Source organism: Mirounga leonina, unplaced genomic scaffold, assembly GCF_011800145.1.
Source record: "Mirounga leonina isolate KUSES-001 unplaced genomic scaffold, KU_Mleo_1.0 Mir_167, whole genome shotgun sequence".
In the NCBI taxonomy this organism is placed as follows: Eukaryota; Metazoa; Chordata; class Mammalia; order Carnivora; family Phocidae; genus Mirounga; species Mirounga leonina.
Window position 1 is genome coordinate 345,909 of NW_023270422.1, and position 254,843 is coordinate 600,751.

The window sequence follows — 254,843 nt, forward strand, 5'->3', positions numbered from 1 at the left end:
TAATCAACTTCAAAAATGATTTACAAAGTCGCTGCTATTACTTTACATTCCACCAGAAAAGTAATGTTTCAGTTTCTCCATATCCTCATTAACACTTGTCATTGTCTGTTTTATTGAGTATAGAGCCAGTATAGTGAATGTATAGTAGTATCTTATTTTGATTTTAATTGCATTTCCCTACTGATGTTGAGTATCTTTTTATGTACCTATTAATCATTCCTATATCATTTCTGCTGACTATTCAAATATTTTGTCCTTTTAAAAAATTGGGTTTCTTATATTAGTACTGATATAAGAGTTCTTTATATATTCTGCATACAAATTCTTTGTCAGATGTATAATTTGCATAAATTAACTCCTAGTCTGTGCTTGTGGGTTTTTTTTTTTTTTCATTTTTTAAGGTGTCTTTTGAAGAACAAAAGCTTTTTCATTTTGATGAATTTTTGTGTACCAATTTTTTCTTTAATATATCATACTTTTGGTGTCATATGTAATAAATCTTTATCTTTTCTAAGAAGACTCTACATAATTTCTCCTATATTTCTTTCTAGAAGTTTTATAGCTTTAGTTCTTACATTTAGATCTATGATACATTTTTAATTCTTTTTTGTGTATTGAGTGAGGGTTTTTTTGTTTGTTTTTGAGCACATGTATAGTTCAATTGTTTCTGCACTAGATGTTGAATAACAAATACAACAAAGAAAAAGACCAGAGAGAGAGAGACTGTCTTTATATATAGGATAGATTGAACAGTCATATATAAATATAATTGTTAGTCTGGAATATTTTATACTATCTCAGGACCTTTTGTAAGAAAGGGGAAGCATTTTGGGGGCTCCCATCTCATGTTGGTTAAAGGTTTGCCTTTTGGGTGTTAAACCCTCGTGCTTTCAGGTTGCATATATGTGGACACACGAACATTTCTGAGTTCTACACCATGGGGTCAACGGGGAAGCCCCAGGACAGGAAGCTAGAGACTACAGCCTGTGCCTGAAGCAAGATGCTTGCAGGCTGCACCCCCATGAAACTAATTAGAGCCAGGAGAACTGGTCACAGAGGCTGGAACGAAGCTCAGCTAAACCAGGAGATCTTGCAGTGACACACAAGAAGTGTCTAATACCATGTCTTATCTCTCCAAAAAGAGGATTTGTAGTTGCAGGAATGTTTTTCTGGACCACAAAGTGACAGAATGCAAAGGTGGTATGGTTGCAATCCGATTACACAGCAATAATAGTGTGAAGCAAATTCTCTGTGTCATAGCAAGGGAGACAGCTGTGTTAGCTCAGGGACATAGAGATTAACCTCCACAAGGGAGGCTAGGGGGAGATTAGGGGCAAGACCAAAGGGCAGTATCAGCAGCAGTGACGCTTCTGAGTCCCCTGGCATAATCAATGTCTGCCCAAGGCTCCCTGGTGAGTGCCATGGGAACCAGCAACAGTTGGGTCAAGTACAGAGCAGGAGGGTCATGGGGAACAAAGGGGGCAAGACCTCCACTTTCAAGACCACTGTGGATTAATAGGCAATTGGGAACTTCATTACTTAAACATATCAGGCAGGCAGTATCTCTCATCTCAGGTGTTGCGGGAATGAGAATGACCCCCACTTGTGGAAAAGTGCCTTGGGGAGGAGGCTACAGTGGAAGCAGGAACAGCGCTTCCTGACACTGGGGAGGCTAGATGGTGTCTCCTCCATCAGACCTGGTGGAGTCAGAGAGGTCTGACTCCTCCAAAGGAAGAGTGAAACTGAGGTTGGGGGATGAGAATGTGTGTGACAATGATTGTCTGATCCCAGGGTTATACTCAAAATACTTAACCTCAGGCATGGCATGGGCACTAATTAGTAAGAACAGATGCTAGTGGTAAACAATCAGTGGGTCATAACGCTGATGAACACTGGCCTGACCCAGGCCTTGCCTTACATCAGCTAAGGCAGCTTACAGGAAGTATAACATTAGGTGACAGATTTCCTCCTGTGTGCCAACTTGATCTATTCATAGCTACTGCTTAGAGTGCTGTGTTGAGACAAATTCTAGCGGTTATATCCCATCTTAGTGGGAAAGATCATTGTGATCGGTGATCAACTAGTGATGTCTGCTACAATCACAGGGCTGGAAATGTCAGCAGGTGGGCTGTGTGACAGACTAACTGCCCCTGGGTTAAATGTTTACATTCAATTCATCTTACAAACATTTATTGGTCATATACTGTGTGGTTGCCCTTGTTAAATACAAAGTTGATACAAACATAAAAACGGCACAATTCCTATGCTAAGGAAGATCTCAGTCTAGTTAGGAAGATAGATATTTAAACAGAGAAGTTTCACACAAATGATCATTACATCAACAGAGATATACACAAGGTATCATTATAAAAACATAAAGGAACACTATGTTAATAGAATTGTCCAGGTATATTAATTGAGATAGGATCATAAATGATTAAAATCATAGAGCTCATATAAAGAAAAGAGAAGAATTAGGGCAGAAAATACCCACTTTCTAAACTTCGCTGCAGGGAGCCTGGGTGGCTCAGTCAGTTAAGCATCTGCCTTCAGTTCAGGTCATGATCCCAGGGTCCTGGGATCAAGCCCTGCGTCAGGCTCCGTGCTCAGCGGGGAGTCTTCTTCTCCCTCCCCCCCGCCCTTGTGCTTTCTCTCAAATAAATAAAATAAAATTTCCTAAAATAAATTAAATAAATAAACTTCCTTGCATAAAGTACAGAAGGCATGGGAAATGAACGCTTGGAGCTGTCACCATCTTTATCCTCCAAGTCTGTCTACATTTTGGGGTATTTGTAGCTTAGGTCTACGGCAACCTGGTGGCCAACTAGTAAGCTTCCAGTTCTCACACAAGTACGCTTTCTGTAAATTGGTCCACGCATTCCCAAGGTTTTGTGGATTCCGGGACAGACGGCACTGGCATCACACTGGTGTGCACACCTCCAGGGTGGGCTGTTTGTCACTGGTAGACAGTGGAGGAGAGAGCTGGGGAGCAGAGGAACAGGCTTAATAAAACTTCTTTAATTCTCAACTCCCTTAAAAAGAGAAATACAGAGATGAAAAGAAATCACTAAATCTACTTACTCCTTCAGTGAAGGCTTTGGAAAACAGCATTTTTTTTTTAAAGCACATGAGATCAGAACTAAAGACAGTAAATTCCACCAAATGGATGGAGAAAAAAAAAATGCATGTTCTCTTCAGTAAGAGCAAATGTGACTACATTCAGTTATCCCATTTTTCCCACCCAGGGTGTGGAGAGGAGCCAAGGATTCTGACTCTGCTTTCCCTGGCACATACCAGCTGAACGATGGGCTCCATGAACCAGCTGTGCCAACCTTCACCTTGAGCTGAAGGCAGAGGCGTGAAGAAACTGAAGCCCAGAGAGGTCAAATGACTTGCCCCAAATCATTCATTCATTTCACAGATATTTGTGAGCATCAACTCTGTGCTGGGTTCTGTACAATACCTGCAGGACCCCATTACAAAGGCAAATTCCAGAGTAGAATCTATAATCTTAAATACCGAGATCAGGGGTTTTTTTCTAGCACCGCTCTCCACCCTGGCAGTCCTGTCTATGGGTATTGAAGGCACAGGGGAATTTGATTCCAGGAGACCTGGGCTGCAGGACCAGGGCTGTAGAACAGAGATAAGCAGCAGAGTCTCCATCCTAGGTGAGGGAGAGGCTCTGACATTGCTTGTATACTGAAGAGAACAGAAGTGAGTACAGCTTCGAACATTCTCGTAGTCTCGGAAGGGAGTGAAGAGTGAGCCCAGAAGGAGAGGGACCTCCTGCATTTTAGAACCCCATATGGGGGCAGAACCTCAGGGGCATGGGTTGGATGGTACCCCAGAAGGGGTTGTGCCTGGAGTCCTCGGCTCCCAGCCTCAGCAAGCCTGTTCTGGGCTGGCTCGTCATGAAAGTCCTGGCCTCACCCAGGCTTTAAGGGCTGTAAGAGCTCAGACCCAAGAACAGAAGGCCCCCTTCCCCAACACTGGCCTGCATGGGACTGGAGGACTTTGCAGGACCCTGAGGGTCGGGCAAAAGAACCACAATCATGACCAAGATTATATTTTTAACAATCTCTAGAGAATGAGAGCTTGGGAATTTCTTTTAAAAAATGAAATAATCCATTGTCTCTTGGTCTGAGGCATGACCCATATTTATAGAGCTAGGCTATTTAGACTAGTGTTTTTCAAGCTATATGGTGAGGCCCACTAATAGGTCATGAAGTCAGTTTAGTGACCCTTGACCAGCCATTTTTCATTAACTGGAAAAGAAAGGAAAAGAAAATATCCCAGTGCTGGTTCAGGATTTTTTTTTTTCAGTTACAGGTCAATATGTGTATATAGAGTAGCAAGGTAAATATATTTTATAGTCTGGGTCACGGTCAAAAAGTTTAAGAGGGGGCGCCTGGGTGGCTCAGTTGGTTAAGCCACTGCCTTCGGCTCAGGTCATGATCCTGGAGTCCTGGGATCGAGTCCTGCATCGGGCTCCCTGCTCGGCGGGGAGTCTGCTTCTCCCTCTGACCCTCCCCCCTCTCATGTGCTTTCTCTCTCTCATTCTCTCTCTCTCAAATAAACAAATAAAATCTTAAAAAAAAAAAAAGTTTAAGAGGCAGGCACCTGGGTGGCTCAGTTGGTTAAGCGACTGCCTTCAGCTCAGGTCATGATCCCAGAGTTCTGGGATCAAGTCCCACATTGGGCTCCTGGCTCAGCGGGGAGCCTGCTTCTCCCTCTGACCCTCTCCCCTCTCATGCTGTTTCTCTCTCTCTTTCTCTCTCAAATAAATAAATAAATAAATAAATAAATAAATAAATAAATAAATAAATATTTTTTTAAAAAGTTTAAGAGGCATTAAAGTAGATCACATCACTATGGGTGAATAACTCCCTGCCAGCCAGCCACTCATATTCTCTCTCCTGTTTCTACAGGAGGAATTAGGCTAACGCGTCCCAATCCTGGATCCTTAAGTATTGGGGATATTACAAGCTATTTTCAGTAATCATAACCAGCACTTAGAAAACCTATCCCGGGCAAGGGGCACCCACGACACTTCATCTCCATTTTCTAGTTAAGTTCACTCAGACCTATGTATTTAGTGGAAGAGGTGGATTTTAAATCCACGTTCTTCTGACTCCAAAATAATGCCTTTTCCAATATACTACACTGCGTTCCCCGCCCTTCAAATACTCATAAAGCTTATTGAAATATAAAAGAGCCTACAGTAAGGCTGCTCAACCCAAACAGAACAGGCTTGAGAATATTTTGTCAAGTTGGCGGATTCATGTAAAAAGTCAAGTAATAGAGGACGTGTGTGAAGAATTCTATAAATTGCACAGCAAAATTAAAACAGCAGGTGGTATCAAGTTCAGACAAGACTGTTCTGGCGTCTTTTCCTCAGAGCTCTCAGATGCAGTAAGTCATTCAGCGCTTAGGATTGGTCTAATCATGCCTACTGGTGGTTTCTTTCTGGAAATTTCCATGGGCACGGAAGCCTACGTTTTGCCATCTCCTGCTTCTTCCTGCCCCGCTGTGGCCCCCTCCACTAGCTCTCGCCTGCTGCCTCATTTCCTCACATCAGAACTCCTTCCTTTTCCCCTGAGCATCTGTCCCTCTCACTCTGGACCCAGGCTTATCAACTTACCAGGTTTCTCTCTTCTGGCAGAAAAAGAATTTTATGGCCCATCAGAGTGCATTTTTGTATTAACCTCAGGCTCCATTTCCTACTTTATCCTTGTTTTTATTTTTACTTCTGTTCTCCTGCTTATAGGGCTATGTCTTCTTGCTATAGTCACTGCATCTCTGTAAGCCACCTTAAAGCCTTTGGGGAACAAGATAAGGGTAGAAATAAATTTTTTAAACCTACAAATAGAGATAGTTTCATGTCCCTGTTTTTCCAAGCCTGTAATGTCTTTCTTCCTGTGTTTCATGTAGGCTTGGTGGAACGGGTCTCCAGCATGGAAAATCACTGAGTCACCTCGTCTATCTACATGGATCCATTAGGAGTCTGTTCTATTTTGACAACTTGGCACCTTTTTTCCTCTGGATCCAGAACAGTTATGTCCAGAATTGCCCAAGAATTGAATAGACACTCCCAGCCTGAGAGCTAATGCTCACCTGGTTGATTCTAAAACAACCTCATCCTTGGGTTTTTGTCCTTGTTTATTATTTTAATAATGTACCTTCAAAAGGTACATTTTTGTACCCCACCCCCCACCCCCCTGATGAGATTCATCATAGTATTTTTGTCCTTAGCTTTCAGCTAACATTGGGAGGATGTTTATTAAAGGAAGAAGGAAATCCACAGCATGATTAAAAAGGAGAAGGCACCAGGAGCACAGTTCCTCAGAGCCTACTAACTATAGACTCACAGTACACTCAGGGGGGGAAATCTAGCCTCCTGCACATGTGTCTTCCACAAAGACTACTTACTTTTTTCCCACGCTGGCCAGCGGAAGCCACAGTAACATCCACCACAGCCCCAGCACCCTGGTGTGAGCCAAACAGACTCCAGGGGCTCTAACTGGGGCTGGGTAACACACACACAAACCCAGGGAGTTAATGCCCCATAGAGTGCGCTTTGGCAATGAGAGGAGATAGAAGGAGCTGACAGAAAAATTGCTCACTCTTGTTCCCACTCCAGTGGCAGTCCACGGTCCCCAGAGCAATGATTCCACACAGCCTCTACAGAGTGTCCTGTGTGCATATGCTCTCTTCCTGGGATGCTGGGGCGGACTCTGAATTACACCACCTTTTATTTGTTTTCCCTCCTTCCCTGTCCCCACCCCAGTCCTTTCCCTGCACCCTCAAGCCCTGGGATTCCCCACCTGCCACCCATACTGTATGGTGGTGCTGTTGTCTCGGGAACCTGGGTGGAGGCTGGTGATCCTGGTCTAGTAGCCTCCCTGGACCAGTCTGCACTTAAAAATATACATAGAAACACACATCAGATTCCAACACACTGAAAAGCAATTTGGATCTTCACAGAAGTATTTTTAAAGCTGCTTAAAGAGAAGGGAATGTGCACCATATTCCACGTGGAAACTTTCCCCAAAGTCCCATTTCAATATCACTTTTCCCCCAAAGTCCTATTTCCCATTTCAGCTGCTCAGATTTCCCCGCAGTACCTCCAGCCCCTCAAAGCCCTATCAGCCTCTCTTCCACTGAGTTAGAAATCTTCTCTTAACTTTCCTCTCCCTTCTTTCACCAAACCTGAATTACACAAATTTCTCATTTGAATTATGCCCTTCCCCACCCGCCACCAAGAACAGCCGATATATAACCTTATGAAGGAAGGCTTCTCCATAGAAGGGAAACAGAGGGCTATGATTGATAAGAGTTATAATCCAGGGGTAAATCCCTTAATACTATTATTACTTTTATTGTTACTATCTGTCCACACCTTCTTATCCCATTTGACCTCAAGTCCAGTGGCACATGCTGGGAAGAGGTCTGGCAAGGTCTAAGAGAGCCGTGTGTGGTGGGGACACAGTGTGCACCCAGCTGGCACACACAAGGGGTAAATCAAGGCAGACCCAGTGCTCCATGCCACCCAGCCTCGGAGCCCCAGGGGTCCTGCTCCCAGTCCAGGGCTCCTCACCTGCACGCAGGGATGTCTGGTCCCCTCCACCCCCATCTCCTGGGGTCACCTAAACCCACAGAGGAAGGAAGTGACTGGAGCAACCCGTGGACAGGAGGCAGTGTCCCCGCCCCGATGACGGACACAGCCAGGAAGCAGCCAGACCCCCACCCCCCACCCCCCAAGTCACGCTGAGCGGGCCATGACTCAGCCAGAGGCAGCAGGTCCCTTGATGAAACCCTTTAAGTCTGCCCCGGGGCTAATCGGTTATTCAGCAGAGGATGTGCCCCGCTTGTTATCTGCGGAAAACAGGGCAGGGTCCTGTTCGACTGTCCCTTTTGAACAATGAGCAATCTTCCCCCTCACAGTGCAGTTTCCCTCTGATGCAACCAAAGATAAAGCATCGAGGCGCTTCTGCCCAGAGGAGGGGGAGGGGCCGGCCCCAGGGCGCCTAGCACGTCTGCGGTCTCATCTGTCCCCTGGGGGGAAAGGACCAGCCAGGAAGGGACAAAAACCTTCCGGATCAGCACAGCGCCGCACAATGAAACTGGCACTCCAGGGGTCTTTCCCTACCTGCCTTCTCTCACGGGTTCCCTCAGAACTGAAATGTGAGCCCCTGAGCAGGACACGCCCCAGCACCGTCTGGAGCACGTTGCCTTGGCAGGAACTGCCTGGCGGAAGTTTTCTCCTCTTGGTTTGGTGACTCAGGGCTGGCTCGTGCACAAACACCAGGCAGGAGCCCCAGGGACGGGAGGAGCCATCCGTCCCCGCTCCTTCCCGTCTCCATGGGGCCCACAACCCCTGAAACCTGCATCAGTGCATTTGGTTTCACAGGGAGAGAGAAGGCTTTAAAGGCAAACTCTCTCCCGGAGGTGAGCGCACAAGCAAATACCAAGAACTGGCTGCCACTTGTCATAAAATCCATGAGACAAGAAACAACCAAACCCACGGAGAATGAGGCCCCAGGCTGGACCAGAACTATCCCTTTCATCACGTTGCTTCTTGCCATTTCACTGGAAAGAATTAACTTAAGACGGATTTCACAGCTTGCTGTATATGGAATGTATCGTTCACTGCATGTAAGTGAACTCATACCATTCTGATTTTATAGAGTCAGTTCAATCACTTTAGAAGAATTATGCTGTTATCTCCATAAAGTCCAGAATTTGCAAAAGTCTAGGTACCTAGCAGGGGATACCTGAAAATCAGCAGGCCCTACCTTTTAAACTGTTATTATTAATTTTATTTTGAGTAGATAATACATTCAAATATTCAAATACCAAATTCATATAAAATAATACACATTCCGAATTCTTCCACCCTGGGGCACCTGGGTGGCTCAATCGGTTAAGCGTGGACTCTTAATTTCAGCTCAGGCCGTGATCTCAGGGTCCTGGGATCGAGCCCGGCATCTGGCTCTGTGCTCAGCATAGAGTCTGCTCCAGATTCTGTCTCTCCCTCTGCCCCTCCGCCTGCTCTCTGTCTCTCTCTCAAATAAATAAATAAAGTCTTAAAAAAAAAAAAAAATTCTTCCACCCTGTCCACACTCCTCACTGTCCCCATAAGTCACCATTTTTATTACTTTCTTATCTATCCATTCAATGTTTCTTTATGCAAGTACAAACAAAAATAAATACATTAACATAATGGTCCGATTAATGGCCGCCCAAAGATGTCCTGGAACTTCTGGAACCTGTGACTCTGCTTTTTGTGGCAAAACGAGCTTTGCAGATGTGACTAAGTGAAGGATCCTTAGATGTGGAATTACCCAGGTGGACCCAATGTCATCCTTACAGGAGGAAGGCAGGAGGACCAGAAATGAGAAAAGACAACAGAGGCACTGGAAAGTACTGCACTGCTGGCTATGAAGATGGAGGAAGGAGCTGTGAGCCAAGGAATTCAGGCAGCCTCCAGAAGCAGGGAAAGGCAAGGACACAGATTCTCCCCTGGAGCCTCCAGAAGGAATGCCGCCCTGCCAATCCATTTTATTTTATTTTTTGTTTAAAGACTTTATTTATTTATTTGTCAGAGAAAGAGAGAGAGCACGAGCACAAGCAGGGAAAGCTGCAGGCAGAGGGAGAAGCAGACTCCCCACTGAGCAGGGAGCCCAATGCGGGGCTTGATCCCAGGACCCTGGGTTCATGACCTGAGCCAAAGGCAGATGCTTAACTGACAGAGCCACCCAGGCATCCCCTGCTGATCCATTTTAGACCTCTGACCTCCAGAACTAGCAGAAAATAAATGTATGTTGTTTTCCACCACTAAGTTTGTGGTAATCTGCTACAGAAATAAGAGAAAACAAACACAACTTATCTTCACCCTTTCCTTAAAAAAAAATTAGCACACCCTGGTTGGGCATTCCAAAGTCTTGGTGCAGTTTTAGGCTTTAGTAACTTCAGAAGTACAAATACTATAAACTTGCAAACAACATCATTTGAAAGTTTTATTATTTGAATCTCTTTTAGTCTTGTTTAGTTATGTAAATTTTATATAATACATATTTTTAAAATTTTGTTTCAGTATCTCTGATTGAAGATAACAAACACTGACTGAAACAAAAGCATTGATGTTAAAATTTCTTATTCCAAATTCACAGGACTAAATAAGTGAATAAGAAATGTATACAATTAAGGGGTGCCTGGGTGGCTCAGCCATTTAAACACCCGACTCTTGGTTTCAGCTCAGGTCATGATCTCAGGGTTGTGAGATGGAGCCCTGCATGGGGCACTGCACTCAGCAGAGAGTATGCTTGAGGTTCTTTCCGTCTGCCCCTCCCCCCATTCTCTCTCTCTCTTTCTCAAATAAACAAATAAATCTTTAGAAAGTTTTTATTCTGGGGCACCTGGGTGGCTCAGTCAGCTTCCATACTGCATTTACTGCCTTCAGCTCAGGTCATGATCCTGGGGTCCTAGGATCGAGATCGAGCCCCGCATCGGGCTCCCTGCTCACAGAGAATCTGCTTCTTCCTCTGCCCCTCCCCCTGCTCGTGCTCTCTCTCAAATAAACAAATAAACAAAATCTTTAAAAAAAAGAAATGTATACAATTAAGTTTTTGAGTCATGTCTTTTTAAGTTTACAGCCTTTATACTTCTGACATTATTAAGGCTTAAAACTGCACCGGGACTTTTGGGACACAGTGTACATTCTTAAGCACTTTGATTTTGTTAGTCAGCAATATGTCCTAGAGATCTTTCTGTCTAACATAAGAGTTTCCTAAGTCCTCTTACAGCTGCACAGTGTCCTGGCATGTTGGTGGATTAGCGTCCTGTTAAAGGATAGTTAGGTTGTTTCTAGTCACAAAGAGTGCTACTATAAATAATCTTGTACATATATCATTTTATATGTATGCAAGTAGATCTGTAGGGCACACTGTCAGAAATGGGAACATGGGGTCAAACCCTACTTTTTCACAAGAGTAGGGTATGGCAGATTGTTGGCAAAGAGGGTTATAGTAATCCCTCCCATCTCTGTGCACACACCCATTGGTAATGTAACTTTGCTGCTCCTGTCATCAAGAGGTAGAGTTTATTTCCCCACCCCTTGAATCTAAGCTGGCTTGTGACTTGCTCTGGCTAACAGAATGTGGAGAAAGTGATATTGTAGGATTTCCAAGCCTGGACTTGCAGCAACGTATCTCTCTCTCTCCCTCTCAGAACCACAAGTCCTCTACATGAAGAAACTTGGGCTAGCCTCCACAAAGCTAAGAGACTAGTGGAAAGAGGCACAGCCAACTGCCAGCACATGTGAGATGAGCCCCAATGGCACCAATGAATGATTGCAGACACATGCGTGACCTCAAGAGCGACAGCAGGAATGCTAAACTAAGCCCAAAGACCTGCTGTTATATAAAGCTACTCATTTTTGAGGTGATTTATTATGCAACAATAGACGATTGATGCCTCAGGAAAATAATTTTTCTTAACAAGACTGATTTTGAAATGATGTACAATACGTTAGCCACAGAAACCAATAACGAACTTCTAGAGCACTCTGTGGACTCTCAGAAGTTTTCTGAGCAAGTCCTATTCAGCTAGTCTTTTTTTAAAAAAAGAAATTTATTTATTTATTTTAGAGAGAGAGCAGTGGGGAGGGGCAGAGGGAGAGGGAGAGGGAGAGAGAATCTCAAGCAGACTCCACACGGAGTGCAGAGCCTGACATGGAGCTCGATCTCAAGACCCTGAGATCAGACCTGAGCTGAAACCAAGAGTCAGATGCACAACTGACTGCACCCCCACAGGCGCCCCCCTATTCAACTAGCCTTGTGTTTAGCTGTAGGTGTTGTAACTATTCAGATATACCCCAACCCTGAGCATGCCAGAAAAAAAACTGGCTGGCCCACCAAACTCTCTCGCTTCCAGAGACAATAACAGTTTAGTGTGTGTCTGAGCAGTGACTACAGTAAGGGATTCCTCTCCACGAGGCATTACATTTCACAATTGGACAATTTCTATAGTTAAAGGGAAAAACTCCACACCTACGTCATCCCTTCTCGCACATACTAAGGCCTTTCTCAGTTCAAGAAAGGAAAATGAAGAGTCTGAAAGTGCCCTGGTTAGCTTAATCTGGCTCAAAGGAAATGGTACATTTGATTTCAACTTATGAACTAGCACACCAGTATTTTTCAATGTCAAGAAAATCAATTTGTTGTGTTGCAACCAGCATTTTTTAAATCATATATTTATACCCATGTTTATAATAGCTTTATTCACAATAACCAAAATGTGGAAGAAACCTATCAGCAGATGAAGAGCTAAGCAAAATGTGGTATATACAAACAATGGAATATTATTCCACCTTGAAAAAGAAGAAATTCTGACACATGCTACAGTATGGATGAATCTTGAGGACATTCTGCCAAGTGAAATAAGCCAATCACAAAAGAAAAAAGGCTGAATGCTTCCATTTGTGCCAAGTACCTAGAGTAGTCAAATTCATAGATACAAAAGGTAGATACAAAAAGTACTTCTCAGAAGCTGGAGGGAGATGGGGAATGAGAGAATATTGTTTAATGGGCACAGAGTTTCATTTTGGGATAATGAAAAATGTCTAGAGATGGATGGTGGTGATGGGTACACAACAATGTGAACATACTTAATGCTATAGAACTGTATGCTTAAAATTTGTTAAAATGGTAAATTGTCTATTATGCATATTTTACTATAATAAAAAAATAATTACAATAAAATTAAATAAAATAGAATAAAACATAGGTTACTTAGATGTGTTCACTGTGAAAATTCATCAAGCTCTTCACTTACCATCATGTAATGTTTCTATGTATTTGCTATGCTTCAATAAAAGAATTATTTAAAACTGTAATAAAATAGAAAATGTCAGAGTACATTGCCCTTAATGAGAGTAAGTGTTGTTTTGTGAAACTTTGGTTAAGGTAGGGGTGTGTGTGTGTAGTGAATCATGATGTAAATGTATTTCTGATTGTGGTTTTAAAAATTTTTGAAAAAACATTATGCTCGGGGCTAGTCTCCATTTCCTCTTGTTATGGCTCCTTCCTTTTTGAATTTGATAGGCTTTTCCCAGTGGAAGTGATTTAATTTTATTTATTCAAGCAGAAAAATCCTTTCCCTGGGGTCTTCTCTTCGTCATAATCATTTTTCTCCATCTGACTGCTCACGGTAACTAGATTTCATATGGTAGATTTAGCCAGTAAAGTCATGTACAGACATTCTATCATCTTGTTCCATGGGCTGTTCACAGAAGCATTAGCATACATTGTGATGAGAGATGATGATGTGGGCTTTCTGCTTCAACTCAGAAAAACTAGAGTTTCCTTAAGTCACAGAGTGTTTGAATTTAAAAAGCCCTTGGTGGTTATGGCTTCTAATCCCCTTCCACTCATAGGCGTGCTTTCTATAACATCCAAAACAGTGGGTTGTTCATCTTATGTCTAAACACTTCCAATTACAGTAAGGCACCTCAATTCATTGTAGAGTACCTTCCATTGTAGAAAGTCTGTAAGAGCAGTTTCCTGGCAGAACTGGGTAGCAAATCTCTCTAGAGCCTGTAGAGACATCACCAATCATCTAACAAACAGATTCTTGGACATGTTTAGTATCCACATTCCAAAGGCATCCTTCATGGAGATTGTGTACTGGCTTATGAGTGCCCTTTATTATTTTGCTGTGCCCGCACAGTTATCCTAACACCATTTATTGAAGAGACTATCTCTTCCCCCTTGTCTATTCTTGCCTCCCTTGTTATAAATCAATTGATCATATAGGCATGGGTTTATTTCTGGGCTCTCTATTCTGTTTCATTGATCTGTGTGTCTGACATTCTGTTTGCTTGTTTGTTGGTTTGTTGGTTTGTTTGTTGGTTTGTTTCAAGTAAGTTCCACACCCAGGGTGGAGCCCAACATGGGACTTGAACTCACAATCCTGAGATCAAGACATGAGTTGAGATCAAGAATTGGATGTATAACTGACTGAGCCAGGTGCCCCTTTTTAAAAATTTTTAATTAATCTCCACACCCAACGAGGGGCTTGAACTCACAACCCTGAGATCCAGAGTCGCATGCTCCACTGACTGAGCCAGCCGGGTGCCCCTACCTATGTGTCTGTTTTCATGCCAGTTCCATACTGTTTGGATTACTACAGTTTTGTAATATAGCTTGAAATCAGGAAGTGTAATGCCTCCAGCTTTGCCCTTCTTTCTCAAGATTCTACCTCATAGTCCCACCACTGCCCTAAAATTATTCAAACAGCACCAGTAATACCCCAACTCTCAAATTTAATAATCATGATCCAGACATGTAGTATTTCACTGCCCAAATTTCTTCTCTTTGAACATTTTTAATCTCTTGATAGGGACTATGTTTTAAGTATATGTCCATATCATTGCCTGGGAGGGAGCCTACCATGGTGAATGTATAATATATTTCCAGCTTTCGATATCTGGGTTAAAACTCAGACTCTAAATAAAGAAATGATGACCACCAACCCAGTACCAGATTGCTGTTTTTATGAAGTCAACATACAAGCACAAACTTGGGAAATTCTGGGAACTTTTAAGGTTTTGTTTTTTTTTTCTATTCTTCAGGACCAAGAACTGTTCCTTGAGTATTTAGAACTCTGCTAAAGGATAACTGTACTAGATCATTGCCATTTCCCATTTTATAAAAGTCAGTACTTTCTGTTTCTTGGTAACATATTAATTTTCAATGAAGTGATTAAAAATCTTAATGAAATTGTTTCTCATGTGGGGCACATAGTAGTGACAGGTATATTAGATATAATTGAAGGACTCATTTGTCTTGCACAAATGAAAATCTCTATAATACCATCTGGACACTAGATTCTAAAATACATGTCTACTAATCATTCAGCTGTGTTAAGTCCTAAGTGCTCTAAGTACACCGAAATACTTCGGATAAGTGGAGACGTTGGAGCAGTAGACCTATTATCTTTAACCCCCTCTTCAGGATAGCAAAAGAGAGTGTCAACCTATGAAACAAGACACAAAGCAAGAATAGGTATGGAGCCCTTAGGGCAGTGTGAAAAAAACAGTAGTGGAAGCTTCCCATTGGCCTTCACAAGGGACCATAGGAAATTAGAACTGAAAGAAGGAAGTCAGGCCAAGAGTAACAATCAGGAGTGATGGAAACCACTTGGCACTTTGGTAGTTGATTCTAATATACAGACTGAGGCTGATGATGAGGCTGGACCTGAGGAGTGGATGGAAACAGAAGATGGAAGTGTTATGCTGCACATCACTAGAAGAGTCTGGACAGAGATTGGATTACCCAGTGTGTGTCCACAGGTGGCCTCGACATTATTTTCATGCTTCTCACCCCTATTTCAATAGTAGACAATTTTTGCTGAATTGGAACCCACTTTGTTTGAGCCTGAAAGTGAATTTCAATAGTGAAATTGGAGACCTGACAACTTGACACAAATATGTATATCTTTGATTTATCTCTGCAGTTAGAACATGAACTCTGAGGGAGATGAGCCTTCATCAAAAAGAAGGCATGATAGAGAGGCATCAAGAATATTTATGCAATCATAATACAGAAAATGAATAAGAACCCAGGGGACAAAATATTGGCCTCCAAAGTATGAAGACAAAATTGATTTTTCAATGATGCCCTATAATATACTATAACAAGATTTTTTAGGAGACAATGTACACCACTCTAGATACTGCTATTGGCCAGTATTTGTTGGAGTTTTAGGTTTCCCAATTATTCCAAGAAATTGAAACACTTAAATGTAGATGTAGTTTAAGAAAGAAATTCAAGACCAGTATGAGAGAGAAGTTAGTCACCTTTGGGATTATTTGCCTATCACTGGGAATGTAAAATGTAGACAAGAAGAAAACATGACTACCATCTGTTTCATACATTTCAAATGTTCACCCCTATCCATGAATCCATGGGACTGCTACCACCTGAGTACCCCTCTGTTAGGGAGACAATATTAAATTAATATTACTCATGCCCCCCAAACTTCAGTTTGTTGCTCCTGCAATTTGTGCAGGTAACGCACATTTGTGTGTGTTGCTGTGATATGAAGCTGACCTTTGGCAATACTAGTGGCAGAGATAACCTGGCACAGTATTACCTACCAGAAGGATGGCAGCTTCTGCCACCTTCCTATGTGTGGTAACTTTAATTCCATCCTTGTTCTCTACTTTGTTTCATAAAGGAATGAAAAATGAACTGTGAAAACCTTGTTGTAGGAAAGGTAAATGGCCAGGAACAGTCCGTAGATACAAAGGATTTTACTTCTTCTAACTTACCCCTCAAACTTAGGCATGTCAGAGACCTGGGGTTATGGAGTAGAGCAAGTATTAAAAGTAGAAGAGACAGGTGAGAGGTGCCAGGGTGGTTCAGTCAGTTAAGCGTCCAACTCTTGATTTTGACTCAGGTCATGATCTCAGGGTTGTGAGATCGAGCCCTGTGTTGGGCTCTGTGCTGGGCATGGAGCCTATCTAAGATTCTCTCTCTCCCCCTGCCCTTCCCACCCGTCTCTCCCTTTCTAAAAAAAAAAAAAGTAGAAAAGACAGGTGATAAGACACAAAGTGGGAAAACACAGAGGTCCCTGTGACTCTTGAAAAACTTTATCTTCAAATGTACAGCATCATTTTAGCTCACCTGTTTACTCACATCAATTTTGGTCACTGGAATCCCAGGAGTGAACATTTGTCTTCATGAAGTCACAACCATGCATAATACTTTCTACTTTTCAGTTAAGGGGTAAGTCACTGGGCAACTTGGGTGGATGGCTTGAATTTCCAGGTACACTATCACTATAGAACAAGACTTTTAAGTTCATGAACTTCCAAGTGAAAATAATTGCTCAGCTCATCTGCCCTATTGGCAAAGTTCAGACTCGAGCTCTCACAACCTTTCCGTTAGATACACCATTTTCTTTCCATCCTTTTTTTTCTTCAAGGAATGTGAAGCTGATCCTAAGAGTTTGTATGTTCTTTATTAAATTTCCATTTTGGAGTTTTTTGAAGAGGTTACATTAAATGATTACAGGACTTTTTTGCTTAATGAGATAATTAAGTTTACAATATTTTTTTCAATTATGAAAAATATTTGCCAGACTAACTAATAAATGGTTTTATTGTAAAAGAGATGTAAATGCTTTTATATTTCAAATTCTGGTAAAATTGACGATGGTTTTAAATGCAATGTACCTACTTTAGTCCTCTTTGTAAATATCATGGTTTTAGCAAGTTATACCATGATTCGAAGTATTTTTATTATGACTCTTGCAAACCACAGCTAGTTTCCTTTTAGAGGCCTAATTTTATTGGAAGAATCCTGAGTTTGTAGAATACTAATTAGTTCATCTCAGAAATCATTATGAGTTGTTCACAAATGTCCAACAAACCAGCTTAAGTAGTTCTTGTAAAGGCAAGAGATGCCTTTTTAGACAGTAAAAAATATGGACTTTTTAATCTATCTCATAACGCTCCTTAACCATCTAATACACCTGCATTTGCTGGAAAAGATTCTGGGAGACACAAGCCCACCATCATTAGGCAGAGGACAAAGCACTTCACATGGGTCCATTCTTCTGATCTCTGTAACCTAACAGAGACATTGATTCCAGAATTCTGCCTTTGTGTCTCTGGCTTTATTTTTCCATTTTCTAGTCAGTCTCAAGAAAAGGTCCCTAGGTTGGGATACAAGTTTTATTTTACTGAACAAATTTATAAAAATTTATTTTATTAGGGGTGCGCCTGGGTGGTTCAGTCAGTTAATCATCCGACTCTTGGTTTCGGCTCAGGTCATGATTTCAGGGTTGTGAGATGGAGCCCTGCATGGGGCTCTGCTCTCAGTAGAGAGTCTGCTTGAGGTTCTTTCCCTCTGTCCCTCCCCCCATTCTCTCTCTCTCTCAAATAAATAAATAAATCTTTAAAAATTTTTTATTTTGGGGCACGTGGGTGGTTCAGTCAGCTTCCATACTGTATGTACTGCCTTCAGGGTCCTGGGATCAAGCCCCCCATCCGGGTTCCCCACTCAGTGGGAAAGTCTGCTTCTCCCTCTCCCTCTGTCCCTCCCCCCTGCTTGTGCTCTCTCTCGCCTCTCTGTCAAATAAATAAATAAAATCTTTAAAATAACTTTTTTATTTTATTAGGAAAATTATCTTTGGAATGCAGAGGCAGCTATGATTGTGTTTGAAGCATAAGCTGTTCTGCCTTGAAAATGTGAGGAAATAATGGTGGAAAACTGGAAAGCTTTCCCTCCTAAGATTAGGAACAAGATAGGGATACCTGTTTTTGCTACTTCTACTCAACATTATATTGGAAATGATAGTCAGTGTAATGAGGCAAAAGAGAAATAAAAGGCATCCAGATTGGTAAGGAAGAAGCAAGCCTATAGGGGTGCCTGGGTGGCTCAGTTGGTTGAGCGACTGCCTTCGGCTCAGGTCATGATCCTGGAGTCCCGGGATTGAGTCCCACATCAGGCTCCCTGCTCAGCAGGGAGTCTGCTTCTCCCGCTGACCCTCCCCCCTCTCATGCTCTCTCTATCTCATTCTCTCTCAAATAAATGAATAAAATCTTTAAAAAAAAAAAAAAAAAAGAAGCAAGCCTATGGTACAACCAAGTCTCTTTGCTTGTTTTTGGTTTTGGTGTTTGCTGCCATTGGTTGGAACACATCTTAGCGTATTCCACTCTAGGGTGCATGGAGTTAGAACTTTCTCAACTTTAAAAACATTATTACCTATAGGTGTTTCATGCAGACTATTCAAGAGCTAATTCTTCAGTCACTTTACTGTTTTTTAATTTATTTTTTATATATTTTTAACTAGGCTCTACGCCCAATGTGGGGCTGGAACTCACGACCCCAAGATCAAAAGTTGCATGCTCAGGGTGCTTGGGTGGCTCAGTGGGTTAAGCAACAGACTCTTGATTTCAGCTCAGGTCGTGATCTCAGGGTCCTGGGATGGAGCCCAGCATGGGGCTTCTTGCTCAGCAGGGAGCCTGCTTGAGGATTCTCTCTCCCTCTCCTTCTACCCCTCTCCCTGCTCGCACTCTCTCTCAAATAAATAAATAAATCTTAAAAAAAAAAAAATTTGTGCTCTACTGACAGAGCCAGCCAGGCACCCCTCTTTAGTCACTTTAAATTGCCATTAACTCCTCAAACAACAACAAAAACTGAACATTTTCAATCCCATCTGTCATCAAGGAAAACCACTTGGAATCATTTTCCTTTTTTAAAGAATTGATGTTTTCCCCAATATCCTCTATTCCTTATCCTCTATTTGGTGTTCACACCAAAAGGATTATAATCCTAAACAGATTTATTTCCTCTGTACTCATTTTGGCTGCTACAATCAAACATGATTTCATTAACTCCCCATAAGTCAATGGCTTTCCTTGCTTAGTTAACAAACAAGTCATTCAGAAACATAAAGTCTCATTCCATCTTTATTTTTGTGAAGAAATTCATCTGTGATGAGATATCCCATTTAAAGTTTTCTAATTTGGAGGGGGGAAAGATGGCGGAGGAGTAGGGGACCCTATTTCAACTGGTCCCTGGAATTGAGCTGGGTATCTACCAGACCACTCTGAGCACCCACAAAACCAGCCTGAGATGTAAGAAGATCTGGATCTCTACAAACAGAATATCGCCTGCGATTGGTTTCGAGGTACGAAGCGGGGAGCCGTGATTCCATGGGCAGATATGGGAGGATAAACGGCAACGGGAGGGTGCCTGGCTGTGGGGATCCTACACCCACGGTGAGCAACAGCCTCGCGCGCTGGGGACGGGGCACAGACTCGCAGACCCGTAGCAGTGGGGAAAGGACTTTAGGGCAGCCCCCGGGGCGGGAACTGGAGTGGCGGGGGTCGTGCCTGCGAACTGCAGCCCCTGGGACAGAAACCCAGATCGGCGGGGTAGTGCATGCGAACTGGGAACAGCTGGTGGTTTTAGAAGCACAAAGGGCAGAGACGTGCCCCGACCTGGAGGCAGGACTGGGAGCACTGCGGAGGGGTGCACAACCCAGGCCGCTGCAGTTTATAGCAGCGTGGACAGAAACAGAGACAGTGTGGCCTGGAGATCTCACTGAAGAACAGACTGCGATCTCTCTGCTCTGAGGCAGAGGGTTGGAAACAGTCTCTTCTGCTCTGACTCATGGAAGAGATGTGGAAAGCCACCAGGGAAAGCCACCAGAGAACAAAAGCCCCAAAGACTGATTCCTGCTGAGTCCATCCCCCACCACAGGGGGGTAGGGCAACTCCGCCCAAACAGGGTTGCCTGAGTAACAGCGCAGCAGGCCCCTCCCGCAGAAGACAGGCTGGGAAAACAAGAGGCCAGCAACCCTAAGGTCCCAAGAAAACAGGTGCATCTTGCTTGGGTTCTGGTCAGTAATTTGGACTCTATACATTCCTTCAAACACCCATCAACAGAATGACTAGGAGGAGGAGCCCCCAAAACAGAAAAGACTCAGAGATTATGACTTATGCAGCAGATTTACAAATGGATGCAGATATAACCAAGATGTCGGAGATGGAATTCAGGCTAGCAATTGTGAAGACAATGGCTAGAATGGAGAAATCAATTAATGGCAACATAGAGTCTCTAAGGGCAGAAATAAAAGGTGAATTGGCAGAACTTAAAAATGCCTTCAGTGAGATCCAATCCAATCTAGATAATCTAACAGCTAGGGTAAGTGAGGCAGAAGAGCGAATAAGTGATCTGGAAAACAATATAATAGATAAAAAGGGAAAAGAGGAGGCCTGGGAAAAACAACCCAGAATCCATGAAAATAGAATCAGAAAAATAAGTGACACCATGAAGCATTCCAATGTCAGAATAATTGGAATCCTGGAGGGAGTGGAGAGAGAGAGAGGACTAGAAGATGTATTTGAGCAAATTGTAGCTGAGAACTTCCCTAATCTGGGGAATGAAACAAACATTCGAGTCCTAGAGGCAGAGAGGACCCCTCTAAGATCAAGGAAAACAGGCCAACACCCCGGCATGTAATAGTAGAACTTGCAAATCTTAGAACCAAGGAAACCATCTTAAGGGCAGTTAGGGAGAAGAGATTCCTTACGTACAGAGGGAGGAACATCAGAATAATGTCAGACCTACCCACAGAGACCTGGCAAGCCAGAAAGGCCTGGCAAGACATATTCAGGGTACTAAATGAGAAGAACATGCAGCCAAGAATACTTTATCCGGCAAGGCTGTCATTTAGAATGGATGGAGAGATGCAGAGCTTCCAAGACCGGCAGAAACTGAAAGAATATGTGACCACTAAGCCGGCCCTGCAAGAAATATTAAGGGGGGTTCTATAAAAGGAGAAAGACCCCAAGTGATCTACAACAGAAATTTACAGGGACAATCTATAAAAACAACATCTTCACAGGCAACATGATGACAATTAATTCATATCTTTCAATAATCACTCTCAACGTGAATGACCTAAATGCTACCATAAAATGGCACAGGGTTGCAGATTGGATAAAAAGACAGGACCCATCCATATGCTGTCTACAACAGACTCATTTGAACCTAAAGATACATCCAGACTGAAAGTGAAGGGATGGAGATCCATCTTCCATGCCAGCGGACCTCAAAAGAAAGCTGGGGTAGCAATTCTTATGTCAGACAAATAAGATTTTAAACTAAAGTCGGTAATAAGAGACACAGAAGGACACTATATCATTCTTAAAGGGTCTATCCAACAAGAAGATCTAACAATTGTAAATATCTATGCCCCCAACATGGGAGCAGCCATCTACATAAGCCAACTGTTAACCAAAATAAAGAGTCATATTGATAACAATACGTTAATTGTAGGAGACCTCAATACTCCACTCTCAGCAACGGACAGATCATCTAAGCAGAAAATCAACAAGGAAACAAGAGCTTTGAATGATACATTGGACCAGATGGACCTCATAGATATTTACAGAACATTCCACCTAAAACAACAGAATACTCATTCTTCTTGAGTGCACATGGAACTTTCTCCAGAATAGACCACATACTGGGTCACAAATCAGGTCTCAACCAATACCAAAAGATTGAGATTATTCCCTGCATATTCTCAGACCACAATGCTCTAAAACTGGAACTCAATCACAAGAAAAAATTTGGCAGAAATTCAAACACTTGGAAGCTAAAGACCACTCTGCTCAAGAATGTTTGGGTCAACCAGGAAATCAAGAAGAACTTAAACAATTCATGGAAATCAATGAGAACGAAAACACATCGGTCCAAAACCTATGGGATACTGCAAAGGTGGTCCTAAGGGGGAAATACATAGCCACCCAAGCCTCACTCAAAAAAATAGAAAAATCCCAAATTCACCAACTAACTCTACACCTTAAAGAACTAGAGAAAAAGCAACAAATGATGCCTAAGCCACGCATTAGAAGAGAAATAATTAAAATTAGAGGAGAAATCAATGAATTAGAAACCAGAAACACAGTAGATCAGATCAATGAAACTAAGTGTTGGTTTTTTGAAAGAATTAATAAGATCGATAAACCACTGGCCAGACTTATCCAAAAGAAAAGAGAAAGGACCCAAATTAATAAAATTATGAATGAAAGGGGAGAGATCACGACTAACACCAAGGAAATAGAAACAATTATTAGAAATCATTATCAACAACTATATGCCAATAAACTGAGCAATCTGGATGAAATGGAGGCCTTCCTGGAAACCTATAAGCTGCCAAGACTGGAACAGGAAGAAATTGACAACCTGAATAGGCCAATAACCAGTAACGAGATTGAAGCAGTGATCAAAAACCTCCCCCAAAACAAGAGTCCAGGGCCTGACGAATTCCCTGGGGAATTCCACTAACCATTCAAAGAAGAAATAATACCTATTCTACTGAAGCTGTTTCAAAAAATAGAAACAGAAGGAAAACTTCCAAATTCATTCTATGAGGCCAGCATTACCTTAATCCCCAAACCAAGCAAACACCCCATCAAAAAGGAGAATTTCAGACCGATATCCCTGATGAATATGGATTCCAAAATCCTTAACAAAATCCTAGCTAATAGGATCCAACAATACATTAAAAGGATCATCCACCACAACCAAGTGGGATTTATCCCCGGGATGCAAGGGTGGTTCAACATTTGCAAATCAATCAATGTGATAGAACACATTAATAAGAGGAGGGAGAAGAACCATATGGTCCTCTCAATTGATGCAGAAAAAGCATTTGACAAAATACAACATCCTTCCCTGATTAAAACTCTCCAGAGTATAGGGATAGAGGGAACGTTCCTCAAGTTCATAAAATTCACCTATGAAAAACCCACAGCGAATATCATCCTCAATGGGGAAAAGCTGAGAGCCTTTCCCTTAAGATCAGGAACACATCAAGGATGCCCACTCTCGCCACTGTTGTTCAACATAGTACTAGAAGTCCTAGCAAAAGCAATCAAACAACAAAAAGAAATAAAGGTATTCAAATTGGCAAAGAAGTCAAACTCTCTTTTTTCGCAGATGACATGATACTTTATGTGGAAAACCCAAAAGACGCCACCCCCAAATTACTAGAACTCATCCAGCAATTCAGTAATGTGGCAGGATACAAAATCAATGCACAGAAATCAGTTGCTTTCTTATATACTAACAACACAACTATAGAAAGAGAAATTAGAGAAACGATTCCATTTACAATAGCACCAAAAAAACCGTAAGATACCTCGGAATAAACCTAACCAAAGAGGTAAAGGATCTATACTCTAGGAACTACAAAACACTCATGAAAGAAATTGAAGAAGACACGAAAAGATGGAGAAACATTCAATGCTCATGGATCAGAAGAATAAACATTGCTAAAATGTCTATGCTACCCAGAGCAATCTATACCTTCAATGCCATCCCAATCAAAATTCCAATGACATTTTTCAAAGTGCTGGAACAAACAATCCTAAAATTTGTATGGAATCAGAAAAGACCCCGAATCACCAAGGAAATGTTGAAAAAGAAAAACAAAGCTGGGGGCATCACGTTACCCGATTTCAAGCTATATTACAAAGCAGTGATCACCAAGAGAGCATGGTACTGGCACAAAAACAGACATATAGACCGATGGAATAGAATAGAGAACCCAGATATGGACCCTCAACTCTATGGTCAAATAATCTTTGACAAAGCAGGAAAAACATGCAATGGCAAAAAGACAGTCTCTTCAATAAATGGTGCTGGGAAAATTGGACAGCCACATGCAGAAGAATGAAACTCAACCATTCTCTAACACCATTCACAAAGATAAACTCAAAGTGGATGAAAGACCTCAATGTGAGACAGGAATCCATCAAAATCCTAGAGGAGAACATAGGCAGTAACCTCTTTGACATCGTCCACAGCAACTTCTTTCAAGATACATCACCAAAAGCTAGTGAAACAAAAGCAAAAATGAACTTTTGGGACTTCATCAAGATAAAAAGCTTCTGCACAGCAAAGGAAACAGTCAACAAAACAAAGAGGCAACCCACAGAATGGGAGAAGATATTTGCAAATGACACTACAGATAAAGGGCTGGTTTCCAAGATCTATAAAGAACTTCTCAAATTCAACACCCAAAAAACAAATGATCAAGTCAAAAAGTGGGCAGAAGATATGAAAAGACAGTTCTCTGAAGAAGACATACAAATGGCTAACAGACACATGAAAAAGTGTTCATCATCATTAGCCATCAGGGAAATTCAAATCAAAACCACGTTGAGATACCACCTTACACCAGTTAGAATGGCCAAAATGGACAGGGAAAGAAACAACAAATGCTGGAGAGGTTGTGGAGAAAGGGGAACCCTCTTACACTGTTGGTGGGAATGCAAGTTGGTACAGCCACTTTGGAAAACAGTGTGGAGGTTCCTCAAAAATTTAAAAATAGAGCTACCCTATGACCCAGCAATTGCACTCCTGGGTATTTACCCCAAAGACACAGATGTAGTGAAGAGAAGGGCCATATGCACCCCGATGTTCATAGCAGCAATGTCCGCAATAGCCAAACTGTGGAAAGAGCCGAGATGCCCTTCAACAGATGAATGGATAAAGAAGATGTGGTCCATATATACAATGGAATATTACTCAGCCATCAGAAAAGATGAATACCCAACTTTTACATCAACATGGATGGGACTGGAAGAGATTATGCTAAGTGAAATAAGTGAAGCAGAGAAAGTCAATTATCATATGGTTTCACTTATTTGTGGAACATAAGGAATAGCATGGAGGACATTAGAAGGAAGAGAAAAATGGCGGGGAATTGGAGGGAGAGATGAACCATGAGAGACTATGGACTCTGAGAAACAAACAGGGTTTTAGAGGGGAGGGGGGAGGGGGGATTGGTTAGCCCGGTGATGGGTATTAAGGAGGGCACGAACTGCATGGAGCACTGGGTGTTATTCGAAAACAATGGATCATGGATCACCACCTCAAAAACCAATGATGTATTGTATGGTGACTAACATAACACAATAAAATTTAAAAAAATAAATAAAGTTTTCTAATTATTCGGACTGTGGCTTTCCTGTGAGTTGGGACTATTGTGATGAGTGCTTATTTTGGTGATGTCGATATATACTGTATTTTTTAAGCAGAGGCTATAGTGTCATTGTATAATAAACATGAACCTAACTGTCATCAGTTCCACAAAATTTTTTCAGAACTAGATTAATATCCTGATTTGCACTACTATACAGCTGTTTTGATGACTTTGAGGTGGTAAGATTTTATTGCAATTTTTGAGTTTAGGATGTAGATTGAAATTTTCCTGAATCAGAAGAATCACTTTCAACACTATTATCCAGCAATGAATGGCTTTAGAGATTAGCTTTGCTGAAGATTTTTCCACATTATGGAAATGTGTTCTGTCTTGTTATGTAAGTATCATATAATATCCTCAGTTTTCCTCTTGGTCTGCAAAGCCTAAAATACTTATTATCTAGCCCTTTACAGAAAATTTCCTGATCCCTGATTAAAGACATTGGAATAAAAGAATTCTGTGTATTTTTACTGAGCAGTATTTCACATTTAATTACAGATGTTTTAATGATTTTTTTAAGTGTGCTTTATCTTAAGTAGGAAATCGGTAGACTTAGTTTATAATCTTGAATTTCAAATTTTTTGGACCAAAGCATTTATTTACTGCAGTGATTTTTTTTTTAAAGATTTTATTTATTTATTTGACAGAGAGAGACACAGCGAGAGAGGGAACACAAGCAGGGGGAGTGGGAGAGGAAGAAGCAGGCTCCCCGCAGAGCAGGGAGCCGGATGTGGGACTCGATCCCAGGACCCTGGGATCATGACCTGAGCTGAAGGCAGTCGCTTAACCAACTGAGCCACCCAGGCGCCCTACTGCAGTGATTTTTAAAAATAAATAATTCAGCTGAACACCCTAAAGAAGGCATGTGGGCAGTGGAGATATGCATGGTAAAATGGTAACAAATAAGTACTTAATAATGTTCCGTATATCACTTTATAGTGTTTTATTTACCCTATTGTTAGAGTTCCAGTAATTTTTTATATTTCTTTTTAATAATTTTTCAGAATTTTATTATGACTTACTGCTCAAAGTAAATGAGTGGATACAGTTGTCATCAAATTGTAATTATAGACAGTATAATTATCCCTTTTTGATGTTAGGAAGTGACAAAAGAAAATTCATTCAATTTATCATTTTTATGATGTTTTGGAGGATTAGCAAATAACTTGATAAATATATTATTGCTTTAAAAACTAGTGACCCTGAAAACCTATATAACAATTTAATTTTGTACCCCCCCCCGAAAATTTTGGTTTAGGTCTTACTCATATGCTTCATTTTGAGTTAATATATAAAATTGCACTCCATTTTAGCTTCTTTATCCTATAGAATGGCCCATTATTTTGTCCTTTAGAGGCCTAAGGGTCAAAGTAACATTTCTCACAGATTCTTAAAACTGTAATAGAAAGACTTAATGTCTTTAACTTAACTCTTTTTTTTTTTAAGATTTTATTTATTTATTTGAGAGAGAGAGTGAGAGAGAGAAAGAGCACAAGAGGGGGGAGCGGGAGAGGGAGAAGCAGACTCCCCGCTGAGCAGGGAGCCCAATGCGGGACTCGATCCCGGGACTCCAGGATCATGACCTGAGCCGAAGGCAGTCGCTTAACCAACTGAGCCACCCAGGTGCCCTTTAACTTAACTCTTTTGATAAGAAGAGTCTCTGACAGTCTTGATCTTTATCTGTAAAAGCAATAAGATCTGTTTAATAACTTTAAAATATGGAAAAAGGCAAGGAGCCTGCTTCTCCCTCTGCCTGCCGCCCCACCCTACTTGTGCTCTCTCTCTCAAATAAATAAATAAAATCTTAAAAAAAGAAGTAATTTTTTAAAAATAAAATAAAATATTTTTTTAATTTAAAAATCCCACCTTTTAATTTTAAGTTTGAAGTCCACTTTCCAGACCACGTACCAATGTAGAAACTTCTAGTACATAGAATATAGTCTATTATATATTGTCATGTTCGTGAAACATATTATTCAGTATTATTAGGATGCCAAGTCTCCCCCAAATTGGTCTATGTATTCAACAAAATTCCAATCAAAATCCTAGTAGTTATTTTTAAGAAATTAACAAGCTGACTCTAGAATTTATAAGGAAATTCATAATATCTATAATAACCAGAATATTTTTTAAATATAATACAAAGATAGAGGACTTACCTTGCCTAATTTCAAGACTTGAAACTATAGTAATTAAGACAGTGTGGTATTATTATCATTGGATAGACATAGGGATCAATGGACAGACATAGAGATCAATGGAAGAGCATATACAGTCCAGAAATAGATGCACATATGTACGGTCAATCATTTTTTTTAAAGATATCAAGGTAATCCAAAGGGAAAAGGATAAATTTTTCAACAAATGTTGCAGGATATCCAGTTAGATAAAAATTAACCTTGACCCTTACTTACCTCATACCATACATTAAAGTGAACTCGAAATGGATGATAGACCTAAATCTAAAATTCAAACGTATAAAATTTCTAGGAAAAAAAAATTCCTTGGGCAGGCAGAGATTTCTTAAGACACCAGAAACATAGGTCATGAAAGAAAAAGGAGATAAATTAAACTTCATCAAAATTAAAATCTTCTGCTCTTCAAAAAACACAAATAAGAAAATGCAAAGACAAGCCACAGACTGGGAGGAAATATTCACAGGATCTGACAAAGGATTTGTACTCAGAATATGTAAATAATTTTTACAACTCAATAATAAGACAAATAATCTGATTTAAACTGGGTAAGGGATTTAAATGAACCCTTCACCAAAGAAGATACACAGATGTCAAGTAAGCACAGGAAGTGGTGCTCAACATCATTAGTCCTCAGGGAATGCAAATTGAAACCACAGGAGCACCTCTACACACCCACAGGGTGTCTTAATTAGAAGCTTGAAAATACCAAGTGTTAAGGAGGTTATGAGGCAACTAAAACTCTCATACATTGCTGGTGAATATGTAAAATAATATAACCTTTGTAAAACAGCTTGGCAATTTTTTAATAAAGTCAAACATACCATTACCATATGACCCAGCTATTCCACTTCTAAGAATTTTTTCCAAGAGAAATGAAAATCTATGTCCAGAAACCTGTACAGTAATATTTACAACAGCTTTACCCATAATAGCCCTAAATAGAATACAACTCAAATGTTCAACTCAAATAAATAAACATATTGTGTATATCCTACATCCATGGAATAGAATATAAATCAATAATAAAAAGAACCAAATTCTTGATAGCTAGATGAATCTCAAAAAATATGCTATGCAAAAGAATCCACAAAAAAGTACATACTGTATAATTCTATTACTATGAAACTGTAGAAGAGACAAGCGTAATCTTCAGTGACGGAAAGCAGATAGGGCAAAAGAGGACTTTTGGGAGTGATGGCAATGTGTATCAAACGTGGTCACACTGGTAGTTACGTGGCTGCATACGATTGTCAAGACTCATTAAACAGGACACTTAAAATGAATGTGTTGTAGAGGGGTCGCCTGGTGGCTCAGTTGTTAAGCGTCTGCCTTCGGCTCAGGTCATGATCCCAGGGTCCTGGGATCGAGCCCCGCATTGGGCTCCCCGCTCAGCGGGAAGCCTGCCTCTCCCTCTCCCACTCCCCTTGCTTGTGTTCCTGCTCTCACTATCTCTCATTATCTCTCTGTCAAACAAATAAATTAAAAAAAAAAAAATCTTAAAATGAATGTGTTGTAGTGTATTTAAAGGATACTTCAATAGAGCTTATTTAAAGATAAATTCTTTTCTCTGGATTTTCCTTCTTCCCAAATCAGCTGACTTAAGTTTCCTCCCTTATTCCTGTCTCCTCCTATACCCAATTCCTTTTTGAGGAATATTACATTTGTTCCCTTCCAACATAAATTGATTTTGACAGCCCTCAGCAACACCAGCTTTTGCTGATCTGTACCACTGAAAGTGGCTGTGGCAAATAAAAGACCCTCCCTCCTTGCAAGGTAAGGACTGAAAACTATAGATATTTATAAGTTGATTTTTTTCTCAGCTATATTCAAATAAGTTGCCCAACGGCAGTGATAGAGTCATAACTACAACCCAAGTTGCCCTATTTACCCAGCTTAGTGTCTTTCCACTGCACATACAAGCTGCCTCAGTCAAGACAAATCTCATGGCTGCCAGAGAAGGAATATTGTGGAACAGAGAAATTGCAAGGGTAAAATAGAAGAGCATTTTCTGTTAGAATGAACATGTTTCTGGTGCCAGCTGAAGCTTAGCATGCGAAACTCCCCCTTTTTGTCTCCTTGTTTAACACACAGTATTTCAATAAACATCAGATAAGTCCCATATTTTCTCCAGCAGAAGATGGGGAGGTTGGGAGATGTTATTTGCAATCATGGCAGATGTCATGTCACCCAGGCACACTGCTTTACAGAGAAATCTAGGTAATTGTCACAAGCAAAGAGCACACACAAATCAAAGGTCATTTGAGTTGAAGTTATCTGATTTAGGAATTTGGTGATGTTCTTCGTTGTTGCTGCTGCTTTTTTGTTTTCTTCAAAAAAAATAACAAGCAAATGAACAAATTTAAGATATTTTAGGGGTGCCTGAGTGGCTCAGTCAGTTAAGTGTCCAACTCTTGATTTTGGTTCAGGTCATGATCTCAGGGTCCTGGGATCAAGCCCTGCGAGGGGCTCCCTGCTCAACACGGAATCTTCTTGTCTCCCTCTCCCTTAGCCCCTCCCCCTGCTTGCACTCTCTCTCTCTCAAAAAAATAAATAAATCTTTAAAAAAAAAAAAAAGAGGGGCGCCTGGGTGGCTCAGTCGGTTAAGCGTCTGCCTTTGGCACAGGTCATGATCCCAGGGTCCTGGGATCGAGCCCCGCATCGGGCTCCCTGCTCAGCGGGAAGCCTGCTTCTCCCTCTCCCACTCCCCCTGCTTGTGTTCCCTCTCTCGATGTCTCCCTCTCTGTCGAATAAATAAAAAAAAAAAAAGATATTTTGGGGCCCCTGGGTGGCTCAGTCAGTTAAGCATCTGCCTTCAGCTCAGGTCATGATCCCAAGGTCCTGGGATCAAGCCCTGTGTCAGGCTCTCTGCTCAGCGGGGAGCCTGCTTCTCCCTCTCTCTCTGCCTGCCGCTCCCCCTGCTTGTGGGTGCGCTCTCTCTGACAAATAAATAAATAAAACCCTTATTTAAAAAAAGAAAGAAAGAAAGAAAGAAAAGAAAGTGCCTTCCTTATTCCCAGAGGAGAGGAATATTCTTACTTCCCCAGACAGAGGGACTCTGAGAGAAATCTGAAGGAATGCCTTGCTAAGTTTCCCCCAGTTTACTACCCTTAACTCAGATCCTTTATCCTATCATATTTTCCCATGACGTCCCCCTCTTCATCAAACCCAGCATAAAAACACTCAAGTCTGACAGTTTCTTTGAAGTCTTCATTTCCTTATGAAGATTTTTAGGTCTCATAAACTTGTATTAAATAAATCTGTAAGCTTTTCTCTTGTTAAATCTGTCTTTTGTTACAGAGACCCAGCTGAGAACTTAAGCAGGGAAGAGGAGAGCTAGTTTTCTTTCCCTATATTACCAACAAAGTTAGATTTTAGACTCCCACAGTTTGGATATTTAATAATTGTTTCACTGTCTGGAAGCTTTGTGTTCAAATATTCTGTTCAATTTAAGAATTATTCTAAAGATCAGGACTAATGAATAGATCCTAACAATCTCTCTCCAGCCCTTCTATGTTCTCTGCTACAAGATTAAAGAAGAAAACAACTCAGACCTAACTGTTTCTGAAAATAGGACTAGAGAACTTTTTTAATAATTTTTTTTTAATATTTTATTTATTTGAGAGAGAGAGAATGAGAGACAGAGAGCATGAGAGGGAGGAGGGTCAGAGGGAGAAGCAGACTCCCTGCCAAGCAGGGAGCCCCATGTGGGACTCGATCCGGGGACTCCAGGATCATGACCTGAGCCAAAGGCAGTCGCTTAACCAACTGAGCCACCCAGGCGCCCCTAGAGAACTTTTTTTTAAATCAAGAACTATTAAATCCACAAGAAAAGAAATCAGTTATAAGCCACCTCATTTTGTTTTTCTGCTTTTTTAAAAGTAGTTTTATTTTTAAGAGAAAGATATAAAATCTCCTACTTATCTGATTTGTATATGAATAAGAACTATAAAGCTTATATATTAGTTAAAATACATTTTGTTTTTCTATTAAGCCAGTTACAGCAGAGAAACAACAGCAGGGGAGGAAAGTAAGATGAGAAGAGAAAGAGGCAAGGATTCACAAGGACCACATGGAGAGAAAACACAGAACATAGCAGGGAGTTTGGACTTTCATGGAGCAATAGTCCTTTTCCCCCCTACAACCACTCCCCAATCTGATATTTCCCTCAAGACTTCCAAAATCCTTGTTTTAGTACAGACCTCAGCATAAATATCAGTATCACCAGGATCCAAAAATACTTGGGTATGAATGTGGGTCTGCTCACTGGAGCTATGTAATATCCATCTATAAAACTGCTCATGGGGCGCCTGGGTGGCTCAGTTGTTAAGCGTCTGCCTTCGGCTCAGGTCACAATCTCAGGGTCCTGGGATCGAGCCCCGCATCGGGTTCCCTGCTTGGCGGGAGGCCTGCTTCTCCCTCTCCCACTCCCCCTGCTTATGTTCCCTATCTTGCTGTGTCTCTCTCTGTCAAATAAATAAATAAAAATCTTAAAAAAAAAAAAAAAAAAACTGCTCACTCCACCTGCCCAAGGGCTTTAAATTATCTTTAAACCTCGCCTTTCAGGATTCGGTAAATGAGGAAGTTCAAAAGCCGCCAAGACTCCAGATCAAGTCCTAGGCAGCACTGGGTCCTTTCCTCTGAGCTTTTGACACGTGGCTAGGAGCAATGGAGGGCCCAGCACTTCCACTGCTAGTTAGACAGCCGAGGAAAATGAGAACAAGAACTTGTACTTGAGTGTGTAGAACAGCATTATTCATTATATCCAAAAGGTGCAAACAACCTAAATGTCCAACCATGAAAGTATGGATGAAACAAAGGTTGAATATACATATTACTTAGCCATAAAAAGGAATGAGATCCTGACACACACTACAACGTGGACAAACCTTGAAGACATCATGCTAAGTGAAGGAAGCCAGTCAGAATTATAGAATTCCATTCATGTGAAATGTCCAGAACAGGCAAATCTGTGGAGACACAAAGTGGATTTATGGTTGCTTCCAGCTGGGGGTAGATGGTCGATAGAAGGGTGATAGCTAAAAGGTATGAGATTTCTGAGGTCATAAAAGTGTTCAAAATTGACTGTGGTGATGGTTGCCACATCTCTGAATATGCTAAAAATCATTTGATTGTACACTTTAAATGGATGAATTGTATGGTATGTGAGTTTATAGTTCAATAAAGCTGAGGAGAAGAAGAAGTTGAAGAAGAAGAAGAAGAAGAAGAAGAGGAGGAGGAGGAAGGAGAAGGAGAAATAGGCCTTTGAAGATCCAGAGTAAGTCACATAAAGCAACATCTCAAGATTTGGTTGTATCACCAATGCCTCATGCATTGTGGGTGCTGAAAAATGCTGAACTACATTTGCTTCAAGCTCTGTTTCAGAGAAATAAGCATCTGGCATAGCTTTTTTTTTTTTTTAAAGCATTAATCTGAATCCTAAACACATTCTTTCTCTTCAAAGATCTGTTGCTTAAAATGTCACACCTCTGTAGGTTACCTCCTCACCAGAGAAGCTGAGCCCAAACCCAGCATGGATAGCAAAGTAGATAGGTATTGTATTACATAAACATTTCACATCACCCCCACAAAGACATTATATATGCCAAAATTGCATCTGTAAAATGAGGACCTAACACCTATCTCATAAAGTTAACTTGAGAATTAAATAAAATTATGCATGAAAGTGCTTAGCAAAGTAACTGGGACAGAGTAAGTGCTTAGTAAATGGTAATTATAGCTATTATTACCCCCTACAAGAAAATTTTTCAAAACATTCTTACTCATGAACCTGCCTATCCAAACAAGAACCAGATTTCAAATTGTACTAATTTATAATCATTTCAATTTCTTCCACTTTCTGACTTGAAGTGATTTATTTAAGCAAAGTACTTAACAAAAATTCACTTACTTAAAATTGGCTAATGATAAAAGAAGAAATAAAACATGGAACACTTTAATAAATCACTTTTGGGGCGTCTGGGTGGCTCAGTCGGTTAAGCGTCTGCCTTCAGCTCAGGGTCCCGGGATTAAGCCCTGAGTCGGGCTCCCTGCTCAGCAGGGAGTCTGCTTCTACCTCTCCCTCTGTCTCCCCTCAACAGCTCGTGTGCTCTCTCTCACTTGATCTCTCTCAAATAAATAAAATCTTTAAAAGAATTACTTTCTTTGGATTGAAGTACAAAAAGAATTCCAATTCTACAATTTATCTAGACAGCTAAGGAGCTGTTCCGTATTTGTGGCATAGTCATGTTCACCTCACAGGGTGGCCACAGCTACATGAAACCCTCTTTTTAAAATTCTATGAAAGGGCGCCTGGCTGGCTCAGCTGGAAGAATATGCAACTCTTGATCTCGGGGTTGTGTGTTCGAGCCCCACGTTGGGTGTAGACACTACTTAAATAAACTTTAAAATACATACATACATACAATTCTACACAAATTGCAAATATTAAAGTATTGGTTTTATACACATAGGATACAAGAGGGAAAGAGCTTTGCCTTACTGCATACCAAAGGAAAGCCGTCAGCCCTGAATATTTTACTTCAAAAGCATATTTCAAAATATTTTTTAAAAAAGAAAGAATGAAAGTCAGAGAAGTATTTTTTGTGTGGAGTCTGCAGTAGAGTATTACTATTGCTACCATAGCAACCAGATCACTAGATGGTTTTGCAAAGGAAGTGTCTCCCCAGACCAGCTGCCAATGTGAAGGATAGCAACTGCATTGCTACTCTGTTCTCTTTGCACCTCCCCCACTTAAGTGTTTCCAAAATGTTTCCAGAACGTTGATTTCAATTTCTTGGAACCTCAGTTAGGACCCTCTCCCTGTTCCTTTCTATCCCACAATCAACTCTCTTACTCAACAAAATTCAACTTAACTCAGTTCTCCACCTCCCCACCCTGCCTTGTAGAAGGTAGTGATTGATCATGTGATAAACCAAAGACTGCCATTGGACTTGGAGGCAGCCCTTTTGTACCTTAAAATACAATACTGGGCTGAGACCCATACCCATTTTTTTTTAAGATTTTATTTATTTGAGAGAGAGAGATTGAGAGAACAAGTGGGAGGAGGGGCAGAGGAAGAAGCAGACTCCCTGCAAAGCATGCCCTGAGCCGAGGGCAGACATTTAACCGACTGAGCCACCCAGGTGTGACCCATTCTCATTCTTAGTTTTAAGGCACTGCTTGCAATTCTTGAAACTAAAGCCAGTTCTTGGAGAATGGAAGCAGTGAAAAATAGTGGCTAGGGGCTTAGCCACTACAGTTATATACACTTGATGCCAAAGGTCAAGTATCCCCTGCCCCACCTCTCCTCCCTCTTACCTTCCATTGCAAACCACTCTGGGCCAGAGATGTTTATGCAGGGCTTTACTGAGGAACACCACCTGTAAGAGGAAAGGGGAAGCAGGATGGGGCAGAGGGAGAAGTTCAGCTGCAATTCATTCCCAACAGAGGCCTCAGCTGATCCTGCAGGGAGCAGTGGAGCTGCTTTGGTCTTTGAAGGTCCACTTCCCATTGCCTCGCTTTGCCAGAAATTTGAATTGGCAAGAACAGAGACTTGCAGCTCAAAGGAGGTCATTTGGATTGTAGGATCTCAGAGGCCTCCGGGTTTCCTAGCACCTTTAAAACAAACTCTACCTGGCAGCTGCTGGTAATTCTGGCTTATGTGAGTATGTAGTAACACTGAAAATCATTGATCTCAAACAGTGTCCGAGTGTTCAGTCTCTTCAGCAAGGACATCTGTGCTCCCTGCAAGTAGCTCCAGAAATAATTCCAGACTTCTGTCAAGCACTTCAGGACTTAATGCTAAAGCTGTAAAAAATTACTTAAAGGTATTCTAAAGAGTGAACCCTTAAGGCCTAAGGCCTGGATCTCCCTGTGCCTACTACATGATTGGGAATTTCAATTAATAATAAAGATGTGATTTTTATGTACCGCTCACATTGGTCTTTTTAACATTGCTTCCTGCAGTATATGTGTTGGGATTTTATTTTTGCAAAAACCGGTAGAATTTTCCCTAAATACAGGTATGTGAAAAAAAAGGAGGTTGTTTGTGTGCTGATAAAATTGTTCTGTATACAAATACAGCAAAGTTATCCTAGTACCTGGGTTTTCTTTAAGCTTTAAGCCAAATCCTTTATGAAGACCATAACAGTGAAAAACAGTGCACTTTTAAAAAAATGCTGCATATAAAATGTTTGAGGAATTTAATTTTATTTCACACGTGCAGACAAAATTTGGGTGAATACAGCAGTCAGAATTAATTTTTATAGATACCTATTACACTTCTTTACTCTGTTTTAATGTCACTGTATATTCTACAAAAGAAAATGTTTTCATAAATTAGTTAATTTAAAACTGAGTGCCAATGTTTTTATTTTAAAAATTAATTTTATATAATGAAATCTAAAAAAAAATGTTGCTGGACAGCTTCTAATGCAGCAAGTTGGTCTGGGCCCCCTTGAAGGATGCTAATTTTGGGGTTTGTTTTCCATTGCCATGAAACAAATTACCACCAGCCCAGTGGCTTAAATCAACACCCATTTATGAGCTCACTGTTCCATAGATCAGCAGGTGGGGTGAGCTTGGCTAAGTCCTTTGCTTAGGGTCTGACATGGCTGAATTCAAGAAGACGATCAGGCTAGATTCTTATCTGGAGTTTGTTCAGTTGTAAGACAGAAGTCCTCATTTACTTGCTGGCTGTTGGCCAGGGGGTCGCTCTCTGTCCTGGAGTGAATCTTCAACCCTTCTACATAGCCCTCCTCCATTTTCAAAGCCAGCAAATGGTGCCAAATCCTTCCCCTGCTTCTTTTCTTTCTGACTTCCTCTTCTGCAACCAACTGATGAAAACTCAGAGCTTTAAAGGGCTTATGTGAGGTGAGGTGCACCCAGATCATCTCCCTGGGTTAAATGCAAGTGATTATTAATCTCAATTACATCTGCAAAATTTTTGCCACGTAACATAACATAATGGCGGGAGTAAAACCGGGAGAAGGTCGTGGGCCATCTTAGAGCTCTGCCTGCCACAGCCAGAGGACCAAACCGATGGCCAGAGTACTACATGTACTGTCTCCAACACACTGGCCTCCTTTTTGGTGCCCGGAGGCTAGCTAGATAGCAATTTTTCCTTGATCACTGGGAGGACTGATCATCGTGCATCTACTCGCATAGTCCCAAGAAAGTTTTTTGGAGGAAGCAGAACATTGTTGGGGTTTATCAGATACTCCTGCAGAGAGAGGTGTGATAACGTGGAAGTCTGGGTCACTGAGACTGAGACTGCTGACTTGTCACAACAGGATATCACCTCTTTAGTGAACATCAGAAGGTAGAGGCACTTGTACTAAATCCTGACTCACTCACTAGTGCCAAATGGCAGGGAATTTTGCCTCACCAGCACTTCTTCCCCAGTGGCTCATCCAGATCAGGAGGATCCCCTATGGCACTTATGGGATAGGGAAGTACGCGTCTATAACACATCAGTTCCTCCTATACATTCAAATGTACATGTAACAACAGTGTGCTGACTTGCCCCAAAGTCCCCACCCCACAAGTTCATGTTAACCTCCTTTTCCTGGTGAGATCCCTCCCCAAATCCCATCAGCCAAATCCGTGTGCCTTCTCCCTAAAGATATGATGGTCACTTGAGTGCCTATATTCAACAGAGCCATAGGAGTTTGAGGCATTCTCCACTCTACCATCAAAGTTCCCCAGAATACTTGGATCGGTGTATATGACCTCTGTTCTCCTTGGAGAAAGGGAGAACTTAGTCCTGCCTGTAATCACTTTTTTCCTTAAAGGCTGAAAGCCAGGGAGAGGAAGATGAAGGGATCAGAGGATACAAGAGGAGAGAGCTGCCCTAGCCCGCAAGCAAGGTACATTTCTTTTCATTTTCAATGGCTGCCTACTCAAGCTCAGCTGAACAACTCTCATTTTGGGCCCACCCAAAATTCTGTCTTCATTGCTGACACTATTTATTTTAGTGCTGGGGACCCTTTGACTCAGCAGCCAGCCACATTGCCTTTGGGCTGGGATCAGAGGGTATGATAATATCCCTGCCCCCACCTTACACCTGTCAGGGCGGATACTACCAAAAGACAAAGAAAGACAGTAAGTTTTGGTGAGGATGTGAAGAAACTGAGAGCCTTGTATGCTGTTGGTGGCAATGCAAAATGGTACAGCTGCTACAGAAAACAATAGGGAGGTTCCTTAAAAACTTAATGTAGAAATATCATCTGATCTAGCCATCCTATTTCTGGATAATTATTTAAAGGAATCGAAATCAGGAGCTTGAAAAGACATTAGCACTCTTGTGTTTATTGAAGCACTTTTCACAATAGTCAAGATATATAAACAACTTAAATAACCATTCACAGATGAATGGACAAAACAAATGTAGCATATTCATACAATAGAATATTTTTCAGCCTTAAAAAATAAAGACATTCTGTAGTGTGTGACAATATGATGAACCTTGAGGACATTATGCTAAGTGAAATAAACCAGTCACAGAAAGACAAATACTGCATGATTCCACTTATATGAGGGACCTAAAATTGTCAAATTCATAAAATCATTCAAAGAATAAAATGGTGGTTCCTTTTCCTTTCCTGGAGGAAAGGAAAAATGGGGAGTTGTTCATCAATGAGCACAAAGTTTTGGTTGAGCGAGATGAGTAAGTTCTAGAGATCTGCTATACAACATTGTACTTAGAGTTAACAATACTGTATCATACAACTAAAAATTTGTTAAGAGGGTAAATCTCATCTTAAGTGTGCTTGCCACAATGATATAATTTTTTTTTAAACAACAGAAGAAGAAGAAGAAGAGGAGGAGGAGGAGGAGGAGAAAAAGAAGAAGACTCCCTTTCAAGGCACTGACCCTCTTCTTTTTAACCAGGGTAAATAGAGATGTGGAATAGCATAATGATTATGAACCTAGATTCTAGAGACACACTTCCTGGGTTTGAATGCTAGAGTTTCCAACCTGTTAGCTGTGTGGCCTCGGGCAAGTTACTTAACAGCTCTTTAACTCCATTTCTCCAGCTATGAAATGGGGATGGTAGTATCTTGTCACAGGGGCTATGAGGATTAAAGGAGTCAATCCATGTAGACACTTAGGAAGGCCCTGCATTCAGTAAATGTTAGTTACAACCAAAGGAATTACTGAATGAATGATTTAAACAATAACTCCTATGGAATATGGAAATCAATTAAGTATTTCTTCCCAAAGGAATAGAACATTTGTACAAGTGTAGTTCTGTTCTTTATTTTCTTTTACTGGCCAACTAACAATAATGATGGATATAAGTGTATGTTTTCTTAATAGGAAGGAAGAAGGCTTAGGTTTACTGACTACTGTTTGCCAGGCACAGTGTAGCCACTTCCACATATATTGATTGTTTCACCTTATTCTCACAACAAGCCAGAAAATTGGGCACTTGCCCAAAGTTGAATAACTTGTTCCCAATCACAGTGCTTAGCAGGGTCTATGAGTTCAGGTCTGGCTACATCAACACCAATGTCTATAAATTTGCTCTGCAGGTAGTCATCTGATTCATCAATGGATAGGATGAGTTGAAATCATTATTTTTAGAGGAATTCAGTGCCAGTAAGAGTTAAATTATGTATCGGCTATGCCAGACTGTATGGTTTCCTATTTAAACACACCTCGTCTAGGTGTAATATTCTACATGACCAAATCTTTGGTCTAATTGTTAAGGGACGTATCTTACAAGAAAGTAAAGTTATGAAAGAAAAAAATTGCTGGGATTTGAAGGATAAATTGATGCCTAAAAAAAGATGGGATGGGGGGCGCCTGGGTGGCTCAGCTGGTTAAGCGACTGCCTTCGGCTCAGGTCATGATCCTGGAGTCCCAGGATCGAGTCCCACATTGGGCTCCCTGCTCAGCAGGGAGTCTGCTTCTCCCTCTGACCCTCCCTCCTTTCATGCTCTCTCTATCTCATTCTCTCTCTCAAATAAATAAATAAAATCTTTAAAAAAAAAAGATGGGATGGGGTTAATAGGGCAATAATTTTGGGAAATATAACAACCAAGAAACACACTATCACTATTACTGAATTTTATTTTAGTCAATATTCCCTTGGCACATATAGACATGAACTACCAGCTACCAGTGAAATCTACCTTTTCCCTGTCATTTGGAAGGTATCTTGGAGGTTTCCTGGAGACAGTTCTTTAAATGTTCAGAAATAGAAGCAAACTTCCAGTGTCAGAAAAGTAAATCAAGTAAATAAAAGAAAATGTCTTAAATTCTTGTTGCCATGGAATTGTCCTTAGCAAATTATTCGTGTTGTACTAAAGAGGCTCGGGGTGTATTTCACTTATTTGCTTATGTAATTTTTACTCACTATTTTCACTTTATGGTGAGTAAAGGAAAAATGGAAGTAAGAACACGATGACCTTTCCATTTTGTCCTAACACAGAAAACAGGAAGAGTGAGCACTGCCATCTTTTGGTTACACAATATAATAATTGAAATCATTACACTTAACAGCCAGAAGAATGCTGTTAGTCATCACCAAGTGAACAGAAACACTACCCGGCGTGAGTCAATTCTTTAGATGATTTCCTCAGAACATCTTTCTTCTGGAAAGTAATCACAAAGTTCCAAAATCTAAATTTTCTTTTAATAGTAGACACAGAGAGAAAGTGCTGGTGGGTTGTCTAGAGTCTCTTAAATACTCCCGACAGTTCTAATTATATTTGATAATTCTAAAGCATTCAGAGTGGACAGAGAAGAGAAGTGGAGAATTTTTTCCTGTAATCACTGAGGCCAACTTCACAATTGCCCCAGGGGCCAAGGACTTGAATGAAAGGCTAGACTTTCTTCAATGAGGAAATACCATGGCAGAGGCTGCCAGATAGATACCACTCCAGCATCATCTACACCAAGCAAGAGACAAGCTATGGGAAGTCTGGACAGGTCACAGGCACATTCCAGGGATGTTTTATGCTGTAGGGAAACACTGTGCTACTATGGAAGGAAGCTCTGAGTAGTTTACCGGAGGGGACTGTCTGGGGCCAGCCTCTCAGCTGCCTTAGTGGCAAAGAGGCCATAAGAAACTGTTGATACACGGCGTGGGTTTTACTGATAGCAGCCCTGGAGAAAAGACTTGGAACAGGTAAAGGGTATATATTTTGAAGAGGAAACTTCTGAATTTGAAGAAGAGAGGACTCTGCAAAGAAAATATAATCCCCTCAGATCATGTGTGGATCCAGAGAGGAAGATATCAAAATAAGTTTTTTAAAAGCCTCATCGGGGTGCCAGAAAATAGAATATAAAACCCCAATGAGGATTTTAGGAATACTGGGGATAAAAAGGGAAATATGGAAATATCATAGCCGTTGAGTGAAAGGAAGTGACCTGAATTTGACCTTTTTTTTAGATATCCTCGAATCTATCCTGATATACTCTTTTTGCTGTAGAGACACGTATCACTTTTCCATGTATACTGACATATTTTTGAAGATAAAAGAGAGGAATTTACTTCTTCTTGTTAAAAAACAAAACATTTCCATAGGGTACCAGAGAGTAGACTGGGTAGGGGGACCTGGCTTCCAGTGTTATGTCTTCACTGCCCTGAAGTCACCTAGTCTCCCTGAGCCTTGGTTTCCTAAATCTATAAAATAAGTTTCTTGGATTCTATCATTGCTTCTCGAGGGGGGCTCTGCAAACTCCTCTGCAGCTCTAGATTACATTCAAACTAGGTTCTCTAGTTTGAGAAATATCAGATTAGATAATTTCTAATGGCCTTAGCTCTAAAATTCTGAGAGAAAAAAAATCTTTTTCCTTCACTAAATTCCTCAAGACCTAGAGGAGGAAGAGAAGCCAACACATTTGTCTTTTTCCCTCTGCGTCCCTTCTCCTTTTCTGACATGCAGTTAATCTATTGTTCTAAATTTCTAGAGCAGTGCTTTCCAAAAGAAACACATCTAACTTAAAATTTTATAGTGGCCACATTTTTAAAAGAAAAAAGAAACAGGTGAAGTCAATTTTAATATTCTATCTTATTTAATCCAATATATCCAAAATATTATCACTTTGATATGTCAGCATCATAAAAATTAATGAGATGGTTCAGCCTTTTTTGTCATACTAAGTCTTTGGGATCTGGTGTGTCTTTCACACTTACAACACAGCCCAATTCAAGCTGGCCCCTCTGAGAGTGCTCAGTAGTCACACGTGGCTGGTATTGGAGGATCCTATGTTCCAAGAGTGGACAACAGATGAATAGAGCCCTCCTGGTAGAAAGCTAATGCCCTGCTGTCCATGATTTCATGTTTTCTGAAAAATAGCCCTGTTGGCCTACCCAATTCCAGAACCTGGAGAAGGTCTAGAACCCACAGAAAAGGCTCAGAATCTGAAAGAACACCTCTCTACTCAAAACTCCCCAGCGCAAACGCTTCCTTCCTCAAGCCATCAGTCCATCCTTCCCAGAACACTTGAAAAGTGCTACGTTTTTCCTTTCTTACCCTAATGTTACTTCTCCACAACAAAACTGAAAGTGTTTTTCTCAACAGACCAATCCCCAGGGAAGCAAGTAATTATCTCTCTATCTTTGGATTCAGGCAGACAGTGATTACCCACAAAATCCCTGCTATAGACACAATAAGCATTTGTATTTGTGTTCTTCATTTTTTAAATGATGCAGAAACCTCCATTAATTCACCAACTCTATTGCAGGAGAGCTAATTCTGAGACTGTTTGCAATTAATGTATTTTTTTTTTTTTTTTGTATGACATGATGGCAAAAGAGGATGGAAATGACTAGAATCTAATTTGGACATCAGTGATCTGGATTGCAGTTTAAGACATTATGTCTGGCCTTTTATTTAAAGACCTGGAATACTGAGTAAAAGAAGTAAACAAGAATTTTGCAAATTGAGATGAGGTAGACTATTTCTCATGGGAGAAGATAGAGGGGTATTTTTTGCACTTGGCCAACATACTACGTAAAACAAAGGTACCACATGTGTATAGGAGTCAGAGCTTCCTACTTCTTATCAAAGTGGTTTCTGGCATCTCTCAATTCCATCATCTTCCCATATTCTCGTCTGGGATGGCAGCATGGTTCAGAAGGGCAAAGACAAGCAATGGATTCAAGTATTTCTTACTTTCTTAGGGCAAAAACATGAGCTGACTAAGTAGATCAGTGAGCTTATTTATGTATCCTTTGTCACAATGTGCCTTTCTAATCCTCTCCTTCAACCCTCTAAGAACAGCTTTTGGCCAGCCAGAAGGGCAGGGGTAGCTAGAGGGAACACTGGATAAACCACTGAGGAAAATCACTGGTGGGAATATGAAATTTCACTGTACCTCACTCAAACCTATTGCTACAATATCGATTCATCTGTGTGCTCTTTGTATTGATGGTTCCAGATACAGACCATCATAATTTCCCTCCCTTTTTCATCATTGATGTCAACTCTCAAAAGATGAGCCTCAAGAGAAGGAAGAGGGATTACATGGCACATAGTATAAAGATTAGATTTGCCATACTGCATAAAGTTGGGACATCACTAAATTAGTACTGTACATTCTGAAAAGCTGACACTTACTGAAATGATGCCCCCCTCCGCTGTTCCTTTAGACAGTCAGTGACTCTTCTAGGTCTTTACACCTGCTCCCCCACCCCAGCACGGCACTTACTATTGGTATCTGCTGGCTCCCTGTTCTGCAGGGGAGGGAGGTGATCTCAAGGGCAATGAATGTGAATGGGGAAGGTTCAGTACCCCAGGGGCCTAGCCAGTCTTGAGTTTCTTAAAAATAAATGCAGATAGATTCTCTTTGTAAAAATAAAGGTGCTGCATTTTTTGTGGCCTGACTACCTGGCAAAAGTGGACCAGGATTTCCTTGGTCCTATTTTCAGCAGCCATGATCTGCTGCCTTTACCCTAAAAATGACCTTTCTACCTATCTCCATCCTTTACCCAATCCTAAGGAATTGTAGAAAGGACTCCCATTTACTATATGGTGAGTAAAGAAGTATAAACAAATTGAAAATTAGCCTAAGCCCTTCAGCTCCATGTAATCAGTGTTCTTCATTTTTGCCCCATCAAGTACTTCATCCAGAAGCACAGTCCACAGGAGGAAATAGAGTCCTACCCTGGGCCTGACCATCTGCCCAGGTCCTCTCTGTGTTTCACTCAATCTACCTCTCCATCCCAGCATGGGCTTCAGACAACTCCTTTGAGGGAGATGAGGCCTGTCAAGGAATGTGAAGGGTCTGACATTTTACCCAACTTATACACTAGCAAGTTACCCTGTTCCTGTTTCCTGGCTGCTGGCAGAAGACACGAAACTTCTGGGTCAGAGACAAAGGACTTCATTACTAACAACAGAGCAAATAACACTAGCACCTTTGCTTTAGTTCCCTTGCCTGGATGTAACACAGGGATTACACCATGGTCCCACATGATACCTGAACATGCAGTGGGTTGCCTTGAAGGAGAGGAACATGAGGTCAAGGACCCAGCCCTTGAGCCAGCAACAGACAAGCCATTCCCCCTCTGCCGTGACCTACTTAAAGTGACTAACTAGAGAAACTGCTCTGTATCAGCAGGTGCATCAACCTAACAGTCAGGCGCTCTCAGCAGGAGGACTTGGGGATGTTCAGGGCCCAGGCCCAGACAGAGTTCCACATACATTTTAGAATTCCAAACTTTCCTTCAGAATTACCTTAATCTAAAACCCCACAACACCGAGCACTAATAGCCTTGGGCCAGCTATTGAAGACTGCCTCTTAATGTTGTGTTCTTTGCTCAAGAACAATGGGATTGTGGGTATAAATCTGTCTCCTTTTTTTTTTTTTTTAATTTCAAGTAAACTCTATGCCACAACACGGGGCTCGAACTCACGACCTCAAGATCAAAAGTCACTATGCTCTTCCAATGAGCCAGCCAGGCACCCCTGTCTCCTTATATTTAAACAAAAACACTCAAACCCTCCCCTCCCCTCCACCATGGTTTCAGTTCCCGCCAGACTGTTATGAAAATTTTCAGTTCCTGATAGACTGTAATACTGAAAAAGAAACACCACCAGCTCTCCAATTTGGATGGAGAATTCAACATAAAAAAGAAAGACGTGCCTAATAAGGAACTTAAACTTATTACGTCCATAACCAAACTCCTGGTCTTCCCGCACAGTGCACCTGCTCCCCTTGTGCCCCCTAGAACACGATTCCATCCTCCAGCCACGCAGACCAATGGCCTTGGGGTCGTGCTCACCTCCTCTCACTCTCCCAATTCAAAGCCTGCTCAGTGAATCCAGAACCTGACATGGGCACTCCCTCCATGGGTGAAGCTGCCACAATTTCTTGCCTGGATGGCTTCAATAGCTTTCTCACTGTCTGTTACTTTAGTCTTTGCTTTCTCATGCTGATTCTCAGTCTAGCAGCCAGAAGGAACCTTTCAACTTGAAAAGCTAGATCATATCACTCTGCTCAAAACCCCTCATGGACTCCCAACTCATTCAGAATAAAAGGCCAAGTTCTTACAGTGACCTGCCAGGTCCTACCCAATCTGCAAGCCCCATTTAACCTCTCTAACCGAGATCCTCCCCTGCTCTAACCGCCTCACTCCAATCACTCTGTACCCCCCGCCCACCTCACACCTGCTCCTGAAACATGCCCAGCCCTTTCGGACCAGGGCACTTGCTCTGCAATTCCCTCTGCTGGTGCTCCTCCCCAAGATTCAAAGGGCTCCTACAGGTCTTTACTCTAAGTCACCAAGTATTTATCATCTGCCTTTTCAGTTTGCAGTCCAAGGGGGAGAGAAACAAATCAGCAGGTGCTTAAATTCCAGTGGGTTTCAGGCCACATCTGGAAAAGTGTAGGGCATTACAGGCTCGAAAAGGAGGACTAGACTGGGGAGAGCCAGATGGAAATTCTTTTAAAAATAAGGACCCTATGGCACATGTCCCAGTAGTGTGGCATACCCAGCACCCTAGCCCACCCAAGGAGTTCTTTTATTTTTTTTTCAGATTTATTTATTTATTTTAAAGAGAGAGAGAGAGTGCGGGGGTGGGGTAGAGGGAGAGGGAGAGAATTTCAGGCAGACTCCCCGATGAGCGTGGAGCCTGACTCAAGGCTCCATCTCACAACCCTGAGATCATGACCTGAGCCAAAACCAAGAGTCCAACACTTAACCTGCTGAGCCACCCAGGCGCCCTACCATCCAAGGAGTTCTTGTGTTTTTGTTTTAATTGTGACTATATATATATATTTTTTTTTAAAGAAGGAAAGACTTTATTTTTTTTTAAGATTTTATTTATTTATTTGACAGAGAGAGAGAGAGAGAGCACAAGCAGGGGGAACAGTAGAGGGAGAGGGAGAAGCAGACTCCCCACTAAGCAGGGAGCCTGATGCGAAGCTCAATCCCAGGACCTTGGGATCATGACTTGAGTCGAAGGCAGACGCTTAATCATCTGAGCCACCCAGGTGCCCCTAATTGTGATTACATATAAATGTGTCAGTCACTGCCTTGATAGGTAACAGCAAAATGAGGGAGCATTTACTTATCAAAAGTGATAGCCCAGGAATCAACTAAAACAATGCTAAATCAATTAAAACAATTTTAAAGTAATTTTAAATTATTTTGTAGGGTTTGCATACTTTTTATACTGAATTTAAGTATCTTTAGAACATTACCAAACAATATATTCAAATTATGCCAATTCTCTTCTAATTATTGTCAAGGTGAGTATAACGTTTCATGAAATTGTTAACTGGGTGTATCTACATACTTTTTAAAATCTATCCCTTTTCATGGACTATCCCTGCATTTGCACATACCCCTCCAACCCATGGGCTGTTCGGCTTTCCCACTTACCTTCATTCTTCCTATTTTTCTGTTTTTGTCTGTGGGGTTTTCTTCCTTCAAACGGCCTTGGTTCAAATAAGCCATTAATGGACGTTTTCCCTGTAGGCCCAGGGTCACAAAATCAGCATCTCTCACCATTTCCCTCAGTGTCTTCCTCCTCCTCCTTCTTCCTCCTTTTGCCTTCAGTTCCTAGAGGTTTGCTGTTTTTGTTGGTTTTTTTGTTGTTACTATTGTTTATTTTTTCTCTTTTTTTTTTTTTTTTTTTTTTTTACCTGGGAATATAGGTGACATAAGCCAACCTACAGTTTATTTTCCCAAAGATGGTGGAGCTTTGTCTGTGTGCCCCCCACCCCACCTTCTCTTCAGCCCATCTTACTCTCCCACCAGGCCCACCGGGAAGCAGGAATCCCCAAACAAAACCCCCCTTCAGATTCATTAAAAAAATAGCTAACAGCCAATATGTATTAAGTCCTGACAATGTGCCAAGCATTCTGCATATACTCTGTCACTTGGTCTTCATAACACCACCAGGATACCGGCACAAATGCGAAAACACCAGGCTCAGGGCAGGTAAGCGTCTTCTGTGCGGTGATGGGTATTGAGTGGTGGAACAATTTTTTTTTCCTTTCGAGGGTAAAAATTTTCTTTTTGCTCAGGCATCTTTAAAAGTGTTCTCTTGTGGCACCTGGGGTGGCTCAGTTGGTTAAGCATCTGCCTTTGGCTCAGGTCATGATCTCAGGGTCCTGGGTCAGGCTCTCTGCTCAGAGGGGAGTCTGCTTCTCCCTCTCCCTCTGTCCCTCCCACCTGCTCGTGCTCACTCTTATGCGTGCTCTCTTTCTCTCAAATAAATAAATAAAATCTTCAAAAAAATTTTTAAATTTCTTTTTAAGGAACATGATACTGCACATTTTCAAAGAAAGTCGCATAAGAAAACAAAAATGGTATCGTCCTTCATCCTAGAAATAAATGAGAAGGGCATAAAATTTCCTTTTAAGTTATGACACTTGGAAGTTTAGCACCAGCATCCAAAATGAACAGAAAAGGAAAAAAAAAACAAACAACCTTTTACTATATGTTTTAGATTTCTTGGGTTAGGAGTCTCCCCATGTGTTACCTAGTATTCCTTCTTTCAACTCATATTACCCAAACAGTAAAAACCAGGCAGAAAATATAAGTGTAGTGGCTGCTCTCGTCTTCCATGCAGACATTCCCAGGATCTCGGCTTGCTGGAAAAATCTGCTGACGTTTTCCTTTTCTAGTTGTCTGTTTCTTAAGGAACAATAGCAAACATTCAAATGTCCACATCTTGGTGAGTCTTCCACTTTATTGCTTGGGTGTTTCTTTGGTGCTGGTAAGGCCGTGGTCTGCTTTTTTGCTTTGTTTTATTTTTTGAATGGTTGTTAATTTTTTTTAGGTCACCTGCTGCTGGTGAAGTTGCCTGGGGAGTCTGGTGTTACCAAAACCAAACTCCAACCACCAGGCAACATTGATCAGGGGAGCTGACAGGGGGTAACAAAGCAGTGCGCAAAATTACAGCCATCACAAAAGTTCATTAGGAATTGTTGATTTGCAGAATACTGGAGGTATCTGGCCCTTGTCTTTGAGAAAAGTTAAGTAATAGGGTTACTTTCAGAATGGCTCTTTTCCCAGTCCCCTTGGTTTTGCTGTAGGGTGAGCCCCATCTGCTTTGGTTTTTTGGTGTTTTTTTGGTTTTTTGTTTGTTTGTTTGTTTGAATAGAACGTTCTGTGAAGCTCCCCAGAGTTAGGTCCCAGGATGATTCAAGTCGCGTCACTGATGAACACAGGGGTGGGATCCTCAGCAACATAAAGGAATGGCCTCCTTCTGCCTTCTCCTTTCCCATCCCCATTATCCCCCAGACCGAGGACCATGCTTTATTTTGGCTCAGCAGACACCTGAGGACAACAGACCCTACGGATTCTTCCCTGGTCTTTGGGCTTTCTACCTAAAAAAGGCCCTTCTCTGTCTGGTCCCAAAGTTCCCTCTCCTCAAATTCACACTAACTTTGGCCTGAATTGCCTGGGATTTGGTCTCCTTCCCCTACACCAGCCCCACCACAGAAGTTGTTACGGCTCTGGCTTCTAGAAAACCAAAGTTGCCCTTGCCTCTTCCCTCTATCCTGTTCAGTTTGTCGGAAATATCCACCACCAAGGCATTCTGGCTGGTTTGTCCTTCACTGAGTCTCAGCACCTCTTTGCTACACTATGCAGTTGGCATCTGGGTGACCACAGTTGCAGGTGCCACTGTTGGGGAATCCATCTGCCCTACGTAGGATCTTCCAACAGCAGCTGCTATTTCCTGTTTGAAAGCTCAAGCCCCAAGTAGACCCACCAGTAAGTCAGAGTTTCCAGGCAGAGGGACGTTTCTAGTTCTCAATTCATTTGCACAACAGAGAAGACACTAAACCCCGGGTGCACGGGGCCCCTCCCAGGCCATGCAATTGACTCTGCCAATCCCCTGACTCCTCCCCTGGCTCTCTCTGACGATTCAACTGTAGGTTACGCACCTTCCCCATAAGAGGATTGTCCTCCTGTCTAGACTCCACCAGGACATTCTCCCAGTATTGAACAGTGTTTTTCACACCTCAGTCTTTCATATACTATACTCACAATTTTTGTCATGGTTGAGTATCACCTACACTATTCATTGTATTTCTTTGATCAACTCAGCTTTTATCTTTAAACTTAATTTATTTCTGTGTTGTCCTAAATAATATCACTTTCAAGATCAATGGTTTGAGGTACCAATTATAAATTATAAAATACACATTAACTAAACACACAATTATGAGAACTGAGTCCATCTGTGTCAACATAAAACAACCATTTGTTCCAGGAAATCCTTGCCCAGGAAAATAAGATCATACACCAATAAATAACTTTACTGTTTGCTTCAGGAAATTTATGCCAAAGACTTTATTCAGGAAAACAGTGTACTCACCTGAGAAAACATTAGATAACAGTTTACTCCTACAGATCTTCACCTTGCTGTGTCCTCCCATCCCGAGCCTAGCCCTGGTCCATTCTCTGCCACAACAGACCCATCTTCGACCACTTGAGCCCAGACCTCAGAACCCTATAAATATTCTCCCTTGAGCTCTGCCTCCTGACTCACAACTAAAACTGCCAGAGGGGTGCTCTCTTCTTTTGCACTAAATCTAATAAACACCTTTGCTTGCTCAAAATTTGTTCTGATGATCTTTTGGGAGCTGACCATCGGCATGGATGAAACTTTAAAATGTTCACCTGTGTCTCACCTAAAATCATCTCCTTCACTAGAAAGAGTGCACAGAGTACGACTTTACCAAGATTCCATCTAAAAATGGTAAGCACTCTAGCACTTCACTCTCGGCCACTCCCTGCCCTTCTCTTCCCCTCCCTGCTTCCTCACCCCCATCCTCACCCACAAGACCCTTTCTGCACTCTGAAGGCAGGACACAAATGAGGGGGCAAACGTGACGACCTGCAGGTGAGCAGATCATATGATAGGAAGAGATATGAAGTAATAAGCAGTCTCTATGTTTTGAAAAGACTATTCACTTAAAACACAATAGTGGACCATTCATGGAGTCAATTATTACATTGGTCTCTCTGTAGTGAAATTCCAAGTAAATTGGAAAACCACCACTCCCAATACAGAGCAGTATCATGCCCAGGTAAATGCCCACATGGTATGATTTCAGAGTTTCAAGAAGGCTCCTCTACTCCAAATTTTTTGTTTTTCCCCATTTTCCCTACAACTCATAGGTGTTATAAAATTTTAACTTTAACTTTTTAACTTTAAGGACTATCTTTCTGTGTCCTTCGAGGGCACAAAATCTGGGGAGATAGGACAATAACAACCACTGATATTAACTGATCATTGTCTTAGTTCTAGCTCTGTAATGAAAGTAGCATAGACTAGGGGGCTTAAACAACCACTGGTCCTCACAATTCTGGAGGCTTGAAGTCTAAGATCAAGGTGCTGCAGATCTGTGTCTGGTGAGGACTCTCTTCCTGGTTTGCTGATGGCAACCTTCTCCCTGTGTCTTCACTTGCTGGGGAGAGAAAGCAATCTCACGTCTCTGCTTATAAGGGCACTAATCTTATTCATGAGTGCTCCACCATTATGACTTAATCACCTCCCCAAAGCTCCACCTCCAAAGGCCATCACAGTAGGGATTAGGCTTCAATGTATGGATTTTCGGGAACAGAAACATTCAGTCCGGAGCAATTATTCACTATAGCTAAGACCTGTTTCAAGGCGTCTCTGTGCACTACCTGTTCTTTTTTTTTTTTTAAGATTTTATTTATTTATTTATTTGACAGAGACACAGCGAGAGAGGGAACACAAGCAGGGGGAGTGGGGGAGGGAGAAGCAGGCTTCCTGCTGGGCAGGGAGCCCGATGCAGGACTCGATCCCAGGACCCTGGGATCATGACCTGAGCCGAAGGCAGACGCTTAACGACTGAGCCACCCAGGCGCCCCTGTGCACTACCTCTTCTAAAAGAGTCCTGTGGCGGGGGTGGGCACCATTTTCCACAATTTAGAGATGAGGAAACTGAGGCTTGACAGGCTGGACAACTTGTCCAAGGTCACACAGACCCAGGGACTTTTATCACATTACCACTTCACCAACATTACCATGAATGGATTCATAATGTTAAAAAAACACCTGACGTTGGTATAACCACCATTGTTCTTACAGCTTGTACATTCATTTTCTTATTTCCTCACCAGGACCCCCTCTTGAGGAGGCATGATAGGTGGTATTCTGGTAGTTTGTCAGTTTGGTTTCCTCTGGGATAAGGCTGCTGCAGGTTGCAGAAGGAAGGAGGAAGAAGCAGAAAGGGACTGAGGAGAGACCGAGCTGAAGGGAAGGGGCACAAGATAGAGCTGACCCCATAGACACAGAGAATGGACTGGTGATTGCCCGAGGCAGGAGGTGGGAGTAGGCAAAATGGGTGAAAGGGGTCAAAAGGTCCAAACTCTCAGTTATAAAATAGATAGGTCCTGGGGTTGTAATGTACAGCATGGTGACTCTGGTTAACAATACTGTATTGTACATGTGAAAGTTGCTAGGAGAGTACATCTTAAAAGTTCTCATCACAAGAAAAAAATATAACTGTGTGTGGTGATGGTTGTTAACTAGAATTATTGCGGTGATTGTGTTGCAATATATACAAATATTGAATCATTATGTTGCACTCCTGAAACTAAAATAATGTTATATGTTGATGATATCTCAGTAAAAGGACTGGAGCTGAGTCCTCTCTCTTCTCCCAGGACCTGCTCTGCTCACACAAAACACTGTTGTTATGTTTGGGTGGTAAGGCCCCCAGGATGGCATCCCACTTTGAGAAGGAAAAACCAGGCGAGATCCGTGTTCTCTGTAAAATATAGAAGGCGCTACAGAAGCCAGGAATACAGTTCCACTGAGATTTACAATAAATTAAACATAGACATAAGCAGAATAAGAGAGTATAGCGTTAAGCTTTCACCAGACTGCCCTGAAGAAGAAAAAAGCCTTAGTGGGGTTCCAGTTCAAGTGTCCGTTTTAAATTGACTTAGGGATATTTGCAATTCTAAGATATAGAAATTTAGGGCAATAAAGGAAGATAAGAGCTATTTAAAATATTGTCAGTGAATTGGTGACTCATTGTCCACATTACCATTAGTTTCTCACAACAGCTTCATGCTGTCAGAATCATTGGGTTCATTTTCAGGTTAGGATGCTGACACTCACAAAGGCTAACATGCAGCTAGAAGTTTCTGTAGCAGAATTCAAAACCAGCTTTGTCCTGCTTCAGAAGCTCTGCTCAGCATAATGAAGCTCCCAGATCAGTCCTACCTTATCTTTCCATGGAAGAGAAAGCATAGATTGAGTCAGCAATTTATGTGCCTCTAAGTTACATCATGTGCTGCCTCCAGGAATCTCAAACTGCCTTGTTTAGGAATAGAGAAGCATGTTTACATACAAGGAAACCTAATTCAGTTGAAACACAACACCGATTTTAGCTTTAGTTTAATTTTGTTTTGAAAACAATAGAGGAGAGGCTTTCGAACTTCTTTGAACTTGACCCACAGAATGAAAAGCCCTTTACATCACTCCCTAGTACACACAAACACACATCTGTAACAGAAGTTTCACAGAATAATACTCATTTACGCATGTGAGAAGCACTCTGACATTTTAGATTCTAGTCTAGTCTTTCTTTCCTCTTTTTTTTCTTTTGTTCATGGTCTTCCTTAATGATTCTTTTTTTTTTTTTAATTGTGGTAGAAACACTTAACATGAGATCTCTCTAAACAAATTAAGTGCATAACACAGTGTTGTTAACTCTAAACACAATGTTGTTCAACTGATGTCCAGAATGTGTTCGCCTTGTGTATCTGAAACTTTATATTCCTTGAACACTTGCCCATTTCTCCTTCCCCTCAGAGCCCCTGCAACTACCATTCTACTCCTGCTTTTCTGAATTTAACTATTTTAGATATCTCGGATAAATGGAGTCCTGCAGTGGAAAACAGTATAGAGTCTCCTCAAAAAATGACAGATCTTTTCTTTTTTGATGCTGGTCATGACCCATTATATTGATGTCAGGATCCACGAATGTGTTGTTACCCATTTGTAATACAATGAAAGAAAACTTGGTGGCACCTGGGTGGCTCAGTCATTAAATGTCTGCCTTCGGCTCAGGTCGTGATCCCAGGGTCCTGGGATCAAGCCCCGCATCCAGCTCCCTGCTCTGTGGGAAGCCTGCTTCTCCCTCTCCCTCTCTCCTTGCTTGGGTTCCCTCTCTAGCTGTGTCTCTGTCAAATAAATAAACAAAATCTTAAAAAAAAAAATGAAAGAAAACTTGAATTCTTTTTTGTTTTATATTACACAGAAGATTTGTGAAGTAGGTAGGAAGAGGTGGGGGAGGAGGGTAAAAAAGGATTTTTAAAAATTAATTATTGATAGCAACTTAGTGGAAACATTAACACTCATGCACTTTTAATTCTTGGAAAGAGGAAGAGATGGTGCTTATAAACGCTGATTATTTTTCCTACAAGTTGACCAAAGATGATGAAATACCAGATTTGCTTCACTAAACAGACATTTTAGAGTCTGAAGGAAACCAAAACTCAAAGGTTAGTTCATCTTCTGTCTCCAATAATATTCATCAGCTAGCTTGCTAACTAGGGCAAGTCTCCCTCCAAAGCAAATACACCTAGGAGCATGGACGTCACTATCCGCTAGATGGCGATATAGAACAGGCGTAGCCCCTTCCTTAGCCTTGTTTACACTAACGTGCAGGTTGATCTATGCTGCAAAAGAATTTAGAAACCCATGGTTACCCAGTAATTCACTCGAATTTAGCCTGAAAGTTTACTCAACGCTCCTGGCGTGTTTCTGCCTTTTCCTGGAACATCCCAGGAGGTTAGCCTCGTTCTTGATGACAGGCTAGCATTTACAGTTTGTAGTATACTTGGCTGTTTCCTTGTGCAAGTACAGATGAATTGCTGTTATATAAAGTCAAAGCCAGCATAATGTCTGTATTTATTAATAATCTGCGAATGCATATGCCATGAAACTTGCATTTCTTGCCTCTTCCGTGTCACATTTAAGAAATACCGTAGGTCCTCACATCACTTGCCTTGCTAACAATTTCTTTATCTCTTAGTTGTTCTACATATGGTAAAGTCATTGGAAATAGTTAATGGACATTTTAGTTCTTCTTTTCCAACTGAAAAGGATGGTCCTCTCAACTACACAATGACAAGCCATTTTCCCTGAAAGAACTAAGTTGAAAATGTATCATAAACAAAAATGTGTGTTTTTTGCAAGGTAGAAGCAGTCTTTTGAAATAATCCCATGTATGAGAGATTTTTAAAATTGTCATCAAGTGATGCCTGTTTATAAGACTTGTTTATATTTACTTGGCGGTCTTACTTATTTTTACAATCTTGGTGTAAGAGAAGATATTTATGGATGATTTTCTTTTGCTACTTATTATATTCATAAATTATTTGAATTTTTGTGAATACATATTTTACAAATGGGAAAGTAAAGGTTTTTTGTTATTAAAATAATAGGTAACTATGAGGGAAAACAGAGATTTTAGTATGTCATCACGCAGAAAGCTATTACCAGTTGATCAGTTGAAGGCTCACACAATTTAAGTGCTGTGTAGGTTAATCCTGACTGTGGATTGCTGATTTAGAAAATGATATTTCTGAATTTAGGTCACGTCTACCATGTTCCTGTCTACTATTAAGTATCCTTGTTAAAGTGGAAAGAATATCAAGTTGTTCATTATTCTAAATGTAAAACAATTAGTAAGAAACTGGTAGTAGTGTGGTCAGTTGTTAAAAACAGCAAAATCAATATATCTAATATCTTACCATCCTTCAAGCTCCATAGTAAGCCACATGCATGTGGTGGTCCGTAGGTTTAGAGCAGGAGAAGTACTTGCATTCATATTAGCCCACTCTGTACTCCTTGTAGGGCAAATATGGGGCATATCAGGGCTCTAAGATATAAAATTCTGCATGTAAGGTCCTACGTCTAATAAGTTACAGAGCCAGGAAGGACCGACCATGTGATTCTGAGTTGAAAACTACTTGTCTTCCATTTTTGTGGGCTTGAAGGCTATGCCTACAAATGCTCCCCACATGAGGAAGAGGAAGAGGAAGTCATTTTAGCAGGCATTTAAAGCATTGCTCTTTCTGGCTTTTCCTTTACTTGCATGTGGGGAGTGAGCCAGGAGGCAGGACTGGAATAATTCAGAAAAGACTGCGCAAGCCAGTCATCCTCACACCCAGTATCGAAAGGGTTCTTGGTGACACCTGTGGGGTAGACTGCGCAGGTCCTAATGATGCTGAATCCTGATGCCACATTGATTTGTGATATTATACACCACCTTTCAAACTGCAACTCCTTGAGGCACAGCAGTGTGTTCACGGAACTAGTAAGTGTATGCTGATCACCTCCCCAGGGCCCAGGACTCATGGTCTGGCTGGGAAAATGGAATTGGGCACAGCAGACAGGCCCCTACCCACATGGAGTTTGAAGTCCAGCAGGGCAGAGAGACATTAACAAATAAGCACATGGACAAATGTATGTGATCAAATACTAATTCTACTGTGAGACAAAAAGTGAAAGCTTTATGACAGACAACAACAGAATAAAGCATAATTTAGATGGGATGAGGGGTGTGTCCGGAAGTTTCTCTCGAGGAGCATTTTTTCAGCTGAGACCTAAACAATGAGTAGGGATTTATCAGGAAAGATTGTAGGAAGAGTTCCAAAAAGAGGGACAGTCCTATACAAAGGCCCTGAGGTAGGAAAATGCTCTGCTTGTTGGAAGACCCAAAGCTCATGTGGCCCCTGTCCAGTGAGCCAAGGGAAGGTGATGGGAGATAGGACAGAGAGGCAGGTAGAGGGTCCAGCACTGGAACCTTGTTGTCCATAGGAGGAATGGTGTATTTTATCCTAACAACAGTGGCAAGCCATTAATGAGGGTTTTTTTTAAAGATTTATTTATTTATTTGACAGAGAGAGACATAGTAAGAGAGGGAACACAAGCAGGGGGAGTAGGAGAGGGAGAAGCAGGCTTCCCACCGAGCAGGGAGCCCAATGCAGGGCTCGATCCCAGGACTCTGAGATCGTGACGAGCCGAAGGCAGACACTTAACAACTGAGCCACCTAAGTGCCCCCATTAATGAGTTTTAGGTAGAGAGGAGACATAATCAGATTTATGTTTTTATGGGTTTTTTTTAAGGATTTCTTTGCGAGAGAGAGAGAGAGAGAGAGCGTGGGGGGGTGGGCAGAGGGAGAGGGAGAGAGAGTCTTTAGCAGACCCCAAGCTGAGCTCAGAGCCTGATGTGGGGCTCCATCTCACAACCCTGAGGTCATGACCTAAGCTGAGATCAAGAGTCGGACGCTTGACTGACTGCACCACCCAGGCACTGCCAGAATTATGTTTTTAAAAGATGACATTAGTGGCTTTGATTCAATGAGAATGGAGTGAGAGTCTTGGACCAGCTGTGAGGCTCCCACGGTGGTGCAGGGGCAGATGACAGACCTCTGCAGGGGTGGGGAAGGGAGGTGAAGGAAAAGAGAAACACCCCAGCAGGGGATCAAATGGTGTGGAAGGGATGTGCACTTGTTAGGGACGAGCTCATGGGGGATGTTCAAGTGGAGATGTCATGGAGGCACATGGCTTTAAGAGTCCCTTGTCGCAAAAGAGAAGATTAGCCGGAGTTACGGCTTTGGTTGATGTCATCCCTGAGATGGGACCCAAACCCAATGAGACTCTCTTGGGAGAAAGAGCTCAAGTAAAAGAAAGGAAGGCCCAGAACTCAGCCCAAAGAAACATGTATGTTAAAAAGTAGTTAAAGGAGCATGAGAAGGGGCCAGCAGAGAAGTGGGAGACAAACCAAGAGATCATTGTGAGGAGGAAGTGGCCAATGTTGGCAAACGCTGTGGAGAGCCCATCAAGGCGAGGACCATGACCTATGTCTTAGAAATGCAATCAACAGTAGTTCACAGAGGAGAGCAGTACGTTTTAGAAATGTAATTTCAACTAGAATGAGCTGCTATCATTCTTCACTTTCAAGGAGGGTCTTTTACCCCCATAGCTTTAAAATTAGCCTGATTGGAATATTTTATTTCTGAGCACTCAGATTTCTGGGCTTTCTGTAGCAGCCAGACTGGTATAAGCTGTCAGTACCACCTTTCCCCCTCTAACATTTAATTATGAAAAATTTTAAGCATACAGAAAAATTGAAAGAATTATAAAATGAATACTCGTGTTATTTATCAGCTAGATTCTACAATTACCGTTTTGCTATACTTGCTTTATCACACATCTATCCATCGAACCATCCCTCAATCCACCCACCAATCCATTTTATTTTTTGGATGCATTTCAAAGTAAATTTTAGGCATCAGAACATTTCACAACCAAACACTCTAGCCTCTATATCACTAATAAGAGTTTATATCTGTTTATGGTTCAATTTCCTTTGAAGTGTTAAAAGAATGAAACTTTAAATCTTTTTTTAAAGATTTTATTTATTTATTTGAGAGAGAGAGGGAGGGAGCACGAGTGGGGTAAGGGGCAGAGGGACAAGAAGACAACTCGCTGAGCAGGGAGCCCAACGCTGGGCTTGATCCCAGGACCCTGAGATCATGACCTGAGCTGAAGGCAGATGCTTAACCTACTGAAACTTTAAATCTTAGTGTCCCAGTGGAGGCCTTTTGACTAATGTATAACCTTGTGTATCCATGGTATTAAGTTAGAGAACATTAAATCATCTCAGAACGTTTGTCCCTGCTGCTTCATCTTTCAGAATGTGCAGATAACGTAGGTAAGGAATCCTGATGGTGGACTTACAGTATGAACACAGCAAGCATTAAATTCCCTTTTCCCTTCTGCCAGGGGACTCTGCCATTGCTCATATACATTCAGCCACATTTTCACCACGATAGAAATAGACACTGACCTCTTCCTAAAAGTGCTTTTGTAAACATTTCACAATAAACCCTTTGTAGAGGACAGTGGTGTCCAGTGAACCAAGCCCAGCCCAGGAAATCATAATTCCTCACTCAGAAGTCTGCTCTGCTGGTGCTGAGCAAGCTAATGTCATAACCCTCCTAGTTATAAAACAGGAACAATAGACATCTATATCGTACAAGTGTGAAAATTACCTTGGTGTTTCAGTATAAGAACTAACATAGCCGGGCGCCTGGGTGGCTCAGTTGGTTAAGCGACTGCCTTCGGCTCAGGTCATGATCCTAGAGTCCCGGGATCGAGTGCTGCATCGGGCTCCCTGCTTGGCAGGGAGTCTGCTTCTCCCTCTGACCCTCCCCCCTCTCATGCTCCCTCTATCTCATTCTCTCTCTCAAATAAATAAATAAAATCTTTAAAAAAAAAAAAAAGAACTAACATAGCCCTGGAAGAAGAGGTATAAAGACTCCAATGCTAGGCTGTAAGCATTATGACTAACCTGCCATAATTTCACAGTTTGCCCCATCGGTGCCCTGTCCTCACCTCATTGCTAGAGTGAGAATAGGCAGAATCAGGGACATTCTGGGCACAGGGTTGCGCCTGCTTAGATTTGGCACAAGAATCAGAACTGGAGTTGCTAACTTTGTCTTACCAGTTCAAATATCCATTGTTAACAACCCCGAAAGAGACTGTGAGGTGACTTCAGTTGTTTATTTTATTTATAACTCTGAGCTTGGGGAAGGTCATACATGAGACTGATGTGTTGGAATGAGTAGAGGATTTCTCAATTGTTGGTTCGAAGGAATCCAGAGACGTAAGTTGAGGTAACAACGGTTTTTGAGAGTTAATTGAAACTTGCTTGAGCCTTGTTCCCAAGCTCTATGCAAAGTCTAATGATTTCCCCAGATTTACCCATTAGTTACCGAGATTATACAGGCTTGTGTTTACTTCTAGTTCCAAAGTCCTGCTCCTCCTGAATTCATATCTCTCTTGGGTCCACTTCCACTCCCGCCATCTTTTTTCCTGTTCTGGGCCAACCCAGACATGGAATTCAGCCTCTTTTCTTTAACTTCCCCCATGACAACTTTCCAAAGCAAAGCCCTGTGGAACCCCATCTCTCTTTCTTTAATCTCTCCCTTCTACTCTCTTGACTCCCAAATTCCTCTTGATGGTTAGATTCGGATTGGTTTAGCTGTGACTTTACTTCCATGTATTCTTCCATCCATAGCCCCAGGGCCTTACTTTCCACCCATAAGTGGATAATCACGGTATTTTTCTTTTTTTTAAAAGATTTTATTTATTTATTCATGAGAGATAGAGAGATAGAGAGAGGCAGAGAGAGAAGCAGGCTCCCTGTGGAGCAGGGAGCCCGATGCAGGACTCGATCCCAGGACCCTGGGATCATGACCTGAGCTGAAGGCAGACGCTTAACCGACTGAGCCACCCAGGCGTCCCACGGTATTTTTCTAAACAAAGGTAGTTCTCTAAGAGGATCTCTGGTGCAAATTCTTTAATGTACATACAGCTGACCCTTGAACGACACAGGGGTTAGGGGCGCTGACCTCCTGGTACAGTCAAAAAATCTGCATAACTTTTGACTCCCCCAGAACTTAACTACTAGCAGCCTACTACGGAATGGAAGCCTTACCAATAACATAAACAGTTGATTAACACAGATTTTGTATGTTGTATGTACTAAGTACTGTATTCATACAATAAAGTAAGCTAGAGAAAAGGAAGTGTTATAAGAAAAGTCATACACAAGAGAAAATACATTTGCAGTGCTACACTGTCTTTATCGAAAGATAAAGTGTGTAAGTGTGTACAAAAGGATTTATGCAGTTCAAACTGGTGTTGTTCAAGGGTCAACTGTATACACACACACACACACAGAGTACATGTGTGGTTATATGTAAGTCATATGCATGTGCAGAACATATAACACATAGAAACATGTAGATCATTACTTGAATGCATGTAACTAAATATATAATCCATGTCACATGTATCTACACACAAACACCTGATTATGACTTCCATCTACAGAGGTCTAAACCACTTTCACCATGGAGCTGGTGAACTCTTCAGCTCCTGCTTTGTGCTCTTGGATTCTCATCTTATTTCTTCCTTGCCACCAATCCTTCCCAAAACTGAAATGGATCCCATCTGGTTTGCACGGTTTAGTTTAGAAAATGAGAGACTGGAAATATCTGTTCGGTTCCTTGTTTGTTCAATCACACATTCACTCCACATCTGATAACTGAGCACCTACAATGGAGTGCCCTATTAGATCCTATAGAAGAGAAGAGATGGGCAAAGAAAGGAGGGGTCCATGTCTGCAGAAACTTAAAATCCAGCTGGGTGTGCAACACTTAGCACACATGAAACAACACATCCTCAAACGCACAATTCTCATCAGAAGAACAGCAAATTAAAGCAGAACGCTGAAGCCTTGCAGTGTAGCCCAATGCTGCTGTTTCAGCAGAATGAGCAGGAGGAAAAAAACCACTGTGGTCGAAAGAAACTGCTGGCTTACGGATTTTTTTTTTTTAATTACAATTTGCATGCTCTTCTAACAGTGTTAGTTCTGCTTAGATGGCAGAGTGGCTTTCATGAAAGTATGAGCTCAGCCTTGTCTTATGCCTGTTGAGAAAAAAAAAGAGGGCAGGTAAAATGACTGTAGTAACAGCACCAAGCTAGCTGAAAACCACAGTGTCTTTCAGATGAGACAAAAAAACCGCACACTGGAAATTTTTTTTTTGCTTGCTAAAAACCCCTTGAAGTTGTCTCAGAAGCACACACATAGGCGATTTCCTCTTTTCTTCTTACGAGTGTCCTCAAGGAAAACAGCTTTCGAAATCCGAAGTGTCAGAGCAGTAGAGCCATGGAGAGGCCTGGGTTAATTCTGATTGAGCAGCAAGTGCCCCCTGAGTCTTAAGGAAGCACGTGGTCAGGAAGACCTTGGAGCTGGTCAGTGTCTGAATCAATCACATGTGCTTGAAGAGAAGTCGTTCTGATTCATCCAGGTCTGCACAAACTCAGAAGTCACAAGTACTTTGGAATCCAGTCTCACTGACACACTGGATGCTTTGGGTCGTTTTCTTTTCTGCCAATTTGGTTTTAGACTGCGGCAAAAGGGGAGACTAGAGAACTCAGACAGAGTAAAGTAAGAGCAGATATATCTACATGGCCATATTTGGGGAGAGGGACTTAATCTTTATGTAGCTCTTCCAAATCTCTACATACAGTACAGCAATTTATAACTGAACTCTACACTGAATATTATCATTGAAAACATCTTAAACCACTTTGGAACAGGAATGAGTAACATCTGAATACGTTTTCAAAAACCCATGTCCTATATACTAAAGGATATCTACATTAAAGCTGACTAACTTCATCAGTGTTCATTAGACATCAAAGTGGACCCAAGTTCAGAAAACCGAAGGACTCTCATTCTACATGCAGATCAACATGGCCTATATGTGGTTTTGATTATTATTTTATTTTATTTCATTTTTAAAGATTTTATTTATTTGACAGAGAGCGACACAGCGAGAGAGGAAACACCAGCAGGGGGAGAGGGAGAGGGAGAAGCAGGCTTTCCGTGGAGCAGAGACTCCGATGTGGGCCTCGATCCCAGGATCCTGGGATCATGACCTGAGCCGAAGGCAGACACTTAACGACTGAGCCACCCAGGAGCCTTGATCATTTTTTTAATTAAAAAATCAAATGTACTTTTAATGTGTGCATGGAGGAAATTACATACGAATTTCACGAAGAATGGGAAATAGTAAAATAGTGAAGGGTGATATTTGTGTATGCGGAGGAAAGATACAATCGCCTATTTCTTGGTGGTAGTGAAATATGATAAATAACTTTTCACGGTCAACTAACAAAAGAGGCAGAGCTAAAATAAAACAAAAGCATTTCCTTGGGGTCCCAGAATTGCAATTTGGGGAACACAGATTTGGGCAGCAACCCAGTGTCCTCTGAGGGAACAAAAGTCAAGGGTTTTAAAAGAGGGAAGAGAATGTTTGTGTAAGTTGTTTACAAAGAATTTTGATTGGTGTTGTTCCTAGAAAATTAATCTTCTCTGAATACAACTGGTATTGTAAAAGCTACCACTAAGCTAAAGTCTGTTACTGTAACAAGTTGTAATTGTTTGTGCTGAGTCCTTGGAATATTTTCAGTTTGACCCAGTACAAAAGTTCTTGGTTCCACTGGTGAGGACATGTGTAAGGCCCACCACTTCTATAGCCTCCTAGCTCTGTTTGAAAACCTCTGGACACAAGTGACCCCACTTCATTTCACCTTTTACACCATAGAGCCTCCAAAATGGACTGATTGATGCAGGTTTTCACATTCTATCCAAGTTAGTGCGTTTCTACGAATTGGCTCTGTTTTTCCTTGTTTATCTCTGTGACAAAATTTAAGATAAATTATTTATTAGAGGAAACACAAATGGTCTAAATTTGAAAACATTTAGCAAGATGAACCTACCATGCTAGGCATGATACTAAGAGAAATTGGCCCTTGTTTCATAAATCTGTAGTCTTTGTTCTCATGCTTCCTTAAACCACAGAAGAACTGGCCGTTCCTGGGAAACCCTTAGTTCTCACATGATGCTCCTACTTATTCTTTTTACTTATTTATACGCTTAATGAAATCACGCAATCACATGATGTACTCAAACTTGAAAATTCTTTAAGTTGATACTTCAAATTCTATAAATTATATCTAGATCTAGTGTTAATTTTCTAAGTTTCCCTGAATGCGACAAAAGTCCTCTCCCTGTATGACAGAGGTGGTACCATAAACAAGTGGGAAGAGGACAGTCGGCCAATGATGTTGAAAATATCAATGGTGGCTATCTTAGGGCAACAGGCTCTCAGGTGACTTTTAATGTATTTCTTCATATGTTAAATAGTTATTTGAATTTTAACAGTGATCATGAGTTGTTTATATAATCAGAAAGCTATTTCCATTGTAAAAATTACAGTATTGGAAAAATTCACTTCTAGGTGTAAATAAGTAAAATTCGATTTTTATTACCTAACACCCTATGCACAGATAAGTTACTGAAAGAATAAAGACCAAAGACCAAAATATGTGAAGCACAACTTTTATACTATTAGAATGAAATATATAGTCTTCATGAACTTGAGTTAAACAGAATTTCTTAAAACAAGACAGAAAGAGCATGAATCACAAAGAAAAAGATTCATAAATTTGCTTGTAATTTTTAAATGATGCCAAAATTACAGCTTAGCTTGAAAATCTAGTTAAAAAACAAGCCATATGGGGCACCTGCGTGGCTCAGTCAGTTAAGCAAATGACTCTTGATTTCAGCTCAGGTTGTGATCTCAGGATCATGAGATCAGCCTCATTGGGCTCTGTGCTGGGTGTGGAGCTTGCTTGGAATTCTCTCTCTCCCTCTCCCTCTGCCCCCCCCACCCCCATGCATGTGCATAGTCTTTTTCTAATTAAAAAAAAGAAGAAGAAAACAAGCCATAGACTAGGAGAAGATATTTATAACATGTATTACAAAGTATCTAAGATATACAAGGAATTAAGATTATTGATAAGCAATAAAACAAAACCCCCAATTTTTGAAAATGGGCAAAAAATATGCACAAGAAACATGAAAGGAACACAAAGTCACCAAAATTCACAAGAATATGCTCCTCCTAACCATACTGAGAGAAATACAAATTAAATTAGATCCTTCTTTATATCCGATTGTGTACAAAATGTTTAATTGTACAATATGAGACATTGGAAAGATAAAGAATAGAAACTTGCAAAATCTACTAGTGGGAGTGAAAATAAATACAACTATTTTTTTAAAAGATTTTATTTATTTATTTGAGAGAGCGAAAGGGAGATAGAGCGTGAGTGAGGGGCAAGGAGCAGAAGGAGAGGGACAAGCACACTCCACATTAAGTGTGGAGCCCAGCTTGGGCTTGATCCCATGAGCTTGAGATCATGAGCTGAGCCAAAACCAAGAGTCCGACACTCAACCAACTGAGCTACCCAGGTGCCCCCAAATACAACTATTTTGACATCAAATTAACAATACCCAGTAAGGGGGCGCCTGGCTGGCTCAGTCAGTGGAGTGTGTGACTCTTGAGGTGCAACTCTCAGGGTCATGAGTTCAAGCCCCAAATTGAGCATAAAGTTTACCTTAAAAATAAAAAATAAATAATAAGTAAAAAGGTAACTGCTTGAAAAAAACCAAATAAACAAAAAACCCCAGTGTCCAGTAAAGCTAAAAATTTACATTTCTTGTGACCTAAAAGGTCCTCCTGTAGAGAAACTTGCAAATATGTGCATAGGAAACAGCTATAAGAAGCTGGGGATGATCTGAAACCCATCAGAGGGGAAATGAAATATAAAGTTTGTATTCCCAAGAACATTCAAATGGCAATTTAAAAAAATGAACTAGGTCTCTATATATTAATGTTGTAACTAGATCACAAAAACATACCGTTAAGAGGAACTAAACCAGGTTGCAGAAATAAACGATATGATACAAATTATTTTAAAATAAAAAACACTGTATATATTGATGATGTATACATATATACATAATAACTAGAGTCATGTACTGGAGATACCCCTTGGAGTATTTGGGAAGGAAAGTGAAAAAAGGTAATTAAGGAATTTTATCTGAATATTATATTACTTTTATTAAAATATAAAGCATATTGCAAGACATAAAACTAATGACTTAGACTCTCATTCCCACTCGACCCTGACCAGATGAGCAGAATTGCAGTGTCTAGGCTATAGGAAGAGAACCTACAGGGCCCCTGTGTGGAGCCACACTTTAGTATTAAGGGCGCTGAGCAGTGGTCAGCCCCAATTTCTATTTACAATCATGACACGGATAGAACACTACTGAATGCCCAGCATGAATCTAGATGATGCTCCTCGAAGTGTGCCCACTGTGAAGAGCCATCTCACTCACAGATACCACAAGATACTAATAGTTTCTGAAATACACATCCATACCATTGGGGGGCAAAAATAGCTCTCAGCCCGAAGAAGATTACACTGAAAGAAGAAATTGAAGACTTTTTGAAGAAAACTCAGATCAGACATGGAGTTGGTCAAGTCAGTCTGAAAACTCCCCTCCCCCCAAAAGATTGCCTTTTTTTTTTTTTAAGATTTATCTTTATTTATTTAAAGAGAGAGAGTGCGCACATGAGCGGGGGTGGGGGAGCAGAGGGAGAGGGAGAGAGAGAATCCCAAGTAGATTCCCAGCTGAGCATGGAGCCCAACACAGGGCTCGAACCCATGACCCTGGGATCATGACCTGAGCCAAAATCAAGAGTCAGTAGCTTAATCAACTGAGCCACCCAGGTGCCCCCAAAAGACTGGAAACATGGAAAGCACATGGAAAGCATATGGCCTCTCTTGGCATGAGGAAAGAACACATATGCTATAAAGAAAAGGGGGCATTTTCTCAGCAAAATTTCCAAAGGTTTTTCTTCTATCTCTGCTGCTTTCACATCTGCTGGCCATGGGATGGGAACTCTGTCAGAAGATCAGACAACCTCTATCAACCCCTTTGGATGAACACTTGAGATCTGACTATGTTCACAAAGCAGAGGTTGTCAACTGAAGACTTCACTTAACCATGCTATTTATCCTTGGAGAAGCAGGAACTAGAAAGCCAAGTGGCAGATGCAAACTCCACAGTAGAGTTCATACACTAAAATGCTTGTGCTTTCACATATAAGGACTGAAACTTCCAACTGTGACTCAGTTAAGTAACTGTTAAGGGTTGGTTTTCTGTCGGAGGCACCTGCCCAGTCCAGTTTCAGACTCTTCCTCAGTGTAGTTGCTGTATTTAACTGTATCCTTTGTGCTGGACTTTGGGGCGGCTCTTAGAATCAGTGTTAATTTGTGTGTGCATTAAAAAACTGGAAAGAGAAAAACAAATCTTCGCCAAATCCTTCAGAGATTAGTATATTCACATATGGTTTAAAACCAAACTTTATCAAAGCTTTTGATTAAACCAGAAGAAAAGTAATTCTCGTCTCAGCCTTTTGGCTAAGATCATGTGTAAAAATAAACATCTGTACTTCCCTGGTGCTACTAGGGACCTTCTGGGCCTGGTTTGGGCGATTATCTCTGGAGTCAGGCACAGCGAGGGAAATGACCCTATTTTGCTCTTTTGCAATTCAGTGGCTGGGAGGGCATAGGATGTCCAGAGGCCAAAGCAAGAGCATAACCACCTCTGGGACCTTTCTGGACCTTGCTTGGGGCAGAGGTGGCGCTTGATGAGTGGACTTAAACCTTCTCCCAGCTTTGCTGAAGGAAACCAAGCCCTAGGTTAATTGATAGCTATTAGCGACTATTATATTTGTCAATATTCTAAATATTATTAGGAAGTCTGTATCATGAAAAAAATTATCTATCAACCCAGGCCCCAGTGTTCGTCCACCCCCCACCCCCCACCAGTGAGCAAGTCAGCTTCCAAGTCATGGCCCCCTACCCAGGCTTCCCAATGGATCATACTTCACCAAGTTAGGTCTCGTTCTTTCCCTGAGATGATTGAGCAAGACAGCATCAGCAGGGCCAACTCAATAAGGTTCAGCCTTAAGCCTCCTATTTTAGTTTATTTGTTAGCCAGGTTTCCCCAGAAACCAACTTTGAGACAAAGATTTGAGTCCAAGTAGTTTATTTTGGGGTGACTCAAGAAAGTGTTATTGAGTGGGTTACCCCTGTCAGCACCTGGGGGGAGGGGTTTCAGTACCACTGGGGAACTATGGGTAACAGCAGAGAATACACCTCAGAGTCATCCCACCAAAGGAGGGCAAGGAAGTTAGGGGATTTTTCCTCCCATTCAAATGTCAGTAGCCGAGGGCTGCACCTGCACTCCTGGCTGAAACCCCCAGATGGAAAATTGTGGGTGCTTGCAGTAGGTTGCCCTGGCATACACCGTGATGGCCAGTACCTAGGGGTTATAGGCAGAGCATAGTCAGCATCTGCTATCATCAATACAAATAACATTCAGGGCTCTTGTTTTAGTGATGCTAGAAGGCTTCTGGCGGAAGTATGCAGTGTCACAGGGACTATTACCCATGGGAGTCTTCCAAGGTTTCTTATGTTTGGCTTGTGAACTGTGCATCATAGCCCTGTAGAGGACTGCTTTCGCAGGCCCCTCACCCCACCCTATTTCCAGGACATGCACCAGAATTCTCAGGTCTTTCAGGAAATTCCGAAGTCTTTCATGTGTTTTTTGCTCTTTTACTAACTGTGAGAATATAGTTCATCAGTCATATGAAAGGGCATGTGAAAAAGCACAAAGCATAAAATACTCTTCCTACCCTCAAGGACCAGGTAGTCCATTTGGTGAGTTACAATGTGTATCATTATTCTTCTTTTCAGGTGGAATATGGGATAAGAACTAAAGGGACCAAGTTGCTCAAAAGCCTTTCCAGCTGGAAAACCTATAAAAACAGAAATCAAGTTAACTTGAGATTAGAATTGAAATGCCAGAATTGCAGAATTCTGTCCCTGATTGAAACCACCTCTGCTGATTTACTGAAGATGACACTACTTTCAACATTGTGTTATAGTTAGTGTTTTGTCTGGCTATAGCTAAACTGTCAACTCCTTAAGAACAAGGATGATTTCCATATTAGTTACCTCTTGCTACATAACAAATTATCACCAAATTTATAGCTTAAAACAAGACAGATTTATTATCTCACAGGTTCTGTCAGTCAGGCATATGGGCAGAGTTCACCTGGGTCCTCATTCTCAGGGGCTTCCAAGCTGACCTGATTGTTGGCAGGATTAAGTTCTTCATGGACTGATAAACTGAGGGCCCTGGTTCCTAGATTGTTGTTGGCTGGAGGCCACCCTCAGCTCCTTGCCAAGTGGGCCTCTCCCATATGGGAGTTTGCTTCACCAGAGCGTGCAAACCAAGAAAGCAATAGAAACAGAAGTCATAGTCTTTTCTAACCTAATTATAGAAGTGACAGCCCATCACCTTTGCCATATTCTTTTGGTAAGAAGCAAGTCACTCAGTCCAGCCATACTTAAGAGAAGGAGATTACATAAGACCAATACAAGGAAGCAGGTATCATTGAGGGGGGTGGTCATCTTATGGGTCTGCCTGCCTTACCACCTGGTATAGTAGGTGCTCAATAATGTTTATTATTTAAATGTTTATTGTTCCTAAAACAACAGGACAAGTTGCAAAACTGCATCACAGCAAAAGAACATTAAATTTCAGAGGGAGCAGATCATATAATAGGAGGGTTTGGAGTTGTACCTTCTCTTTAGTGGACAAATCCACTTAAGAACTCAATCGTGTACTAATAGCGAGACTGTGAGCTCCTTGGGGTGGGTTAGACTGTGTCCTTTATCTCAACATCTTCAACACTTACTGCCCTTTCGCTGACACATGAAAGGAACTTGGCAAACATTGAATGGATTGAGGAATGATTTAGTGAATGACAAAATCTGTCTCTCTTAGGACTTTTTTCCCCCAGGCTACACATTTAACAAAATGTTACACCAATTTAGAAAGCAGTCATGGGGCCATGGGGAAGTTTATTATTGCAGAAACACTAAACAAATATTTGATTAGATGAATGTCAACAACGTATTCCCTATGATGGCTCTGGTATCTTTATTTTACAATACCCTTCAAAATACTAATCTGAGAAAACCTATAATGTGGAAAAATAGAAGTCATGTCCAGTAAAATCTGCCCTTGCTAATACAGTCAGAGTCTTCATAGCACAGGCATTGGAAAGATAGAATTTACAATCTAGTTTTATCTGGAGGTTGACTAGCAAAGATTTGGATGCTAGATGTACTCTGGGGAGTAGTGTCTCACAGATTTCAAGTTGGAGTTCAGCAGAAGAGTGAATCCATGTGAAAATTAGTGCAAACCCTTTTCTACACAAGGTCAGCTGTAAATTTTTGTAAGCGCTTAGAAGACTAGGATTGCCCTGGGTTTTAAGAATGTATCAGATGAAATGCTGGTTAGAAAAGGAACTGCTTTTATTCAAAGAAACTAATCCTTAGTCTCAGAACTGATATACATTCTCCCATCCCTCTGTCTCTCTCTCTCCTTCACTCCCTGCCCCCATCCCTATATCTCTCTCTCTATCATTTCCTCTATTAAGGAAGAGTGATTTCCTGATTCTATACACGTAACATATTTATGGAAAGTCACAGACATTACTGGCCAATTCAGCCTTCTTATTCTGTTTTGGGTGACTTAAACCATACATATTAATACCAACATTCCTTGGATGTTGATAGATGAGTAAGAATCAGATTGTGTACTTTGTAAGAATGACTGGGGGATTCCCAAGAGCTACAAATTCTGCAAAACAATCCCTTAAGTAAATAGTGGAAAATGATAGTTTATTTTAAGCCCTTTGAAAAGTTGAAAAATGATGCAAAAGGAAAGGGCTCATCTGTTCTTAGTCAGCGTTTGACCTTTGACTATATAAACACAAGACACACATGAGCTAGAGCTAGGAAACAGAGCATTATTTCTCTACTATGCAGATGGACAAAATGAATCTTGCCATTGAGTTTTACAGAGATACACTACAGCACTATTACACAGAACATTACATTTAATCACTTATTTTTAAAGAAGGCAGTTGTTAAGATTTTTGGCAATCTCAGTAACTTTTTTTTTTAAATCTGTAAAATGAGGAGATTGCACCAGATCTTTTCCAGTTTTTCCTGCTCTAAAATGCTAATACCAGGACTCACTGAGTCAGGCTATCTCAGAATCCATACAGTAATTCTTTTATTTTGTTTTTAAAGATTTTATTTATTTATTTGTCAGAGAGAGAGACAGAGAAAGCACAGCAGGGGGAGCGGCAGGCAGAGAGAGAAGCAGGCTCCCCGCTGAGCAAGGAGCCTGAAGCGGGGCTTGATCCCAGCCCTGGGATCATGACCTGAGCCAAAGGCAGACACTTAACCAACTGAGCCACCCAGGCACCCCTCCATACAGTAATTCTTGTCCTTCCACCACCCTAATACCACATCCCCTTCTAATTCTATCTAATTCTATCGCATGCCATCTTGACATTAACACACAACTGTTAACACACAGTAACGTACAAGTCCCTGCCAGAAGCATCTCGCTTCTAGAAAGGGCAATGAAGACCCCAGCACCACCATCAAGTGTCTTTGTTACTATATGCTGAAATTACCTGGTAGGAAGTGGGCCACAGAAGAAGCAGGGAAATGTCTCCTCTAAGCTTTTTTATTAGCAGGAAGGGATCAGTTTAAAAGGTTAGTTATTTGCCACCTTGAACTTTCAGCTCCTTTCTACCAATACATCTCTTTCATTTCCTTCAGGTAGAAAACCTATCCCCAAGAAACCCTATTTATGGCAATTCCTACATAGCCTTCCAGTCTTAGCCCGACAGGAACTCCCCCAAGAAGACTTTGGCACTCCTTCTTCTAAGTCCCCAATTCGTCTTGCACACATACTCTGTATTATAATCATTTCCTGGCAGTGTGTTAGGTCTTCCCAAGAAGGGCTATGGTCTGCCATCTCTGTATCTTCAGTGCCCTAGTGCCTAGTGTATAATTAGGGCTGGAAATATATTTGTATAGCCCATGAATGAATGAAAAGACTTTTCTGATCAATTTCACCCTGCTCTGATTACTCTTTCATTACACAGCTTAGGCTGCTTACACCATGTACACAAGTACATGAAGCAACCGAACTGCTTAGCTGCAATATAATATTTCTTAGTCAAGGAATATTTTATATGAGCAAGGAGAATTGACTATTTAAAGAAATTTTATATAAATCTTTTTGTAACTGGTCAAATTCAGATTTGCACAGGAATTTTAAGGAGCAGCCTTGTGGGAGAGAGTCCAGAGCTGTTTCTTCTGCCTAAAATTAAAACTGTCCAAAGAGCCTAAGAACTAGCTTACTTTCCTCTTCCCAGCCCACATTCACTGATGCCCTAAATTAAAACTTGAATTAATAGCAGAAAAAAGAAGTATACTCTGAAGAGGTTTTCACCCACTAAAAGGAAGTGAGTATAAAAGAGAGTTATCAACTTTTTCACTTTTATATTTCCTTTATTACGCTGTTTCTCAAAATGAACACAGCTTTATTTTCTTGTGATAAAAATAACACGTTAATTGAAATAAATTCAGACAATACAAAAAGTGTAAAAAAATGAAAATTATCTTTTTTTAAAGATTTATTTATTTATTTGACAGAGAGAGAGGGACACAGCGAGAGAGGGAACACAAGTAGGGGGAGTGGGAGAGGGAGAAACAGGCTTCCCACCAAGAAGGGAGCCTGATGCGGGGCTCAATCCCAGGACCCTGGGATCATGACCTGAGCCAAAGGCAGACACTTAACGACTAAGCCACCCAGGTGCCCCAAAAATGAAAATTATCTTATATCCAGTCACCCAGAGAGAACTCTTGTTAACATTTTGATGTGTACCTTTCCATATTTTTTTCTCTGCACATACAAAAATGTGGTCATGTTATACACGATGTTTTATAAAATTTTAAAAATTCAACTTAACATATCATGGGCATCTTTCCTTTAAAATAAATACTGATCTTTGTTATTGTTTTTAAACCTGCAGAGCAACATCCCATTGTATGGTTGTATTGTGATTTGTTTAATCAACTCTCTGTTGATGATAATCATTTACATGGCTTCCAGGATTTTAGTGTTATGAATAACACTGTGACGAACATATCTGTTTATACAACTTTGTAGACTTTTCCAGTTATTTCCTTAGGATAAATTCACAGAGGTAAAATTGCTGGATACAAGAGTTTGCATATAAAGAAACTCAATATATATTGCCAAATTACCCTCTGGACAGGCTGATCTTATTTGTTGTACTATGTCACTGCATGAGAGATTGTTGCTCCACACATTACCAATACCAGCAGTTAGCAATCTTAAAATTTTACCTATCTATTGAGCAAAAATTATATTCATTGTTTCATTACAATGATTACTTGATAGGGAAACATTGATCAAATTCTTTTTTTTAAAGATGTATTTATTTGAGAGAGCGAGAGAGCGCACACGCACACTTGCACACAAGCAGGGGGAGTGGTAGGGGGAGAGGGAGAGAGAGAATCTCAAGCAGACCTCCCACTGAGTGCAGAGCCCAGTGCTGGTCTCAATCCCAGGACCAGAAGATCATGATCCCAGCCAAAACCAAGAGTCCGATGCTTAACCAACTGAGCCACCCAGGCACCCCTCATTGATCAAATTCTTAGAGGAAATTTCACTTGAGTCTTAGAGGCTACTAAGATTCAGTCCCACATTAGGGAAGTAACAAGTGACCTGAATCTATAATGGCTCAGGTAACATTCTGCTTATTATTTTTTAGGCAGTTTGTTCTTGAGGTCTATAGTTAAATTACTAGCTGTTTTGATTTTCATTTTCCCTTTTGGTCCCACATATCCAAGATTACCTTGAGAAGAATTTGGAAAGATCATGAAGAGTTTATTCATTACCCTTCCATTCCCCCTCACCTCAGAGTGAAACAGCATGAAACAGGTCTAACACCTCAGTGTACCACTGTGACCACATCACCCTTCTTTGCATCCTCAAATTGCCTGCTTGAAGGACCTTTATTCCCTTCTCTCTCTAAAACTGTCTCTTACTCATCCAGCAGTAACCTTATCTCTTTTTTCCCCTTCCTTTGAGTTTGATTCAGTTCCTCTTCTTCCCCCAAAGCAAGACTGACCCTGCATTTCATGTTATTCATTAGAAAACCTGATGAGGTTGGTCAATATTGTTAGAAGGCATGCGAGAGGCAGAGCATGCTATGATGTGTCTGAAACTGCTTTAATAAGTATGATGTGATCTAGGAGGATGATTTAATGTTCTAATTATACTTGCAGAAATTGAGGATCAAAACTTCACAGAATCTAGTAAGAGATGAGGTCAGAATTGCAATCCAAGTCCCTCTGATTTGAAAGCTCATGGTTTTCATTATACCATGTCCTCACTAGTGCCTGTTTGTGATGGTTTAAATGGAGAAGAAATCATAGAAATGGCAAAGCCCAAGTTCCCCCATTTGGTCATTCCCCTTGACTTTATTCCAGTTCTCCTAGCTCCTAGTCCCCCATTCCTCTCTGCCCCCAAAACCCCACACACATTCTTTAATTAAAGGGTTGACCACTATAGTTAGGGCCAACTTTCCTGGGCTAATGGTAGTAGCACTAATTTCAAATCACGGAATATGTCTAATCAGGCAGACATAATATTCATTACAGTATGTAATCAAGCCATTTTCAATCAAGACTATGCGGTTAGGTCACTAACATTTAACTCACTGGCATGTGTTGGTTTGTGACTAGAAACAATGGCTTTGAGAACGGAGGGAAGAACAGGGATTTTTCACACAGCCCCCACAATTCTATCCTAAAGACTCTGGGAAGAATAGTTGATTATGTATTAGGTTACTTTATAAGTGGGGTGGCTCCAGAAATGAACTCATGTTATCAGGTGTGAGGAAGATTAATCTTAATGTTTTCACTTGAGAATTATGTGGGTTAAGGATAAGCTAAAATCATGCTGGACATTAACAGATCTTTTGGATTGGTGAATGAAGTGGTATTACACTTACTGGCATTGAATGACTGTTGAAAGCATTTACTTTCGGTATCATCTTCAAGGGAGTGTTAACAGGCTAGACTCTCCTTTAGCCCTGATCCTTACTTTTTTTTTTTTTTTTTTTTAAGATTTTATTTATTTGACAGAGAGAGCACAAGCAGAGGGAGAGAGAGGGAGAAGCAGGCTCCCTGCTGAGCAAGGAGCCCAATGTGGGACTCGATCCCAGGACCCTGGGATCATGACCCGGGCTGAAAGCAGCCGCTTAACCGAGGCCACCCAGGCATCCCTGATCCTTACTTTTTGAACATTACTCTTTGTACTCTTTGGTTTTGCTCCTAGGTAACAGAAATTAGGGACACCTGCTAAGTCCTTGCTTGGACTATTAGAAACCAATGAGATATACACCTACTCCATGGACTGTGAATCCACAAGATGCTATCCTACTACAGAAGACTCCCAAGCTCGATCCCAGGACCCTGGGATCATGACCTGAGCTGAAGACAGACGCTTACCTGACTGAGCCACCCAGATGCCCCTATGCTCAGTACTTTTAAAAAGAACTTTACAGGCATTAACTCATTTTATTCCCATAATAAAGCAATGAGTAGGGTACTATTATTAGACAGAAGCCCAGAGAGACTAACTTGCCTAAAGTCACACAGCTACAAAGCAGTAGATATAGGATCTGAACCAGCAGTCTCATTCTAGAACCTGTTCTCCTGGCCACCATGACAGGTATGGCACTGAGATAAAGAAGTCTGCTGGAGGAAGACCTGAGACCCCTGAAAGGTAAGAGTTCTTTTTCTTCCTGGGGAATGTTGTAATCTGCATATGATACTTGGAATTGCTGCGGCCATCTTGTGACCATAACAGAAGTTACAGCTCAGTATGGTGGAGTAGAAAGATGGAAGGCTCTCAAGTTTTTAAGGACATCCTAGAGTAACTGAGTTATCTAATCTTGGAACTGCTCTACCTTTGGAACTCTTCTCATGTGATATAATGAACTCAAAACTGTTTAATTTCCTTCCATTTGCTTTCCTGTTACTTGTATGGAAAACACTCTCCCTGATACACATGTACATAAGCATAATCCAACCAGAGACATACAATTCTTTCAGAGAGTCCACATACTTGCACCATGTGTAAGATTTTTCATTCAGTTAGCAAGTATTGAATATCTTCCATATGCCGGGTACAGTTCAAGTTGTTGAATCAAACAAGTTGGGAAAGGCAGGTTTCTACACCTATGGAGAATAATAATCTGGTGGTAAATGTGGTAATGAAAGTGGAGGCAGGCATATATAAGGAAGGTATCATGAGAACTAATCTAGACCAAGAGGTCAGAGAAGAATCAAGTGAATGCACATGTACCAGATGCAAAGAATCCATGCCATATCAGTATCATCCATTTGTATTTAATTTGTAATATATTTTGGTTTTAGTTGTATAAGACACAGTGTTATGTGTATAATAGTGTTGGGTGTATATATATTTAGGTGACTTTATAATACAATAATTATTTATTTTTAAAAGCAAATTCCTGATTTTTTTTTAAAGTTTATTTTTTTTTAGTTATCTCTACACCCAACGTGGGGCTTCTAACTCATGTCCCTGAGATCAAGAGTCACATGCTCCTCTGACTGAGCCAGCCAGGCGCCCCTATAATACAATAATTTAAATCAGCATGGAGGCCCAGAATATTTTTCCCTTTTAAATGTAAATACTGAAACCAATTTAGGAGAAGCAGACTAATATAAAAGATAAGCAAAGAAACAGGAACGGAAGCATTTGGTGTCTATTTGTAGCTCATTGGCTGGGAGCCTTCTTGTCACTTGAATTTCATAATTTGTAAAATACGATTCATAAGTGGTTGCAATGGAAAACTTTAGAGTTTTTAAATTAATGAAGAATAAAAATTTAAAATTCCTATACTGCTGTGAAAGTTCCAGAGATCATTCATAAGTTTAGCAAAGATAATGGGCAAAAGGAGGGGGTGGTACAGGACATGACACACAAGAAAAGAAGGCAGTGAAGGGGAAAATCAAGAGGCAGTGAAGTGCTTGGTAAACTCTACACAGCAGGAAACAGCACTGTGCATATTATGGCTGTTACTGAGTAAATACTTGCTGGAATTTCCAGAGATGACCAAACAAACATCAAGAAGGAAGTGGCTTTTTTGTTTTGTTTTATTATGGAAAATTTCTAACATGTACAAAAGTACTGAGAACAGTCATGAGAATTACCGCATCTTCAACAGTCATTACTCATAGCCAATCTTATTTCATTTATATCTCCATTATTCTGAAGCAAATTCCAGATATATTATTTCACCCCTAAATATGTCAGCATACATCTCTAAAGAAAAAGAATGGGAAACAAGGCATTTAGTGTCTACCTCACTCGGTGGCAGTCTTCTGCATCTTCAATTCTATAACTTGTAAAATATGATTTACAAGGAGTTACAACGGAATCTTTTTTTTAAGTAACCACGATAAAAAAAAAGTAGGTGGTTAAATCCCCAAAAGGCTCTCCAGGATGGAAGCTCACCCCATAAATCCAGATCGGCGTTACATTCCCTAGAAGCCCAAGGAACAGCTCACGGCCGCTTCCTTTCAAGGTTGAGATGCCCAGCCACAGGCTGTGGGACCCAGCCTTTTATGGACCTGGCTGGTCTTCGCCCCGCCCCTCCCTGGGGAAGTCTCCGCCCACTAGGCCCCAGCAGCCCCCGCGAGCCTTCGCGCGCCCCCGCCGCCTCGTCCTAGGGAGGGACGCGCCGCCCTGGACTCCATAGGCCTGGGCTCGGGAGCGCGCACGCCGTGCGTCCCAGGCTCGCTCGGGATTCTCGCCCGGTGCCGCTGGGAAAGGCCAACAATTTGGTCCGCCATGTTCTTCTGCGCGGCGCTCCAGGCCAAGGCGGCTGGTCTCACCGCCCAGTGGGTAAGGAGGTTCGGAATAAGCCCGGGCACTGCCGCCGCCCTTTTCTCTTTCTCGGTGTCTCCTTTTGTGGTGGGCATACGAGAGCGCTGGGCTGTGGACGGCCTGCAGGCGGCGGCAAGGACGCTGCGGCCTTCGCCCTCTCCCAGCCAGGCAGGCCGCCACAGCTCCACTGCGAGCGAGGAGCTCCGAGGGAGGGTCGCAGACGTAGCTGCGGCGGGTGCGTGGCCTCCCCCACAGAACTGGGAAGTTTACGCCTAATGTGGTCAAGGAGAGGAAGAAGGAGGGGCCGCCCGGTGGTCTGTGTGTTGCTGTTTCGCCCTGTCGCGGAACAGAGGCCGGGCCGACGTCGGCCAGATAGGTTTCTAAGAACCCCCGCCCACAAAGGAGGCACCTTGCCTATCAAGCCTGGTGACCTTGCTGTCAGGTTGCAGCGCATTGGAGAGGACTCTGAAATTGTAGGCTCTGGCTTGCGTGTTGAAAGCGTAGAGAGCGTTTCCTTAGGCGAAGAGGTGTTTGATGTAGTGAAGAGCGTATTTTGCATATCGGAAGAGTTCGGTAAATAATCGTATCGTACTAACTCTGTGAAAGAACACCACCACAAATAACTGCACCCAGAAGGATTTTAAGAGCATGAATGGGCTTCTGAGTTCCAAGTACATGAACTTGTTTTAGGCAAGGAAATTGAGTCTTGGGTCGAAACATTCATTCAAGTTAATTTAGAAATGGTGACTCCAGGAATGACGATTATAACAGCATTTACTGGAAAGAAGCTTTTTTTTTTCCTAGCAGTAAAATAGAAAGGTTGAGTCAGTTCTTAGCAGAAGACAGGGAAATAGTGCATAGTAGTATAGCATATTTCAGGGCTTTAGAGTTAGACCTGAATATGGTTGGTGGTTTCACTGCCTTTTCTAGCTTTGTCACACTGGGCTTTGATGTCTCTCACTTAGTTTTCTTGGTCATAAAATGGGAGGGATATTCCAGTTTGCAGAGTTTAGTCTTTCAATAAACATTTGAGGTCCTACTGCACTGCTGGTGGATAATAGTGATAGGTAACATTTGGTGAATACTTTCCATGTGCCAAGCACACATTGTTAAATGTTTACATTCTAAATCTCATTTGTGAGGTTGGTACTGTTATTTCCCCATATTACAGATAAAACAGATTTAGACAATCCCTGTTCTTGTGGAGTCGATAGTTTCATGTAAGAGAAACTTTGAGGTAAATATACAGTGTAAGAGTACAGTGTTAAGAGATACGAATAAGGTCAGTTTGGTTTCAAAGTGGTGTAAGATTTTTCCTGGAGGCGATACTAACAAATTGGTGATAAGGCCACATATATTAGGGAGAGAATATGATAGGTGGAAAGGACAACATAAGAAAAGTCTGTTGATAGTTGGCAGGGAAAAGCTTGGTGCATGTAAGAAGCCTCAAGCAGTGTTGCTGGACTCCATTATTGGAAGTAAGGTGAATCCAGAGATGAAATAAGACAGGGGGGCAGGGCCCGGATGTCGGAGCTCTTTGCATGCCATGTCAAAGAATTTGGCTTTATCTTAGAGGCAGTGCTGAGCCCGGAAGGATTTTAAAGGAGCAGAGAGACAGGTCAGTTTTCTCTCTATTGGATAGATGGCTGCATGGGAGTGAGGGAATACGTTTGATCAGAGCCAGAGGCAGAGAGACTAAATAGATAAGAGACTCTTGCAAAACCCCAGGTCAGAGGTGATGAGGATCAGACCTTGTCTACTAGTAGAAAGGATAGAAATAAGAGGACAGATAGATTTTAACTTCTTCAGTTTTTGAGGCAAAGGGTTATTAGAGGTATACATTGAAAAGCAGTTTAAACAATAGAATATATTCAGGTAGTGGAAGAAAATTTCAATCACGTCTTATGTTAGTTTCTGCAGCTGTTTTTTTCTTTGTAAAATATTACCTGAATCATATGTAGTATGAACCCCAGAAATACTTGTTGAATTGATGAATAAATCTAAGTTTTTGTTGTTTTTCATTTTTTTCTAGTTTTGAGCAATAATTGACAAATCTCAGAAGTTTAAAGTGTACAGCATGATGGTTTGATTGTAGGAAAAACATAATATTGGGAACAGCAAACAGAATAAGCTCAAAAGATAAAAATTACCCATAGTCTCATCAGCCTGGAAATGACCAAAATGTTAACATTTTTGTGTCTGCAATTAACAGGCCTGATGGGATTTTTTTTTTTGGTAAAATTGGATGGTATTGTTCACATTGTTTTGTAGGCTGTTTTTTCTTACAAAACATTTTTGATCCACTTTCCTTACCAGTAAACATTTCTGTACTGTCATTTTTAATGCTGTGTGGCATTCCATTGTGAGGATGTTCTATAACTTATATAACCAGGCCCTTCCAACCTTTTTTAAAATAGAATGCCAGAATGACCTAGGAAAAATCAGGAAAAGTGTAAGAGGTCCCACTAATAAAGTTCCTTTGCTAAAAGAGAAACCATTAAGGAAACCATTTACATTTTCAAAGAAATTGCTTATTTTGTTATAATTTCTGTTGTATTAGCTAACTGCCAATTTCTTTAGCTACCGACTTCAGTTTATCATTGCTTTAAAAATACCCATAACTTAGTACTGTCTAGAAGTGCCTTCAAGACAATAGTTGTGTGACCTTGAACCATATTTCTTAATTTCTTAAGTCTCATTTTTTTTCCTGTAAAGTACAATAATACCTTATTTAGTAATTATCAAGAATTGCCTAAAAAGTGAATTATGGAGCAGTAGATACACAGAATAGGCTTATTCTCTTCTTCAGTAATTTCCCATGGCTTTCTGTAGTGTTGACATCACTTTGCAGCTCATCACTGCCTCATTCCCAGGCCACTGCTTAGTTCAGTAGGAGTGAGGGAGTTGTGGTGTTTTTAAACATTGTATTTTCAGCTTTAGAATTTTGGTTCTTTTTTATAGTTTCTATTTGATTTTTTCATTTATTGAAGATATATATTTTTTTATGTCCTTAAGCATGGGTTCAGCAGTTTTGAAATTGTTGCGTGGTTGATTGTCTTTTTTTTCTGGAAAATGGGCTGTTCTGTTGTTGTTTTATGTTGAGTAATTTTGGATTTTATCCTGGACATTGTGAACGATACGTCATAGAAACTCTAGATTTTGTTATTCCTCCGTTGGTGTTTGTTTTTGTTGTGGCAGGCTGTTAACTCAATTGAACTCGAACTATAATCCAACTCCCTTTTGGGCAGCACCTCAAATACTGGTTCAGTTCTTTTAGCTGGGCTGCTTGGAGTTGGCCCCGTGTGTATGCATGGTTTGGGGTCAGGCACAGAACTTGGGGGCTTCCCTCTGGCTTTTCCTTTTCTTGGATTTCCCACTTTCCCATCATGCCTGTGGTTGTCCCAGACTGTCCTGTGATTCTTCAAGCCATTAAGGCTACAGGTTTTCTCTTAGAGTTTTAGCTGCCCAGCGCAGGATTGACAGGGGTCTGCCTTCAGGCTAAAATATGTAAAGTGTAAAGCAAAAAAACCTTCATTGGCTTCATCTAAGTATAGACTCCCCTTCTGTGTCTGTCTGCGTTTCGTTGTTCTCCAATGCCTTCGGAAAGTGTTTTGGGTTTTTTATTTTTTAAAAAATAGTTTGTCCAGGGGCGCCTGGGTGGCTCAGTTGGTTAAGCGACTGCCTTCGGCTCAGGTCATGATCCTGGAGTCCTGGGATCGAGTCCCACATCAGGCTCCCTGCTCAGCAGGGAGTCTGCTTCTGACCCTCCTCCCTCTCATGCTCTCTGTCTCTCATTCTCTCTCTCTCGCAAATAAATTTAAAAAAAATTAAAAAAAAAAAAAAGTTTGTCCAGAGTTTATAGTTGTTAGTGGTTTGGCCTGATAATATCTACTCAGTTGTTCTACAAGTGGAACCTCCTGTGGTGGCATTTTTCTTTCTGAATTTTAAGTTCTGTAGAATGAAATGTTTTCCCATTCCATTAGAGGTTCTTAAACCTGATTTTGCAGTGCCCCAGGGTATCTCCATTTTGGCTCAAGGACTCTAAAGGAGTTCTTTTTTTTTTTTTGAGCATTTATTTTAGTTTTCTATTGTTGCTCTAACATATTACCACAAACTTGGTGACATAACAGATTTATTATCTTACGATTCTGTAGGTTAAAAGTTTGACATGGGTCTCACTGGGCTAAAATCAAGGTGTTGGCAGAGCTACTGGAATACTGTAGGGGACAGTCTGTTTTCTTAGCTCTTCCCGCTTCTAGAAAAAGCTGCCCGTATGTGTTGGCTCATGGCCCCTTTCTTCCATCTTCATAGCCAGCAAGGGCAGGTTAAGCTCTCACATCACTGACTGTTTCCATCATTTGTGACATATCCTTTCTTTTGCTCCCTCTTCCACATTTAAAGGGCTCTATGATTGCCTTGAACCCACCCTGATAAGTCAGAATAGGAATCTCCCTATTTTAAGGTCAGCTGATTAGCAATCTTAATTCCATCTGCAGCCATAGTTCTCTTTTGCTATGAATATTAATATATTTACAATTTCTCTTTTGCTACGCATATTAATATACTTACAATTTCCCAGGATTAGGAAGTGGGTATTTTGGGGGCATCATTACTCCACCTGCCATGGCCTTAAATACTTAAGGGGAAAGAGAAAATGTACAAATTTTTAATTTATTCAGTGAGGTTCAGCAGGCCACTGTTGCACATTACAAATACAGATCTTTGTATTGGATATGTGAAGTCAGTCTCCATTTCAAAGATATGAATAGCTGAACTTCCCTTCTCTTTGGCCACTGTTTAATATCAGCCCAGTACTTTGGGTAATAAATTATAGATTCATTGACCATGTCAAATAAATTATAGGTTCATTGACCATGTCAGTTTGGTTTTCCATTGAGAAACCTTGACTTACCCACCACTTTCAGGTCAGGAAACATAGTTGTAGGAAATTTTTTTCATTCAACAAACACTAAAGACAACATGTTTAAACACCTTTTTCTTTGCCTGGTTATTAGGAGGGAAAGTGCCTTATTTGTGGGATACTTTCCTGGGTATTACCCCATTTTGTAGGTGAGACAGCTGAAGATTCCCAGACAAATATGCCCCAAATTACACAGTAGTAGGAGCCTGAACTGGGTTTGTTTGCAAGTCCCATTTGTTTGTTTTTTTCTTTTAACTGCTTTTCTAAGTTCAAGTTTACTGAGGAAAATTGGTATGTATGGTGAAGATTTAAACTTAATAGGTGCTATAATAGTAGAAGGGTTTGTCAGTGTGAACAGGCTAGAGAAGTGTTTGCACTTCACTTAAGGAAGAGAGCAGAGGGGATAAGAGGAGGAGGTTAACTTTGGTCATGATGGATACAGTTTTGTTCCTAAGGGACTATCATGATAGTACCATGAAAAAATTACACAGTTTGAAAAACACAGATAATGTCATGCTCTGTTCAGATGGCTACATTTATAGCAATATGTAGTACATATCCTTGATATTTTGAAGTACGGAGAAGGAAGTTCCTCATTATCACTGACTAAATACTCCTTAATATTCTTCAGTACTTGCAAAGATTCTGGGTTGGAAAAGATCACCTAGCATTTCTTGTTCTTGGCATCATTACATTTTGAAGACCATTTGTAAAATCCATCACCTGCATGCTAGGATATAGATACCATATAGCCTAAAGCAGTAATTCCCAAACTGGATCAAAAGAATGACCAATGATGCTTTAAAAATACACATATTGAACTCCTCCTGGTCATAAGCTTATTAAATTTTAAGTAATATATGTTTATTTTGAGTATTAGTCCTTAGGACGAGAAAATAAAACAGTTTACATTTATACAGCATTTGCTCATGTTTGTTTGATTTTCAAGTTAAACCCCCCCCCAAAAAAAGTGCTTAAGTTTTACCAGTTGATTCTTTAAGTTAAAAGCTCTTAAAATCACTTAAACTTGAAAATGAATGTTTGCTCTTAAAATCAACTTGTAATTATTTAGGGTCTCATCTGTTTTTGTGATTATTGAGGCGTATTGCCTTCATTTTAGGGGCACAAGAAGAAAAGACAATGGGAGACTGGAGTGTTACTATTTAAAGTTCCAATAATAATAATAATGATAGTTGGCCAGTACATGAGTACTATGCTTTGATTTTATAGGTGAGCAAACCTAGGTACAGAGAGGTAGAGTAACTTGCCCAAGGTTACAGTACTGTAATTGGTGAAGATGAGACTGAACCTAGGTCTCCTGACTGAAATGATGTTTGGATGTTTGATTTCTATGAAGTATTCCTATCCTTAGAACATCTGAGTGTTGTTTGTATCCACATTAGATTTTACATAGAGTGCTTTGTTTGATTTGTAATCAGGATAGACAGTATTGTTGCCGTTGATATGGTCATCTTAATCTGTAATGCTCCTATAAAACCTGGCTTTTCGTGTAACTTTTCTGTTATATAATTTGGCCAGATTTTGCTTGTTAATTCTCTTACAGTGCTAGAAAAATCACTTAGATTTCTTTAATCTGAATTAACATGTTTAAATTATTGATGGAACTTTATTTGGAAGACATTTGTAAGAGCCCTCCCATGTATATTTGAAAATATAACAAAACTTAATTTTAGTGGTTAAGGCAAAGTGAAGGTTAAGGTTCATGTCAGGCAAACCTATGTTTGGCTTTTCATTTATTTAACTGCGACCTAGGGAAAATTTTTTCCTTTGTTCTTTGAGCCTTAGTTTCCACATCTCTAAAACGGGATGATAATAATACCTATATGGTAGGGTTGCTGGGAGGAGTAAGTGAGTTATAGTATTTATAAAGTTTGTAGCACAGTCTCTGATGCAGAGTAAGCACTTGTATTTATTATCACTATCCTTGAAATAGGTATCACAGTTTTTATTAGTGCAGCCATCACCTACTTTATTAAACTAGAATGTACTGAAAATTTTATTTAAAATGTAGAAATACCTACTCTGAGTGTATCATACACAAAGACTCTTGGGGGAGCTTTTTGTGTTCTCTGCATGTCTTTGCTCTAGACAGCTGAAAGAAATGGCTTTTGCTTGAGCTGGCAGTGGGGGAGGCTGTAGGTAATAGGCGAGTAGGTAATTGGTGAACAATGGCAAGAAAGTACAGAGGGAGCCAGTATCACTTATCCTTTACCTGATGTTTCACATGTGAGTTGTGACCTCCCTGCAGGTGCACACATATATTATGGATTTAATCTGTGAATGTTTGGGGGTAGTGTGAAAGGTATATTCCTTGTCTGAATTAGTTGCTAATAGAGGAAAACACCGATTTTCAGTTGCTTGACCTTAGTCCTGTTTTTCTGACTAATTAGGTTACTGATTCTGTCAGTTTTGTTTTGCAGCTTCCTTATCCTTTATGAAGTTCCTCTGGTTGGATGTGGCCTTTCATAGTGCAAATAACTGATAGAACTGAAAGGTGAGCAGAGTGGATACTGTTAATGTGTGAGCAACAGAAGAAACTAAAAAAACAAATGTAGGGCCCATGAAAGATTCTGTTCTTGGGGAGTGGGTGGAAGAATATAAAATTTAAATTTTTGTCATTTTGAGCTAGTAGTATTGGTAATGCAAATGATGATTAAAAAGAGAAGGGCTAATAGAGCAGATGACTTAGATCCAAAAGGCCTGGGCTCAGACTTCGTCTCAGTCACTAATTGTGTGGTATAGGGCAGGTTACTGTTTCTGAGCCTAAGTTTCTTTAAAAGTAAAATGGAAATAATAATAACTAACCGTAGATTTTTGAGGAGTCAGTGAAAAAAAGGTATCTTGAAGTACTTAACACAGAACCATTCAAGTTGAATTTAAAGAAAACACTGCCATTATTTGCCTGTTGTAAATCTCTGTTCCTTCTGAAACACTCTGAAAAAAAGAATAAGCTGGAATTGAAGTCCACTATTAATTCTGTGCTGTATGTCAAATTATTCTTGTGTATTTAAAAAAAGTTACTTGAATTTTCATTGGCGTTCACTGAATTCAATAGATACTTTAGAGTCTAGTGAGAAACTAGACTCTAGTCTGGTGAAAAGAGTAGACTTTAAGGGGGGAAAACTCTGCTTACTCTTGACATCAGTCCAGTCCAGCTAAGTTGTTTATTTCCAGTTCCAACACCAATAATTGGTCCTGGAATGCCTCTTCATTCCAGGGTGAAACTAAATTCAAATGGCTTATTAAGTAGTGTAAAGATGTTAATTCAGATTTTTTATATCTTAATTTATTCCTTTATTGCAAGTGTCTGATGTGGATGTTATAATGAATGTAAAATAGGTGAAGCTCTTAAAGATGTCAAAAAACAAGGCAGCTTTGAAAATGGCCATGTGCTAACTTGATATGAATGAGTAACAGTTTATGCCAGTTGAGTAACAATGAGGGCTAATATTTATCAGTTACCCTATTTTGCTTGTTCATTGTTTTATAAACAAATTATCTGAGCCTTTTTCCTACTATTTTGAAGAAGTTCTGGCTTCATACATTGAAATTAAGTTGCTCAAATGCTATGCTAATGTATGTATATTTAGGTTTTCTGTAGGAAAAGCGTGATATTTACGTTTTTCTTTTTTAATGTTAAAAAAAACAGTAAATAGCTTGTTTTAAATAGAGGGCATATGTACATACTTCTGTCTGTAAATGGGAATATGGTGAGCCAATGGAGGAGGCAGGTCTTTTCATTTCTAATCTGTCTCCCTATGTATGGATGCATTCCAGGATTTTCTTCATTAAACTGCTTGATTTCCTAGATCTACTCTATACTTCTGGAGCTCTGATATCATCAAATAGTTCCATTCAGGTGGCTAATAATAAGGCCATAACCTTGTAAGCATTAGCCCTAAGATCCAGTGTGAGTTCTACCAATAATTAGTTACATGATCTTGAGAAGTTTTCATAAGTCATTTAAATCTGGAAATAATAACCATCTTTCATGAAAGTTGTGAGAATTAAATGTGTAAAAAGCTTAGTGACTGACAGATAGTACTTCTATAATAGATAATGATAGGTAAAACTAATATAGTACTTACTACATGCCAGGCAGTAGATAAGTACATAAGCACTTTACATAGCTTATCTCTTTTAATCTTTACAACAGTCCTATGAAGTATGTACTGTTGTTAGTACAGTTTTATAGATGAGGAAAGTGGCTCTGGAGCTCGGCTTTTAACAACTCGGCTATATTGTCTTTCTGCCAATAGTATATTTATGGAATATTAAGTACCAGGGGTAGATCCCAATTCCTGAGATGTTAAACTGTGGAAAATGTGGCTTTTAGAAATGATGAAATTGACCTGTTTGGTATTGGTCCCTTTCCACTGTCAGAAAGACAGTATTTCAACAGTTAGTTTGGCGACATTAGGCAGGATGATTTGGACTAGGGAAGAGTCAGCCAGAAAGCTATTAGAGTAATGCACAGACCTGGAATAATGTCTGAAATGGAGTAGTGATAGAGAGGAAAAGGACTAAAGACTATTTATTTTTAAAAAATGAAATGTTGGGGTACCTGGGTGGTTCAGTCAGTTGAGTGTCTGCCTTTGGCTCAGGTCATGATCCCAGAGTCCTGGGATCAAGCCCCACATCGGGCTCCCTGCTCAGCAGGGAGCCTGCTTCTCCCTCTCCCGCTCCCCCTACTTGTATTCTCTCTCTGTGTCAAATAAATAAATAAAATCTTAAAAAAAAATTGAAATGTAATACATATACATGACAATTCAAACAGTATGCAAGGATATATATATTGTAGTAAGTATAAAATATACATTAAAGAATGGGGTACAGGGAAATATATATTATGGTGAATATATTAAATGTATTGCATATATTAAAGAGTAAATTTCCTTCCCACTCCACATCTTGATCCCCTTTTTCAGAGACAGCCACTGTTACTGGTTTCTTGTAATACCTCTATATTAGTTCTCCATTTTATTACATTTTCTATATTTTGAAAAATTAGTGGGACATGCAGACTGGTGTATTTGTAGATTTTTATCTTCTTGTCAAGAACTGTGAAGACTTTATTACTCAGGCCATGCAGGTAGCATAAACTTCTTGTTCATATTGGTTCTCCTTCACCCTCACATCCCATGGGAGTGACATAGAGCAACCTGGGTGAATGCTGTGCATCGTAACTGAGGAACCCAACTCCAGCTGCAAGAGAACTTGCCCAGTGTTTGCCTGAGAGGGAGATATCCTCTACAAAAATCCTTGAAAAGACAGTCTGGAACGAGAGGTGTCAGTGGCTAGTGCCTCTTCTCGGGTGCAGAGATGTGCAGAAACATGAAAATTGTCTACCAGCACTATTACTTCTTCCCCACTTTAAGTAAAAAAAAATTTATAAGTTAATTTGACTGATGAGAGGAGATAGTATTTTTCAACCATCTATAATATACTTTCGCCAGAAAAACTGATGGTCTTATGTGGATATAAAGAATAAAAATAATTATGTGGAAGTTCAGGAAGCTGTCACTAATCTGTTCTTTGTGACAATGTGACAGTGACTCTTTGTTAGAGTCAGCTAGCAAAGTGCAATTTTAAAATCTGTTTAGTTCTTAAAATGCAGTTGTTTAAATCTTCCCCTTTTCAGTTATTAAATGTTTTATCCTATTAGCTAAGCAAATGTGATAATGCTTTAATAGGTTATATAGTATTTTCAGAGAAACTTTATTATTTGAACCTCAAAGCACTCCAGTAATTAAACATCCCTGTTTTATAGGTGCAGAAATTGAGTCTTAAAAAAATTAAGTGACTTGTGTAAAGTCACATGTTAGTAAAAAAAAATTTTTTTTAATCTGAAACTCTAGCATTTTTTCTATGGTTTAGCTGTTTTTTCCTGTTTTCAATCAGTAGTCTGTTTTCAGTGATTTGGACTTTAAAACACATAATTTTGGACAGAAGTGCCTGTGTGTGTAAACTCATGTGCATATCCAGAATTACAGGTCAGCCAGAGAGTGCCTCAAAATAGATTTTCCAGTATATAGCTACCTAGCCCCAGAGACCAATTTTCAAGATTATTTCGGTATTTTTCTTTTTTCCCGTATTTTTCATTTTAAGTAAAGTTATGTGACAGATACTGGAATAATGGGGAAGGGATCAAATATTGACCCAAAACTGAAGCTCTTTTAACTTAGAGATTAGTGGTGTTTAATTTGATAATATATAGGGAAGTTGGAAGGGTAAATAGGATTAATAGTAGAGGTGGTAAATTTCATTTTGTACTTGATGAATGTTTTGTTTTATTGTTTTTTAAGATTTATTTATTTGAGAGAGAGATTGTATGTGTGTGTGCACAGAAGGGCAGAGGAAGAGAATCCTCAAGTATACTCCCCGCTGAGTGTGGAGTTGCACCCGGGGCTCTATCCCAGGACCCTGAGTCATGACCTGAGGTGGCATTAAGAATTGTGTGCTTAACTGACTGAGCCAACCAGGCGCCCTGATGAATGTTTTGTTTTAAATAAGATTTTTTGTTTGTCAATTAATCCATGCTACATAAGAAGCATGGAAAATAGAGAAAAATACAAGAAACAGTATGAAAATAAGAATCCCTTATAATCTTGTTAACATCATAATAACAGAGATAAGCACTTTAAATTGTTATGGCCTTCCAATCTTTTCATTAGTGTCTATATTGAATAAATTGGGATGGTAGTTTATGCTTTTCTGTTTTATTTAACCCTGATATTTTCCAGTTGTGATTGTGGCATAAATACATCTTTCAGTGTCATTATTTTTAGAAAATAACAATTTTTGGCAGCTACATAGTATGATTTTTGTTGGAATTATTATTTAGTTAAAACCTTTCTATGTTGGGCTTTTTGGTTGCTTGTGTTTTGCCAGAACAATACAGAGAATATATTTCTGTATACACCTTTATCCTCATTTTATACTGTTTTTTGGATAAAATTCTAGAAGTAGAATTAATAAATTAAAAGATGGAAGCTTTCTTTAGTCTGTCCATACACCATATCAATTTGCTCTCCTAAAAGGCTGTATCAATTTTTACCTAACGTATAAGCATACCTACTTCCATTCACTCAACAGAACTGTTATCTTTAAAAAAAAAAAAAACCAGTACTAATTTGATAGCTGGAAATGTTATCTCATTTAAACATGCCTGTTGTATTATTTTATTTTTATTTTCTTATTTAAATTCAATTAGCCAACATATAATAAATCATTAATTTTTGATGTAATGTTCAGTGATTCATTAGTTGCGTATAACACCCAGTGCTCATCATATCACGTGCCCTCCTTAATGCCCATCACCCAGTTACCCCACACCCCCCACTCACCTCCCTTTCCGCAACCCTCAGTTTGTTTCCCAGAGTCAAGAGCCTTTCATGGTTTGTCTCCCTCTCTGATTTCTTCCCATTCAGTTTTCCCTCCCTTCCCCCATTATTCTCTGTACTATTCCTTATATTCCACATATGAGTGAAACCATATGATAATTGTCTTTCGCTGTTTGACTTCTTCACTTAGCATAATCCCCTCCAGGTCCATCCATGTCGATGTAAATGGTAGGTATTCATCTTTTCTGATGGCTGACTAAGATTTCATTGTATGTATAAACCACATCATCTTTATCCATTCATCTGTTGAAGGACATCTTGGCTCCTTCCACAGTTTGGCTATTGTGGACATTGCTGCTATGAACATTGGGGTGTATGTGCCCCTTCTTCTCACTACATCTGTATCTTTGGGGTAGATACCCAGTATTGCACTTGTTGGGTCATAGGGTAGTTGTTTTTTTTTTTTTTTTAAGATTTTATTTATTTATTTGACAGAGAGAGAGACAGCGAGAGAGGGAACACAAGCAGGGGGAGTGGGAGAGGGAGTAGCAGGCTTCATGCCAAGCAGGGAGCCCGATATGGGACTCGATCCCAGGACCTGGGACCATGACCTGAGCCAAAGGCAGACACCCAACTGACTGAGCTACCCAGGCGCCCCAGGGTAGCTCTATTTTTAACTTCTTGAGGAACCTTCATGTTTTCCAGAGGGCCTGTACCAGCTGGCATTCCCACCAACAGTATAAGAGGGTTTCCCTTTCTCCACATCCTCGCCAACATTTGTTGTTCCCAGTCTTGTTAATTTTCTTGTTAATTTTAGCCATTCTAACTGGTTTTGTGGTTTTGATTTGTATTTCCCTGATACCAAGTGATGTGGAGCATTTTTTCATGTGTCTGTTGGCCATTTGTATGTCTTCTTTGGAGAAGTGTCTGTTCATATCTTCTTCCAATTTCTTGACTGGATTATTTGTTTTTTGGGTGTTGAGTTTGATAAGTTTTTTTTTAATTTATTCATTTGAGATACAGAGAGAGAGAGAATATGAGCAGGGGGAGAAGCAGAGGGAAGGGGAGAAGCAGGCCCCCCGCTGAGCAGGGAGCCTGATGCAGGGCTCGATCCCAGGACCCTGGGATCATGACCTGAGCCGAAGGCAGACTCTTAACCATCTGAGCCATCCAGGTGCCCCGAGTTTGATGAGTTCTTTATAGATCTTGGATACCAGCCCTTTATCTGTTATGTCATTTGCAAATATCTTCTCCCATTCCGTAGGTTGCCTTTTAGTTTTGTTAACTATCCTTTGCCATGCAGAAGCTTTTTATCTTGAAGTCCCAATAGTTCATTTTTACTTTTGTTTCCCTTGCCTTCAGAGACGTGTCTTGCAAGAAGTTGCTGCAGCCAAGATCAAAGAGGTTACTGTCTGTGTTCTCTAGGATTTTGATGGATTCCTGTCTCACATTTAGGTCTTTCATCCATTTTGAGTTTATCCTTGTGTATCATGTAAGAATGGTCCCGTTTCATTCTTCTGCATGTGGCTGTCCAATTTTCCCAGCACCATTTATTGAAGAGACTGTTCTTTTTTCCATTGGATATTCTTTCCTGATTTGTCGAAGATTAGTTGACCATAGAGTTGAGGGTCCATTTCTGGGCTCTCTTTTCTGTTCCATTGATCTATGTGTCTGTTTTTGTGTGAGTACCATGCTGTCTTGATGATCACATGCATGTTTTAAATTACTAGTTAGGTCATTAGCAGTTATATTGTGACATTTTTGTTCATATTTATTCATTTTCCTCATTGATTTATATGTGTTTATGATCTCTTCCGGTTGTTAATTTTTTGTCATCAAATGTGTATAAGATCCAGGAATCATCAGCATGGAGTTAAGCATATGAGAATGAATAAGCTTGAAGGGGCAAAAAAATCTGTGGAGAAAAGAACCTAGGACAGAGCTGAGCCCTGAGGACAACCTCCCCTGAGGGGGTGGGTAAAGAGTCAGTAAAGTAAACAAAATGTTAGGGTTCAGAAGTTAGGAAAAGAGGAGACTGGATGCTTTCTCTTCTCTTAAATCCATTCTTCTTTACTTTATTATGAAGTCTTTTGTTTCTTCTCAGAATTTAGTTAAGTAATTCACTAATGTTACTCAGTAAAAATTGTTCTTTGATTAAAAACAAATCTCAGCTAAAGTGATGGCAGGGACTATCTTCTAAATTTTAGTTTCAGTTAATTTTTCAAAGCTTTATGCTGGTGTTGTTTTTTTTTTTTAACAGTATTATTTGGGAACTATGGCCTTAGTTTTATGTTTATCTCAGTCTAGGTTCTGGACAGGCATCAGGGGTATAAGTATAATCTTGTATTTAATTCATAATCCAGTATTCTACCATTGTGTGATTAGTAGAACTCAGAAATCAGAGGGTTTCTGAATAGTGATTGAATTGCTTTTGGTGGTGGCAGGGAGGGTGGTAAGTGTGTTGCGGGGGGGGAAGCAACAGGACAAAGAGAAATAAAATGCAACGGCAAATAATCAAATGAATTCCTTCTAAAACAACTGACTATGGTCACTGCATAGCATCACAAGCAGCTTTCTGAAACTTTATGACTGGAGTTTCTAAACTAATTCATAAAGAATTGAAAAGGGGGCTATACTTGACTCATTTGTGGAAGAGTATATGATTCATTTGTACAGAATGAAAATATGTTTATGAAAGCCCACATTAAATGAAAGCTGGCATCCAGCTTGATTCAGAAAAAAGTGAAAGGCCATAAATTAATGGAATATCAACTCTCCTAATGCATGCTGACAAGAGTGTAATAGAAAGGGTACATGACTTAGGAGATAATAGGTTGTGGACCTGGTTCTTCCGTGGACTCATGTGTTATCTTAGGCAGGTTAATAACCTTACCTTGGATTTCCATTTCTTTATACCTCTCCTGAAATAGAGATGGGCAGGGTGTAGCACAGTGAGCCATATCTCCTAAGATCTTTTACTTACATAAGTTGAGTCTGTTGTTTTAAATTATGGATCTTAAGGTATTTACTCATGAAAAATTTCTTAAGGCTTATGATTTACTAAATTTTCTTAAAATTTTAGGGGAGACATATAAGGAATTTACATAAGACAGCTGTGCAAAATGGAGCTGGAGGAGCCTTATTTGTGGTAAGTACTCCAATTTCTTCAGAATGTAAAGACTTGGAAATTTGGGTAAAACTACTGTAACAATCCAAGATATCTTAAACCCCAATGTCTTTGGTATATGCTAGCCATTGTGGTGATTGAAATATAGCTAATTAAATTCATTAAATTTCAAAAGATGTGTGATTCCAGTTGAACCTCTTGAGTTTAAGTTGACACCAGGGTAGCTCTGAATTGACATTATTTTTTTGGTGAAATTACTGTGAGCCCTCAACTGATTCTTTGATTAAAAACAAATCTCAGCTAAAGTGATGGCAGGGACTATCTTCTAAATAGTCTCACTTTGGGTTCTTAAAAATCAGTCATACTGGCTGACTAAAGATTCTGTGGCTGCAACTTGGGGAATCCCAAAACGGTACTAGTTTAAAACTCATGGATTTTAGTAATACAGTGAATACATTAGTAGTTCCTTTATATTTTTGGTTTCCAGGGTTTAACTACAGGTAGATGTCCATGAACTCACCAGCTTAGTTGTACAATTCAGAGATAAGATAATGTATCTCCTTTCTGTGATAAGGCACAGTTTACAGGGATCAATCTTGTGTTGTTTAAAGGCAATTTAGTAGCTTTGTAGGATGATTTAGAGTTAGTGGTACAGTTTTGTTAACTGAATTATTTCCAGGCTGAATCTTAATAAATGAGTTAGCCATCTATTGAGTAGATTGCTGCTTTATATTTTTTCATGTTTGTCTAAAAGTATTAAATTTGCCACATATTTGAAATCATTGTCCAAAGTTTCCATTTTCTTTTCCTCTTTTATATCTTTGAAAAAGCAGGACTTTAAGAGTTAACATATTGAGGGATTCAGTTCTGTGTTCACCAAACATACTAAACATTAATTGATGTAAGTGTTAATCTCAGTGTGACTCATTTGATTTCCTGTTGACATGCCATTTCTTGTCAGGTTTTTAAGAGGGCCTGTTCTCTTTGTAGAAAAGAAATAAAGCTTCTTGCCATTAACTGGTTTTTGTTATGTGGGGAAGAGGTGATGCTTGTGTACCTTCCTAACAGTGGGTCCTTTTGATAATCTGATACACACCTTTGGAACAATGCATGTTATGTGCATACTCAAAATTTTGTGTCTTGATTTTATAAGTGTTCCAGCGATTGAGTTTTTTTGGTAATTACATTAGAAGATCCTGTTCTCGGGGCGCCTGGGTGGCTCAGTCGTTAAGCGTCTGCCTTCGGCTCAGGTCGTGATCCCGGGGTCCTGGGATCCAGCCCCGCATCGGGCTCCCTGCTCCGTGGGAAGCCTGCTTCTCCCTCTCACACTCCCCTTGCTTGTGTTCCCTCTCTCGCTGCCTCTCTCTCTGTCAAATAAATAAATAAAATCTTTAAAAAAAAAAAAGATCCTGTTCTCTAATCAAGTTGGATAATACTTTTTTGGGGTTTGGTCCTACAACTAGTTCTCTTAATTATTAAAGAGTGATTTCTAAAACTTTTCTGAAATTTTGAATTCTGTTAACATTACTTTGTTAATCATAGTCATGTGTATTTAATAATTAGCCATTCTTTTTGATGCAAGGATAGATTAATGTCAGAATTAAAGTGAAGAGATTAAGTGATCAGTAGTAGTATAGTAATATACAGAGCTGTTCATACTTTTGAGGGAATTTTGATAATTTTGGAAAACATTTTTTCCCTTTATATAGCACAGAGATACTCCTGAGAATAACCCAGATACTCCATTTGATTTCACACCAGAAAACTATAAGGTATGACTAAATTAATAGTATAATTAATTTACAAAATATTTAATATTTTCCAGATGTATCAAAATATGTGCTTTTTCTTTGATACAGAGGATAGAGGCAATTGTAAAAAACTATCCAGAAGGACATAAAGCAGCAGCTGTACTTCCAGTCCTGGATTTAGCCCAGAGACAGAATGGATGGCTACCCATCTCTGCTATGAACAAGGTACCAAATTCATTTTTACATTAGTTTGAAAAGAGGAGAGACTGTGTATGAATTTCTTTCTTATGTAGAAATTCCTCTGATGGTTACTAATGTCAGAATCTAGGAATTTGAAGCTTTTAATCATTTATGTTTCCTCAGATGTGTGTTTTTGTTGGTTCTTTTAATAATGTGGAGAACTGAAAAGGTAGAGCTTTTTATCCTTGCAGGAAATAGTAAAGGCATTATAGTGAAAGTAGTTTTCTCTTTTTTCCCTGTTTGAGAGAAATGGCCATAGTAAAGATAAAAGATTCCACATGTGTATAATTTGCTGTCAAGGTACTCCGAAAATTAATGTGCTGTTTAGACACTAAAATAATGGAGAAAAGGATCTGCTCACAGCTAATATGAATCTTTTTATTATTTTGCATCTTTGGCTACAGGCTTTAATAAAATTTATATAATACATAGTATTTGATGCTACCCTAGACTTGATAATTAGCAACATACAGAAATGGTATGGGTGACCCATTTAAAGGTTGGTCTATTCATACATTTTTAAGACTCATTTTTTCTAATTGTGGTTTCAACAGTAATCCACATTTCACATTTATTCATATATTAATATAGTTGTATTATTGATGATATATATTATATTAATATAACTATATTTTTGTGGTATTATATTGCAGGGTATAGTTATGAAGTGCCGTACAAAATCATACGATTCTTATGAGAATCACACAAATAAGAAGCCAGTGTGATATAATGGAAAATACATTTGAGCTAAGAGATCTGGTTTTTCTGTGGACTTACTTCGTCATCTGCAGTGAAGATTTTGAACTAGGGTAGATCTCTACAAATTATGTTATGATTCCTAAGTGATAGAGTTGGGACTGGACCATTTCCAATTCAGTGCATTTGCTACTTGACTATTGCAGAGATTCTGCTATACTTCATTTCTCTTTTTCACTTTCTAAATTTTATTTGGTCTATTAGGCTAGACCATTATCATCTTTCTTAAAGAATAGGAATGTCTTCAGTTGATCTAATGGAATGCCATAGGCAGATTTTAGATTTTGTTCATATCTCTTAATTTGCTTTGTATAGTACTCTAACATGGTTATGGACCATTATTATTTTATTATTATTTTAATTATTTTTGACTGAAAAATGTTACAAAGCAAGTTTCATTGGTACTATACTTAGTAAAATATAGTCAGGTGTTTTTTTTTTTCCCCAGTAAATCACATAGCTCTTTGGGTGTTTTCTAAATTACTTAACATTGTTTTTTGTATTATAATAGCAAACTTTCTAAATAACGATTTAGGTATGCTCTTTTCTTTTCTGCAAAAATTGACGTTTTTAAAGATTTTATTTTATTTATTTATTTATTCATTTTAAGATTTTATTTATTTGACAGAGACACAGCGAGAGAGGGAACACAAGCAGGGGGAGAGGGAGAGGGAGAAGAAGGCTTCCCGCTGAGCAGGGAGCCCAATGCGGGGCTTGATCCCAGGACCCTGGGATCATGACCTGAGCCGAAGGCAGGTGCTCAACTACTGAGCAACCAAGGCGCCCTGATTTTTATTTTTTTTTAAATAATCTCTGCACCCAACGGGGGCTTGAACTTAAAACCCTGAGATCAAGAGTTGCACGCTCTATTGAATGAGCAAGCCACGCGTCCCCAAAATTCAGTCTTTAATAATGGCAAATGTGTTGGAAGTCTTGCTGAATGGCAAGCTTAACAGAATGAAATAAAATAAATGACAAGCAAGGTGAAAATGTTTCATAAATATTGTCCTGTTCTATTTAGAATTGAATATATACGTGTGAGAGGCAGGAAATAGTGTACAGAGAATAGAATCAAGATTCCATTTTTATATTTGAGACTTTAATGTTACTGTTTCTTTGGCTCCCCCCTCTCCCCAAAGGAAAACCCAACCTTACAACCAAAACAATATCCAGAAGCTCACACATTAGTACCTTAACCATCACTAAGGTGCAGGGAGATAGAGCAGCATCCCCAAGGGAGCTTTTTCAAGTTAGGCATTAGTGGTAGAGCTCTAGCATGTGTATTTTCTGGCTCCAGCATGTGTGTTTTGAGAGCTCCCAGATTCAGAGGTACATGCCTGGTTTAGTATCACCAAATTAAATTTAGCATACTTATCTTTCACAAGTGAGCCATGATTAGATGTCTTTTGAGAATACATATCCTTTAGAATCCCTAATATGAGGAAAGCTCAACATATTTGTCATCTGAAATGCCATTTAACAAACTCATCTTTCATGTCAAAACATGGAAATATGCATAATTTTTAAGAATCAAATCTTACAACCGGATAGATTAATGATGTTAGGTCACCTGGAACGTTGTAGCCAGGATGATAGTCATGATAGACTATATGTGGACTATCCCTAGCAAACAGCTAAAACAACCTTGTTTTCCTTAATAGACTTGCCCTGATCAAGAGAGTTATACTCAGATAATGATTCCCTTGGTCCTGAACACCACTGTGTCAAAAGCTATAAATACCTTGATTGGAAGGGTTGGGAAGTACTAGTCCATACGATTTTTGTAGAGTGTTGCGATTTGAAATAGAAGTAGTGTTTTGAATTGTTCTGGAGAGTTATGTACGTGTTGTGTGTGTGGTTTGTGTGTATATAAAGTGTGTAGATTTGTAAATCAATACTGACTAATAGGTGAGTTTTGAGTCTCGCCCCTTTTTTGGGTTGCCATACCATTTGCATGCAGTGTACATCACTAGTAACATCAAGGCTTTTTGAAAAATTGGTGAAGGGTTGAAAACATACAAGTATTTAATTTATTGGGGCGTGGTCACCAAATTTTTGCTATTTAGAAATTTTAAATTATAAAATATGAGTGTTGAAATGATCAAAGTAGAAATTCTGAACAGTGAAAGACTCAAAGATTTAGAGAAAAAGATCATTTTTGCAGAGACGGGGCATGGGGTAAAGTGGAGGAGGTGCTGTAACCGTTAGCTTCTGGGCTCTGTGCATTTAAGTGTAGAAGGACTTATACCTCCCAAATACCAAGTACAAGTATATTTTCTCCTTATGAATAAGTTTTACATTTTTACCAAATTGAAATTATGCTCTTTACAACATGCCTAATTCTCAGTTAATAAATATTATAATTATTTAAAAATTTCCTAATATTTTAGGTTGCAGAAGTTTTACAAGTACCTCCAATGAGAGTATATGAAGTAGCAACTTTTTATACAATGTATAATCGAAAGCCAGTTGGAAAGTATCACATTCAGGTCTGCACTACCACACCTTGCATGCTTCGAAACTCTGACAGCATACTGGAGGCCATTCAGAAAAAGCTTGGTATGGGACACATTGTATTTATAACTTTTATGAAAAATAGGATTGTCTTTCTAGATTTGACCCATTTCTACCTGAGTTTTCCAGTGTTTGCCATCTTATTGGATCTGATCTGTACTTCAGTAAATTTTTGTCTTACTGTGGTTGTCCACCTTTATTTGTTCTTATTTTGTATTTTTCCTTAGTTCTCAGCCTCAAAGCTGAATTTTCACCTCTTTTTTCCCCATAATCATTAAGTATGTTTGAAAAGCTTCTAGGGGTTTTAAAGTTTTCATTGTTTAGAAATTAAATTTCACTCATTGTGTAATAATAGTATGTGGTACATAAAAAAGTGATTGTATTGTCCTTGTAGTCTTCCAAATGAGTCTTGGAACAAAGAATATATGAGAATAGTAAGAATGCTTCAGAAAGGGAAATTTGAAATGTTATTAGAGTGGCATTTATAAAATTATAAGAACATTTTTCCATATAAAACTGCCATTGCTGCATTTATAGCTCTACATATCAAATGAAGTAAAAGGAGGTATACTTTAATCTTGTTGCTACCGAATATAAAGTATTTGCATGTTGTAAAAATAGTTGGGCTGTATTGAAGTATATAAAACAGAAAGCTGGAGTCTGCTCAAAATTTGACCCTCAGAAATAAATTCTAATAGTTGGGTATAATTAGTTTTAGATTTTATGTTGTTTTGCTTATTTTCATTATTAAAAACACAAATATGTCTATTTGCTTTTTGCACTTTATTTTGGCTGTAGCATATGTATGTCTGCCTTGTTTTTCTGTTATAAGTTATTATGCAGTTACTTTCACGCATACATATCTTTGCATGATTGTCCTATTATATACCGAGGTTGTTTACAAGAGTAGAATTGTTGAGTCACATTTTACTATATTTTGCCAAAATGTCTTCCCTGAAGATAGGAGAGTATGTTTTCTTTGTAGTCTTAATGATCTTTGACATTAGCAGTTTTCTGAGTCTTTGCCAATCTGGTAGTGTGGCTGATAATAGTACGTTAACTATCACAATCAAAATGAAAATACTATATTCTAATACACTGCTCTGTAACAGCAAACGCTGGAGATGAGTCCCCTGAAATCTTACTGTTTTTAAAGGAATAAGTCCATTTAAGAAAACCTTGAACGTTCTAGTATAATTATACAGAGTTGTTTTAAGAAAATTAATGTTCTTCAATACTTTTGTATACCTCTGTAATTTGTTGTAGTTTTCTTAAGCCACGTTGCTATTAAAATATAACCTGGTCCTTACAGTGATTATTTATATTTTTAGGAATAAAGGTTGGGGAGACTACACCTGATAAACTTTTCACTCTTATAGAGGTGGAATGTTTAGGGGCCTGTGTAAATGCACCAATGGTTCAAATAAATGACAACTACTATGTGAGTATTTAATATAAATTAAAGTTGTATGATCTCATATTTAAAATATTTTAAATTGGTTTCCTTTCCTGTAGATACAAGTTTCTGAATTATTCATTTAGAAGAAACTGCATAAATATCCAGGTTTTTTTTTTTCTGTTTTCCAAAGTTTATTAAAAAACAAAAATTGAAAAGCTTTGCATAAAAATATGTCAAGTTTAGCTTCCACATTGTTGTCCACCAGAAGGTTTTTAAAAATTATCTTTAAACATTTTGCATTTAACTCTAGGAGATAATGACATATTTTAAAAGCTTCTAAATTATGAAAAATAATTCACATAGAAATACAGAAAATAACCACCAAGATTTAACAGATACTTTACCCTACTTACTGTTACTAGGTATTATTGTTTTTATCATCATTATTATTATTTGTAGAATAGAAGTAAGCTACAGATGCAGGTAAACCACCCCTACGCCCCCAAAATCCTATTCCTTTAATTTCCAGAAATAACCACTGTCATAAATTTAGTGTGTATTCTTCCTGTCCATGTTTTTAAACTCTTTGGGTATATGTATCCAGCCATACTAATATATTGCTTGTTTTAAGAATTTTAGAGATGGTATCATTCCTGTAAGTACTGCTTTATAGCTGGATGTCACAAGTTTTGATAAGTATTATTTTTATCATTTAGTTCTAAATATTTTTAAATATGCATTTTTAAAAGATTTTCTTATTTGAGAGAGAGAACGAGCATGCATTGGGGGAGGAGGCGCAAAGGGAAAGGGAGAAGCAGGCTCCCTGCTGAGCAGGGAGCCCAACGTGGGGCTCAATCCCAGCACCCTGGGATCATGACCTGAGCCAAAGGCAGACGCTTAACTGACTGAGCCACGCAGGCACCCCTAAAATACGCATTTTGATTTCTCCTTTGGCCTGTGTTTTTTAGAAGTCTTAGTCTCCCAAGTGTGTGGAATTTTCTAGTTATCTTTTTAAAAGATTTCTTGCTACCCTAATTATATATAATGGTTTTCATACATAATATTATTAGTTCATACTTCTTAGAAATTTATTAGTAGAAATTGATTCCTGCACTGAGTGTGGATTCAAGAAGGTATTTGCTTTACTTCTTTCTTTCTCCTGTAAATACTACTGTTCCAAAAGAAAGCTCCTCTCCTTATACCCTCCCCTGTTGCTCCAATGTGTAAGGTTCTAGACTAGCAGTTCTTTTTGAGGAACAGTTTAATATCTAGTTTACTCCTGAGGGAATAACCTTTGGGTATTCATCCTTTCTGATGGCTGAGTAATATTCCATTGTATATACGGACCATATCTTCTTTATCTATTCATCTGTTGAAGGGCATCTCGGCTCTTTCCACAGTTTGGCTATTGTGGACGTAGCTGCTATGAACATTGGGGTGCATATGGCCCTTCTTTTCACTACATCTGTGTCTTTGGGGTAAATACCCAGGAGTGCAATTGCTGGGTCATAGGGTAGCTCTATTTTTAATTTTTTGAGGAACCTCCACACTGTTTTCCAAAGTGGCCGTACCAATTTGCATTCCCACCAACAGTGTAAGAGGGTTCCCCTTTCTCCACAACCTCTCCAGCATTTGTTGTTTCTTGCCTTGTCCATTTTGGCCGTTTTAACTGGTGTAAGGTGGTATCTCAGTGTGGTTTTGATTCCCTGATGGCTAATGATGATGAACATTTTTTCATGTGTCTGTTAGCCATTTGTATGTCTTCTTCAGAGAAGTGTCTTTTCATATCTTCTGCCCACTTTTTGACTTGATCATTTGTTTTTTGGGTGTTGAATTTGAGAAGTTCTTTATAGATCTTGGATACCAGCCCTTTATCTGTAGTGTCACTTGCAATATCTTCTCCCATTCTGTGCACTGCCTCTTTGTTTTCTTGACTGTTTCCTTTCCTGTGCAGAAGCTTTTTATCTTGATGAAGTCCCAAAACTTCCATTTTTGCTTTTGTTTCACTAGCCTTTGGAGATATATCTTCAAAGAAGTTGCTGTGGCTGATGTCAAAGTGGTTACTGCCTTAGGATTTTGATGGATTCCTGTCTCATATTGAGGTCTTTCATTCATTTTGAGTTTATCTTTGTGTATGGTGTTAGAGAATGGTCGAGTTTCATTCTTCTGTATATAGCTGTCCAATTTCCCCAGCACCATTTATTGAAGAGACTGTCTTTTTTTCCATTGTATATTTTTTCCTGCTTTGTCAAAGATTATTTGACCATAGAGTTGAGGGTCCATATTAGGGCTCTCTATTCTGTTCCATTGGTCTGTATGTCTGTTTTTGTACCAGTACCATGCTGTCTTGGTGATCACTGCTTTGTAATATAGCTTGAAATCAGGCAACGTATGCCCCCAGCTTTGTTTTTCAACATTTCCTTGGCGATTTAGGGTCTTTTCAGATGCCATACAAATTTTAGGATTGTTGGTTCCAGCACTCTGAAAAATGTCATTGGAATTTTGATCGGGATGGCATTGAAGGTATAGATTGCTCTGGGTAGCATAGACATTTTAACAATGTTTATTCTTCTGATCCATGAGCATGGAATGTTTCTCCATCTTTTCATGTCTTCTTCAATTTCTTTCATGAGTGCTCTGTAGTTCCTTTACCTCTTTGGTGAGGTTTATTCCTAGGTATCTTACGGTTTTTGGTGCTAATGTAAGTGGAATCGTTTCTCTAATTTTTCTTTCTACAGTGGCATTGTTAGTGTATAAGAAAGCAACCGATTTCTGTGCATTGATTTTGTATCCTTCCACATTACTGAATTGCTATATGAGTTCTAGTAATTTGGGGGTGGAGTCTTTTGGGATTTTCCGCATAAAGCATCATGTCATCTGCGAAGAGAGAGCATTTGACTTCTTCTTTGCCAATTTGAATACCTTTTATTTCTTTTTGTTTGATTGCTCTTGCTAGGACTTCTAGTACTATGTTGAACAATAGTGGTGAGAGTGGGCATCCTTGTCACGTTCCTGATCTTAAGGGAAAGGCTCGCAGCTTTTCCTCATTGAGGATAATATTTGCTGTGGGTTTTTCGTAGATGGAGTTTATGAAATTGAGAAATGTTTCCTCTATCCCTGTGCTCTGAAGAGTTTTAATCAGGAAAGGATGTTGTATTTTTGTCAAATGCTTTTTCTGCATCAGTTGAGAGGACCATATGGTTCTTCTCTCTCCTCTTATTAAGAACACATTGATTGATTTGCGAATGTTGAACCACCCTTGCATCTCGGGGATAAATCCCACTTGGTCGTGGTGGATGATCCTTTTAATGTATTGTTCGATCCTATTAGCTAGGATTTTGTTGAGGATTTTGGATCCATATTCATCAGGGATATCGGTCTGAAATTCTCCTTTTTTATGGGGTCTTTGGCTGGTTTGGGGATTAAGGTAATGCTGGCCTCATAGAATGAGTCTGGAAGCTTTCCTTCTGTTTCTATTTTTTGAAACAGCTTCAGGAGAATAGGTATTATTTCTTCTTTGAATGTTTGGTAGAATTCTCCAGGGAATCCATCAGGCCCTGCTCTCTCGTTTTTTTGGGAGGTTTTTGATCACTGCTTCAATCTTGTTACTGGTTATTGGCCTGTTCAGGTTGTCAGTTTCTTCCTGTTTCAGTCTTGGGAGTTTATAGGTTTCCAGGAAGGCATCCATTTCTTCCAGGTTGCTCAATTTATTGGCATATAGTTGTTGATGATAATTTCTAATAATTGTTTCTATTTCCTTGATGTTAGTTGTGATCTCTCCCCTTTCATTCATAATGTTGTTAATTTGGGTTCTTTCTCTTTTCTTTTGGATAAGTCTGGCCAGTGGTTTATCGATCTTATTAATTCTTTCAAAGAACCAGCTTCTAGTTTTGTTGATCTGATCTACTGTGTTTCTGGTTCCTAATTCATTGATCTGTGCTGTAATCTTAATTATTTCTCTTCTAATGCATGGCTTAGGCATCATTTGTTGCTTTTTCTCTAGTTCTTTAAGGTGTAGTTAGTCGGTGAATTCGGGATTTCTCTATTTTTTTGAGTGAGGCTTGGGTGGCTATGTATTTCCCCCTTAGGACTGCCTTTGCAGTATCCCATAGGTTATGGACCGATGTGTTTTCGTTCTCATTGATTTCCATGAATTGTTTAAGTTCTTTGATTTCCTGGTTGACCCAAACATTCTTGAGCAGAGTGGTCTTTAGCTTCCAAGTGTTTGAATTTCTGCCAAATTTTTTCTTGTGATTGAGTTCCAGTTTCAGAGCATTGTGGTGTGAGAATATGCAGGGAATAATCTCAGTCTTTTGGTATTGGTTGAGACCTGATTTGTGACCCAGTATGTGGTCTGTTCTGGAGAAAGTTCTGTGTGTGCTCGAGAAGAATGAATATTCTGTTGTTTTAGGGTGGAATGTTCTGTATGTATCTATGAGGTCCATCTGGTCCACTGTGTCATTCAAAGCTCTTGTTTCTTTGTTGATTTTCTGCTTAGATGATCTGTCCGTTGCTGAGAGTGGAGTATTGAGGTCTCCTACAATTAACGTATTGTTATCAATATGATTCTTTATTTTGGTTAACAGTTGGCTTATGTAGATGGCTGCTCCCATGTTGGGGGCATAGATATTTACTACAGTCTTTAGTTTAAAATCTTATTTGTCTGATACAAGAATTGCTATCCCAGCTTTCTTTTGAGGTCTGTTGGCATGGAAGATGGATCTCCATCCCTTCACTTTCAGTCTGGATGTATCTTTAGGTTCAAAATGAGTCTGTTGTAGACAGCATATGGATGGGTACTTTTTATCCAGTCTGCAAGCCTGTGCCGTTTATGGGAGCATTTAGGCCATTCACGTTGAGAGTGATTATTGAAAGATATGAATTAATTGTCATCATGTTGCCTGTGAAGACCTTGTTTTTACAGATTGTCCCTCTAAGTTTCTGTTGTAGATCACTCTTGGGGTCTTTCTCCTTTTATAGAACCCCCCTTAATATTTCTTGCAGGACCAGCTTAGTGGTCACATATTCTTTCAGTTTCTGCCGGTCGTGGAAGCTCTGCATCTCCATCCATTCTAAATGACAGCCTTGCCGGAAAAAGTATTCTTGGCTGCATGTTCTTCTCATCTAGTACCCTGAATATGTCTTGCAGCCCTTTCTGGCTTGCCAGGTCTCTGTGGATAGGTCTGATGTTATTTTGATGTTCCTCCCTCTGTACGTAAGGGATCTCTTCCCCCTAACTGCCCTTAAGATAGTTTCCTTGGTTCTAAGATTTGCAAGTTTTACTGTTACATTCGGGGGTGTGGGCCTGTTTTCCTTGATCTTGGGAGGGGTCCTCTCTGCCTCTAGGAACGAATTTTGTTTCATTCCCTGGATTAGGGAAGTTCTCAGATAACGATTTGCTCAAATACATCTTCTGGTCCTCGCTTTCTTCATCCCTTCAGGGATTCCAATTATTCTGACATTGGAATGCTTCATGTTGTCACTTATTTCTCTGATTCTGTTTTCATGGATTCTGAGTTGTTTTTCCCTGGCCTCCTCTTTTCCTTTCTTGTCTATTAATTGTTCTTCTAAATCACTAATTTGTTCTTCTGTCTCGCTTACCCTAGCTGTTAGAGGATCTAGATTAGATTGGATCTCATTGATAGCATTTTTAAGTTCTGCCAATTCAGTTTTCATTTCTTGCCCTTAGAGACTCTATGTTGCTATTAATCGATTTCTCCATCCTAGCTTTCGTCTTCACAATTGCTAGCCTGAATTCCATCTCCAACATCTTGGTTATATCTGAATCTATTTGTAAATCTGTGGCATAAGTCATAGTCTCTGAGTTTTTCCTATTTGGGGGGTTCCTCCTCCTAGTCATTCTGTTGAGGGGTGGTTGAGGGAATGTATAGAGTCCAAATTATTGACCACAACCCAAGCAAGATGCACCTGTTTTCTAGGGAATTTAGGATTGCTGGTCTCTTGTTTTCCCAGCCTGTCTTCTGGGGGAGGGGCCTGCCACACTGTTACTCAGGCAACCCTGTTTGGGCAGAGTTGCCCTGCTCCCTGTGGCTGGGGATAGACTCAGTGGAAACCGGTTTTTTGGGGCTTTTGTTCTCTGGCAGCTATCTGAGTCTCTTCCAAGAGTCAGAGCACGAGAGACCGTTTCCAACCCTCTGCCTCAGAGCGGAAAGATCGCAGACTGTTCTTCAGTGAACTCTTCAGGCCAACTATCTCTGTTTCTGTCTGTGCTGGTATACTGCAGCATCCTGGGTTGTTGAATACAGGTGGTAGGAATATGGGTATTCATGTATAGTTTTTAAATTTTCATAATAAAAAGTTGGGGGAGATAAAATCATTAGATGACTTAAAGATTCCTTTTAGCTATGAGGTTCTGAACATTTGTTGAACCCTAAGCAGTTTGAAAGCAGTGTTTTATTTTTATAAATGTTTAAGCATTGAACAAATATTAAAGAACTTCTATGTGGTGAGGCACTGGAGATGCAGTGCTGAATCACGATTTCTCTAGCATAGTATCAGAGTCCTATAAAATATTTTCTTAAGTACTTAACAGTTTTAGAGAGGGAGTAGGAGTATGGTTTAGGCATTTTTCTTAGTTTAATCATACCCATTCTATTTTGACTCTCTTTGATTAAACTTAGGGTGCAGCTAGGCACATGGGCATGTGTATCTGTGTGTTTCAACTGTATGTATTATTTTAAATATCAGAACCGTTTCTTGAGGTAGAAATTTTACACAGGTACATAGTGTATAAAATATAGAGCTGCTCTCATTGAAATGGGGACTGGAGGGTCAGGGTCATTAAGATACGTTCCAAAAACAATTTCTTTTACCTTTCTGTTCAAAGATTAAGTGAATTTGTAAACGGTGAATTTTACATGGGAAAGAAAGAAGATATCATGAGAGTATTTTATCTTTAGAGATGGTAGCATCTACTTTTACGTTATTATGACTGCTGGTGCTAATTGCTATTTGTACCTCACTGTTCTTCAAGGACATAGCATTTGTTGAGCATGTGTCATGGCACTGTTCTGTTTTATGTATTTTCTCACTGAATCCTCAAAAACATTCTTGAAGTGCGTTTACAAGTGAATAAACAAACTTAAGGAGGCTGAATAACTTATTTAAGATTACTAGCTGTTAAATGTTGGAGTCAGGACTCAAATGCAGAACTCTTTCACTTGAAAGTACTACTCTGTATTGCCTCTTCAGCCACAGCTCTTCTTGCATACTACATTTAACAGTATATACTATATATAGGAGTTAATCAGTTAATGCTACCTTGGTGACTAACTTGGGAGCTGAGAAAGGAAAACAATAAACTAATTGATATTAGGGATTTATACAGATTTCAGTAGTAGGAAGTAATTTTAATATGACTATTTTAATTTTTTATTCTAGGAGGATCTGACACCTAAGGATATTGAAGAAATTATTGATGAGCTCAAAGCTGGCAAAATTCCAAAACCTGGGCCAAGGTATGCTTTTATTTCTACACAATAAATTTTAATGGCTTAACCTAATGTAAACTTAATTTAAAAAATTTTATCCCTAGGGGCGTGTGGGTGGCTCAGTCAGTTAAGTGTCTGCCTTCAGCTCAGGTCATGATCCCAGGGTCCTGGGATTGAGTCCCCCATCGGACTACCTGCTCAGTGGGGAGCCTGCTTCTCCCTCTCCCTCTGCCTGCAGCTCCCCCTGCTTGTGCTCTCTCTGTTTCTCTGTCAAATAAAATCTTTTTAAAAAATTAAAAAAAAAAAATTAAAATTTTATCCCTTAAGGGGCATCTGGGTGGCTCAGTAAATTAAGCATTGATTTCAGCTCAGGTCATGATCTCAGGGTTGTGAGATCAAGCCCTCCATTCCAGTGTGGAGTTAAAATTCTCTCTCACCCTTTCCCTCAACCCCTAAGCATCCCCCTCTCCCTCTCTCAAAAAAAAAAAAAAAAAAAATTATCCTGTAAGTTGTTGGAGCTTTGGAGTTGTCAGGAGTTGTCAGGATTTTTGGATAGTATTGAAAGCAACCTGTCACCTAAAGCAACTATTTTTTTCCCTCTAAAATCCTCTCAGATAATCATCTGGTATCTACTTGAATATTTATAGAGAAGGGGAATTTACTACAAATAAAAATCTGTTCTACTGTTTAAAGGTCATACTGTCTGTCAGAAGATTGACCCAAAGTTTGTCTCCCTCTAATTTCCACCTACATGTCCAGTTCTGCCCTTTGAACTGGCACAAGATAACTTTTATAACTCTTCTAAATGATAGCTCTTCCTTTACTTAAAATAGGTGTCTTCTCTTCCCCAAATCTTTTTCTCAGAATTAATGTCTACCGTTGTTCCATTTTTTTCTTTATTATGACATAGTTTTGGTTTCCCTCTTCTGTAGCTTTTCTGGCTGACTTTTTTGATACTTCCACTAATCACAGTATTTGAAATATGTACTGAGCGGTGCAGAGCATTGTGGGACTATCTTCTCTGTTCTAGACATATGCTTATAATAATGCAGCCTAATTACATCAGCTCTCACTTCAGGTACATTTCAACAATAATTGCACTTATAGTCAGTTAGAATGCTTAGATCTTTTTTAACTTCCAACACTGTTCATCCAGGTTGCTCCCATCCTGCAGTTGTGTTATACTAATTACTTTTCTTTCAGTTATGAAACTGAACTTTTGCTGCTAAACAAACCCCTATTCCATTTCTAAGTGCTTATATTCCTCAGAATTTTTTTCTAATACTAGCAAGTGTTTGTAGTTTTATGTAGTTGTAAGCCCTTTATGTTTTTTTGTTTATGCCATATAATTTTCCTTCTCTCAATATATGTGTAGGGTTTAATGGCCATATAGTATTTCAGTGTATTAAAAGAACTATAATGTGCCCTTTATTCCTGTTTTAAATATGTTTTCCTGCTCTTGGTAATAAATAGCAGTTCTGTGTACTCTCTCAAGAAGTAGATAGGGGCCCAGATACGTAATTTGATTTGAATGCTAAATATAATAAAAGCTGTTGTAGGAGTTTTTCAAAAAGCAGGAAATGATGTGTAATCTTGTTAAAATTATTGTGCTAGTTACTGTGTGGAGAATAGTTTAAAATTTAGTGCATGTTGTGGGGCAGAGGAATTATGAGTGATTTCTAGCTTTTTGGTCTGAGCACCTCAATGGTTCCTTTAACTAAAAAAGGAAATTTGGGGTACAGCAAGTTTGGAGAAGAAAAGTCACTTTGGGACAGGTTAAAGTTGTGATGCCTCCTTGACATCCATGGTAGAATGCTGAAAGGTATATTTGAACCTGGAATTTAGGAAGTAAATTAGGACTGGAAATACGAATTGGGGATTCATCAATTATTATAGATGGTATTTAAAGCCGTAAGGCTGGATGAGATTACTGGGGGTGAAGTTAGTTTGTTGGTGTTCTTAACATAGGATACTATAACATCATTGTATTTTAACATTAATAAAACAGTTAACTAAGTACCACAGTTAAGCATTTTTAAATAGATATGTTGCTTGTCAGTAATTGTAAATAGTTCTTCACTGGGATTTTTTTGAGTGTTCTAGATTTGAGCGAAAAACTTTAGAATTATTGGTTTCTGAACCTATTTTTATTTCCTTTGTAGCCCCTCTTATTTAAAAAACAGAGATAGGGGCACCTGGGTGGCTCAGTCAGTTGAGGGGCATCCTACACTTGGTTTCAGTGCAGGTCATGATCTCAGGGTCCTGGGATGGCGCCCCAAGTCAGGCTCTGCACTCAGTGGCGAGACTGCTTGAGGATTCTCTCTCCCTCTGCCCCTTCCCCCCACCATGCTATCCCTCTAAAATAAATAAATCTTTAAAAAAATAAAAAGATAAATCTACTTACTTTTCAGTAAGTACAGACAAGTGGTGTCTGTAGAGACTGTATTTGGACATGGTAGTTCTAGAATGTCTTCCCAGCATCAGAAGACAAAAACTTTTCCTCTCCTTCAAGTTTTTTGGATATATAGTGTAATGAAAGAGACTGCAATGATAGTAGTAACCAAAATATAATTATAGTTATACTGCAAAATATTATTATAGTTATACTTTAAGTTAACCAAAGCTGGCTAATTCTTTTTTTATTACCATTTATATAATAAAGCACTTTGCTCACATATGTAAAAGAGGTGCTCATTGTGAGTCCTTGAATAACCGGAGAAATTAAACTGGTTCAGCAGTACCTGATTTCTGAGTACCATTACCAGGTCTACCCTGGCCAAAATCAGGAAAAGATTCATGTCTCTGTGTGGTTCAGAACTGTTTTTTTATGTTTTTGGTAAATGATGGGTAGAAAGGAAGTATTAAACTGATGGTAAGGCAGTGCTTTATTTTGACATTAAATATTTGTGCTGAGATTGTTATTTTCATTTTCTTTTAAGTACCAAAAATAACTTCTTAACCTGCTTTGAAATTACTTAACCTGAAATTACTTAACCTGCTTTGAAATTACTAATTAAAAGGTAGAAGTTTTTTTTAGTATGGTTAACTAAAACTAATTTTAAGTCCAGTTTGAATTCTTCATATTTAGTTTTATAAAGATACCTTTTTGCAGAATTCTATGGAATACAGATAATATGTGTAAAGAAAATATAGGTGGTTGCTTATGGATAACTCTAGACTGTAAAGTCACTTTTGTTTTTTTATACTAAAAGTAGAGGGCAGTGGTGGGTGTATCTTAGCAATATTAAAAAGATAAGCACTAATCTTTCATAAAGTAGCTTTTCTTTAAAAAGTACTTCTAAGCCATAATGTACAGAAAGGCCAAGTTTTCTAGAATGCAAATGAGTTAAAATGATGAATGTACAAGTAGTGTTGGAATGGCTAAAAAACCAGATTTACCTTTTGAGTTATAATAAGAACAAGGTAATTAATAGATGGCATTTTAAGCATAACACTTGAGGCGAATCATTTTTTGTTTTTTATGAAGTGAAAACCCTAGTGTAAATTGTGAGTGGAAGGGCTAGATCACTGCCTCTGGTGTCTGATGCTTATTTACAGATAAAATGAGGGGAAAGTTTTAAGATTTATAGATGAAACACAATCTGCGGACTTTACAGCCTTTATAGCATTTTAATGTGCATTTTGTGAAGGGTGAGGGAAGGAGAAAGTTTGCAGGCAGACATAAAAGGCCATTGAAACCCCCTCGCCGAAGTGTAGGTCATGGGACTGTAATTGCATGGAACAAACTTTAGGAAAATAGACCAGATTACTCTTGAAATTACTTTCTTATACAAAAGTCCACAATTCCTTGAAGAGTTTCAGGCAGTGTGTGTGATTTCTCCCATTTATTGTTCTCAAAACCTCAGTTTTTATAATCTTCCTAAGTGAATCCTTGGTGTTGGTAAAGAAGGTAGTTGAGCTTAAACCATAGAGGGAACCTACTAAAGGGGAAGAAAGGTCCTCCAAAATAATTTTATTAGCAGTCAAAAAGCAAGTATACCTGTGTTATTAGTTAACATAAAAAAATTACAAAGCGAAATACTGTTTTTTATTAAGTTTAGATACCATTTTGCCACTTACCCTACATTATGTAATTTTAGATTCAGACAGATAGTTCACAGTAACTGTTTTTTGATCTGGGTTTCGTAGTGAACCTATAATGCAAATATATTAATTAATTTCTGACTTTGTAGGCACTCTTCATTACAATACACTACTTAGTTACTTGCATTGTGTAATAGCTTGAAAGATCTTAAAATGATTATGTGGTATCCCTGTCCTGTCCCCTGAACAAAAAATGATTTCCTGGGGCTCTAAAAAGAATCTTGTAAGATTGATGACAGAATGTGAAGGGCAAAGCAAGGAGTAAAAAGATGTAAATTGAACAACTCTTCAGCTGAAATCTGTGGCAGGAACAGGTAAATTAACAAAGCCAGGAAATAGGGCGAAATAGGAGTGGGTGTGAGCCTGGGCTCTAGCAAAAGAGGTCAGACAGGGGCAGAGGTGAGTGATTACCTGGGAAAGTATGTGTGGGGGTGAACAAAAGACAGGTTCTTCTACCTCTCTGCTTACCTGTCTTCATAGATTCCTACCGAAGGACCTGTTCCTGTTTTCTTTGTGGCTGTTGGTAGCTACTCTGGTCTGGAACCTGTTTTTGAAAAATTAATACTACTAATAATGCTTTTAAAAATATGAATACCAATATACTTTGTTTTCAGGGCCTCTAAGGAACACCCCTCCTAAGTCTTCAAATTCCCATTTCCTTTAATTCCTCTGTTTATTTCCGAATATAATGTATAAGTCTGTATTTTCTTCTGTTCACTGTGATTGTGGATCTCAGCCTAAATAAAATTGAAATACAAAAAGAATAAATGTAATGCTCTAGTTTATTAAAACATGATTTTTAAAAAAGATTTATTTTTTAATTTTTATTTTTTTTAAGATTTTATTTATTTGACAGAGAGAGAGAGAGTGCACAAGCAGGGGGAGCAGCAGGCAGAGGGAGAAGCAGGCTCTCTGCTAAGCAAGAAGCCCGATGCGGGGCTTGATCCCAGGACCCTGGGATCGTGACCTGAGCCAAAGGCAGCCGCTTAACCGACTGAGCCACCCAGGCGCCCCTATTTATTTATTTTAGAGAGAGGGAGAGAATCTCAAGCGGACTTCACGCTGAGCCCAATGCAGGGCTCCATCCCACAACCCTGAGATCATGACCTGAGCCGAAATCACGAGTCAGATGCTTAACCGACTGACCCACCCAGGCGCCCCTAAAGCATGATTTTTAAAAATGTTCCTGGGCCTGTGTTATTTTCTTACAGTTCTTAGCTCTGATCCTTGGACAGATGGTGAATCCCCTAAGCCTTCGTTTCTGTATCTGTAAAATAAGGCCAGTATTACTTGACTCATGGCATTGTTGTAAAGAGTAAATGAGCTAATAATATATGTATACTGCTCAGTACATGGAACTAGTAGTGTTACTTTTATATTTTTCATATTTATGGTGAGTTTTGGTATGTCCGTTTTCATATTTAACTTTTGAAAATCTTGCAGCAGTTGAAATATTTGAATTAAATAATCCATGCAACTCTTGGATGAAAAATAGTTACTTAACTGGGCTGTTATGAAGTAACAACTATTTTTTTAAGTACAGATTTATAAATGGTAATCATTAATAGTTTAATGTTACTTGCTCTTTTCAGGAGTGGACGCTTCTCTTGTGAGCCAGCTGGAGGTCTTACCTCTTTGACTGAACCACCCAAAGGACCTGGCTTTGGTGTCCAAGCAGGACTTTAATTTACATTCAACTGTGAATATTGTCACTGGAGAAATAAAAATGAATCTCCTGTCTACATAAACTTTTTATATTATTTGTTCATTTCATGGTGTATACCTAGCAACTTGCTATATAAATGTCATGTTGAAACTTCGGAGTACCATTTTAGTCTTTTGCTATCTCTGGCTAACTATGAAGGCATTATTTCATAATGTAGTTAACAGTCACTCCAATGTCATCCATTTTCAACTGCCAGGTCACTTTTATCAATAATATTAGATTATTGTGAAGTAAAAACTGTGTCAAATTTCACATATATTTTGCTTTTCCATCTTTAAAGCCAAGTCTTAACATGATCTTTCTATAGACCTTGTTTATGTTAGTCTTCCCTTTAAACATTTTTAGATTTACAGCACATAATTGTTAACTACATTTCCAACTGGTAAGTGACACCTCAAGCAGAGGTGTAAGGAGGATAAAGTAGTCTCTAGAAGTATTGTTTATCATTTTTATAAAAGGAAGGCACTTGGTTATTGTATACTGCAAGTATATAGAAACTGGGCAAAGAGACTGGAAGTACAATCTGAGTTGGAAAGAACAGTCGATATGCAAAATACATTCTTCAGTTGAATGCATATTTCAACTTCGAACAAAGGATAAACCTGTGTATTATATACATTCAAGAAACTAGCTATGGTGCATTAGTTTTGCAAGTTGAAAAAAAATTAATAGCTTTAATGCAGGGATAAATCTAAATCAATCGTTTCAGGATTTCTCAAAGTCACTGTTTGGCCTTGTTCTTCTGGCAGACTAACCAGTCACTAGTAGTAATTATGATGCTTAAAAACATGATTTTTTTTTTTTAAAGATTTTATTTATTTATTTGAGAGAGAGAGAATGAGAGAGAGCAAGCACATGAGAGGGGGGAGGGTCAGAGGGAGAAGCAGGCTCCCCGCCGAGCAGGGAGCCCGAGGCGGGACTCGATCCCGGGACTCCGGGATCATGACCTGAGCCGAAGGCAGTCGCTTAACCAACTGAGCCACCCAGGCGCCCAAAAACATGATTATTTTTAAGAATATCTTTAAAATTTAGTTTTTGCTTTTTACCTGAGAAGGTAAACAATAACAGTAATTTCGTAAGTGGCATAGAAAGGTAACACAATGAAAATGCCTCTCTTCTATCCTAGGGCCCTCCTGACCTATTGACTTTTATAAAAATGCCTTACTTTGACATATTTTTTTTTTTATTAGAAGAAAAATTAGAAGTGGGGAAACTTCAAATACTGGGTGAAAAAAACAAAGACATGTATTAAGGATATGCACCGATTATCAATTTTTATGTACTATTTTAGAAATAGAAAATTAATTTTAGATTATTACAACTATAGGCATACTGTTATACATTATCAAAACATATTCTGGGGCGCCTGGGTGGCTCAGTCGTTAAGTGTCTGCCTTCGGCTCTGGTCATGATCCCAGGGTCCTGGGATTGAGCCCCGCATCGGGCTCCCTGCTCTGCAGGAAGCCTGCTTCTCCCTCTCCCACTCCCCCTGCTAGTGTTCCCTCTCTCGCAGTCTCTCTGTCAAATAAATAAAATCTTAAAAAAAAAAAAAAATTCTGTCGTTCTTAGATCATCACTTACATTGTATTGCAGTAGTATATATTAGGATTTTGAGTCTTGATTAATTTTTTTGCCTATTTTTCTTACAAAACCCGATCAGTGTTAACATAATACTGGTTTTAATGAGTTTTCTGATTAGTTTTTTTTTTTTTTAATTTATTTGACAGAGAGAGAGACAGAAGAGCACAAGCAGAGGGAGTGGCAGAGGGAGAGGGAGAAGCAGGCTCTGCACTGAGCAGGGAACCCGATGCGGGACTTGATCCCAGGACCCTGAGATCATGACCTGAGCCGAAGGCAGACGCTTAACCATCTGAGCCACCCAGGCACCCCTGATTAGCTTTTAAAAACACCTGGCAGGTGAAATTTTATTACAGTAATTCAGGATGGTTTTAAAATGTATATGAACACACTGATTAAAATTTCCTTACCCTGGGCGCCTGGGTGGCTCAGTTGGTTAAGCAACTGCCTTCAGCTCAGGCTGTGATCCTGGAGTCGCAGGATCGAGTCCCACATCGGGCTCCCTGCTCAGTGGGGAGTTTGCTTCTCCCTCTGACCCTCTCCCCTCTCATGCTCTCTCTCTCTCTCTCAAATAAATAAATAAAATCCTTAAAAAAAAAAAAATTTCCTTACCCGTTTTCAGAGATGACAGCTAAACCTGGCCTATTTCTCAAACCTGTAGGGAGAGGTAGGCATCATTTGTGTGTTTACCACCACTTGCTCCCTCATTTCCTCTTCTCAATTCCTAACTCTGTGCTGTTTTTTATTTATTTTTTATTTATTTTTTTAAAGATTTTATTTATTTATTTGAGAGAGAGAATGAGATAGAGAGAGCATGAGAGGGGGGAGGGTCAGAGGGAGAAGCAGACTCCCTGCTGAGCAGGGAGCCCGATGCGGGACTCGATCCCGGGACTCCAGGATCATGACCTGAGCCGAAGGTAGTCGCTTAACCAACTGAGCCACCCAGGCGCCCTCTGTGCTGTTTTTTAAAAAGGGGGTATTTGAGGAGGAAATCTTACTGCTGTTTAATGACAAAAATAAACAATTTATCATTCTCTCCACTGACAATCTAATAGTAGTTTTTTGGTAGAAACTGCTAAAAGTTGCTAGAGGAAACTACTGATTGCTCAGTTACTTGCTGTAATTGGATGGGGCCACTGCTCCAGAAAATCCAACAACATATAGTAACAGTTATAAGCGTATTTGGTGCAGAGGCATTATATATGTATAGACTATGTCATATAACAAGCTATGATCTGAGATTGCATTTTTCATTTATTACATTCATCTTTCTGAAATATGGCAGGATTTTTTGAATGATCTGATTTAGCTGGACTTAATGTAGCAGAACTTAATTATAAAGGTGTGAAGAACTAAATAAGCTGGTAAGAGGGTAAAATTTGCAGAATGGCTTCTAATTCAGATACCAAATACAGCTAACTCAAACAATGACCCGTGTTGGGGAGGCGGGGTAGTAGGGGCACCAACCCACCTCTTTCCGAATTGAAAATCCTCCTGTAACTTTTAACTCCCCTCAAAATTTAACTAACAGTCTACTGTTAACTGGTAACAGAAACAGTTGATTAACACATTTTCTATATTACATGTATCATATACTGAATTCTCACAATAAAGTTACAGAAAAGAAAATGTACATCTACCTTACCTCACTTACCAAAAAAAATTTTCATATATGAGCAGACTCATGCAGTTCAAACCCATGTTCAAGAGTCATCTGTATACATGTTTTAAGTGTCTGCTTAACTTTGGCTAAGACTGAGGTTTAATGCTTGGGGTCCTTGACCTTTTAGTACTATTATGAAAACTGTTATTTTACCCACTTGCTGAAGATTTGAGCCAACAAAAGACAGGGCTATGCAATTAAAAGTCTTAGCAGCTTTCTAACTAGCTTGTGGATATAAACTTGTTCTTGAGACATCTATCTGTAATAGCTATAATAATAATTTCTTGATTTATATTTCTAGTTTCACATTGAAAAGGAAAATTAGCTCCTCTTGCCTTCCTAAGTATCATGTGGACCTTTTGAATAATAAATTGTGGCTGATTTATAATTTGCCCATATAATCTTAATATGGACGTTACATTTTTTTTGCAGCTGTCCTACTCAGTGTAGTCAATACAGTGCCCTGGAACACAGTTGTCTTAGGAATCTTTCATATATTAAGTGATTTTTTTTTTTTTTAAAGATTTTATTTATTTGACAGAGACACACAAGCAGGGGGAGTGGGAGAGGGAGAAGCAGGCTTCCCGTCCAAGCAGGGAGCCCGATGTCAGGCTCGATCCCAGGACCCTGGGACCGTGACTTGAGCTGAAGGCAGAAGCTTAACAACTGAGCCACCCAGGCGCCCCATATATTCAGTAATTTTAAATACGGTTGTACATATAGTTGTTGCCATAAATTATGGCTAATTTACTTCAGCAAATTCATGCTTACCTTTCAATTTTGAAGGGAGGCAGTGCTATAGAAATAGCAATTGCCATTGCCATCAATACTAATGACCATGATTTAAATGAGAACTCAATGACTTGAAGAGATGTGAGTTGGTTAAATTTTTAGTGGGTTTCTTTGTATTTCATGCCATAAATATCCATATTAAATGTAACAGTAGGGGCACCTGGGTGGCTCAGCGGGTTAAGCATCTGCCTTCAGGTCAGGTCCTCCATGGGGCTCCCTCTCCCACTACCCCTCCCCCCACCCGTAAGCTCTCGCTCTTGCTCAGATAAATCTTAAAAAAAATATGTAACAATATTCCACCTCTAGCCTAAGGTGCTCTCTTATTCTTCATATTGAACCCAATGTTTTATAGGTGGGAGAAATCAGGAAACTAGGAAGGGAAAAAGTGATCATTATTAATGCAAGTTTATGCTTTATATAATTTGTTGAGATTTAACTTTGTGTCAAGTCTAAAGTGTCACATCATCTGTAGTGACATAAAGAAATTTGTAACTCCATTAAGTCATAAATAGGTGCTGTAGTTTAGAGACCATTATTGATGAGGGAGGTGGTTTCCGTCCAATTATGTAACCTCTCTGGTGGTTAAATAAAGGCATGTACAAACTGGCAGATTAACCTCGATGTAAATAAAAGTAAGTCGGAATAAAATGGTTTCCATCTGATTATGTAACCCCTTTGGTGGTTAAGTAAAGGAATGTACAAACTGTCGCAGACTAACCTCGATGTAAATAAAAAGCGTCCAGAAATAAGAGTACCCGCTGCTGGTAGGCCGAGACCGTAAATTTTCCTCACGCACTCTTCTCCAGTACTTGAGCAGTTCCCTCTGAAATATTATCTCGGATGTGGAGAGAATTGTTTCTTTAAAAAGGTCACTCGAAGGTGTGAATGGAAGAGAGCGTACTGTGGGGTTCACGATGTCCCCGCTACAGGTGCACGTTAATGTACTTTCGAACTGGCACTGGGGCCCCACCTAGCGCAGGTGAGGGCGGGCGCGTCGGTGCGCCGCCGAGTTCCCGGCACGCATCAGGGTCCCCTGGGCTCCAGTGCAGGTGCTGTCCCGCTGGCGCGCAAGCGCACTGCCGCGCGGACATGGGGGCCCCGAGGCGTCCAGCCGTTCGCAGCTGAGAATTTAGGGGGCAGATACCCTGCCTCTGCCTTTAGACATATTTTTCCGGGTTCGACCTCACAAACTCGCCCACCTGCCCTGCAAAAATAACATGTGAATACCCTATGTTCAGCCTTTTTGCCGCCGCCGCCATTTCCAGAAGTTTCCAGTCACATCCACTGCCATGGTCGCGACAAAAAGAGACTTCAGAGCCCTCCAGCCCCGCAGCCTCAGCGGAGTCTGCGCTGCTTTCTTGCGCCTCCCTAGGTTCCCCCTCTGTTTTGGGGCCGGTGACGGCGGATGGAGACGGCGACATTGGGTAGGGTGCGGTGAGGTCCGAGCAACTAGAGAGGAGTTCCGGCCTGCACCCCCGCCGCCTCTCATTTGGTACCTTCCGACTCCTCCGCCCCACGGCTCGGGAAGCTTCTCCATAGAGTTGAAAGAGCGGCGGGGTAGCGGGGAGGGGCCGGCGGAAGGGGCGGGCAGGCGCTGGGGGCGGGGCGATCACGCCGCCCGTCCCGTGCTCGCGGAGTCACGTGCCTGTGTCGCAGCCAATCGCCGGGCGGCGCTGTCCTGGGAGCGAGGAGGCTGTGGTGAGAGACGGACGGAGACCGGAGATGTTTTCAAGCCCGGCCTCCGCGGCGTTCGTGGCGGTTGCAGCGGCGACGAAGGCAACGACAGCGACGGCATTACCGAGGCACTCGTTCAGGGGGTAAACCCTCCTGCGCCGATCGTGCCTCGGGTCCGTGAGGGTGAGGGGGGCGTGGCGACAGGCGAGGAGGAAGGAGGGGCGCGGTTTCGAGCCCCGTCCCCGGCGCTTGGGAGGAGACCCCTCAGTTCTGCGCTGCTCCCGTCCCCCCTCCCCAGAGCAAGGTAGGGGACGCGCCCTGCCCACCCTGTCTCGTGCCGGCCGGCCTGGCCAGGCACGGCCCGCGGCGCCGCAGGCCTGACAGTGACAGGCCGTTAGTGGCCCCGGCGCCGGCCCGCCCGCCCGCCCGCCGCCGCCCCTCCAGGAGTCCCGAGGAGCCGCGGCGCGGCCGGGAGCTGCCAGCAGGGCGGGGGCGCTGCGGGGGGACTTGGCGGGGCACCCCCCGCCGCCGTTCCCGGGGCTGGGCTGCCACCGCCTCCCGGAACATGGCGGGGTCGGGAGGAGCGTGTGCGTGCGAGTGTGCGCGGCCCGAGAGGGCGCCGCCGGCGTGCCGCGGCCGGACCCGGCGGGGCGGGGCGGGGCGGGGAGGGGGTGGGGGCGCGCCCAGCCCGCCGCGCGCGCCCGCCCGCCGGGAGCCAGGGTGCGGGCGCGGCCGCAGGACACCGCTGTGGCCCCTCCCGGAGGGAGCATCGGAGGTATCGGGGTCCAGGGGAGAGGAAGATGAAAGGGAGAAGGGAAATTGCCGCTTTAAATAGTCTCAGGGGCAAGGAGAGCGGCACGCTGCAGCTCTGTCTTAAATGCCAGTGTAATCTATCTTTGCCGCATTGGGCAATTGGTTCTTTTCATGGTTCTGCAAATGCTCATTCTAATGGTGTTCGTAGACCCTTGGAGCACGTCAGGTTCTTAGATCTCATTTTGAGGGGTAATATGATGTGACGCATCTTCGAGGATCCCAAAGCGTTGAATAAACGGTTGTACAAAGAGGTTACCGAAGCCCAGCTGACAGCTGTTTTAATAATAACAGTAAGAAACAGTTTGGGATGGGAAGTTAACACTATTGCACCAGTTGAAACCGTAGGAAACATTTTAAGCAGTGTAGTCGTTGACATTGTAATTTCCACTGGACACCCGCGGCTAAACTGCGAACGCGGGTGAAATGGGTTGCAGATTCAGTGATGTGTAAAGCCTTGGAATTATCTGTAATCCTGAAGTTGAAATGAACCTGTGTTCTTAGTCGTACTCCTTTTTTATTTTAAAAAGGTTAACGTAAATTATGAAGGAAGGCGAAACGGTAAAATAGCTATTTTAAAATAAATTGACTGCTTATTAAAAACATATGCTCAAGTAGGCTGCTAAAAATCTCGGGCACTGATCTGTTTCAGTTTCTTCAGTCATTATACAAAGGCTTTCCTGGAGATTAGCTCAGAACTGGCAGAACATATGCTCTGTTGGTGCCAAGTGGCTTAAAAACAAAATGAGATAGTGTTGACTATATAAGATCAAGTCATTATATTAACTAATCTTGTTGGGAAAAGTCTTTAATTTGGGCTAAACGCAAAAAAATATTTAAAGACTCAAAATGTTTCCCCAGATTATAGGCAAGAGGAGAAAGGTTTTACTACTTAAAGATCTTTTATAAAGTTGACACCAAGTACTAAATTTTTTTTAAAGGAAGGTCTGCAGTTGGTTTGACTAAAATCAAGCTTAACTACTCAGGATATATATTATATTTTAGGGGCAGGCAAGGTGTTAAAATGAGCTAAAATCTAAGTGTTAAGTGGTATTCATGGAAGGAAAAAAAGAAAAACAGGATGCCTTTAATGTTCTTCATCTCATAGTTGTTGTTAGTATGGTTTTATGAACAAGCAGAGCTGGGAAAGTGAAAATCTAGGGTTGAGTATTCCATGAGGAATATTTGAGGAAGAATAGAACTCAAATATTCCGATGAGCAAAGAATTTAGTAGGTGAAAATATGTTGTTCAGTCTCTGTTTTTAGTTCTTGAATATCAGGAAGAAAAGAAAAAAAAAACCAAAAACCTGAATTTTGTTTGGGGACAAGTGCCTCCTCAGTGGAATGAATTTAAAATGAAGATGTATTTATCAAGGTGCTTATATATTCCTTTTTGTTCCTATAGAAGTTGTTGGAAAATGTGATAGTCTTTTGAGGTAGATTGTAGAAAATGGGAGTCAGTGGGATATTTGAAAAACACTTTGTTGGAAAAAAGGTCTTTATTCTAAGGAGTAAGAAGAATAATAGTAAAAATATTCAATTTGTTGGCGTTAGTTGACTGGTAGTTAAATTTTCTTCATTCTCATGTTTTAAGAGCATTATTACATTCTGAAAAGAGAATGATCTGTGAGATTATTTCTATCATAGTAAGAGGTTTAGGCTGTTTTCTGTATATAAACTTGATGATACTGAATCAGTATCTATCAGAAAGGCATGAAAAAATTGTCTGATAATTGGAATAGGTTGCTTAAGAGTTGTTCACATTATTTTGTGACTTGGAACTTGTTGCTAAAATTAACGTTGAAATGTATTTCTAAAATGCCTGTGTTGTGTAAAGGGTACAGTCATGGTGATTTGTCCTTAGAACTGGAAGGGAACTCAAATTTTCTAGTCTGTTTTCCTCAAGAGAAATTAAAGTCCTGGTAAGGTGAAATGACTTACCCAAGTCAGGACAGCCTATTTAAAAAGTTTGTGGTTGGCCTAGAGATTCCTTTCTGTGAAAATGCTAATACCTCTTTCTTTAAGAAGTAGTTTTATGGATTAGTGGAAAAAATATTGAAATATAAGTGATAAGGCCTCAATTTAAATTCTTGATTTAAAAAAATCTTGATTTATTACTTCCTAACTGTGGTTCTTGACAAATCACATTAACTTTGAGAATCTTCTTAATCTACAAAAAGTAATTTTCCTAAATAATTTACAGGGTTGTTGGATGGAACAAGTGTGATTACATATGGAGAGCACAAGGTAAAACAGTAAACTTTTATACATATAAAAAGTGGCAATATTTAAAAAATAGTTTTACTGTGTTAAAAGGTGCCTAGATCCCTAGGTTTTTGCTTAGCCTTAGCTTTATTGTTTCCAACACCTGCTGTTTTACAGATTATAACTCCCTGTAGATACATTTTCTGATCCCCACTTAGTTCTAATCTTAGTAAAGCCTCTTATGAACATTTTAAATATTGCAGTTGTTAGAGCCTGACTTCCTCTGGAGAATATGAAGTTTCTCCATATAGCATTTGAAAACATTCTCATTTACACTCATGCATGCATAATCTGTTTCTTTAACAGTGGCTTTTAAAAAGTAATAGTGAAAGTATCTTAGTTGCAATGTTAATTTGTCTGTTGCTAGTTTCCACATATGGCAATAACAGGAGATAATTTCCTTCATAAACTCAGCTTTGAATGGTTTGTGTTGAGGTTATCTTGTACATCTAAAAATATAGAAATGTTCAGACAGTTTTTGTTAGTTGGCTTTCAGTGTTATGTTTAAAGACCTTTTCTTCTAGTGCTTTAAATTGATAATACTGGAAACACATATGTGACTATTGTTTATTGTTGTGTATGTAGATTACCTGTAATCTTGAAGCTGAAAGTTATGATAAACATTCATTGAGCACTTAGAATATGAATGTATCTGTGTTCAAAGTTTTAAGTAAAATATTTAAGAATTTTCAAAATAACCCTGTGAAACAGGTACTATGATTATTTTAACATATGGCTGAGGAAAATGAGGCTTTGAACTGTTATGTGATGTGTAGATATTCACAGACCTAAAAAAAAGTGACAGTTATTGTTCCCGTTCTTAACCGTTTGTGCTCTGCCTCTAATTAAGAGTGTTTAGCTGATTTTGAAGTTTTAAGGCAGTGTTTCTTAAATTTCAGACTTTGTGAAAATGTCTAGGGGCCAGCTATTCTACCTTCTACTGTGTTGGTCAATAAAACAAAAAGAAAAGTAAACGCTTTATGAGAATCTTGGAAGGTAGGCAGCAAGCCTTTTCTGAGATGTTGAGATAACTATTGGGTTTTTTTTATGTTAGTTGTCAGAAGCAAATTAATCTCAGCAACTACAGAAGGACTACGGTTGTTAACATTACAAGAGGTGATTTTAACAAACTCCACCTTGATGTTATGCCATTTTTCTAAAGAAATGGATGTGACTGGAGGAAAAAAGATCACTAACCAAACTCATTTAGGACTTTTATAAGTAATTTACTTTTATAGTAAATTTGTCCATTTTAGAAAAATAGTATCTAAGACTAGATTTTCCAATTAACGAGACCCTCCAAAATTCCAAGAAATTCAAACTCTGAAATTCTTAGAAAATTAAGTTTAAACACAAATGCTTCCAGATTGAGATAAGTAGAAGAGGTAAACATGAAGCTGCAAGTAATAAGGTGGAAATAATTTCTTTTTCTTTGGCATCTTAAGTATTGTCTCTTCTTTGGCCAATACCTTGATATTTGCTTATTGCACAAAAATTGTTTCAAAATATGTAGTAGTTTACTTTTCTGGCCTTCGGTTTGTATTTGGGCCATAATTGGGGGAAGTGTCACAAATATTAGTGATAAATACCATATTTTCTGTTTTTAAAGATTTTTTTAATTTTTAAATTAAATAATGTCTATACCCAATGTGGGGCTCGAGCTTAGAACCCCAAGATTGAGTCACATGCTTTAATGATGGAACCAGCCAGGCACCTCCAAGTATCATATTTTTAAACTATTGTGCTACTTGAAAGAGGTGTGAGAGAATCTTGTAGCTTCTCAGATTGTTCTTCGTCCTACATGGGAGTTTTGTCTGCCTCCTGAATTCTAACAGAATGAAAACCATGCATGTGTGGTTCTCTCTTCCTAGAAATAGCTGTATTGATTCAGGATACAAGATAATAGTATGTAAGAATTATGGTGCTGTGTAGTTCACGAAGAATTTTTTTTTAATTTATTTATTTGAGAGAGTGCGCACCTGAAGGGGGAGGGGGGAGAAGATCCTCAAGCAGACTCCCTGCTGAGTGGGGAGCCCAATGTGAGGCTGGATGCCAGGACCCTGAGATAATGACCTGAGCTGAAATCAAGAGCCGAAATCAAGATGCTTAACTGACTGAGCCACTGAGGCGCCCCAGTTCATGAAGTACTTTTTACATCAGATCCCTTGAATTTCCCAACTACTCTGAGATCAGTAAAACATCAGTTAACCTGATGGTGTTGAACCATGGGTAGGATCCAGGTTAAAATTCTCTGGCAAAATGCTAGATTCTTGAAATTCACTCGAGAAAGAGAAGCATTAGTAAATCTAAAGGAAGAGATAAAAAATACACATACTTTTACTCTCTCCTACCAAAGGCACATTGTACACAGCTTTCATTCTATTTTGTTATACCTCTTCTGTTTGAAACTTAAGCAGGTAGAAGTAAATACTAAAAACCTTCTTTATACCACTTTACTAATTAGTGGTGATTGAGAATGACAGAGGAGAAAATTAAAATTTTACAGAATGTTTCTTACGTTAATTTGCACAAAAATATTATAAGGTGGAAGAAAGCCTTGTTACATTCTGTTGTTCTATACCAAAGTCTTGCAATCTCTGAGTTAAAGTAAGTCCTTTTTCACCAGAGTTTAATTTTGAGTATTTGAAAGTTACTTGATCACGTTTAATTTTATTGAGCTTCTGTACTTAAGGTACTGTTAGATACTTTCATATATGTTATTTTAATCAATGATGAGAGTAGATACCTTACATATCTAGTTATGAAGATACTTCAAAAAGGTGTCACTGGAATATCTCCAACTTTAGATACTAGTACTCATGAACTAACTTGAAATTTATAAGTGCTATATAAATGTAAGTTTGTTACTTTAAGAGAAATTTTTCTTAAGATCAACCTAATTCATTCATAGATTTATGTTGAGGTGGATCATCCAGTGGTGGTTATTCAACCTTCAGAAATTATCCCTGACTTCCAATGTTCATCCCAAGAATAAAGGTGAATGTTCTCGGGCGCCTGCGTGGCTCAGTTGGTTAAGCGACTGCCTTCGGCTTAGGTCATGATCCTGGAGTCCCAGGATCGATCTCAGGCTCCCCGCTCAGCAGGGAGTCTCCTTCTCCCTCTGACCCTCCCCCATCTCATGCTCTCTCTATCTCATTCTCTCTCAAATTAAAAAAAAAAATCTTAAAAAAAAAAAAAGATGAATGTTCTCTTTAAGTTGCATTGAACAGGACAAAAAATTACCTCTTTACTGAGTTTCTATTTGTCCTCATATCATTGAAAGTAAACAGGAATGTTTGACAGAAAATTGGCTTACTCATTCTTCCTTTCCTTTGTCCTTTTTCCTCCTCCTGGCTCCTCCTTCCCCCTCAGACGCCAGTGTTCCTTTGCTTTTGCAAACACCCAGTGAAAAAAATCTATACCTATCTGTTGTTGGTTGACAATGTAAATTTGTGTTATTAGATTTAAGTATTACCACTTATATTTTATATTTCAAGGCTCTTGTCTTTAATTATGGTATGAATATTGATTTTAGCTACAGGAATTTGGATATTAGCTAATATATCAGGAAATAATCATTTGCATTTTCTCTTCTGTGAATTGACACTTCATATCCTTTGGCTATTTTTCTCTCTTTGTTCCTTCTTATTGGAAATCTCCAAGAGTGGCAATCAAGAATTTAAACAATTTCAAAAACACTTTTATTGTGTTTTTAAATTACAAAAATAATATACGCTTATTATTAAAATAAAAAACTATGGGGGCGCCTGGGTGGCTCAGTCGGTTAAGCGTCTGCCTTCGGCTCAGGTCATGATCCCAGAGTCCTGGGATCGAGCCCCGCATCGGGCTCCCTGCTCAGCGGGAAGCCTGCTTCTCCCTCTCCTACTCCCCCTGCTTGTGTTCCCTGTCTTGCTGTGTCTCTCTCTTTCAAATAAATAAAATCTTTAATAAATAACTAAACAAACTATGTAATAAAAGAGTTAACAATTCTCCAACCTCCCCCTCTGGATATTCTTTGTATATTAGAGATTGTTAATCTTTTATATGTTATAATTATTATAACATTATTCTATATGTTATATTTATCATTTGAATCAGAACTTGCATTTTGCAGCCTTTTGGCAAACCCCAGAAGAAACTGGCTCTCTCCAAACTGTTAACCTTGACATGATAACTCTTTGGGCTCTTTTATTATGCCTTCACACCCCGAGTCCAAGAATTTCTCCTGTCTATAATTTTTGTGAACTCAGATATTAGGGAATAAGTAGCAGAAAACAGAATCCTTTGAGCATAGTGGAAAACTGGAGTCTAACATTTAAGTCATGTTCGTTATGAAGTACCTATTGACCGATACAGGTGTAATTACAAGTGTTCTTTGATTGGTAATAGGCTCTCCATATAACCTTTCATTCACTCCTAACAGTGACCTTGTGAAGTTTATCTTATTCCCATATATTTTTTTATTTTTGAGTAATCTCTACACTCAACATGGGTCTTGAAGTCAAGACCCTGAGATCAAGAGTCACATGCACTACCTACTGAGACAGCCAGGCACCCTGTATCTGAGTCCCATTTTAGAGATGAGATTTGTTTAAAATCTGTGGCTGTATTGTTTCCTCACAAAAGTACACCTTCAAAGAAGTTGGTGATAATTATTAAGAGAAAAAAGGATAAAATAATAGATACCTGTTTACCCTTTTAGGGAAAAGTAATTATTTTATGTTACGGATTATGGATGTTTATGAAGAGTGAAAGGGCTTGAATGATCCACTCTGACAGTGTGATAGTTTATTGCTGGGTATTGAATTTGAAAGTAACTAGAATTTTTATCTTTTTACTTCTGAATCTTCAAGTTGAACAAATATTATGGATATAATAAAGATTTTAAACATTTCATCGTTAACAAATTTTAAATAAATGTATCTATGAACGGCATTGCACTTATTGTTGAGGCAGATGTTTGGGAAAATACACGCAAAGACATTATTATGGTCTCTGTCTTTTTTAAGGGTTTACACTAAGTAAACAAAACAAAGACATGTGAAATAGGACAGTATTTTTTTTTTTTTTTAAGATTTTATTTATTTTTTGACAGAGAGAGACATAGCGAGAGCAGGAACACAAGCAGGGGGAGTGGGAGAGGGAGAAGCAGGCTTCCCGCAGAGCAGGGAGCCCGATGTGGGGCTCGATCCCAGGACTCTGGGATCATGACCTGAGCCGAAGGCAGACGCTTAACGTCTGAGCCACCCAGGCGCCCAGTTTTTTTTTTTTTAAGATTTTATTTATTTGAGGCGGGTGGAGAGCATGAGCAAGGGAGGAGCAGAGAAAGACTGACAAGCAGACTCCACACTGAGCATAGAGCTGGATGCGCGACTCAATCCTACGACCCCAAGATCATGACCTGAGCTGAAATCAAGAGTCGGATGCCTAATCGACTGAGCCACCTGGGCACCCCACGACAGTATTATTCTTAAACATCTAAATTGCTTTCTGGTTGGTGTAGAAAGGAACGTGGTAAGCCCTGCAAGGACATAGATCGTGTCTGTCTTGTTCAGTGCTGTACACCTAAATTTCATCACACTGTAAAGAGTCACTGTATATTTGTTGAATGACCGAGAATCACCCCAATGCCAGTGACAGGAGAATGATTTGATTGGCATAAGAAGACTAAGGGAGAAAAGATAGCACATGAAATTACTAGGATGAAGAACTTAATAAAAATGAATTTGCAAGATGGGAAATGATATAATGCAGATTTTCTTAGAAAATAATTGTAGAAATTGTATGGAATTCAGTGAGAGACAAGAAGATGATTGGTAAGGTTGTTAAGTTTTAAGGTTTTAGGTCCCAGTGCTCTAAGCACATACCTGAAGAAGACGACATTCTCTGCTTGTATGGAGCTTGAGATCTAGCAGGAAGAGTTAGTTACTTAAAGCAAGGATCCATAATTAGGGAGAGGTTTTGTAAACATTTTGAAATTATATTGCAGATTCCTTAGTGAATATGCTTTCAGGGTCTGAAATAGGTCTGTCCAAAAGACTAAGAATCACTGACTTGAAAATTTAAGTTCAGTTTTGATCTAGAATTATTATATTCTTAAATAGTCCTAAACTTGTGTTTTTAGGCATTATTTTTATAATATTTCCTTTTGATAGATAAGGCTGTTTTAATATTGGTACTATCAGTGAGATGTGCCTCTTTTTTCCCCACTTTATAACATTTGTGTGGTTATGTATCCAGAAATGTTTTCTTTTTTTAAAAGTAAGACAAAATATGCATGTATTCCTTCCTGTGGGGATTGGAGTTTTCACAATACTACTGTTTTCTGTACTCTCTTACAGTTATTTTAATACATTGAATTTACTCTGTTTCGGTTCCCCCATTACCATATTTTTCCTTGTCACTTTCTTCAGTATACTTTGGTAAGGAACCAGTTTATAATTCTAAATTGCTGTGGCCAAGAAAAGCTACCAGTAATACATACATATATTACCTTAAGCCAGTTAAGAGCATGTTTTCTTTTAAGTGCCCTGAAATGTGCACTTATCCTGAACTCTTGTGTGTAGTATAGTAAGTAGGTTATGTTGGACAGTATGCAGGATACAGAAAGAGAGGTAGCAGATAAGTACTAAAATAAAGCCCAAACAATTCAACCCTGATGTGAAGTCCTATGAAAGCTATAAATTTTGGCTCTATTTTGAAGCAGTGTTACAACTGATGCTGTAGTTGGGTCAGGGTAGGAATAGTGTGGTATGCAGATTAGAAATAATTTAATACTTCCACTAGCACTGCTCTCTCATAAGGTACTAATTTCAGCAGCTTCTCAACTGCATAAAGAGTTTGGGCATAAAGATGAGTTTCAGGATCACAGGTTTATAATTATAGAAGCAATGATTCTTGTAAACTATTTTTTTTTTATTAATGCCATGACCTTTATCCTAAGTCTCTTACATTTTTATGTACCAATGTCAAAAGTACACCAAATTATCTAAACAATTAAAAATCCTTTCATTTGAAGGTAAAGTATGTGCCCTTTCATTTTAAAAGAAAGCAGTAAAAGTGAGTTAGGGCATTACTTGGAATTAAACTGTGAGGAGTATTTAGAATGGCACCAGATTTATGTTGTCTTTTGAGGGGCAGGAGAAGGGGGCAAAGTTAAAATATCAAAATGTTTTTATTTTGAAATATTTCAATAATATAAAAGGGACAGGAAACAGCATAATGAACTTCCTGGGTACCTATCCCCAGCTTAAGAATTAAACATTACAAATTCAGTGGAAGCCCCTATATGCTTTTCCTGGATCTATTTCCTCGCTCCCTCAGGCTATCTCCCTTTCTTTGTACAAACTTTCCAACAGTGGCATTTCCCTTTCTCTAGACCTATGTAATTTTGTTTCTTTCTTCAAAGTTCACTTCAACGATCTCTTTCCATTTTAACTTTATTGTATATTGTATATAATAGTATATATATAATAGTAGGAGTGGTCTGAGAAGGGGAGTTGAAAATAAGATTGTATACATGAGATAGAAATCTACCTTAAAATCTAGGCAAGGGAAAGTTAGATTTCAACACTGTACTATATGCAGAACAGAATTGATAAAGTAGATGTAAGAATAACCTAATTGTTTTTAGGAAGATTAGTCTGGTAGGAGCAGTGTGGTGTAGTGAGTCTGAAAGGAAGTGATGATTTGCTAACTCATTTTGATTGACTTTTTCCCTCCTTATTACTGTATGCTGGTGAGATTTTACTTGGCCTCCCAAACACTTTATTACCATTTTGACAGAAGAGAAAGGAGCTGGTGGCAAAATGCTTAATAATGAGTGTTTCTAGTTTTCAGGATTTGGGTAATTACTCCTGACCTCTTTTAGAATATGTTGACAGTGAAGTGAATACATATATTCTATTAGATTTCTACTTTAGCCATTGGTAATTTTTTCAGCTCCCAGTGCCAGCAATGCAAGAAAAGCTACGCCTTAACCATTTTCTCTGAGCTGTTGCAGCCCTCTACTGGTCTATGGAAGTTGCACAGTTTAGAACCCTGTGGGGCTAGAAGGAGGTCCGTAACTCAGCAGCTCATTTTTAGAATCTTCAAACTTTAGAAGTCATTTATGCCACCTCTCTCAATTGCAGATAAGTATTTTATATAATATATCTTAACAATTCTGGAAATATGTAGGTAGATGTATTAGATACCCAGGGCAAATAGATCATTGTAAACACAACTGCCTGTATTATTTTCTTTAAAAGTCTAAATATATTGTTAGAATGTGGTCCTTTATGGTCCACTGTTTGACAGTGTCAAAAAACATCTTACCACTAATCTCTTTTGTTAAATATTGTCTAATAAAGTAATGAGAATTTTGATTTTTAAAAATTTGAGATATTATTTAGTTGCTACTGTTAGGAGATAAATACAACAGACAAATGCAAATTGCTTCTTTTATTTTCTTTTTTTAAGATTTATTTATTTGAGAGTGTGCACGTGTGTATCGGGGAGGAGCAGAGGGAGAGGGAGAGAATCTCAGGCAGACTCCTCACTGAGTATGTTGCACGCTGCCCTGCTGCCAGAAGCGGGGCTCGATCCCACGACCCTGAGATCATGACATGAGCTCAAATCAAGAGTAGGATGCCCAACCTACTGAGCCACCCAGGTACCCCTTGAATTGTTGTATTTTAAATTACTTTCAGCAACTTCCTGTTGCTGGAGCCAGAAACTTGGGTGTCATTCTAACCTCCTTAGCTATTATTTACTATTCTCCCTACCTCACAATCTGATCATTATACTTTAAGTGGTCTAATTGTCTCTCATCTGATTTCTCTTTAGTCTGTCTTCCAAAGTTTCATCAGCAACACCTTTCTAAACACTATTTGAATTATGTCACTGCCTTTTTAAAAGTCTTAAAGTGCTTTTTGTCATCACTAAGATCCTGCAACATAATCACAAGGTGCTTCATGATGTGATCCCTTCCTACTTTCTTTAGATTCATTTTCTATCCATTGTGCTTCAGGTTTTGCTATCCTTTCAATATGGCCTGCTTTCTTGTATGAGAGTGTGTGTCCATACCTGTGCACATGCTTATTCTTCTTCTTGTGCAGTGCTATTCATATCTACCTGCCTGGTGGTCATCCTCAGGACTGTCTTAATGTTACCTCTTCTTGAAATTCCCCAAGCACACCCCCATACACATGCACCTGAGTTGGGTAATCTCTTTGTGGTAGTGCTGCCTTATTTCTGTAACATTTATTGTTCCATATAGTAATTAACTTGTCTTTTGCCCCTTAAAAACAGTAAATTTCCTTTAGGCTAGAATTGTGTCTTGTTTATCTTTAGTTCCATTGCTTAGCATATAGATGCTTAGTAAATATTAAGTGATTGAAAATTGCATGAGCGGGCGCCTAGGTGGCTCAGTCAGTTAAGCATCTACCTTCAGCTCAGGTCATGATCCCAGGGTCGTGGGATCTGGCCCCGCATCAGGCTCCCTGCCAGCAGAGAGTCTGCTTCTCCCTTTCCCTCTGCCCCTCCCTCTGCTTGTGCTCTCTCTCTCTCTGTGTCAAATCTTTTTTAAAAAATTGCATGAGCAAACTGGGGTATGATAGCTAAAGGAAATACCCATAGTTAAATAGTTTAGCATCACATATTCATTTTTTGAAGTTATGAGGAGAATCAGTTCTTCTAGACGAATGCTTGTGGGACATACTTTTCACCTTCTATCTATATTGAGGAAAGAAGTGGGGGAGATAAAGAATGGTAGAATTTTAGAGCTGGAATGGACCTCATTTAAAAATGACAAAACTGAGACCCAAAGAGTTAGAGTTAACAATAAGAACTCGGGTCTTCTGGTACTTATTTTGCTAAATTTCTCCTAATATGTTTTGCCTTAGGCTTGGCTGGGATTAGTAGATATTGGTTGTTGGTATTTCAGGCAAATGGGGTATCTAAATATTACTCTGTTTTGTACCATAAGTTTACTTTTGTGTAATTTTGAAAGTAATATACACATATAGCTAAACCAAATTGACCATTTATCTTGTATTTACTTTTTTTTTTTTTTTTTAAAGATTTTATTTATTTATTTGAGACCACACGTACAAGCAGGGGGAGCAGCAGACAGAGGGAGAGGGAGAAGCAGGTTCCCTGCGGAGCAGGGAGCCCCATGTGGGGCTCGATCCCAGGACCCTGGGATCGTGACCTGAGCCTAAGGCATATGCTCAACTGGCTGAGCCACCCAGATGCCCCTTGTATTTACTTTGAATAGTCTTCTGAATTACCTGCCATGCTTAGATTCCTGAAAGGTATAATATTTAGCAGCATCAACCCAAAAACAGCCTATATTTACTGTATTGAGCTTCTGTCCTGAATCTTCTACTTCCTTTCCTATTCTGGTGGCTGGGTTAGAAAACATAAAACACACAAAAGTACCTTTTACTTTCCCTCTACCTCTGTCTGAGGCAGTCTCTCACCTGTCATCTCATTATACTTGCCCCTAGAACATTATAGTTCTCCAGAGCAAACCAAATGGAAGTTGACCTATTTTATTATTTTTTAATTTTTATTTTTTTAGATTATACAAGTACTACATGATCATTATAAAAGTTAATATAAAACTGTATAAGAATAGACCATAAACTTAAGGACTTTTAAGAACATTGTTTTAAGGACATTGTTGAGGACAGTTTATTTTAAAGGATGTGGATGTTTGTCTTCATCTTTTGCTTGCTGTTGGTTAAATTTGTCATGTTTATGATACTAATCTCTTGGTCTGGAATACAACTGTCGTATTCTTGTGGGAAAATATTATGAATAGCTGCCAGAAAGTATTGTGGTGAAAGTCAACCATTGGTATGATAAAGAACGCACAATCCCCTCTCATAGACTGAATTTTCCCCTGAATGGTTTTAGTAATTGGGGAGGGGGGGAGTCCAGTTAATATCTCAGAAACCTGCATTGTGAGGCCTTTTCCATTAATTTTTTAGAACCACTTTTTTTTTTTTTTTTTTTTTTTTTTTTTTTGGTCAGATAGAGTGAGAGAGCAGCAGGCAGAGGAAGAAGCATGCTCCTCTCTGAGCAAGGAGCCCGATGCAGGACAGGACTCGATCCCAGGATCCTGGGATCATGACCTGAGCCGAAGGCAGACTGAGCCACCCAGGCATCTCTTAGAACCACTTTTAAAATGTGAAGGAATTAAGCTGTATGGTCTTTAAGTAGGAAATACTTAGTATTTATGTGTAATGGCTTATACTTTTTTGCGTGTGGGGGGGAACAGCAATAAGGATGTCATAATTTTTTAATAATTTAAGCTGTCATTTTTGCATTCATAGAAAAATAGCATTTGGAATGAAATTATTCTAAACCTCTTATTCTGGAATCAGAATTTTGGAAGGATAGGAGATCTGCATTGTCATCTAGCTTAACATTACTTTCAAGAAGAAACAGAAATACTGAGATGTGATGAAGGTCAACCAAAACATCAGTGGTAGGTCTCAGAATACAGTCTTGAATTTTAGGTTCCAAGATGAAATCATGGAGAAAGTAATGGTTCCTTTCCTAACTGAATGACTCTTAAGGATCATTGAATTCTGTTGCTATAATTTGGTCCTTTACTAGTTGCCTTTAAAAAACAACAACAACAATTTTGAAGGAAGCATTTTTACCCCCAAAGCAGCTGCAACCCAATGAAAGCTGAAACAGGAAAAATGGAATTCTCATTCCATGCTTATGGTTCTATCTTTACTTTCTTTGGGTAGAATGTAAAATTAGTGGTGAATTTAGAGGGCAGTATTTGAATATTTTATATGTACTAAGGACTATGCTAAGATACTATTTTATTACTTTCCATTTCTTTATCAGTTGAGCTTTATCATTTTATAATATAGATGAAAAATTTAAGTAACTTTAACTTTGTTTTTCAGTTGTAACATAATCTAAAGTGGATGTTTTGGGGACTTCTAGACGAAATGGTAGACTGGGGAAGCTGCCTTCTTTTTCAAATATGTGGAAATGTTAGATAAAAATATAACATAAAAAATACACAGCTGAGTTTGAAAGCTAGAAAGAGGAATCTGTAGGTGCCTGAAATGGAAAAAGGACTCATCATCATAATAGAAAACAGAAAGTGAAGCCCTTTCCTACAAAGGAAACAGGTACTCCTTAGCCTGTGAGCTTTAATGTAGTGGTGGAATCCACACACCCAGGAATGGCAGGGAGCTGAGCCCAGACCAGGAAAGGTCTGAATTATTCATGAATGGGGTAAACAAAGTCTAACCACCTGCCTGGTTTTATTTTTCCTGGTACATCTTCTTCCTGTCTTTTTTTTTTTTTTTTTTTAAAGATTTTATTTATTTATTTGACAGAGAGAGACACAGCGAGAGAGGGAACACAAGCAGGGCGAGTGGGAGAGGGAGAAGCCGGCTTCTTGCTGAGCAGGGAGCCCGACGCGGGGCTCTATCCCAGGACCCTGGGATCATGACTTGAGCCGAAGGCAGACGCTTAATGACTGAGCCACCCAGGCGCCCCTTCCTGTCTTCTTCTTTTCAATCTTTTTAGTATCCTTTTGTGGTTTCTTTTACAAAGTATATTGCTGAATCTTATTTTATCCAGCCACAGAGATTCTAATCTTTTGATTAATGGGTTTAATCCATTTTCATTTATTATAATACATTGGAAATTATTTACATTCTGTTTACTAAACTTCTAGTTATTTTCTACAGTTTTTTAATCCTAAATATGTGCACATGCGCATGTAGGTGTGTGTGTGTGTGTATATATATAATATATATATCTTCCCTCCAAACAAGACAAGTACTTTAATTGCTTTCTCACTGTCCTCTGGTCTGCTCCACCCCATCCTCCACCCTCAGTTTCCCAGTAGCCATGTTCATGTTCTGTTGAATTTTAGTTCTGGATTGTTAGGGGTTTTCTTCATTCTTTTTCTTACTTTTTATATAAAATATGCTTTATTAGGTTATTTACGCACTCTTACTCGCATATATCATGTCGTGTCCTCATAGATTTATTTCAGTTCTTTTTTTTTTTTTTTAAAGATTTTTATTTATTTATTTGACAGAGATAGAGAGCACAAGTAGGCAGAGAGGAAGGCAGAGGGAGAGGGAAAAGCAGACTCTCCACTGAGCAGGGAGCCTGACGCGGGGCTCGATCCCAGGACCCTGGGATCATGACCTGAGCCGAAGGCAGACGCTTAACCGACTGAGCCACCCAGGCGCCCCTATTTCAGTTCTTATTTGAGTGCCTATATAAAAGCAGTTTCAACAGGGTGTTTGTATGTAAACATTCGAAGGCTTTTTATGCCTGAAAATACCTTTAGGTAACCGTCACTTTTAAATAATAGATTAGTTTAATTACAGATTTTTGGTTTGGAATTCTTTTCCTTTAACATTTTGAAAATATTACTGTATTATCTGTTGCTTTTTGGAAGTTGTGATATCCATTTGGTTTCTTTTCCTTTCACTGTGACCTGTACTTCCTCCCTAGAAGATTTTGAAATTTTTGTCTTTTCCAATTTATAATGAGTCTGGGTATAATTACTTTTCTGTCTTATTTCATTCATTCATTCAGCCAATACTTATTTGCATCTACTGTGTGCTAGGATGTATTCCAGAAACTTTAGTCTGAGGTCTTTCATCTTTTCCTCAATTCTGAAAAATTATTGGTCATTTTTTCAAATATTTTGTTTTCTCCATTTTTTTCTTTTCTGAGAATTTTATTATATGGGTTCTGCCACTTCTAACTTCTTTACATCTCTTAATTTTAATATTTTCCCTTTTTGTTTTTTTGATCCCCTCTTAATGCCTTCTGCACCTATCCTCTGCCTGATCTTCTGGCTCATTAATTCATTCTTTGTCTTATCCATTCTATTATTTATCAAATTTGTAAAGTTCTTTATTTCAGCCATTACACTTTTCTACTCTGTATTTCTTGTTGGTTTTCTTTAGTCTTGCTGCATATTATTAGTCTTCTCTTACCTCTTTGAGGATTTTGAATGCTTTAAAAATTGTTCATAATTCTACTTCATATAGTATACATAGTTTGAGTTTAGATTTTACTCTAAGTTCAGTGGGAAGTCAATAAAAAAAATTAAGCAGGGCAGTGGTATCATCCAATTTGTAGTTTTAAAAGATTCCTCTGCTGCCTGTAGAAGGTGTGTATAGGGGTGAGAGAGAGCGAGCGAGAGAGGAGGAGGAAGGAAGAAGTGGGTAAGAGTAGAAGGAATGGAAATAATTTGTAACGTTTTTGCAGTGAGCCTGTTCAAATGATAATAGTAGCTTGGGATGGGTAGCAATCAAGATGAAAGGACATAGATTTAATTTGGGATATGTAGTAGAGATGGAGTCAACATTTCTGGTATTTTGGCTTAAGTAATGGATGGATGGTGGTGCTATTTCTTGAAATGGAGAAGGTGGATGAGGGTGTGGAGGAGAAAATTTGACAGGGAAAATCAAGAATTCTCTATAGTCTTTTTTGGTTTCATGAGCCTATTCCATGTGAAGATGGCAAATAGATATACAAATACAGAGTTTTAGGTAAGGATTAAAGGTACAGAGTTAGATGTCATTGGCATTTAAATGGTACTTAAAGCCATGAATCTGGATTAGGTCACTTAGGGAGTGTGTTAGAGAATAGAAAAGGGTCTAGGATCAAGTCCTGAGGCATTCCCAGCATTTACAGGTTCTACAGAAGAGGGGATGCCAAGGAAAAAATAGCTTTTTTTAAAAAAGGGCTTTGTTCTGTTGTTTACACAACTTTCAGCATAAAACGTATAGTATACTTTGTTTAACCAGATATTTAGATTCTTTTCCCCCGGTGTTTAAGGCATACAAGTAACATTTTAGTGGATGTCTTTTTTTAAGATTTTTAAGATTTGTTCATTTATTTATTTGAGTGAGAGAGAGCACTTGAGTGGCAGGGGAGGAGCAGAGGGAGAGGGAGAGGAACAACCGACTCCAAGCCCTCTGTGGAGCTTGATCTCACAACCCTGAGATCATGACCTGAGCTTAAATACGAGTTGGATGCTTAACTGACTGAGCTACCCAGGTGGCCCCTGGATGTCTTTCTTTATAATCTTTGCATATTTGTGTAGCACACATGTAGGATAAATTACTAAGAGTTGAATTATTAAGACAGAAGACTGCATTTATATTTTAATGACTCAACCAAATTCCTTTCCAAAGAGGTTATCCCAATTTCATCACCATCAGCAATGTATGAGTATTCAGGTTTCCCTGAACCCTTGCCATCACAGCCTTAATCTTTATCAAGTCTTTTAAGTGAAAAGGTGTTTCATTTTATAGTTTTAAAATTATGAAATGGATTTGAATACTTTGTGTTTTCTTTTTCCTTACTGCTTCTTCGTAGCTTCTGATTTTTTTTTTTTTTTTTGGTAAGTTGTCTGTTTTCTAGTGATTTGTTTAAAACTCTATTAGTCCTTTTCCATTTGGGTTGCAGATGTTTTTCATTTGTTGTCTGATTTCTGTTTGTGATATTTGCATTTCTGGTTTACAGTTTTTATTTAGGATTTCTAACAAAATGAGCTTTTATATCACATTTTAGAAAAACTTACCTATCTTAAAGAATTTTTTCTAGTATTTTTTTAAAGATTTATTTATTTATTAGAGGAAGAGAGAGCAGGAGCACAAGCAGGAGGGGCAGAAGGAGAGGGAGAGATAATTTCAAGCAGACTGCGGAGTCTGGAACCCAGTACAGGTCTCGATCTCATGACCCTAAGATCATGACCTGAGCCGAAACCAGGAGTCTGGCTTAACTGACTGTACCACCCAAGCATCCCTCTAGTATTTCTGTGGCTTAATTTTTATGTTTATTTCTTTGACCCAGATGTCAACATTTTTAACTTGTCAGAATTATTCTAAAATTTATTTGGTGAGAATTGGAAAGATAATTTTGGAAAAAAATAGACTAAAATTTATTATAAAGCTATACAAAAAAGTATAAAAAAATAAAATACTCAAATGCAAAAAAAACCTAAAACCATAGAGTATTGGTATAAGAATGGAAATACCGAGTACTGAAACAGACTAGAAACCCAGACTAGAAGACAGATTTGGGCATATAAAGGAATAAGAATGATACTAAAAAATTGGCATTACAGATAGAGTTAAATGTCAAAAGAAATGAAAGGAAATAGGAGTGAGTATATTCTCTGATCTTGAAGTAGAGACAGTTTAAGCCTTAAAAAAAAAAAAAAGGAAGGATTCATAAGGAAAATACAAGCATAAAAATGTATTTTTGATAGTACATTGTACAGTCTACTGGGCACCTGTGTTGATAGCATTATTCACAATAGTCAAGAAGTGGAGACAACCTTAATGTCCCATCAATGGATAATAAACTAATTGTGGTATATAAATGCAATGGATAGAGTATTCAGCCTTTGAAAGGAAGGAAATTCTGACACGTGCTACAACATGGGTGAACTTTGAAGACATGCTGAGTGAAATAAGCTAGTCTTAAAAAGACAAATATTATAAAATTTCACTTATACATGGTATCTAGACAGTTAAATTTAGAGACAGAAAGTAAAATGGTGGTTACCAGTGGCTGGGAGAATTGGAAATGGGGAGTTACTGTTTAATAGGTATAGAGCTTCAGTTGGGGTATGAAAAAGTTCTGAAGATGAATGGTGGTGATGCTTACACAACAGTGTGAATGTACTTACTGCCACAGAACCATGCATTACAAGAAATAACAAGTGATTGTGAGGATGTGGAGGAAAGGGAATCCTTGTGCAGTGTTGGTGGGGATGTAAACCGGTGCAATCACTATGGAAAACAGCATGGAAATTCCTCAAAAAATTAAAAAGAGAGCTTCTGTATGATTCAGCAATTCCAGTTCTGGGTACCTTTCCAAAGAAAATGAAAACACTAACTCAAAAAGACTTATGCACTTCCATGTTCGTTGCAGCATTATTTGCAATTAGCCAAGATATAGAAACAACCTAAGTGTCCATTGATAAATGAATGAATAAAGATGTGGTATGTGTGTACAATGAAATATTATTCAGCCATTAAAAGAATGAAGTCTTACCATTTGCAGCAACATGGATGGGCCTTGAGAGCATTACACTAAGTGAAATAAGTCAGAGAAAGAAATATATGATCTCACATGTGAAATCTAAAACAAAACAAAAACACAAAGCTCATAGATACAGAGAACATATTGCTCGTTGCCAGAGGTGGGAAGTGAGTGGGGTTTAGGCAAAATAGATGAAAGGTTAAGTTGGCTTGTAAACAGATGGCTTCACTGGTGAATTTTATCAAACATTCAAATAAATTAATACCAATTATTCTCAAACTCCTCCAAAATATAGAACAGGAGGGAATTCTTCCAAAATAATTTTATAGGGCCAGCATTATCCTGATACCAAAACCACACAAGATACCACAAGAAAAGAAAAATTGCCACTGCTATCCCTGATGTGAATGTATCAATGTACATACAAAAATTGTCAACAGATATTAGCAAACCAAATTTAACAGTATGCTAAAAGGATCATACATGATGATCAGATGGGAGTTATTCCATGTATATGGTGATGGTTCAACATCCTCATATCAGTCAGTGTGATATAGCACATTGAAAAATGAAGGGTAGATATCATATTATCTCAATACATGCCAAAAAACATTTCACAAAATTCAACATCCACTTATGAAAAAAAATAATACACTCAACAAAAGCAGGTATAAAAGATGGAATGTGCCTCAACATAATAAAGGTCATATGTGACAAGCTCAGAACAGACATCAGAGTCAAGAGTGGAAGGTTGTAAGCATTTCATCTGCAATCAGGAGCAAGACAAGGATGTCCATTCTTGCTATTTTTATTCAACACAGTATAGGTAGTCCTAGCCAGAGCAGTTAGGCAAGAAAAAGAAATAAAAGACATCTAAATTGGAAAGGACGAAGTAAAACTGTCATTGCAGATGACATAATATATATCGAAAACTCTACCAAAAACTGTTAGATCTAGTAAACGAATTCAGTCAAGTTTTGGGATATAAAATCAATATACAAAATCTGTTGCATTTCTGTATACTAATGAACTATAAGAAAGAGAAATCAGGAAAACAGTCCCATTTACAATTGCATCAAAAAAAATTGCCTAAGAATAAATTTAACCAAAGAGGCGAGGCCCTGAATATTGAAGACCAGAAGACGTTAATGAAAGCAGTTGAAGATGACACAAATGGAGAGAGATTCTGTGCTAATGGATTGATGGAATCAAAATTGTTAAAATGTCCATACTAGCCAAAGCAATCTATAGATTCAGTGCAATCCCTATCAAAATTCCAATGGCATTTTTCACAGAAACAAGTTGTAAAATTTCTATGGAACCACAAAAGACCTCAAATAGCCAAAGTAGTCTTCAGGAAGAACAAAGCTGAAGGCATCACCACGCTCCCTGATTTCAAACTATATTACAAAGCTATAGTAATTAAAACTGTGTTACTGGCATAAAAAGAGGCACAGAGGTCACTGGAGCAGAGTAGAGAACCCAGAAATAAACTCATACATACGTGGTCAGTTAATTTACAACAGAGGAGGCAAGAATATACATGGGGAAAGGACAGTCTCTCCAAAAAATGGTCTTGAGAAAACTGGACTACTATCTTATACCCTAAACAAAAATCCACTCAAAGAGCGTAAATCATGAAACCATAAAATTCCTAGAAGAAAACAGGTGTTAAGCTCCTTGACAGGTCTTGGCAATGGTATTTTGAATCTGACACCAAACGTAAAAGCAAAGTGAGACTACATCAAATTAAAAAGCTTCTGCACAGCAAAGGAAACCATCAACAAAACAAAACCATCAACAAACCATCAAACAAAACAAAATTAACCTACTGAATGGGAGAAAATATTTGTAAATCCTATATCTATTAGGGACTAATATCTAGAAAATATAAAGAACTCCTACAACTCTAGCAAAAAAGAAAGCAATCCAATTTAAAAGCGGAAAGAAGATCTGAATAGACATTTTTCCAAAGAAGGACCTGCAGGTTGCCAACAGGTACATGAAAGGATGCTCAGCATCATTAATCATTAGGGAAATGTAAATGAAAGCCACAGTAAGATATCTGCTCACACCTGTTAGAATGGCTATTATCCATAAAGGCAGGAAGTAAGTATTGGTGCGGATGTGGAGAACAGGGAACCCTCCTCATGCACTGTTGGTGGGAATATAAATTGGTATCGCCACTATGGAAAATAGTATGAAGGTTCCTCAAAAAATTAAAAATAGAATATCATATGATCTAAGAATTCCACTTTTGGGTATCTATGCGAAGAAAACAAAATACTTGGAAATATACATGCACCTCTATGTTTATGGCAGCATTATTATTGTAATAAATATATTGGCTGTTGTAGCCAATATATGAAAAGAGTTCATTGATGGATGAATGGATAAAGAAATTATGATATATACAGTAGAGAAGGAAAAATTCTTCTTTTCCACTTAAAGGTTTTACAGCTGGACTAAGAATTAAATTTACGTGAGACAGGTTAACAGGAGAAAAAAACCCAAAGTTCCATTATGTGCTCATGGAGGCCCAATAATGAAATGAGATCCAAGAAATGAGCAGGGCAGGCAGTTTTTCTGCTTTTTTAGACAAAGACAATAAATTTGTGAGGAATTGAGAGGATGAAGAAAACATGTTCGGGAACTTCACGTAGTAGGAATTCCAAGTGAAATTTGGGCTGAGGTAGTAGATTCATTTCTACAGCTTTCTCATTTTTGAAGTCCCTATCTCTGATTGATGATAAGGATGCCTTCTATATGGGAGATATATTTCCTGCTTTTAGGGGAACAAAAGAGTGTGTAAGTGTCTTTGCACTGACTGTTTCCCAAGTAGCTGCAATTCAAAATAATCGATAGGCCATTGTGGTAGATTTTGGGTGGCCTTACCTTGGCCCCTACAAAACACATACACACACACACACACACACGGGAATATCATTCAGCAGTAAAAAAGAATGAAATCTTGCCATTTGCGACAACATGGGTGCCCCATGAGGACAGTTGTGCTAAGTGAAATAAGTCAGTCAAAAAGACAAACACCGTATGATTGCTCTTAAATTTAGGATCTGAAAAAACAAAAACAAAAACAAAAACAGCAACAACAACTGACAAAAAAACAAGTTCGTGGATACAGAAAACTGGTTGCTAGAGGTGGGGGGTAAATGGTGAAGGGGTTCAAAAGATTAAAAAAAAAGTGGGAAATTAAAAATCATAAAGATGTACAGCATGGTGACAGCATAATATACAGCATGGATAATACTGTGTTGCAAATTTGAAAGTTGCTAAGAGTAAATCTTAAAAGTTCTCATTATGAGGAAAATAATTTGCAACTGTGTATGGTGACAGATGTTAGCTAGACTTATTGTGATTACATCACAGTATATACAAATACTGAATCGTTATGTTTTACGCTTGAAACTAATGTAATGTTACATGTCAGTTATACCTCTATAAAAAAATAAAGTGGTAAATTTTATATTAGGTATATTTCACCACAATTTAAATTTTATATATATTTTAAATTTAAGTTATATGTAATTATAAATGCATAGTTATAATTACTATAATTTAACCACAATTTAAATTATTATAATTTAAATTACATGTAATTACATATATACACAGGCATACTTTGTTCTATTGGCTTTGCTTTATTGAGCTTTACAGACACTTTTTTTTTTTTTTGACAAATTGGATATTATGGCAACCTTGTGTTGAGCAGGTCTGTCAGTGCCATTTTCCCAATAGCATTTGCTCAGTTTGTGTCTTTGTATCACATTCTGGTAATTCTTGCAATATCTCAGACTTTTTCATTATTTGTCATAGTGATCTGTGATCAGTGATTACAACTCGAAACTCAGATGATGGTTAGCAGTTTTTAGCAAGAAAGTATTTTTTTTAATTAAGGTATATCCATTTTTTTTTTAACTTAATAGACTACAGTGTAGTGTAAAACATCACTTTCACATGCACTGGAAAACCAAAAAAATTCATTTGACTCATTTTTTTGCAATTTTCACTTTATTACAGTAGTCTGGAACCAAACCCACAGTATCTCTGAGATATGTCTGTGTATGTGTGTGCGTGTACAAAAATGACAGCATTGTTTTTCTGCTTTTACAAGACAATAGAAAAATGGTAAATACCACAGTAGAAAATGGCAAAGGATACTAACAAAAATCTGAAGAGAAAAAAATGGAGTAGTGGCTAAAGTGGGGTGAAAAAGTTTTTGATAGAAGTCCAAGAACCTAAGGGATCAGAATGTGAAATGGGATATAGACATGAACTTTGAAGAAAACCATGATGGGGGAGGGATTTGAGGTAGAGATAAAGACTGTAAGTGATAAAACTCAATATGAGGTAGAGTAACTGGGAGGTATGTAGGTGCTTGCAGTAAAAAGGGTAGAGGAAGAAGTTATTTAATGGTTCCCAAATCATTGAAATTACCTGGGGAACTTTTTTATAAGTAAACATTTTACTTTAAAGTAGTTTTAGATTTACAGAAAAATTATAAAGACAACATGGAGTTTCTATATACCTCACCAAATTTTCTCCGTTATTAATATCTTACATTAGCATGGTACAGTTGTCATAATTGATACATTATTATTAACTGAAATCCATACTTTATACAGATTTCTATAATTTTTATCTAATGTCATATTCCTGTTCTAGGAATCCCATCTAGGATGCCACATTACATTTAGTCATCATGTCTCCTATGCTCCTCTTGGCTGTGATGGTTTCTCAGACTTTCCTTGTTTCTGGTGGTCTCGACCATTTTAAGGAGTACCGGTCAGGTATTTTTGTAGGGTGCCCCAATATTGGAATTTGTCTTATATTTTTCTTGTGATTAAACTAGGGTTATGTGTTTTAGGGAGGAAAACCACCTAGGTAAAGTTCTGTTTTCATCACATCAATGGTACATAGTATCAAAATGACATCACTGTTGATGCTAACTTTAATCACTTTGCTGGGATAGTATTTGTCAGGTTTTTCAAGTTTGTTTTTCCGCTTTCCGTACTGTATTCTTTGGAAGGAAGTCACTCTGTGCAACCCACAGAGTGGGCAGTAATGCTTCATTCACCTCCTTGAGAGAATATCTATATAAACTACCTGGAATTCCTCATGGAAATGGACATAGATATTTATGCCTTGGGTTATAACCCAGTACCACTTTACTTATTTATTCTATTGCTGAAAGTGTTCCAACTTTACCAGTTGGGACCTCTTGCAGTTGACACCTGTATCCCTTTGACACATTCCCATTGTTGAATTTATGTCCATTTTTTGAGGACTTCCTTCCTTTATAGTACAAGAGTCTCCAAACTCACGTTGTATATTTCCTGTCTCAGTCCTAGGATCAGCCATTTTTCTAAGCCCTGGTTCCTCTGGATAAAGGTACTAGTAACCAAGATCTTGGTGTTACGTGTTCTCCTTGCTACTGGGGTATTTGTTGTTGCTCCTGGGCTTGCTAGCTGATACAGGAAGGAAATCTATGTGTGTAATCTAATTCTACCTGTGCATATCTATAAATATTTTTGTATGAAACCATCTGTGTGTACATTAAGCTAAACATGAATTCATACTCTCTCAAACAATAATTCATTACCACATTTCAGCCTTCTCCTGACTTGCCTTTCTGCAATCTCCCACTCAAGCAGTGAGAACCATAGCTCCTACAATTCACTATCCATTTACTTAAGTGTTCATTTCCAGAATACAAGATCATTTGACCCTTAAACAACACACAGAGGTTAGGGGTGCTGACTCCCCACACAGTTGAAAATCCACATACAACTTTTAACTCCTTAAAAACTCCTTTTTAACTCCTTACTAATAGGGAGAACCACAAGAGATCACTTTTTATCGCGATGCGCAATTTATGTAGAGATGATTGGCATGACTTGACATTTTAAATGGGTACTTGCAACACTGAACCCACCAGTAGTAACAGGATGTGGCTGTGAAATTATTACGGTAGTACAAGATGTGTGTGCTACAGTTAATTTTTTTTTTTTGAGTTTGCTCATTTATTTATTTATTTATTAAAGATTTTATTTATTTATTTGAGAGAGAGAGAATGAGAGACAGAGAGCATGAGAGGGAGGAGGGTCAGAGGGAGAAGCAGACTCCCCACCGAGCAGGGAGCCCGATGTGGGACTCGATCCCGGGACTCCAGGATCATGACCTGAGCCGAAGGCAGTCGCTCAACCAACTGAGCCACCCAGGCGCCTGCTACAGTTAATTTTATGCAGTTATTTAATACTCTGTCTTTACATTTGTTTTCATTTGTCTTGACTAAATGGTACCATGTACAGTCTCTGCATGTGTACATTTTGATAAATTAGTTTTGTTTTTGTTTTGTTTTTTTTTTATTTGAGAGAGAGAGAATGAGAGAGAGCAAGCACATGAGAGGGAGGAGGGTCAGAGGGAGAAGCAGACTCCCTGCCGAGCAGGGAGCCCGATGCGGGACTTGATCCAGGGATTCCAGGATCATGACCTGAGCTGAAGGCAGTCGCTTAACCAACTGAGCCACCCAGGCGCCCGATAAATTAGTTTTTTATTACAGATTTCTGTATATTTTATGGTAATAAATGGTAAAATATACTAGTATTTACATATTTTATGCATACATGGGATACCTAACTCTTTTTTCACTATTTCTGGGCTGTGTAGTTCTTGTGTGAGTGTTTTCAAATTGTTGCATATCTCTTTATTTTTTCTAATATATAATTATTGAAAAATTCCACATATAAATGGACCTGTGCAGTTCAAACCCATATTGTTCAAGGCTCAACTCTATAGTATCAAATTGTTAAGCTATACCACCAGGGACCTTTTTTTATTGAAATAAAATTCACATGTAATTCACTATTTTAACCATTTTAAAGTGTACAATTCAGTGGTTTTAGGTATATTCACAATGTTGTGCAACGATCACCATTACCTAATTCTAGAACATTTTTAATTACCCAAAAAGAAACCTGTTTCCCTCTTCTCCCAGCCCCTGGCAGTCACTAAAGGCAGCTTTTTAAAAAGTGGTATTTATTTCCATTCCCAGATATTCTGATTCAGTAGTTCCAAAGATAAAGCTAGACATCTGTATCTTTAAAAAACGACAACAAACGATTCTGCTTTGCTTCTGGTAGTCAAGCAAGTTTGAATTACCAGGTGGCATAAGCCTAAAAGAACAGCATATTTTGAGTAAGTTGAAATGTTCTGGAAGCAGTAATGTGAATCAAAGAGGATCTCATCAAAGCTAAAAACAAATGCCAACGCAGTTTGATTGTCTTTAATTTAAAAGTCGGTTTAGGCAGGGTTGAAGTGAGGGAAAGAAACCATTTTATAAAATGTCAGCTTGTTGGGCGCCTGGGTGGCTCAGTTGGTTAAGCGACTGCCTTCGGCATCGGGCTCCCTGCTCAGCAGGGAGTCTGCTTCTCCCTCTGACCCTCCCCCCTCTCATGCTCCCTCTCTATCTCATTCTCTCTCAAATAAATAAAATCTTAAAAAAAAAAGAAAATGTTTAAAAAAAAATAAATAAGTAAAAAAAATAAAATGTCAGCTTGTTGCATCTGTGTTTAGATTTCAGTTAACTTTTAATCCATGTAGTCTGTATTCATCCATTACTAAGTTTTGGTTTCAGTACTTTGTTCTGCTTATTCTCTCTTGGGTGTTTTTTTCCCCCTGACTTTTTTTATTTTTAAGCTTCTGCTTATCTTAGCCCACTTAGAGGAAAGCTTCCCAACTCTTCTTGCCACCAAAACCTTGGTAAAAATGTACCCTTAAAGGATGAGTACTAATTGCGAAGTAGGTATAGAGCTGTAGTAGTAAAGCTAAATATATCTGATGACTTAATTGGGAAAGATTTGCTGACAGACTTTGAGTTTGATACCTTTTCGTTTTGTAGATAGAAGCTAAAGACCAATTCTGGTATTTTGTGATACCCCTATGAGGAATTTTGAAGTCAGACTTATGGTTGGAAAATAGAGTGACTAGACTTATAATTGGAAGATAGAGTAACTAGGGCTAACAAAAAAAATAATGTTTAAAGCATTGATTCTGAGGGTCCAGTGCTCACTGAATGTTATAAAACTATAAAGTGATCTCAAAATACAGAATTTTCTTTAGTTTCTTTAGAAGAACACTTCTGTAGATTTTCACTTTTACTTTTACATCCATAGCATATAACTTCACAAATTCCATTATCTACTTCTGTTCCCCAAAGTTCTCGTCTAGCCATACTATCTTGCCAGTAGTCTACCAGTCTTTTCTCTCTTCTTGGATTTTTTCCCCTTAACCCTCACTTGTTTTGTCATGTTGAGTAGCTTTTCCCTACAGACTGCTCCCAAGGCTTATTCCTTCTTGATTGGTTTTTCCAAAGCATTTTCTCAACAACGTTTGGCTTCTTCCTATGGGCGATTTTGTACTCTCTGCTAGGAAGATAAAGTTTTCTCCAAATTGTTAGGATGAAGAGTAAGTCATAAAAAAGAGCAACTTATTAATATTGCCTGAAGAATCGGTTTTGTTATTATACTAAGAAGTCTGTCAAGCAAGACTTGACATTGCAGTTACCTCAGCCTTCAAGAAGGATGCTTATCTGTGTAATTATTCTTGTCGAGTTAGCTGTGTTGTTTGAATCTGCTCTTCTTGTTATTAAATTATAACTTAGCATTAGTTTAATGACATTGTTACTGGCTAAATTAGTTTTACTTGCTTGGATAAATTTTACATTGTGGGTAGTGATATGGATTTTTATCAGTAGTTTTTAGCAAATTTCCAATAACTGGACTTTTTAGATATGCATGCATTGTGTCCCCAAAATGAGTCGGTCAGACTCCTTTTGCTAAAGCAAATGCGTATGTAATCCAAGAAAGTGTGCTTATAGAATATTTTTCTACTGGAAAGAAGGATTGGGTAAGGTAGATGGATACCACCTTACTTAGGTCAAGAGATTTAAGATACAGTAGTTCTCTTCCAGTTATGTGATTTCTCCTCCCCATCCCTCATCCCCCACCCCACCATCAAAAGTAGTTTCTAGAGATCGCAATGAAGGAGGCTTTGAAAAATCAGTTTGGAAAATACTGTTTAAAGTTCTATTTAAATGTAAAGAATTGTATAAAACTTCATTTTTTCCTTATAATCTGAAAGAAAAAAATATAATCTGTGGTTTGCAAGCTTCTGCTAAGACGATTTTAAACTTAAAAATCTATAGAGGTCAGTAATTGAGTAAGCAACAAATTTTCTATCTAAAGTGGAGGGAAGAATAAACTTCCAGAGAAGCCAGTGTTAAAGGTGATAATTAAGAGGCAGTGATAAGAAACTAATAGTTGCTACATATACTTGCCAGAAAAATGGAAACAGATCAATCTAAGAGAAGAAAGCTATGGAGCATTTATGGCATAAGTAACAATCAGTAGAATAAAATAAATACTGTGCCAGTGTTTGAATGCTCTTTAGGATCAATCTTGTAAGTTAAAGTACTCTCACAAAGAGTTATCCTGTGAAGAAAGGAAATGACAGTTAAAAAATTTTAATGAGACACTCAGGCTGCTTAATGTAGTTATTTTTTAAATTAAGATGATACCCCACACACCCACATGCATGCATGTTGTGTATATATATATGGTTTAATATGGTAGAGAAATCCCGTCTTAAATTAATGAAATGAATCCTTTTCTAATGAGATCGTTTATAATATCAGTAAAAATACTCAGTAATTTAATTTGTTTTCAAATTTTCCTAATGATTAAGAACCACTGGGATACTTATTAAAAGTACAAATTCTTGGTTTTATTTCAAACCTACTAAATGTGTATTTTAACCCGCACTCCAAGAAAGTTTTATTAAGTAGGACTACATTAAACTAAAAACCTTTTGCACAGCGAAGGAAACAATGGAAAGGCAGCCTTTGGAATGAGAGAAAATATTTGCCATACATCTAGTAAGGGATTAATGTCCAAAATATATACAACTCAATAGTAAACAAATTCAGTTTAAAAATGGGCAAAGACCTGAACATTTCTCCAGAGAAGACACACAAACGGCCAAGTATATGAAAAGGCGCTCGGCACCTGGGTGGCTCAGTCATTAACGCATCTGCCTTCTGCTCAGGTTGTGATCCCGGGGTCCTGGGATCGAGCCCCGCATCGGGCTCCCTGCTCTGCAGCAAGCCTGCTTCTCCCTCTCTCACTCTCCCTCCATGTGTTCCCTCTCTCGCTGTGTCTCTCTCTCTGTCAAATAAATAAATAAATAAAATCTTAAAAAAAAAAAGAGAGAAAAGGTGCTCAGCATCACTAATCATCAGGGAAATGCAAATCAAAACCATGATGAGATCTAACCTTACACCTTTTAGGATGGCTGTTACCAAAAAGACAAGAGATAGCAAGAGTTGGTGACCGTAGGGTGACAAGGTCCCTTATACACTCTAGTTGGAATGTAAGTTGGTGCAGCCACTATGGAAAAGAGCATGGAGGTTCCTCAAAAAATTAACAGTATAACTGCTATCTGATCCAGCAATCCCACTTTTAGGTATATATCTAAAGGAAATGAAATGAATACCTCAAAGTGATATTTCTACTAATCTGTGTTGCAGCATTAGTCACAAAAGCCAAGTGTAGAATCAGCCTTAATGTGTGTTGATGGATGAATGGATAAAGAAAATATGGTCTTCATATTTACAGTGGAATATCATTCAGTCATTGAAAAAAAGGAAATCCTCCCATTTGTGCTAACATGGATGAACTTCAAGGACATTACATTAAGTGAGATAAGCCAGAGACAGAAAAATAAATACTGTATGATTTCACTTAGGTGTGGAATCTAAAAATGAACTCACGGAAACAAAGAGTAGAATGGTGGTTGCTGGGGATTGGGGGAAATGGGGAGATGTACAGCATGGTGACTATAGTTAATAATATATACTTGAAATTTTCTAAGAGTATAGACTCAAGTGCTCTTACTATACACAGATAAAATGTGTTAATTATGTGACATGATGGATGTTTTAATTAGCTTCTGGTAATCATTTCACAGTGTATACATATATTAAATTACCACATTGTACACCTTAGATATATACAGTGTTTGTCAGTTATACTTCAGTAAAACCAGGGGGAAAAGATGAGGTTTGATGAGAGTGTACATTCTTGCCCCATTGTTGATCTTAGGAGACAAAGAAAGCTTTCAAGTTCTGTTCTATTACTGGGAGTTGTTTGCCATTAATCAGTATTAACTTTTATCAAATGCTTTTTCTGTATCTGGTGAGACTACCATTTGTTTTTTTCACTTTTAGTCTGTTAATACAGTGAATTGCATAGATTGATTTTCACGCATTAAGCTGACTTTCAATTACTGGGATAAATCCTACTTGTCATGATGGATTGTCCTTTTTATATATAGTTGAATTTAATTTCCTAATATTTTATTGAAGATTTTTTGGTATATGATCATGAGCTGTTGTATTGATCGGTAGTTTGTTTGGGAGCCCAACATGGGGCTTGAACTCACAACCCTAAGATCAAGACCTGAGCTGAGATCGAGTCGGGCGGTTAACCAACTGAGCCACCCAGGCGCCCCAATTATATTAAATTTATTACTGTTTGTTTTTGACCCATGACATGGCCTATCTTGGTGAATATTCTGTGTGCCTTTGAAGAGAATGACTATTTTCCTGTTGTTGGGCAGATTTTTGTACAAATGTCAGTTAGATCCAGTTGACTTGAATTGATGGCATTTTTCAGTTCTTTTATATTCTTGTTAATTTTCTATCTTAGACTAGTTGAAGCTTTCAGCTGTAATTATGAATTTGTCTATTTCTCCTGTCAGTTTTGCCAGTTTTTGCTTCCTGTATTTTGAAGCTCTTTTGCTAGTTGCATACACATTTAGTGGACTGATCTAATTACATACTGAACTTATCAGTGTGTAATATGTAAAGTTCCCCTTTGCTCTGAGATCTGTTTTGTCTGATATTAATGTAGTTACTCTAGCTTTCCTTTGATTAGTGCTTGCATGGCATATCTTTTTTCCATTCTTTTCCTGCCTTCTATTTGGTTATTTGTACATTTTAAGATACTCTGTTTTAGTTTACCTAATGTGATTTTGATTATCCTGTGTATAGTTTGTATATTGGTTGCTCTGGCAGTTACATTATATAGCATAGGCTCAGAACCTAACTATATATTAAATGCTTTTTATTGATGGAATATTTTTAGAATCTAATTTTGATTTTTTGAAATTTTCCAAATAAAGTTATTGAAAGGTAATACAAGCTTTTTCTGACAGTCCATTAATAGAATATTATTGCTATGTATAATTTTCTTAAAAAATATTAATGACAGTCCTAAATTCACCAATAACTTGCTTTGCTTAATCTACAAAGGAGCTAGTGCTTTATCTTTATAGTCTCACCTAGACTAATGCCTGGGGTTGATATTATGCAGATCCGTTTTGCTTTTGAGTCAGAATTTTTGTGTTTATATATGACTCATAACTGTAACTCTGTAGGCTTTACACAAGGCTAGTTTTGAGGGCAGTGCTATGTTTAATGATTCTATTTATATGGTAATAGTTGAAACAGTTGAATGATCCCAAGGTAAACTGTGCCTCATGTGTGTAGTATCAAAAAAGTTTCTTTATTCAAGTTTATTTCCTCCTCTATAAATGAAAGATTTGAACTATTTGAACTCTGGCAGTTTTTTTCTGTTGGAATGTATTCTAATTTGGCTATGTTCAGATTAATTTAATCTAGTTTTGATAATCTACAAGTTAAGTCAGTTCATCTAAGGGATTTTGGGGTTTGATTCACCTATTGAAATCAAACATTTTAAAGCACCAATAGAACAATTTCAAGAACATAGAAGATTTTATTAATCCTCTGTTCAAGGTGTCTGGGTTTTAATAATTCACATAGATGCTAGAATGTAGCTTACTTAGACCTGTAATATCCATCTATAAGAAATTTATTGGATGAAATAATTAAAAATTAGGCTTGTCAGTCATTCTGCTTAATGTTGTGGTCTGTCATGCTCCTGTTGGCCAGCAACTTCAGTCTAGCCCAGTACTGTACAGTAGAGCTCTCTGTGATAATAGAAATGTATATCTGTATTATATAGTAGTTACTTTAATTTTAGTTAATTTAACTTTCAACAGCCACATGTAGCTAGTAGGTCATCAGACAGCAACACTGGTCTAGTCTCATGGCTTCCCTTTTTATATGTAAAACTCCCTTCTTGGAATTTTTTTGGATTTCAAGTGTAAACTTGTATGTAAGCATAAGCTTCTAAGAAGATTCTTGACCTATTGCAGAGCAGGAAACAGAAGGCTGAACAAATTAGAAAATGGTATATGACATGATAATTACAGTATGATAAACATTAAGCAAATGAATAGGTTGGTAAAGTGACTAACTGCCTGGGAATGTCTGGGAGTTGAGTGAAGGTGAATAAATACTCCAGGAATTTTAAGTAGGAAGGGTTTCATAAATTTCAGTTAATTTAAAATGGAATTAGATATTGTAAAATTGCAGTCAAACCTATCAGATTCTTGGTTGGGTCTTCAGAAGTATATTCCAGACCAATGCAGAACTACCAGAGAATCTGCTAGGACCTTCTACCTTTAGAGACAGGCTGAAATGACAAACCCTTTGTTACTGCTTTCATTTCTACTGCTTGTGTTTCCTTGAAAAACTGGATATTAGATATTAGTCTAGAGAAGATGGGAAGAAATATAAAAGTAGTTCTCTTTTCTTTTCAGTGACAAGCTGAGTAGACTTTAATTAGAAACTCATTCTTAAATGAAAACTTAGTTTAGGCTAGGACTTTTAGAGACATAGAGAATATCAAATTGCATTAATTGTGGTATATACCTTTAAGTAGGTTTCATTGCATATGTATACAAATAACTCTTATATATCCATTCTTTACAGATCCAGGATGAGAAGACTGATAAAAGAAGAAGCTAGCTGAACAGCTATAAGATGCCCAAATCTGGGTTCACAAAACCAGTTCAGAGTGAAAATTCTGACAGTGACAGCAATATGGTAGAAAAACCATATGGAAGAAAGGTATATGATTATACTAAAGATGTGTTGACTCCTTTGGAATTGGCAAGAACTCCCCATTTAGTATTTTTAGTAATTAGCCATAAAATAAAAAGCAGTTGGATGCCAGATAAATCCAAACCATTTATCTAAATCTTTTAGAATTAAATTGGATTCCTAGGAATAAGATTGTTTTTCATTCCCTGAGATAACACAATTACTAATATGTCATATTTACTTAAGAAATAATCAGTGAGAGGGGGGTGAAAAAAAAAAAATCCAAGACTTCACAATCATTTGGCATTTCTTTCTCCACCTCCTGACCCCCAGTAGCAAAACACACATATACACTAACAGTTGCATTTTCCATATATTTAACCTTGGGTAAATTTACATAACTTTTCCAGCCTCAGTGTCTCTCTCTCTAATGGAGGACAAGAGTACTTTAGAGAATTGTTGTGACAGTGAAATGGCATAAGTATAGTGCCTAATGTAATGCTTGTTACATAATATGTGCTTAATAAATATTAACAGTTTTTGTTGTTTATTATAGTCATTGCCAGTGACCTATGATTCTTTTTACATCTATCCTTCTTCATTCCTAACTGGTCTCAATCTCCTTTATCTAGTTAATTTTACACATTATCTTTGAATTTTTCCTTTTTGTTTTTTTGTTTTTCCTTTTAAGTCTTTTCTTCCCCCTAAGTCATTTTCTTATTGAAGGACATCTGAAATGTTTCCGGTTTTTCGCAAATATGAATAGAGCTGCAATGAACATTTGTGTACAAATCTTTTTTTTAATCCCTTTATTGAGGTATAATTTATATACCCTTAAAATTCACTCATTTAGTGTATAATCTAGTGGTTTTTAGTAAACTTACAAAGTTTTGCAGCCATCATCACAATCCAGTTTACACCCTTTCCATCATGGCTAAATGATGCTTGTGCCCATTTGCATTCAGTCCCTATTCCCACCCCAACCCCCAGGCAACCCGAAATCTGCTTTCAAAATTAGGAATTTTAAGTTTTCAGAATTTGTTGTTTTCAAAAACTGTTTTGGCTATTCAGGATCCTTTACATTTCCAGACAAATTTTAGGATTAGCTTGTCAGTTTCTACAAAAAAACCTGTTGGGATTTTTAGTAAGGATTTTATTAAATAGATCAGTTTGGAGAGTATTGACATCTTAACAGTATGTCTTCCAGTCCATCACCACTGAATATCTCTGTTTATTTAGGTCTTCAGTTTCCCTGAGCAATACTTTATAGTTTTTAGTGTACAAATCTTGCACTTCTTTTGCTAAATTATTAGTGTTTTATTCTTTTGGATGTTATAAGAGTTAATTTCATTTTGGGTTTTTTATTGCTAGTGCATAGAAATAGAATTGATTTTTATATAGTGATTTTGTATTCTGTGACCTTACTGAACTCATGTATTGGTTCTAAAAGTCTGTGGATTCCTTAGGATTTTCTACAAATGGGATCATGTCCTCTCCGTATAAAGATAATTTTACTCTTTTCCAGTATAGATACTTCTGTTTTTTTCTCGCCTGATTGCACTGGCGATCTCTGCCTTTGATTAAAATGATTAATCCATTTACATTTAATATAATTATTCATAGGGTTGGATTTACATCTGCCATTTTGCTCTGTGTTCTTACATGTTTCATATTTTTTTTGTTTTTCTCCCATCTGTGCTGCCTTTTTTTATTCTAAATCTTTTTCATTGTACTATTTACATTTCTGATTTCTTAAACTTCTTAAATTTCGGATTTCTTGAATTGTAATCTTAAGAGGTTGATCTCTGGATTATAATATGCATCTAATTATTGTAAGTTAATATTGACTTAATTCCAGTAAAATATAGCAGCTTTGTTCCTGTATAGCTCCAATTTCGTCCCCTTTTTTGGTGTATCTATCTATAGATTCATCAACATTTGTTATTAACTCCAAAATAGACTGTTATGATTTTGTACAATCTTTTAAAGAAATGAAAGAAGAAAGGGGAAACACAGTTCTTTTTACCTACAAATTTACCAGTTTTGTCACTCTTAATTTCTTCTTCTTACAGACTCAAGTTACTGTCTGGTTGTTATTTCCTTATAGTCTCTAGGAATTTCAGTATTTACTGTAAAACAGATCTTCAGCCATGATTAGATTTCTCAGTCTTCATTGATCTAGGAATATCTTGGTTTTGCTGTATTTTAAAAGCAGCTTTATTGAGATATAATTCACATACCATATGATTCACTTAAAGTGTACAATTCAGTAGTCTTTTATTTTTACAGAGTTGTGCAGTTATCTCCACTATTGATTTTAGAGAATTTTTACCCAAAAAAGAAACCTGTGTATCCATCAGCAGTCACTCCTCGTTCTGTCCCCAACTTTCACAGCCCTAGGCAGTCACTAATCTGCTTTCTGTCTCTGTAGAATTGCCTATTCTGGATGTTCCATACAAATTGAGTTATAGAATTGTGGTCTTTGGTGACTGTTTTCAAAGCTCAGTTTTGTTGGATATAGATTTCTTAGTTGATTTTTTTAAAGAAAAAAAAATTGAATGTCACCCTACTTCTTTCTTGCTTTAACTGTTTCTGATAAGAAGTCAGCTGTTTTGTACCTTTGTCAAGATGAATTTTTTTTTTCATTGCTTCTCTCTCTTTGACTGTCATGTGCTTAGGGTTCCCTTGTATTCTATTTGGGGTTTCTTGAGCTTCTTAGATCTGTAGATTAAAGGCTTTCATGAAATTTGGAATATTTACTGGTTTTGTTTTTCATCTCACATCTGCTGGTGAACATTTCTAATACGTTTTCAGTTACTCTGCTTTTCAAATTCAGTATTGCCATTTGGTTGTTTTTTTTTTTTTAAGATTTTATTTATTTATTTATTTGAGACAGAGAGAATGAGAGACAGAGAGCATGAGAGAGAGGAGGGTCAGAGGGAGAAGCAGACTCCCTGCCGAGCAGGGAGCCCGATGCGGGACTCGATCCTGGGACTCCAGGATCATGACCTGAGCCGAAGGCAGTCGCTTAACCAACTGAGCCACCCAGGCGCCCCATTTGGTTGTTTTTGTAATTTTTCTTTATTAGTATTTTCTGTTTGATAAGTCATTGTCATACTTTAATTTTTTAAACATTGTTTTATTTCTTTATAATAACTGTCAAATCTAGTATTTGGGCTTACTCAGAGAAGTTTCTATTGAATACTTTTTTCCTTGCTTTTTTTGTATGTCTTAATTTTTATTGAAAACTGGACAATTTAGATGATATACTGTAGCAGTTCTACAATTCTGGGTTCTCATTATTTCCCACCGGAAAGTGGTAACTGTCGCTGAGTTTTTTTATTTATTTATAATAAAATGTTAAGAATTTATCTGCAGTATTTGTCTCAACCACTGGCATCCATTTTTTTTTCTTTTTCTTTTTTAGTCTTGCTTCCACAGAGTTACCCCTGTCTGTGTAGATTAGTCAGCAGCAGTTGATTGGTCAGAGGTTGTACTCAAATACCAGGAGCCATAAGACTTCCACCTTCTGTTGACAGACTTGCCTGTGTGTTGAGGAGTGCATTCAACATTCAGGCATTTTTGTTTTTTTTTTTTTTAAGATTTTATTTATTTGACAGAGCACAAGCAGGTAGAGCGGCGGGCAGAGGGAGAGGGAGAAGCAGGCTCCCCACTGAGCAACGAGCCCGATGTGGGGCTCGATCCCAGGACCCTGGGATCATGACCTGAGCCGAAGGCAGACACTTAACTGACTGAGCCACCCACACCTCCCCTCTTCAGGCATTTTTGAAATCTTCCCTGGTATTTACTTTCTGTTGGGCTCACCCAGGTCTTCCCTTTGCTTGTGTGCACTCATCTAAGGATATGTGGAGAGCTTGGACCCTCCCAGATTTCCTCTGCACGTACACACCGTCTCCCAGTCAGGGAGGGATATGTGGAGAGCCTAGCCCTTCTCAGATCTTCCTCATACATTAACATAGCTTCCCCTCTCAGCCAAGGATATGTGCAAACAAATCTTATCTGGTACACCCTATGGCTCTCTCGTTTCTGCAGTCTCCTTGGTAAATATCTGGCTTATTCACCAGCTGCTGCTCTTCTGCAGCAGGATCACAGTCTTAGGCTAATAGGACTATGCATTGTGCCCCCTCCAGTTGTTTCCTACCCTGTTTGCTATTTTTATAAACAATGCAGCTGGGTGTGGGCTTTTGGCCTTCTGTACCAATTCAAGTTGACACTCTTTGGCAACAAAGATGCTGGTTTTCATTGCCAACCCCACCCCAGTAGCACTTCATGCAAACTAAGCATCAGCCAGGGAATGAAAGCATTCTCCAGGCAAGAATGCCAAAGACACTCACTGTTCTTGAAAAAAACATCATTTTTCTTGAAAAAAGAAAAAAGGAAGTTTTCTTGAAAACTTAAGCAGTTTTTCTTGAAAGAAAAAAGCTTCTCAATTTGTTGTTTGCTTTTTTCAATTTCTAGAGCCTTGAAGTGGTTGTTTTGACAATTGTCTAGATTTATAGTCGTTTCCTGGGGAGATAAATTGCCAGTATCTTCACTCCACCATAGACAAATTTCCCCAAATGTGACAAATCTTAAGCAGAATGGTTTCATTATTAGTTTTATCTAAACTTATATGGGATTCTTAATGTATTATATACTGTTTTATGACACTAAGCATAAAACAACAGGTGGTTAAGGTATGATTTAAATCTTTATGAAGACACTTAACTAATTATTCTTCCTGTTTGTCTGAAATGTTTTGCTCTCAGGACCCCTTCAACATAATCAAAGATCCCAAAAAGGGGCACCTGGGTGGCTCAGATGGTTAAGCATCTGCCTTCAGCTCAGGTCATGATCTCCAGGTCCTGGGATCTACCCCCACACTGGGCTCCCAGCTCAGCGGGGAGTCTGCGTCTCCCTCTCCCTCTGACTGTTTGCCTGCTTGTGCTCTCTCTATCTCTCTCTCTTAAATAAATAAATAAAATATTTTGGGGGAAAAAAATCCCAAAAAGCTTTTTTACATGTGGGTATATCTTGTTGATATTTACAGTATCAGAAATTAGAACTGAGAAAAAAATTAATGTTATATTAACTGGTTTAAAAAAACAGTAAAACTATTACATGTTTACAAACATAATATATTTTCATGGAAAACAACTATATTGGATATATAGCTATATCCAAAACAAAAAATATTAGAAGAGTGTCCTTGGTTTTGCACAGATCTTTAATGTCTGATTTAACAGGAGACCACTGAATTCTCATCTGCTTCTGCATGCAGTGTATTTGGATATCACTTGTCATGTAGTCTCTAGAAAACTCTAGTATGTATTCTTGAGAGAATGAGCAAGGTACAGTAACACCTTACTGTGAGCATATTTCTGACCTTGCAGATCCTCTGAAATGGTCTCAGGTACCATACTTTGAGAATTGCTCTACCATTGTAAGAAGCACATTAATGGAAGTATTGAGTGTACAATGATGGGACAAAAATGGAGAGAAGCAATCAACTGTAGAGGGTTCAGGGATGGTTTCACAGTAGAAAAGATACTTAATCTGAATTCTCAAGGATGAATGTGAGTATGTGGCCAGCAGGAAAGTGGAAGCGGAGGACAGTCCAAGATGTAAAAAAGACATGAATTTTAACGTTACAGTAGTACATATAAAGTCAGGATGTAGCCTGTGGAGGATGGAGGGTAGGAGATGAGCATTAGACACGGGCCGGTTCATTATGGCCTTATGTGTCTTGCCAAGGAACTTGAAATTTATCCTGTAGCCATTGAGTCAAAAGGGAAGGGCTGTGGTAGAAAGCAGTTAGAGTGTTATTTTAAAAATCCAAACAAAAGGCAGTGTGGGCAGCGGCTATGGGGATAGAAGGAAGTTGGCAGATCTAAAAGATGTTGAATGAATCAAACTTGAGTATGTAGAAAAAGTAATCTGGGTCCACCCTGAGGTTTATTATTCCCTGAGAAGGAATCCAAGAAATGGAATGGGTTGTTTTGAGAAGAATGTTTGGTTTGTACTTGTTGATTTGGCCATTGGAACATCCAGCTGGAAGTATTAATAAGCAGTTAGATAAAAATCCAGAGCTCAAAACAGCTCATTGGAAATAAATATATGAGGATTAGTGAAAAAGTAACCTTATCATTATGGAGATGTCACCCAAAGAGAATGGAGAGAGAATGGAGGAGAGTATACCCGGAGGAATTCAAATATTTAAGAGTCATCAAGAGACAGGAAATGAGGACAGAGAGAACCAGGAGAGGCTAAACAGAGAAGAGTAGCTAAGGGAGTCTGTATGCCACAGAGGTTAACAGGAAGGGTGAGGCCATTGGATTTTGTCAGTTGAGATACCTTAAAATGACTTAAAATGACTTTGCTTGGTAAAGGTAATTTCAGTAGAGTTTTAGGGACAGAATGCAGTGCTAGATTTGAGAAGACAATTAGAACTTCTTTTTCTAAATGTTTGAATATAGTAAAGGTTACATTTGTGAAATTTTATCTGGGCTGCTTGATATCATTTTGGGGGTTGAATTTATATGGCTGAACTTGTTAAAACTTCTATTCTTCCTAGGTACTTTGTATGTAGCTTTTGAAAGCTGCCACTAAATAAACAGTAGTGGCTAAGCATTGCCTTCATAAAAGTGTAGAAACAACTAGCAAAAAGCAAACACTTTTCACTAACATACTTCTGTTAAAAACATTGCTTTGGTAAGTTATGAATGCTTATTAATCGGGCGCCTGGGTGGCTCAGTCGGTTAAGCAACTGCCTTCGGCTCAGGTCATGATCCTGGAGTCCCGTGTTCGAGTCCCGCATCGGGCTCCCCGCTCGTCAGGGAGTCTGCTTCTCCCTCTGACCCTCCTCCCTCTCATGCTCTCTGTCTCTCATTCTCTCTGTCTCAAATAAATAAATAAAATCTTTAAAAAAAAAAAAAAGTCTCCTCACAATTCTTGAAGTATTTTATCCTTTCAGTGCTAATCTGTGGGATTTTTTTCCATTGATTTTAGTTTAGAAATTATTTTGTACTGTTTTCAGCTGTAAGTTAGTATTTATGATCTGTAAAAAAAAAAAATCTTTGATAAAACCTATGAAAATCTAAAATCTAAGTTAAATTCATGAAGTGTGAAAGTGGCTATTAATCATTTAACCTGCTAAGTAGCTGTCTTATCCTTTTCATCAACATACTTCAGACCTTCATTATTTTATATCCAAGTGATAGTAGAGAAATTTTTATTTTACTGTTCAAGTAATATAATACATGTTGGTTGTAGAAAACTTAGAAAATACATAGAAGAATAATGAAAATAGAAATTGCCTTGTAAAAAACCATCAAGAATCTAAGATTGCATTGTACACTGTCCTACTTGAAAGCTAATCAGTTTCAAGGATGCCGGCAGGAGATGCGAGACTCCTGAGTGGGATATAAAGGAAAGTTAATTTCTCATAACAATAGCAGTAGCCATCTATCAGCATTTGTGCCTATAACGTTAGCCCTATTTCTCACAAGGGGATGCAAAGAGAGCCAGGTGACAACTACATATAAAGGGGGTTGCAGTACAGGAGAGGAACCCCAGATCTTTTATAATGGGCAGTAAGTCTACCTGACTTACTCCCCCTAAAGGGAGAAATTATTTATTATACAGAACAGTATACAGATCTGCCCTTTGTGCTCTAGGGGGAGATGCTACCTTCCAAGGATGCTACCTTCCAAGGCTGTTCTCCATATAGATATTCTTGAAAAGATAGTCCAGAACAAAGGGAGTTAGTGTCTCTGTTTGTAAGATGTGCAGATATGCAAGAGAGCCATGGAGAATTCTCTCCCAACACACCAGTAATGCTGCTACCTACAGATAGCTCTTCATATTTAAGGTTGTGTCCTTCAAGAGTTTTCTATTTTTTTATTTCTTGGTAAATTTTTACCTCTTCTTTTTTCCATCTTACTGAGTTGGTAAAGGCTACCAGTATATTGTCTAACAGTAACAGTGATAGAAGGTCATACTCATCTTGCCACTGATTTTTGTTGTCATTGTTTTTTTATTAATGTATAGTAGGCCCCACATGTTTACATTGATTTCATTACTGTGTATGTTAGCTGTTGTAGGTTATTGGAAGAATAACAGAATTAACATAAATGAAAAGACTTAAAATATTTTAAAATAATCTAAGAGTTCTAGACTTTTCTATGTCATGGGCACAGAAGAATGTGCCAGTGATTTGGTAATACAGAAATTTCAGGACAATCAGATGTAACCATGTATTTTGAAAGTTTTTTTCCCCAGATCGGAAAATAATTTTTAAAGTATTTAAGAATCTCACAAAAACCTTTTGTTCAAGTAGTACTAACCAGGATAGTTTTACTTTACAGAGAACAGAACTGGTTGGTAGCAGTTAGAAATACTCACACTAATCACCATATTGCAGAGGAGAGTGTGATCAGTATGTTCTTGTAAACATTTTCCACTTAACATGTTATCAAATTGGTTTCTTTTAACTTGTTTTATAGCACAGAACAGTATCTTTATTTACACAGGTTCAAGGGAAAATGGACATCTTCACATTTTTCTTAGATTCTATTAATAACAAAGATTCCTATTTCTAAGGCAAGTCTCTAGAATTTCGTTGGTTAATCTTTGTATTAATCATGCCTTTTTATTTCTGATGCTTTGACATCTGGGGCCTGCTGACACCAAGGAGACTACTGCTTCCAGGGCTAGCCAATTCCCAAAGATAGTAAACAACTCACTTATGACCAACATTTCATATGCAAACCGACCAATCCAGAGTCCAGACCCAGCCACCAGCCGTATCTAACTCTCCCACCCTGGGCCACTGTCCCCCTACCCTAATAAATGACTCTAGAGCCGGGTACCAGACAGTAAGAGAAACAACGCCCATAGCCCAGAAACTGCTGACGTTACTAAAAATACCCAATCCTGAGCCCACTTACTCTGCCTTGCCTTTTCTTTCCTGAGGAAACCACAATAAAAGCTTTTCCCCTCATTTCCCTTCTCTCTCTCTGCTTCCTAACCCACCTTGGTTTGTGTCCCTGTATAGTGTGGCGTGCCCCCTCATCTTGAGAACTGTAACAAACTGTCCTTTCAGTGGCAGTGGTCGCCTTGTCTGTCAGCTTCACCATACATGAGTAATAATAAAACCTACATTCTAAAACAACCTTATAAAGAAAATACATGCCTGTGAAGCTCAATATCAATGGCAGAAGTGGAAAAACAGCTCAAGAGGATTTAATTTTATAACTGAGAAATAAATAATATGAGGCTGTTATTCTTCAGTAATGTTTATCAGTTAAGATATAAAGAAGTCACATTCTCTTCCAGATTTTGTTAATAGATTTATCAAAAATGAATGTAGACTCGGTCAAAATGTTATTTTTGTCACCTGGTAAATTCAATGTATAGTTTTTCTTTAATCTTTTGATGCAGTGAATTGTCTTAAGAGAGTCTCTAATAATGAACTATTCTTGTATTCCTTGGCTGAACCTTGCTTGATTATGATATATTATCTTTCTAAGTTCTAAGACACTAAATCTGATTTGACAGTTTATTTAGGATAGTTTATTTTTGTGTTTATTTCATAACCAGTTTAGTTTATAATTTCTGTCTTATATTCTCTTTTGGTATCAGTTTTATTTTAGGCTTCTAAGATGGATTGTTACTTCTTATCATACCTTCATGCTTATAGTATTTACATGACATGTGAAATATCTGTTCCTTGAATTTTTTTTACTCTCTTGTAAAATCTTCTGGGCTAGGTACCTTTTTTAAACTTAAAATCTTTAGCTATGGATTTATGGTCTTCTATGATTATTGATCTATTCAGGCTTTCTATTTCTTTCATGAGCCAATTTTTAGTAATGTATGTTTTCTAAGAGAATAGTCTATTTTTCTAGGCTTCTTAAACTTTTGGTGGTATAAAAATGAATACAGTATTTTTTTTAACTTTTTAATAACCGCTCTGGGGGTTTGATTTTATTGATAAATTCTACTTTTTTAAAAACGCACTATTTAATTTTTCATGCCTCTTCTTCCCCCTCTTCCTTCATTTTCTGTCTTGGGTTGAGAGCTGGTATCTTCTGCAATCTGAGTCTACTAATTTGCTTCTGAGAGTCTCTATAATTATTTTATCTGTCATTTATTATCATCACTATTCTTTTTTAAAAAATATCTATTTGAAAGAGAGAGAGAGAGAACAAGCAGGGGGAGGGGTAGAGGGAGAAGCAGACTCCCTGCTGACCCCAGGATTATGACCTGAGCCGAAGGCAGACACTTAACCGACAGAGCCACCTAGGCACCCTCATATCACTATTCTTTTAAGGTCTCCTGCTAAGGTGATAGGGCTTAATTCTTAGTATCTAGCAGGTTTTTCATAAAGGAGTCGTTATAGCCCAGTTTATATGTGCAGTACCAATTTAGATATTTGGATTATAAATGTGAACTTGATAATGGTTGTAGACCATGAAGGTAGGATACTCACCTGAATGGGTGGGCACAGGGTATTAACAAAGCACAGTATGTTTAATTATATACAGAATCGCTTTTTCAGGTTTATGTATTTGTTTATTGATGATTCATCTATATTATACTTAGATACAGAGTTTTATTATATTCAAGATATTTTGTTTTATTGTTATTTTAAAATCCTGTCAAGTAAAAGTAGGGGAATATGAGACAAGTTAAAAAATGTTAAATTTGTTGAAACTGGGTCTTGAATACATTGAAGACAGTGGTTTACCATACGTCTCTACTTTTGTATATATTTGAAACTTTTCTTCATTAATTTTTAAGTACTGTATTGCTTAGCTAATATTGTTACAACTTTATTCATATTTGATTTTTAATAGAGTAAAGACAAGATTGCATCATATAGTAAAACTCCAAAAATTGACCGAAGTGATGTGGGCAAGGAGATGAAAGAGAAATCATCCATGAAACGTAAACTTCCTTTTACCATTAGTCCATCAAGAAATGAAGAACGAGATTCAGACACAGGTAGAATAATTTGTTGTTCTCTGGTAAAATCTTAATCATTCTTTTACTATGATTTTCTTCATATCATTCCTCTTGCACCCCATTTTATAGAGAAATATTTGTATTTCAGTATTTCAGATTTATCATTTGGGGGCAGAAATGCATACATTTCTCACCCAAACATGATCTCTAATCAGATAACAACAATTTGCTTCTTTCCTTACTCTCCATGTTTATTACAAATCTCTTACCACTTTCAAAACTTAATTTCTTGGGGAGCATTTCAGTGATGAAAATTTACTGTGATAGGGAGCGTAGGATATGTTAGAGGTGAAAAAAAGTTGTTCAGTTTTTGTGGACACACTATTGAACCCACCAGAGAAAACAGTATAGGCAGTTTAGATTCAGAAATAAATCCGAAATATGCCCTCCCCAACCCTGAAAAAGAATTACTGAGGTTTATTGCCTAAGCCCAATTCATGGTACCTTTTATCCTCAAAACTCTCATATGTCAGGAATGATCCTTGACATCAGTCAATCCCAGTTGTTCACAATAGATTAGAACCTCATTACCGCAATCTACTAAATCACTACTAGATTGTGTTCTACCCCTGCTAATCATTTCTTGAAACTAAACTTCAGTGTTTGATAGGTATTTATCATAATTGTTTTATCCCTTGCATAAAATACTAATAATGAACTGTTTTTAAGAATGTTTCAGCTTCACTCACAGAAAGTTAGTGTTCTGATCTGAGTTTATATACAGAGATTATATTCTGCTTACACTTTTCTAACCATTTTAATCATCAATATGGAAATTATCTTGACTCTGGAATCTGAAAATACTCTATAAAGGCTTTTGAAATGCCCTATGCTAACATAGCTTTAGAAAGTACTTAAATTAACTTTCAGGAGGTAGGCCTCCTTTTGTGTATTTTGCTGTCTCTCTTAGCTTGAATTAGAAATTCTTATACATGACATTTTTAATCCTTGAAAATTGTTCTTTTTTGCAATGATTAAGATATTTTGTGCTTTGTTCATTTTAAGTTACACTGACTTCTAGAGATTCAGTTTTTTTTTCTGAAGAATGACTCCTTATCCTTAAGCAGTATTCTCAACCTATTAGTTGATCACTTAGCTGAGAAGGTGCGTATGTGCCTTTAGATAGATAAGATTTAACTTTTCTCGTATTTTTTCCCTGGAAGTCCTTTTGTTTGTCATTTTTAAAGTACTTGCATTAACCAGGTTTTGTTTTCCAGTGACAGTGATATTTTTACTAGTAATTGAAGAAGGGATTTAGATAGATTCAAAGAATGTTAATATATTTTTAGAAGTAAATAAGATTTCAAAATAATAAACTTCCCATGAGAACCTTGTTATCAGATCAGCTAGATTATTTGTCTTTTATTTATTGTAAAATAAAGTAGAAAATGTTACTTAGGCACAAAGTTTAAGCACTGGGTAAACATAATGTAATTCAAATTTTATTTACTACATTATATACTTTTTCCCTGCTACAGTTTTTCCACTGCGTGAATGTAGCAGAATGTTGCAGCTTGCTCTCATTAAGATTGTTTTGTAACAAATTCCTAGATATCTTTTGGAAAGGTTATATGCTAACACTAGACAAGATTTTAATGGATTTAAACATTTTTGGTAGGCTAAATTTACAAATTCTAGTAAAAAGTAGATGTAGGCTTTAGTTTTGCTTGTGCATGTGTACACACACACACCCTGCCCCTGCCCAGAGCATTAATAAGAATTTCCCCAGGCCCAAAGCAAAATGCCTTATTTACAATCCATCTGTCTTATTTTCATAATTAAAAAAAAAAAATGTAGAATCCAAAGTACTATCAAGTGGTATTTTCCATATGAAAATAATTATAGCACCAAGACCCACATTTGACATTGATCTTTTTTTATAAAATGTACTATATTTTAAATGATTAGTTAAAATTATAAAGATATAAAGGAAATATTTACAACATATATGACAATCCTTGTTTCTTAATATATTTAGTATTTAAAGGTCTCTGAAATGTGAAGAGAAAAAAAATGAGAAAATGGAGAAAAGATAACAAGCAAGTAGTTTAAAACAACAGAATTGCTCTTGGCAGAGAAATATATATACATATATTCTTTAAGATTTTATTTACTTATTTGTGAGAGAGAGAGAGAGAGAGCATTGCTGGGGGGAGGGTCAGAGGGAGAAGGAGACTCCCCGCCGAGCAGAGAGCCGGATGTGGGACTCGATCCTGAGACTCCAGGATCATGACCTGAACTGAAGGCAGTCGCTCAACCAACTGAGCCACCCAGGCGCCCAGCAAAGAAATATATTTTATTTATTCAATAATAATCAAAGAAATAACAATTTGTAACAATTGAGAAAATTGTTGACCTAAATCGTACCAGGTAGTCACTGGCCAGATTACTTTAGTTGGTCTAAATAATAGGAATATTTGTTGGAGGTAAATATGAAAACATTTATCCAGAACTAAAGTTTGTTAACGTTTGACTTATTCTTTCTTTTGGGATTTAATCTGTATAAGTAATTGATGATGATGAAAATTATCTTTATCTCCACTTGATCTATAATAGCAAAAATAAACCCAGGAAAATAATGTCAAGTAATAGAGAATTTGTTCGATTATGGTAAATCCAATGAAGAAATACAATTTTTACTCTTAATAACATTGTAGAAGAATACATGAAATGGGAAGATACTCATAGCATACAGAATTTAAAAATAGGTTATGAAATAATATGTACTGTTTGAAAGCTTATGTATATTTATATTTGTATGGATGTGTACACAGGGCATATATTAACACACACATTGAAAGATAAGATTGTTTAAATATAAAAGACTATTTCATTGTAGAACTAAGCCTGAACTAGTGGGTGCATTATAAGCCCAGAAAAAATTGTAAACCCTGACTTAGGTTAAGTAAAAGAATGGGGAGTTGGGAATAAGGAGAAAATGTTAACAATGCTCCTCAGCTTATCTCTCATAGCAAGGGAATAACTGATGTCTACAACTGAAATATATAGCTTTTAAAAATAATTACTTAAAAATTTTAATCTTTATTTAAAATTCTTTCATATACATCTACATTTATTTGTGTTTATGTTTTAGTATATGATATCTCTTTTAGAGAAGAAGCAATTCCTTTAGCTTCTTTCTTTCCTTTCCTTCCCTTCCCCTTCCCCTTCCCCTTCCCTTCCTCCTTGCCTGCCTGCCTGCCTGCCTGCCCGCCTTCCTTCCTTCCTTCCTTCCTTCCTTCCTTCCTTCCTTCCTTAACTCTGTGCCTAATGTGGGGCTTGAATTCATGACCCTGAGATCAAGAGTAGCCAGCTGGGTACCCTAGTTTCTCTTACGTTGGATTAAAATATAATCTTTCAGCTCTTTATTTTTAAATGGTACACATATATTTTTCTATTTGTATGTAACTTAATCATCCCCCCCCCCCCCCGCCAGTTCCTTTCTCTTTATATATATATTAGATTTTTGCAATGATGCTCACTAGATGTTAACATTTTATTTCCAGGATTTGGGGTCATTTTTTTTACTTTCTCTGTTTTTTGTATGGCTTGAATTTTTCATAATTATTTCTGTAAAACACATTTTTTTTTTTTAAAGATACTCATACTATTCAAGGAAGGCTCAGTGGTCACCAAAATCAGCAATAATGCCATCAAATGGATGAGTCATTCTTAGTCTTTATTTTGAGATACCATAGTGTGTGCCTTAAACTCCCTAATTCTTAATTATTTAATATTATTAAGTTGTTAAAAGATAACACTATAGGGGCACCTGGGTGGCTCATTTGGTTAAGCCTCCCACTCTTGATTTCAGCTCAGGTCATGATCTCAGGGTCATGAAATCGAGCCCCACATTGGGCTCTGCGCTCAGGATGGAGTCTGCTTGTGATTCTTTCCTTCTCCCTCTGCTCCTCTCCCCTCAAATAAATAAGTCTTATTTTAAAAAAGATAATACTGTAAGAAAATAATTGTTTGACTAGACAAAATTTGGGAGAAAATTACAGCATAATTTGAGGTCATGCCAGTGGATCCTTATAGCTGTATCATAATATTTATTTCAGCAAATTGCTAATATATCTGCTTATATCATTTCAGTATCTATCCCATGTTGTCCTATCAGAGAATTCCCATAAATTTTGTCCCATGAAATGTTAAGGGTACAATATATAGAGTGACTCATTGAACCTATGGAAGCAACTATTTATCTAGAAGACAAATTATTCCTTATACCTACAGCTTACTTTATCATTTACTTTTAGCTTTTACTTTCAGTCTTTCCTTATCTAGAATCCTGGCAGAATAAGTTAATTATAGTTAAAATAGAGGTAAATCATAGCATAGTATTTATTATCAGAGGCTTTGGAGTCTGATGTCAGACCAGCGTTGAGTCCCTGCTCAGCCCCCTATTAGCCCTGGCTAAAAAATTTGAGCCCTTTATAACTCTGATTTTCTCATCTGTAAAAGTGCATGTAATACCAACTTCAGAGAATTTTGATCTTTAAGTGACATAATATGTAAAATCAGTTTGTGATAATGTTAATTAAAACAGAAAACTAAAAAAAAAACAACAAAAAAAACAGAAAACTAACACTGGCTTAAATAGATTGGGATTTTTTTAATCTAATGTACTAAGACTAGGCATAAGCAGTCCAGAGTTGGTATAAGTAGTTCAATAATGCCATCAGGGACTGGGATGTTTTTTAATGTTCTGCTCTCTCACCCTTAACTCGTACATGGGCTTTGTTCTTAATATTTTGCTTTATAGTCACACAATATCTTCTGCCCCCTCCTGGGCAGAAAGTAGGAGAGGAAGGACCAATGACAAAAGTATCTTCCAGTGAAACTTTGCCTTTTTATTGATGAAACAACATCCCTAGGAACTCTTCTGCCTACATCTCATTGATTAGGCTATCCTAGTTGCAAGGAAGTCTGGAAAGTTAACTGCTTTTAGCTGGGCATATTGTCACCCTGGTCAAAATTGGAGTATTTCTGCTAAGTAGGAGAGAATGAATATTGGGTAGGCATCTTACAATACTGACACTGTATGTAGTTTTTAGTATGGTAATTAATAACTGAAAACTGCGGTTCTGTAATAGTTACTAATGTTTCTACCTAAGTTATCTTTATTCCTGCATTGTCAATCAAAAAATCATACTTTTCTAGTCTAATGGCATTCAAGGGAAAGCCACAATCCCTTGATATGAAAGTACTAAACAGCTCTCTTCAGGGTACACGTGAGAGTCTCTTATTGGCCTTGAAACTAAATTTGCGATTATTTTGTTATGAATAATGACATCACGAGCATCTTTGCAGATTGTATTTTTATTATACCCTGAATTCTTTCTTATTCATTCCCAGGAGTGGGATTACAGAATTAAGGGTTAAATATTTCTGTGATGTTTCTCCAAAGTAATTATATAGAGGTACAAAACCACCAGCGGTATATGAATGTTCTTTAACCTCAAATAACATTGGGGCACATGTTTTTCTTTAGGTTTGATTGATCTAATATTCTATAGAGGTAAACCAGTGGCACTTCATCATTTTAGTGTGTATGTTTAAATAAGAGAAAGATACAGTGTCCTTCACTTTTTAAAAATACTTGTTTTCTCTTCATAGGCATTATTTATTTACTTACTATTTTTTTTCTCTTGGCATGTATAGATAATGCGGCATGAGAAAATCCAAAGAGGCACAGTATGATCTGTTCCCAGAGTCCATGGTGGCAGTTGTGGAGCATGTTCACATGTTTTAAACTAAATCTTCTCTCCCATCCAGCCTTAGAAGTTCTATTTTTCCTGATGCCACTGAAGGATTTACCTTGTTTAATAGGACTCAAACAATTTTGGAGAGAGGAACTTTTTAAAAAAGAAAACAAATATAATTTCTCTGGTAACTACGTTAAAGTAGCAGATAAAATCAGTGCTTTGCTTAATAAGAATGATCACCTTTTGATGATTTTCATGGAGATTAATTATTACAAATTTTCTCTTGTTCCTCCCCCATCTATAAAGTTTTCACTTTAAAATTTTTCAAACATACAGTGCAAACCTTTTTAATCATTCTTGATTTTTTTCTCTTACTCTCTTGCAACCTAAAACAGAATATTAAAAAGATGGCTTTTAAAACACAACTATTATTTGTCTTGCCTTGCTGCAGAGAACATATCAGGGAGAGAGAATTGCTCTGCTTAGCACTCAGTGTTTTACAAAAACCTCATAGGGAGCAGTGGTTTCAGTACAGCACAGAGGGAAAAATGGGTGAGTCAAGCGACAAGATACAGAATCTCCTGAATGAAATCTTTGTAGAATAGTCATTCAAATGCACCAAATATAAACATACTTATTTGAATAAAAACCAAAGGGTGTATGGAGTCAGGGTGGATTAATTTACTACCAAAGGAAGATTTGAATAAACTGAATAAACCACTTCCTTATATTAATGAATATAAGTTAAAGTTCAGTTTATCCATTGTGCTTTAATCTGTCACAATAATATGATCTGCTTTCAGTAATCCATTTAATTCTATTTGTTGGCACAACTTATTGGTTGCTGCTTTTTCTTTTCTTTGCAGTATATGGGGCCATTTTTGCTTGTCTTTAAATGAAATGTCAAATAGTTGTCATGGAATTTTTCTAGTTGCTAACTTAATGTGTTCAGTTTTGAAATCCAAGTATTCATTGAAAGGCTTGTCACTGAATCCATTTACCCACTTGGTTTAGAATTGGCCTAAATGTTATTTTATCAGTTATTTCTCTTTCAGTTGAGTGAGCCTTCTCATCACTAAACTTTTAGGCTTATCTTTAAAAGTTTCAAACACTGTGTTTTATTTGTTCTCTAAATTGGTTTCCTTTTTTTCCCAACACTTATTTCTTTATACCTAACTAAACTCATGAATAATATCTATAATAATGATCCCAGAAAGAAAAGTGTATGTCAATAAGTTGAGTATATGAAGATCAAAATAATATTGTGTTAAAACGGCATATTGTTTGCAAGTAAATATATCTGCTCTGGCCATACTGCCAAAAGTCAATTGGAAATATTTTTACTTGTCATAAATTGTTAGGCAGAATTCCATACTCTTATCTTAGCAGATAAACTTTGTTTTGATTTTAGGCTATTTTCTTTCTAAGAGGTCTTATGTAGAGGTCAATGTAGTAATTCATATCACTCAAAATGTGTATAATTTATAGAAAGGTCTGTGGTCTAGAATGATACTGCTGTCCAAAGTGTTCATTGTCTTCTGAGTAGTTTGACATTCATAGAACAAAAAGGGTCCTTTATTCAGGTTTTCTAAAGACAAATTCTAAACAGAAAAACAGTAATAGAGTACTGCCTCTTTATCATGTTCAGAAATTGAAAAAATACATAGCCTCAAAGGAGATATCTTTTAATAAGCAGTATCAGTAATTTCTATTATTGCAAACTGCATGGTTGACTTTCTCAACTTTAATATTACAGTTGAAGAAACTGAAATCTTAGCCAAACTGAAATCTTCAGCCAAACCTGTGTTTTAAATGTGCTTTTTGGCTTTACTTTAAAAATAATCTTTTGGAAAAACAATGATAGATCATTGACTAACTAGTGATCCTTTGAAAAATGTTGGTTTGTTGAATTCTGCATTTCCCTTCGTGTGCTTTTTTTCTTTTCTCCTGTCTCTTCTCATTCTGTAGATTCAGATCCAGGACATACAAGTGAAAATTGGGGGGAGAGACTTATATCTTCTTACAGGACATACTCAGGTAATTAGATTATCAGGGGCACCTGTTTAGCCAGTGGTTTCTTTCACATTTACAAGTAATTATTGTACTATAAATAACTTCCTTTCAAACCAGTATATAGATATCTTTGGTTAAATAAGTGAATTTACATGAGTGACACTGAATTTTCCAGTTTTTGTTTGAGGTATCTAGTGCATCATATGCCACATAGTAGTTGTATAGCACAATGTGGGGGGCACCGTTCACATAGAAAACAATATAAAAGTCAGCCCCTTGGCAGTGCAGCAATCCCTATGGAAAGATACCCAAGGTCTTTGATCTCTTTTGCTCTGTACTACTCACAAGATATACCAAGGCTGGTCTTGATAGACAGTGTTATCTTATGCTTTAATCATGCAGTGGTTTTGTTTGTTTGTTTTTTTAATTTTTGGTTGAACTGTCTTTTAGTCTATTGACTTTGCTGCCCATGTTGAATTTAACAGTGGATTAAAACACCAGCTTTCCTGGAGAAATGCCATTACCATTAACTGGGTTGAAACAACTCTATTTGGCTATGGCACCAGGTATAATACTTCATAATTGCTCCAGATAGAAAAATACAGGAGAATATATAAAAATACCATCTAGTATGTGAAAACTAATTAGTTAAATGTTTTGATTATCCTTTTTTTAAAAAAAAAAATGGGCTTACATTTTTATCTCTTGACTTTTTTGTAATGTAAAATATTATTTAGTCCCTGGGTATCCAAGTGTCCAGCTTTTAGCATATGATATTTAGCTATAAAAACTTGAAAGAAACCTTCTGTTTTGGGTATATTTTTTATTATTTTATAAATTTGTGGGGTTTGGGTGAGGATGATATAGAACCAAATAATTATTGTTAAAATTATCCTGAAAGCTATTAATTGAACTGATAAGTCTGTAGTATTTGGTTATCAAAATTTGGGGGTGAAGGACATGTTTACAGTCAGCATTAAATTTAAAAGGCCTACACTTACTGTGGAGTTAGGTGTACTTTTCTAAAACAGGACTCCCCAGGGCCTGGGTGTACCTGAAAGAGCTATTTGGGATGAAACTATCCATGATCTGAGTATCAGTGCTGGAAATCAAAAGATACAAACACCTAACTTTTAGAGATATGTATAGATGCTTTAGAACCAGAGAGCAATGGCAGCATTTTTTCTCAGAATTGAAATATAAACATTCCAGTTGAGTTATAGCTCCATTGCTACATTGTTTCCACAATCACTGCTTTGTGGGAAAATATCATAATCTTTAGTTTCTGAGACACTGATTGGATTATGAACCTGTTCCCCAAGAAAGAAATTTTGTCTCTTCTCCTTAATATACTCTACATTTAATTGAGATGTGACAGTGTTGACCTTTCTGTTTATTCTGACAAGTCCTGAAAAGAAAGCATTAATTTTCATAATTATAAGACTGAGACATCTCTATATTTCTCAAGTTCCTCTGAACCTTGAAATAAAGAATGTTGGATTGTTCAAAATCCATTTCTCTGTTTTTCTTTAGTCTTAATTAAGTAAAGCACTTGGATTTTTCTTTCAAAATCTCTTGAGTGGCTCAGGGGAATTTCAAGTCTAAAGGAGACTGTGCTAAATGAGCACATGTGTCAGTATGTTTAAATTTTAAAATTCTGACCCATTATTTGGACAAATAAGTACATATTTCAGTTATACTTGAGAAGCACCAAATTTTCTCAAATTTATATGATCATTTTTTATTTATGACAGACCAGGAAACAAGTTCTTCACAGAATAGATCCCAGACAAAGTTTCATTGAATGCTTTAAACTTGAAAAACCATACTTTGGGATGTATTAATCTAAGAAAATTTTGAAGAATGGTATATAGTTATCTCTAATGTAGCTACCAGCATCTGTTTTCTTACCTTCTTTTCCTATCTCATGGAAACCATGAACTCAGACAAATGACTAAGGTAACTCAAAGAAAAAAAAAGTCCAGATTGGATACTAGTATCTAATTTGAATTTTTTGCTTGAATATTTGGAATATGTACAATTATATTCTTTTCCAAAATGTAATCATTATGTCTTTGATCATTTGGCAGTTGAATGCTAAAGTGAATTTATAAGTATCTCATTTTTTCCTGTCAACTCAGTATGTATCACTTTAGAGCATATTCTTTTTAAAAGATTGCATGAAAATGCCATTAGGAAAGCAGAAAATCCATTATTTTGCAAATACAAAATTTTCCCCCAAATTTTAGAAAATACTTTAAGGATAGATTCTATGTATATTTTCCTCATTTTGTTTCCTTCAATTACTAGATTTTACTTTTTTAAAAAATTCTTTCTATAAAATTTTTACACTTAAATATTTTAATTTTAAGTAAGAAGTACGTTCATTATATTTAAGGATTTGTTATTTAGATGGAAAATCATTAAAACAACAATTACGGTTCCTCGTTAAATATGAGAGAACCAAAGCATACAGAACATTATTCGAAGAAAGTAAATGTTTCAGGAAAAAAATGGGCTCCTCTTAAAAACCTGTTAAGGACTTTTAATTAACAAATTTAGTAAGTTAGGTGAAATACTCTGCTGAAACTGGATTTATACTAAATCAGGCCATTAATGATTAATTTCTCATTTCATTAATGAGAAATTTGAAAATAAAAGAATATATTAGAACTATTAAAGGCTGACTTAAGTAAATATTGAAGTTTTTGTTTTTGTTATGTAAAATACCAATACAGTGGACATTTTGGAGCTATCGAAGTTTGAGTGTGATTTGTGGGCAGCAGAATTTAAATATTCTGATCTCTTAATTTTTCTAGACCATTAGGATGCCAGCCATTGTATCCTGATTAAGTGGTGCACTGCAAGAATTACTACTTTAAGTTCTTATGCCTTAAATAATAATATTTAATAATATTTAAATAATATCAAACTATTACTGGTTTTTTGAAACTTGATAGATGCATAAATGCTTATTATCTCCTAGCGTAATCTACTCGCTGGCCCCATCTGCCTTAAAAAAAATACAATATTGACTACTGAGCCTTCCCTTCTTCCATTTTTGCTGTGTTTTACACTTATTTTTAAAATTTACTTATTTATCTTTGTAGCCTATCTTTTCAGGGACCCTCAAACCCGGATCAGTAAATCTCAGATATTTATATAGGATTTCCCAAGAAGTAGATGCCTAGACAGTTAACAAGCACACCCTCTGCATTAGCTCTCACCTGAATTATCTCCCAGAGAAGTCCTACAAGATAGATGCCTGCATCTTGTTGACTTACAGAATCCAGTTCCATCTGAAATTCCTGGGACTTGATGGGGAATGCTGGCTGTACTGCCAAAAGATTTCCCAAATAGCTCAACCTAAGAGCTGGCTTTTTGATGGATCAGAGCTCTTTGAGAAAAATTCTTAAGACATTTTGGATCTTTGCAGAATCTCTGTTAAACACCCCCACCTACCTACACACACACAGAATCTTTAATTTGCTCAGTTTTATCTTTGATTAATATTCCGTGTTCAACTATCCTGTGTCTGGAATAAAGTGATCCTTTGCTTTTTTACAATAATTACTTTGTGTGATGAGACTTGTCTTAAATACTTACCTTGTTAGAAGATTGTACAAATCATCAGTGGAATTAGGGAAGTAATTTGAAGGAACATTGCTGTAAGGACTTAGCAATAATTAAGAATAAAATTATAATGAATGAAAGAAGTTTCAAAGATAAAATACTAAGGAATGTTTGAAATACTATTGAAGAAGTTAAATTTTAAAAGAACAGATCATTAAAATACAAATTTTACTAGGAATGAATTTCCAAATGTTCTTAATTTTCAGAAAACAGTAGAATTAATAATATATTTTTTTCAAAGCATTCAGGAAGAAAACTGCATATATAATAAAGTCTAGTGCTCTTTTGTCAACATATTGCTGGTCTGTATATTACACGTTTCTCATACACATGTATAGCATGTTTGTTTTTTTTTAAAGTTTTCCTGTGTTTTGTTTTTCAGCGCTTACATTTCTTTCAAATTCTTACATATTTATTAATAATTCCAGAGAAAGAAGGTCCAGAAAAGAAGAAAACAAAAAAGGAAGCTGGAAATAAGAAGTCCACACCAGTTAGCATTCTTTTTGGTTATCCACTCTCTGAGCGGAAGCAGATGGCACTTCTCATGCAGATGACAGCAAGAGACAACAGTCCAGGTGACATCAATTTGAATACATGTGTATTTTTAGTTTTACTCAGACTCTCTACTCTTAACAGTTAACTACTTTAAACTTTTGATTTTACATTTTTCTTGGATTTAATAAAAATTTCTTACAACACATTTGTAATTTTACATTTATTTGCGTGATAATTGTCTATTTGTGTATCTTCCACCAGATAAGGATCTATACTAGAGCAGGGATCTTTGCACTTAGCGGACATTCAAAAAATATATGTCAACTAAAATGGGTAATTTAGAAATGGCCAGTCGACTTGAGAAATCCATTGTAGCACTGTGTGCTTTCACCTTACTAAAAAACCTTTTACCACAGTTTCTGTAAAGCTGCTTCTAGCTTTATAGTTTACTTTTAAGTTTGCTAGCACCCTGCTGATAAACTGGTAATCTTACCACATGAGTACTTCTAGAAGCAATAGTGTAATCCATGTTTTTTTGAGATCTAAATTATTTTAAAAGGAAAACATGTCTGCAGCATACTATGTAAATTTATCTTGTATTTCATTGCACATTTCCAATTAAGGTGGTGTACGACATGTATGTGGGGGGGAGTTACTCCTATACTGTGCCCTCCAAAAATAATTAGATGGGTTACAGCAGAACCAAAACAACAAGGGAACAAAACCACCCAACCCGCTAATTAATTAAAGGAGCTATAAAAAGGTAGATAAAATCCATATAGCTGGGCTGAGATGGTAATTACTATTGGGCATTGAATGCATTCTGGCAACAACACAAAAAAATTTTAAGTTGTACAGTTCTGATTGATAAAATAAATCAGTTTTGTCTAGAGAAAAAAAAATTGGCTCTGAATTCAAGGCATCTTTATATAAGATTTTGGGTAATGTAACAGACCCTGTTGAAATGCATTGAAAAGGACAGTTGACTCTAGTGAGGTTTTCTCATATTGGCTCTTTTTTTAAAAAAAACTATGACAACATGGTAAAATTCTTAGAGTTTCTTTGTATTATAGTTTCCATAAAATCATGATCTGTCTGGTATTTTTTACTAATAAACACGTTTTAGGTCTTCCTGCTTTTTTAAGTAAGAGCATGTTGTTTGGGGTTATTCTCCTACCTTTCCACTCGCAATTTCTGAAAGACTATAGCCAAATTAAAGATGTTATACATTGTTAAAACTTTAAATGTTCCTATAAATGTTTTATAGGAATGATAGAAGATTTAATAGAAGACTTTTATTTTTTTAATTTTTTAATTTTTCTGAGAGAGCAAGCATACGTGAGCCTGGGTTGGGGGGCAGGGAGCGGGGCAGAGGGAGAGAGAGAATCTTAAGCAGGCTCCACGCCCAGCAATGGGCTTGATCTCATGACCCTGAGATCATGACCTGAGCCACAAGAGTTGGACACTTAACCAACTGAGCCACACAGGCACCCCGAGAAGACTTTTGCTTTCAAAACTCATTTTCTTAATACCAGGAACCTCCATTCTTAGAATAAATTAAAAGACAAAAGGTAGGGGTGCCTGGGTGGCTTAGTCATTAAGCATCTGCCTTCGGCTCAGGTCATGATCCCAGGGTCCTGGGATCGAGCCCCGCATCGGGCTCTCTGCTCCTCGGGAAGCCTGCTTCTCCCTCTCCACTCCCCACTGCTTGTATTCCCTCTCTTGCTATGTCTCTGTCTCTGTTAAATAAATAAATAAAATCTTAAAAAAAAAAAGACAAAAAGTTAATCTTGCCTCATCGCTAGTATTTCTTCTAGAAATTTTCTAGGCATAAACATGCAAACATATACCTTTTGTTGTAGTTTGTATTTCTTGTTTTGTGTGTGTGTGTTTTAAGTAAACTCTACCCCCAACATGGAGCTTGAACTCAACAACCCCGAGATCAAGAGTCACGTGATCCACCAATTGAGCCACCCAGGCGCCCTGTGTTGTGTTTTTAAAATACAAATAAGATCACACTATAATGCAGTTGATTCTTTCATTTAAGGATTTTTAGCCAACTTTATTATATGTCGAACTAGAGTGGAAAGCTTTTGAAATACAGAGTTGGTTGCCAAAATATAAACATACTTGCAGTTTAGGGTTCATTATTTTATCCATTACATAATTAATTTTCCATGTTTATATTATGTTTACCCTGATTGCCGTTATGGACAATACTATTATTTTATGTATGGGAATATTACTTTGAAATGGCTAATAAAATTTTGTATGAATTAATTCCTTGCAAGTTGTATGAAATAAAAAGTATGTCATTTCGTTTTTAAGAAGTTGAATAGCTAATTTTCTTAATAAATAATTTGACTATAAAGATCATAGTAAAATTCATGGGGTACCTGGGTGGCTCAGTTGGTTAAGCATCTGACTTCAGCTCAAGTCATGATCTCGGGATCCTGGGATCAAGCCCTGTGTCAGGCTCCACACTCAGCAGGAAGCCTGCTTCTCCCTCTGCCCTTCCCCCTACTCCCCTGCTCGTGCACTCTCTCTCTCAAATAAATAAGATCTTTAAAAAAAAAAAAAAGGATTATAGTAAAATTCATTTATTCATTTAACAAATACTGCATGAGTACCACCATGTGCCAAGAAGTCTTCTAAACAGTTGAGAAACAGTAATGAATAAGGTAGACAACTGTCCTTGCACTTACGGAGTTGTACATTATAGAAGTACAGATAGGAAACTGTTACTGATGCAATGTACATTAAAATCCAAAATGTAAATTTTAAACTTTTTTCTTATTGAGGAAAGAATGATAGTACTTTAGTGCTCTAGTCATATCAGTTTGCAAGAAAATTACATGATGCTGGAAATTTATTTTCCATAGACTTTTTTTCTCTTAGAATAGTTGTTTCTTTTAAATAGTTGTGAATTTTCAGAATTAATTATTAACACTATACATATGTCTGGAATCCTTAACTGATTGAGAAAACTATTATGTGTTTTGTTTTCTTTTGTTTCCAGTAGTTCTGAAATTGGGACAAGAGGGAGAACTTTGGGCATCTTATTTAATTTTTTTGTTTTTGGTATGGAGATCAGAACAAAAAAAAGGATGAGAAGCAAAGCAAAGCAGAAAAAATTCTCTTTTATCAGCCCCCTTTTTAAAGGCCTTCCGAGGCTGTCCTTATTTCTTATACATCTTAAGCTTCATTTTTATGCTAAAATCATCCATGATCTCAATTTGCACTTAATATCAGAATAGAACTCTAATACTTTGAGTTAAAAGTATGAACTCAAGCCTTCAATGTCATTTCATCTAGGTGCTGGAATAATAGAATAACATGACATGAAAAATACATTGTTGTTTTTTTTTGTAGTTTATCAAATTACTCATTGAGCAAACACTTTTAGGGCCTATACTTGATATTTTGTTATCACTTTAAGCCAATTTTATGAATTGACAGAATAAAACATTTTTTCTAAATTTACTCATGCAATATTTGATAACCCTAAAGGAAGACCTACTCCATATATTTGGTTAAATTATTAATATATCATCTAAACCAAGTTTTGGAGTGTTAGGGTGAGAAGATATTACCCATTCCAGGAAATTGCACATTACAAACCTTTCAATGAATATAGAAAATATCAGCCTTAGAACTTTTGTTAATTTCTTTTTTTTCTTACAGATTCCACACCAAATCATCCATCACAAACAACACCAGCCCAGAAGAAAACTCCCAGTTCCTCATCTCGACAAAAAGATAAAGTTAATAAAAGAAATGAACGTGGTGAAACTCCTTTACACATGGCAGCTATTCGAGGAGATGTGAAACAAGTCAAAGAATTAATCAGTTTGGGGGCAAATGTGAATGTGAAAGATTTTGCAGGTAAGATTAGTAATTAAAGACTAACGCTCAGGAACTCAAATTTATCATCTAGACAGATTTCTTGTTAAAATATAATGTGTATTCCTGTATTCCTCTCGCTGAAACAAAAGTGTTCTAAAAGTGTACTTTTTTACTACAAAATTCTTTCAGACTGTGTACATAAAACCCTGATCCTCTGCTGAAAATTCCAAGTCAAGAACTACTCAAATTTTTAAATATTAAACTTCTATTTTAGTTGACATATTACCATAAAATTCTTTATCCAATTTAGGCTCTATTCTAGATGAATTAGAGTTATATAATGTTTTCAAAGTGTTAATTCATTCATAAGTCTTTCAAGAACATTTATTCAGTTGAGCATGAGGACTTTAACAATGGTGGTGTTTCATTTTAATTACTCAAATACATTCTTACTGTAAAGAATTCAAACAGTAAAAGCATGTAGGGAACAATATAGAGATTCCCTTTAGTTTCACATACTACAATATAGTTTCTTTTTTTGCCACAAAACTATTGTCAACAGTTTCAAGGTTATCCTTTCTGTGCATTTTTATTATATATGTAAAATGAACATTTATTCATAAATAGGCTTTTTAAAAAAATTAAGTCATCCCATCTGTATTATCAGTCTGTAGTTCTACAACCTGCCTTTTTAATCTCTTACAGACATTTCTGTTGGTACATACATGTAGTTCTATTTTTTTCATTTCAGCAGCTGCATATCATTCCGTAGTATAGATTCCATGGACAATACTTTAGTGAACACTCCTATAGAAATAAGTGTATAGGGGCACCGGGGTGGCTCAGATGGTTAAGTGGTCTGCCTTTGGCTCAGGTCCTGGGATCGAGCCCCACATCATTGGGCTCCTGACTCAGCAGGGAGTCTGCTTGCTTCCCCCTCTGTCTCTCTGCCTGCTCATGCTCTCTTGTCTCTCTCTCAAATGAATACATCTTTAAAAAGAAAGAAAGAAAGAAGTGTATAGTAACAGAAGGATTTCAGAATTTCAGAATGGAACTGTTAAGGGGATACATATTTAAAATTTTTGTAAATACAGTCAAGTGGCCCCCCCCAAAAAAATCTTTTATCAATTTACACTACCATCAAGAGTATATAAAAGAGCCCTTTTCCTCACATCCTCACTGAAACTGGGTATTACCAATTTAATTATTAACAATCTGACAAATGAAAAAAAGACCTTATTTGGATTTTCTTAATCAGTAATGACAGCGAATATTTTTTCTAGTGCATACTATATATTTATGGTATATTTGTGACTTGCCAGATGGAGTCTTTTGCCCATTTTTCTTATGGCAGTATTATTAATACGTAAGAGCCCTTTGCTTAATGTAGGTTTTGATTCTCTATCAAATATGTAAATGTTTGAATTTTCATGTCAATGTTGTTTATTGTACTAAAGTTTTAATTTTTTATGTAATATCGGTTAATCTTTTTGTTCATGGATTCTTCGACTTTTTTTTAAGAAGGCCTTCTCTGTTCCTATATTATAAAACTATATCCCTTATTTTGTCATTTCCAAACTTTGTTTTTGTTTTGCTATTATGTGGAGCCCTATTAGAATACACCTGGAATTTATTTCTCTATTTGGAGTGGAAAAGAGGACAATGAACAGGGTCTGCTTTAAAGAATGAAACTTAAAATGCATAACATCCATTCTAGAAGAAAACTTGGTGTTATATATCAGAAACCAAAAAGTACTTTGCTCTAACGATTCCACTTCTAAAGACTTACCTTAAATATTTAGTCATGGCTATGCATGAAGATTTAGTTGTAAGGATATTTGTTGCAGCATTGTTTTTAATATTTTAAAAATTAGAAATAATCTGAGGTGCCTGGGTGGCTCAGTTGGTTAAGCATCTGCCTGCAGGTCAGGTCATGATCCCAGGGTCCTGGGATCGATCCCCATATCAGGCTCCCTGCTCCGTGGGGAGCCTGCTTCTCCCTCCCCCACCCCCACCTCACCACTCGCCCAGCTTGTGTGCTCTCTCTCTCTCTCGAATAAATAAATAAAATCTTTAAAAAAAAATTAGAAATAATCTAAATGCCCAGTAATAGGATCTTGCTTAAATAAATTATGGTATATCAATCAGTGTTATACTGTGTTACAGAAAAGTGTAATGACATGGAAGATTATTTTCACTGCAGTAAGTAGAAGAGGGTTAAACAGCTTTCCCAGTTTCATTTTAAAATTATAAATCTAGTGGTGCCTAGGGGGCTAGGTCAGTTGAGTGTCCAGCTCCTGATCTCAGCCCAGGTCTTGATCCTCAGGATCATGAGTTCAAGCCCCGTGTTGGGCTCCACACTGGGCATGGAGCCTACCTTAAAAAAAAAAAAAAAATTATTATAAATCTAAGAGGGAGAGAAGTTAGGATTTATACTAGAGTCTTCAAATTACTACATCTGGGTGGTGGAATTATGGGTGATGCTTCTTTTCTGCTTTGTATTTTTTGTTTTCTAATTTTTCTTTCATGAACGTGTAACTTTTTTCATCACCAAAGTTACTGCAGTGGTAAATTTATATTCGTTAAAGTAGGTATTAAGTCTGGAAAAGATGAAAACCCTTAAACATGGGGGTTTTTGTTTATTGAAATCCCCTAACAAGCTTATTAATATTTTTATATCCTTCTGTTCTTTTTCCATAGTTTAGATGATTATTAAAAATTACAGCAAGTTTATATTGGATAAGCTTAAATGTTTAATATTTTGGTAAAATAATTTAGCCCCAGTGGAAATAATGTTAACATAAATGAACTGTCTGTAGAATTGGTAGTGTTCTTAGGTATTTATTTCCACTAACTTGTTCATCATTCCTTTTTCCTTCTGTGCTATGTGCATTAGAATCAGTATATCTCACATGGCTATGTATATAAAAAGTACATATTTTGAATTAGTACATATATGTTAAATTAATATTCTAACTTTAGGCTGGACACCATTGCATGAAGCTTGCAACGTTGGATATTATGATGTTGCTAAGATACTTATAGCAGCTGGAGCAGATGTTAATACACAAGGATTAGATGATGACACTCCACTCCATGATTCTGCTAGCAGTGGGCACAGAGATGTAAGTATGATAGAAAAATCAATATACATTTGCAAAATATTAATTCATCCTAGAGTCATTTATTTCACTTTTTAGTCATACCATCTCATTTCCTATTTCACTCGATGCCTGGTCAACTCATCTATGTTTTATTTTCCCTTTTTTCTGCCTTCTAATTGCTAATTCCTATCATAGTCAGATTTAGCATTATCTTTTCATAAAATCTATGTAACTTGACAATTAAACAGGTTGGCAAAATTTTTATTGCAAGGCCTTCTACTGTCAGATAACAAGATACAGTGGTTGAAGCAGATTTTACTTAAAGTAAAAATTTTACTGAGTCCCCCTGCCTATATATTTTTTAGACTTATTAATATTTAATGATCTCTTGCTATACAACCTTCATTCCTGAATTTTAGCAGACATTATTTAATATATTCAGATGACTTGTGTATAGTACTAAAACATAATCAAATATGATTATATATGCTTACAAACTAATGGCATCTTTGAACATCATGTTTAATTTGTTTTGATATAATTTTATGAACTATGGTAGGTTTTAAATCCATTTGCATTTTCAATGTTTGACAAGTTGATATCAAAGCTAAACCCATCTTTGTTGTAATGAAGCTCATGTTTTAAGTGTGTTTAATGCTTAAATTGCATTGCAGTAATCTGCATGCAATGAGAACACATCAACCTGGGGCACTGTTAGCAGTGGTTCTAAAGCAGGATTTTGTTTTCAAATAAATAGGTTTTCTCTTTACATAGTTTTTACTTTTGTCAAAGAATATTTGGACATAGTTTAGAAAGTTAAAAAGTACTATTCGGCTTCTAAAGATAACTGTAGGCTCCCTCCCGTTCTTCCCTATTTCCCAGTATCTTTCGCCAAAAGCAATTATTGTAGGTGTTTCTTCTAGTAGTTACCTCTGTATTTCTAACAAGATGAAACTGTCTTGCTTTTTAATTTTTAGTTATTATTTATTGACCTCCTGCAAAGGATTTTATTGCTGCCCAGAGACTCACAGAATCTATAGTATCTAGTCTGTACTAGTCTATACTGTACTTTCTATAATTGTATTTTCTTTTTTGGATTTTTTATTACCTGGGTTAACACATTCTTGTTCTTTTTTTTTTTTTATTTAGTTTTTCCATGCATCTATTTTTGTTCTTTCCTCTCTCTGACATAACTCTAAAATGCCTCTAAGGTACAGCACATTGATCAGCTTACTGTTTTTGAGAAATACCTGTGAGATTTCTCATATCCCTGTATATAAGGTATCTTGTATCCTGATTTAATTGGGACTAGTTCCTCTCTACATCCGGTAGCATAGATGCTATCCTGGAATATTGCTTTACCGTTAATCCCATGTGGGATTCTCAGTCTCTCCATGAAATTTCCAGTTCCTGGGTGCCCATCTTAACTCTCTGAGGATATTAATTAAATGGTTTGCTCCACTTCCTGCATGGTCACAGATTTCCCCCAAATCCTTCACATTATTGCTCTGATTTGGTGTATTTCTCACATTAGAGATCTTTTGTTAACTTGCGTTCATTCATATTTGAATGAAGCTCTAAAAAGCCTGATTGACAAGATGTGTAATATCCAGAGCATGTTGCCTGGTGGGCTTCTCTGTAGTATGTCTGGTGGACAAGATGGCTGTTTTGTCAGAAGTCTCCTAAATGTCAGTATTTGTAGGTCCTTCTCTTGAGATAGTACTTTCTCCAGAAAGTAATATTCTATGACATAAGAATGTTTTCTAGCACTTTAGAAGCCAAGCATAGGTGGAGTTTTTGTTCGACAGCTGTGAGGGGAGACTATAAACTCATTCTGTCTTAGAGAAACTTTTATTCAGTCTTCCTGACTTAGGTAAAATACCATTAAGCTGTTCTCCACTGTGCTACCTAAACCCAGAAACTTAACTCTTATTTTGAGAAAAACCTCTTCTTCAAGGTAGGGGAAGGTGCATTTTCCTGGTTTTGAGGAGAGAAGAGAAGCAGTCATTACAATTAGTACTTCCCCAGGACCTCTCAAAGGCCTGGAAGTTTGAACAGTTACGTGACAATCATATGCCAGGACTATCAGTACTCCCATCTCATGGCAGCCAGCATGTAATCCAGTTCAGAAATCCTGTTTTAGGGTTTTTAGAGTCTGCAGCTAGGACCACTCTCACATGTACCATAGGTTGGGTGCCCTGGGATTCTGAGACAGAAATTTGCTGGTGATTGCAGAGGATGGGAGGAAAGAGGGATGTCAGGAACAACACCTGTAAGGATGTGACAGGAGCAGGATAGAACAAAGGAAGAAGCTGAATTGCGGATGCCCTTCTGAGATGCTCTAATTTGAGGTAAGGGATAGGTCTGTGTGCCCCTACATGGGGGGGATGCAAGCTGCTGACGGCAAGGAGGCACACCCCTTAAGTGCTGCCGCGCCCTTTGGCCATGGCAGTTCCTGGTGAGGAACTTAGCTAACAGTTGTTAGTGAGCAATACTCCCAGCATCTGAAGGTATAAGTATCTTGGTATTAGAAGAGGATATCTGAGCAGTGCACAACATCCACTATAAACTTCAGATGGAAGCTTCAGCCCGGCACTGTTAATGTTACCTGGCCCTGTTGATCCATATGCAGCTGTCCCTCCACTCCAATCTACAGTACAGGCGTGGCCCAGAGAAACACACACCATTTCCCACCAGTAGTGAGCATGCAGATCTGTTTCCGTGACCGCCCTCCTTCCTTGCTTATCAGCAGCAAATCCAATCAACCCTTCACTCTCAGGTTTCTCTAGGCAAGAGTGGGACACTGGCCTTTGTGAATCCAAAGTCCTGACACTCAGGTAAAACTTTTATTTTCATGGTGACCTAATACCAAGTGAACCTCATCCAGTATAAGGTCAGGAAATTCCCTTTTAAAAAAAATGTCCTCATGTATTGTTTTCCTACTGAATAGACCAGTGATAGTGATAAAAGAAGAGGAGAAGATTTGGGTATCTTTTAGCAAGTCTGGCATTATACACAGCATTTCTTTTTAAGCTGGATGAACACTTAGTCTTCACTACCATCACGTTTAATATCTTGTACTCTGAATTCCATGAAGTCAGCAATTTCCTGTGCTTGAAACTGTGCCATAAATAACATTTTCTTTGAGGAATATTTGAACAGTCTGCATGTAAGTGGCACCATTTCATTACAAATGAAGATATAATTGCTTATTGATCTGAAAAACATTTGGAACTACTGAAATTTTTTATATCAAGGAAGACTTGATAATGGAGTGTCACATAAATTATTTATCTGAGGTTCTTGTTACTTTGCATTTTCAGGTAGTTGCATTTATTTATCTTCTTTGACTTAATAGGTTTCAGTGAATATTTCCCAGAGTTAAATAATACGAAAAACCAACTGGGTGACAAAAATGAAAATTAGATTTTTACAGTAAGAAAAATCCTCAGTTGGGCGCCTGGGTGGCTCAGTTGGTTAAGCGACTGCCTTCGGCTCAGGTCATGATCCTGGAGTCCCGGGATCGAGTCCCGCATCGGGCTCCCTGCTCAGCGGGGAGTCTGCTTCTTCCTCTGACCCTCTTCCCTCTCATGCTCTCTCTCAAATAAATAAATAAAATCTTTAAAAAAAAAAAAAAAAGAAAAAGAAAAGAAAAATCCTCAGTATTCACATGATAAAATGACTAGGGTATGAAACTAAATATGAGTAACTTGCCCTCTGTGATCATTTATTTTGTGTTATTTTGTGAACTACATTACATTAACTTCTCATGGCAGTATTTGTGTTTTCACTGTGGGAAAAGAAGTGTTCTAAAGGTTTTATATGTATTCTTTTAATCATCACAATAAGCAAATAAGCTTCTGGTGTGTCTTGTTAAGACTGTGTGGCCTAGGGGTGCCTGGATGGCTCAGTAGGTTGAGCATCTGCCTTCGGCTCGGGTCATGGTCCCAGGGTCCTGGGATCGAGCCCCACGTTGGGCTCCCTGCTCAGCGGGAAGCCTGCTTCTCCCTCTCCCACTCCCCCTGCTTGTGTTCCTGCTCTTGCTATCTCTCTCTCTGTCAAATAAATAAATAAAAATCTTAAAAAAAAAAAATGTGTGGCCTATTACATTTCAATACCCTCAGCCTCTCTCTGAGCCTGGAGGAGCATTGACATAAGAAGTCACACTCTTCCAGGACACTCCCAGATTTATCAAATTAATATGACTCCAAATAAAGGGACCAAAAGGGACAAATCTCAATGTCTTTTTTTAAAGTTTATTTATTTATTTATGTAAGAGAAGAGAGAGAATCTCAAGCAGTCTCGGCACTGAGTGCATAGCCTGACTCAGGGCTCGATCTTAGGACTCTGGGATCGCTACCTGAGCTGAAACCAAGAGTTGGAAGGTTAACCAACTGTGCCACCCAGGCGCCCCTTAATCTCAGTGTCTTTTTAAGACAAAAAATGAAATGATGATTCAGTAATCTGGGAGAGTTGTTATTTAATACAGTCTCCACTCTCTAGTGAGAAAGATAGGACATGCTTTGTAATGTCCTAGTTTGGATTTTGATATCATCTCATACCTTTCTGCTGGAAAATCTCTTTTTTTCTCTCTCTTTAGCAGCAAACATCCTCTGCCTTATTTTCTTTTTTGACGTGCAGTAAAAACTTCAGTGTCAAGCTGCCTATCTAAAAAGCCAAATTTTACTCTGGTTGAGAAAAAATGGAATTTGAAGTGAAAGTAGATATGAATTCAGTTGTGGCCTCCAGTTAACCAACTATGTGATTTTGAACGAGTTACTTTTCTCCTCTGAATCTCCATTTCCTCATTTTTTAATTATGTAATAAATAATATCTATCTAAAGGGGATATTTTGAAGGAAAAAAGACACTGTGCTTGTAAACACACCTTGAAATCTAAAATGGTATAGAAATGTCAGAGGTAAAAGATTATATTACTGTTTTTCAAATATACCCAGATATTTTAGAAACTAAAATTTGGAAACTGAAAATACTATTTTTCTTTTCGACTTTTTTCTCTAAGGTATTTTTCATGATTCTCGGAGTTCTAATTTTGAAGAAAAATGCAGCCTATAAATGTTATTTTTCCTAAACTGGTTTTTGCTTACTGTTGGACCATTCTTTTCTGCTCCCTTGACAATTTGTATATGCCTGTATGATAGCACTTACAACTTTTTTTTTTTTTTTTTTTACCGATACATGTTTCCTGCACTGCACTGTGAGTACCATGCATACAGGCTTTTTTTAAAAAATATTTTATTTATTTATTTGAGAGAGAGAGAATGAGAGACAGCACGAGAGGGAAGAGGGCAGAGGGAGAAGCAGACCCCCTGCCGAGTAGGGAGCCCGATGCGGGACTTAATCCAGGGACTCCAGGATCATGACCTGAGCCGAAGGCAGTCGCTTAACCAACTGAGCCACCCAGGCGCCCCATACAGGCTTTTTTGTATTGATTTGTGTTAGTGATCCCTGGAGTTTCTTGTCACATAAGACTTAATATTAACACATCATAATAAATTCGCCATGGTGCATGTGTAGCTACATGGATGGATGGATGAATACATAAGTGACCAAAGAAAAGCAGAATACCAAAGAATTTATAAGGCCTGACAATATATAGGGTACATTTCCTTTTCCACAGCATTTATCAGAAAGTGACTTATTTTCTGGCTGTGGTTTTTTTTTTTTTTTTTTTTTTGAGAGAGCATGCACGTGGTGGGGGAGGGCCAGAGAGGGAGAGGATCTCAGGCAGACTCCATGCTGAGCACAAAGCCCAAAGCATGGCTTGATCTCAAGATCATGACCTGAGCCGAAACCAAGAGTCGGACGTTTAACGGTTGGAGCCACCCAGGCGCCCCAGCTGTGATATTTTACTGTACTTTTGCTCTTCTTTTTAAAAGCATTATTTATAGTTTATCAGAGATGAATTTTTTCTCTTTAAAGTAATAAACATTTCCTAATTTCTAAATATAATGTTAAAGAATTATGCCTTGTTGGACATGTTTCTATGAATACAAGTTTCTAAATGTGCACAGAGCTGCAAATATTTCCAGAGGCTGACCTTTGAGCTCCTATACACAGAGACTCAAACACTGTTTCCAGTCTCTCTTCAGAGGGAGACTGGCATGCTACTTTTAAGAGACCTTTGCTTTTCCTCCTACCAACATGCCTAGGATAGTAGGAGTCACAATTCAGAGCTATTGAGAGCTATTTTCTTCTTGTTCTTTTACTTATGCCTAAGGAGGAGGAGGAAAATGAGAGCCACCAAACTCTCATGTGTATATGTCTGTACCATTTATTACTAATCTCTAAGAATTGGATTTCTTTCACTCAGTAGTACAACTGCAACCATCCATAAAACATTTCTAAGATGGAAGAGGCAGAAAGATAACAGTTTTGTGTCCTTTTCTAATTATTTAGAGTAAGAGGACTAACAGCTTACTAAGAACCTAATCTTTAGCTTACCATTTGCAAGTGTATATAGTACTTAATGACATATTTTTTAATGCTTTATTCCTAGTTCTATTTTAGTTACCTATCTCTAATTTCATTGTTTTTACCTGTTTTAAAATTTGTTCTCTCTTGTGTTTTAAACAACTTTAAGTTACTTTATAAATTCTTTTCAGAATAAGTAATTATTTGCATATGAGGATAATCTGTAAAGAATTATCTAGGTTGGGGTTTTTGTAACATGTTTGAATTAACCAGCTGTCCCTGACTCATCATAGACATGTGATAAATATTTGCTGATTATTTCCTGATGGGTGCTGAAAGTTTTCAGCAATATCAAGATCCTGCATTCTATTTTCGTATCCTAGGGCTCTAGCCTAAGGAAATAAGCCTAAAAATGTAAAAATTTTCAACTTACAAAGATGTACCCTACAGTATTATTTATAATAACTAAAAGTTTTTATTTCTGTAACTTCTCAAACTCCTAAAATGGCAGTAAGAGGAGACTCTAAATAACAGGTACACAAGGCCAAAAACAGAAGAAACAAGAAAACCAATATTTTGGGAGATGGAAACTAGGAGAGTGAGTGGTTAGTGATCTAGAACAGGGTTTGGCAAAATTTTTCTGTAGAGGGCCAGATAGTAAATATTTTAGATTTTGCTGTCCACGTGCCGCCTCCAAGATCCTTTCCTTTCTCCTCCCTCTTTTCTTCCTCTCTCTTCCTCTGAACTAATTCTCCTTTATGAATCCTTTTTAAAGTAGCAGAGAGAGAGGGAGAGAAAGAGAATCTTAAGCAAGCTCCATCCTCTGTGTGGAGCCAGATGCAGGGCTCGATTTCACAGCCCTGAGATCATGACCTGAGCCAAAATCAAGAGTCGGAAGCTTAACCAACCCAACCACCCAGGTGCCCCTAAGGTATTTTAAAAGAATATAAAAGCTATTCTTCATCAGCAGGCCAGATTTAGTCTATAAACCAAATTGGCCAACTCCTGATTTAGAAAAGCAAAGAAAATTGAAACCAGAGCCATTCCAACACAGAATCCCAGAAAGAGTAAAGCTCAGGAATTGATGGTACCTGGAAGTGTGTACCACCTTCTATTGGTACTTCTGGAAGTGCCTGTTAAGCTAGAACTGAAAACAAGAGAAGTGGATCAAAGTCTTTTTGACCCTTATATCCCCTTCCTAACTTTACATAGCCAAATGACTGCACCTCTCTGACCCTGGCAGAAGAGTGGGGGTTGATTTATTGGCAAATATGAACCATATATTCTGGACTGACATACCACAAGAATAGGTGAGAGTAAGGATTTAACTGTAAGTTAATTAAGTGAAACATACTGAATTTTAAGACCCCAGTCTCCTTTCAGCAACCAGAATGCTGACAGTAAGGCTTACAGTTTTAGGCGTAAGTTGGAAGATTTCTCCACAGGCAATTGAACTAGCCAAGAGGGGAGTCTGATGAAATGGACCTGTCATATCACACTGGCATGAAGTCCATCTGTCAGCAAGTCCTAACCATGCCAACAAAACTTTCATTGCCTTACTCTTATATGTGGACAGCCAGTGATCCACCTGCATTTGAAAAAAGCCTCTAATATAAGATGACAAAGACCAAAACAAGCAAATAGAAAAGTAGGAACTTGGAGGACAGGATAATGCCGTGAGGAACTTCCCCAAAATCCCATCAATTTCCCCAAAGAGATAAGAGTTTATTGTAGCTATGAAATGAGACCTAAATGCATTAAGGAAGGAACAGTCAATGAAGGAAAAAACTTCTTCGAAATTAATAATATGGTAGCAAAAATGAAAAATAGATTGTAGTAGACCCTTGAACAACACAGGTTTCAACTGCATGGGGCCACTTACATACAGATTTTTTTCGATAAATGCGGTACAGTACTGTATTTTCTCTTTCTTGCCATTTTCTTAACATTTCCTTTCCTCTAGCTTATTTTATTGTAAGAATATAGCATATGATACATAATAACATGAAAAATATATGTTAACTGACTGTTGATGTAATTGCTAAGGCTTCTAGTCAGTAGTAGACTATTAGTAATTAAGCTCTTGGGGAGTCAAAAGTTGTACATGGATTTTCAACTACACAGGGGTAGTGTCCTAACGCCCGCATTGTTCAAGGGTCATTTGTGTTGAGGAAGTCTCCCAGAAACCAGGAAGCAAAAAGATAAAGGTGAAGGAGTGGAAATGAGAAAACAGATGATTACTTTAGGAGATCTTGTATCGTAGTAAGAGTTCTTTGAAGACAGAACAGTGAAAATTTAGGAGATTATCAAATGAATCTAGAAATTTTCCTAGAATTGAAGGAACATGGGTCTTCAGATTGAAAGGGCATTTGAATGCTCAGCACATGGATGTAAAAAGACCAAGATCAAGTTGCCTTTATCCTGGGGGGGGCTCCTGGGTGGCTCAGTCAGTTGAATGTCCGACTCTTGGTTTCCTCTCAGGTGATGATCTCAGGGTCCTGGGATCGAGCCCTGTGTCAGGTGCCCCACTCAGCAGGAAGTCTGCTTCCCCTCTCCCTCTGTCTTCCCCCTGCTCACATGCTCTCTATCTCAAAATAAATCTTTAAAAAGAAAAAAGAAAGATGTATTTATCCTGGAATTTCAGAACAGTAGGGGCAAAGAATGTCCTGAAGTTTACAGAGAGAAAAAGCAAATCGTTATATAAAATAAAAAAATCAGAGTGGCATCACACTTTACATTAACAGCACTAGAAGCTAGAAGATAATGGAGTGATAGCTTCAAAATTGGAGGGAAAATTGTCCTTTATCTAGACTAAGTATTAATCAAGTGAAGATAGAATAAAGATATTTCCTGACATGTGAAAAATCTTTACTTAGGAATTTTCTGGAGTTGGTGATTCAGCAAAATGAGGGAGTAAATCAGAAAAGAAGGTAGGATTTAAAGAATCCAACACAAAATTGAGGGAAGGGTATTTTGGGGATGATATGATTGAAAGGAAGTAACAGCTGGAAAGCAAATCTAGAGGGCATCCAGTCCACTTTAGAGCACATTAGAAGTTTTGGAGAAAGGAGTCTCTAATATAACAACAACAAAAAGTGATAGTATATTAAATCAAAGAGATCTGTACTTAAAGCAGAATGGGGGATGAATTAAAGATGATTATGTAGAAAACTGAGCAAATGAAACATCAAGGCATTTAACTCCATGGGGAAAATAAAGTTGTGTAAGAATGGAAATTTAGTCATAGTGCACTACTTGACTCAACATTTTTATTAGTCCTCATAATGCACAAGAAATACATAACTGTATTAGAAAGCTAGGAGGAAGGGAAGTGTATGTGTATGGAAGGAGAGGGGATGAGAATTGGTGAAAGATGTCTGAATCCACGTGTTCCATTGTGAGACAACAGGCAATGACTAAAACTGAAAAATACGGAAGCAGCAAGCTCAAATCTGTTATTTAGGTATATTGGAGATAGGTTTTGGAGATAGTTGTTCTTCACCGGTGGCCTTGAAAAGCTAGTTGATCTTTTAAAATCACAAGCATGTGTAATTTGATAAAAATTAGTGAACAAAAAGGGAGATAAAATATTAACAGTTGGGGTCATGAGTAATTTATTTTCTTTATACATTCTTACATTTCAGATTTTCTGTATTGATAGTTTATTCTTTCATAGTCTAGAAAAAATGTTCCATTATTCAATATAGTCTTCATTATTCTTAAATATTTTTTCATTTATTAGGAATTCCTAATTTTCAATATTTTGTTTAATATTGTTTCTTTAAAAAAGACATGATTTATTTCCTAAATACCAGAAAATACCATAGAATTGGCGTTGGGACTAAGTACTTGATCACTCATGAAGTTTGTGGTCTAGAATAAGGAAAGAAATGTGTTAATTAATTATGGTGTAGATTTACATATGACAAAACACATTAATGTCAATGGAAATAGAAGGTGAAAATAAGAAGAGACAGTGAGGAAGCAGAATTAATAATACCTGGCCACCTATTTGACATAGGGGATGAGTCAAAAACGAGTCAGTGATGACTCCCAGCTTTTCTGGCTTCAGTGACTGGGTATATTTTGGTGCCAGTCACTGAGAATGGAAATGGATAAAAGATAAGGTGCAAGTTTAATGAACTGTGTTTGGAACCTATGGGTTTCAGCTGTTGCATTGAAATGCAAATACACCCATCTAGCTATATCCAGGATGTTTGTGTTTGAAGCTCAAGAAAGAAGGCTGAGAAAGAGCAAGCAGGAGAATGAAGATAAATGAATGGATTGCATAATTGTCAATCACATTCAAACAGAGTGGGTGAGAGCTCCAAACAGATGATGTAGACTAGAGCACGAGAAGTGAACCAAGGGCAGAGCCCTAGGGAAAACAATCATTGGCTTAGATCTTTACAGATCTTAGTAGACCCATTTCATAGGACTGATGTTAGCATAATTGTAGGTAGAATGAAGAGCCAATAAAGTCAAGGCTGCAAGGGTGAGTATCTTTTCATAAGCTTGAGTGTAAAGGAAAGAAGACAGATTTAGCTAGAGGAGGGGAATACAGGTGTCTGTTTTATCTGTTTCATTTCTTTATTGCCATTTTTTTTTTTTTTAAGATGAAAGAGCCATGAGCTGGAAAGACTGGCTTCTAGAAAGGAGCCAATCAGAAAGAGGTTTAAAAACATAGAAAGAAGAGGATAAAAACAACAAACAAAAGAAACGAAATGATGACTAACCAGGCACATCCCAGTTTCGTGGAGCCCAAAGCTTACTTTACGTGGTAGGGGAGGCGAGGGCTTAAGAAAAATGTCAAAGTAATGAATACAAAATTAGATCCAGGACACTGTAAGGGGACCATCAAAGTGATGGCCTTAAAGTTTGATTCATTAGTTTTGAGTAAATCCATGTCAGTTCCTGATAGTTTATATTCCCAGAAGATGGGAAATAAGATTAAGAACATTGGTAGTGATATTAGCCTTACAGAGAATGGTAATACTTCTTTTGAGATTCCCTCTAGAATACACATTATAAGAGGCCAAGAAGCTTGTTACTCTTGTCCATTGATTTATCTGCAAACTTGGGAATAGTGCTTATTAATTAGGTCCTCAGTAAATATTTGTTGAACATATGATGGAACAGGAAGAAAAATGATGAGATTTAATGCTCAGAGAGCCCACCTTAAATTTTTTTTTTTTTAAGATTTATTTATTTATTTGACAGAGAGAGAGACAGCGAAAGAGGGAACGCAAGCAGGGGGAGTGGGAGAGGGAGAGGCAGGCTTCCCGCGGAGCAGGGAGCCTGATGCGGGGCTCGATCCCAGAACCCTGGGATCATGACCTGAGCCGAAGGCAGACGCCCAACGACTGAGCCACCCAGGTGCCCCGAGCCCACCTTAAATTTTAAGGAGGAAATGTTTTTGTGGTAGATAAGATAAGGTGGAGGGTGGATGGCAATGAAAATGGAACTTGAAGAGAGCAATCATGATTATAGACACTGAGGAAGGGAGGCAGATAGATGAGGCAGAGGGATATTGTGTTATCAAGAGAATGGTTGAAATGATACAATCTCTGAAGAGACTAAATCTTCCTACTGTTTAATATTGCAGATAGTGAAACTGTTACTTCGTCATGGTGGAAATCCATTTCAAGCTAATAAGCACGGGGAGCGTCCAGTGGATGTAGCAGAGACAGAGGAGTTGGAATTGCTGCTAAAAAGAGAGGTGCCTTTATCTGATGATGATGAAAGTTACACAGGTTCGTTTCAGATATTCTACATTCAACTGTTTGATGTGGTATTTAGTAGAACATTCTGATTCTTCTTTACGATATATAAAATGTTTTGAGTTCCTTAGAGTAATGCTAGCCAGCTATTAAGAATGATGAATTTAGTAACCTGGGTATTTGCTACATGCCCAGTGTGTAAGTGAAAACATGTCATTGCCCTGTTTTCATGACCCCCCCCCCCCCGCAAACTGCTATCACATTCAAGTCTACTGCAGAACCTTTCCCCATTAACAGCTATCAGCACTGCTACTCTGACTTCTTTCATTCTTTTATAAATTAGAGAGCTATTAACCAAACCCTTCCTGTTTTTCCTGGCATTAATGAATCATCTTTGCATTTTTATTTCTTTGATTTAGGTGGTTGAACTCTGGTCATTGTTGCAACATAAGGGCACAGTTTTACAAACACAGTTTTAAAAAGGAAGGATCTAAAAGAATATTTCAGAAGACTCTTGGCATACTCCTTTTTCTTTTAAACATAAACCATTAAAAATGTAACAAAATTTCCTTCATTGAAGAAAGTCTTTTGTGTTCAGATTGGAAGGGTTCATATTTTCGGGCAAAAATCAATGAAAAAGAATTGATTCAGAATCATAACTGGCCAGGTGCCTGGATGGCTCAGTCAGTTGAGCATCTGATTCTTGATCTTGGCTCAGGTCTTGATGTCAGGGTTGTGAATTCAAGCTCCACATTGGGCCCCACGCTGGGTGTGGATCCCACTTTAAAAAAAAATCATAACTGACCATATTCTCACAAAATTTGAAAGAATTTCTACAAGAAATTAGGTAATACTACTTCTTATATACAAGTAAATAAAAATCAAACCATACTCATTTAATCAAGCCATTGTCAGAAGGCAATAAAACAATACTTATAGTTTTAAGGCAGAAAGATCTACCCTTTACTTTTTTTTTGAGGTATAATTGACATATAACATTAGTTTCAGGTGTACCACTTGATGTTTGTATACATGGCAAAATGATCACTACAGTAAAGCTAGTTAACATCCATCATCCTATATAGTTACAGTATTTTTTCTTTTTTTTCCTTGTGATAAGGAATTTTAAGATCTACAGTCTTAGCAATCTTCAAATATGCAGTACAGTATTATTAACTGTAGTCACCATGCTGTATATTACATCCCCATGACTTACTTTTTTACTGAAAGTTTGTACCTTTGACCCATTTTGGCCAGCATCCACTTCTGGCAACCAATAATCTGTTCTCTGTATCAGTGAGCTTGGTTTTTTGTTTTGTTTTGTTTTTAGATTCCACATATAAGTGAGGTCATAATGGTATTTGTCTTTCTCTGTCTGACTTATTTCACTTAGTATAATGACCTCAGGGTTCATCCATGTTATCGCAGATGGAAAGATTTCATTCTTTTTTATGGCTGAGTAATAATTTTATATGTATATACCATATCTTTAGCCATTCATCCATAGATGGATACTTAGGTTGCTTCCATATCTTGGCTATTATAAATAATGCTGTAGTGAACATTGAGGGTGCATATATCTTTTTGAGTTAGTATTTTTGTTCTTCAGATAAATACCCAGAAGTGGAATTTTTGGATCTTATGGTGATTCCATTTTTGATTTTTTGAGGCACTTCCATACTGTTTTCCATAGTGGTCGCACTAATTTACATTCCCACCAACACTACAGGAGGGTTCTGTTTTCTGTACATCTTTTCCATGTCTTTGCTAACACTTATTTCTTGTCTTTTTGATAATAGCCATTCTCACAGGTGTGAGGGAATATCTCATTGTGGTTTGCATTTCCCTGATAATTAGTGATGTTGAGCATCTTTCTATATACCATTGGCCATAGGTATGTCTTCTTTGGAAAAATGTCTATTCATATCCTCTGCCCATTTTTTAATTGGATTGTTTGCTTTTGAGTTGTATGAGTTCTCTACATGTTTTAGATATTTTTATGAGCTGTAATTTCCAAATATTTTCTGCGATTTACTAGATTGCCTTTTCATTTTGTTGATGATTTCCTTTGCTGTGCAGAAGTTAGAATCCCAGTATTTTATTATGGAAATGTTCAAACATACAGCAAAGTTCAAAGAATTACACAGTGAACACACTGTACCCACCAACTACATTTTTTAGTTATTAACTTTTTTACTGTATTTCCTTTATTACATTATCACATACCTACCCATCTACCCACAATCCATCTTTTTTTTTGATGCCTTTCAAAATAAGTTGCAAACATTTCTAAATACTTCAGCATGTAGTTCATTAACTAGAGTTCAATATTTGTGTATTATTATTTAATAATTTATAAATTATTATTTACACTTGTGAAATTAACAATTATTTCTTTAATGAAACATTCTCTTGAGTTTTGAGAAATGTGTAGACCTGTATAATCCAGTCTTATCAAGATATAGACTGTCTCCGTCACTTCAGAAAGTTCCTTAAGACCTCTCCTAGTCACTTCCCACCTCTACCTGATACACCCTTTATGGTAAAAATGATCAGGCAAGAATCACTAATGGCTGATAATCTAGAGGGGATTTTTTTTTTTTTTTTAATAAAAAGCAGGATATTTACATGGCCTCTTCACGTTTACAAGCGAGGAGGGGGGCAGGGAAAACAGTGATGATAGGGAAGAGAAATTTAGCACCACCTGAACTGTGTGATTAAAATTAACATCATCAGGGGTGCCTGGGTGGCTCAGATGATTAAGCATCTGCCTTCGGCTCAGGTCATGGTCCCAGGGTCCTGGATCGAGCCCCACATCGGGCTCCTGGCTCAGCGAGGAGCCTGCTTCTCCCTCTCCCTCTGCCTCTCTCCCTGCTCATGCTCTCTCTCTCTCTCTCTCTCTCTCTCTGTATCTCTGTGTCTCAAATGAATAAAGTCTTTAAAAATAATAATAATAAATAAATAAAATTAACATCAAAGGAGGGACAGATGCACATCATGAGCCTTCAGATGTGATAGTATGAGAAGGATATAACATTATTCCTGTAACATTCTGGCTATGACTGCATAACCATGAAGAATGTTCTGGTTTTTTTCCATTTTAAAGGCCAATGCCATGAAAGATTAAGAAATGTCAATGTCATAAAGCGATAGAAATGTTCCGGACTATGTAAAGAGATAATTATTAAAGGCAATACCTGTTCCTTGGCTGTATCCTATACTAGTGGGGGAAGTGACTATAGAGGACATTATTAGATCATTTAACAAGGAAAATGGACAGTAGATTAGTGTTGTATCAATGTAAATTTACAAAGTTGAAAATTATACTGTGGTGACAGAATATCCTTATGTCTTAGGCAATACTTATTTCTTAGGAAATATTCACTGAAGTATATAAGGGTAAAGAGCCATGATGTATGTACTTTTCCTTCAAAAATGTATATATACATGTGTAGAGAGAATGCAAGTTATAAAGCAAGAGAGTATAACAATAATAGGCAAATCTGGGTAAAGGATAAATATATAGTATTCTTTCTAGCTTTTTGTGATTTTGAAATTAATTCCAAATGAAATTCAAAATAGATATTAATATATAAAATTTCCTTGCTTTGTCCGTTGAAAAGATATAAAAGTAATGACATTAAGACAGTAAGCAATAATCATTCTTAATGCCCAGATTATAATCTTGAAATATTTTCTTCTAAAAGAAAACCAGGGCTTCTTGGAAAAAATGGATGATTCTGTGTCTGGGAGAGAAAATAGATAAGCTTGAAACATCTTGTCATTACAGATTCCAAGGAAACTGTCAAAGCCTTGTCAAAAAGCCTTAGGAGACAACTAGGAGCAGTTCCCACTGGCCAGAGATGGGATAGTTTGAGTTTCAATAAGGGTATTAATTACGAATATTTAAAACCCATCATTTATGTTTAAATCCATAATTCTACAATGATAAATTTTTTAATTCAGCATCATCAGAGAACGAATTTTTTATCTTAAAAATTATGCAGAACTGGAAAAAAATTATTTTGCCTTTGAACTTTATCATTGGGTAACCTCATTATAGGTGAGGAGAAGTATTTTCTTTTACGCTTAATCCAGCCAAAAGAATGAAAAAAGATTAACTGTTTTGCAACCCCCAGTTGGTTAATATATCTAAGCATTGAGGATCAATAATTGCTAACGTTAAATTTAAAAAAAAAAAGAAAATATTGCATGCCCCCGATGAAAGAATACCAATTCTCAATCCTCAGGATCCAGCTGCAACTTGCAGGAAATACCAAGGTTAGAGGGATGTGCTGAACTGCATCCACCAAAATCTAGACTGTGGAACACCCAAACAGCTCCGGTTCTTCCACAGATAGATTGCATGCAAATGAAAAAGGGTAACCCGTAGGAAAAAATTAAAATGTTTAAAAGGAGTAAAGACTAAAAAATTAAGCATGTATTTAATAGGTGATTTTTATACTTTTCTGGGGGAGTTTTGTGCAAAACTCAGTCACAATAAATGGCACATAGAAGATCCAGGATATTAGGTTTTTTTAATAATAAGAAATTCTTAAGATGATATGTTAGGAAAAGCCTGATACGTTTTCTGTTTTTTTGAGAGGGACCAGCAGTAGTGTAGTGCCTTTATTTCTCTTAGGAAATGATCGGTGCTGTTACTTAACTATCACCTATCCAAAAGTGGGACTGATTATAGAAAGAGGAGATGGGGGTAGGACATTGTAAATAAGAGAAAAATACCATGTTGGTTAAAGGGTTGATAGCCGTATTTGGTGTAGTGGTAATGTTAATGAATGAAACTAAAACTATAGGCAAAATTCCTTTTAGTATCTGTTTTCATCTCTTTCCCATCCAGTAGCTATAAACTCCGTAAGTGGTACGTACACTGCTCGGTAAATATTTGTTGAATTGGTGGGGAGGGGTTACTGGCCCTTAGGGATTACGCCAGGACTCCACAAATCCAGGGAATAGCTGAACCTATAGGCTGAGTTCATCCATTACTGAGACTAGGAAAGTTTGAGAAGACCTATAATCAAACACCAGAGAGCCTTCCTCCTGGTACTTTAGCTGCTAACTGGCAGTCCCAGGGGTGAAGGCCACTTTACCTTCCACTACTCAGAGGAAAGCTGCTGCTTTGACCACTCCATTATTGGGTTATAGTGTGCTAACAAAGAAAGGCAGCCCTTCAGAGTTGCCTACAAATTCAAGAAAAGGATCATTCTGAACCAACAGAATAAATAAAACTATATAAAACTACTAGAGGAAACAACTTGAACGATAAAAGTGAACACTGAAGGAAATGTAGGTGCAGCTAATAAAAATCACAGTTATGCAAGCAGAACTCCAGTGAGGAGTGATCATTGTTGGGACTTAAATTATTAGACTGGAAAATCAAGTAAAATAAATCCTCACAACACAGCAAAAATAAAAAGGGGAAGAATCCTGAAAGAAAAGATAATAGACTTTAGGGAATAGATCTAACAGATCTAACATGTGAATAATATTTATGGGAATTTAAACGGGAAAAAAGAAACAGGTGAAGGATAGTCCACAATTAAACAAAAAGAAGAAAATTTTCTGGAGCTGAAGATAGCCTGAGTCCATCAGTGATAAAGGTCAGTGAGTTCCGGATGGTTTAATGAAAATGCACACACACACCCAGACATATATTGGTCAGTTTCCTTCGTTCTGAATGTAACAAGTTATCTACAAGGAGATAGTGTCACATTGGCATTGGACTTCTTTTTTTTTTTTTTTTTTTTTTGCGGCTCCTGCTTCCTTTATTGGCTTGCCACGCCCAGCCCCTCCCGCCCCGAGCCTAACTCGGGGTGGGTCAGGAGTACTCGCACAGGTGGCCGCAGCCCACGGGGCAGTGGGAGCTGCCCTCCAGCCACTTCATGATGTGCTGTAGGTGGCCGTCGTGGCTGCAGCCCTGGCACCACACGAACAGACCCTTGACCACGTGGTGGCACACGGCACACATGCTGGCGCAGCAGTGGCACTGGTCACAGACCCAGCGCGGCTGCTCATAGGCCACTTGCAGTGGCTGCAGTTGACCTGCAGAGTGGTGGACACCTGGTTGATGGCATTGGACTTTGAACTTGTAACAGTGGAAGATTGAATCTTGAGAGAAAAGAACTGTACCATAAAAATTCTGTACCTGACCAAGGTATTATTCACATGACAGGGTAAAAGAAAGATAATAGCAGACATTTAAGCATTTAGAAGACACATCAATATGTATATTTTCTTACATTTAAAAAAAGGGAATACTGGAAAAATAAACCAACAACTTATAAAAGTGGTTACCTAATAGGAGAGGGGATCAAAGGGGAGGTATATGAATTGTCAGAGTTTTTTTGAAAAACAGTCTAACAGCTAACAAAATACAAGAGCCCTTATCTTTTAGAGATAGGTCCTGAAATATTTCTAGATGAAATGAAAGATTGAATGGGATGTGCTTCAAAATGACACAGGGATAGGATGAATAGAGGTATGGATTGGTCAAGCATTGGTGGCTGTTGGAGCTGAGTTAATGGGTACCTGACATGGTGGTTCAGGATAACATTGTCTACTTTTGGGGTGCCTGGGTGGCTCAATTGGTTACGCGGCTGCCTTCGGCTCAGGTCATGATCCTGGAGTCCCGGGATTGAGTCCCACATTGGGCTCCCTGCTCGGCAGGGAGTCTGCTTCTCCCTCTGACCATCTCCCCTCTCATGCTCTATCTCATTCTTTCTCTCAAATAAAAAAATAAAATCTTAAAAAAAAAAGAAAAAACCATTGTGTACTTTTGTGTAAGTTCAAAATTTACCATGATAAAAATGTTTTTTAAAATACGTATGCTCCTTGGGTCACCTGGGTGGCTCAGTTGGTTAAGTGACTGCCTTCGGCTCAGGTCATGATCCTGGAGTCCGATCCTGGAGTCCCAGGATCAGGTCCCGCATCGGGCTCCCTGCTCAGCAGGGAGTCCGCTTCTCCCTCTGACCCTCCCCCCTCTCATGCTCTCTCTCTCTCTCATTCTCTCTCAAATAAATAAAATCTTTAAAATACATATGCTCCTTGATCTAGCAATCATGCTTCTGGGAACACCTCATGTTTATTACAGCACTGTTTTTAGTGGCAAAAGAAAAAATATATAGTGATAATAAGGGATTGGTTGCATAAATTGAGGTAGATAGCCACACAATGGACAATTTATTGTACAAGCATGTCTTACTGCTCTTACTTGGAGAGATTTTCATAAGATATTTTTGAGTTAGAAAAATCAAGATAAATAATCGTAATATCTCTTTTTGTAAAATGAATAATGTTTTTAAAACCTCTGTGTATGTTTGTATATGTACATATCGTTGTGTAAAATCTTAAAAGCATGGAGCAGAATCTGAAAGGATATATACCTAGCTAAATGTGCTCTGTTGAATCTATTTACTAACATCACACATGATCTTCTAATTGCCAGATCCTTTAGCTGCCTTTTCAGTCTTTCTGTAGATTTTGGCAGTGTTGACCACATTCTTTCTAAAATTCTCCTGTGTTGGTTTTTGGGATGTAATTCTCTCCTGGCTTTCATCTAGCTTCCTGGACTGTTTCTTCTCAGTTTCCTTCTAGAATCTCATCTTCATTTCTTCCTCATTCCCATCACCCTGTGTTGGTTTTTCCAAAGATTCTGCTTTCTGGACTCTTCTCATGACACATATTCTCACAGATAAATTTCATCCACACTCACAGTTTTAATTACCATTAATGTGGTGAGGCCTTCCAAATAATCGCTCTATCTTTCTCTTAAGCCTCAAACTTGTGTATTAGCTGCCCTCTGGATATTACTGCTTAGAATTCCACAGAAGTCAGTAGCCCTGAATATAGAACTTCTTTTTCTTCCATTTACACTCCTTGTTTTTCCTGTCTCAATTGGTGATAGCATCATTCAGCTATACATATGTCACTTGTTAGTCGTCCTAAGCTCTTCTTCCTCCTTTTCCTTCAGTTCAGTTATTCAGCAACTATTTTGGAGCATTCATTATGTGTCAGGCACTATTTAAGTACTAGAGATACAGCTGATTAGGAAAATGGAGATACTAATGTAATCATCCACCTATCCCTGTCAGTTTCTACTTTTAAAATATTTGTAAATCCATCTACCAGTTACAAGCTGCAAATCATTTGAACATCTTTGTGCTATATGAAATCAAGACCATAATAGCTGAAAGTACACTGGCTTTCATAAGAAAGTTAGAAAATAAGATTTGAAATTTAGAAATGTGATGTTATATGATATATATGATAACATGATATGTTAATTTTCCCATTTATTATGGCTACAAACTCTATAATTCTGGTCTTTTCAGAAAACAGTAGCTATAAAAAGCAGCTTTTATTATAAAACTCTCCATTAGAAAGAGGTGCTACAACAAATTTTTCCCATGGAAGAGGGAAGGTATCTTATTTAAGCTTAAATGTTTAATTAGAAACACATCTTCTAGAACCTTTTTTGATTTTCACTGATTTTGACTGTTTCATGTGTTCATCAACTATGTATTGGTTTTTCAGAATATTTATTTTCCACATGATGAATGTACCTGAATTATTGCATGATCAAAGTCCCTCAAGGAATGATGCAAAACTCATCAGTAAGTATCATACAAAGATTTTGGAGTTGCTGAAAAAGACTGATGAAAATACCCAATTTATTGCTTAATTTACATGAGGTCCTTATTAGACTTAACTTTGTCAAACTTCATCTGATCTAAATTTAGAATGTATTACTATTTAATAGAAAATTAATTTAACTGCCCATAGCTGTTTGTATGTATAAGGCCTGATAGCATCATCACCCATCCAGTATATCACATCATCCATGTGACAGATACACTTTAAGTGTTGCAAAGTTAGAGAATATAACCAAGGCATTGAATTTTAGAAATTACTAAATTTGGAGGAAATAAAGGGTGTTAAATATGTAACATTTTAAATATGGTTTATTCCATTAGGCATTGTGCTTTATGACAGTGCTACTCAGGTCAGGGTAGCTGTTCCACAAACTGTTATTGGTCCTCAAGATAAGGAGCTTGTTCCAGAATGTAAATCAATGCATTCCTTCCTTTTATCAAAAAGGAAAAAAGGCTGTGAGTAAATATCAGCTGAGCTAACCAGTGTGCTAGTGACATAATTGATTTCCATTTTTGGTGCAGGCTCCTCATTTCTTCACAGATTAGTAATAAACAATTTGCAGACTGGCCTCAGTTCAAGGACTACACTGAATAGCTGTCCTATGTCATACACATCGAACATTTATGATACCGTTGCAGGAATACATGTCCTGGTTAGTACAGTTAGTACCAATGTGCAGCACTTTTAAATTTGCATAATTCTTTAGTCTTTCCCCCCTCCCACCCGCCAACTTCTACCCTTTTCCCAGTCTTATTCCATATTATCTTCCTGCATAGAAATTCTATCTAATAATGGTGTTTGCTATAAATATTTGCTTCTTGCTACCCTGCTGAGGACTCAGTCATATTCAGAGAGCCATATCATGCTCATGAAACATAATTATGGTGTAGAGAAGTGGGTAACTCTGTGTCACACAGTGCCCGCCCCAGTACTTTCTGACATTCATTAATTGCCAAAGTAGAGATTCTGTTGTAAATTTGCAGACATTGATTTTATTACTTAAACAAAGTGGCCACTGAACAAAGTTGAAAATGCCAGTCATTGTCAAAAAAGTTATTCACCTTTTTCTTTTACTTTGACCACTAGAAATCTGGCCTTGTTTATTAAGCAGCTGCTGTAAGCTTTGCTCACTTGCATACTTCAACTTAAGCAAGGAGATGCTCCATCATAATAAATAGATGAGCTACATTTTAGCATCTGCTGTAAAACAGATTAAGAAACTTCTAAAAAGACAGTGATATACTGTTACCACTGATGTTTACGGAGTACATTTCTGTGTCATAAAATACACAAAATGACCAGTATTTTGAAGCCTTATTTTCTTAAATTAAAATAGTAAATTGTTAACTATTCTAAATATATTGTCATAATTTGTGAAACTCATTTCCTCAGTTTTATATTTCAGGAGCTATGAAAATATGGCTGATACATGCATATATGGAATTATAACAGTTAATAAATCAAGAGATTAAAAAAAACAATTACTTAAGTCAAAATATACCAGAAATTTTTATTAAATGGATTATGTGATGTTAACAGTTTAACCATAGGAAGAAGCATCACCTTAGGAAACCTTTTAACAAAGCACACCTTTTAACCTTAGAAGTATGAAGGTATCTACAGGAAGAAATTACATAAGATGTTTTTAGATTGTTAAAATATATATCAACATACGTGATCATTAGAAGTTTAGACTTGATAGAGCATTTTATAGGATAAAGGAGTTTGTATGTTAGCATACCTAAAATTAAGGATTTTTCTGTTTAAGATGTAAAGAATATTTTATTTTCTTGCTTTCCAAATGGCATTTTTAAATCACTTCCAGTATAAATGTTAGGAAGTGGGTTAGGTCAAGTGTGGAAAACTATAATCCATTTATAACCCAAGAACCTTATTTTATTTAATTAGAACTGTTAGCAACCTTTTTGATTAAATCTTTTTCTGAAATTGTTGAGTGGCAGCAAGCACAGTGTTGGGTGTTCAGCACCCTTTATTTTTCACATATCCCTGTAGTACCAGTGCTTAGAAGAAATGAAAGACACTTAGGTAACCATAATATACGGAGGGCTGAGCATACAGCATGATAGGCAATTAGATATTCTTTGATTGAATGCCCAACCAGAAGAAATTCCATAGTGTTTTGCATAGTGTTTTCGCATGCTCTGCTTTTTCTCCTCTGCTTTGTGACATATATGGTACACTTTACACACAGAGTTCTGATTTTAATTTTTCAAACGTTCTCCTAAATATCACGCTGCTTCTTCCTGAATCCTAAACAAACAAACAAAAAAACCCTCTACACTTCTCTTATTTGAAAATCAGTACTTTCAAATCAATACAGATTTTATCATATGTCTTATGTGGATTAATTATAGCGACCTAGTTCCAAAGCTTAAGAATTTTTAATTCTACACGGAATGTTTTTTAAAGAAAAATATATATGTCAAAATTAAGTGGAGAAAAAGGAAACAAAGTTAACTAAATTACCATTTACTGTAGATACTCACTTTTTAGCAGTGTCTATAAAAATTACACAGTTCTATATTTTTTACTTGCTCATCTATCAGAAAAATAAGTGGAGAATTGTGGTTGCAGCTGAGATGTTTTTTGGATGTCTGCAAATGAATACTTTATAAGTCTTGAAATTCTATGTTACATAAAATAATGGTCTGCTAAATATCCCTCTTTGAAGTTCATGTACATATAGTAGTCAAGATATTTCAAGTGTATTTACCCAAAATATGTAAAGTTATTTATCATAAATACCAAGCTAATAGGTTTTTTGTTAATAATATGTTAGCTTGATGGTTTTCATTACAAACTGAATTTCTGCCAGGGTCTAGCAACTTAAAGTGAGTCTGTCACATAATTATGGTAGTTGAGATATTACTGAATATTTAAGACTAAAACTCTGTAAAGGGTACATTTGGGCAGAACCCTTTGACTTTTTAAAATATTTATTATATATGCATACATTTGAATGAGTTCAGCCTTAGCTATATCATCCTGTCTGCAGAAGAATGTTTTATCTAGTCATGGTTAAAAGGACCTCCATGTAATACATATACATATATATATATACATGTATATATATACGTATATATATATTATAGTACTATATAATAATCTTACGGAATTAGCTGAGACTGGGTGATTTTGTCAGTTTCCTTTAGTGACATCAAAATTTTTGTAGTGATACTAGTCTTATTTTTAGGAGAAAAATCTTGATTAATTTATACTTTATAGAATTAGTTTCTATGTTACTGACATTTTAGTAGAAAGGCAGTGTATAACTAATTACAATTAAGTGAGGGAGTATACAGAGTGTTGTGGTACTTGATTTTATTTCCTATGTAGATTTTACTTTTAGACTTTGTATTTTCAACTGTTGATTATATTCTCTTCCTTCCCCAGCTTGCCCCTAAACTCTTGACTTTAATTCTCTTACCTACAACTATTACTGTAGAAATACAGTGAGAATATGTCCTCATATGGCATACTTATTTCCAGATAGATGTATGACTTCTCTTCTATAAAGCAGTATTAAAATACCTAAACTTTGGGGCACCCAGCTGGCACAGAGCGTGCAACTCTTGATCTCAGGGTTGTAAGTTCAAGCCCCACATTGGGTAGAGAGATGACTTAAAAATAAAATCTTTAAAATGCCTAAACTTTACTTAGGAAAATTGTGGCTTAGAAGTTGAGATTTACAAGAGACTATATAAAATTACCCAATGTTTTATTTCCCGGTCTCCAAGCTATATTTCTCAATCAGTTTAGGGATATGAAAGCTGTAATGATTTGTTTCCTAAAATGCAGGTCTATTTTTTTTAGTGTTACTTCTTTGGCTATATAATATAAATAACTTGTATAATTAGTCCTTAAATATGTTAGTTGCGGTTAGTGAACTATTACAGAGCAAAGGAACAACGCAAAATACATATGAGAGGCTTGCAGCAGTTGTGAGGTACTCCTCCAGTGAAGCCTCAGAGAATCTCTGAAACTTAGTTTTTTCAGGGAACAGTCTCAGCAGAAGACTGAGATTAGAGAGAGCCACAGATCATTGCAAAGTCCTCTCAGAGGAGGAGAGGCCTATTGTAGAGATTCACCACAAAACTGCTGAAGAAATGAGTTTTCCCCTTTATCAATACAAAAAGAAATACAGAGATTTAAGGAAAGTCAAGTGAATGAAAGACAAAAGGGCCAAGATGAACAAACAGAACAGTTGATCTTGGAAAATATAAATAATGTAGAAAGCAGAAGGATAAGTTTTTCTTGGAGAGCCTTGGTGGGCAATAACAACAAAAGGCTGCTGTGAAAAAGTAGACCTGGAAAGTCCTTCGAACTCAAAATATTTATCATTACTGAAAATAAATATTCTATACAGGACTAAAGAACAGACTGGACATTGCTGAAGATCTTGAGATCAAAGAGAAGAGCAATGTATAAAACATTTTTAAAGAGACATTGGAAATATGAGAAAAATGATAACAAAAACAGAACACATGCCCAGGATAATATAGTATTCATCTTACAAAAAGAGCAAATGCTAAGAAGAAAATAGATTTTTTAATTGAAGAAAATGTCTTTTAAAGAAAGATTTACGTTTGTGGAATAGAAAGAAAGGGAAAAAAACTCCACATCTCGATACATCACAACTTCAAGGATAAAGGTTTTTTTTTTTTTTAATCCTATAAGCTCCCAGAATCACAGGGAAACATGTTACCTACAAAGGAAAGAGATTGGCATCAGATTTCTCATCCTTAAATGTTTTAGAAGACAGGTGGAGCTATAGTTAGAGCATTCTGTGAAATATTATTTTGAACCTAGAGTTCCATTCCCACCCACCTATCACTCAAGCGTAAAGGCTAAAACCTCGTTGGACATGCTTTCTATTCTTTTTCTGAAAAAATTATTCACATATATTTCTCTTTAGTGACACAAAATACAAGTCTAAAAGGAAGATACAAAGACTAACTCGGGATTTTGGTGAAAAATTCCAGAGTGACAGCAATGAGCAATTAGCATATTTTTGAACAAAATGTCAGCTTTATGAGGAATGTTATCAAGAAAAGAGTAGATAACAATACACATGTTGTGTGAGTTAGATTGAGAGTTCACTGTGTCTGGTATTACTGATATGAAGGCATATTGTCTGAGCTGATGAACAAGAAAAAAGGTGAAAACTCCAGGGAAAATAAAACATAGGAACAATTCATGGCCTAATTATAAAGCAAGCTAAAATGTGACAGATTTTGGGCTGCTCATGGAGCACATACATGCTTTCTGAAATGGCAGTAAGAGGTGTCTGTTGGTTAGGCAATTTAGAAAAGTCAAGAGAACAGATCTGAAGTTCAGAAATTCTGTTCCCTTTATTATTTCTAAGTTAAATTCAAATAAAATCAAGTGTAGTACTGTAAGTTATGAAGAATGATTCTCTTGGGTGGTGGGATTATTTAATGGGTAGCTTTTTTTCTTTACCCATCTCTATTTCTTGGTTTTCTGTCATGAACTGTTTTACTTTTGTAATAAAAGAATAGTAAATGATCCTTGAAAATAAAGGAAATGAAAACAATCTTTATAATAAATAAAGATTACCAAAGAGGTATAGCTTAGGACTTTTAATGCACTAGCCCATCACTGAATAAAAATGACATAAGCAAACAACATTCCAAATGTAAATTTTGTGTTTTTTTTAAGTAATCTTCCTTGTGTTAAAAGAATACTTAGTTCTGTTTGAGTACGTTACACACACACACACACACACACACAACTTTAAACATTGTGGATATTTTGGTAATGGAAATCAAGTCATAAAGCATTTTTTTTCTACTCTTTTTGAAATGGCTGTTTAATAATAAAGCTCAGATTTTAGTATTCCATACTATCTAGATTTGATCCCTGGATCTCTAATTACGGGCAAGTTATTTAACCTGTGTATGCTAAGTTCCATATCTGTAAAACAGAGATTACAGTACAAACCTCATCAAGGTGTTGTAAACAAAGGTTAAATGAGTTAATACATGAACGCATGTAGAATATCAACTGGCACAGAATACACTTGATAAATATTAGTTTTAAAAATAGTGAAAATATGAAATAAGGTTATCACATTAGACATGTCTAATTATTTAAAATGATATGTTGAGAACCATACTTATATAATATTGTAGCTTTGTAATCTTTAAAAATGTCATTTGTATTTACCATTATAAAGATGGAAAATCTATTCAAGTTCACAGGTTTGTAGTCATTTAAGGCAGTCACAACATAGCTGGTTTTCCTTTATTTTTTTATTTCTAGCTTTATTGAGATACAATAGACATATAACATGTAAATGTACAGTGTACAGTGTAATGATTTCGTATATGTGTATACTGCAGAATTACCACAGTAAGGTTAGAGGACACATCCATGGCCTCATAGCTACAATTTCATCTGTGTGGTGAGAACTTTTAAAATCCACTTTTAGCAACTTTCAAATATACAATACAGTGTTGTTAACTATAGTCATCATGCTGTACATTATATCCTCAGAACTTACTCATAACTGGAAATTTGTACCCTTTAACTACCTTCACCCATCTTCCCCATCCCCTGACTTTTTTTCCTTTATAAATTGTATTAATAGTCAATGAGTGAGGTGTTTTTAATCTCTTATTTCATGTATTTACGGAATATATAAATCAAGATATTGTGTATCTAAGATGTGAATATCTCAAAATCACACAAAGAATAGAGAGATAGCGAGTTCACATTTGAAATTCAGCTTTAACCTCAGGTGGGTATGTTTAACACCATTATTTGTTACTTTCTTAGTTCAAATACTTTACATGTTAGGTTAACAGATTTAATATAATCCTTTATTGTAGAGCCTAGGTTTTTGTGGCAGAGTTATTTTCTTGATATACTCCCATCATGAAATAAACATAAAGAAGTAGAAGGTTTTCATATGAATGCTTATGGATTATGGCATGGTTTTACTGGGTGTTTGTATAGTTCATCCTGACTATATTTAGAGTTTTTATGTACTCAGAAGTAACAGCATGATGGTTGTGAGTACCGATATTAGAGTCAGAGAAATGGGTTTGAAGACCTAGCTCTGCCACTTATTAACTATAAGGTCATGGACAAATGTATTATTAACATTATTACATAGTAGTACCCTAGACATATAAGGTGGGTACAAAAATGAATGAGGTAATTTATAGACTTGCGTAAATACGGTATGTTAAGCTTTCCCCATGGATTATTTTCAACAAAAAGTTCTCATCTACTTACTAAGTTGTAGAAGAAACACTTGTTTTTAAATCATTCTATAATGGCATTAAATTCCAATTAGCAAATGAAATAATTATATAATTGTGTCTCCCCTTCTCTGTTTCCGTTCCCATTTCCCATCCCTTCTTTGAGGAATACTAAAAAATCTTTTACATAAGTAGTTGTCTTTTTATGACTAGTATTTTTTATGTTTAAAAATATAAATTCCACCAGACAGTAATATAAGAAAATTGTTTCTTGGTTCACTCTATTTCTTCTTTCCCCTCACTGCCTCCACCTGCCCCTCCTCCTTACCCCAGGAAAAGTCTTTGTCTACATATGTCCAGTTTTTACTTGAAAAACTGGTGGTTTCTGTTGCCCTCATTCTGAAGGACCACATACCTCCATTGTAACCCTGTAGTAAGTGAAATAAGTACCTGGAGTCAGCTTGAATCTTTTTGTCTTCAATTTTCTGATACTAAATTAAATACAAAAGGTTATGGGATTCAGTTCTGGCTTTAAGTTAATGTGTGCTTTATTTAATTTGCCGTGTTAAATGTACTTTTTATTTAAGTGCTTTTCATTTAACGATATATTTTTCTCTTTTTATCTAAGCAATAAATTAATATTTATCACATGCATGGTATGTACCAGGATATACTAGGCATGTTACGTAAATTCATCTAATATTCACAATAGCCCTGTGAGTTAATCCCTAATATTAGATTACTGACTATTAAGTGACAGAGCAAAGATTCAAACCTAGGGCTAATGACAGAACCAATGTACTTTTCCATTGTACCATGCTGATTGTCACTGGGTGTGAAAAGTTCCGAGTCTGATGATCCTGGTATCAGCATAAAACAACAATATGAGTTTAGTGTAGATTTATTTGACTTAATGATAACTGTTCAAAGCGTGCCATGATGAAACTCATGTTGATTATGAATGAATGTGGCAGCTTCTGTTAGCCAAAAAGAGTTCTGAAAATGAAGTAAAATAGCTGGTGTTTTTGTTGTTTGCCATAGAGTCTACCATTCATTATTTTAAAATCTTCAATGAAAATTTACATTCTCATATATATAACATTCCTGAAAATGTGCTTACATGTTACCTGACTCTGTACTCAGAAAATTAAGAAAATTATTTAAAAAAAACAAACAAACTCTGGGCACCTGGGTGGCTCAGTCTTAGGTTAAGTGTCTGCCTTTAAGACTCAGGTGGTGATCCCAGCCAGGGTCCTGGGATGGAGTCCCACATCAGACTCCCTGCTCAGCAGGGAGTCTGCTTCTCCCTCTACCCTTCCTCCCTGCTCATGATCTCTCTCTCTCTCACGCTCGTGCTCACTCTCTCTCAAATAAATATGTTTTGGTTTTCTGTTTTATTCTGTATATTGCGTAGTGTATTCATTTTTTAAAATATTTTTGAATAGATTACAGTGTAATTGTAAACAAATTAATGATTTTACCTTTATTATCAAATTTTTCAAATATATGCAAAAGTAAAACAATATTATGAAGCCATATGTATTGATGACCCAGTTTTACTAATTACCACCTTCTGGCTAATTTGTTTTGCCTCTCCATTCTTTCATACTCCCATCATTTTGAAGTCATTTCAGTGGAAAATGTTTCAGTAGTTACCTATAAAAGAAGGAAATTTTTTTACTTTAAACATAATCACAATACCATTATCATACCTGAACTGACTAAATGTTATTACTATTAAATATCCAGTTACTGTTCCAAGTTCTGATTGCCTCATAAAGTCAAAAGGTTTTTTCTTTAACTTTTTCAAAGTCAGAATCCAAATAAAGTCCATATATTGCAAATTGGGTTCTATGTTCCAAGTATCTTTTAATCTGTAGATAACTCCCTTGCATTCTTATGTTCTTGCAATTTGTAGTTGAAATACCCTGATCATGTGCTGGTAAATTTTCCCAAAGTCTGGATTTTGCTCAGTGCATCTCCATGATTTCATTTAAGGAAAATTATTTTTCCAAGTATTATCTTGCCTGAATTTCAAATTTTCTTAGTTTACCTATAGTGAGTTTAATGGTAAACTGGCTTTAACATTGAGAAGGAAAAGTCATTTGCAGTTATTACAAAGAAATTTTGCTGGAGGTTGAGCAGATTATTTTAATGGTTCTGATCAATTTTCTTAATTTTTGTCAAGGCTGAGGTGAACATTGGGCTTCTTTTCAAACTGATTTCTAGCAGTATTGGCATAAACTCTTCGTATAAATTATTAAAATATTTTACATGCTGATTTTTCCCATAATTTTAAAACCTTATTTTCATCACTACTTTTCAGAATATCAACACACTGTATATACATCTAGTATTTCATATGAGTTCTCTAATTTTCCTGTGCTTCAGAATTGAAGTCTTCATTGAGCTTCTGAAGGAGGCTAAAGATGTGCTACTTTTTTTTTATTGTTATTATGTTAATCACCATACATTACATCATTAGTTTTTGATGTAGTGTTCCATGATTCATTGTTTGCGTATAACACCCAGTGCTCCATGCAGAACATGCCCTCTAAGATTTGCTACTTTTACTACATCTATCAGTTTCTCTCTTAATTGTGTTATTACCAGTATCAGCAGTTTTTCTGATAAATACAAACAAAATACATATGTATTCAAATAACTGTATAAACACTATATAAAAATGGTGCCATTGCTTAAAAATAAATTTCTGGCTAACTAAAAAAGTTCAGCAGCTGATATATGAGAGCATGAGGTCAATATAGGAAGATAGGCATGTTAGTGCATAATGTGTGAAAGTGCAAACTATATGAAAATTCAAGGTGGCTTAAAGCAAATCAAATAACAGCTGTGCTCCACATGACAGGTGATATGGGAACTAATGGCATGTGGAGGAAATGTTTGCCACTTCTTCAAATTGCTGAGTTTTAAGGGGACATCAGCAATGAATTACCCAGATAGTGGCAACATCATTTGCCACCTGGATGTTATACAAACTTGCAGAGTGGATAAATTTGTATTTCATGTTTATATCCCTTTCTACAGTCCTCTTGTTCTACCCTATGTACCCCCACTTGATTTCTTGATTTCTTTTTTTTTTTTTTAAGATTTTATTTATTTGACAGAGACACAGCAAGAGAGGGAACACGAGCAGGGGGAATGGGAGAGGGAGAAGCAGGCCTCCTGCTGAGCATGGAGCCTGATGCGGGGCTCGATCCCAGGACCCTGGTATCATGACCTGAGCTGAAGGCAAACGCTTAACGACTGAGCCACCCAGGCACCCCTGATTTCTTATTTCTTAATGTGGTTCTAAAACGCCGTACTTGCATATTTATTCTGCATCTGTTAAGCACCTACTATATGTTTTAATGAAAGTCCCCAAGTGTAAGTCATGGACTTATGTTTAAAGTATCTGTTGAATAATGTGGAAAACAAGCAGAAAATTACAGCTACCTCACTGAAGGTTACCTTCCCACAAAGGAGTCTCAAATGCCATAAATAGGCCATTTTTTTTCTCAGCATACTACCATCCCTACCATGCTCCATCCCACAAATATAAAATACAAGTTTTCATTCTCTGGATGCTATAGATTTAGGGAGGCACTGTTTATAAAGTAATATATTATCGTAGGTTTATAGGAAGCTAAATCTTGTGCGTGCATGTATTTAAGCATGTACTCATCTAGCAATAGGTGGAATGCATTGAGGATATATAGTGGCGCAGATAGCCTTCCCTTTGCCTTTTTGGGAAACACAGTCTTCAACTCTCCCAGGTGGTGAGAATAACAGATTTAAAAAAAAAATGCACACCTTTAAAGTGATGTTCCCAAAGGATAAATGAGAAGTTAAATATAGCTCCTTCCAAACCATTCCAAATAAACATGTAATCTCCATAAATACCAATGCAAACATAGCCTCAAGACAAGTCCCCTACCCAACACCCTCCCCATAACAGGTGACTACCCTAAGCCCTTCCTATATGTAAATTCTTGAAGTGCTCCTCCCCCTAACCTCTAATCTAAAATATCTTCTAGTTAAGTAGTTGGGAAATACTAAAGAGCAGCTGATCAGAACCCACATAAATATGCATGTAAACTTGGGGAAGAGTGAGTAGTATACTAGTTAATATGGCTAATGCGAATAGCAAGAAGAAATGAAAGGTGGGAGACAATGTAGAAAATACTGTGAAGTTGGACAAAAGCATCCTGGGATACATTTCCTAAGGGTGACGTAACTTTGGACCACGCTGCTTAACTGGCTCAGACTCTGTTTACATGTCTCTTATATAGGAATAATAATTGCTGTTATGAATAAATGATAGTAGGAGAGAAGAGTGTTTTAGATTTTCAGAAGTCTCATACCATCATCTTTGTAGTTTTTATTTTATCCTAGAGTAGGGAGCCCTCAGATGAAAAGAGACATATATGTTCTGTAATGCTGGCCACATTGTGGTTAAAGTGATAACTGATCTAGGCAAGAAATGATGAGAACCTGAGCTGGGACAGTGGTAGTGGGAATAGAAGATGGATTTAAGAGATAGTCCAGAGATTGAAACTTTGAACAGTTAATTTTGGAAGTTGAGGATTGAGAATGTTAAAAATGGCTCAGAGGTTTTCAGCTGGAGTAAGTGGGTTACTTGGTATGCTACAGAAGTGGAAGATAGTGGCTTTACGCAGCAAGAGGAAAAAGCTGCAGAAGAGAAAGTAAGGAGTTGAATGTTCTCAATTTTGAGTTAGGATGGTTGGAATGAGTCCCAGAATGTCCAGGTTAGGCATCTGAAGCTCTGAGGAAAAGTAGAGACCTGGACTTCACTATAAGTTCAAGTTTTAGGGTCATGGTGTATTTAGTTTTGTATCATCATCATCATCCACTCCCAGAATATATGTGACATTAGAATAATTACACGTTTCCTAAATTAATATAATTCAAACCATTTTAAAAGCCTGGTCTCTACTGAATTTCTTATTAGGCTTGTGAGATGTAATTGATTTGTCAAATGCACACTGGTGATTTTGGAGAGATTTTGAAAGAGGGATTTACTTTATATGTTACCATCTCTCTGCATTGACTGCTGCCCCTTTTTGGATACCATACAAGAAAAAATGGAAATGTATCCGTAGAGAAAAAAGTCAAGCCTAAGGATAATAGTGACCTCAAATAACATTTAACTATTCTGTAAGTGTCACTAGTGTTTGTTGCAATATCTGAAAGTGCCTTGAGAAGTACAAGAGCAAATTTCAAATGTATTTACGTGTTTTTAACCAATTAAGCCTTCTTTTATTATTTAGCATTTTTTTTATGGAGAAGAAAAATGCTTTAACAAAAAGTTAAATGCTTGAATGATTGCTTAACCTTTGTATTTCTCATTTTCCTTCTAGTTTCCCAAATAAAATTGTTTGAGATGATAAACAGAGCAAAGGTCATGATCCCAGGGTCCTGGGATTGAGCTCCTTGTCCTCCTGCTCCCTGCTCATCAGGGAGTCTGTTTCTCCCTCTCCCACTGCCCCTCCCCCCCTTGGTGTTGCTCCTGCCCCCAATAGAGAGCGAGCGAACGTGTATGAGCCGGAGAAAGGGAGGGAGAGAATCTTAAGCAGGCTTCATGCTCAGCACAGAGCCCCAACGCAGGGCTTGATCTCGCAACCCCGAGATCATGACCTAAGCCAAAATCAAGAGTCAGACTCATAACTAGCTGAACCACCCAGGCTCCCCAAACATTAACATTTTTTAAAGGAACTTTCTGTCAAATAATTTGATATATGTTTTAAATACAAATTCAAATTTACTGATTAGATAATTGAAGACTAAAAGATTGGGACAAAATGGAAAAAAACAGTATAATAATAGCCATGCCATTTGACTATAAGAATTTGAGGATTTAGAGTGTCTAGGTGATTTTCTCCGTATAAAGTGATCATCTCCTAAGAAAGGCAAAAAATCTTCATGAGAGCAGCACAGGATTATTGCCACCATCTGCTGAGAACCAGCCTGCAATGGAGCAAGCCCACTGGGCATATGCAACTCAGTGACCAGAGCCAGGTTACAATCCTGCACTGGAGTAATGCCACACTCCTGTCATGGACATTAATTAGTGTCAAGCTAACTTTCTCACTTTAAAACTTACATTTTTATTTTCCCTTTTAAAAATGTAGTCTTTGAAAAAGAACCATAGGAAAAAAAGTATATCTGGGTTGGAGAGCACTGCTTAATTACCTTCAGTTGATGAATCAGGAACACAAGTGACAAATCTTACATCTCTCATGGTACACATATATGTTTAATTCCCTTAAAGAATTTGCACTAAATCTTGAATGTATATTCAAGATAAGCACTATGATATAATAAGCAAAACATACATGAGATTATATGTGTGGTATAATTTAAATAATGTATTAATATGCATAGATAAAAAGACCAGGAGAAAATAGGCTGAAGAAATTATAAAGTGACATTACACAGGAGGAAATACTACATGGCAAAATGAGCCACACCAATAATCAAAAAAATGGTGATGCTATTTCATACCTATTAGTGAACTTTATATCTAATATATATATAGTTGGCTCCACACCCAGCAAGGAGCCAACATGGGGCTTGAACTCATAACCCTGAGATCAAGACCTGAGCTGAGATCGAGAGCTGGACACTTAACTGACTGAACCACCCAGGCACCCCCTATTAGTGAACTTTAAAAAAAATTTTTTTCTAATGATAAAGTATCTGTTATGCTAGGAATTTGGAAAATAGAGAAAAGTTTGAAAAAGAAAATAAAAGTCACCCGTAATTCCTCCAGAAAAAGTTTAGCACAGATACTCTTCTGATGCATTTCTCATTTCTTTTTTCATACACAAATTGATATATTGCTGTTTTCAAGTAACATGTACAAAAAAATTTTCTTCATTATTAGATATGTATAATATCAAATAATTGGAAACAACCTGAATGTTTAAATGACTTAAATGATTACAGATTAACTTAATGTAATATGCAGCCTTTAAAAATAGTAATGAAGAAGATTTAATTTTAGGAGAAAATGTGATCTGTTCAATGGAAAAGAGCCATATGTAAAATGGTATGCACGCTGTAATTGGATCTGCTCGTTCAGGTCATTGTTATTTCTATGCCCTGAAATCCCTGTACATCTTTCTTGCCTTAGCTTTAGTGCCACTTCTTTGAGAATCCTGCTTTCCTTCTCTAGTTCTCCCAAGCAGACTGCTTCCCAAGTGCACCCTTTCAACCTAGTATCTATTGCCTTTTTGGCTATTATCAGGTTGTATAACTGTTAAAGAGGCAGGACTGTCTTTTTATCTTATCACCACCTGGCACCTAACACTGTGTGCCTGATGGGACAGAATAAATGCTTATTGAAGTCTGATTCTTAGTGTAGAACTGAGGTTTTGTGGGATATACAAAGGAAAAAAGCATTCCTAAATTCCAATAAAAGTAATCATCTAAGGAGAGACAATATAAATAGAATAATTATATATAAATCATAAAGAATTAAATCCTGGAAAACTACACATAAAGATAAGTTCTCAAGAGCAAATTATAAATAAAACATTAACAATAGAAAATAACACCTCTTGTATAAGTAACTTATTCTTGTAGTCACTTAATCAGGGACCAAAATAAACACTGCTTCCAAAATAGATGTTCCTTTTTGCAACATACAGTTCTTTAGTTTGATACTATATATTGCAATATTGATGGCTGGGAATGGGGAGCATTTGCAGCATCTATACAAGCACTTATAATTCCAAAAATGTTCTTTTTTATACCATGTGTCAGTATAACCACATTACTCATTAGAATATTCCTCTTCTCCAAAAATAAGATTGTGATCTCTCCAGAGCTCCTATACAGTGCCCAGTACCTTATAGACACCCCAAAATGCTTCTGGAATTTGAATTTTTATGTGAGAAGAGTATTTGGAGGCTAGATGAGTTTAGAGGAAGCTTACTATATTAAATTTACAATTTTAATAAATACTTAACAAATTTATCATTTTTATAGTGAGTATGCTGTTTCCTCCTTGGTCAGAGGCCTCAGTTTTCTTTACCTTTAGTTAGAAGCCTGAGTTTCCTTTCAGATTGAGTCCCAATGTATACAGCATACATTTCAGCTAAAAAAAGATGCCCACCTAGGAAGAAGAAAAAAATCTTTTTCTTAAAAATGATATAAGGGGTGCCTGACTGGCTCAGTCAGTGGAGCATGTGACTCTCAGGGTTGTGAGTTCGAGCCCCATGTTGGGTGTAGAGATTACTTAAAAATAAAATCTTAAAAAAAGGTGATATAATGAAATAGAATCTGGCAGTGTTTTGGCTACATTTATACTACTTGAATGCAATTAAACTTCCATGTACTTAAAAGTAATTTTGATGTACTTAAAAATGTGTAGAAATTGAGCCCATTACTTCCCCCCATTGTATTATATTAGTGTCAGGTCTAAATTATAGATAAGAAAACTAAGGAACATAGTAATTTTTTTCAAATTACATATGTATTCAATTATCTCTTACAGCCTTGATTATGTAATTGGGGGATACATGACTTTATTTTTTTTTAAGCAGATAGTCATGTGTCTTGTATAGGCAAAACCATTCACCTTTATTTAAGTTACTATATGAGAATCACTTGATCCCTCGTGATTTTATTCATAAAAATTCTGAAACATATAAGACAGTAGGTGATATATACTTAATTAGTCCCTTTAAGTTAGTGGTTCTTAATCCTTTTTGCATCAGAGAATCTTCAATATTCTTCTCCAGAAAAAAAAAAAATGTACATATATGTAAAATTTTATATAACCAGTGTTTCCCCTGAATTCAGTCCTCTGGATTTTCTGCTTTATACTATACATTTTTATATCATGTATCTTTGATATGTGAATTCTGAATTCATTATACTGTGTGCTTTTAGAAGTGTCAAGGGATCCCATTATGAAGCAGATTCTTTATAAAGGTTTTCCAAAATACTGTAGCAGAGTTCTTACATATTTTATTGTATTATTCACATATAATTCTGAAATTTTTTTCTGAATTGAAATAGTTACTTTATATGCTATATTTTTCTCTCAGCCTTATTTTTCTGGCAATTGTCTCTTGACCAACAACAGATTTTCTCTTCTTATTCTAGATTCTGAAGAGGCTCGGTCTGTAAATCCTTCCAGTGTTGATGAAAATATTGACTCTGAGACAGAGAAAGACTCTCTCATCTGTGAAAGTAAACAGATAATTCCCAGTAAAGCACCTCTTCCATCTGCTCTTGATGAATATGAGTTCAAAGATGATGATGATGAAGAGATAAATAAAATGATTGATGACAGACATATTCTTAGGAAAGAGCTACGAAAAGAGAATGAAGCTGAAGTAGAAAAGAATAGTTTATTTACAAAACAGGAGAAAGCTTTCTATCCTAAATCATTTAAAAGTAAAAAACAAAAGCCATCTAGAGTTTTGTATTCAAGTTCTGAAAGTTCAGATGAAGAAATTCTTCAGAATAAAAAGGTTTCTGCTCCATGTTCTGTCCCTGAAACATCAAATTCTGATACACAAACCAAAAAGGAATATGGAGTTTCAAATGAACACAAACAGAAAGGCAAAGTTAAAAGAAAATTAAAGAACCAGAACAAAAATAAAGAGAACCAAGAGCTGAAGCAAGAAAAAGAGGGGAAAGAAAATACCAGAGTAACAAACTTGACAGTTAATACTGCACTAGATTGCTCAGAAAAGACCAGAGAGGAGGGGAATTTTAGAAAATCTTTTAGCCCAAAAGATGATACTTCGTTACATTTATTTCATATCTCCACAGGTAAATCTCCTAAACATTCTTGTGGACTAAGTGAAAAGCAGTCAGCACCACTAAAACAGGAACATACTAAAACATGTTTATCACCAGGAAGTTCTGAAATGTCATTACAGCCTGATCTTGTTCGGTATGATAATACAGAATCAGAATTCTTGCCGGAAAGTTCAAGTGTAAAATCTTGTAAGCATAAGGAAAAAAATAAACATCAGAAAGATTTCCACTTAGAATTTGGTGAAAAGTCAAATGCCAAAGTAAAGGATGAAGATCATAGTCCAACATTTGAAAATTCAGATTGCACGCTGAAAAAAATGGATAAAGAGGGTAAAACATTAAAAAAGCATAAATTAAAGCATAAAGAGAGGGAAAAAGAAAAGCATAAAAAAGAAATTGAAGGTGAAAAGGAAAAATACAAAAATAGAGATAGTGCTAAAGAGCTGCAGCGGAGTGTAGAATTTGACAGAGAATTTTGGAAAGAGAATTTTTTTAAAAGTGATGAGACTGAAGATCTGTTTTTAAATATGGAACATGAGTCCCTAACAGAAAAAAAATCAAAATTGGAAAAAAACATAAAAGATGATAAATCAACCAAGGAAAAGCATATTTCAAAAGAGAGGAATTTCAAAGAAGAACGAGAGAAGATTAAAAAGGAAAGTGAGAAATCTTTCAGGGAAGAAAAAATAAAAGATATAAAAGAAGAAAGAGAGAATATACCCATAGATAAAGAAACAGAATGCAGTTCTTTAGGAACAAATGCCAGTGAAGAATCTATAGGGTTACACTCAATGGAAAAGGAAACAGAGATGGAAAAACAAGAAAAGCATATAAAAGAAAGTAAGGAAAAATCTGAGAGGCGGTTTCAAACTAAAGAAAAGGATGTTGAGAAGACTGAAAGAAAAAGTTCTGAAAAAGAGAGGAAGATCAAACATGAGCATAAGTCAGAGAAAGACAAGTTAGATCTTAGTGACTGTGTTGACAGAATAAAAGAAAAAGACAAGCTGTATTCACATCACACCGAGAGGTGCCATAAAGAAGGCGAGAAGATAAAAAATATGACCACCATGAAAAAAACTGATGATAGAGAAAAAAGTAGAGAAAAGATGGAGAGAAAACATGACAAACCTGAAAAAGAGAGGCATCTAGCAGAAAGCAAAGAAAAGCATTTGATAGAAAAAAAAAACAAGCAAGCAGACAATAGTGACTATACTAAATCAGAAAAAAGCAAAAATAAAGAAAAAGACAGGGAGGTAGATAAAAAGGAAAAATCTAGAGATAAAGAAGGCGTAAATATAACTAATTCCAAACACTTCCAGGAAGAGAAGAAGTCAAGTATAGCAGACAGTAGTAAAGCACAACATGAGAAAACTTTATCCCTTAAAGAAAAAACAAAAGATGAACCTTTGAAAACCCCAGATGGAAAAGAAAAAGATAAAAAAGATAAAGATATAGACAGATACAAAGAACGAGACAAGCATAAGGATAAAATTCAACTAAATAGTTTACTCAAACTAAAATCTGAAGCAGATAAGCCTAAACTTAAGTCCTCACCAGCATCAAAAGATACTCGACCTAAAGAAAAGAGGTTAGTGAATGATGATTTAATGCAGACAAGTTTTGAACGAATGCTAAGCCTTAAAGACCTAGAAATAGAGCAGTGGCACAAAAAACATAAAGAAAAAATTAAGCAAAAAGAAAAGGAGCGGTTGAGAAATCGTAATTGTTTAGAACTTAAAGTAAAAGATAAAGAAAAAACAAAGCATGCACTAGCTGAGTCCAAAAATAAAGAACTTACTAGGTCAAAGAGTTCAGAGTTGACTGATACCTATAGCAAAGAGAAACAGTCTAAAGATGCTGTAAGTAACAGATCACAATCTGTTGACACCAAAAATATAACAAATTTAGGGAAGTCATCTTTTGTTTCAGATAATAGTTTAAACAGATCTCCTAGATCAGAAAGTGAAAAGCCAGGTCTCAGCTCCAGATCTGTATCCATGATTTCAGTTGCTAGCTCAGAAGATTCCTGCCATACTACAGTGACGACTCCCAGGCCTCCAGTTGAGTATGACTCTGACTTTATGTTAGAGGGTTCAGATTCCCAAATGTCCTTTTCCCAGTCACCTTTTTTGCCAGTTGCCAAATCTCCTGCCCTTCATGAAAGAGAATTAGATAGCTTGGCTGAACTTCCAGAGCGGATTAAACCACCATATACAAGCAGACTTCCAACATCCCATCTCCGATCATCTTCTGTAGAAGATGTTAAACTAGTTATAAATGAGGGGAGACCAACTGTAGAAGTTCGAAGATGTAGCATGCCATCTGTCATTTGTGAACATACAAAACAATTCCAAACCATATCAGAAGAAAGCAGTCAAGGTGGCTTAGCTGTGCCAAGAGATGTTTGTCCTTCTCCCAAATCTGAGGTGTCCTCAAATGTGCCTGAAAGAGAACTTTCAAATGTGTCTAACATACATTCCAGTTTTGCAGCCTCTCCAACTAGATCTGTAAGCAGCAAATATATTTCAGCTGATATAAATGTTATCAAGAGTACTGTTCCAATGGGCACTTTAATGGACAGTCCCGTGCATTTAGAACCATCTAATCAGGTTGGTGTGATCCAAAATAAATCATGGGAGGTACCTATTGACAGACTGGAGTCATTAAGCACCAGTGACTTGATGTGCCCAAATTCCAGTACACCTGATCAAGATTCTTCTGTTCAGGGTTTTTGTAATTCTGAAAACAAAATATTGAAAGAACAGAACACTGATATTTTCCAGACTGAACTGCCAGGAAACTCTTGTGCTCAGGACCCAGCGTCCTTTCTGCCTTCACAACAACCTTGCTCTTTCCACAGCCAATCAGTTTCAGATGCTGAATCTCTTTCTAAACATATGTCTATGTCATATGTTGCCAATCAAGAGCCGGGTATTTTACAACAGAAAAATGCAGTTCAAATGATCAATTCTGTTTTAGATCCTGATAATGAATCTATGAAAGAGATGGAGAATACTTTTGTCCTAACAGATGTTCAAAAGGCAGATGCCTTTGTCCCAGTGTACTCTGAAAGCACTGTTCAAGAAGCATCACCAAATTTTGAAAAGGCTAATACTTTGCCTGTATTACCATCAGAAAAAGACTTTAGTGGAAGTGATGCTTCTTCCCAGCTAAATGCACATTACACATTTAGCAAACTAATGTATAAGTCTTCCAATGGCCATGAGGTTGAAAATAGCACATCTGATATTCAGGTTATTTCACATGAAAAAGAAAAACTGGAGAGTTTGGTCTTAACTCATTTGAATGATAAGTGTGAGTCTGATTTATGTGAAATGAGTACAGGGATGCCAAAAGGAAACCTAAATGAACAAGATAATCCAAAACATTGCCCTGAAGGTGAAAAGTGCTTGCTTTCCATTGAAGATGAAGAATCACAACAAAGCACTTTATCAAGTCTGGAAAACCATTTGCAACAATCAGCTCAACCAGAGATGCATAAATACGGTCAAGTAGGTAAAGTAGAATTAGAAGAAAATGCTGAAGACGATAAAACTGAAAACCAAATCCCTCAAAGGATGACTAGAAACAAAGCAACTACAGTGACAAATCAAAGCAAACAGATTCTTGCTAGCTGTACACTATTATCAGAAAAAGACAGTGAATCATCATCTCCTAGAGGAAGAATAAGATTAACTGAAGAAGATGATCCTCAGATTCACCACCCACGGAAAAGGAAAGTGTCACGTGTACCTCAGCCTGTTCAAGTGAGTCCCTCTTTACTACAAGCAAAAGAGAAAACTCAGCAGTCTCTGGCAGCCATTGTAGATTCTCTGAAACTAGATGAGATTCAGCCATACAGTTCAGAGAGAGCAAATCCGTATTTCGAATACTTGCATATACGGAAAAAAATTGAAGAAAAGCGCAAATTGTTATGTAGTGTTATTCCTCAAGCACCTCAGTATTATGATGAATATGTGACATTTAATGGATCATACCTCCTGGATGGAAACCCCTTAAGCAAGATTTGCATTCCCACAGTAAGTAACATCACTTGATATTCATTTGCAATACTGTCCAGTAGAAGTATAATGCGAGTCACTTAATGTAGTTTTAATTTTTCTAGTAGCCACATTTTAAAAAGTAAAAAGAAACAGGTAAAATTAATTTTAACATTTTATTTAACTGAGTATATTGAAAATCCTATTTCAAAATATATCCGTGTAGAGAAATTATTTATGAATGAGACACGTTATAGATATATATAGATATAGATATAGATATAGATATATAGTACCAAGTATTGGAAATCTTTGTACGTAATAGTACATCTCAGTTCAAACTAAGTGTGGCTCACATTTTCAGTAAGTGTTCAATAGCCATGTGTGGCTAGTGGCTACCTTACCGATCAGTCTACAGTATTTTCTTTTTCCTTACCTGCTTTTCCTTTCATCCCAAAAGAGGTACGCTTTTATTTCTTTGAAAGGTAACTCATTTACATGTGCTTCTGAAACAGTCTTCTCTGGAACTTTCCTCTGTAGAGCCACTTCTTGCTCGTATATTTTTAATTTTCTCTCTCTATTGGCCTTTATCCACCCACTCCGAACACCCTATTGACAGACTGGAGTTATTAAGCACCAGTGATTTGGTTCTCCTTCATCCTGGGGAGAAAAAAGTTACCCCGTGACTCTGCCATTTGTCAAGATCTCCCTCTGTCTTTCCTTTACCACTGCACTCTTGAAGAGTAGCCTATACCTGATGTTTTTTCTGTTCATCCCTTAAACCATATGCACCGGCACAGATCACCAGTGAGTTTGTAATGCCAGATTTGTTGGCCTCTTTTTCTTTCTACTTGATCTTTGTCATGTTTGACATTGTAACTGTCTTGTTCATGAAATTTGCCCCTCGTTGGTTTCATGATGGTACTCTCTTCTGGTTCCCTTGCCTCAGTGACTTATCTTTTTCTCTCTCTTTTAATGACTCCTCTACCCACCCCTTTAAGCATCAGAGTTCTCTAGGAATCAAATCTTCAGTCAACTCTTTGTCATTGTGGTCTTGGCTATTCCTGTGGTTTCAGTACTCTTCCATATGCCAGTTTAGTCCCCCAAAATTCTTACCTAGCCATGTCATCTCTCTTGACCACCACAGTCAGCTGTAGGTGCCTCCTAGGCAGCATCACCTAAAAGATCTGCAGATACCGGTCAAAGGTTTAGTTCCCTAGGAAGTGAACCCTGAGATTGTGTGCAAGAAGCTTCTTGGTGAGTGTTGTCAGGAACAATACCTGTAACCGTGTGAAGGAACCACAGTTCAGCAGAGCAAGAAGTCAAATATAGTTGCAGCACTCATTTCATCTGAACCCACAGGAGCTCTGGATTGGGGTGGCCCTTCTGACAGGTAGCCTGCCTCCAGGGAGGGAACATGACCTTGGGCATACCAACTGTCTTCCCTTCCAGTGTTCCCATTGCCAGTTCCTTAAGAGGAACTCCAGTGAGAGCTTTCAGCCTCCAACACTCCTAGGAGCTGGGGGTTGAGTGCCTCATTCCTGAAGGAGGAGCCTAACCATGTGCCAAGTATCCACTCCAGCCTCAGACTCCCAAAGACCAAAAGAAATTACTTATCTCTCACTCTCTCAGAAACAAATCTTTATTTATTAGTGATGAAACCAGTAACCATTCTACCTTAGAACTCTCTCCATTAACTGTACCTTCTACCACCACTCTGTTTTAGGGCCCTCATCATCATCTCTCACTTAGAACATTGCAGCAACTTTGTCACATCTTTTTTTCCTACTCTCTTTCTGCAGAAGCATTCTCTTTTGTTGTGAAATATATATCCTTTTTAAAATAGTAAAGGGGCGCCTGGCTGGCTGGCTCAAGTCAGAAGAGCATGCGACCCTTGATTTCAGGGTCATGAGTTCGAGCCCCACGTTGGTTTAGAGATTGCTTGAATAATGAAACTTTAAAAAAAAAAAAAAAAAAACAATAAAAAACTGTTTCCCTACTTAAACATCTTAGCTGTGATTAGCTGGCTTCCCATTACCTACAGCTTTAAATCTACATCTAATTTTACCATAACCATTCATTTTATAATCTGACCCCAATCTACCCTACCCCTCCAGTTTTATTTTCTCACGACTTCCAAACTCACCCAATAATGCAGCCAGTATTTAACTCACTCTTCAACAGAAATCTCTTGTTCACTACTTTTGGTACTTAGTGCTGTTCCTTTTACCTGAAATACTGTTCTTGCCAGGCTTCCTTTTCTGTCCTCTTCTTTCTATCCTCTTCCATGCCTTTGTTCCAGCTGTGTTGTCACCTCTGTGCAAAATCTTGTCAAAGCAGAATTGTTTGTGTCTTCCTCATACCTTCGCTATGATATCATAGTTAACTGCTCACATGTCTGCTCATAATCTGATTATTAAAGGCTAGGACACTATTTATCTCTTATAGAATGAGTCCCAAATTTATCTTCAGCTGTGAATACACTACTGATTTCCATGTGTTTCTAGCTGCTTCTGAACATGACCTGAGTGTCCCACAGTATATAATTATCAGGTCCAATACCAAACCCATTTATCCTATCTCAAAAGTGCTCTTTTTGCCCTCTGATTTAGGTACTGTCATTATCTGCTCTCTAATTTCCCAGGCTAGGAACCCAAAATTCAACCTCCATCTCTTCCCCTCTGCCTTCCCATCACATCAGTCACTAAGTCATGTTCATTCATCTCACTTCCTTTCCCCTCCCTCTCTTACCACTGCTGTGTACGGACCACATTAGCTCCATAGACTATTCATTCACATATGTGAATATTGCATAATCAAATAGTCAAAGTATTGTGTAAACAAATAATTCATAACCATGACAAATAATTCATAACCATGTGCTAAGCATTGTGCTCACTGGATATCAGAAACCAGCAAAACAGGCATTCTTCTGGGCGCCTTGGGTGGCTCAGTTGGTTAAGCGACTGCCTTCGGCTCAGGTCATGATCCTGGAGTCCCGGGATCGAGTCCCGCATCGGGCTCCCTGCTCGGCGGGGAGTCTGCTTCTCCCTCTCCCACTCCCCGTTTGTGTTCCCTCTCTCGCTGTGTCTTTCTCTGTCAAATAAATAAATAAAATCTTTAAAAAAAAAAAAACAGGCATTCTTCTGAACAGCTGCCATAGGTTTTATTCTAAACTGTTCTGTCACACTAGCCTTCTTACTGTCTAGGTGCCTAATATAAGTCAAATCTGATTCTGTGACTACCTGGCTAAACATCTTTAGAGACTCCCAGTTTTCTATAGAAAAAGTCCCCATCATTGTCTACAGGTCCTCCCACACTTCTCTAGGCTTGGCTGTAGTTACTACCCTATTACTGTATATGATGCTTCCCCAGGCTATTCTGTACTGTTTCACATCATGCCTTTGTACGTGTTCTTTTTTCAAAGCCTAGTTCAGAGAAGATCAAAAAGTTAGAGGAAAGATGGTTCTTTAGTCCCACATCCACAGAATATATGTTGCTAGTGCCCTTTAAATCTTAAAAGACAGGGATTTTGCCATTACTCTACTACTAATAAGCAGTAATAGTAGATTTAAAAGAATAGAGTTGTAAATAAGTAAATTTGTTGTTTCTTCAAATTCTTTCAGCAAAATAATTTGTTAATAACTTAAAGAATATAAAGCTAATAGTTTTCGTGTTTCCTTTGTTTCCCCTTAAAGGGTAAGAAATTTTAACTGAAGTATGTTGTATCATAGGCTTGAAAAATATAGGTAAAATTATGAAGAACCCATTTAAGTTAAACTTTGTACAAGCTGTTTCACTAAAAACAATTCTAATAAACCATAGTAGGTTGCCTTTTTAGCGCTACCTATTGAGAGATGCATATATAATATGACACACATATTTGTATATATGTTATGTGGGCTTGTGTGTGCTTGTGTTTATGATTACCTTTTCTTATTCCTTCAAAGGTGATATAATACAAGTTTAATTCCCTTGAATCCTGGAGATATAGCTTCGATTAAATCAGAATTTAGTTATATCAAATATTGTTTCAGAAAGCTAAAACTGGAGCTGAGAATTTTTTCTGAGTCTAGCAGGGAGTTTTTTGTTTGTTTTTAATGAGCATTATTAAAGAAACACACAGCACAGTATAGTAGAAAGAGCAGTAGTTTCCAGGTAGTATACATAAGTTTGTCTGGATTTTTCTACAAACCAGCTGTGTGATCTTAAATAAGTCCTCTGATTCTTAATTTTCACATCCATAAAACAATAATACCAACTCTACCTCAAAGCAGGTTGAAATAGTATAAGCCATAACCCATTAAAAACGTTAAAATATTGTATAGATGTAAGGTTATCATTATTTTATCCAGCTCAAAATAACTTTAAGATTTGTATTTATTAGAGCTAATATGCAAACCCCCACCTTTTGCTCATAAAAGGCTGTGCTTTTGAGCTTACTGGACTGAAGCTCATTTGTTCAACACTTGGTTTCAAAAAGGAATGAAAAACCACAATAACAAAAATCACTTTTACACTACATTATTTTTAATAGTTTCCAATATGATTTTATCCATTTGTTTCCTCTGTCAGCTAATTGTCGTTTTATTGAATTAATCTCTCCACATTTGTGTGATCTATTTATAGAACCTGTTAGAAATGTAGTGAAACATCTCCAAAGTCAGTGTTTGTTCTTCTAGCAGATATTTTTCTCATAATTTAAACAGAATGCTGCTCTTTTTCCAGAGGAAGTCAAAGGAAGAAAAATAAAACTGTAGCTCAGGTTCCCAAAAGGCAAATGAACAGGGGGAAGATAAAAGAAAAAGACTTGTCACATCCTGGTATCTACTGTGGTCACGAGTACCAGCAGACAGAGTCCCTACAGGGGGATTCTAAGAGTGGATGACAGGAAGGAAGAACATCCAAGGGAAGCTGTCAAGAGATTTTCTATTCTAGAGACTCTTGGGACTCATGGATCTTAAAAGACAAAATCTCCAAACATGGTTTACTTAAAGATAGATGGGGAAAACAGGAAAGGGAAAGTTTCCTCAGAAAGTCTCCATATATTCCTTTTTGGTAGTTTTACCATTTCTCTATACATTGATAGATATTTCAAATTTCCAAATTTATGTATTCTGCCCAAACCTCTCTCAACTTCTTTTTTGCTAAATGGATATAGCTCCACTTGAATGTCTATGAGCTCCACAGAGTTAACATGTCAGCACTGAACTTAACCCAAAATCCTATTTCTCTTTTCTCCTGTCCCCTCTCCACTCCTGGATTATCTTTTACCAGCCATTTGGTCCTCATGCTAAAGGACCCACAAGTCCTCCTCAGCTGCTCTCTCTCTTTTATCTTTAATCACTGTATTTTTAGACCCCTTCCCTTCCTTTCCCTCCTCCTCATACCAGGGTCACAGTGATTTTGCTTCCTTAATTTCTTGCCTGTAGTCTTGTCTTCCTAATTATCTGTTCTGCAGACACAGCAGTGAGCTGTAAGATCTTTCAGTGGTTTCCCACCACATACAAAATTTACCCTAATATGTTATGCATAATATCTGTCCCACAGCATGTAATTAAACACATGGGGATGATGGTGGGGCAAGGTGGGGAGGGCTCATGCTCAAATATGTTTGGGAAATGAAACACCGTTAATCTAAGAATAAGGTTTCCTTCTTCACTGCAGAACTTCTCAGAACCATTGTTTAATTTGTTAATTGTGAGACACCTAGTTAAGTGTATATGTACAATGTTTCCCAAACTTACTCATTCTTGGAACCATTTCCTGCAAGTCATCTTTATGAGCCCAGTGTTCTGTGGAACACACTTTAAGAAAGCTAGGGGTGCCTGGGTGGCTCAGTTGGTTAAGCGTCTGTCTTTGACTCAGGTCATGATCCGGGGTCCTGGGATCGAGCCCCACATTGGGCTCCTTGCTCAGCAGGGAGCCTGCTTCTCCCTCTGCCTCTGCCTGCCGCACCCCCTGCTTGTGCTCTCTCTCTCTGTCTCTCTCTCGCTATCTCTCCCTCTCTCTGTCAAATAAATAAAATGTTTAGAAAAATAAAAATAAAGCTAGTCTAAAAAAAGAAAAGAAAGAAAAGCTGGTTTACAGAATAGACTACAACCTTTATTATTTTGCCCCTGCTGCTCTCCCCATCTTCATGTCCTACCATTCTTTCCCTCAAAGTTGATGTCCCAGGAATTCAACTTGTAGTTGTGTCCAGGCACCGTCCTGTCTCTTTGTTTTGTGCACTTGATCACACTGTCCTCTTTTCTGTGAATTACCTCCCTCTCTTCTTTCCCTTCTTTTTTTCCCCAGAACTCATTTCTCTTAACTCATGATTCTGGCTCTTCCTTTAAGATGTAACCTCAGGTATCACCCTCTCCAAGAAGCTTTCTCTGACACCCCAGACCCAAAGGAGTAGATACTCTTCTCTGGGCATAAAGGAGGCCTTTATGATTTTGGAAAACTTTAAAACACAGTAGCATTAATTTCACTGTTACTCTTACTAATTTAAAGACATTTATAAGGCACAGACATCTAACAATTGTATTACTGAAGTTAGAGGCCTGAAAAATAATCTGCCCCAATAAGTTACTTGTCCTGTAGAATTTTCTACATTGATTCAACTGAGTCAATCCTTGTGATGTTATTTAACATCTTTTTCAGTCCCCCGTAATTCCTGAAAACTGTTTACTGATAATAAGTATAGAGTCCTGATTAGATCTAGGTTTGATTCTATGGCTAGAGCTTTTCATATATGGTATTTAATTCCTTTAGCCCCACGTCAAGAAGTACGTAGAATCTGCTTGTCCCACCGTCTGAAGAATCAGAAGAGTCAACTGTTATTCTATGGTGCCAAAACATACTGAGATACCTTACTTTGCCCCAAATGCTGACAGTAGTTAGAAGCTATTTGGGGGTGGAGGGAGGAATATAGATATTCCAAGGGGTAGAGGGAGAATATTAAGGGATCATAGATACCTCTATATTAACTGTAGAGCAGTGCATAGATGGCATCTTCTTCCTTAACCTCCAGCATCTACCAGAAAGCAGTCCACTGTAATAATCAAATTAGAGATGAACCAACCGTAAGATCTTTGGGGTATGGAAAGACAAAATGGGTTATCACCTGTAATAAAGAAGTTTGAAAACTATAAATCTATTAGAGGATAATTCCATCTTTTTATAAAAGACTTAATTCAGTAAATGTAAAACTCAGCACTTTAGCATTTGATTTGTATCCTGTCTACAAGGAAACTTCATGTTTACTACACTAAGACTCGGACTGCTGTAACCTTTAGGACTGTTTGCTTGGTGTTTTTCTGTTTTTGTGAACCCTTCCTCAGTATATGAGCTGTCACTTACTGATGCTCTAAAATGTATCTCTGTAATAAGGAACTTCCTTAGTCCTTAGCCCTTCTAATTTGCTCTTTGAAATTTGCTGTGGCCTCAGAATTAAAACATCGGAGTTTATTGGTATGCTCTGCTGTGTTTCAGACCGTTGAAATTGAGAACAAATTGTATAATTGTTACTGTATTATCTAATTCAGAGTACATCATAATGTATGTTTTCATTAAGTAATGGACTAAAAGGTTTAATTTTATAAGAATAGCCCATTTGCCCAGATGGCTCAGTCAGAAGAGCATCAGCCTCTGGATCTCGAGGTCACGATTTTGAGCCACTTGTTGGGTGTAGAGATTACTTAAATAAATAAAACTTTTTAAAAAATTAGGAATAGCCCATTGTTGTAAATAAAAACTAGTATTTTTAACTAATATGTTTTTTTAAAAATTAGATTACACCACCACCTTCCCTGTCAGATCCACTTAAAGAGCTTTTTCGGCAACAGGAAGTTGTAAGAATGAAACTACGTTTGCAACACAGTATTGAAAGGGTAAGAAGTGCTTAAATTTATGCTAAAAATTACTCTATTTTAACAATAGATTATAATGACCTACATTATATTTTATGTATCTATGTATATATTTTATACACACACACACACACACATATAACTCTCTTAGGGGATTTTCCTTGTTTAGAACCATTTTGGGAAATGCTTTGATTTTGTTATCTTGTACCTGTGTAGTTAGGGAATTTTTAGGCCTGTTTTAGGGTAGCTGTCCCCTATGTTACAGTTCATGCTGAGTGTATTTTTGATGTATAAAAATCTCTAATAATTAGTTTCTTGTTAGCATTTGCTGAATTTGTGGAACTAAAACGGTGAATTCCTAGACAGTTGGATTTCTAGCTCATGCCCACTCTGCCTCTCCAAGAACTAATAACCCATTCTCAGAAGACGTTGTTTGAGAAGCTGTGTTCTGGAAGTGCAAAGATACAACATTAAGAATGGTGACCTGGGGGCGCCTGGGTGCTCAGTCAGTTAAGCGACTGCCTTTGGCTCAGGTCATGATCTCAGGGTCCTGGGATCGAGCCCCACATCGGGCTCCCTGCTCAGCGGGAAGCCTGCTTCTCCCTGTCCCACTTCCCCTGCTTGTGTTCCCTCTCTCGCTGTCTTTCTCTCTGTCAAATAAATAAATAAAATAAAATAGTATAACCATACTATCCTTTAAAAAAAAAAAAAAAAAGAATGGTGACCTAAAGTGCAATATTTACGTTGTCACTTAAGCAGCATAACTCAGTTATTTTAGGGGAGGGAGTATGACTTCAAATAATATATTTCTTTCTCATGTAGTGTTAAGGGATTTTTGGTTATTGCTCTTAATCTCTACATGACTATGGCCAGTCTTTTAGGAAAACTTCTAGCTATTTTTTCTTAGTATCTGGTCAGTTTTTTGGATATTTTATCATTTAAAGTCCCACCTCAAACTTGTACTTAATAAATCGTAAGTGTTAAGACTCACCTCTTTTCTTTTGAGTATCATTTGTCACATAAAATTTAAAAGAGATTAAATAGGACTGTGTTTCTTTGTGTTTTCATTGAATTATAAATACAGTAAAACTCTATAGTAATACGTATTTGGATATAATGAGGCTTCCGTGCTCCAGTAGGGGAAGGATAAAGTTCTTGTCAAGTCGAGAGAGACTAGGGAATGTGGTGGGAAGGAGACCAGCCACATCTTTAATATTTTCTCAGCCCAGCCTGCCTGACAGAACCAACAAAATGATGGACATCTTATAATGGAAGGATTCCTGGACTCACTACCTGTGTCCTTGAAGTTCTAACCAGCCACAGGCCCCAGGGTTGTCCCCACTGATGTTTAAGCCAAAGAAGACAGTTACCACCAGATGGCACAAGTCTGTAACCAGTATCACCATGGGTTGGGATCTGTAGCTACACCCTAGGAATTCTCAGTTTGCTAAATGCAGAGGATTGCCTAGATGATTTCATAAACTTTATGATAGGGTGAGTTTGCATATTACATAATTGGAAGTATTGCACCCCAGTTAACACATTTTAAGACAGGATTATACTGCGATTGTCAGAGGTTTAAAATCAGCATCAAAGTAAAGTGTTTGTTTCCATGAAAATATTCATTATAAAACAGAAGCTTCCACCACCATGGCACACCACTTCACACCCATTAGAAAGGCTGTAATTAAAAGATAATAACAAGTGTTGGCAAGGATGTGAAATAATTGGAACCCTCATACATTGCTGATGGAAATGCAAAATGATACAACTGCTGTTAACAACTCAGCAGTTTCTCACCAGGTTAAACACAGAACTACCATATGACCTAGCTCTACTCCTAGTTATTTACCTAAGAGAAACAGAAAATATGCATCCAAGCAAAAATTTGAGCATGAATGTTCGTAGCAGCATTATTCATGATAGCACAAAGCTAGGAACAACCCAAAAGACCACCAACTGATGAATGGATAAATAAAATGTGTATTTTTATGGTGGAATATTATTCAGCCATAAAGAGGGGTGAGGTACTGATGCATGCTGCAACCCAGATGAACCTTGAAAACATGTGACATGAAAGAAGCCAGTTACAAAATACCACATGTTCCATGGATCCATTTGTAAGAAAAGGTTCAGAGTAGGTAAATCCATAGAAATAAAAAGTAGAGTAGTGGTTGCCAGGGGAAGAGGAGGTATATGGGGCATGACTGGTGATAGATATTCTTTTTGGGGTGATGAAAATGTTCTGAAATTAGTGGTGATGGTTGAACATCTTGGTGACCATACTAAAAGCCACCATTGTACACTTGCAAAGTTAATTTTTTTTAAAAGCCTGCCACTTTTGGAAAGAACATTTACTTACACTTTTAGAACACTTTGAGTTCTCAAATCCCTCAAGCTTTCTGTGAAGAAAAAACTTATCTGAGGGGCACCTGGGTGGTTCAGTCGGTTACGCGTCTGCCTTCGGCTCAGGTCATGATATTGGGGTCCTGGGATCGAGCCCCGTGTTGGGATCTGTGCTCGGTGGGGAGTCTGCTTGTCCCTCTCCCTCTGCGCCTCCCCCCATCATGCTTATTCTGTCTCTAATAAATAAAAGCTTTTAAAAAAGAAAAAACTCTGAAATTCAGGTTCTTCAGTACATTTTAAGTTATTTGAAAAAAACAGGTGATTGAAGTATTACAGTTTTTTTTTTTTCCATTCTTGGTTCAACTAGGAAAAACTCATTGTATCCAATGAACAGGAAGTTCTACGAGTTCATTACAGAGCTGCAAGAACATTGGCAAATCAAACACTGCCATTTAGTGCGTGCACTGTGTTACTGGACGCAGAAGTGTACAGTGTGCCACTGGACGCTCAGGTAAAGTGCTACTGATACAGTTAAAATGTTCTAAATACAACTTGGGTGCTTTTGTAATCTATTGCCATAGAAGAAACTTGAATTCAGCAATCAGTAAAACTCGAAGGAGAAAAACAATTCTTGTGCAGAATAAAGTACTTCTAGATCACTTGATCTTTTTTCTAAAATCCTCTAAACATTAGGCTTATATTATAAAAGCTGATATTTACAAAACCAGTGTGTGTTTAGGATAGTGGCCTTTTACATAATTTGTCATTTGTTTCTAAACTGGATGTTTGTACCTTCAAGCAACTGGAAAGCAACTGTAAGCTGGAAAACACTACAGGCAGATTGAACCTCTAGATTGTGGTGGTGCTAAAATAGGGCCAGGCTTTTGTTTTGATCTTGGATACGGCTGGAATAAAGAAATACAGTTGTGGGGGGGGAAAAAAAGTGTAGCTATGTCTTGAATAAAGTTTACTGCCACATAGAAATTATATGAATTCAGGGGCACCTGGGTGGCTCAGACGGTTAAGCGTCTGCCTTCGGCTCAGGTCATGATCCCAGGGTCCTGGGATCGAGTCCCGCATCGGGCTCCCTGCTAGGCAGGGAGCCTGCTTCTCTCCCTCTGCCTCTGCCTCTCTCTCTCTCTCTGACTTTCATGAATAAATAAATAAAAAAAAAAAATTAAAAAAAGAAATTATATGAATTCAGAACCAGATATATCAGTTGTCAGAATTTCTTGTGCCTCACAAACCAGAATGAAATTCACTGGTCATAGAGAGAATATAATGCTTAAAGAGTATAAGCATGGACAATGAAGGATTATCACACAAAAATACTAGGAAATGCTGTTTTAAGTCAGACTAGAAACACAAAGGATATAGGTAGGGTGTATTACAGAGAAAATTACTTAGTTCTCTCTGGGCTTTATTTTTCTCCTCTTTAAAAAAAAAGAGATTAAATTAGATCAGTATATTTCAGACTTTCTTAAGTCACCAGCTGTTTTACCCAAATGAAAGTATTCAGAGAGATTTGAAAAGGCTATTAAGAATAATAATAATTGGGCAGGGGGAGCCTGGGTGGTTCAGTCCGTTGAACATCTAACTCTTGATTTTGACTCAGGTCATGATCTCAGGGTAATGAGATCAAGCCCTGCATTGGGCTCCACGCTGGGCACGGAGTCTGCTTAAGATTCTCTCTCCCTCTTCCCCTCCACCACATTTGCATGCATACTCTCTCTCTAAAATATTAATAATAATAATTGGATCTTAAGAAAGAACTATTTGATCTAAGGAAATAAACACTGGAAAGGCCACTGAGGGAATTTACATAATTCTCAGCCTTAAAGAATTTAAAGGGAAGAATGAATGGTTTTTAATAATGGAAATGAGCAGTTTAAAGGCTGGACTAGACAGTGTAATATCTTGAGATCTTTTCAAGTTCTGTGCAATTATAGAGTAATGAAATCAATTTGAGAACAATATAAATCAAGCTACAAGGGAAGTCTCTTGAAGACTTCTGGTTCACAGTGGTTGGGTATACATACCTTTTTATTTTGTCTTCCTTCCAAAACTCCCTGAAATGACAAAAGACATGTAAAAATAAAAACCAATCCATAGCAGAACTGGAAATCGAGACGGAAAGCCACTGGACCACCACATGATGAAATTTCTGATGAGCATCTATTGCCCCAGATAGATTATAAGGAGAACATCAAAAATAAGTGCGGTTTCCCCGTAAGCCCTTAGAATGATCCCCAAGTCAAAGACTGAACGAAGATTAGGCCATGATCGGCCTAATAATTAAAGGACGGAAGAACTTAATCCTTCTCTTGAGGAAAACTGTGGAACAGGGTAACATCCTTTGACTCTGGCTTTAGAGTAGACACTGGTCTCTCAACTGAGTAGCAGCCTCCAATGAGAATAGCCTCCAAGGAATTTAAGGAAAAGGAAAATCTACCTTTCCTGGCTAAGGGCTTGGGTCATCCATTAGCCTACTTTCTCATCAGACCTCTTCCTTTTCAAAATAAACTTGTAATATTAAAAAGATTCAATAATAAAATTTTAAATACTCAAAACATCTTATGGAGGACCAAGGAGGAAGTGATAACAGCTAAAAATGTAAGCATCTACATGATGCCTGGATGGCACCTTGATGGCACTGGTGGTTATAGTAGTAGTAGTAATTACAGCAGACATTTCTTGGAGTGAGTGCTGCCTGTATACCGAAGCATTCTGATGAGGACTTCAGAGACTTAATTGTCAAAACAAGATTAGAAGGTATTCATCCCACTTTACAGAATGGAAAATTGAGAAAGTACATAATTAGTTCAAGATCACATAGTAAGACACAAAGCTGGCGTTTGAATACAGCCTGTCTTCATTCCAAAACTGGTGTTCTTCAGAGTTGATACAGAATTTCTTTATGATCACTCCAAACTATTGGTCCTGGAAAAAACGTTGGCCTCAAAGTCCTGTAGCCCACCTTAATGCTTTTTCTCCCTACATATGGTAAACATTAACATTAAAATGAGATACAAAATCAATTTTACTTTTTTTTTTTTTAAGATTTTATTTATTTGCAAGAGAGAGAATGAGAGACAGAGCATGAGAGGGAGGAGGGTCAGAGGGAGAAGCAGACTCCCCGCTGAGCAGGGAGCCCGATGCGGGACTCGATCCCGGAACTCCAGGATCATGACCCGAGCCGAAAGGCAGTCGCTTAACCAACTGAGCCACCCAGGCACCCCAATTTTACTTTTAATAAGAAAGTTGTAGGCATAAAAAATTATATTTTTATCCTTTTTCAAAATGTTTCCATCGTTCTTTCCATCATTCCATCATACCATAAAAAGATATAATGGCATATAGGTTTTAAAGTGGGTTATTAAATTGCATAGTATTCAGCTACTTTCAATGTTCTCTTTCAGTCTGATGACAGTAAAACTTCTGTGAGGGATCGCTTTAATGCAAGACAGTTCATGTCTTGGTTACAAGATGTGGATGATAAATTTGACAAACTAAAGGTATGTATGTTTAGAAGTTCAGTTTAAATGGATGCTTCCCTCTTAAACAGAAAGTGCAGCTCTGTTAGGAGTGACTAGGAAAGGAGATAGCCATTAGTCATGCATCCTCGTGCCGCCTACAGTTGGAAAGTAAAGGAAAATAAAGAGCACAAGTCCATTTTTCAAGACCAGTGTAGAATGAAAGATGAAACTATCAGAGAAGAAGCAGTTTCTGATGGGGATCTTTATGCTTACTGTCCAGTATCCCAAGTCTGGTGATAGTTCTGACATATGAAAGAATGGGGAAGAGCAATAAGGAAAGAATATATACTGCAAATAATTCATAAGGGAAATTATTTGGTTTGAGATTTTAAATCGTTTCAAAAATCACTTCTTAGATGTTTGTGATTCTTTTGATAATTTGAAATCTCATTCTTTGAAAGAGCAGTTTCAAATTAAAGTCTGTGAGGTCAGACAGTAGTGAAGTTGCAGATCCAGAAATAGTTGTCATATAGATACAGACAGGGTAAAGCAGAAATGTGTGTAATTCAAAAATTTAATCACTAAAGAAACTATGGATGAGATTAATTTTTAAAGCAGATTTAACAGAAAAATGAATTAACTCTTCTCTTCTCAATAGACCTGTCTTTTAATGAGGCAACAACATGAAGCTGCAGCTTTAAATGCCGTCCAGAGATTAGAATGGCAGCTCAAACTCCAGGAACTTGATCCTGCCACCTATAAATCTATCAGCATTTATGAAATCCAGGAGTTTTATGTTCCCCTTGTTGATGTTAATGATGACTTTGAATTGACTCCTATATAGCAGCCATTCCTTCCGGTGGTGTCGTCTTAAACTCATGTGGCTCAAGAGTATTAAACTGTGGAACACTGCCTTTTGAGAAAAATGCTAATATTATGCCTTTACAGTTGTTAGTAAAGTTTGACTAAAGTTGGTTATGTAGTAAACACTGTCATTTTATGAAAAATGAAAAGAGAATTATTTTGGATCCTAGATCCAAACAGTTTCTAACTGAAATCTATTATTTATATTGGTGAGAGGTAACTATTGCATTAGAGCATGTTGGCAGACTGTGGTAGATACTTTAAAAGCTGAGAATCTGCTAACAGCACTGGAAGTTGTTAACACTCTTAAGTAACAAGATAACCACTAGTATTCAGATCTTTCAAGTTTCATTAAAATATACTGGTAAACTAAAAGGTTCAATTCCTACCAAATAGTTTCTAATGTGGAAGAAAAACTTGGCACAAAATTTCTTCAGTTTATTTTATCTGTAAATTAATTGTACAGTTTTCTTTTCAAAAGTTTTAATATTGTCTTCCTTTTTAATAACTTATTTTATACATATTGTGCAGATGTAAATCTTGTAATTAATGGTCAAAATATATACAAAGGGATTGGTAGTCAAAACATGTACAAAGAAATAATTGTAAAGCTGTTGTGTCTAATGTTTTATTGGACCAAAGTTGTAGTTCGTATGGAGTGTACTAGTAATGTGTTCAGGTAGCAAAACTTTTAAATAAGGCATGCATGTGTTTGAGTTAGCTTGTTTTCATCACCATAACTGTAAAGGTTGTGACTTAGTTGTATTGCATGTTTCCTATAATTTAACTCTCTCCATAAGTGATGCCTAAAGTAGTGTAGGGTGTTTCATGCCAGTCTCCTGGGACAGTTCCTATGACTCACTATGTTGGACACATTATTTAGAATTAGTCATGCAAAGAAACAGCTCTTTTTTTCATCTCACAGTGGAACCTATTCCCCTCTCCCAATATGCCTTTGAATGAAAATTCTGAAATTGTAAATGTCTATTTTAATACTCAAGTATGAAAGAATCTGTGAATATATGTAAATATGTTTAATAAATTTTATTGGTCATGTTAAATCATTGTAAAACTTTTTTACATTGCTTAAATATCATGTTTTAAGCTTATAATAACCTTTGCACTTTTAAAATACAAACGGAGTACTGAAATCAAAAAGATATTCGGTAGTCAAAATAAGTACAAGAAACAGGCATATTCTGATCAATCTTCAATATTTATGAAAAACTGATTAATATGTTGTATTTTTTCCTTGTATCAAGATGCAAAACATAATTTTCAGAATTTTATAATTAAGATTTGGTATGCTGTTTTTAATAAAATAATTAGCAATATACTTAGAAAAAATCCAGTTTCTCCTATAACATGAAGTAGATTAAATATTCAGGAATATTTCAGGTCTGAAATCTGCTAAACTTACTAAACATTTTTGAAAGGAAAATTAGGTTATATGTAAAATTGAACATAAGTATATGAGATAAAATTTATAGAACTTTCCACAGTACTTTCTTGAATTATAAAATAATGATATTTTTTATTCTGATAGAGAAAACTAAAAAGAATATATGAGGAATAAAGTGACTTAAATGCAGCAAGCAAGTTGGACATCCCAGCTAATGGGAGAGAATGTAAAAATCGAAGTTTTGGAGTGCAAAGGTATATATTAAGCTTAGGGATTTTTGAATTTTTATGTCAATTTATATTTTAATTCATACTGTACTTGGCATGCGCAATAAAGCAGCACGTGTAAAAGATACACAGTGCAAGGACTTTATTATAAAGGTTGGATGTAGTGTTCTTTAGAAATTTAGATGAGAGACTTGGGCCTTTTTTATTGGATAAATGGGGCCAAGAAAGGCAGGGTAGATTTTGAAGCACTGGTTTTGTTGAAGTTAAGTTTATTAAGGCTGGGAACATTAAAAGCTAATTTATAAAAGCAATACTTTTTAATATGGAAAAACTCAATGCAAATTTTGTTTATACTTTTGCCTAAAGATAAAAAACCAGATTATTGAACATTGGAGTCATAGAAAAATATGAGAGGGGTAAATTTATACAGCATTTTGTTCTGAGGGTCCAACTGGAAAAGGAGGGGAAATCACTGTTTGGCCAAACAGAACAGGCTGCAGAAGAGAAAAAGCAAGCAAGCAGGAATCTGGCATATTTTAGTTGTCCCAGCTTTTTAAGTACTAACCCTAGTTCTCCCTCTTCAATGGTACCTCAAGTTGCTGGAGCCTCTCTGCCATGATTCTGCTTCTGCAGATTTCCTTTAGTAAAGTGACTCAAAGCCAGTCGGATAGCTTAAAAGAAAAGTGAATGCCTTCTCAGTAGAATTTATATATAAGTAGTTAAGAGCTTTTGATATTAAAGATATTCTAAAGCTCTGAAATGCTAGGAAAAAACTTGGAATGGGGTATATACCTAAAAAGATTTAGGGTTCTGAAAGAGAAATAAAGGATGGTTAGTTTAATCAGTGATTTTTTTTTTAACTATTCAAATATCATGAACAAGATATACTAAATTGTACCTAAGGATTTGTATTTCTTTAAATCTTGTTCTAAATCATATCTGTTTAATAAATGACTAGTTGATATTTGTGCATGTTATTTAATAAAGAGTTATATTTTTATAGAAAAAAATAAGAGTGAAATGTGTGCTAAATGTTTTTTTACTTTCCACTCCCATGTGACTCTAAGCCAAACACCAGTGTTTACTTAGGCAGTAGCAAAATTACAGAAATACTCATTTTGGGGAAACAAGCTCTGAAGAATGGCTCAACTCTATTCAGTAATGAGGTCTCAAAAAATATTAAATGTTAGACATGCTGCAAACTTCATAACCACAAAAATCTCAAGCAAAGACCCCATGAGGCTCATTTTAACTGACTTAATAATTATACACTGATTCTAGAAATTGAGTGCAGTGCTAAATATGTATTTTTCTTAGTTATTCAGAAAGCTGGCAGTATTTTTTATTCTATTTCTGGTATCCTGATACATAAACCCCCCAAATTTTATATAGAGGAAATTGACTTTAAAACTCATGAGATAGTCTTATCTTGTATTTTAAAGAGAGCATTTTCATGATTTTTCTAAAAATCCCTTTCAAACATTTAAGGCAAAAAGATTGATACAAGAGATACTGATCTTTGGAAAAGCTTGTGTGAAGTTTAATGGATTAAATATCTTGTAATTCATTTTCTTGGTGGGTTCTTGACACTGTAGTCTCCATTGTACCTAAAATGGAGTTACAAAGCCTCCACAGTAGCAGTTACCCGAAGTATTTCCACTCAGTAAAACCAGAGTTCATTAGAACAAAGGCAAATAAAGTTTAAATAATTCCCTTAATATGGTGAAAAAAGCATGTAGAATTATAAGTATTAGCATAAAAACTGAAAAATAAATCTAGAATGACTTTTCCCAGTGATGAAATGTTTAATACTACACAGTATCTGCAAGTAATTCGTAAATTTTTTATACATGTGCCTAACTCCATAAGAGAAAATAGCATATAAAATTGTTTACCTAAAGATAAACACCTTCGCTTGCATGGGGATTCAGTTTTATTATATCATTAGTTAACAGAATTTAAGATTATTTATGAAACACATTTATTTAACTCGGCTTTTTAAATGCTTTGAAAAAAAAGCTATATGCCATATCAAAATATGAGTAGTCCAGATAAAAAGCTTTTAGGTAGCCACCGTTTTCCCCACTTCTGAAGAAAATTTTGCTGTTAATAGAATGAAGCAAGCTTTTGTGGCATATGTTTACAGATTAAAGAACAAGACCTGTGTGCCCATCACTCAGCTTAAGAGCTCATTATCAGTACCTTCTCCGTTTTTTTAAAACTGGTTTAAATCCAGTTTAAGCAAACAAAAAGGGCAGTCCTAACAAATGTATACACTGTTAACCATTGCCTGAATCATTGTTTCCATCACCAAAGTTAGTCCCCCCTCCCCGCCACCACGTGCCCCTTTGCAGTCAGTACTCCCTATTCCAGAAGCGACGACTGTGATTCCCATCTCTGTATGTTACTTGTACCTGTTCTTGAACTTCTTTTAAATGGAATCAAGCAGTATATACTATTTTCTTGTGTCTGCCTTCTTTCTCTCAACATAAGGTTTTGAAATTCATCCATGTTGCAGTAATATGTTCCATTTTATGAATGAGCAGTAGTATATTGTACAAACTTGTTTATTCATTCTCTTGTTGGTAGACATTTGGATTGTTTCCAATTTGGGGGCTGTTGTGAATAAAACCGCTGTGAATCTGCAAGTACTTTTTTGTGGACATATTCTTTCATTCTTGGGTACATACCTTAGAGTACTAGGTCAGAGAGTATCGTTGTGTGTTTAGCTTTATTAGAAACTGACAGTTCTCCAAAGTAGTTGTACTATTTTATACCCCTATCTCATGAGAGACCCAGTTGCTCTGAATCTTCATCAATATTTGGTGTTGTCAGTCTTCAGTTTTAGCAATTTGGGTGGATGTGTAGTGATCTTGTGCCTTTAATTTACATTTCCCTGATGACTAATGAGATTGAACATTACTTTTCATATACATATTGACCATTTGTACATATTTTGTGAAATGTCCTCAAGTGTTTTGCTCATTTTTATTGGGTTGTCTTTATTCCTGATATGTAGGAATTCTTTATATAGTCTGCATATAAGTCCTTTGGTCAGATACATTTGTTTGTCCTGATTGTTTTTACCTAGTCTGTGGCCTGCTTTTCCATTTTTTCTTAATGACTAGTTTCTGGAGTCCTAAAAGGACTTTGAGAGCTTTTGTTTCTGTGTTATATTAGTTGATATTTACCAAAGTAGAAATTAAAACAAAAACAATTTAAAATGTATTAATAAGCCTATTTCATGTATATTTTTATGAAAAATGTATTTCCAAAATTAAAAATTAGTAGGAAAAGTGTATTATTTTAAATTTTACAAATCTCCTTAATATCTGGCCAAACAGAAGAAAGCTAGAAATTTCGTATCTGCTTTTGCACTCAATGTGTTGTATCTATTATTTGTTTGGTTTTGGTTTGGTTTGGTTTGTATGAAGAAGATACGGCCTCACACAAATAATAGGAAAAGGGGGAGAATATTTTAAAATTTTAAATAATAGATTTTCAAACAAATGTGGGCATTACTCTTTGATTCCACATCAAAACGCAACAAATAGTTTCTTGTTTTTTAAGATTTTATTCACTTATGAGAGAGAATACAAGCAGGGGGAGGGGCAGAGGACAAACACTCCCTGCTGAGCAGGGAGCCCAATGTGGGGCTCAATCCCAGGATCCTGAGATCATTAGCTGAGCTGAAGTCAGATGCTTACTGGACTGAGCCACCCAACAAATAGTTTCTAAAAGGTTAGTCACCTTGTGGAATCTGAAACTATATAATCAACTTTTGCTAACTCTGTTATATTAAATCTATTTATCTTGCACTTTGGATCTTTTAGCAATGAATGATTTTTAACATCGTGTATTGATCATTTAGAAAACATTGATTCACTGTGTTATGTGTCTTCCAAATGTTGACAGAACTCATTATATAATACCAAAATTCACACTTGTTAATATCACCACTGATTTCATCAGAAATGTCTTAAGTATTAGGAAGCTGTGAAGCTGTAAGCGACAATTACAAGTTTTCCAAAATTCTAATTTTCACTTGAAAGGTCAAACGTTATTGGCAACAAACACTGTCAGTTTTTTAAAATGACAGGCTTTTGGGGTGCCTGGGTGGGTTATTTGATTAAGCATTTGCCTTCGGCTCAGGTCAGTTTCCTGGGATTGAGCCCCACATCCGGCTCCTTGCTCAGCGGAGAGCCTGCTTCTCCCTCTCCCTCTGTCCTCCACTCCCCCTGTTCTGCTCTCTCTCTGTAAAATAAATAAAATCTTTAAAAAAATAAAGTGACAGGCTTTTGACAAAAGTACCATGTGATATAGATAGATAAATAGATAATTAGATAGATATCTCACATAATGTTTTTTCTTAATAGCAAAATAATTTACCATTTCATTAAACATTTATCATATGGGCATTCCATAATTTATTTAACCAGTTTCCTCTTAGACACTTAGGTATTTTGCAAATTTTTATTATCCAAAAAAAGATGTTCACTGAACATCTTAGTACTGAGATGAATTCTTGTGCTAAAACATATTACCATCTCAGCAGTCATTCTTTTGCCTGCTTTCCCTTACAGAGAACTGAACATCTGGTTCTTTTAGACCAATGAGCAAATACCTTCTCAGATAGACTCCTCACCTAGCCTCATATTTTCAATCCAGCCCTATTAGAACAAGTTGGAACTAAAAAATTCCCAGGCAGATGGAATGGATGACAAAGTAACTTTTAGAACTCTAGGCTGAACTAATAACTTTAGAATAGGCTTATGAGTCTAATTTCATTCAGAATTCCACAGCCATTAGATTTTTCTGCATGGGAAACTAAGTATTTTGGATTATGCACAGGACTGTTCTAGCCAACAAAATAGATCCACAGTAGCAAAATCTCCCAAATTCTCCACCGTGAGAATTCTTCAATGTCATGAAGATCAGACGGGGTTCACATATAGAACTCTGAACTCTGATAGGAAGACTGCCTAGCAATCTAATATCCTAATATTACAAAATATATGCTGCTAAGGATATGATTCTTCTAATTCTTAGGGTTATTTTAGAATTTTCTCAGGGGCTTTTTATACTCTCTAAGCAATCTTTTACTATACAATATATTTCCACTGGGTTATGGTAAAGTCAATTCTCCTAATCTTGAAGCTCCTAATCGTGAGTAAAAGTAGTTACTGAAGCAAGCTATCCCCTCTGTATATTCATTCTGAACTCTGCATGATGGCACCAATATTTTCCCCTATTGATTTTGGGGAAACAGGCTACAATTTTTCATGGCAGTATGTTAATGCTTTTTAATTCGAAAGTACATTTGTATTAATAGTCCAAAGCCTTTTCCCTATTAGTCACCTCTATACCAGAGTAAATACGTTATAATTCTCTTTGAACAGAGGCACAGAAATTTATTCTTTTTACATGCTAAAAATAATTCTTCCACATTTTCACTTCCATTGATGATGAAGTAGCAGAACAATCCTATGACCTCACAAGAGGGTTGGGCATAGTTTGTGTTCCCATCAGCTAAGGAGGAAAGATCTAATAGCTAGGGCATCAAATAGAGTACTCAGCAGGACATTGCCTTTGTGAGGCCAAATAAGCCCTGAATCCCCTCTGGTCAATCCTAAAAATCAGCTTCAAAAAGATCAAACCAGGGGTGCCTGGTGGATCCATCGGTTAAACATCTGGCTTCAGTTCAGGTCATGATCCCAGGGTCCTGGGATCAAGCCCCGCATCGGGCTCCCTGCTCCATGGGGAGCCTGCTTCTCCCTCCCCCTCTGCCTGCTGCTCCCCCTGCTTGTGTGCTCTCTCTCAGTCAAATAAATCTTTAAAAAAAAAGATCAAACAAGGGGCACCTGGCTGGTTCAGTCGGTAGTAGAGCATATGACTCTTGATCTCGGGGTTGTAAGTTTGAACCTCACATTGGGCGTAGGGATTACTTAAAAATAAAATCTTAAAAAAAATATTTAAAAAAAAATCAAACTTATTCCAGGTAACTCAATTGCACAACTGAACTTAATCCATCACTAACGGAATACAACAAAATCCAATAACCAACAATGGAAAAATTACAATGTCAAATATCCAGTAAAAAATGATCAGGCATATGGGGTGCCTGGGTGGCTTTGGCTCAGGTCATGATTCTGGGGTCTTGGGATCAGCCCCACTTCGGGCTCCCTGCTCAGCGGGAAGCCTGCTTCTTCCTCTCCTCCCTGCTTGTGCTCTCTCTCTCTTTTGCTATCTCTGTCCCTATCTCTGTCTCTCTCAAATAAATAAATAAAATCTTTAAAAACTTGATCAGGCATGTAAAGAAGCAGGAAATTATGACCCTTAACCATAAAAAAATAGAAATTGGATGAGAAATAAAAGCAATGATGGAACTAGTAAATAAATATGTTAATCGAATTTTAAAGTCTGCGTATGTACAGAAAACTAGAGGAAAACATAACCATAATAAGGAAAAATGGGAGATAAAGTTTTTTTTATTTTTTTATTATGTTATGTTAATCACCATACATTACATCATTAGTTTTTGATGTAGTGTTCCATGCTTTATTGTTTGCGTATAACACCCAGTGCTCCATGCAGTATGTGCCCTCTTTAATACCCATCACCAGGCTAACCCATCCCCCCTACCCCCCTCCCCTCTAGAACCCTCAGTTTGTTTCTCAGAATCCATAGTTTCTCATGGTTCTTCGCACCCTCCGATTTCCCCACCTTCATCCTTCCCTTCCTGCTATCTTCTTCTTTTTTTTTTTATTTTTAACATATAATGTATTATTTTTTTCAGAGGTACAGGTCTGTGATTCATCAGTCTTACACAATTCACAGCGCTCAACATAGCACACACCCTCCCCAATGTCTATCACCCAGCCACTCCATCCCTCCCACCCCCCACCACTCCAACAACATTCAGTTTGTTTCCTGAGATTAAGAATTCCTCATATCAGTGAGGTCATATGATACATCTCTTTCTCTGATTGACTTACTTCACTCAGCATAATACCCTCCAGTTCCATCCATGTCGTTGCAAATGGCAAGATTTCATTCCTTTTGATGGCTGCATAATATTCCATTGTATATACATACCACATCTTCTTTATCCATTCATCTGTCGATGGACATCTTGGCTCTTTCCACAATTTAGCTATTGTGAACATTGCTGCTATAAACATGGGGTGCACATACCCCTTTGGATCCCTACATTTGTATCTTTGGGGTAAATACACAGGAGTGCAATTGCTGGGTCTATTTTCAACTTTCTGAGGAACCTCCACACTGTTTTCCAGAGTGGGTGCACCAGCTTGCATTCCCACCAATAGTGTAGGAGGGTTCCCCTTTCTCCGCGTCCCCGCCAACATCTGTCGTTTCCTGACTTGTTAATTTTAGCCATTCTGATTTGTGTGAGGTGATATCTCATTGAGGTTTTGATTTGGATTTCCCTGATGCCGAGCGATATTGAGCACTTTTTCATGTGTCTGTTGGCCATTTGGATGTCTTCTTTGGAAAAATGCCTGTTCATGTCTTCTGCCCATTTCTTGATTGGATCATTTGTTCTTTGGATGTGAGTTTAAGAAGTTCTTTATAGATTTTGGATTCTAGCCCTTTATCTGATATGTCATTTGCAAATATCTTCTCCCATTCTGTTGGTTGTCTTTTGGTTTTGTGGACTGTTTCTTTTGCTGTGCAAAAGCTTTTTATCTTGATGAAGTCCCAATAGTTCATTTTTGCCCTTGCTTCCCTTGCCTTTGGTGATGTTTCTAGGAAGAAGTTGCTGCGGCTGAGGTCAAAGAGGTTGCTGCCTATGTTCTCCTTTAAGATTTTGATGGACTCCTGTCTCACATTTAGGTCTTTCAACCATTTGGAGTCTATTTTTGTGTGTGGTGTAAGGAAACGGTCCAGTTTCATTCTTCTGCATGTGGCTGTCCAATTTTCCCAACACCATTTGTTGAAGAGACTGTCTTTTTTTCATTGGACATTCTTTCCTGCTTTGTCGAAGATGAGTTGACCATAGAGTTGAGGGTCCATTTCTGGGCTCTCTATTCTGTTCCATTGATCTATGTGTCTGTTTTTGTGCCAGTACCATACTGTCTTGATGATGACAGCTTTGTAATAGAGCTTGAAGTCCGGAATTGTGATGCCACCAGCTTTGCTTTTCTTTTTCAACATTCCTCTGGCTATTTGGGGTCTTTTCTAGTTCCATACAAATTTTAGGATTATTTGTTCCATTTCTTTGAAAAAAGTGGATGGTATTTTGATAGGGATTGCATCGAATGTGTAGATTGCTCTAGGTAGCATTGACAATATTTGTTCTTCCAATCCATGAGCATGGAACGTTTTTCCATTTCTTTGTGTCTTCCTCCATTTCTTTCATGAGTATTTTATAGTTTCCTGAGTACAGATCCTTTGCCTCTTTGGTTAGATTTATTCCTAGGTATCTTATGGTTTTGTGTACAACTGTAAATGGGATTGACTCCTTAATTTCTCTTTCTTCTGTCTTGTTGATGTATAGGAATTCCACTGATTTCTGTGCATTGATTTTATATCCTGCCACTTGACTGAATTCCTGTATGAGTTCTAGCAGTTTTGGGGTGGAGTCTTTTGGGTTTTCCACATAAAGTATCATATCATCTGCAAAGAGTGAGAGTTTGACTTCTTCTTTGCCAGTTCGGATGCCTTTGATTTCTTTTTGTTGTCTGATTGCTGTGGCTAGGACTTCTAATACTATGTTGAATAGCAGTGGTGATAGTGGACATCCCTGCCGCATTCCTGACCTTAGGGGGAAAGCTCTCAATTTTTCCCCATTGAGAATGATAGTCGCTGTGGGTTTTTTCATAGATGGCTTTTATGATATTGAGGTATGTACCCTCTATCCCTATACTCTGAAGAGTTTTGATCAAGAAAGGGTGCTGTACTTTGTCAAATGCTTTTTCTGCATCTATTGAGAGGATCATATGGTTCTTGTTCTTTCTTTTATTAATGTATTGTATCACATTGATTGATTTGTGGATGTTGAACCAACCTTGCAGCCCAGGGATAAATCCCACTTGGTCGTGGTGAATAATCCCTTTAATGTACTGTTGGATCCTATTGGCTAGTATTTTGGTGAGAATTTTTGCATCCGTGTTCATCAAGGATATTGGTCTGTACTTCTCCTTTTTGATGGGGTCTTTGTCTGGTTTTGGGATCAAGGTAATGGTGGCCTCATAAAACGAGTTTGGAAGTTTTCCTTCCATTTCTGTTTTTTTGGAACAGTTTCAGAAGAATAGGTATTAATTCTTCTTTAAATGTTTGGTAGAATTCCCCTGGGAAGCCATCTGGCCCTGGGTTTTTGTTTGTTGGGGGATTTTTGATGACTGCTTCAATTTCCTTAGTGGTTATAGGTCTGTTCAGATTTTCTATTTCTTCCTGGTTCAGTTTTGGTAGTTGATACATCTCTAGGAATGCATCCATCTCTTCCAGGTTATCTAATTTGCTGGCATAGAGTTGCTCATAATATGTTCTTATAATTGTTTGTTTTTCTTTGGTGTTGGTTGTGATCTCTCCTCTTTCATGATTTTGTTGATTTGGGTCCTTTCTCTTTTCTTTTTGATAAGTCTGGCCAGGGGTTTATCAATCTTGTTAATTCTTTGAAAGAACCAGCTCCTAGTCTCATTGATCTGTTCTACTGTTCTTTCAGTTTCTATTTCATTGATTGTGGCTCTGATCTTTATTATTTCTCTTCTCCTGCTGGGTTTAGGCTTTATTTGCTGTTCTTTCTCCAGCTCCTTTAGGTGTAGGGTTAGATTGTGTATTTGAGACCTTTCTTGTTTCTTGAGAAAGGCTTGTGTTGCTATATACTTTCCTCTTAGGACTGCCTTTGCTGTATCCCAAAGATTTTGAATAGTTGTGTTTTCATTTTCATTTGTTTCCATGAATTTTTTAAATTCTTCTTTAATTTCCTGGTTGACCCATTCATTCTTTAGTAGGATGCTCTTTAGCCTCCATGACTTTGAGTTCTTTCTGACTTTCCTCTTGTGATTGAGTTCTAGTTTCAAAGCATTGTGGTCTGAAAATATGCAGGGAATAATCCCAATCTTTTGGTACTGATTGAGACCTGATTTATGGCCTAGGATGTGAACTATTCTGGAGAACGTTCCATGGGCACTAGAGAAGAATGTGTATTCTGTTGCTTTGGGATGGAAGGTTCTGAATATATCTGTGAAGTCCATTTGGTCCAGTGTGTCATTAAAAGTCTTTATTTCCTTGTTGATCTTTTGCTTAGAGGATCTGTCCACTTCAGTGAGGGGGGTGTTAAAGTCCCCCACTATTATTGTATTGTTGTCGATGTGTTTCTTTGCTTTTGTTATTAATTGGCTTATATAATTGGCTGCTCCCATGTTAGGGGCATAGATATTTACAATTGTTGATCTTCTTGTTGGATAGACCCTTTAAGTAGGATATAGTGTCCTTCCTCATCTCTTATTACAGTCTTTGGTTTAAAATCTAATTTGTCTGATAGAAGGATTGCCACCCCAGCTTTCTTTTGGTGTCCATTAGCATGGTAAATAGTTTTCCACCCCCTCACTTTCAGTCTGGGGGTGTCTTTGGGTCTAAAATGAGTCTCTTGCAGACAGCATATCGATGGGTCTTGTTTTTTTTTATCCAATCTGATACCCTGTGTCTTTTGTTTGGAGCATTTAGCCCATTTACATTCAGGGTAACGATTGAAAGATAGGAATTTAGTGCCATTGTATTGCCTGTAAGGTGACTGTTACTGTATATTGTCTGTGTTCCTTTCTGGTCTACGTTACCTTTAGGCTCTCTCTTTGCTTAGAGAACCCTGCTTTCAATATTTCTTGTAGGGCTGGTTTTGTGTTTGCAAATTCCTTTAGTTTTTGTTTGTCCTGGAAGCTTTTTCTCTCTCCTCTATTTTCAGTGACAGCCTAACTGGATATAGTATTCTTGGCTGCATATTTTTCTCATTTAGTGCTCTGGATATATCATGCCAGTCCTTTCTGGCCTGCCAGGTCTCTGTGGAGAGATCTGTTGCCAATCTAATGTTTCTACCATTGTAGGTTACAGATCTCTTCTCCCGAGCTGTTTTCAGGATTTTCTCTTTGTCTCTGAGACTCGTAAGTTTTACTATTAGATGTTGGGGTATTGACCTATTTTTATTGATTTTGAGAGGGCTTCTCTGTGCCTCCTGGATTTTGATGCCTGTTTCCTTCCCCAAATTAGGGAAGTTCTCTGCTATAATTTGCTCCAGTATACCTTCTGCCCCTCTCTCTCTTTCTTCTTCTTCTGGGATCCCAATTATTCTAATATTGTTTTGTCTTATGGTATCACTTATCTCTCGAATTCTGCCCTCGTGATCCAGTAGTTGTTCATCTCTCTTTTTCTCAGCTTCTTTATTTTCCATCATTTGGTCTTCTATATCACTAATTCTTTCTTCTGCCTCATTTATCCTAGCAGTTAGTGCGCCCATATTTGATTGCACCTCATTAATAGCCTTTTTGATTTCTACTTGGTTAGATTTTAGTTCTTTTACTTCTCCAGAAAAGGTTTCTCTAATATCTTTCATGCTTTTTTCAAGCCCAGCTATTATCTTTAAAATAGTCATTCTGAACTCTAGTTCTGACATCGTACTAATGTCCGCATTGATTAGGTCCCTGGCAGTCAGTACTGACTCTTGTTCATTTCTTTTTGAGGTGATTTTTTCTGTCTTGTCATTTTGTCCAGAGGGGAATAGATGAATGAGAGAACAAAATGCTAACAGGATAACAACGTCCTCAGAAAAATATACCCTTAACAAATCAGAAGAGACCTGAAACCAGGGGAAAAGAAATGGAAAGAAAGAAAAACGGGAAAAAAAAGAAAAAGAAAAAGATAAAAACAAACAAACAAAAAAAACAGAATATGATCAAATATGATCAGGCTGGTACATAGATCAGTGCCACACACTAGATTTTGGGCGTATTTTGGTCTGTTAGAAGACAGTGCCTCTCAAAATTTTAAAGAAAGAAAAACTTATATATGTACAAAAATAAGAGTTGATATGATGAAGGGATGGAATATGACTGTAAAGGTGAAAATTATAAAAGATTTTATAAAAGGAATTGATAAGAAGTTAATTGAAAAAAGAAAGAAGAGGATTTTAAAAAAGGGGGGAGGGGAGAGAATGTGACCATGCAGGAGACTAGAACGAAGCCAGACACTAGAGATTTAGGGTATATTTTGGTCTGTTAGAAGGAACTGTATCCCAAAATTTTAAAGAGAGAACATTTATGAAGGGATAGACTATGACTCTAAAAATGAAAAATAAAAAAGATTTTTTAAAAAAGGGATTGATAAGATGTTGGTTGATAAAGGGAAAAAGAAAAATTCAAAAAAAGAAACTAAAAAAATATTAACTTTGAATGTCTAAAGAATCATGGGAAAAAGGCCATGAATTCTTTGTGCTGTATTCCCCTAGCGCTGGAGTTCTGCCATTCTCATTGATGGGTAAACTTGATCTTGGCTGGCTGTTCTCCCTGATCTTCTGGGGGAGGGGCCTGTTGCCGTGGTTCCCAAAGGTCTTTGCCGGAGGTGGAAGTGCCCCGCCCTTGCTAAGTAATCTGCTCGGGTTTGCTCTAAGGAGCTTTTGTTCCCTGCAAGCTTTCCGAACGACTTTGGAGGCGGAGAGTGAAAATGGTGACCTCTCAATCTCCGCCCTGGAGGAGCCGAGAACTCGGGGCCCTGCTCCTCAGTGTGCCCCCAGAGAAAAGCAGTCAATCACTCCCGTCTCCCCAGTCTCCGGCTGCACTCTGTGCTCCCCCGGCCTGTGACCGAGCGTTTCTATCTCTGGCACCCAACCCTGTGTGGAGTCTCCAAACCCAGCAGATCCCTGCGGTGCACTCCTGCGCCACTCCTCCCAGGGGAGGAAGGAGAGTCTCCCCGGATCTGCTGCTTGTTGGGTCCCTGCTGGAGGAGCAGTGGCCCGACTGTGCCGCGGATCACGGTTTATGGCCACCCTGAGCTGAGAGCCCGCACCTCGGCTCCGTCTCTGCAGCCAGCTTCCCCGCTCCGATACCTGGGAGCTCTGCCACACTTAGGCACCCCCAGTCTTTCTGTGACCCCGAGGGTTCTGAGACCACACTGTCCCACGAGGGTTCCACCCCCTGCTTAGCCACCAGAGCAACGTCCCTCAGCGGAGCAGACTTCTGAAAGTTCCGATTTTGTGCTCTGCTGCTCTATCACTTGCCAGAAGCAGCCAACGGAGCCCCCTCCCCCACCGTCTATCCTCCCAAATATCGCCTCGGATTCACTTCTCCTCATGTCCTACCTTCCAGAAAGTGGTCGCTTTTCTGTTCAGAGAGTTGTTGCTATTCTTTTCTTCGATCTCCTGTTGAGTTTGTAGGTGTTCAGAATGGTTTGATCCCTATCCAGCTGAATTCCTGGGACCAGATGGAATCCAGGTCTCCTACTCCGCCGCCATCTTGCTCCGCCCTGGGAGATAAAGTTTTAAAATAGCCAATAGCCAATGCTTAACCCAGTGCTTGGCACACAATAGATCCTCAACTTATTTGTCCAATATATATTTCTGTTGAATCATTCAATGCAGTTTTTCATGGGAACCTGTGGGAGAACGTTCTCTCAAGAATGAATATTAGGAAAAGCGGTACTTCTAGTTCATTTTTATTCTACAAATACTGTGGATGTTGTGATGGGTTGTGTTTTCTTTCTTTGCATTTGCTGTGAGAATGCTTAGAATCTATCTGACAACGAGTCATTTTTGTGCCACTCTGTGCCCAGTGTTATTCTCTTGACCTTATGTTCCTTCCTTTCAAATTCCCTATGTGGTTATTTGACCATTCCTGTATCATTTGTATTTTTCTAAGCTTCTTTCAATCCTCCCTGGAAAAAGCAAGCCATAAACATATGAAAAAAAATAATTAGGCACTGCAATGAGATACCATTTTGCACCCACTGGGATGCCTATAATCAAAATTATGGAAAATACGAATGCTGGCAAGGATGTGGAGAAATTGGAGCTCTCATACATTGCTGGTGAGAATGTGAAATGGCACAACTGCTGTGAAAGGCAGCGTTGCAGTTTCTCAACAAGTTGAACATAGAGTTACCGTAGGACCCATTCCACTCCTAGTTATATACACAAAGGAATTAAAAGCAAGTGTTCAGGGGCGCCTGGGTGGCTCAGTCAGTTAAGCATCTGCTTTCTGCTCAGGTCATGATCTTGGGGTCCTGGGATCGAGCCCCATGTTGGGCTCCCTGCTCAGTGGAGAATCTGCTTCTCTCTCTTCCTCTGCCATTCCGCCTGCTCTTGCTCTCTCTCTCTCTCTCAAAAAAATAAATAAAATCTTTTAAAAGAAAAGAAAACGTTATGCTAAGTGAAGAAGCCAGATAAAAAGGCCAAATATTGTCTGACTCCATTTATCTGAAATGTCCCGAAGAGACAAACCCATAGAGACAGAAAATAGACTAGTGATTGCCAAGGTGGGGTGGGGGTTGTGTGATTGCTTAATGGGTATTGAGTTTCCTTTTGAGGTGAGAGAAATGTCCTGGAATTTGATAGTGGTGATGGTTGCTTAATATTGTGACTATACTCAATGCCACCAAATTATATACTTTTAAGTGGTTAGAATGATAAATTTTATCTTACATGAATTTTAACACACACAGACAACATTAAGTTCTTAGGTACTTGGTGCTCCTCTCTTGTAAGGTGGTGCAGCTCTGAGGACTGAGGGACTGAGGCTGTCCTGGGTGGTTTGCTGCTAGGACACTCCTCCTCCCAGCCAGCCCCACTCTGGTCACTCACCTCTCATCACCTCCACCCCCAAATCCCCCTCTCTGCCCCTTCAAGTCTGAACTTCCCTTCAGACCAAGCATAAGCCTCCAGGAAGTCTTTCTGATTATTCCAAGCACCACTGATCTCTGCTCGCTTGCTTGCTTGTTCTTTCTTTCTTTTCTTTCTTTCTTTCTTTCTTTCTTTCTTTCTTTCTTTCTTTCTTTCTTTCTTTCTTTTCTTTCTCTTTCCTTCCTTCATTCCTTCCTTCTTTCCTTCCTTCCTTTCTTTTTTAAAGATTTATTTATTTATTTATTTATTTATTTATTTATTTATTTATTTATTT

The 254,843-nt window shown here is 37.8% G+C and overlaps 2 protein-coding genes and 1 long non-coding RNA gene across 6 annotated transcripts in view; 2 read left to right on the forward strand and 1 right to left on the reverse strand.

Moving 5' to 3' along the window:
• LOC118016430 overlaps nucleotides 1-8,473 on the reverse strand; it is a 17,605-nt gene extending 9,132 nt beyond the window's left edge. The window contains exon 1 of the long non-coding RNA XR_004680825.1: nucleotides 8,150-8,473. This is a non-coding gene — a long non-coding RNA (uncharacterized LOC118016430). The remainder of the gene's footprint in view (nucleotides 1-8,149) is intronic.
• Nucleotides 8,474-76,446: 67,973 nt separating this feature from the next.
• On the forward strand, nucleotides 76,447-112,006 carry NDUFV2 (NADH:ubiquinone oxidoreductase core subunit V2). The gene is made up of 8 exons (XM_035013794.1): nucleotides 76,447-76,649; nucleotides 91,999-92,064; nucleotides 93,753-93,815; nucleotides 93,903-94,019; nucleotides 97,181-97,349; nucleotides 98,636-98,745; nucleotides 106,105-106,181; nucleotides 111,851-112,006. Exons 1-8 carry the CDS (start codon nucleotides 76,596-76,598, stop codon nucleotides 111,942-111,944), a joined length of 750 nt encoding a protein of 249 aa, XP_034869685.1. The 5' UTR covers nucleotides 76,447-76,595; the 3' UTR covers nucleotides 111,945-112,006.
• A 5,686-nt stretch (nucleotides 112,007-117,692) lies between these two features.
• Nucleotides 117,693-242,372, forward strand: ANKRD12 (ankyrin repeat domain 12). 4 transcript variants are annotated; one of them, XM_035013795.1, is made up of 13 exons: nucleotides 117,698-117,995; nucleotides 151,746-151,883; nucleotides 162,716-162,863; nucleotides 170,561-170,629; nucleotides 174,667-174,813; nucleotides 178,418-178,618; nucleotides 181,562-181,704; nucleotides 193,723-193,870; nucleotides 218,890-223,592; nucleotides 231,332-231,430; nucleotides 234,123-234,266; nucleotides 237,175-237,270; nucleotides 237,890-242,356. In XM_035013795.1, the coding sequence occupies exons 2-13, from the start codon at nucleotides 151,797-151,799 to the stop codon at nucleotides 238,073-238,075; spliced, it is 6,171 nt and encodes a 2,056-aa protein (XP_034869686.1). In that variant the 5' UTR covers nucleotides 117,698-117,995; nucleotides 151,746-151,796; the 3' UTR covers nucleotides 238,076-242,356. The 4 variants fall into 4 exon arrangements, with proteins under 4 accessions (XP_034869688.1, XP_034869686.1, XP_034869687.1 ...); XM_035013796.1 differs by lacking the exon at nucleotides 117,698-117,995 and adding an exon at nucleotides 131,883-132,242 and having other exon boundaries at nucleotides 237,890-242,372; XM_035013797.1 differs by lacking the exon at nucleotides 170,561-170,629 and having other exon boundaries at nucleotides 117,693-117,995; nucleotides 237,890-242,372.
• Nucleotides 242,373-254,843: the final 12,471 nt, after the last annotated feature.

Bases quoted from the DNA above. Each gene is read 5' to 3' on its own strand.
- ANKRD12 (XM_035013795.1), top strand. From the start codon at position 151,797: ATGCCCAAATCTGGGTTCACAAAACCAGTTCAGAGTGAAAATTCTGAC. The intron at 178,619-181,561 runs GTAAGATTAGTA...TTCTAACTTTAG, and splicing joins GAATGTGAAAGATTTTGCAG to GCTGGACACCATTGCATGAA. The intron at 181,705-193,722 runs GTAAGTATGATA...TTAATATTGCAG, and splicing joins CTAGCAGTGGGCACAGAGAT to ATAGTGAAACTGTTACTTCG.
- NDUFV2 (XM_035013794.1), top strand. From the start codon at position 76,596: ATGTTCTTCTGCGCGGCGCTCCAGGCCAAGGCGGCTGGTCTCACCGCC. The intron at 93,816-93,902 runs GTATGACTAAAT...TCTTTGATACAG, and splicing joins TCACACCAGAAAACTATAAG to AGGATAGAGGCAATTGTAAA. The intron at 97,350-98,635 runs GTATGGGACACA...TTATATTTTTAG, and splicing joins GGCCATTCAGAAAAAGCTTG to GAATAAAGGTTGGGGAGACT.